The sequence below is a fragment of the Patiria miniata genome, unplaced genomic scaffold, assembly GCF_015706575.1.
Source record: "Patiria miniata isolate m_02_andy unplaced genomic scaffold, ASM1570657v1 HiC_scaffold_8, whole genome shotgun sequence".
Classification (NCBI taxonomy): domain Eukaryota; kingdom Metazoa; phylum Echinodermata; class Asteroidea; order Valvatida; family Asterinidae; genus Patiria; species Patiria miniata.
In genome coordinates this window covers 6,779,734-7,004,498 of record NW_024037075.1, presented here as the reverse complement: position 1 = coordinate 7,004,498, position 224,765 = coordinate 6,779,734, and the positions used below count along the sequence as shown (strand labels likewise).

Below are 224,765 nucleotides of genomic sequence, written 5' to 3'. Positions count from 1 at the left end.
TCGCCTTTCTTCTCGATGCAGTTTTGCGGAAATCAACAGCTTTTCCGACAAGTAATTTAAAAGAAATCAAAGAGAGTGTAAATTATTGCCATACTGACTATATACAAAACGTAACATTATTGAATGGCCTAGAAAACTAATAAAAACATCTCTACAAATTTCCAATCAGTGTCGTCGTCCAACCATGAAATGTGAAAGACAACTTCGGTTGACTTTCACTAAACAACAGAGGGCGTAATCAGAATTAAGGAGAACGAAATACGACGTGCGCCTTATATCGCGTTTTTATTTTACGAACTGTTTCGCCAAGATGCAGATTTCGGTACCGAGTTGTTTGTTGGAATGAATATGCCTTAAAATATATTTATGTCGGAATGAGACCTGATCGTAATGTTTAAAGTACCCAAAAAGTAGGCCAATGTTTTTTGTTTTTATTGAAATGTGTATCACGCAACTATGTGTCGAGGTGGCATGATCGGCCACGGTATGGTCGACCGCGTGCAGGCGCGCGCGTCTGTATAATTGATTGATTGATCGCAGGTGTATAAGAATGAGCAATAAATGCCGGAGAACATTGTTACAGAAGGGTGGTTTTGTTATGTTTTTGATGAAAGGGTACTTTAAAATATAGCCACAGCCGCCCACGGCATTCTAAAGTTATATTGCAAATGTTTCCATTTTGGGAGAATCTGTATACATTTGTAAAATGTTATGTAATTGGCACATGGTTGATTTTCAGCAAAACAAAAATTCTCGGAACTCTTTCCATGCATAGGATTTAATTAAGCTTCTTAGACTTTCAACAAAAGTATATCATATTAGTTGTGGATTTATTTTATTTACCTCAAATTTTCAACTATGATATAATATTTTGCATGCAGTTGTTTTTACCAAAATCAAAAGAAATTTGTTTATTTCATATTTAAACAAACGTGTACATTTGTATTTTCTTAGTAACAATGTCGGATGGCAAACAAAAGTTAGTTAATCAAACTAGAGACCAAAGTTGTGCACATAAACTTATCCTTTATTCAACAAACATTGATCCACATTGTTTTCAGAAGTAGGTCACAATGGAGACTCCGTTGAAAGACGTTTTCCGTTCGTGTGCGAATTATTGGCACGAAACTTTCATGGCAGCCAAGTTGACTCATCTGCAGACGACGACGTTCTTGGTGCTTCCTTGACGTTCGATATTGTTCAAATTATTTTTCCATGTAGTTTGTTAGTCATTCTTACAATATTAAAGTCCATAATTGTGAAGGATTTAGTTTATGCAAGAAAAAAAATCGGTCAAAATACTAAGTGCGTGAAAAATGGTCACACGAGGATAATCTAAGCAAAATAAAAGTTCCTTAATTAGGCGATCGTGAAGTGTAGGGCCCGGTTCCTATAAGGGATCAAAATCCACTTTAAAATTATTGGACCTACCATGGAGGAATAAGCCAAACTAGTTGGCGACATTCTTAAAGGGAATATACATCATTTGCTTTTGCTGTAATTTTCAGAAATGGATGGAATTGGGGGGTTCGAAATATATAGCAAATATAGTTACATTGACTTTTTTGAGGTTTTGGGTTCGAAAATGCTATAAAAACCAAGAAAAACAATCATTTTCCTGTAGTCTGGTTCCCTGACTCTATTTAAGAAGAAACAGAGCAGTTTACATACATTGGGGAATTGTAAGGTCATGGAACCAGTCTAGCTGGCTTGTACCCGTTCATAGGTGTGTAATCGATTGCAAACAAGTGCGATGGTCAACTGGGGCCAGTATTTGAAAAAAGCCAGTTTTTCCAACGCTGATCAGCCGATCAGCGTTGGAAATTGATACAAAAATACCACTTTTCTTGTAAATGACAGTATACCAGGTGCCATGATTTTACAGGATGCTTTACACTGTCATTCACTAACAGTCCAGCAAGGTATTTCAAAATGATTTCGTAGTTTTATTTTTTGATGTTTGCAAATGTTGTATTTTCCCTTTAATAAACAGGAATGTCGTAGATAGAGGGCAGGGTTTTGATTTTTTGAGGGAAATTTGGGGGTAAAATGACGATGACAGTGCGGCGACAACACGCGACCCGAAAATAAAGATGGCGATCACCGCGTGATGTACCGTGAGCACGCACGGCGCGCTGAATCATGACGTCACTGTTACTCCCAAACTATCGCATCGGTCCCAACTATAGTTGGGACTGTCCCAACTATAGTGCGGCAGTTGGGTCGGTCCAACTATAGTTAGGACTGGAGTTGCGCCGGATGCTTCATGCTTGATAGATCTTGTTGGATTATGTTCCGTGGCGCTGGCACCGTGTATTCGTCGTGCATGCATGCCGCAAGGCTGGCCGGTCACGTGGTACGGCCTAGTTAGACGAGTTGTCCAGCTGCTGGGTTTTTTTGTCCAGCAACATTTTGCATTTCAGCCAGCGCAGCCGGCAAGAACGAACTGGTAAACGCGCTGTGCACAAATCCAATTGCGGGCCTCGCCATGACCGCACGGTTGTCGGTTTATGCCTCGTTTTTTTTCACTGCAATTGTAGGCTGAATCTTCATCGTGGATCGTTTTTTACTTCAAGGACCTGTGTAATGGTTATTCCAGGCAAGCCTAGGTGAGTTCCAGTTGAAATTAGTGTGTAACACTAACAGGGACAAAATTGCACATTTTCGAAATGTTTTCGAATTTTTTGGGGGGACCTGCCAACTCTGCTGGTTCACGTGAAAAATGTCCTCCAGCCCTAAATGACAACCCAATGATAAAATTTAGGGCTGGGTAACTCCTAGCCCCACTAGTGTGGCCGTCGGTATGCTGCGCTGAACCAAAGGCCACACACCGTGGTACCGCGCGCTACTGAGGACGAAGTTTCATAAAATCTGCGGTCCGTTTCTTACATTCTCAGTTTCTTACTTTCTTATGGTTGTATTCTATGATGTCTCACCTATCACTTCTGGGATGCTTAGGTCTCTAATGATGTTCCATTTTCCGAGATATTCTTCAATCTTTCTGGAGCCCATATGCACTCGTGAAACGTCTGGTGATGGCAGCCATTTTGAATGGGACAAGAGATGACCTCAAGCTGTGACGTCGCGTTTATGCAAATTGCTTGTCGAGCGCGCGAGGGCGCGAGTTGCAAATGCGACGGCTGTTTCCTGTGCCGTAGATCCTGAGGGGAGATCGGTGCACGTGGCCCCCTGACGATAAATGCATGGTACAGGAAACAGCCGTCGCATTTGCAACTCGCGCCCTCGCGCGCTCGACAAGCAATTTGCATAAACGCGACGTCACAGCTTGAGGTCATCTCTTGTCACATTCAAAATGGCTGCCATCACCAGATGTTTCACGAGTTCATATGGGCTCCAGAAAGATTGAAGAATATCTCGGAAAATGGAACATCATTACATCTAAGCATCCAGAAGTGATAGGTGAGACATCATAGAATACAACCATAAGAAAATAAGAAACTGAGAATGTAAGAAACGGACCGCAGATTTTATGAAAACGTCCTCAGTAGTGCGCGGTACCACGGTGTGTGGCCTTTGGTTCAGCGCAGCATACCGACGGCCACACTAGTGGGGCTAGGTAACTCCAGCTAGCCTAGGCCTTAGGCGGTAGGCCTAATCTTTTTTTTTGGAAAAAATGTTGCAACCTGACAGTGACACCACTTTTTTTCTTCATAGGGCCTATCATCTCAATGAACTGATGAAGGTTGTTCATTGCAAAAATTATGGTAAGACATGAATCTGGGACTGAGAAATATTTCCAATTTTGTTAGGAAATACTTTAGGCCTACTTTAGAAAATTTTCTTGACTCTCCATAGCCCCATGAATGTGGCCTATTTACTGGACTGCCTCCGTAAACATAGGCCACACATCCACATGTACAAAAAACGTGTCGACTTTGCCAAATTTTGATTTTCACATTTAGGCTTACTTTGTAGATTTTTTTGCTTTAGAAGCATACTCACCCTCTATATAGGCTAATCAGAAAGTGCTGCCTTTTTCAGATGTTTAATTTTTGTGAAATTTCATGTTGAAATTTTGATACGTAAACGTGTGCAAATGTATGTGGAAATTTCACGAAAAATGGACATCTGAAAAAGGCAGCACTTTCTGATTAGCCTATATAGAGGGTGAGAATGCTTCTAAAGCAAAAAAAACGTAAAAAGTAAGCCTAAATGTGAAAATCAAAATTTGGCAAAGTCGACACGTTTTTTGTACATGTGGATGTGTGGCCTATGTTTACGGAGGCAGTCCAGTAAATAGGCCACATTTATGGGGCTAGACTCTCCATAGACTTTGTACACAATCGCGGATGTGGCGCACGTCAGGTTGCAACATTTTTTCCCTTTTTTTTCTTTAAATATACGGCGACATTACAAGCTTTTTGGAAAATTACATTTTGTGGTAAAATTTGCTCAAGAAAATACAACATCAGATTAAATAATCACCTGCAGTTTCTTTGTAGGTCGAGATTTAAAAGCGTTTGACACTTTTTGGCAGATCCCCAGACACATGCCAGACGAAAAAAAGACAGCATGCTTCGCGCTTAAAAAACAATGTCTGATCCCCTGAATCGGCCAGTAAATTTTTGCTTCGAACGTTCGGAGTTTAATTTGTAAACAAGAGAAGCGCCAGACTAAAGACGTCGACGAGTGCGGCAACATTTTGACCACATTGTGTTTGTGCTACACTCTCTACAGTCCTACATAAAAAGAAATGACGTCACATAATTTATGAACTAGACGGGTGCCTCATACTCGCAGGCTCCTTTGCACGTAAAGGACGTGAAGGAGTCAAGGTACAGAGCGTGATTCTGTCCGCGGATGTTGTGCACAGTCGACAGACACAGCAAATTTGCTGCTTATTTCTTGGGAAAGACTCATTTTTTGTCAATTATATTCTGAGGATAGCTTCACACGTAAGTAATCAACAAGTATGTCAAATTTCTTGTACCTAGCCTAGCGTAAGGGATTAGTAAACAGCCAGATCTCCACTTTTCACGCGCGTTCGTCCAAGACAAGTTGAAGTTCACGGAGTGGATTGAGTCGGGGGAGGAGCGAAAGAGGGCGCTATAACTTTGTACTAATAGTACTTCCCTTCTTTTAACAAAATCTACCAAGCTTGCTTTGGCAAGGGGATGAATCAATCAGTACATAAAACTTAAATTAAATTGGGAAGAAGGAGAAAAGTCAGAGTAGGCCCCTTAAATTGCAGAATGGCCCATTCATTAAACATAAATTGAATGAGAAAGCTTGCCTTTGGAAAAAGTCCCAAGTCCAAAGTAGGCCGGCCGGTCCCAAGGGAGTGGTTATGCAGGTACGGGGATACTAGCTTTGAGTAACTCCAGCTCTAATGCCTATCGCATTAGAGCTGGAGTCACAACACGTTAAAATCACCGGGTCGTAAGAATCCCGAAAATCCCGGACTGTGTATCCATGAATAAACAGACAAGGGGACACACAGCTAAACTAATCACAGTAAAACTTTCCAGGGGGGAGCACTCCTATAAAAATTAGTTCACAAATAAAGAAGGCCAAGACAATCAAAGCAATTTATGGATGTCATATCTGCATATGCATGGGCACCAATTGCTAGTCTGTGACAAAAATGTAGACCTGTTGGCGAGGAAAAAAAGTAAAGGGAAAAAAAAACCTCATCCTCTCCTCCCCCCCCCCCCCAAATTATTAGTAGTGCAAGATCATGATGCAATACTGACAGTGTACATGCCACCCCCCCCCAAAAAAAAAGTCTGTAGAAGTCAATGGTTTGCTAGGAACTGTTTTGCTCCAACATGTCCAAGCTATATACGTTCAATCTCAAGCCCATAGTCAGTCATTCTAGTGCATCATGTGTGCATATCTACAAATTGGTGTGTTTTTTGTAGATAAGGCCCTACTAATTATGTAAACTTTATAAAAATGCTTAACAATTGTACATTTGTTGTCTTTTTTTCCCAGCAATCTGATTGGATCCTTCTGAGTACATTCCACCATGAGCTCTTCAGGTATGTGTACATTGTTGTAAATATTTTCCCCATACAACCACTTGCAAAGTTTCTTGTATCTGTTTAATACATATATTTTGACATATTCCTGTACTTGTACAGATGTGAATTTGGCCATTAAAAAAAATATTGTAGAGATACCTGCACAATTGATAACTTTAATTAGTTTTTAACATTTTGCTTAAATCATTTTCTCTTGTTTCTGTTTGTGACTTCACATGTACAGTCTTCATGAGTTGATTTTGGAAAATAATGAATTGTCTCGATGCCACGCTGGTGGTTGTGTACAAAGGCTACAAGGAGTTTTGACAAATTTTCCAAGTATTTTCTAACAAATTTAGAAATGTTTCTCAGTCCAAAGTCATTTTTTTTTATAGTTGCAATGTTTGACCATTATTTAGGTCATATAGTCATGGTGACAATTAAAAGTGGTGTCAGTCACGATTTTGCATTCTTCCAGAATTTTATCAGAAAAGCCTACTTCCAGATATTCACTTGCAGTAAGTTCTTCCTTAGACTAGATTTCACAGTGCTTGGCAGATCCCTTATGAGAAAAACAGGACAGCAGGCTTCACACATAAAAACTAATATGATTGCTTGAATCGGTCTTTCTAAAGTTTTGTATTAAAAATTTGTAAACAAAAGTACGGATTGACTGGCATTCACCCTGTCATTGCATGCCCACATGTATGTATGTGTGCACAAACAAAGCTGACGTCTTTTGTTACCTTTGCTGACAGCTGTAAAGTGGGAGCTGGAATGGTCGCCATCAGATCCAGGCGTCTTTGTTGCATTTAGCTCAGATCGTTACGATTTGAACCTGTACACAGTAGAATCTCAAGTACCATCATCAGGAACGCAATGGCAACAGATCAGCCAGGACAGCAGTTTATATGCCAGGCTACAAGCCTCCAAGGCAGACCTACATGTCAACTCCAAGGGAGACCTACAACTAATAAGGGTAAGGCTTACATCTAGCCAGCCAGCCGACCCTGTCAAGCTTGGTGGTCGAGGGGGTAATTAAGGCCTGCACAAATAAGTGGGAGGTTGTGGGTCGAGTCCCACCCTAGTAAGCATGTTAAAAAAAATTCTCGCAAGCCCTCCAACGACACTGAGTATACAGTATTTATAAAATGCATTCAGTGAATAGTTATTTTCGAATAAGTTAGTATTCCAGCTTTGACTTGGTCGACGATTAACATAGTCAGTTTGTTTTCTCTATGAGAGTCAATGCTTTTGTCAAATTTTTCAGATTGATAAGTTTTCATCTGAAAGTACTCTATGCGAGGGAATGAGAACTTAGCGCTGTAGTTATGGACATACCCATTTCACCTGCACATATTATGTCATTACAATGGATCTTTTTTTTTTCTTTTCTGTTTCTTTAGTGTTTTGCCTGGTACCCTAAGCATTCCTCAGACGATGTCATCGCTATTGGCCTATCCAGTGGTAAAGTCATCCTTTCTGGCTTTGGTGTGGATTCCAGCGTGACGCAGGCTGGGTTAGTGGGAAAGGAGTTTCCTCTCAAACACACAAAGATGTGCACCAGTCTGGCTTGGAATACAGTGGAGTCCAAATGGGTAGGTGCATGTATGCAAGCAGCTATGGGTATTATTAGTTATCCCATTGGCACGAGTGGAAAAAGGAATATTGTTTAAACGTGTGTTTGGATACTGTCATTTCATTGGTCGAGAGTAGCCACGTGCCTATAAAAACGCATGTACAAAGGCTAATCTCATGTACAATTTGCGTTGCATGCGCGCGTGTAGAAGCTGCAAGTCATATCCCACAGCATAGCAGTCGACAATTGTTAAATGTAGTGCATCTGTGTCCCATATGCCACTCGGCCAAATATGGAATAAAGACCCACTGCATTTTTCGTGTTTCATGAGCTTGAGTAGGCTAACAAATCTATCTTCCTGCAAACTTGATGGACAGTAAAGATGGAACACAAACTTTTCAGCTGTTATCGTATTACATGTGTGTGCAGCAGGAATGGCGTCTGCATCTTTAAAAATAGCGCAATACGCTGCGTGTGATATGGACCGCAGTATGTGGGATAATAACACGTACACTGTTGTAGCCATGGATCGACCAATCAGGATCGAGAATGCATAATTACATAACAGCTGGCCTCTGTGATTTGCGTTCAGGGGTTATTGCTTTGTACTTCATACATGTGCATCCTCACCATCCTCCACAAAGTCCAAAGTGCGTTGAACTGGATAATTAATAATGAAAGTACTCCTGAATAGAGACCAACTTGATACAATTCAGACAAAAGGCAAACAGGGTGTGGTGAAGAAATCAGCAAGTCATTACTTCATAACTGAAATTACTACTCGTAAAAACATGAGTACTCGTAATACTCACCCAGCAGCAGTGTATGTGTATGTGAGGGGGCAGAGCTCTCAAGTGTACTGTTGGAACCATCATGAAAAGTTGTAAGAAAACTTTTTTGGAAACCTACTTGAAATTGTCCATGTCCAAGTATATTAGGCTGTACACTTAATGCGATCACATGTTGAAGAATCAAGCTACCCTTTCGTAACTTCATTTTGAAACTGAATAAATTTCTGCCATTTTCATTTAAAAAGAGTCAGTACATGTAGCACTCTGCATTGTTTGCATACGTGTTTGTGTGAACTACATGTAGTGTCACTAGACTGATGAAACATACTGCATATTGTAATCCGCTGGTGCGTGTAAATAGCATTCTCAAGGCCAATTTCTGTTCATTAATCCTTCAAGATTTTGATTTGGAAACGACGTTCCTCTTAACTTTCAGTTAGCTGCTGGTTTTGACAGATACCGAACGGATTACTGCATTGCAGTCTATGATGTCAATAGCCAAACAAGTGAGTACATTGTTAAAAAAAAGAGAGAAGATGTTTCTTCGTTTTCAATTTTTAGGTGCCTAGGTGCCCTCCATCTGAAGCACAGGTAGAGTGTTGAACATCATCCTTCCATTTGTTCATTATGGCTCAACACTATCTTTCAGAAAATACAGAGCTAATTGTTGCACTGAGTATAGTTAACACTGTTGCTTGTCTGGAATTCTGCAATTCCCTCTTTTCACACTTCCGCCACGGGCATGCAGAGCCTCGATTTGGCAACTGTACACAATAAACATAGCCAGTTCAATGATTCCAGTGGCGGGGTTCAGATCACTGAACGGGCTATTTTTATTGTGTAAAGTTGCCAGATCAAGGCTGTGCATGCCCAATGGCGGAGCGTGAAAAGAGCGAGTGGTACCTGTAATACATTTGTACTGCACGAAACATTGTTTCTTGTAACAATGAGAAGTCAATGTAATAAGACAAGGCAAGCTTAGTAAAACTGGTCTTAGAGTGACAACATTATATTCAATTAATTGAAAGTCTTTTCATGCATGTGGTCTACGTATGGATTCGTTCATTGGCATACGGGGTAATCCTATATGATGGCACTGCCAAGCTCATTAGTAACAGTCAGTCAGTTAGGAAGTGATAGGAAAAGAGGATACTACCTGTAGGCATACTTTGGTTATGAATAGTTTGGCTTCTTACATTCTTACATTACAGATACATCAGAATTGAATGCGACTCCGGAGAAGTCACGTCATGTAAGTTCCCATAATGCTCCACAATCAGGATTTCGTCCTGTTGCTGAAATGGGTAAGTAAACCTGTATTTGCTTCATTGGAGTGAGCACTGTCCTTGTTACCGATTCAGGTTTTTTTCATTTTTTCATTTTTTGTAAATTGTTTTGAGCGAGAAAGTGGTGTTACAGCATTGGGAACCTCAAAATTACTCCATGCATATTTTGCAGCATGGTTTGAACAAACTTTAAATGAATTCAAGGAATGAGGGTCAATATCATGCCAGTATAAAGTGTCACAAATTTCTCCGCAATTTTTTTTTCTATGGTCTTGGGACATGGTTAATGGAAGAAAAATTTTAAGGATGAATGGTAGATGCCACTTTGTGTCCAGTTTCAAGAGTCCTAGTGGGAAGGAAACACAGCGTGCATGCACAGAGTCGTGTTTTACTCTACTCTCGAGGACAAGGCATTGTCTTCCCTTTGTCCCTATAATATAACACTCTCCCATAGACCAAGCACACAAACTCACAATCGAGGATCGTTTCAACAAAAGATGAACTCTGGTTTGAACCAGTTTTTAATCCCGTGGCATCTTCGCATGAGCACCAGGTGTACAGCGGCTATATGCGTTCACATGTCCCACCCAGTGTTCTCCCTCAACTCTCTCTATGAAACTTTTAGAAGGGTACTTGTGCAAAGAGTTGATCGGACAGAATTAAGCCATGTTGTTATGTTGTTGATTCCTTAGTTCAAGCAGAGGTACTGAACTCCATGGCATGGCTTCCTCATCAACAACATGGCATTGTTGCTGGAGTTGCTAACAAGAACCTTCGCATCTTTGATATAAGAGGTAATGTGATCCGCTTGTTTTAAATTAACTGGAGGCAAGTTTACGAATATAACATGGTTTGATTATAAGTAGTTGATAGTTCCCAAGGTTTTGGAAGTTGACAGTTCCAAAGGTTCATTAGAAAAACAAGAACAAAATGCTGGTTGCTTGCAACCACTGAAGTGCGACTGGGTGAATCTGTCTTGCATACAATGTAGAACCGGTAGGTCATAGGGAATGCCTCAGTACCGGCCGTATCATGGGAAAACAATTACTTATATGTACCTACATTTCCGAGTGTACGCACAAGGTCAATAGCTAACTTGTCCCCGGTAACAGATGAAGCAGTTGAAAAAAAGCTGTATTTCATATAATTCAGTGGCATGTGTATCAGGAAAATCATTGCGAATTGCTTGCTATTGGTTAAGTACATGTAGCTCGACTAGATAAAGTCTGGACAATTCCAAAACAATATAACATAGTCATTTCAGCTTCTAAGTCATTTTAAAAATGCCCCGGCAAGGGCAGATCCCCCCCCCCCCTCCCGAATGGCCAATTTTAACAATACACATAATAGAAAAAATCAAATTTTTCAAAAGTTCTCTGTATGTCATCACTTAGTATTTTAAACCTTGATTTAGAGCTTCGGCCCTCTGGGCTTAGCGTTGACTGCAACGCCTCATCCAGCTCCACCCTCCACAGGAAAAAACTTGCACTTCAACGACCCAGCCCCTCCTCCCACCCATCCCCCCCCCCCCCCTTGGAAAATCCTGGATCTGCCACTGCTGACCAGCGAAAGCCGAGTCATTAATATGTTGTCCTGTTTTTCTTGATTGATTTTTAGATACGGCAGGATATAAGATTGCTACAGCTACCAAGTCAGTGTTTGGTGTGACTCCAGACCCTCAGGTGGATTACCGACTGGCATCTTATCATGAAGGACAAGTCAATATATGGGACCAAAGACACTTCGATAAACCAATATCCTTTGAGAATTAGTGGGATCGGCCATTGTTTGAAAATTACTTGAAAAGGCCAATATTTTTTAGCAAATGAGGTCGCTGAAGAGACGCCATTCTCTGGGTGCACAGAAAAATTTGTGAAGCAGTTGAGTAAGTGTACTTAAAATGAAAGATTGAACATTTGTATTTTGTCAGTTTGGTAACCGAAACCTTCTGTGCAAATTCTCATTCAACCTTTCTAATAGGTCCTCACAAATTTTTATTGATCAGTTGCTTTGAAGGTTTTTAAAAAATGGCTAGCTTTGGGGTCAAGATTCATCCAGTCAAACAACCTTTGGCATCCATCCTAAGTCACCCCTAGAGAGGGCTATACCTACTTCTGGGAACAAAATCACCAAATTTTTTTCTTTTTGAATTTTGTGTAAAAATTTGATATTTTTTCCAATCAAAATTGGCCCATCAAAGTCTTTATGGTAATGTTATAATTTTTGCTTTTCATTTTTTTCATGCAATTAAAAAACTGTCAAAAAAGTATCCCACAACAAATTGTGCAGAAAACTTTTTTGTGCCAACAGCTGCCGTATTGAATTTCAAGCATGTATTGCAGTTGTGACCATGCATTTAGTTTAATGCGAATATACGCAATACATAGGTTTGGGCAAAGAAAAGATGTTTTTGACTCTCAAAAAAGTGGATATTTCCATGATTTTGAGTATAAATGACCCAAATTTTAGGATAATTAAAGTTTTTAAATTGTTTACCATGGCAACCATGGACATCGCACAGAATTTCTTTGGTACCATATTGGCAACTGAGAAAAGTTCATGCTGATCTGTCAAATCCCCTAGAGCTATTACAAATAGTTTCATTTGGGCACATTGCCCCCCCCCCCCCCAGTCCTGATAGGGTTAAGATATATGCATTAAACCATTGGTGAGCCTTTTGTTTTCTTAACTGAGCTGAATCAAGTATTAACCATCAATGAATCCCGTCCCATTGTCAAGCTAGCCTGGAGTCCATCCCGCTATGGTCTCCTAGCCTCATTGTCAAGGGATAATTCCATCGTCAAGCTTTACAATGTGCAGCATGTCTGTAAGTTGGTTTGATTGCTTCTTCAACCACAAAAGTCTGATTCATTAGACCCCGCCCATTGCGCTCATTGGCAACAACACCCATGACTCTTCAATGTGACACTACATGTGTGGCATCTGCGTCATGCGCGAATGTGCACGTCAGACATTTGTGCTTAGATATCGGACATTAATCACGGCTGTGATTGGTCAAAACGTGATTGGGCAGGGTTCGTTGGATTGGTCTATTGATTTAAACATTTAATAAGGGAATAAATGTGTGCTTGGGTGGTTTAAACATTCTGTTTGCAACTTGTTGGATTCTGGATGCTGATAATTACCCGAGCCGAAGGCGAGGGTAATTATCAGCATCCAGACTCCAACCAGTCTTAAACATAATATTTAATACTGGCCAAGCACATATTTATTCCCATTCATAATTACCTTTAGGTCAAAAAATCAAAAGTTTTCGGTCCAAAAGTCAAAACAAGTAAAAAATTATCAAATTCGAACGATCTGGTTTTTTGAAACACCCCTCTAGCTTTATTATGGATTGTCCCGCTTGCGAGTAGACGTAAACAATGCGTACTGCACGATGTGGCGCAGAACACAGCGGTGCATTGTGCATTTCGGACTCTAATATTGACTCACTGGTTGTATTGCGCATGCCTATGTGAGGATTGTAACCGTTCAACCAATAAAATGGTAAAAGGCACCGTATTTATGGGACACTGGAAAAGTGTTTAAGACCAACCAGCAGGTTATCAACCATTTAAAACCGGCCACATGACGGGCTCTCAACCAATAGGAGTTGGTAAACTGTCTTGGGTATTTATGAATATTTAAAGGGAATAAATAAGTGCTTGACAAGTTTTAAACAAGTACGTTTTAAAACCGGCTAGGGGCCTGGATGCCAATAATAGCCCGAGCTGAAGGCCAAGCACATATTTATTCCCATTCATAAATACCTTTCGGTCAAAAAGTCAAAACAAGTAAAAAATAATACATTCCCAACGATTTGTTCAACAACTTACCTCATGTTTTTGTGAAAAACCCCTCCAGCTATGGTATGTGCCTCTCGCGAGTAGTACAAAAAATAATCCTTATTTGGAGATTGGCACGCACGAGGTGCATACTGCGCAATGTGGCGTAGAACACGGCGGTGCCGGTGTAGTGTGCATTTAGGACTCTATGAAATATGGACTCATCGGTGGCATTGCGCATGCCTAAGAGACCAGACTTCAGTCCAAAATCATGTGACACCAGAAAAAAAGTGTTTAAAACCAGTTGGTGTTTTATCAACCATTTAAACTACCCACGTGATGGGCTCTCGACCGATAGAAATGGGTAAACTGTCTCACGTATTTGTTAATGCAGCCTATTATGCAGGTTAAACATACCTGAGACTCATACTTTGTTTATATGTACACTTGCTTATTGGAGCTCAGTGGCTCTCGTCCCCAGCTGGCTCCCATAAGAAAGCCAGATATGTAAACAAAGCGTGACGTCGATATCAGGTCTATTATTAGTAGGAATATATCCTTTTTTCCAGCAAAACTGTACCTTTATGTCCTTGAAGTTTATCTTCTATTCTGAGGTCATCTTTTAGAAAAGAACCAAATGCACTCAGAATGTAACACCATTCACATCATTTCTCATCTGTTTACTTGTTCTTCACAGGCAGTGAAGTTGAGTATACTGAACGTCTCCTTCAACGTAAGTACTTCTCCCTGATATCTGAATATAGAGTCAAACAATTACCAGTTATGCATGCCCAGCTTATATTAAAGCCACGGGTAAATTTGCAATTTACCCGGAAAGTTGTACTGACAGAAAACAGTGCTCAAAGTAAATATAGGACTGTTATCAAATATCCGGTGAAATTATTCAGCTTAAAATGGTATTGTTTGGAATAAAACTAACATTGATGTTAGCAACAGAATCCACTTTATACTAGACCCAAAAAGTTATGCATATTTCTTCTCCGTTTTCATATGCAAAACCTTGCTTAAAGTGAGGGTAGGGGCGGTACCAAATAGCTTGTAAAATTATTACGTCTAAAATGGTCTCGGAAGAAAAAAATCACTGAAAGTAATTTCAAAAAGTGTGCCCACAGGCACACTTTTCACACACATTAGCAACGGAATCCAGTTATGAGACCAAAAAAATTGTGCATATGTTTTCTCTGTTTTGTCAAAATGTAAAATATCCACAGTTAGCTACTGAAGATGTCAAGCAATTTTGTTGCTTCAAATAATAAAAAAAAATACACAAAAGCAAATGATCCTACGTACCTTTAAAGAAATGCAATGCAGATCAAAAATCCTCACAATATGTTAGACGATAAGTTTACAGTTTTCACTCTTTGTATGCTAACACATGTTTGATGAGAAACATGCTGGAGTTATTCCTTCAGAGAAGAGTAAGCACATGTTGATCGGCCTATGGACTAATTCTGTGAAAGAAATTGGAAGCTAGAGGTGGAACCATGTTCGTGCACATGACTTGCGCATTCTTAAAGTCAATGCGTGTGCTTTTTGGAACCCTTTAAGCTAATAGGAGCATTGAATGAGAGACACAACCTGTGCATGAGCATGTCCATATTACAGAGATCAGTTGTTCCACCTCAATAAAGGGATGTGTCGGCTAATTAGTCTATTTAGACGTAGTGAAATTAGAATGTCATGTTGAAGCAAGTTTAGGTGAAGACTATTGCCTGTGCACTAATAGCAACTTGCGAATGCCTCCTGTCAAACAGTGGTGACAAAATCACCACAAAACATCTTGACTCTGGCTCCCTGTTGTGCGTTTAGATAGCAGTCAACTTGAGTAGTCCAACCCTCCTGCATTCAAGTGAAGTTAGTCAAACTATGGTGAACCATAGTGCTTGCTCGAATGTACTCCTAGCTGTCGAAAACCACTACTGTGGACCACGTTATGTTGTACTGCATTATGTTTATCTGTAATTTTGTGTGATGTTTAATTTTCCTACCTGTAGCTGGTGGTGCCAGGGAAGTGTTTACTTTCGCTTGGCATCCGACGTGTGAGAATCGCATTCTAACCATCACACATTCTGGAGAATTACGAGATGTTACAATCCATGATCCTATATCCCTGGTGAGTTCACATTCATAATATACATTCACAGTGGTATCATTCAGAAGAAAATAACAATTGAAGGTAGTTTCGCAGGCACACTTTTTTACAAATTTAACAAGTTTTGTCAAATGTTGTGAAGATTGTTTCAAATATTGTGAAGATTTATGTCCCATGTGTATTTGTCATGCACCCTACTTGATTTTGAACAGTTTGTTTGCTTCAAACAAATAAATGCACAGAATATAAGTGCTCCTATGTACAATGTACCTTTGAACATTTGTCATTGAGTAATTGCAAACCATCGTTGTGATTGAATGGTTGGTTATTATACAGACATTATCACCTCAGTCTACCTGCATGTTAGCATCTGGCAGGAACTTGCTACTAGTCACCCCAGCTGACAATCATCAAGTGCAGGATATATCAGCTCAGATGAAACAACGAGCCATTGATGGCTATGGCTTACAGGTATGTCTCTCTAAACCTATGGCTATGGCTTACAGGTACATGTATGTCTGTCTAAACGTATGGCTATGGCTTACAGGTATGTCTCTCTAAACGTATGGCTATGGCTTACATGTATGTCTCTCTAAACCTATGGCTATGGCTTACAGGTATGTCTCTATGGCTATGGCTTACAGGTATGTCTCTCTAAACCTATGGCTATGGCTTACAGGTATGTCTCTCTAAACTTATGGCTATGGCTTACAGGTACATGTATGTCTTTCTAATCGTATGGCTGGGGCTTACAGGTATGTCTCTCTAAGCATTTGGACCCCGTGCATAAGTACCACCTGAACAGTTGAAAAGAGACAGTTGGAGAGACCACTGGGAGTCAACTGTATTGCTGATGGCACCTGACGCTACAGTTTTTTGCACATTCAGATTAAAAAAGTGGTTCCTACTTGGGTTAAAAACAAAAGCTGCATTTTGCATGTAAAAACTATTTTGCATGTAAAAACAATATGCCAAAATGACTACCTAAAATCCATAATTTTAGACAAAACACTGTTTTTTTTTATTACAACAACAAAAAACACTTAACCATATTGCATCTCACTGGCACATCACTCACATCAAAGGTCTTGATGTCCCCTTTAATTTGATACCACATTTGAGGCTATGGTGCTTGTAATTTTGAGGATTTCATAAATTTTCCAATTCAGCCATGTCCACATGATCATGGAATTGCCCAGTATAACATCAATATGATGTTGTTGCTGATAATGGCCCCTGCCTTCAGATCCCCAACTGGTTTTTAAGGTAGAATATATCATTTGCAGCTATCCTGAAAGTAACTGACAAGATTATTGCTTAAGAGCATACTTGGTTTAAAGGTAGTAATGGCACTAAACTCCCTGTGAAGTTATTCTTTCTGGCATGCTGTCATTTTGCCGAAAACAATAATTCATAAATACCTAAGACAGTTTACGCATTCCTATTGGTCGAGAGCTCGTCACGTGCCCGTTCTTAAACGGGTGATAAAGACATGGCTAGCTGATCTTAAACACTTTTCCAGTGTCACATGAAATTTGGACTCCCATGAAATCCGGTGCCTTTTAACGTTTCATTGGTTGAACGTTCACATTCCTCACGTATGCATGCGCAATACTACCAGTGAATCAGTATTTCATGGTCCGAAATTCGCACTACACCAGCCCAGCTGCGTTTTGCGCGACATCGCGCAGTATGCACGATGCGCACGACAATGTCCTTATAAGGTAACAAGTTGTGGAGGGGCAGTCCATATTATAGTCAGAGGGGTGTTTCATAAAACATGAAGTAAAATTGTTGAACAAAATGGTTGGCAAAGTCTAGTTTTTGACTTGTTTTGATTTTTGGACCGAAACGATTTGCTTTTCTTTGACCGAAAAGGTATTTATGAATGGGAATAAATATGTGTTCGGTCGGTATTAAACACTCTGTTTAAGAGCAGTGGGAGTCTGCATGGGTGATAATTACCCATCCAGACTCCCACCGGTCTTAAACAGAGTGTTATAATACCTCCCGAACACACATTTATTCCCTTAATGAAGGTCATTTCCAAAGATGCATCTACAGACGCATTTTCCGTTAGTGGTTTGTTTTTTAATTCAGCAAAGCCATGAATGGGTGTGCACAAGCGTTGACACGACGCACACACGCGCGCTATAATTCGTCAGTTCAGTGCGTGACAACGCATAGCTGCGATTTCGGGCGCAAGTCAAAACATGACTCTTGAGTTTTCTCCGAATATACAGCATTCACTGAGCTAAAACTTCATCAAGTTAGTTGTTAATCACCCTTCTTTAGATTTTGAGCATTTTGGGGGGGCTTCAAATGAAAAAATGCACAAATGACAATTGATATACTCAATTTATAACCGCTCCATTTGCACAGCCAGCTTTGTTCAATTGGTATTTTGACTGGCTTGAGGTTTGTGAGTCTCCTGAAGCTCACACCATCAGCAACATGCAGTGTGGGTTTGAAGAGGCGTAGGTGGTGTTGCCCATATGCTGTTGCACAGTTCTTTTCTTCACAGAGGGTTATCATCATTGCAGTTTACATTCATATTTCTTTCCTCACTTCTCTTGACAGAGTTCGATAGGTCGAAACGGTGATCTGCTTGGAGACTCTGTTGAAGAAGTTCAACTCAAGAAATTGTGGATGTGGCTTGATCATATCCTTTGCATACATTGGTGTATAATGCTTGGATTACTTTCCTTTAGTCCAAGCAAGAAAAACAAAGACTAAGTTGTTTCATGAAATCCCTATTCTACAATATGAGACATATGAGTTTGAGCAAAGAAATTACAGCGGAGTGGAATCTGAACCTGTAACCTCCTGATTTCTGGCAAACTAAAGTAGAAGCCGTTACTGATGCATCAGTAATGGCTTCTATTTCGTGGAACAGCCCGCGCATATGTCACATGCATTTTAGTGGTGTGCATTAGTGAGGGAACCGGGTACCCAGTTGAAGTAAAACACAACACGGGTACCCAGGTACGGTAAAAGAAACCCAACCCCAAAATTCAAATCTCAGAAGTTGCTGTTCAGATTGTTCATAAAGGAACACATGATAACACTACCACATCAGTGCATCAGTGCAGCAAGATATCTGTGTACAGTGCGGGCCAAAGGACTGGCAACTTTAAAATGCACGTTAACGTGAAATCTGTTTTGATTTTCCATGTAGACTGGTTTTCATTTTGAAAATTGCTACAGATGGCATTCAAAACCTTTCTTTTTCATTGTCTGAGAAGTTACTATTAAAGTAATTTGTAAAGTTGGTTACGGGTACCCGATCCCATAATCTGGAACTGGTTCCTAACATAAACGGGTGGGGTACTCGGATGCCTAGTTCTGATGCACACCCCTAATGCGTTGTTCAATTCAGGGCCTGTACACATTTTGTTAATACTATTGGTCAAAAGAGCACCGAGTGCATGCGTACAGCCAGCGCACGGACGTGGCTCAACCTAAGGAATGGCTCTCTAATTGAGGTCATTGAATTATGCAATAGTCTTGAGCAAAGGTAATTGTAGTTTGGGAGGGCCAACTAACAAAAAAAATGGTGACTGAAAGTGTGCTTAAAACAATGGTTGACTGCTGTGATGTGGAACATGTTTTTTTCTTAAATGAGACTTAATGGTTTGCATGGTGGACATGATCAGTGAATGGGAGGTTTGCGCTAACACCATGTGAATGACATCTCTTTGTGAGTTGTGTGGTTCTGAGAAGAACCAGTTGATTTAACTCGACGTTTCGAACAGTATGCTCTGCTGGTCATCAGGAGACAGTATGCTCTGTTCGTCATCAAACCTCCCATTCATTAATTTTTTTTCTTTGTTTTTTTATGCCTTAAGGGTGCATCCACGAGGGAGTTAAAAACTACACCCCACATTACAACAGTCAACAATTGATTTGTTATCTAGTTCCCATAAAGTCAATAAGATTTGTGAATATATCAAACCACTGCAGCGTAAGCTTTTGAATGCTGTGAGTTTTTCCTGCCAGACATGAGATTGACAGGTTGCAGTTCTCTATCTTGAAGCATGCAGGCGGGCCCTACACAGGTACCCTACACACGCACGTGTGATGCAGTGTATACGAGCTACTAGCTCAGTGTATATGAGATCATTCATAGGCGATGTAGTGAATATGAAGTCAACAGTCATTTTATAGACAAGTGGCCGTTGTAGACCAGTGAATTTACAGTATCTAAGACACAATATAACAATGCACTTTACAGATATGCGTTATAATGTATATTCCAATTATTCCTTAACTCTATGATAACGATTAATGTATCTACAAAAAGAAGGCCGCTTGAAGACACAGAAGGGAGCGGCCAGGTACTACGGAGCCAAGATGCTCCTTAAGAGTGAGTCTGGATTGAAGAGCACTGTAGATGCTGTGGATTGGAAAGGGGTAGACTGGTACTCGGAGTCTAATGTCTTCAGAAGTCCAGAAAGGTAATATGTCAGCAAGGGTACTAGACCAATCCATGAAGTCCCGCCTATTGATGTTTTGGCCAATCACAGCCGTGATAAATGTCTGACATGCATGCACAAAATTCTATTAAAATATGTGCACGCGTATATGATGCATGGGGCTGGATCATGCAGTTTGGCATTGGAGATGTGCACGTATTGTTGCCCACATGCCCAGTGGGCAGTGCCTAATGAATAAAAATAAATAAAATAAATTGTAGTGCATATATAGCGCTTTCCATCGTATCAACAATCTCTAAGCGCTTTACAATTATTACCCTGTTCATCGGGCCACAAGACCACGTGGCAGCCGATATCAGCACTCAATCGGTCCTCTGCCCTCACAGGTACCCATTTATACTCCTGGGTGGAGTGAGGCAGTTATAGTTAAGTGTCTTGCCCAAGGGCACAAACACCATGTACCATAGTACATGAGTGAAACACAGTAACCACTGGACCATGGCATACTAATGCATTGGTCTATTCATGTGAAACCTTCAGATACGCTTGACTGAAACAAACATAACACATTACCACATGGAAATGTGAGTAACTACACATTTGAAGACCTTTCGAAGAGTATGTAGCAGATCGACCATGTTAAAGTACATAGGAACATTTGTTTTGTTTTGTTTGAAGCAACAAAATTGCTCAAATCTAAGTAGGGTGCATGACAACTTATCTTTTGTAATTTCAGCTCAGTGAATGCTATATGCTACTATTTTTCTGGTCTCGTAAAACTAGAGCCCCCAGACCCCCCCCCCCTCCCCCCTGAGTAATTGCATGCAGTTTTTGAAAGTAACCAACCTATTGTTTTGACCAAGGAGATGAATTATTATTGAATTCCTATTTGGCTGTCCTAGGTCCGCTGCCCTTCAGTTGTGTGGCTGGGAGTTTGATCAAGATGACGTTACATTCAACGCGTTCATTAACAGGTAATGTAGACTTAGTGCATGTTATAAATTTTCAGTCAGAAATTAATGACCCCTGAAATCTGTCACACTTTATTAGTAATGTTTTCAAATGAGAAAACATGATCAGTATGATCTAAAGTCCAGATAGTACCATTGCTGTGTGGATTTGACGATCACGTATATCCAAGGCACAAAAAAGGGCATCCGCATCACTTAGGTGTCAATAAACAGGGTTCTCAACATTTTTCTCCAAAAATGTTAGACAATATGTGCAGAGATGATTTTAATCGGAATTCCGAATTTTTCAAATTTATTTCCAAAGGTCCTATTTTTCTAACGATCCTTTCCCCCCAAGTTCTGATTTTTAAATGAAATTTCAATAAAGTTGATGAAAGCGGCACCGCGACATCTGTATTGCAAGCACAATTTTATTCTGTTCTACCAGTTATCAGCACACAGATTGTATGGTAGAGGCACATAAGTTAGCTGGATGGGAGTAGTTTACAGCTGGAAATAAGTTAAAGCATTAACCTATGACATGTCTGAAACTGCGTACAGATGTTCTAGGCTGTTGCACGTGGAGTTCGGCTGCAGTAAAATCCAACATGCTGCATTATTTTGGGAGGTTTGAGATTTAGTTGAACAAAATACAATGCTTTAAAAATTATGATGATGATTTGGGGGATGGTGAAGAGAGCATCAAAGAGAAATTTCATTGATGGTTGTTTGAAGAAAAAGACGATAATGTTGATTTTTTTTCCACATACATTAGTGGAGTTGTTTGATTGAATGGTGCACTTGTCTTGGACTTTTTCCTTGACTTTCTCAAGTAAGAAAAGAAGTCAACTTCTTTATTACCTTAACTTAGACTTTTAATTTTATGGGAGCACTGCACATTTTTCAAATTGTAAAATTTCGTTCAGATCTAAATAAAACAGGAGGCGGTGTCTGGAAACTGGGTACAAAGTACATGTGGAAATGCGCATGGCCCAGATTTCAGTCACAGATTTTTGTTTGGCCTATTTTCCGATTGTTTTCCCATAGGCCAGTTTCATCTCTGTATGTGGGTTTCCTTTTGTTTTTTCAGACCTTTAAAATGTAGTAAGTATACAATCTAAAACACTTCATTTTGGAAAGCGTTGTTTACCATCACAGCTTATACAACAAACTTTCTTAGCTATTCAGAATCAAGTGAATAAATGTTGTGCACTGTGAGAGCAGATTACTGGACTTTTCTTGTCTCGTGTAGGTTAATGGAGGATAATGAGTATGAGAGAGCAGCAGCTATCTGTGTGTTTCAGCTGAGAATCAAACAGGCTATTGATGAGCTCAACAAAGTAACTACAGATGCGTCACAAAATAGTAAGAATCATTGTTACCACTGATCTCTATATAAAAACTAGATAGCATATGCCGTACATTTACTTACTTTTTGACCAATTCGCCCTGGTCTTCCAAAAATGGCTGCCGACATGCGAATGTTCTATGTGTAAATACAGCAAGTGCACGCTGTATCAAGATTTGACGCGCATTTTGTTCACATACACGTACTATGATGCTCTATAAAGGACAATGTATTATTTTAGTATATAAGTACAAATATACTACCATTGTGGTAGTACATCTTGCAGACCTTTATGAATAATCTGTACAGCAACTTCAAAGTCACAAATGTTGAGGTTGGGTTTCTTTAGCGGGTACCTGGGTATCCATGTTTTTTAAATCGGGTACCGGATTTCCATACTATCCTTAAATGCACACCCCTAGCTAGCCCTCATGATGTTCTGATCAATAACAGCTGTCATTAATGTCCACAGAACTAGAACATGCAGTGGAATATACTGGAGAGGTGCATATGTTGTTTCTCATTTAGGCAGTGAGGAGAGTTTGAATGGATTGGTGTATTGGGCATAGGAAGCATATGATCTATATTGCTTGGTGTCTTCTAGGTTATTCCAGTCTGAGTGGCATAGCAATGGCGTTAGCTGGCTTCACCCAGCAACGCAACACTCTATGGTGTAAGATGTGTAGTACCCTCAGACAGAAGCTAACGCATCCATACCTACGGGCGATGTTTGGCTTCCTGACCGCTTCTGATGACACATTTGATGTGGTTTTGGTGAGTGTAACGATGCTTAATATCACACATTATAACACCTCACCCTCAGATTCTGTATCTTGATTGGCCGAGAGAGAGTCACAGTACATTCGCTATTTTTGGTATCTTGCTTTACACGTCCAAAAGAACTATATCCATAGCAACCAAAGTACTAATACATAGGCAGTGCTGTGGCCTCGTGGTTAAGGGCATAGGATTTGTGGTCTGCGGGTAATTCTGCAGGTTGTGGGTTCGAGTCCAGCCTGGGGTCATGGTGCATGTGCCCTTGGGCAAGGCACTTTGTCACTCATTGCTTCTCTCCACCCAGGAGTAAATGGGTACCTGTGAGGGCAGAGATGGTTATTGTGGTTGATTTAGCTCCCTTGCACCTAACAGGCAGCATCGAGCTGTATACTCCCCAGGGAGCTGAGAAGGTTTCAGGAGCGTTTGCCCGTTGAAACAGGGAAAATAATAATTGTAAAGCGAGTTCGTTGCAGCGTAAAAGCGCTATATAAATGCCTGCTATTAGTATTATTGTTATAGGGGCGTGTGCGTTGCATGTTGCGCGTATTGTTCCCAAGCGTTTGCGCTACAGAGCTGGGTGCAAACATTTCGTGAAGGGGTAGTTTGGAAAAGTGCTAGTACATTTTCACTTAATTTCGTATTCAAATAGAAGAACATTTTAATTGTATTTAGATTAAAGTTATCAGTTATCGCTTGAAATCAAGCAGAATCTGTGGGAGAGGTGTTATAAAACAAATATTGACTGCTTTATCTTGTGGTGCAGTAAAACTAGCCTCCCTCAGGGATCCATGAAACATTCTATTTTACCTCGGTTTCTCCTGGGGAAAATAGAATGCTCATTGGATCACCCCGGGAGGCTAGTTTTACTGCACAAATCAAAGCAGTCAATATTATTCTTGTGTCAAGGCACTTTGTCACTCATCGCTTCTCTCCACCCATTTATTGACGTGTTTTGCTTACAAAAGAAAGAGTACATTAAAAAAGGTGATAGGTTGGCCTAGTTCTGAGGAAACAATTTGGAGCAAATATAATACCTTTTTCATCAAAATGTCTTTAATTTTGCAGAAAGAGACGGGTTTGAACATAGAGGACCGTGTTGCGTTTGCCTGCTTGTTTCTGAATGATCAGCAGCTACCAATCTTCATAGATGAACTGACGAGTGACGCGATACAGAATGGCAAGCTGGAAGGCATGCTGCTAGTCGGCTTGACCAAGGATTGTGTAGAGCTGTTACAGTCCTATGTTGACAGGGTAAGCAGTGCTGCATTGGAGGATGCACTGTGTCAAGGTCTTGGGCCAGACCTTGTGTTGTTTATGCTCAGCCATGCACAAACTTAGGCTTAGATTATACTTGTAAACCTCCGCACTGCTCCAGGATGTCACTGGCTCTGCCTCAACATACAGTAAACTCCGGCTAAGACGGCAGTCTAGGGACCAGAGAATTTGTGACGACTTACGCGAATGTCGGCTTCTGCTGCAAGTCGTCATTTTGCCGACTTACACAAATACACAAATTGAATCACGGAGTGAAAAAAATAGATTGAATTAATGGCCTATGTGCATCTGTATCTGGATCATGCAAACAAATTCATGGCTAAAATTCAAAAGCTTTGATTTACCCTGGTTTATTTTTACGTCCATGGTTGATTCCAGCAAATATATCCTCAATGTTTATCATCACAAACAGGCTGTGGTATTGATCACAGAAAGTCATGCATGTACATGTACGTATGTACGAAGCAAGGACGGCGCGGCCGGCTAGCGTTAACAGTGGTACGATATACAGATCGCTTGCATACTGTACGTCCATGTACATGTAGTGTACATGTACTGCACATTGTGCACGTACGTACGTGTACAGTCACGAATTAAATGTGTGCATGGTACTGGTACAATAAGGGGACCCCCAAAATGAACAGAGCACATGCGTGCAGTCGAGAGGGGGTACTGGTATTGATGTGCTATCGGGAAAACTCCTTTTTGATCGCACATGTGGCTGTGAAAAAAAGTTACTTGTTTGACGCGTTTTATACTGCCCTTTCTCTGGCATCTGATTTTTCGACAGCTTCGATGATCTTGTCCTTGTTTTTCAAAATGTCAAACAAGGTTCCTCGAGGAATTAAGGCCAAACTTCTGAGCCAGATCCACCTTTTTCATCCCAGGATTGGCTTCACAAAACTTAACGATATCGTACTTTTCTTTGTATGATTTCGTCTCCATTTTCCGTTTATTTGAACTGGTTTTGGATGCCATTTTCTTTTACGGAATGGACATGTACTTCGTGTAAGCGAACGATGCACACAATGTACAGACTGCATGAAAACAGTGTACACGTGCGATTAGTGTGCACGTGCTGGCCGATGCATCAATCACGGGCCGTGCCATTGATAAACAGATGTCAGTTAGCAGTGTATGGGACTTTCACTCGACACTTCTTGCAAACCGCAGAGCACGATGCCGACTTATACAGAGGAATTTGTGTGGTTTTGAGGAAATGGGACTGAAAGTAATACGCCGACATAGGCGAAATGGCGGCTTACAAAGGCCGATTTAGAAATGAAAATGTCAATGGAAATGCATTAGAGACAATCGGGACTTTTGTCAGACGGCTGATTTAAGCGATATGACGGTTTATACGATGTCGGTTTAGCCAGAGTTTATTGTATTGACAGTGAGTGCTGGAGGATTTTGTAGGATTGAGGCAGTGGTCACCCCTCCAAGGACCTAGAGAAATAGCGAAGCATTTTGCAGATTAAGGCTGTCTGCAATATTTACATGGAGGCGTTTCGAGGATTTTGCAGGATTGAGGTTGCATCTTAGCAAAAATGCCTAGGGAGTAAGGGTTAATACTTTAAAAAGTACATAGGATCATTTGCTTTTGGGACTCTTTGTTTTTTTTGCGGCACCAAAATTGTTCAGTATCTTCAGTAGGGTTCATAACAAATAACCCACTGAAGTTTGTCAGACCTTCCGATTCAAAAGCTACCATTGCATATACACGATTCTCATTCAGCCGGTAAGTGTATGTGGTCATTGAATGAGTAATCTTTGTAATCTTCATGGATCTTGTGTCATTCTGGTGTTAACAGACTGCAGACATCCAGACAGCTAGTTGGGTTGCTGTCCATGCTCTCCCTTCCGAGCTGCGTAAAGATCAGCGAGTCACTCACTGGATAGAGAGCTATCGAAGCTTGCTGGATACATGGAGGCTGTGGCATCAAAGGTAAATCCTCAGGGTCTATTACTTCAAAGTACGTAGGATCATGTGCAATTGGAGTGCTGTGGCCTCATGGTTAATGGCACTGGATTCGTGGTCTGCGGGTAAGGCTGCAGGTTGTGGGTTCCAGTCAAGCCTGGGGTTATGGTACATGTGCCCTTGGGCAAGGCACTTTGTCACTCATCGCTTCTCTCCACCCAGGAGTAAGTGGGTACCTGTGAGGCCAGAGATGATTAGTGTGATTAAATTAGCGTGTGATTACTAACAGGCTACATACGAGCTGTATACTCCCTAAGGAGCTGAGATGGCATTTGGAATGTTCAATTGGCCCAATGACCAGGGGTAATAATAATATAAAGCGCTTTGTTAACATCTTTGTTAAAAGCGCAATATAAGAACTTGTGATTATTATTTATTATTATTACCTGGAAACGTACCTACCGATTTACTGACAAAACCTTGCCCAAACTGAAGATAGCACTGGTACCACATACCCTGTGAAATTGTTCTTCCTGATATGGTATCAATCGGTAAAAAACAATCATTGAAGATGCTTTTAAAAAGTGTGCCCTGCTGGCACACTTTTTTAACATATGACGATAATACCATGATGGTGGTTCATAGTTGGTTAAATCTGTAAACGGGCTCAAGTCTACGCTATAGTAAGCAGAGTGTCAATGCTTGCCGAGTTGGTGACAAGTATCGTCGGAATCATTACCGGCTGAATGAGAATCATGTCCCAATTGCTGATATAGGGATTGTATCATGAGAGAAGGCGCTCATCAGAATATGAAATAGAAACTATTCGAGACCAGAAAAAAATACTTGTGCAAAGATTTGGTCTGATTTCTCAAAATGTGTAGTATCCACTGTCAATGTAGTATGCTAGATGTAGTTGAATGCAGTACTTCTTATTGTTTCTATGCAGAGCACGTTTTGATGTGTACTACCACCAAGGCAATGTGAAGGTGCCTTCCCCACAGCAAGTCTTTGTCAATTGTCACTTCTGTCAGAGTGCTATATCTCCTACGGTCCTAGCTCAGAGGTCCTTGCAAACAATACTGCCTCATTTACGGGGCCCTATGCACCAGCGAGTCAAGGTAATCCTAGTTTTGATCCATTCAGAACAGCTTGACAAATAACATTCGGGATAGTTTTTTTTAATTTCGTGCTTGCTTTTAAACACTTAACATTCATGCCATAGGAATGTATTCATCTAAATATCTGGTTTTTGGCTGGTTTTCAAGGGCCAGCCTAGTGTCCACTGACTCACAGACTGCCTGGCTGACTGACTGAGTGTCTCCCCGACTGTCACATGGGGAGTGAGCTCATCAGTCAGGCAGTCAGTGAAATGGGCGAGATGTGTCAACATTTTTGCCTGATTTCTGCATTTGCTGGTCAGGAATTTTCTTGATTTACTAAGGGAATAAATGTGTGCTCGAGAGGTTTTTATCACTTTGTTTAATACCGCTTAGAGTCTGGGTGCTGATAATTACCCTCGCCTCCGGCTCGTGTAATTATCAGCACCCAGACTCTCAGTGGTCTTAAACAGAGTGATAAATACCGACCGAGCACATATTTATTCCCATTCATAAATACCTTATCCGTAAAAAAATATCAAATAATTCGTTCAAAAAATCCCGATTTTGTTCAACAAGTTCCCTTCATGCTTTTTGAAACATCCCTCTAGCAAAATAATGGAGTGTTCAGATGGCGAGTAAGATGTAAACAACCCTTTTATGGAGATTGACGCGCGCGTAGCATGTTCTGCGCGATGTCGCGCAGAACGCACCTGGGGCGTTGCGTTTTGAATTTAGAACTATAAAATTCTGACTCGCATGTAGTGTTGCGCATGCCTACGTGAGGATTGTGAACGTTCAACCAATGAAACGGTAAGAGGCACTGGATTTTTAGGAGTCCACATTTTATTGTGACACTGGAAAAGTGTTTAAGACCAGCTAGCCATGTCTTTATCATCCGTTAAAGACCGGCCACATGACGGGCTCTCGACCAATAGGAATAGCTAAACTGTCTGAGGTATTTATGAATGAAATATAAAATTCCTGAGGTTTTACCACAAAGCTGTTTTAACCTAAAAAAATGTTATAAAGAACAAAAGAAATGGGTCTATTAAGGGGTGCAACATTAATGCTTTGGGGCCCTTGGTGTCCCTTAAAACCCCTGCTGATTATTTCGTGGAGTTTTCATCCCCCCCCCCCCACCCCTTCCAACCAATCTTACCCCTAGAGTCTGCAGTGTTGGTAAGTCAGCCAGATGTCGGTTAGTATCGGTCAGGTACAAAGAAGCCCTCAGAGACCAGCACAAAATTAGTTTTAGCGATATCACTTCATTCTAATGCTGTCCCATGCAAGGCAGATTTACCATATTTTACCTGTTAACTAAACTAGTTTGGAATATTTGTTGTTTGACCTGCAGGCAACGACATGCTACAAGTGTAGAAAGCCGCTGCCCCGTTGCGCTCTGTGCTTAATGAATATGGGTACATTGGCTGGCTTGAAGTCCATTCAGCCGCAAGACAAGCATTCCACAAAGACAGATCAGAAAGCAGGTAAGACTGTGTCTGCTGCCTAGCACATGTACAGTTATATAGGATAATTACCAGATAATCTATCCAAGTTCAAGCGCAACGTCAATACTTATCTTTCTACTTGAAGGTAATTTTCCATTTTTCTAGATTTTATTTTCTATCCCTTCTTTGTGTAGCCCTCACATTGAGTAGCCTTTAAATAGGGCCTTGTGATGGGCGACTCTAATAAAAAATGCTTATAATAATAATTTACAGAATGCAAAAAATAGTACATGTACCTTAAGGGCCTGTCACATTATATGCGCCCTCATAGGAGACCTTACGGTGACCAATTTTTTTTCATAAATTTAACAATCGCAGCGAGGACACAAGAAAATGACAATTTTCTGTCTCAAAGAAGCTCATGCTACGCTCATACTGTGCTCTTCTCGCGCTTACGATGCGCTCAACTCGCTCTCTATGCGCCCCTGTCAAGCTCAATTACTCGATTTAGTCGCTGCCGCTGCGCTGTCACCACGCCTGCACTACGCTCTGCTCGCTGTTGATACGTCCTAGTAGCTCGCGTCGCTCTCTCTGTTCGACCAAAATACGCTCATGTGACGTCACTTGCGCTGTATAACGGTCACTTGCGCTGTATACCACGACAAAACGGTCAATACATAGTCCAGTTTCAAAAATTATTCAACAAGTTCATCGCAGTCGAGTTACTTTCTTATGGGGGGAGACTACATCGACTGCCTTGCGCCTAAGCTGCCTCAATGCCATTTCAATGTCGCACGATTCATGCTCGCACAGCGCCCGAGTTGTGTCATTAGGGCGCCCTGGCTAGAGCGCAGAGGTGTTGCGATTGTTTTGAGCATGTTCAAAGACCTTTGCGCTCATCGAAGACCATTAAGACCTTCTGGCGCCCATCTGGCGACCTATGTAGTTGTCGCTGAGATGTAGTAGTTGTTGTTGCGCCCCAGCTATTTTTCAAGGACGCAGTGAGAGCGCATATAAGATCGCAGACAGTGTGACAGGGCCTTTAGGGGGACATTCCCATAGGGTTGTGCACACATTTTTCCAACTTTGATGACCCTCAACCCCAAGTTTCCCTTATCCTACCCCCACAAATGTTTGTGTTTTGACCACAAGCAATGGATCTAGCCTATTTGCGACAGTACAACTTTGCCATCAAGTAGGAGTTGTGACATTAGGGAGACATTGCAATGTCTTCTTAATGTCCAGTATCTCCCTAAAGGTATAACTTATGACCAAAAAAAGTCCCCCCTTAAGCCTGTCAGCACAGACTTGAGAAATACCTTGTTTGGTCAAAAACGTGAAAAGGTGACAAGGCTTATTTTCCCATGCATTTATTATATTTTGAAATACTTCTTTCAGTGTTTTCATCTAGCCTGTGAACTCAATATATTATTGAATAGTTGTCTGTGTACTTTTGTGTTTGACTAAGATGCTGTTACTCAGAGTAAACAGACGGAGTTCAGCCAGTGGTTTACATGGTGTCAATCCTGTCGACATGGAGGCCATGCTTGTCATCTAATGGAATGGTTCAAGTAAGTAGCAGCGATTCAACAATTGACTGATCAATTAGGCCCTGCCCTCTGAGCATGTGGGCAACAGCATGTGTGCGTTTCTAATGCTACACTGCATGGTTCAGCCGCAGGCTACATGTTAATGTGCACAAACAATGTCAGACTTTGGTGCATGTATGTTAATCACGCTTGTGATTGTTCCAAACACCATGGGGCGTGGCTTAATGGATCAGTCTAATTCAATTACCATGTTTTCAGTGAGTTTCATCTCAGATGCCTACTCACATTTGTCAATTCACAAAAAGAAATTCAGAGATTTAATTTATTGACACTTGTTCATATTTTTTTTCTCTTATTAATTTTTTTAAGATGTTCAGTCCGAGCTCTTGAACAAATTCAGTTTGCTTTCTTCTTGCAAATTTTCAGTTTGTGCACATACGGTATGTTATATTTTAACAATGAGTTCCTTTTTTTTCTATTTTGGGTATCCACAGCCCTCTGAAAAAAAGGCTGTTATTTTGGGTTGCTTCAAAGAATACATAAATAAAGTGTTTAAAAAGTGTCCTTAAATGCTGGTTCACACTTCACACAAATTTAATTCAAAGCGAATTTGTTTGGGTAACTGTGAACATCACAATGAAATTCCAATTGTTTACGTCTTGAAATTGGCTTGGCTTCATACTTGGCTTCTAAAGTCCGGTTCATACTTCATGCTTTCACGTGAAGTGTAAACCAGACTTTAGACTCATATAGTGGTATCCAGTCACATTTTAGTTTATCAGCATTAAGATTTGACACTCATCATTGCTTGCATTTACCTTTAAATCACAATTCATAAATACCTTAGACAGTTTACGCATTCCTATTGGTCGGGAGCCCGTCACATGGCCGGTCTTAAACGGATGATAAAGACATGGCTAGCTGGTCTTAAACACTTTTCCAGTGTCACAATAAAATGTGGACTCCTAAAAATCCAGTGCCTCTTACCGTTTCATTGGTTGAACGTTCACAATCCTCACGTAGGCATGCGCAACACTACCAGTGAGTCAGAATTTTATAGTTCTAGATTCAAAACGCAACGCCCCAGGTGCGTTCTGCGCGACATCGCGCAGAACGTGCCACGCGCGCGTCAATCTCCATAAAAGGGTTGTTTACATCTTACTCGCCAGCTGAACACTCCATTATTTTGCTAGAGGGATGTTTCAAAAAGCTGGAGTGAACTTGTTGAACAAAATCGGGATTTTTTGAAGGAATTAATTGAATTTTTTTTACCGAAAAGGTATTTATGAATGGGAATAAATATGTGCTCGGTCGGTATTAATCACTCTGTTTAAGACTGCTTAGAGTCTGGGTGCTGATAATTACCCTCGCCTCCGGCTCGGGTAATTATCAGCACCCAGACTCTAAGCAGTCTTAAACAGAGTGATTAAAACCTCTCGAGCACACATTTATTCCCTTATTGAAATGCTAGCTTTTACTTATAACCAAATGAAATTTTTAATTTGTTGTTTGATGTCTAGGGAGCACACAGAGTGTCCAGTGACAGGCTGTGTATGCCGATGCATGTTGATGGATTCAGTGGGTACAGTCTTCTCAGCTGCTGACAGTAATACATGAAGCAAGACTAGCAGTACACTCCAGCTGATGGGCTCAGTGCATGGACAATAGGTGGCGCTGTGCAACACCTTTCAAGATCTCCAGTGGGACACACCGCATGCCTGTACTTGTTCTTATGTGTATGGCATGAAAAATGCACAACTTATTTTACCCTGAATTTGCACAAATCTACCTTCGCTTGCAAGCGTAACTCCCAGTGGTCTCCCCCAACTTTCTCTATGGGAGCCGTTGAGGGGTACTAGTACACGGAGTTCATTCTCTCCATCATTCATACTGTATTTGGGAAACGTTGATTGTACTACAAGACCCGACAATTCTCTCAATAAATCTTGTGTAAAAGACATTATGTATAAAAGAAATCTGCACGGAATTGTCATGATAGTGTATTTGTTAAAAATTGTGTTGCTACACCTCATGCATATTTGTGAGCCAAATGCGCTGCTTTTATTGGTCAATGTGCCAATGCATCTGGGGAAAAAAGTAGCTACCGACATGCATGATTGAATGCGTGATGTATACTATTACCCAACTGGTCAGCAGTACCAGAGAAGTACGTAGTACCCGAAGATTAGCTCCCAGACTCCCACCATGCGACGGGTGCAGTCGCAAGTGAGGTTTCTGGTGGTGCCATACTAAAACGTCACGACAGGCAAATGGTCATGCAGATTCTGTGTACTACCCACAGAAATGTTCCACTTTTGAAACCAAATATGTATGAAGTGTAAAACAAATACATTATGCTTTATGTCGGGAACAAAGTGTGAAATGACTGGTCCCTCTTTGTTGGCTGGTTTTGACTACCTCCCTCTGCTTCACATCAGAAAGTAGTCAAACCAGCCAACACATCAGCACCAGTAGTTTGACACTTCTTCAAACTCAAACCATATATTTGTATACTGACAGCCTCATGCAAAAGACATGCTTCCAGCATTTACATGCTTACATTTAAAACCATAAGCGCCACTATAGCATTGTACTTATTCCCTGCAGATTCTATGAGACCATAGGGTTCTTGGGTGGTTTCAGGCAATACAGATCATAATAGGCTGGTGTTTTAATTAACTAATATTAAACTTACTTTCCATGTGCTCTTCAACCAATTCGGGTTTTATTTCTTTTTGTAACTTTTCAACTTGTATGCTTTATTTCAACTAACAACAAAATCTGCAACCCTATCTGCAACCCTATGAAATGTAGGTTTTTATTTTGGATACAAACAGACCCACCTTGTGTGCAGACCGGGGAAAGAATGTTGCAACCTGACGCCACTTCAGCGGTTGTGTACAAAGTCTATGGAGAGTCAAGAAAACTTTCTAAGTACTTCCTAACCAAATTGGAAATGTTTCTCAGACCCAGATTCATGTCTTATCATCATTTTTGCAATGACTGACCTTCATTGAGATGATATATGACAAAAAATGTGGCGTCAGGTTGCAACATTTTTTCCCAGACTGGTTCCGGTCTGTACATTATCAATACTGATTTTGGGTCGGGAACCAAAAGTTCTTCCACTTCCCTTGCCATGCATTTGTATACAGACTAGTAATAAACAGTCATATCACATCCTTGTAAACATTGTGACTAGTCAAATTCCATCAACAGACACAAGAGGTAACTGTTACGTACAACTGCCGTATCAATCACCTCCAGTCAAAGCATGGCTAGGTCAAATGAACACGGGAACTCTTAATTGTTAAAACAGTCACTTGATTGATTTTGACTGCTGTGATGGCGGAGCTGAATTTGCCCGCCATATAATGTGTTCAATTACATGTATTATTATTTAATCAGTGTATGCCCAACAAACTGGGCACACACTGAGCTATTGTTGGCCATTTAACTGTCTGAAATTTTCTTACAAATTGTCAGGTTAAAATTTAGTTTAATATGCTTTATTACGGTAAAAGTGTTTTTAAAAGAAATTGTTACATTTCATTGTAATGCACTGTAAGCTTATACATTGATGTATCCTATTTACTGCTGTTTTGTAACAAAATGCAGAAATAAATCCCGAACCATGAAATGGCAATTTAAACACATTAGAATTGTTACATTATTGCTCCAATGTCTTCCAGTTGTTAAATTTACTTTCTAGACCCAGTCTGGTGAATAATATTCTTGGAAGCACTTAAAATGAGCACTCAATTCCCAACAAGCCAATCATCCAGGCTGAATACTTCTTTAGAATATCATACAGTAGACAGACGAAGTATCAACCATCCACCCAGTAAATTAAACCAGCAAGCTGACTAGCCCAGACCCTAGTCCCAAATTTCTACCCAAGGCCTCTACCCCTCGGCCTCCAACTTTCATAACAACCCAAGGTTTTATAATTATCAGAATGTTCACTTCTAGCAAGAAAAACCCAGTAGGGCAGTGGACAAGTCATAGGGCAACCAAGCCAATTGTCTCAGGTTCAGTACCCACCATGCACATTTTAATCAAAAAACTTAAAAAATTCTCCCAAGGACCACCCCAGTATTGGAACCAGGGACTTCTCGGGCCAGAATCCTGAGCTCATCCTTCAGAGCGACCAGCTCTTGCTGAAATTTGAGTTTAGGTCTAAACCTAAAGGTTTAAATGTAGGTTGGCGCGGCCATCAGAAACTTCTGAAATCTCCTAATATCAGTACCAGACCATATGGTAACACATAGCAACCAATGACAACACACACGCTACTGAAAAGATCTTTTCATTGGCTCGGCTGACCATGACGTAATGCTATGTCACCCTATATGTCCAAAATATTACCCATAAGCACTCAGTGTACACCATTCATGGATATTCATCGTAGCAAATGAGAAAAGACAGGATGCCAGTATTTCTGGGATTATGTTCAGCATTGACATTTTCAGTTTAAAAACATGTCAATTGTTTTCACGCAGGTTGTAGTCGTACAAGTATCTATCAAATAACTTGAAAGAAAACTTCATTTACAAATACACAAATAATTGAGTCACAGCTGAGGCTCAAAAGTTATTTCTGGCATTTAATGTACTTTTTGTGAAATACTTCAGTTAAACACAGCTTGGATATTTACATGTACAGGCAATGTCAAGTTTCTTTTTGGCGCTATGAACCAGAAATGTCTGAAACACTTTTGTTCCGGACAAAAAGTCTGAAATTTGAACAACGGCGAACATTGTTCAGTTTCAGACATTTTGTCCGGAACAAAAGTGTTTCAGACAATTCTGGCTCCTAGTGCGAGTCACTTATTACACACCAGGTCACTTTAATTCGCTCTTTTCACACTTTCGCCATGGGCATGCACAGCCCTCGATCTGGCAACTTTACACAATGACTATAGCCGGTTCAGTGATTCCCGTGTCGGGGTTCAGATCACTGAATCAGCTATTTTCATTGTGTAAAGTTGCCAGTTCGAGGCTGTGCATGCCCAATGGCGGAGCGTGAAAAGAGCGAATACACTGACATACGAGAGTCACACCAAATTAAAGCCGAAAAAATGTATGTTTACAGTAACACGCTAAAAATTATCCAGGTGGGTACATGTAGGTGGGAAAATTAATTCATTTTGCTAATGTTTGTCTGTCGGTCCTTATACATGTACTTTGTATATTTTAGGGTACCATAGACAGTATTGTTTAATTAACCTGTGTTATAGTGTAATAATAATATTAATAACAGATAATTTATAAGGCGCACAGTATCTGGAGAACCATTTAAAGGCCCAATTTTATAGTGTAATAAAATTATTGTGCAATTCATGGGGAAATTTTTTTTTATTTTCAAACTATACGTCATTTTAAAAATTTTGGCCAATGAAAAGTTTTGAGGTCGACAATTTGACGTTAAAAAAAATTCAGGTAGGTTTGGTTACTGTAATCACACAATTTTTCTTTATTCGTTATGCATACAGTCTTCCGAAGATTGGAATTAAGTTTGACATTTGGAAAAGCTTGGGGCATCTACATGTGCAAGATTTGCAACCGTTGCAGTCATTTAGAAAGTCTTGGAAACAGTATGTTTGGATTTTATAAGACATCTCTTATAAGACGTCTCCAATAATGTGTTAAGTTAGCTTTATTGCTGGTTGGTACCTACATGTACCAATCAGCAATGTGAGATATACTCTCTATACATAACTTTTCCAGTATGTTCATGTGGGGAAAAGAGTAACAGTATCTAAAAAGGGACATATATTTACATGCTGCAATGACACACATACTTTACATGTGAAGAAAAGCTTTGCGCTACATATGTTTTGGAAAATTCTGGACAAAATACAGACATTGTTCCCCCCCCCCCCCCAGCACCGTCGGTATATCAATATTACTCTATTATTCAATATTATTTTGATATCGATATCACTGATAGCAATTCTTTTAATCATATCGAAATTTCGATACTGAGTAATAAAATCTAAAATGCTTCAGATTATCATCAAAATAAATCTCCCGTTTGTGCTTTCACTTTGTGTTTAACGTTTGCTGTCTTTTTGTGCTCTGCGTTCACTGGATTCGCAGTCTTCCCAATGCGAAACCTCAAAAGAAACTGCCCATTCTGAACATACTGTCAGTGCTGAGATTTGTTTTAAGCAATATGCTCCTGCAAGAACTGATTTATTGTTGGGCCGCAAGTCAATTTGTAATTATTCAATAACTAAAATACGGACAGATGTGTTTGGTCAATATCTTATTCCTTGCTAGAGAAACAGCATTTGAAAAAGAAAACAATTCTATTGTTCAGAGTGATACCCTAAAATAGCACGGACAGAGCAATCTTAAAAACTTTAACATGTAAACTTTTAAAGTTAACATGAAAATGTGAGATCACAGTCTGGGGCAAGTGGTCAATGTGGAATTCCGAAGTCTGATGGCTCAAAATTGATAAGTACAGTCCTTTGTGGAAAGGCCAATGTGATGTTGGCTGATTGGGATTGTAGCTAACTCTTCTGTGATGAGCTCTGGAATGTTCACTGAGCAGTACTGCCTTGCAAGTAGTAATTAGGGAATTCGTGTGTGATCTTGACAGCTTCATCGTACAGTGTCATATCTGTAAAAGAGAAACAGTAGCCTCATGTAAACAGTAAGCCAAATCATGGATGTTCAGCTTGGGTTATGACTTTCTTAAAAGCATGCATTTAACAGTTTCCCTAGATGACGTGTTGTAGTCAAACCTTTCCAAGACCTTTTGAGACCGCACTCATTTGAACTTTTATAGGCAAAATAAGTCAAATAACTATGCTACGGAGTATTACTTGAGGAAAGACTACTGAGAGATATTATTTTGAGATCAACAATCAAGTTCAGGTAAAAATGCGTTATAGAGAGTCAAATCAAGACCAATTTAAAGACCTTTCCAAGTTCAATTTTTCCATAGGTGATTATTTTAAACTCTACGGTAGCATTAACCCTCCTACGCAAACATATTCTGTGCCAATTTAGATTGAAAAGTGACTGAATTACAACAAATTAGCCACCGTACATGAATTTTAAAAAAAAAAGAGTAACAGGACAGAAATAAAAGTAGGACACCTCATCCTACATTCCGACGAGAACAAATACTTTAAATGATGGAATTAGAAGTCTGTTTTGACATCAATGATGCTATAAGACATCCATGACTGCAGAGGTCAGTGTTGTAGTCAAGTCCATCACAAGTCCTTTCAGAAGTCTGCTCGTAAGACCAGTCACAAGTCCTTTCGTAAGTCCAGTCACAAGTCCTTTTGTAAGTCCAGTCACAAATCCTTTCATAAGTCCAGTCACAAGTCCTTTCATAAGTCCAGTCACAAGTCCTTTCGTAAGTCCAGTCACAAGTCCTTTCGTAAGTCCAGTCACAAGTCCTTTCGTAAGTCCAATCACAAGTCCTTTCCTTAGTCCAGTCACAAGTCCTTTCGTAAGTCCAGTCACAAGTCCTTTCATAAGTCCAGTCACAAGTCCTTTCGTAAGTCCAGTCACAAGTCCTTTCCTAAGTCCAGTCACAAGTCCTTTCGTAAGTCCAGTCACAAGACCTTTCGTAAGTCCAGTCACAAGTCCTTTGTAAGTCCAGTCACAGGTCCTTTCGTAAGTCCAGTCACAAGTCCTATCGTAAGTCCAGTCACAAGTTCTTTCGTAAGTCCAGTCACAAGTCCTTTCATAAGTCCAGTCACAAGTCCTTTTGTAAGTCCAGTCACAAGTCCTTTCAGAAGTCCAGTCACAAGTCCTTTCGTAAGTGTCGTCACCAGTAACGGGATGAACAATGACAAAATTTGACCTGATCCTGGGGGACTTGTGATGGACTTGCAGGGACTTGTGATGGACTCAACTACAACACTGACAAAGGTCCAAGCCAATAAACATGACAAATCACCAATCACGATGCAGCCATGCTGACAATACTCAAGTTCACTTGCGCCAAGTCTGAAATGCATAGCCTCAAAAACCTCTGGTGTCGGGGTCAACTAAATTTAAATATCTACAGGGCGCATGAATACTCAGAATAGGGTGCTGTGCTCAACATGACGCTAAGGAATTAGGCCATTCAGATTACAAAGAGGGTGGTACAGCAAAGGTACGGTCTCAAAACAAAATCTACTTTGGGGGGTAAAACTCGATATATATGCAGCACAGTATAGTACATCTTTAATTTAAGAAGGCCTCTACATGTATGTCATAGGTCAATTGGCCAATGACAGGCATGTTGTTCTCAGACTATTAATTCACCATGAGAGAATTTGAGGCCGTGTTCAGACTTTGTTATCACTGAACACTCACGAAGGCCCCTGCAATGGTGAAAGAATAGCGCCAGCTATTGTTCCTTAATGGGCCAGTTGCTTTGTACAATTGGCTGACACAATGCTTACAGTACATACATGTACACCCAAATTAAATTGAAATGTAAACATGTATTAGACTTACCAAAGTCCATTTCTCCAAGGTTTACGAATTGTGAAGAATTAATGACTCTTGGGTTTTGAGAGACGTGACCTATGACCTCCGTCATGCCTTCAATCATATCCTGAAGCTGGAAAAAAAACAACGGTTCAAGCAAAAAGTAAACGTATCAATCAGAAGAAAAATATGAAAGTAGCAATATTATTTGATATGCTATAACTTTTTTGTCTAATGTGCAAAAACAACTTGTAAAATGTTATTAAACCGTACATTTGCAATTTTAGGTTTTCTAAGTTATGCTTGCTTAAAACCCAAGTATGGCTTTAAATATACATGTAGTACAAGTAAAACCCTACCACCCTCAGCCTTTTTGGCAAGGATGCACTCTCAATCCTTAAAAAAACCTGTCTCCAGTGGGGACAGGATTTTATTTCTCCACATAAAAAATGGATACTGCCTCAATCCTCAAAAATCATCCGTTGTTTTAAAAGGGATCATTTTGAGACGCTTGGCAGCAAACACACCGGTCCTTTTCAATTGTTTACTTCATGTTTAAGCCAATGTGCGCATGTTCAAAACGACGCAAACAGAAAAGAACTGTTGTATTTGCTGCCACCAAGCGCCTCAAAAATCTCCCATTGGTTCAGTGCCTCAATCCATGAAAATCCTCACAACAATCTGTGAATGCCTGTTGAGGCAGTGCCAATGATATCCAGAAGCAGTGCCGATGATATCATGTATAATTTACGGTATGTCTTCATTTGTGCATAATGGCTATAGGCATACACACAAACAACACAAGGTATACATGTAATGCAGCCTCCAAAATGCACACTGCCTCACTCCTCCAAAAGCACCCGGTTGATTTCAAGGATGGAGCATTAAGGCCAAAAAAAAAATGTATATTCGGTCTCTGGTCAGACCAAAGTTCCGGAATTGACGCGGGGACGCGGCTTCTTTTCTTTTTTTCCTTCAAGCTTGGATTGTACAGACAAGGTGGGGTACTATTTTGCTATTTGGTGTCCTCATGTAAATTGGTGTCCTCATGTAAATTGGTGTCCTCCATAATTTGCCTTGGTGCTCTCGATCATTTGCCTTAGTGCAATTTCCCATTCCTTGGTGCTCTTTGGTAAAAAAAAGTTGAGGAGGTGCGGCAATAGAGGGAGCTACTGCGGAACATTTTGGAAAAAAAAAAGATTGACGTGCATAATTAAAATCGACGCGCGCGCTGACCAGAGACCGACTTATTATTTTTTTGGGCCTAAAACACCTTTTTTTCTTAAAATTTTGACTAAATTGGCTACTGCCAACGACGTAGGGTGTGCATTTACAGGTCGTACAGGAACCGGGTACCCGATGGATACAAATTATGCGTACCCATTAAAGAAACCCAACCCCAAAATTCAAATCTTGGAAGTTGTTGTTCAAATTGTCTACAAAGGTAAGACAAGACCAGAATTAGAAGCCAGTTACTGCGATGGTGAAACACTCATGCGCATGCTGCACGCATTCTTAAAGACGAGGTGCGCGCATTATGGTATTCTTATTTGTCAAAGGAGCCTGGAGTGCATGAGTGCTCCCTGAGTGCGACTCGCGCAAGCCTGGTGCCACCGAAGAAAAAGTGCTGCCGCTGGATCTGTCTATAGCTTTACTTTGTAAATTGCAAATTTCAAGATCGTCATCAACGTGAAATATATGTTTTGTTTTCCCGTATAGCCTGATTTCTTTTCTTTTTAAATTCCCCACAAAATTCAAAACCTTCTGTTTTCACTGTCTGAGAATTTACTTAGTAATTTGTAAAGTTGGTTACAGGTATCCATTCCATACTCTGGAACCAAGTTCCTGGCATCAACGGTCGGGTACTCGGGTACTCAGTTCCGATGCACAGCCCTACAACAACGGTACATGTAGGCTCGCTCTCGGAAATAAATAGCTTACAGGATCTTGCAGCTGCACTTGAACATCTACACCATCACTGAGTCCCAGCACAAATGAGGTTCCATTGGGATCAATCTGTTGAACAATAATAAAAGGGAAAGGAACTTGGCTGAACATGTTAACTGTGCATGGATATCAAGTATCATTTACGACAACAAACAAACCAGGCAATGTGTGCACAATTAAACCAATGGGACCATGAAACAGTTAAAACTTTCATTTACATGTCTTGAGGGCTATGTCAAATATAGAACTCTCCTCCCCAATCTTACCAGTTGGCTGACTGTACCGTTGAGAGCTTAGCTGTACGACATTATTACTTATGAAAAACAGTCTCGATTTTGATTTCCACTGATTTGATTGACACCCGACCAATAACTTTTTCGATATTCACAATGCATCTTGGGTATGGACGACAAACAAACCAGGAAATGTGTGCATAATTAAACTAATGGGACCATGAACCAGTTAAAACTTTCATTTAATGCCTCTCATATCGAGAATTTTGTGATCATGATCTGTCAACACATTGTTGAATTGGCAATTGGAAATCTAAATATAAAAATAAATCATGTTTCAAATTCAAAGCTTCATCAGAAAGAAGAAAGTTTCAAGAATACCTTTTTGAGATAGGCCCTACCACTACCAGTTTCATAACTCATGCCTCCAAACACTGATGATGTGATGCGGGTAGCCGTTTTGTCGGAGAACAGTTGTTTTGAGTTATCAGAGTTTAACTTATCGAAATTTCACTGTACACATGTATAATGATCCAGATACAGAACACTGACTGACCAATCACAATCGCTTCTCTGGACCTGCTGACTGGTAAAAGACTTGTTATGCTGGCAGTGGCAGGTCTAACTTTACAGAAATTCCAAGATTATTTCTCTTTCGTTGTCATGTTTGTCTCTACAGTTTAAAAACCTAATTTTATTTACAAATATTAATTCTAATCTTATAATTTATATGCATTCATTGAAAAGAACGTTGCAGCCTGACGCTGCTTTTTTTCTTCATATATCATCTCAATGAAGGTTAGTCACTGCAAAAGTGATAAGCATGATAAGACATGAATCTGGGACTGAGAAACATTTCCAAATCCAATTGTTAGGAAATACAAAATTTTCTTGACTCTCCATAGACTTTGTACACAACCGCTGAAGTAGCGTCTGGTTGCAACATTCTTTCCCATTCAATTCATATGTAAATTAATGATCAGATAATGAAACGGGAATACCGACAATTGGCATGACTGATGAAAAAAATAATTGAATAATTAACAGGTTGTGGACAAGGTTCACCAACCCAATACCGGTTTGTTAATAAACCGCCAGTAATCTGGATTGTTTGTAATTACCCCCCCCCCCATCCCCCCCCCCCAAAAAAAACACGGCGGACGGGTGGCGCCGAACAGTGCCAGTTGACCACTGTCCGACTGTGGCAAAGCCTAGCCCCATAAATGTGGCCTATTTACTGGACTGCCTCCGTAAACATAGGCCACACGTCCACATGTACAAAAATCGTGTCGACGGAGCCAAATTTAGATTTTCACATTTAGGCTTAGTTTGTAGGTTTTTTTTGCTTTAGAAGCATACTCACCCTCTTTACAGGCTAATCAGAAAGTGCTGCCTTTTTCAGATGTATATTTTTCGTGAAATTTCCAGATTCATTTTTACACGTTTGCGTATCAAAATTTCAACATGAAATTTCACAAAAATTAAACATCTGAAAAAGGCAGCACTTTCTGATTAGCCTGTAATGTAAAGAGGGTGAGTATGCTTCTAAAGCAAAAAAACCTACAAACTAAGCCTAAATGTGAAAATCAAAATTTGGCTCCGTCGACACGATTTTTGTACATGTGGATGTGTGGCCTATGTTTACGGAGGCAGTCCAGTAAATAGGCCACATTTATGGGGCTAGGCAAAGGCAAGCTTAAGACACTGTCATTGACACTCAGTGACAGTGACATAGGCCATGTAGGCCGAGTCAGATCAACATGATCAACGCTGTTTGGATTGAAAGATTAAAATTACACGGCTTACTTCTTTTACCCGACCAAGCAAACAAACTTCACTTCCTTGAAACTTAGGCAACATCGATCCATTTATCCTTGGTTTAGGTTGTCCCTCCTCCATGTCTAGGGCCGGCTGTTGAGTATTGAGTCCCGATCAGCTGAGCAGACACTGTACTTATCAACACTGCAGCAGCACCGTTCATTTACTGCTCAACCTTTGGCGCCGGCGCGCTTTAAAATAGACAGGCTACAAGACAATGATTAGGTTTGCTATTGCAATCGAATAGCTGTCGTCTAGGATGTAGTCTAGGTCCGTGCCCGAAATCACTTGGCTACGGAAGCCGCTAAAGCCCCACGTGTCACAAGTACATGTACTCAGCGCATTCATTATAACAGCGTGTTCTTTCTGCTCTTAATGGAGAGGTCAAAGATGCAATTTAAAGATTTAGTATGACGGGACTCTAAAAATCATTTTTACACCAATACCAATGCCATCCCGAATTATTCTTTTCTCAACAATGATCGGATATAATTCTCGAGAGTGATCGTCTTTTTCAAGCCTTCGCGTGGAGAGTAAAAAAAACTGGTCTCGGTTCAGATATGACATCCTATACCAAATGCACCACACCCTCAAATTGACTGGACTTTACCAGAACTTGAAAGGCCCACCATTTCCTTCGCTCGCACCCCGCCCTGCAAACAGGACGCTGGCAGGGCTGATGAACCAGTACTAAATCGCCACGGACGTCATTTCATTCCCAAAAACAGGACTCAAAATAAATGGCTTGATGCAGAATTCGAATGCAGTGTTTTGTAATACAACAACAACCGGGCGCATTATGCACATAACATGATACAGAGCGCGTATCACAGTTTTTTTTCTACCATTGTCTATGCATGACGCGCAACGGGTGAATGACTGAGACCCGATATAGAAAGCGCCCGCTAATTGGTCAAAATCTCGGAGGTCAAGAGGCGGTTGTCTTGCCTATAATTAATCAGCGAATCTGCTCACGTAACAAATATTGTAACAGGCGTAGCCAATCAGTTTCCCTAGCACTGCCAGGTCTAAAGACGTCAGCACCTGCGGTTGAATAGCTCAGCTCCAGTGATTCTTCCAGTTGAGCCCTTCTGCCCTCTGTCTGTGTAGTACGGTGAATTACTTTTGGGTTGATTTGTATCGGGGCCGGGATGACCTAGTGAATTGGGTTGATCACTATGGAATGGGGTGGATTCCGAGTCGGGTGGATTTGGGTGGATCATAGTGGATTGGGTGGATCACGGACCCGTGGATTTAATGTGGATCACGGGTGGATTTAATGTGGATCACTGTCGGGACCACACCCTTTAACTAAGTTTAATTAATTAGACAAAACAACAATAAATTAGGCACAGGAGATTTGTTGGACATCTTTGGCCCCATCTGATCAAGAAGTGAGTTTTATTCTCATCAGCTTTACCTTTTATAGGCCAACTTCCTTATAGTCTTGTCACACAATGTGCTTAACTCTATACAAGAGGATTTGACCAATCAGATATCAGTATAGTGACTTAGCTCAACGTAGGCCTGGCTACGTGCATTTTTGAAAGTTGGAACACTGGCGTTTGCAATATCTGTCAATCTTTTTAAGCCTGACGAATATTAATAAGGTTCCTATCCATTATGGTGTGCAGTAAAAAAAAATTGGAGATAAGCCTCCTTCATCACGAGTAAATTAAGTGATAAATATCACCCTTTTTGCCGGCTTCCATTGGTCGAGACCCACGCCAAAACACGCCTAGTGACGGAATGATGCTAATCTACCATACTTTATTGTGTCGCTTGGCCGAAATCGGTCAACCTTAGCGCCTATGGCGCTTTGCTGAACAATGCACGCCGGTTGTGTCGGCGGAAAATCCTCTTCGAAATTTCCATGGAGATAGTTCTAGTTAGCGTTGCAACAACAGATTAAGCTGAAATTCGAAATATTCTTACATGATACTAGAGTTGAACTACTCGTGAAATAACATCTTGGAGAGATTCCTAGAAATTGAGGTTAATACATACATTTGGGGAAGATTTCTTCCAGACTTGAAGGTCAGCTTTACCAGTAACCAGTATTGACGTTTTGGCATCGGTGACCACTGCAAGCTTATTTTTCATTGACATGAAGTTTAACATGTCGTCTTCCGTTATAATTTAATATTTCTATCATACTGAGCATATTTTCTGAGAAACACAGCGCTCAAAAGGCCATGTTTTTTGGGGGGTGCGTGGATTTCACTGCTCTATTGTAGCGTCTAAGTACGTAATCGGATTGGCTTTGCCTAACAATACCAGACACTTTGCCTTAGCAACCACATGGCTGCAAACGCCTACAAATATGGAAAGCTTGGTCCCGTGGCCGATTGGACTTCTCTTGAAAAATTACTCATAACTCTGTCAAACATTATCAGATTTAGACGTTTGATGTCTCATTTTAAAGAGGAAAGGCGTATCTTCCAATCATACTTATATTATCCATTTTGGTTACACATTCTACGTCCAGCATTCCGTTATACTTTGTTTGCATTTTTTTTATACACGCTGTATTGTCCTCTTTTGTTTGTACTCTTCGTAGGAAGACCTCCAATATGTTTTGTACACGATCGTAAATGTGGGACTTCCGGGGAATTGGGGACCCTCAGCTATTGCCCTCTATTGAATGCAGAAATAAACTTACCCCATTCGAATTTCAACGGCCAGTGAGGAAAAGGTTTGGATTCTGATCATCCTCTATCCCCAGTCCCCGGCACATTTCAGCTCGTTGGCGATCAACTTTGATGTTACTACCCGTAATTGAACTTCAATGCTGAGTCATATTACCGTATAGATATTACCGTGACGTTATTGTGACGTCATCAGGTATTACCGTACGACTGATTTTCTTCATCAACGTGACTTTCTTTCACTTAAAGTACAAGTTGTGAATTGAATGAAAAATAATAATGCTTTGTTCGCTCACAACCTCGGCCTAGCAAACAGGGTGCTGGGATACTCTGATGAGCTTCAAGTTCACAGAATCTTGTGAAAGAAGTGGCCCATGACCTATGTATAAAGCATCTAGCTGCAGCTGTTCAAGACCGCAGCTAGACAATGTGCGCAAATGCTATCCGAAAACTTCCAATAGAAATTCGTACATTACATACCGGGTGTTTTTCTGTTTCATTGCGGACCATGTGGCCAAAATTTTGAGCGTCGCATAAGCAATCCGACCATGATCCGACCGTTCGTGATTCGAAACGGAGCCTGAGCAAGTGATGTGAATTGTAAATTTACAACACAGATAAGTTTTACAGAATTTCCAATTTGTCTATCAATTAACTGGTCGATGAAGTTCTACATAAGATCTAGAGAGCATTAAAGTTGGTACTTCTGGGGAAATGGCACCTCGTAAAATAGATAGTGCGCACAATTTCTGAACTGGAGCGCGCCATTTCAAAACCACTTTTGAAAATGGTATAGGTACGGAAGTGTATTTAGGACATGACCAAACGCAAATTATCCGGCCCTCTATTTCGCCCGGGCGGATTACTATTTCGCCCGGGCGGATTACTAATTCGTCTGCGCGAAATTGTAATCCGCCCGGGCGAAATAGTAATCCGCCCAGGCGAAATAGTAATCCGCCCGGGCAAAATAGTAATCCGCCCAGGCGAGGTAGTGGGCCTACAAAATATTTTCGGTCATGTCCTAAATACGCTTCCGTATATAGGCCTAAAGCTTGAAAAACTAAAAAAAAAAAAAAAAAAGCCAATTTATTTGTTAAGCACATTATATTACTTTATATTTCTTTCGGAAAAGAAAATCAAACTTTGGAAAAGCACGTATATACCAACTTTAACAAAATTTTATTTTCCGTTTGTACAGTTCATGATTTATAAACGACCGAAAATCACGTAAAAAACTGTTGACGTCACAATGACGTCAAGTTAATATGTAGTACTCTGTGTCAGGATGTTCAGTCCAAGTTTCAAGTTCATGATATGAACCGTTTTGAAGAAAAGTAGCGGAATATATGATTATATTTTCCAAATCATCCCAACTTGAAAAGGTGAGATTAACAGCCCGATTACCCAATAAAAGTTGTTGGTTTTTTTTTTAAATATTAAGCACCCCAACCTGTTCCTAATTAAGTGTACCAGCAAATTCATATTAATTCCAAAATTGGGTTAATTTGAGTTATTTTTGAGCTCAAAAACAGCTCAAAATGCAATCCGCCCGGGTAGAATAGTAACCCACCCGGGCAAAATAGTAATTCGCCCGAGCAAAATAGTAGTTCGCCCGGGCGAAATAGTACTCTGCCCAGGCGAAATAGTGCGCCAGAATTTTTTTTTTCGGTTATGTCCTAAATACGCTTCCGTAGCATTCTGGGCCTTCTTTGCCGCTGCTACACCACCCCTTTTAAATGATGAGTTTTAGTTCGGGTTCATTCTTTGTTCATTTTTAGCACAAAATGGCGGCTGCTGCTGGGGATTCCGCTTCTGCAAACGCGGAATTCGTCAGCCAGCGCCGCGCCTCAGCCACGCAGATCAACCCGGGCGAAATCAGCCGGCCGATGAATCTTCAGAGGATCGCTCAGAGAAAAACGCAGGTCAGAAACTACCCGAAGACGAAGAAGCTGGAGAAGTTGGGCGTGTACTCAAGTTGCAAGGTTTGCTTTGTTTTGTTTTTGTCCGTGTTATTTCTACATGGGTAAGATGCCTATTTCCGACATTTCTTCTGTGGAACCGGCCTACTCCTAGCTGGAGTTACCCAGCCCTGAGTTTTATCATTGGGTTGTCATCTAGGGCTGGAGCGAGTTTTTCTCGTAACTTGTAGTATAGGCAAAAAATTTTGGAAAATGTTCAATTTTGTCCCTGTTACAATATTGGTTGCGGTTCCAGTACCAAAGCTGTGATGCGAGTGGTAAACCTTATATTAGTGCATGAAACAGTCATCGGGTGTTACCCTTCCGCGTGACGTCATGCGCCAACAGCCAGCGCAGCCGGCAAAACTGAGTAGTTGACAGCGATTGCTCTCTGTGCCTGTTAATCGACCGCCATTCATTGTACACAATTTTTTTTTTTGCACAAACCAATTGCGGTCCTGGCCATGCCTGAAAGGTTGTCAGGTTAGTGGTTATTCCTCCTGTTTTCACTGCAATTGTAGGCTGAATCTTCATCGTGGATCGTTTTTTACTTCAAGGACCTGTGTAATGGTTATTCCAGGCAAGTTTGGGGTGAGTTGCAGTTGCAATTAGTGTGTAACGGGGACAAAATTGACCATTTTCCAAAATTGTTTGCCTATACTACAAGTTACGAGAAAAACTCGCTCCAGCCCTAGATGACAACCCAATGATAAAACTCAGGGCTGGGTAACTCCAGCTAGCCTACTCCTAGAACTATGAGGCTCCACGTACCCTCATAGATCAAGAAGCCCGCAAAATTGCCTGCAGCACAAAACACTAATAAAGTACAAAAACGTCCATCAAAATGGAGACATTTCACACAGAAACACTTGAAACGTGCACGCATATGATCGAGCGATGATTTTCGGTTTGCTCGGAGCGCGCCGCGGAGGGTACGGTACGGTTAGCTCGACATTTCTGATTTTTTTTTTCCCCCATCCCAAAAAATATGAATATTATTCTTTTATTATTTTAACATGTTCTCAAACATTTTTTTGCAGGGTATTACATTTTCTTTTTCAGATTTGTGGCTCTGGAGGATTTTTTTAAAGGGAAATAAAGTCTGAAATTGTAAAATGGTCTGATTCCCATCTTGTGAATACGAAGTTACAACGATAATGTTGGCATGGAGCCAGACTAAAATTTTGTCACCGGAAAATGTCTAAGTACAAAAAAATAGTAACTGCGCATGTTCAGTGCATATCCGGCAAGCTAACGTTTACTAAAGATTTGCCGTCTCCGGCAAAATATCCACTGCCAAATTTCAAAATGAAATTTCACGAAAAATATAAGAACCCAAGTGTCTTCACAGCCATCACACGACATCTGGTATACGAGGCTACATTTCTTGAGTTCTGGAGTCTTGTCTTTCAGGCTGATCAACTGGGAGCGAAGAGAGGATTATGATGCCAGGAGATTTTTTTAAAATATCAACCAAAGCTATCAAGTTTCTTCCCCTTTTTCAGGTTTTACTGTTTAGTCGTTCTTCTTTTTATTGAAGTACATTTCATCAGAGGATTCTTTCTGCAGGGAAGTTAAGTCTGAGGTGAGTGACACATGTGCAATTGTCGGCTTCCATATAGCCACTGCATTATTTGCTGCTCACTATCATTGTCCCACTCTTTACCTACCCGCAGGCTGATGACTCTTGTAAGTGTAATGGATGGAAGAACCCCAATCCACCCCCGACGCCCACACAGCCCAGCCGTCTGGACATTGCCACGCCCCTCGCCAGTTTGTCGGACCCTTGCAGGAGCTGCAGCCATCAGCTGGGTAAGTTAAGCCACTTCCAAATTATCTGGCTATGGCTGGCATTAACACACATACATATATGAGAAGTGGATTCAGCCGCTACCAGTAGGTGCATACTGGCCTTAGCCAAGTAATTGAGATGCAGCCTGACAGTGTTAACCAGAGAACCTCAAACAGCATAAACTCTCAGTGCCTGAGAACAAGAGGGTCATTCCATGCCAACTCAACAAATGGTGCACACCATCACCTCTTGGATTTTTTTCTTTTTTGGTGTACTGAAAGATACTTAGGAGAAATGCAAATTCTGAAAATTTGGGGTCTCTACGACTTTTCGTTCTTGCGCAACAGCATTTTGAAATTTGAGGTGGGCGGGGCCAAAAGCGCGTCGCGTCACAAAATTCAATGTTTAAAGGGCCATATATTTAAAACTATACCCCCCAGACATTTCAAACTTGGTAATCTGGGCTAGTTTTTGCTGTAGATTTCAAATATTTAAACAGAAAGAAAGTAGCTTGTTTCATTTTTAAGTTAGAGGGGCCCCAAAATGGCCCAAAACTCATCTGGACCAATGTTCGGGGGGGTGTAAGTCAAAAACTGAAAATATTTTTTTCCCCAAATTTTTTGCCTGTAATAGCCCCCAATTGAAACTACTTTCATGTAAAATCTTACACTTATATTAACTTCATTGAATGAGATATAGCCCTTGCAAAAAGCAAATTGTTTATTTTTACGATAACTTGACCCCCCCAAAAACCAACGTCAGACATTCCGCACCAAATTTTGCTTCACATATGTTTGAGGTTGGTCCTTAGTGAAGTCCTCTGAAAAGTTTCATGTTGGTGTCTAAATGTCTTCAGTGGATAGCTGGGCTTTATAATGAGTCTATATATCTTACGATGCTGGTTCCGTAACATACAAGTACATGCGTACATAGAATAACAGCAGTCGGTACATAAAGAATAAGTTGGGTATGAAACTTAGCTTACATTTGTACATGTAGACAGTTGATATAATTGTTAATACAGTTTCACAGTTGATATTATGCATTCCTTGTGATGTAGTTTTGATGAAGTTGAATGAGTTGCATGATGGTTGGCTCACTAAGTTTGTATTGCCTTCCACTGCTATGTAGAAGTTATGGTGTTGGTACGCAACACAACACATCAACAAATGGAATGTTAACATTTATCCTCTCTTTGTGGCCAATAGAGAGTATTTGTTTATTCCGTCCTGTACATGAAGCGGACATACACATCCTCATGAAGTTGTGATACATCTTTTACAATAGCAATGTACCAAACATCATCATAGACCACACAAACATATTTTCCTGGGTTGAGGTCAGCTGCTACAATTGGTGCATGATGAGTTTCCTGCATGAACTAGGTTTCCCCTTATCCATAATGAAAACTAAGATCAATCAGGTTAAAACCATAGACCCTCTACTCAAACTGAATCACTTCTCTTTGGTTCAGGTTAGTGCTATACTATGCTTTGCAAGTGAGAACTGGTTAATTACTACATACATGACATGCATGCTGTGTGATGAGCACATGGAAAGAATAAGACTCTCAAGTCATTTAACCTAATTTGCATATAATGCACACGTAGGTCTACAAGCAACTGTTTATTGCACAAGAAATGGGTAGTCTTGACCAAAGTATTTCAACAGTCGGGGGATTTTGTTGTGCTGTTCCGTAAAATACATGTACATGTATGTTACGGAACCTGCAGCATCATAAGATATAGACTCTTTATAAAGCCCAGCTATCCACTGAAGACATTTAGACACCAACATGAAACTTTTCAGAGGACTTCACTAAGGACCAACCTCAAACATATGTGAAGCAAAATTTGGTGCGGAATGTCTGACGTTGGTTTTTGGGGGGGTCAAGTTATCGTAAAAATAAACAATTTGCTTTTTGCAAGGGCTATATCTCATTCAATGAAGTTAATATAAGTGTAAGATTTTACATGAAAGTAGTTTCAATTGGGGGCTATTACAGGCAAAAAATTTGGTGAAAAAAATATTTTCAATTTTTGACTTACACCCCCCCGAACATTGGTCCAGATGAGTTTTGGGCCATTTTGGGGCCCCTCTAACTTAAAAATGAAACAAGCTACTTTCTTTCTGTTTAAATATTTGAAATCTACAGCAAAAACTAGCCCAGATTACCAAGTTTGAAATGTCTGGGGGGTATAGTTTTAAATATATGGCCCTTTAAACATTGAATTTTGTGACGCGACGCGCTTTTGGCCCCGCCCACCTCAAATTTCAAAATGCTGTTGCGCAAGAACGAAAAGTCGTAGAGACCCCAAATTTTCAGAATTTGCATTTCTCCTAAGTATCTTTCAGTACACCAAAAAAGAAAAAAATCCAAGAGGTGATGGTGTGCACCATTTGTTGAGTTGGCATGGAATGACCCAAGACAGTTGCAATTGTGGCACGTAACCTTTTTGTAAATAAAACCTATTTTGTTAAACAGCACCATGAAATTGTCCCAGCCGATTATAATCTTGAAAAAAATTGCAGTCATTTTTGTTTTGTTGCAAAATCTGATATCCTGTATTTTATTGTCAAAGAGAGTTTTCAATAAGCCATTTGCGAGTTAAATTTGAATAAAATCTGGAACGCTGACTTAATCCAATGCTTTGCACGTTTTAAATTTGCATTCTCCAGACCAAAGAGGCTGTTACTATATCACGTGATTCGGGGCAAGCCTTATGCTAGCAACCCCCAGCTCTGGCATGGTCTGGTGTCTTTGTGCCATTCTCACCCATTGTGAACAATGTATTGATGCTGAGCGTCTCCTACGTAACTATGCAAGAGCTTGCCCCAAATCATGTGATTAGCAACAGTGTCTTTGGTCTGGAGAATTCAAAGTTAAAATGTGCCAAGCATTCTGAGCAAGTCAGTGTACCAGATGTTTTTCAAATTTAAATCCCAACGGGTATAGGTCACTCGCAAATGGCTTATTAAAAAAAATTAAAAAATTTAAATTAATTTAAAGCATTCTATGAAAAACCCAAGCAGGTGTGAATACTGTGATGTTAATTGTAATCACACTTAGGAAAGGTGTTTTAATATCCATTTGAGAGTACCACATTTTCACACTAGGGTCACATACGTCAACAGCTTTTTTGATATTCTCCTCTATTATGTTGTTTTTATCACTGTTGGCTGAGCAGCTGCCCATGTTTCCCATCTGGAGAACGTTCCAGATGAAGAAATCAACCGTCTCCTTGGAATTGTCGTTGACGTTGAGAACCTCTTCCTCTGTGTTCACAAAGAGGAGGATGCAGACACCAAGCAGGTCTACTTCTACCTCTTCAAAGTGAGTGATGCACCTTGCCTGGGCCCAGTTTCATGCTGCTGCCAAGTGGAAAATGTTGCTTAAAGCTATAGTCCATCATTTGTAATTAGTGCATTTTGTTCGTTTGAAGCAACAAACGTGTTCAAAATCTAATGAAGGATACTGAACAACTTACTTGATGAAGTTTCAGCTCAGCTTCAGCTGTATATTCCGAGAAAAACAGCATTCTAAGATCTCAATTTCAAATCAAAAGTTACTGAATCATGTTTTGAATTGTTTTGAATTGCAGCTATACGCGACGTCGCGCACTGATCCGACGAATTATAACAACCGCGCGTGCGTGTGCGTCGTTCCAATACTTGTGCGCGCTGCGCTGCGCTGAATAACAAAACAAACTACTAATTTAAATTTTCCTACAGTGCTTCTTAAGAATCACCGTTGGAAATGCCTTCTTTCGTTGATTACTTCAAAATGACAGCTTCCCAGAAAGAATAATTTCACAGGGAGTTTAGTCCCCTTACTATCTTTCAACCAAGTTTGTTTTTCAACAATAATTACGCCAGTTACTTTTCGGATGGCTGCAAATGATGGACTTTAGCTTTAAATAGCAAATTAACGTGTTAAGCATGAATTGGCGGAGAACCAGTCAGAACCCATAAAAGTTGAGTGGGATTTTGGCTGGTAAGCCGTTTCTGTTTAAGTAACTCATTTTCAAGACTAGCAAATTTCTGTTCTGAATTGCTCTGTGAAAAATTGGCCCCTGGTCATATGCGTATGAAATGGCAAGTCTGTTTTCAGGGAGCCACAGTCAGTCTCCTCAATCCTAACCCTGCGGGACGTTATGGGCTCTGTGCGCGAACAAGAGACAGCGCTTAATGGCCACCTTCGAGAGCCCCATAGACTTTTCACGCTCGAATATCTCAAAGTACGCACGACTTATTTTATTCTGAATGTGCACAAAGTCGTAGTGTCTTGGCATGAGCATCAGGCGTCGTCATCAATGCGTTCCAATGTCAATCCAAGTGGTCTCTCCCAACTCTCCCTTGGGAAAGAATGTTGCAGCCTGACGCCACATTTTTCTTCATATATCATCTCAATGAAGGTCAGTCATTGCAAAATGATAAGACATGAATCTGGGACTGATGAACATTTTCAATTTTGTTAGGAAATACAAAATTTTCTTGACTCTCCATAGACTTTGTACACAACCGCTGAAGTGGCGTCAGGTTGCAACATTTATTTCCCTCCCTTCTTATTGTTGAGGAGGTACTTCTGCATGGAGCTATACGTTTGCAACAGGTGTAAAAATCTGTGGGACCTTGCAGCACTGAGCCATCAACACCAGTGCATAAACTGCCAATACTGAGACAATGGGAGCTAGTCCCCTTGAACAATGCTGTGTTTATATCCCGCTTCAGTTAGCGACCGCAGACACTAGGCAGTTTGGCCTTGAAACTTTTAACCTAATGAATCCAGTTGCAATGGGTAATCTTGACGAATGTAGAACGTTATTGGGTGTCTTGCCAAAATACCATGAAGACTTGGTTAATGAGGGTTCCCCAATAATAAGCCATTGAAGGAAGTCTTTTGAGCTGAAAGCCTGTTCATTCTTCAGGTGAATCTGATGTCAAAAGGATACATCTGCAAAAGTTGAAGTGTTTCAGATTTTGCACATTTGCGGCATGAATACTTGCTGTGTCATCAGAAAATCATGTTCATTTTATGCTTCCCCATAGTACAAAATAACTTTTATCTCTGGTGGGATTCGATCTTGCATTCGTTCAACCACTTTCGATCAAGACCGGATTTTGCAATGGATCCGAGATGTTCAGCCCCATACAGAATGGAGAAGGTCATTATGTGAAGTAAGAAACCACCTGACAATTGACTGTTTTTGTTTTTGTTGTGACGTTATTCAACCAGCTCTTGAGGAAATGCATCCTTCAAATGAGCAAACCGTCCGTGGAAGGCCCGCTGGGTAGCCCACCATTTGAGAAACCAAGTATCAACAAGGTAGGGATTTATAGATAAGCCTTTTAGATATAACAACATGGTTAAAGTTTGGATAAATTGTCATTTTAATTTCCATTTTGACATCAACTTCCGTTTGTTTTAGCATGCCCAAAGCCATTGGCACTTGGCAGGAGGAATTCCATTCATGGACATCACTAATATTTTCCTGCAGTGACCTTTCAGTCATCAGAAAGCAATAACTATGTCCTAACAAGTCAAATTTAGCAGGGAAAATATTGAAGCATTTACTGAGAAAACACTTGGCATTTTTCCGACCAGTCTCATTGGGTTTGTGCACAGGGTGTCAAGTGATGTCCAGGTATGGAACTCTTTCCCAATTTGGCATTAAACCAGTCAGTGTTTTGTACCGAGATGTGCACTCAAAAAGTGAACGTAAGTTAGCAAAGAGTTGCATGTTGTTTTTTTCATGGTCATGCAAAATCAACAATTCAATATATTTTTTTCCACAAGGGTGTCACCAATTTCGTCGTCTACAAGTTTGGCCACCTCCCCCAGAAGGACTGGCAGACAATGTACGACCTGGCCAAGATGTTCCTGCATTGCCTGAACCACTGGAAGCTGGAGACACCCACCGTCAGAAAGCAGAGGGCCCAGACGGACGACGTGGCCGCTTACAAAGTCAACTATACAAGGTGCGAACCAGTTGGGACCAGTCTTTTTCTTTCATATGGCGTGCACAGCCTACAGTTGTAGGCCAAGGGTAGACATCCAGGCCAGGGCATCATCGGTTACGGTGTGGATGGCTTTGATGCCGCCAGGGAAAAGCCGCAGTGGGCAGTCATCCACGATGTGCTGGATGGTCTGGTCTGGATGTCCACAGTCACAAGCAGGGCTCTCTGTCATCCCCCACTTATGCAGACGATGGGCTGTTCTTGCATGGAGGGTGCGGATTCTGTTCAGGGTTAGCCATTGCTTGCGATGGAAGAGCTGGGGCCAGTGTCATAGAGCTACTAAGCTGAGACATCTGCCGAGCAAAGGACACTGTTTGCTTAAAGATAATTCCCTGTGCTATTTTTTAGTTTCATTCTGAAAAATAGATTCCTTAATTGCTATTTTTCCAGCAATACAAAAGTTTTAAATGCGACAACAACTGAAAAAAATAGGCCCATGTTTATTTATTGAATTATTACTTTACAATTGTTGAATTATTGGCTGCCAAACGATAATTCCCATTCTCTAAGGGTAGGCTGGTTCCTGCTTCACAATCAGCATCGATGATGTACAGACCGGGAACCAGTCTGCTCGCAAAACATATCTGTTTGTGCCCAAAAACAAAACCGTTTTTTTTCTTCAGAGGTTTGCAAACTTTCAAAAAAGGGGAAAAGGAGGTTTTTGGTTGGAATAAAGCATACATGTTTGTTATTAAATAGAAATAACAAATTGAATTTGTTGAAGAGCATGGGGAATGCAACTTTAACAAAATCTAGTTACACTTTGTGTATTCCTTTGGACCAAGGCCCAGTTTCTGCTTACCACAGAATTCTGCGCTTACAATCACCATTCTGTGCTTTCAGCGCTAGCAAATAAGTCTGTGCTAACCCTGTGAGCACAGACTCCTTGCATGCGCGGAAGCTAAAATTCCTCGCTGACCCGTGAAATATGCTAAAAACGTAAGTATGTAATTTTCTGCCACACTATTGCGGGGAGTTTTTGCTAACAATAAGCAGAAATGGGATCCAGTTCTCAGCTGATTTTTGCTTTGTACTATAAAGCTGTAGTTCTGCTTAAAAGCTAATAACCAAGGCTCTATTACATAGAGCTGCTTAGGGCCCGTCTCAATTCATATCCAGGACGAGTTCCAGACAAGTTGCGGGTAGAATCATTCACTTTGTCCAGAAGAAGCTCTGCGTTTGTCCTGGACATGTTCCGGGGAATTTTCATTAGCAACTGCTTGACTCATCAATACGTAAATTTACAGGAAGATTGCGTGGAAGTTGTTTAGAATCCTGCAACTTCTACCAGATACAATGTCTGCAACTTGTCTGTAACTCGTCCTGGATCAGAAACAATTCCTGAACAACTTCCAGAACAAACAATCTACGTTGCCGTTTGCTTGCATCCTTCCTTTAGATGGCTGTGTTACTGCCACGTGCCTGCGTTCTGCGACAGCCTCCCCCGCTACGAGACCACCCACATCTTCGGCCGGTCCCTCCTCCGGTCCGTCTTCACTGTCATGAGGCGGCAGCTCCTGGACAAGTTCCGCGCCGAGAAGGAAAAGATGCCTCCGGAGAAACGCACCCTGGTGCTCACTCACTTCCCAAGGTTGGCGTCAAGTCCCTGAATGGGTCCAAAAATGTGTTAATCCATTAGCACCTACACTACATTGTATTACATTGTGATTATTCATTGAGGGATCCTTAAAACCATTGAGTGCTTGGGGAGTTTCAGACACTTGAGGGAGTAAAAGGCAGGGCAGTTTGGGGCCGTACAGTGACTTATAGGTTGAAAGGACCACTGAAGATGTACTGTTCATGCTTTTTTCAAATTTCATCCATACAGATATATTTTGTTTCAAATTGCTTTTTCTCTATCAAAACAAAAGATGGAATGAGAATCAGATGAAAAAAAATCGGCCCACATTTAGTTATGGAATAATTATTTTACAAATTTTGAATTATTTTTGGCCCAGAATATTTGAAAAGCCTTTTATGTTTTCGTTTATAACAAAATTCACATTTGATTTGCTTTGGCAAAGTTTGGCAGGCAGTTGAGCCATTTATCGCAAGCCTTCAACTTATAGAAGACTTGAAGCTTTGCATGGCGGATGACATAAAATAGACCAAAACAAAAACAAAAATAGACCAAAACAAAATAACATTGTGGGTAACACCATGTAAAGAAATCTCTTCTTGGAAGAAGTGTGGTTCTGAAAAGAACCGGTTGGTTGAGTGTAGAACTCAACATTCAGACAGTGTGCTCTTCCAAGGAGAGATTTCTTTCCACATGGTGTTACCCGCAATATTTTTGTCTATTTCGTTGAGTAACAAACCCTATTCCCTTGCCTCCTTTTCGTTCAGGTTCTTATCTATGTTGGAAGAGGAAGTCTATGGGCCAAGCTCACCGATCTGGGACCCTGACTTCTCCCCTATGCCTGGCAGTATGCCTCTTCCTGCAACTTCGCCAACACCTGACAGCTGTAGGTCTTCCATTCCAATTGACAGTCATCATCTTTTAACGCAAACCGCACAGGCCCTTTTGCTAGGATCCATCCTCAATCCTGCAAAATCCACCAATTACCACCATGTAAATATTGGATACAGCCGCAATCCTCTAAAAATCATCAGCTATTTCTTGAATTTTTTTTTCAGTGGAGGGGTGACCTCACAGGGATCATCTAAAAACTGAATGCATGAAATGATCCAAAGTAACCACCCATACAATCTGGAACACACACTCATTCCATGCTGAGCAGCGAGTCCTTTTTTTTTTTTTAGAGTACTCGTGTTCGTACTCGTACTCGAATGTCAAAGTACTCGAATAGCAGTACTCAAAAAAAAAAATGGTACAGCTTGACTTACCATGGCCTTATTTTATCGATACTTTCAGTTTGAAATAGTAGATTAACTTGCGGAGAAATCAAAGTTTCCTTATTTTCCTCTGTGCTTGTCCAGACAAACACATTTAAAAGCTAGCCATGAGTGGGTCTGTATATCGGTCTGATTGGGCCTGGGCTAATAACGCAAAATGAACCTTTTGCCGTAGGGCCGTATTCTGAAATAGAAGTACTCGGAAGTACAAGTACTCGTACTCGGAAGCACAAGTACTCGTACTTGGAGACCTGTACTTTTACTCGGAAGTACTTGTACTCGTACTCGGTAACCTAAGTACTCGGCAGTACTCGGTACTCGGAAAAAAGTACTCCACAACACTACTGTGTTTCAACTGGTATAAATTCAAGAAGCCATTATTAACACACTGCTCGAGGGGAAACACTGCCTCATACATGTTATATGAGGACAACCAACACCCTTAAAGCCTCTGAAAATGTATTGGATGATGATGACGACTCTACTTCCTCGGTCTGGGCAAATTCTAGTGACTTTTTTGTGCTCATTGGAATGTTTAAATTATGATGACAGCGTGTCAGAGGTCACAAGGACAATGATGTGGTGCCCGTTCTCTGACTCTTTATATTGAGTCAGTGTTCAGATTAACAGTAACACTCTCGCTCCACAAAACGTTCAAAATTGAGCTGCTTTGTTCTTTGATGCGCACTCCATGCAACCAAAAAGTTATGAAAACACTCTTTTTTTTTCAAATTTGTCTCGGTTTACACAGCAAGTCCGACAGCAGTCTTGGCCCCACCGTCCACCAGCGTGCTCACACCAGGCCGTATCACCGTCTCATCCACCACAGCTACGGCGCCCTCGTTGACCGACAATGGTACCACATTTAACCTCAGTCCTGGCCTAGCCGGTATCAAGAAATCGGGGAAGGCTGGCGACGCCGATGAAGCAACTACCGATAAAGGTACCAAGCAGGCAGTTATTACTCTGCCACTGTGAGCAACATTTACCGAGAATTCCTGGTTAACCTTTGGTTGATATGAGTGATTTACAGTACACCAGTTAGTCTTGGGATTCAGAGTTTGTTTCCCTAATTCGGGCGATTCATAATGCAGTGCGCCACCAAGAGTTTGCCACGGAGAGTTCATTTTTCCCAGTGCATTGTGGGAGATGGTCGTCAAATTCGCAGCGCAGGACATTGTAGTTTTTCCGGTCAGTAGTTGCGTAAGCGTATGATTTGAGTATATGTTTGCTTCTCTTTTCTTTTTATCAACATGATGCTTTTGGTAAGGCGCAGCTCGCTATGCCCCAATCTATAACAAAGTAGCTCAAGTTGTCTACTAACACTCATTCAAATGGGCCATGTTTTGTCGACCGTAAACTTGGACTCTCCATGGTAAACTCTTGGTGGCGCACTGCGTTGTGAATCACCCGAATTCATTCAGTCCTTAGTTGGCAAATAAAGTCAAGCCACCGCTGTGGTAGGGATCACTATTAACAAGATGAATCAAATCCAGTCTTGTGAACATCGGCAGCAGTACCGGCGAAATTCACAGCATACCTCACCTGTGTGCGTTAGCTTGAATACAGTGCTCATGAGATATGCTCGGAATGTTCTGGGTAGCGCTGCCAAAGATCCCAATACATTGGATTGATCTTGTTGATAACATCTTCTACACTGTGGCAGCTTTTCAGTGCTTGTCAAGACGACTACAATACTCTCAGCTGTAGGTCTCTCTCAAATGATGTCATTTCCTACAGACCAGCCACGTGCATCGGCATTTTAAGCGTCAACTTGCATAATGCACCTTTCGAACACGCTTCGAGCAACAAGCGCGCGTGTTTGGAACATTTTCAACACTGCACAATGCGTGCTTGATTGCGTAAAATATGCAATTGCAGTTCTCCTACAGAGATTGCCGTCTTTGAGAGAGACCTATTGGTAACTAGCCATACAAAAAAAACTGGCCAGGCTGTTCCAGGTCATTACTACTTTTTTTGCGAAAGTAACCCTCTATTCTCCAGTAACATTTCGGTATATTTAAAACCCTTTTTCAATTAGTATCGGAGAAGAGAAAGTCAGATGACTCGGAGACAATTGAAGATGCGAAAAGACAGAGACTTCTAGAAGGTAAGATAAAGTTGATTGGACACAGGTTTGAAGTCTCAGTGCTACTCAGCTGATAAGGAAAGCTTTGCCCGACTGCAAAAAAACCTATTTAGTCTCCTTTGTGTTTTCTAGCATGAGTGGTCATTTGGAATCATAGATTTCTGGGTTAAGACAAAAAACACCTAATATTTTTATTCTATAATTATAAATATGTTGAAGTCACTATAAAATACGTCTGTTATAAGCCATGGCTCACCAGGCCGGCATTTATCTCCAGTTTTCTTGGCATGAAACGACCGAGAATATTTCTATTCCCTCTGGATGGAATGCCAGTCCATTGCAAGTTACTCCCCAGCTAATGCCGGTACCCATTTGTACTCCTGGGTGGAGAGAGGCAAGTGGAGGTGAAGTGGCTTGCCCAAGGACACGGCACATGGCAAGTGGCAGGATTCAAACCCCGGACCCTCTGATCGCGATTCAAAATCGTTAACCACTACGATCACTACGAAACTAGTTTTTAATGGTTTTTAGTTTTAATGGTTTGGATGATCTTTCGTTTGCAGAGGATATTCCAATGAAGGTTGTGAGTGAAGTGCTATCAACAATCACTGATCCTGCAGCCATGGTGGGCCCAGAGGTATGATACAAATTCTCAATTTATTTTCCAAAGAGGAACAAAAATCTTCTTTTTTTTTCCTGGTGACTGATTTTTTTCCAGAAAATTCTTTTAACTTGTTTCACCTGTTACGGGTGATATGACCAATGAGGTTGCAAGGCCAGCTATGAATATGTATGAGATATTGTAAAACAATAGTCCAATCCGTTCGGGCCCCACCCACTACGAGGTTGGCAACAATACGTGCGCCTCTCCGATGCCTGTATGTTCCAAATGCTTGCTTCATTATGGGAATCCACACATGGGACATTTTGTGCATGCATGTCGGACGTTAATCACAGCTGTGATGGGTCGGTCTATTAGAACATAGCAATAGACTGATCCTCAAAGGTCCGCCCTATGGTATTCTGGCCAATCACAGCCATGATATATGCGAGGCTTCACTGGCAAAATGAGACAGAAGTGGGCAGAGGTCGAAATGAGGGTTTGTGGGCATTAGGAAAGAGAATAACATACTCCTTACAATAATGTTTGTTGCACTTCAATTGGACATTCCGTTAACAAGTTATGGCTGTTTTTAAAGTTTGCATTTATCGACATGTCAAAAAAGTAAATTACCTGAGAAAAAGGCCATTAAAGTTTCAAGTTTTGTATACGTGAAAAAGAAAGACGTTTTTCCTTAAAAACACTTTTATTCCACATATTTTATACTATATCTTTAAAGGGAATATACATCATTTGCTTTTGCTGTAATTGTCAGAAATGGATGGAATTGGGGGTTGGAAATATATAGCAAATATAGTTACACTGACTTTTTTGAGGTTTTGGTTTCGAAAATGCTATAAAAACCAAGAAAAACAATCATTTTCCTGTAGTCTGGTTCCCTGACTCCATTTAAGAAGAAACAGAGCAGTTTACATATATTGGGGAATTGTAAGGTCAGGGAACCAGTCTAGCTGGCTTGTACCCGTTCATAGGTGTGTAATCGATTGCAAACAAGTGCGATGGTCAACTGGGGCCAGTATTTGAAAAAAAGCCAGTTTTTTCCAACGCTGATCGGCCGATCAGCGTTGGAAATTGATACAAAAATAGCACTTTTCTTGAAAATGACAGTATACCAGGTGCCATGATTTTACAGGATGCTTTACACTGTCATTCACTAACAGTCCAGCAAGGTATTTCAAAATGATTTGGTAGTTTTATTTTTTGATGTTTGCAAATGTTGTATTTTCCCTTTAACATATGTGTAGTAGACACATCAAATTTTACAAATTTGAATAAATCTATAAAAAAAAAAAAAATCCCCACCCACTTTTTTTGCATTTTTTCCATCATGACCTGTGCCCAGTTCCGTTTCATTTTGCCAAAATGCCTCACATATGTCCGAAAATGCGGGCACAAATGTCCAACATGCGTGTATGCGCATAGGACAAGGGCGGGTGGAACATGCAATTTGGACTGAGGTGCTTGTGTTGTTGCCCACGTGCACAGTAGGAGTGTCCTTTTGGATCTGTCCATTCCATTGGAGTTCATAGATGATCTGTCAATGCTGATTGGCTACACACAAAAAAAGGATGATCTTTATGCGCGCACGACGTTGTATATTCAAACACAGGTCGACTGCGATTGATTTCACCTGTCGGGAATATGTCGCAAAAGTTGAAATGTTTCTACTCTTGCGACTGTTAATATTTTTGTTTTGCGCCGACTGATTGCGATCATCTTAATATTGTCGCAGTTACAATCAGGTCGCAAAAAAAAATCAGCGCCTGAAACGTTCCCGATGGTCATATCTCAAAGGCAGCTTGATCCTGAAAAGTCAGTCGTCGACTGATCTGTGTCGTCGCAAGGTCGACCTGAGGGCAGCTTCAGAGTGTAGTAAAACATTTTTAATTCGTTAACCTACACAGAGTAGCCTGTTCTCAGCGCATGCAGCCCGTGACGAGGCGGCACGTAATGAAGAACGTCGTGGGGTCATAGAGTTCCACGTCATCGGTAACTCCATCACACGTAAGCCGTCCCGCCAGACGCTCATTTGGCTGATCGGTCTGCAAAACGTCTTCTCCCACCAGCTGCCCAGAATGCCCAAGGAGTATATCACCAGGTATGTGTAGAATATCAAATCAAATACTGGGCCTTATGCACGAGGCGTCCATATTGTATTGAAAGTGAGGTAAAATCTTCATTTTTGGATCCTGCAAAGAGAAATGAAAGCAAGTAAATTACTAATTAATTCAAATCTGCTTCAGTGAATAATTTAAACTTTGTTATTAAACATTCCCTAATGTTTTAAGCCAGATTAAAAAAATACAATAGTAAAATAAGGCTGCATAAATAGTCTCTATAAATAGGAACTCTACAGAAATGGCCAACTCATGCATAAGGCCCATTGGGAAGATCTCAAAATATTGAAGGCTTGGAACGTTACACTTTCAACTCCGCCTGTTCTAACTTAAATTTATTTATGATGTTTATATGTGGGATTACCAGGTTTCCCATATGTTCTCAAATTCTGGTTTCCATGTTTATGCACGCTAACTTGAAAACAGCCTGTTTCAGGTTAAAACATGCTTAGAACTCTTTTTTTTTTTGCCAGCAACGGTCTGAAAGAAACAGAATGTTCTGCACGAATTTAAGAAAACTTTATCATTGTAGTTTCTGTGCTCTTCGCTGTGTCCCCTACATACATAAACACTCGCCATGAAAAGGGAAAAAAACTCTGTTAGCAGAGTAACTATGTGCTTAGTGGTGCCATGTAATCAGCAGTGCCATCAATTTGGGCAAATTTTGTGGATCAACTGAGCCCAGAAATATAATAAATACAACATTTTCTGCCAGGCAGCTCAATAAAATTGGGTTTTGTTTTTCCAAAACACCGATGTGGAACACAAAATTTGCACATTTGAAGCTAGATTTAATTTTCGTCATCCAATTCAAGGGTGAGATTTATCAATTGGGAAAAAATTGAAACAAGACAACTGGACTCAAACTTATTAGATAGAGAACAGTTTCAGGATTTATCTGGGTCGATTCCTCAGCTCAAAATGGGCGGTGGGAACGGACCGGTGCTTTAAGAAGCATTGCGATTGTCCCTTCTATTGTTCTGTTGATCACCAGAGCGTGGTGTAGAGGAGTTTGGATTACCCCTATTGTTGTTGCAACATTGAGGGATTTATCGAGCTTTTTACATGTTGTTGATGATACTATAATGAGCCAGCTAGTCAAGTTCTCCTCTGGAACCCTGAAGCCCCTCGACGAAAAGGTCGTCCCAACATGACCCTGAAAACATCCATCGAGCTAGAAACTGGTCTGAGTGGTCCATCTCTTTCCAACACTATGCTCGACAGGGACAGTTGGGCCCAACTCATCAAGTCATCATGAAAATGAATGAATGAAGAAGAAGATGATTGAATATTGATTACAGATGTGTGTGTCTAGTCCGTTTTTTCATGATCATTTCTTTGCTGACATTGTTATCGACAGATTGGTATTTGACACCAAGCACAAGACCTTAGCCCTGGTCAAGGATGGCCGGGTCATAGGTGGCATCTGCTTCCGCATGTTCCCCACCCAGGGCTTCACAGAGATCGTCTTCTGTGCCGTGACCTCCAACGAGCAGGTCAAAGGTTACGGGACCCACCTCATGAACCACCTGAAGGACTACCACATCAAGCACGGCTTGCTGCACTTCCTGACATTTGCTGATGAGTACGCCATCGGATACTTTAAGAAACAAGTATTTAAAAGCTGAATTGTTTCTAAAAATCCCTCTGTTAGGCCACAAAAAAAAAAATATTCGGTCTCTGGTCAGACCAAAGTTCCGGAATTGACGCGGCCACACGGCTTTTTTTTTTTTTTTTTGGCTTTTTTTTTCTTTAAGCTTGGATTGTACAGACAAGATGGGTACTAATTTGCTTTTTTGGTGTCCTCATTTACATTGGTGTCCTCCATAATTTGCCTTGGTGCTTTCGATCATTTGCCTTGGTGCAATTTCCCATTCCTTGGTGCTCTTTGGTAAAAAAAAATTGAGGAGGTGCGGAAATAGAGGGCGCTGTTGGAGCTACCGCGGAACATTTTGGGAAAAAAAAAGATCGACGCGCATGATTAAAATCGACGCGCACGCTGACCAGAGACCGACTTATTTTTTTTTTTGGCCTTACCGTATGCCACATTGTTTTTGCATAGTCCCGAATGGTACTACACTTTGCAGTATGTCGTTATATTGCTTCACTTCCCACACAACAATGATCTTGAGGCTGTTTGGGGTGTAGTATATCTCAAAGGATTGGTAACACCAGTCATTCAAGGTTTGTTGCCAGTTCTAGATACAGGATGATTGATTATGCCTGCCCTGTCCAGCTCAAGACCGTCTACTCCCGGGGAATTAATGACATAAAAAGATGGTTCTTGTTACTGGGGCTGGTGGTTGGATATGAAATTCTGGGTCAGTGATTCAACTGATTTTAAAAGGGCTTGCGCATGTTATTTACCCATGTTTGAAGGAGGAACTTGTGAAATGTGAAATTGTTTTAGCCATAAATTTCAGAGTAATTAAAAACAGACTGCAGTAAAGGACCCTTGTTGAATAGAGGGGTTAAAGTGGACTGTCACTTCTCACCCCTCTGTCATATACTTTCACCCAGTCTACTTGATTGGCTAACTCCTCCCATCCACGTATTGTTTGTGTCCCCAATGGCTGGTACCATGAAGTACTCTTCAGTTTTTCCCCTCACTGTGGGACTCCTTGCCAAGATCTTACTTATTCCCTTCTTATAACTTATCACCTTCAAGCAAAATATCCACAGATTCCTTCTTTCTCTTTAACTTGCTTCTTTATGTCTAGTTTGTAACTTGCTTCTTTATTTCCACTTCCTTGAGTGGCTCCTGGCCTCGTGGTTGAAAATTTCCTGAAAAAAGCCCCCTTTCTTTCACTGTAACACAACATAATGCAGCGATTGCCACATTATCACATGACCTTGCTACATGTACACCTTGATACGCTAAATTACATGAGAGTGACAAACCAAAAATAGTGTGGTTTCAGATATTGCAAGGGTAAACAAAGTATTCCTTTGGTGATTTTGATGACAGGGTTTTTCTAAGGAGATCAAGCTGCCCAAGTCTGCGTACGTTGGTTACATCAAGGACTATGAGGGCGCTACATTGATGGGCTGCCAGCTCAACCCGCGCATCCCGCACACGGAGTTCTCCCAGATCATCAGGCGACAAAAAGAGGTAAGGCCATTAAAAAGAAGAAAACTAGATATTAACCAGTGTTGTAGTACTCATACTTGGTACTCGTACTCGAGAACTACCCGAGTCCTTTTTTTTTTAGAGTACTCGTACTCGTACTCATACTTGTACTCGTACTTGAATGTAAAAGTACTTGTACTCGAAATGACGGTACTCGTGCTCGGGTAGCAGAGTACTTGTAAGTACTTCCTGATTTTCCTCTGTGCACGTCTGGACAAACACATTTAACAGTAGCCTTGAGCAGGTCTGTATATCGGTCTGAATGGGCCTGGGCTAATTACGCACAATGAACCATTTGCCGTATGGCCGTATTCGGAAATTGAAATACTCGTACTCAAAATACAAGTACTCGTACTCGTACTCGAAGAAGCTGCCCGGCGTCGTCTTCTGCACCAGAGACCCTCATCTTCTTCTTCGTGGACCTGCACAGGACACACGGACAACAAGACAAACACAACTACAACACTGAGGTTATTCTGGGGAAAAGTTGGAATAAGAGTTTTATAAGTTGAAGATGGTGGACTGGAGGTCTTTACTATTCAGGAGCGTTTTACTGAGATCGGGCCCTTTGCTGGTTACCAGTAGATCTAGCAATACAGTGTACACATGTGTTCAGTAGGGAGTGTGGTCTGCTGGGTTTCATGATGATGGATTACCAGAGTCTGGATGAGGTTATTCACTTTTCAATATTAGCATGCAGGCAGATAGTACATCAGGAATCAGTACTTTGGTATTCAAATGGTTCTATGATTAACCCTAACCCCCTTCAGTCTGTGAAAAATCATTCAAACTGGAGGATTCAGGACTGTCCGGGTTGCTCTCCAAAGGAAGTAAAGTCTGTGGTCCAAAATGTTTACAAGATATTTTGACATTGATGTAGATTGTCAAGAAGCTGATCGAACGGAAACAAGAGGAGGTGCGCAAGGTGTACCCGGGGCTGACTTGCTTCAAGGAAGGAGTGCGACAGATACCCCTAGAGAGCATCCCAGGCCTGGGTAAGCTTCATGTAGTCTCATGCTTCCCCAACAAGGGACCAGTTTTGTGGAGCTGCGAAATAAGAAATATTGCTTAATCAAATTTCTGTGATGAATGTCTGGTAAATTCTGTGATGCCTATTGTTTTACACCCAAAAATTGTCTTACCTGTTACTCCCAGGCTGTATCCAGTCGGAATTATCTGTGGCCCTGATTCAAAGAGACCCTCACATTTCAAAATTTCAAGCATTTGAGAGTTTTGCAGTGCTGTCTGGCCTGTGCTTAAAGGGAATTTGCAACATTTGAAAACTTCAAAGAACAAAACTACCAAATTATTACAAAATACCTTACTGGTCTGTCAGTGATTGACAATCTAAAGCATCCTGTAAAATCGTGGCACCTGGTGTGCTGTCATTTTGAAGAAAAGTGGTATTTTTGTATCAATTTTCAACACTGATCGGCCGACCAGTGTCGGGGAAAAAAAGGCTTTTTTTTTTCAATTACTGTCTCAGCTTACCATATATAGTTAGTCGGCATTTTGTTTGCAATCCATTGCACACCTATGCACGGGTACAAGCCAGCTAGACTGGTTTCATTACCTTACAATTCCCTAATGTCTGTAAATTGCTCTGTTTCATTTTAAGTGGGGTCAAGGAACCAGATTACAGAAACATGATTGTTTTTCTTGGTTTTTCCAGTATCTACAAACACAAAACTTCAAACAAGTCAGTGTAACAATATTTGCTATAAAATACATCTCTTAACCCCCAGATCCATCCATTACCAAAAATTACAGCAAAAGAAAATGTTGTACATTACCCTTAACCCACTGATGTCACATCCATCTCTGGTTACGCCCTTCGACGTCAACTGTATGGTCACTCATGCGCTTACCATCTCGCTATTTTTTCTTACGCAGTTGAGGCTGGTTGGAGGCCACCCAAGGAGAAACCACCGCCCACAAAACTTTGCAATATGACTGAAGATCAGGTGTTCCAACTGTTCAAGACGGTCCTGACTGCTACAAAGGTAGGAAAGAAATCTTAAAAATAGGTTTTGGCTTGAAAGGGCTATGAAATGAATCTCAAAACAAGGTACACGTTTTGCAAACATCTGTGACTCCTAATTGTATTAGCCTTTTCGAGATATTGCTAGACACAATAGAAAGATGCTATTGGTTTGGGTACATTTTAGTAGATACAACCAGGCTTATCCAAACTGATTAGCACCCTTATATTGCATACACCATATCCAAAAGTCAAATGCAAATTATGACAGTGTGGGTGCCAAGTAGCAATAAACCTTATGTAGGGTTCACCCTTAATTTTTCACTAGCCAGACAGACTAGTGAACCAGACTTGTATCTAGTCCGTGGGCCCTATTCACTAGTCTGTAATAGAATTTTTAAGTTTTTGCCCCAGAATGTCATAAACAACAATGTTATTTGCAATAATTTTTGACTCGCCAAGTGGACTACTCAGAGAATGACTAGTCCGCTGCTGTTTTTACTCTCATTTGGCGAGCGGACTGCCGTTATGGTCAAAATCTGCTTATGCACAGCAACCGTCTTGTTATTTTAATTCAGTGACAGTGACAAAATGCCTACTCCTGCATATACCCTCGTAAAGAAAACAACACTGCCCTCAAAATAATGGCCATTATGCACTAGGGTTATGGCTTTAAAGTGTCCATCACTAACATTTATGTTGTGGGGTTGGTGGTTTCTTTGGTCAGTTTAGTCCCTGTGCTGCCCACTGATCTCTATATAAAGACTGGATAGCGGATATGCATACAACATTCACACAGTAGACTTTGCATATTGAACGAACGTTCTACGCGTAAATACGCGCGCGTTGTATCAACAGTTGACGCGCATTTTGGTCACGTACACATATTATGATGTTCTAAAAAGGACACATTTCCGTAGTGATTATTATTTCAAAAACGCCGAAAAAGTGATTTGCGGCATTATAAAAGTAATCACGACGTTAGAAAAATTGTAGTAAACCTTGGTCAGTTGGTCAGTGGTGGTGGCCAAAATATAAGTCAAGTGAGTGAACCGCGACGTTACAAAAGAAATCATGCTGTCTATAAAGACGGCAACTTGTCCTTTGTAGATCACCAGCCGGTCTCACCAATATGGCGTCAAATTCGTACATTGTGCGGCTCTTTATTAGCTATCCAGTCTTTATATAGAGATCAGTGGTGCTGCCCCAAACTTAAAGCTGCATGTTATACTCCCTGTACCCCCAAACAGTCCGAGCTAGTCTACGGTTTTGGTTTGATTGATTTATTGAGGAATAAATACAATGCAATATTGTACAGGTGCTTATGGGTTAAAGTGTATAGTTACGAATAGTGACCACACCAGAAGAGCATCTAGCAGAATAATTCTGTGTATGCTCCCAATGCGTTAGAGGCAAATATAGACATATACCGACCTAACTATTAGGGTAATAATAATTATAAGTTTGCCGTAAAGGCATTACATAAAATAGTAATATCAACGTATATGTATTTGTCTTTCTTTGTAGAATCACACCAGTGCATGGCCATTCCTGAAACCTGTTGAGGCTATCGAAGCACCAGACTACTATGACCACATTAAGTACCCTATGGGTGAGTTGAAATTAACAAAACAATGGTTATATAAAGCACACAGCATATATGAGGTGTTCTGGTGAAATGAGACGGATCTGGACATGGGCCATAGTGGAGAAAAATACACACAAATTAATGGGGGGATTTTTATTTTGCCATTGTCAGATTTGTTAATATTTGTAATCTTTGATATGTCTACTACACAGAGTTTAAATAAATAGTATAATAGTCGTGCAATACAAGTGTTTTTAAGGGGGGGGGGAACTGGCATCTTTCATTTTTACGACTTCAAAACAGTCGAAATTTGAAATCTCAGTATTTTACCTTTTGACGTGTCGATAAATGGGAACTTTACACAACCATAATATCAACGGAATTTCTAATTGAAGTACAAACCAACAGTACTGTAAGGAGAATTGTATTCTTTTTTTCTAATACCCGCAAACCTTCACTTTGACCTCTGCCTAGTTCGCATTTTGCCAGAATTACTCACATAATTGGGATCACAATATACAGAAGTTAAACTGAAATAAACATTATTTCTCAGATGTATCACATTAAAACACTTGCATAGGACTTGATATTCTGCTGACTGGAAGCAGCTAAAGAATTTTGAAAAATTAAGATCTCCATTTGGATATTCCTTTTGCTTCTGATATAAACAATATGTTTCCAAACTCAATTGGAAAACCTCATTCTATTTGAAATCTCAATTGGTAGAGCACTGTTACATTGTTCTGGAGGTTTCCTGTTCGAATCTTGCTCAAGTCAACTGGTTTGTTCTGCTTCATATTGATTACAAGTAATAATCCAATCAGTTTCCTCCAGGGTTTTACTTGATTGTGTTTTGCATTGCTCGTAGATTTGAAGACAATGACTGAAAGATTGAAAAACAAGTACTACTGCTCCAAGAAGCTGTTCATTGCTGACATGCAGCGGATCTTTAGCAACTGCCGGGCCTACAACGCGGCCGACACGGAGTACGTCAAGTGCGCCAACACGCTGGAACGCTTCTTCTTCAACAAGATACGAGAATTTGGCATCATAGAAAAATGAAATTAAAAAGTACCAGGCTTTTGCCTCTGTGGACATTTGAAATAATCTGCACACTGTGCTTTAGGTTTTTTTGGTTTTTTTTGGTGAAGAAATGATCTTCAGGACTTGTATCTTAAATCAACTGTTGAACAGCTTTGAACTTGTTTATTTATTCTTGGTGAAAATAATACTGTTAGGTAAATTCTATCACTAGCCTGCAGCTTAAGCTTTGCTCGGATTCATTTGAGAAAGAAATTGCAAAAGAGGATTGGAAGATACCACGGAATCAAGTAGGAACTGATCATACTGATGACAACTCAATCTACTAAATGCTGAAGGTTGGGTTTCCAGTTGGACTCGACAGAGAATTATAGTAGGGGATGTGCTTTTAATATTTGGCAGAGTTACTGGGTTTCTGCAGAGCAAAGTCAGCGGTGCATTATGTCCATGAGCAACAGGCTTTGCAACAATGGATCCACCATTTAACAACAAAAAACTTGCCCTGCATGAAGAGCTCAGAATACAAAGCAGGAAGGATTCCAGAATTGTTTGATAGGCTTTTCAGTTTGACCAAGACAAATAAAATGTAATTTATACTTACTGAGAGCTTGAGGTTTCTTTCATCTGTGAAATGCTGTAGTGAAAGAGCATTAAAGGATGTGTTTTTATCAAAAGGCATTATAAAACACTTAAAAAGTTGGGAAATTATATCCCTCTGATTCTGGTCTTTGAATCTTGCTTTGTTAGGAATCTGTTATTCATAGTCTCTTTCAGTAGTAGTGACCTTAATGTTTAGAGGTGTCAGCTGAATTTGGGGCCAAACCACCTTGTTCCAGTTGAGTGCTAACTTCATAATTGAAGACTACAGCACATGTCCACTTTCACAGGAATACTTGCAGCTCGCTGTAATTATGACAATAACGATACTGAGGCTCAAGCCTCACCCATACCAGTCAAAGATAAACAAACCAACAAACAGCTTGTTTTAACCCCTTCTGGATCTTTTACGTTCAGAAAAGTAGCACCATTGTATTGTATTTTCTGGCTCCGTTCCTGAGACACTGCCAAATAAAAGTCACAGTAAAAGTTTATTTAAATACTTGAACTATATAAATTGACAAAACAAACACTGAGCTTCTTAAAAACTAGATCATTTCTTGCTGAAGGGGTGCAGAATCCAAGACGACAAACGAAAGCACGTTATTCAAAAAGGCCCATTGTTTGAAAACAAGTGCGAGTGCACAATGCTTAAGCTTTGGCCGTCTTGCATGGAACATCATACTTTAATTTTCATGCCCTTCTGGATACAGTCCAACCACTACACAAAATACCACGTGACTATAACATTACTGCACATATTTTGGCTTCCTTTTGCTAAATTGTCATTGACGAATTGTTACAAACAATTCTGAGATTGCATTTTGTATATCCTCAATTTTTTTTATCACTGCTATGCGCTATATAGCGCCCTCAATAGTTTGAACTTCTGACAGGCGAGGGTTTCCTCGGCCGGCAGGGTGACCGTTTTAGCCGATTTTCGGCTAACTTTGACAGAATTTTTGTAAAAAAAAGAGTTTGACAGAAAATTTGACAGAATGGATTTTTTTTTGGCAGATTTCTGGCAGAATTCTGCAAAAATGGTTATTTGACAGGAAAACATACATTTAACGGTACATTTGTTTAAAAAAATCTTCAATCCTTTCAAACAAACCCTTGTTACTAAAAGGGACAGGTTGGCTGGTCTATAGGTGCTGAGATTCACTGGGAAACAAACTTCGTCTAGTGGCCGGATCCGCTTTTTGCCCGAAATTTACCGATAATTTCACAACATCTTTACGAGGCTATAGATTGTTTATAATGTAATTTGAACCTCAATTAAGGCAAAAGTACCAATCTGCATGTGATTTTAAGTGTTTATAGTGTATTTCGAGTAATTCTGGGGAATTTGGCAGATTTTTGATAAATCTTGGTTCTTGGTTCTTGGTTGGTTCTTCTCCTAAATACTCCACGTGGGAGTTTATACAGGAGGCCAGAAACCGGGGCAAACCCCTTCCTTCTCTTAGCGATAAGTGTTTACTGGGTTCTTTTACGTGCATTTATACAACACACGGGACCTACGGCTTAACGTCCCATCCGAAGGACGAAGCAATAATGGTTAAGTGCCTTGCTTAAGAGCACAGTGTCCGCCGGCGGGCTCGGCTCCGACCCACGTCACTGTTGCCTCTGAAACACCAGAACGTGAGTCCGGTGTTCTTAACCGCTAGGCCATGGGCCATCACACTCCAAAATCTGACAGATTATTGAAGTGCATTTAGCAGAATTTGGCTCTGACCTTACGGTCACCCTGTCGGCCGGCTGTGTCGGCCGGCGCGGCCTCCTGTTGATTGTTTTGATTTTTCAACCACGATCTGACCATCTGACGATGGAGCCCGCCTTGAAGGATTCTGAAACAAAGGTAGCTAGCCCAAACAAAAAACGATGTACTTTGGTAGTTCCTACGTAGGTAGCCCATGATATAATTTTTTGTGGCTCGAACCACATAATGTGGAGAGGGGAGGAGGAGTTACCCAGCCCTAAATTATTTTTACGAAGTGGCTATCGTTACGGCAGCCGTTGTTTAGCGCCCTCTACGATACTTTTTTGATACGCACGCAGGTATCTAATTATTTGTTTCCCCACGTTTTAGCGAGCAGTGCGACAGCTCAGTCGATAGAGGGTAGGATTTTGCTAATTTGCACCGCGAGGTTGCGGGTTCGCATACACGAGTCCTGTTTATTACGTCACGATTTACTGTGTTTTGTTTGCTGCCCGCAACGACGACTTTTACACAGTTGCACGTTCGGGTCGAAACTGGACCTGAAAAACAGCTCTCAAAAGTACCTTTTGTACTCATTTCATGACAGAAACAATACTTAGTCAGTCGTTTTTATTTCATCACACCTTAGGCTACATATACCCGAAAAATGACGGAAATGTCTTCGAGCATTCCACAACCTCTTTAAATTAAAGTGTGGCATTTTAATGTTAATGGGGTGGTGGCCATTATTCCTTTATAATATTTTACTAGTACTGACTAGTAGTAGTAGAACTGTGCTAGTTGTGAAAATAATAATAGTGTGGCCACTTTAATACTTAAGGAAAGAATGGTTAAAATTACTTACCCCATTATAATCTTTCCTTCCATTTTCTTTCATGTTTTTGGCTCACTTTAGATGAATGAGCTGACAGTTTTGCAGAATGAACTTTCAACACTCAAGAAGGGGCGGGTGAGTAGACAACAAAGCACAATACAACTTTAAAGGACAGTTCACTTTGTTACAATTTCTGTCGTCATACCCAGTGATGTACATGTAAGCTGTGTCGGGTAGTTGTTACGTTTGGGACCCCTCTATTATTTTTTTCGCAGTTGTTATTTCTTTTTTTACAAAAGCTGATCGTTGTGTATGCGTCAGTTGTCAACCGAATGCTTCTGAGACTTTGCTTCTCTTCAAAACATCCTTCAGAGCGATGAATCCAAAATAAAACTTAAATCTGGCTGTTACCAGCTGTTTAGGTGAGTTCAAAACAGAGGGGTCCTAAAAGTACCGTAAATACTTCCCTTTTTTTTGATACTTTTTATCTGTTTTTTGTTTTGGGGGTAGTTTTTTTTAATGCTTACTTTATTCTGATTTTGTTTTTGTTGATTCTGATTTTGTTTTTGTTGTTCATGTTGTTTCAGGATGTTTACCAACAGCAATCAAACAGCAATGTTTACTTCCTAGCCGACAGAAACCAGTGCCAACAGGACTGCCACAGTAGGTCTTATACAGGATACTGTCTGGTATTCAAATTGCCAAGTCCTACTTTCCTCATGAAAAGTAGACAGATCCATGAAGGGCCCCCCCCCCCCCTCCATGGCAACAACACATGCATCTCACCAACACCATGCTGTTGTAGCAGTTGTGCATGCGAGTACACGCATGTCCGATCTTTGTCAATCAACAGTGGCTGTGATTGGTCAAGAATTTATTGTGGCTTTTAGGTTACGTAAACAACAACATATATGCGCTTTTGTTGAACTCACCGCTCCAGCATTTTACTGCCAATGCAATTACATCCCATTATGTTGTGGGCCCAATACGGGCCATTCCCAATACAGTGTGCCATCAAAGAGGTTGCCACGGAGAGTCCATTTTTCAAGTTTACGGTCGACAACTTGAGGAAATTGTTGATAGATCGGGGCATAGCATTCTGTCGCCTCGCCAAAAAGAGTTATCTTGATAAAAAGAAAAGGAAAAATATACTGAAATCATACGCTTACGAACCTACTGACCGGTTAACACAATGCACTGCATAAAATGGACTCTCCGTTGCAACCTCTTGGTCACTTGGTGGCGCACTGTATTGGGAATTTCCCATATTGAACCCATAGCACCCCACACACCCAGATATCTACAAAACGGGGTCTGCTCATAGCTCCGACGCCTCATAGCTCTGACGCCTCACAAGTCCGAAATTTCGACTTCTGAGGCGTTAGACTTATGAGGCGTCAGGCTTATGAGGCATAACATTTATTTATTCTGCCTCATAGGTCCGAGGCCACATAAGTCTGACTTCTCATAGCTCCGACGCCTCATAAGTCCAAAACAGCATTTGTCCATTGTCGGACTAATGAGGCGTTGGACTTATGAGGCAGCCCCTACAAAATTGTCATCAACTGCTACGGGCCAATATGGCATTCACACCTGTGTTTATCTCCGGTTTCTTTTAAATTGGCATGGATTGACAGAATATTTGTATTCCCCCTGGAAGGGATGCCAGTCCATGGCAGGCTACTCCCAGTACCCATTCATACTCGTGGGTGGAGCGTAACACTCCAAGAGTTCTTTGTGAGTGGTAAAAGGACAGGCCTGCAATATTTCAACATGCTTAAAAATGATGAGTTTTTTTGGCCGGTTATATTTAATCAACAAAGCAAAAGCATGAATTTATTGAATGTAATACAACAGTAAAATGAAATAAAATCCTGTTGCATCTTTTCCCAACAGAACACTTAATCTGCTTTGATTTAAGACTTGATTTCAATTTGTTTGTTCTTTTCACAGAGAGTCTTCAAAAGCTGAACAAACAGAAAATATCACCCAAATCTTGAATATCCGGATAGTTCCTCAAAACGGAAAGTACTCGGCAAATTCTACGTGAAAGGTATAATAGTAACAAAAACAATCGATGAGTCTTTTAAATATTTTCCCGCAAAATTAGACATGTTATGCATTATACACTCAGTAAAGTCAGAATGAATGTTGTGGAACTGGAATACTAAGATTTTACATTTACACATAATTTAGTATTTACGGAAAAGAGGTATTTAAAATGTGAATCATTGTAACATAAATATAGCAAGCCACTCGTGGAGTTATTTACACATGTGAGATTAATAAATGTAATCAGAAATACTAGTAGTAAAAGCATGATTCAAAAAATTATTAACAAACTTCTTAATAAATAAGTGATCAATTAATCCAGCCACCAGTGCAGTGTGTATCTTATGATTTTTCTGCCCTAAGCATAATACCCGTATTCACCAACCCCAAACCACCTGTACCACTTGCCACCAAGAAATATTTATACTGAACAAAATAAATGCTAATCCACATAACGTGCAAACACAAATAACTCTTAATTTATGCACAGGAATACCGTCTCCATTACAGTCAGGATTTTTATGCGCTGGACGCCAAATACATACTTACTATATACAAAAATAGAAAAATGTTGGATTATATATGGTACCGCCCTTGCATTTCTGCATTGTTTTAGTTGCAAAATGCCTTTGTGTTGCTGCCTCATTACTCTAAGATCTGCTAAACGTTTTACTAAAATAAGACAGCTGGGCCCAATTTAATGGAGCCACTTGGCAGAAAATAATGCATAGCAAATTTATGTGCTCATCTAATCTCACCCAAGAACCAGTTACAGGCAAAATGCATGCACGACTCTTTGGCTGGTAACATGTATATGTGCTAAGCAAAATGTTCTGTGCTTAGTGGCGCCACAAAGTTGGCCCAGAGCATCCAACATTGCAGCATCGTTACAGTTCGTCAAACTGTTGTTGTGCAGCTGCATCTTCAGCTTGAGATTTCTCGCAGCTCTTACCAAGGAGGGACACCATATGCTCAAAGGCGGCGACGTCAAACTGCAGGTCACCATCGGTCACCGACAAAAAGCTGTCGTCATGCTCAATGTCTGCATCCAGCAAGGTTTTTTCTATGTCCAGCAAGGCCGGCTTCAAGGCAGCGGCTGCTCTGATAACTGAGAGTGGATCGCGCTCTTCTTTTATCTGGTCAGCATAGTCCATACTGCTGCCGATCTTAGCCAGCAGGTCTTGAGCTCGCTCCTTGGAGTACTTGAGGCACTTGGACATCTGCTTGGAGCGATGATCTATGGACCCTATCAGCTCCATCTCTCGTCTGCTTAAGACGTTGTGGCATTCTCGGATGAAAGCCTTGAGCTTTTCCTTTGCCTCGCGGCTCTCGGTGGCAACGCGTTCTTCCTCACAGCGGACTTTGCGAAACACCTCGAATGCAAGTGATTGACGGTTGATGACCACATCCAGGAGACTATCCGTCTCATCCCAGGTCTCCTGAGCCTCCTTGCAGACGTCCCTGACTGAGTGGAGTGGACCAGTGTCATGGAACTCCTTGCAGAGCTTGCAGAGGGCCACTCGGCATGTCCGGCAGTAGAAGTCCAGTCGGCAGAGGTCATGAGTGCCACAGAAATTGGATGTCGTTTTTTTTGTCTGGGAACTCCTACCCTGGATGAAGATGGTGTGATGTCGTAGATCCTTGCTGTCTCGGTGCTGCCAAGTGCAGGTGCTGCAGAGATACCCGCAGGAGACGCACTGATGTAGGACCTTCCTGATCTCGTCCTTACACCGTCCGCATTTCACCCTCTCCTTCAATGCGGCGTCGCCCACATCATCCTTAGGTTTGCAGCTGTTGGCATAGTCCCGGATCTGCTGGGCGTAAAAGTTGTTCTGGATGCCATCTACACCTTGGGCTGGAACTCTCATTGGGCGACAGCACAGTGGACAGTGGAAGTCAGTCTTGCCGTCAATGAGTTGATCCAGACAACCCTTGCACACAGTGTGATGGCACTCTAAGAGCTTAAGCTCCAAATCCTGCCCGGCTCTAGTAGTGTCAATACATACAGGGCACTCCAGTAATGCACGTTTCAGTTCAATCATGTCAAAGACTCTCTTATCACTAGCTGATGCCATAGTGTCAAAGAAAGTTGACAAATCTTTTTGCATGTGCCTTTTAACAGTCAGCACTAAATTACGTGCCGCATTAAAGACTGCAACCTTACTGCATTTACATAAACTTCAGTGATTGCTGTTTGTGTATCATCCCCATACACGTACCGGTAAATGTGCATGAATCAAATTTGATAGCTACATGAGTTCTTATCCAGTTTTGAATCAGGTCTACATGTACATATGTGTACACAGATTGAAGTGTAGTGTTCAGCAGTCAATCAAAACTGAAACTTCTAGCCTGCAGTTTGCGCGCTGCTTATATAACAGATGTAGCCATTGTATGAGGAGGTCATCACGTGCATGTATTGCTTTACTTGGCTATACTTCCTTTTGTGCTGAGCCTCACTGGGAAATAACCCTATTAGTTTTGTAATCTGTATTTACGTCAGAACCCGAACAGAGAACAAAAAGCAACAATAGTCTAAGAGGATTTGTCTGAGCCCCATTGTGCAACAAAAGAAGCGACCCTGACTAAACTGGAGCAGTCTGCATTAGGGGCATTAGAAGTATAAACTTGGTACACTTCCAGGTTTTTGCAGCCCAGTACCATCGTGGGGTATGATCACATGATAGGCATATGCTTGGCATGTGTTGGGGACAAGATGGGCATGTGCACCCAATACGAAAAGGGAACCTTTAAATTATCGCCGATGAATGTGATATCAAGTAGTGTTCTGTATACAGAATCAAGTACATGTATGATTCTAGTTTTGCTAAACTGATTTTGAGCTTTTCTCTGCGGGTGCAGATGAATTGGCAACAACTTTTACATGGGAGTCTTTGAGTCCTATGACTTTAAATTCATACCAATGAATTTCTCCCTTTCTAAATTTGTAGTGTCATTTTTGTTGCTGCTAAAGATTGCGATGGCTTAAGTTTACAGTAGTGCTTGAAAATTTGTCAACCTCTTACTCTGATATTACAAAATACATGTAATAATCAATGAACAAATAAATGCAATGAATTAAGGTATCTTAAATTTGGACCAAAAGTAAGTGTCTCTTTAGTTGCAAATTAATACATCAAATATCAATATGTATTTTTTTTCATATTTGGCTGTACATATTTTCCAAGGTGGAGTGGATATGGTACGCGATATGTTGGTTTTATGAACACTTAGTGAGTACATGAATTAGAATCCCTGGAATTGGTGTGGTAGTCTAGGGACGTGTGATTGATCACAAGTCAGTTACAAGTCTTCAAAAATGAGTCCCAAGTCAACACACAAGCTATTCAAATGAACTGCGACAAAGGCATTCCTTTGTTATTGTTCGTGCCCTGTACTTGCGACTGGACTTGTGATCTACTTGTGACTGGACTTGTGATCTACTTGTGACTGGACTTGTGATGTACTTGTGACTGGCCTTGTGATTTACTTGTGACTGGACTTGTGATCTTCTTGTGACTGGACTTGTGATTTACTTGTGACTGGACTTGTGATCTACTTGTGACTGGACTTGTGATTTACTTGTGACTGGACTTGTGATTTACTTGTGACTGGCCTTGTGATTTACTTGTGACTGGCCTTGTGATTTACTTGTGACTGGACTTGTGGATTGTCTCGTGAATTGAGTTGTGACTGGACATGTAATGCAAATGTGATGCACTTGTGATCCATCATGTACCTTGCCTAAAATGAAAGTAAATTTTATTGTTGAATATTCTTGCCCCTGGAGCAAATTGCATACCAGTGAGTCATCATGACCTTAACTTGACCAGAAGTTGTTTTCAAATTTGTGTAAAAAAAAATAGTCCCAGTGTTTGGTTTGTTGTGAGTCATTGGAGGAAGTAAAATACCTGAGCAAAACATTGCCTTATATGGCAGTGCTGGAGGTGTGTTGGGGTGGGTTGTGGGTGTGTGCGGAATCCATTCATTAGATTGGACCACGGGCGCCCAGTATGCAAATTATGTATGAATAGAGGCACTGAATCATGCAGTGGGGCAGTGTACAATGTACATGTACGATGTACTCTGTACATGTACTACAGTGTCTGCTTGTGTTATTTTTGTAGATGATGAAATTATCCACAAACATTACACAGGACTGCGCTTGTTGTCGAGTTATTTGTACAACTTATTCATACAACATGAAATAGTTTTGAATTTATGATTGTATAAAGAGTTTGTTTATTTCTGTTCAGCATGCATGAATTTTAGCCTGAGAGCGTTTTGAAAAACGAAATCATGTGGGCTCCGTCAAGCACAAGTTTTAATATTCTAACATATTAACTGCTCAATTTCAGTCAAAACTAAAAAATATGTGGAGAGGACAAATCAATCCATTTTACTGTGGCACTGTACGTTATTTAAATCATTGATTAATGTGATGCCAGCAGACTTTTGTGTATGAGGTTGCACCACCATGAGAAATAGACTCGGTTGTAGACTATTGGTCAGTTTGTCACTGAGCTTTATTACTGATCAATGAATATGGTTTGAATTATTTATGGCACTGCCTCGGGAAAAGTTTGTGCAGTGGGATTGGGGGGGGGGATTATCTATACAAATGGTAGTTTTAGGGATTATTATGATTTGTATTAATCCAAACTATGCATTAATACATTAAAAAGAGGATATTTGGAACTCCATTATAAAAGTAATTACAAGTCATGTGTTGGAGCACTGTATTGTCCATGTGTATTCCGACCATTTTGTAACCACGGTATTATCAGTGTTGTCCAAGGGCTTGCAAGAAAGAAATTCAAAAGCATTAGCATACTCTTGTAGGACTCAAACCCATGACCTCCTAGTGCAGACATCTTACCATTCGACCACCGAGCTTGCAGGGATCAGCTCACCAGTCGAGTCTGATGTAGCAGTGGGCTGCAACCAAACTTTTGATAAGATAGAATTTGTGATCTCAAAATTCCGTCTTATGTTAACAAAAATATTCAAACCTCCCATCCTGAATCAAATTTACTGTACGGCAGATGGCATTGTGCCCAAAAGATAACAGCATTTGTCTTATCTACAAAAAAGACTTGGTAAAAACTTAAAATAATATACTGTAATTGTATTTCCATTTCCAAATGTTTGACAGCTTCTGACTGTGCTGATGAGACGGAGTTGGACAACAAGATTGCCACAGCATCAGAAATGGAATATGTTAACACTGCTTAGAGAAGCCTTGTCGACACCCTGATGTACGTGTGAATGACATTACATGTACTATTTTTCTTGGAATAAAAACATACATGTAAAATAATATAACACCAGCTATGTTTAACAACCAGTGGCATATCACAGGAATAAATCAAAGTTTAGAACCTATTGGTTTCCGTACCGCCCCAAAGCGCCCTGCCTGTTACTCCTTATACCGCCCCAATGCCACTGCCTCTCTAATAAAAGGTAGTTATTAAGTTGGGTTAAAATTTGAAACGAAAAATCTTGAAATCTCATCATACATTTCTATCTTGTTTTGGGGGCAAGAATTATTTAGGGCAACCTTACTTTCCCACCCTGACCACAATTGTAAACATTTGTCCAGGAAATGATGAAATACAGGTACCTACTAACCTAGGCTTTTATTGTCTGGTCCAGGTGGGCAGGTGGGAGTCAGTCTGCTGGCAACTCGCCAAGTGACCATTAAGGGCCATATGAGACTGAGGGACCCCCCCCCCTCCTTTGTGTTGGTCATTGTGTTACCAGAATCAATAGTCTAGAGTTTGCGTAATAGGGTATAGCGAGATGGGGGGGGGTCCCCTTCGTCTCAAATCGTGCTGGGTATAAAGTGACAGGTGAAACTGAAAGGCTTCTGGCTGAATGCCAATCTTTCAAACATTTGTTTGTTGATCAGTTAATTCAGATCAAAAAAATTGTTGAAATGGTATCGGAACGGCCAAAGTTTGCCATAATAAATGTGTGATATCTGCTCTGGAGATGGTCGTATGTATAAACAATTAGGGTAGGGGCTGTCAAAATAGGGAAGGTAGGGTAACCGGAAGCAGAACTATTATTGTTTGTGGCCTTAATGTAATGCCAGCAGACTTTCTGTTCTGACCTCATCTGAAGCTAAGTATTATGAGGTAAATACATTCAGTTCCTATCATTTTCTATCTTGTTTTGGGGGATGAGTTATGACTTCTCATCACGGTGATGGTCGTTTTTTTTTTATGTAGGACAGCCTGACTTCTCCCACCCACGCTGACCACAACGCCATGGGAATTAAAAGTTTGTTGCCCTTCTGAAAGTCCACGAACTCTATCTGTCTGACCAGGATACAGTGTATGATGAAATACAGGTGGTTTGTTACAAAGGCTTTTATTGTCTGGTCCAGGTGGGCAGGTGGGAGTCAGTCTGCTGGCAACTCGCCAAGCAACAGGTGGTACTGAAAGTCTTTGGCTGAATGCCAATCTTCCGCTATCTTTCAAAACTTGGTCTTGTGACTAGTGCTGCCTGGTTGCCACTTTCCAGAGATGTTCTATATCAATACACAATAAACGGTATATGAACTCTATTTGTTTTGTGTAGAGGGGACACTTAAAATATTAAAGTTGAAGGAAGGGTAGTTAGCTTACATGTACATTGAACTTGTTTGATTTCCCAAAAGTAGTTTGTTAATTAAATTGAGAAAAAAATAAGGTTGGAAAAGAAGGTTTCAGAATGGCCAAATTTTGAGAGACCATGGAAAATTCCTTCCTCATGGTGAGACAATGATCTCTCCTCTGAAGATAGTTGTACATGTGCAAGAACTAGACTTTTGTTTGTTTGGTTATGTTAGTGCCTGTGACACAACAAATCTACAACAAAATGATACATCACAGTTAAATTGCACAATATAAAATCATGAGGACACATCCTTTTTTTCATGGCGTTCCTTTTGTTGGGAGGGTGGGAGTGTCAGATTAGTCCCACATTGTGTCCTTGGATTATACACATATTTATAGGCCAGAAAATACAATGACTCTAGCACAATAATACACACAAATTCCAAGCTGCTTACCGAAGCTTGGCTTTTTGAGTGGGAAGTTCCTGCTGAAAAATACCAAAGTCTGTTGAACCTGTTCATGTCCCACAGTCCGATGTGCTCATAGTCTGAGCTGGTCCATATAGGTTTGATTATTGGCCAGGTGATGATGTCAGGTGCAACAGGAAGGTATAATTGGCTGAATGCTAGTCATTTGAGAAATTCTTCCACAGCACTCCTAAAGTTGTTAATCACAGCTGTTTACCATGATTATTGCACTATTTATAAACATACAAAAACATCAGAAACTGCAGCGAGAAAATCAATCTTCAGACACCAAGGACAGTACAGATCCGAGTTTAATTGGCAGAGTGCCAATATTTCAACTTGTACCCGTACCCAACCTCATCCCTATACATTTGTAATTAGATGGCGCAACAGGAACCAAAATAGTTGCCTTTTATATCTGGGGGTGGGGGTGGGGGTGGTCATTGGGATAATCATCACAAACAACTGTGCTGACAAATGCAACCATACATCCAGGAGATAAAAGTATTTTGCAGAGAACAAATTCTGCAATTTGCGCCTACATGTTCAAGCTTTCTGGTCAGCCATGGATGGTTTATATTTTGAGTCACAAACGAGTGTCTCTGAGTAATGAACCAGTAGCACACTTAATCTTTTAGTTCCTTGGTTTAAATACTCAGTTTCCATGAGTTTATAATTCTTTCATTTTGTATTGAGCCTGATTTCTGTGCCAATAGTAGATTCAACCTTCACAAACTTAAAGATGAACTCCCCGTGTATTTGTTTTCAATTGCTATTTTCCCAGCAATTAGTTTTTCACTTTTGAATAAGACATTGAATGAAAAAAATCCACCAAGGTTTCATTATAATTATAATAAAGTATATCTTCACAAAATTTGAATTATATGAGGCCCGACAATAATTTGTAAGGAGAAAAAATCTGAGCAGTACAGGGCATGCATCTTTGAGACAGAGTTATCTCAGTTCTCAGCTGCCTGATGGGGATGGCTACCAGTATTACTATGGAGTAGTTCCAGAATGGATTTTAGTCCGCGGAAATGCCTCATGTACAAAGCAATTTGTTCTCATATGGCAAACTAAACCAAACCACGCATACTGAAATTTGTAGCCTTGTGGAGACATTTCTTTGTTCTCGTGTAGTAAAGTTTTCGAGTTTGAAAGTGTAGTTTCAAAATGCTCTTATTTTAACCAGAATTAATTTCCTTGGCTGAAATTCAGACTTAATATCCCTTTTCTAAAACTCTTCCATTTGCGACGATCAACCCACCTTGGAAATTCCTAGTATTTGAGTAAACTCCATATGTCTATTTCGTGAAAACTTTGTGGAGACGTATTCATCTTTACAAATTGCCCTGTGGAGACGTATACAATCTTTTGTTCCCTATTATGTGCATGTCGCCAGAGGGCACGGTGTATCAGATCTTTAGAGCAAAACCAGGAACAGCTATACACAAAACAATGGACCTAGGGTGACCATCGGATACAAACTCACAGAACAAATGTCAACAAACAGCAAGACAGGTTTCTTTAGTTCTTTTTGTATCTGCTCAAAATCTAATACAATTACTGCATCGAAATTAAGGCCACTGACAACCATATGGAAGTGCAAAGCGATAACTTCCATTCGCAGAAACATCACCTGTGTACAACTTAGAAAATACTTCCCATAATGCCTGACACCTGTTAAAGACTGGCACTGCGGACCTAAATTAGTCACAAAGAATAAGTTCAACTTTTGAAATAATTCCAGAGTGACCTCACAATTATAATGACTCAAGCATCCAGCAATAATGGAAATTACTGTTCATAAAAAGTTTGCCAGTCTGAAACCCAATAAGCCTCTGTACTAATGACATCACACTTTGTTTACATGTGCACTTTCCTATGGAGCCAGTGGGAGCCACGGTCCATTGAGCACCATAATTATATAGGAAAGCACACACGTAAACAAAAAAAGTGGGACGTCATTAGTATTCCACTCGGGTCAACTCAAGGTGCTCAAACTTTTTTCGTTTGGCGCGACTCTGGAAAGTTAAACTGAAATGGGTGTTTACCTCAGTGTTCCAATTCATAGATCTCCAAGTGCACAAATTCACAGTTTCCTAAGACGGAGACAATCGCTCAGTGTTTGTAGTAGTCATACTCGTACTCGGTACAGTACTCGCACTCATACTCAAATATCAAAATACTTGTACTCAAATTCATGGTACTCGGCCTGAAGCAAAGTACTTGGACTTGCCTTTTCGATATTGTACTCCATCATTAAAGTACTCATGCTTGATTAATTTATAAGGACTCGGGGGCAGGGGGAAAAGATTGAGTAATTTAGTTTTAAATGGAACAAAATCTTAGTTGGAAAATTTGCTTCAGGAAGTCTTGCTCAAAAGTAATCTGAATTGGTGGTTTCAGTTTCCATCATAGAGATTTTAATTGTTTTCACTTGGTAAGTACTCGTACTCAGAGGTCCAAGTAATCATACTTGTACTTGTACTTGGAGGTCCAAGTACTCAGAGGTCTAAGTACTCAGACTGGACTTCACAAAACCTGTACTCAAAGCTCCAAGTACTTGGACTCCGGTACCTGTTCTCATTCTCAAGGGTCAAAGTACTGGGATGTGAGTGGTACTCAATTGCTTGGCACTCGGCAGTACTTTGTACTCGGATAAAAGTACTCGACTACAACACTGACTTTCAACACTTTTACAACAGACCTTTGGAGCTAATACAACTTATATGCAATGAAATTGTGAGAAATATGTGCTTCATGATTTGTGGCAGAAACACATCTTTCAAGACACAGCAGCTATGAACATGAGGGGAGATTTTCATAGAGCTATACTAAGCAGACAATATTTGCTATCAGCAAACATCCACTGACAACCAGCCACAAAGAACATACAAAATAACACGATACTTTGCCTGGTAACCTGTTTGAACTAAGCAAATAGTTTCTGCACTTAACAAATTTTCGTGCTTAGTAGCTCACTGAAAATTGAATTCTTTACAATAACCCCAATAACATTATTCTAGGTAAAGTCATAGGCTGTATTAAATGCAGGTCGGCACAATTTGGTGATGGTGGGTTTGGCATGTAAACTCAATTGCAAATTTCTTTTGTATTCTTGAAAATATAACACCAAGTTCTCCTTTCCTGATGTTACAATCAAAGGTAGTTTGTGAGTCACGGCTTTGGAGGGGAATTGTTTTTAAAAGGGGAATAAAATCTAAGGGTATTTCCCTTACAAGTAGTGTATTCAATAACAAAAGATTTAAAAAAAAAAACAAAGACAAAAAAAAACCCAAAAAGTGGCCTACCATGTATGTTGTTAAATCACAGGAGAACTGCATTCGAAGCAGAAATGCATTGTTTCTTCAATCAAAAACCAGAATTACAGCATAAAAAGGTCGGCGGAATACTTTTAAAAAGGCACTTGGTGTACATATCTCCTTTCTTTATAGAGGCTGAACTTTATTATAAGTTAACCACATATAAAACTCTATATAACGTCATTCGTATCTGAAAACCTAAGTTTCATTTATGTAGTACAGCAAATGTCAGGAAAAATGTCCAGTTTACGTTCATTTTACCTTCTCCCTTAAATTAAAAATGTGAACAAGTTTTGTGCATGAAGAAATTATAATGAAATAAAATATGCAAACTTACAAACTTCTCGTGCTACATTTTGTGCAGGACTTTTCGTTGGATAATTCATGTGTAGAAGCACATCCTCTTCAGATGTATTTTTCGCAAGAGAGATGGGAACAAGAAAATTTAAATAGTATTGGGCACCCCAAAAAAATATGTAAATAATCAAACATTGCAATTATAATAAATGTGTATGTTTTCCATGAACATATAGAGAAAATAAACTAACAATGAACACACTTTCACACTACTTATTCATAGCACATTTGTAACTTTTAAATGCCTTTATACAGGATCTAAAAAGTTCTCTTTTTTTATAAAAAATAATTTGACTTTTCTCACGGCAATCTAAACGAGCACATTATTTTTCAAAACCTTTCACCAACTACATGTGCAAACCATGGGCGTCGCCAGGATTTTTTCTAGAGGGGGGCAAAAAAAAAATTTTGCCAAAAAATGCTTGTATTTCTCAACACATTCTCGATTTATCAGTTTTAGAGGGGGGCAGGGACATTTTGCCCCCCCCCCCAACTCATTAAATTCACACCACTTTGTCTTCGCGCCTCTTTTTCTTTTTTTCCTTCCTTTTTTTTTTTCTTTTTTTTTTTCTTTTCCAGGGGGGGGGGGGCAAGTCCTGCCCCCCCCCCCTCGCAACGCCCATGGTGTAAACTGACATTGTGAAATTCTTATTGTTTTAAAGAATTGATTTTTTAATTTTTCCAACAGCACCATGTCATTTCATAGCTAAAAAAGTGTCAATTGTCATCCCCCTTATTAAGCCAGTTCGGTGTCTCGATGAAGTAGTCCAGGTCAAAGGTCTTTCGGGATATTAGCGTTGAGAGTCTTGTAACTGCAATGTTACGCAAATGCCCTTTCTGCTTGTAATAAACGCGTGAGCGTCGTGTTACCGTCTTCTTGCACATTCATGCCCCATCGATGAGCGTTCGATTGTACCATATATCACTGCGAATGTGCGCAGTTGAAAAACCGAACTGGCTTATTAATCATAATCACCATTACAAAGTAATTGACAAGAAGAATCTAAACCAAACGTTTAGGTGAGTTGATCTAATAAATAAACGCGACTGGCTATCTTACTGGCAATGTGGGAAATTGCTCTCAACTTTCTCTGGCTAGAGAGCAATTAGGCCAGCTCCTATTTGTTGTTGAAAATTAACCATCATCCACAAATAGAATATGATAAAAATAAATGCTTTGCTTATCAGTACATACATAAATTCATCACAAATGTTTTAAGGCCTCATTACAGTGCAATTATAATACAAAATGTACTATCACATCACTTACTGGAAGACAAGCAACATACCGCCAACATAGGGCTAGATAGCTCAGTTGGTAGAGCACTGGTGTGATATTCTGGTGGCCGCAGGTTCAAACCCCGCTCCAGGCAATTTCTTTGTCCAGTTTCATAATTATCATGCATTAGTACTGTTAATACACCGCGTACGTCAAGACTTTGTCAAGATACGTAGAGTTTTCATGCTACTGAGAAGCACTGTTTTTAAAGACCGTTTCCAATCCAGAAAGTTCTGCTTTTTACAATTTCTAAGATGATTAAAAATTCACAGCTGCCAAAAGATTTTGAATCATGTTTGTTATTCAACATTTGATGTTGTTGTTTTAACAACAACAAGCTTGTTCCTTGCTCTATGATCTATGCAATCCTCTACTGGACTCTGCCGCACCCTAAAACAACCGATAGTTTCGGAATGTCCCTCGGATTGACTTTCAAAAAAAACTTTCTTGAAACACAAATATGAATACATTTGGGGAAAAAGATAGCAAATGGTCTATATTCGTTCAATTCGCAAGCAGTTGCACACCCCACTGGGACAGGTGCCCTTTTGTTACTGTGCTAGAACTTGCGAGACTGTGTCGCTCCAAAGATCATGCTGGGTAAGTTTCTTCAAATTGCAAGATTTAAAACAAGAAACACATTAATGCTAGCACCATGTGAGCACCTACTTCTTAACCTTAACCCTAACTCCCTAGGGGGTGTGCAAAATCGTATTGAATTTGGAGGATTCAGGACTGTTGGGGGCTATTACATACCTGAATCCGTCAAAATCCCCACCCTGTTTTGGAGGATTTCGGCAGATTCAGGATACCTCCATATTGAAAATTGAGGAATGTTGATGGATTGAGGATTGTAAGCCTAGCGCTACTGCAGGATTTTGATGGATTCAGGATACCGCCATATTGAGTAGTTGGGGGACTTTGATGGATTCAGGATCTCAACAGTTGAACTCCTTGTATATGTTTGGTGTGTACGAGGTATATGTACTACACTGGTGGATTCTGATGGACTCACTGGTGGATTCTGATGGACTCACTGGTGGATTCTGATGGACTCAGGACACCAAAAAAAAATTAAATGACAAAATTGGTGGATTTTGGTGGATTTCGGATACTTTCCAGTAAAAATGCTCAAGGGGTTAGGGTTAATATCCAAATCTTGACTGAAGACCACACATGCTGAGTAAAAGCAGCATTTTAGCATAGAGGCACAAAATGGAAGACTTGATGGTACATTATATATTACAGAGACCAGTTGCCGCTAAAGAGAGAATTTCGCTTAGCAAAAATACATTAGGAAAATAACACCTGGTAATCAGTCACACGCAATACACAAGGCATAACAAGTTGGCTGGAAACCAGTTTTTGTTAAGAAAATAACACTAAGGTATAATTAGGATCATTTGCTTTTCATGCATTTTGTTCGTTTCCAATAGTAACACCACGCAAAATCCAAAGAAAATATTAAAAACCTAACCTGGTGAAGGTTCAGCTCAGTGGATATTACACTTATCAAAAACCAGTGAAAAACCCAGCACAACCTTTTGATCACAAAACTTGTTTTGGTCCATCGTGCAAGTTGACCCCCAAAACCTGCCAGATTTTTTGAGAATGCAGCACATTGGAGCCCCAAGTATCTATGACGAGTGTGAGGCCCTATTTTTTGCATTTATTTTATGTCCTGACTGGGCCCAACCAATCAAGGGCAATAAATGGGGACTTCGAAAAAAAAGAAAGCATTACCATTTTTTTTTTACAACGTATTGAAAATGCTGCCAATTGATGACAACATGTATTATCAAATTGAAACGGTTGATCTCAACTTCCATTCAAATCAAACAATTGGGTAAATTCAGTGTTTTGTACCAAGACATTCACTGGCGTGACTTGCATGCTCTGTCACACTCTTACATTTCCAAAAATCAGTCAATTGACTGATCGTTGGAATACATTTCTTGATTTCTTCAAAATGACAGCAAGCCAGATGGAATTTCACAGGGTGTTTAGCACCAGTATGATCTTTAATCCAAGTAAGCTTTCAGATAGGAATTTGGTAGGTTACTTTTGGGATGCATGCAAATGTTCCTATGTGCCTTTAATAGTGGCCCCTAGTAGACCAGCACATCACACTGGTTCACCAAGCTGACGTTCATGTGTTTATTGTTTACAATGGGCAAAAAGAACCTCAGTGATAGCGAACATGAAACAGTAGTCTGCTTCTACCAACATATTTTATATACATAGAGCTGCATTTCTGTGAGCTGCTGTTTCATAACTGAACATTTATTCAGATACCATGTACATGTATTTATGAGAGGACCTTGTATATGTCACATGAAGAGAAGATGTTGTTTTGTGAACATGCACGCATTGATTCGCATCGATTTGCATACAGTGTGAAGCAGCTGTGCTTGCACGCTGGGCAAGTGACTATCCAACCATTGAGGGGGTAAAAAGCTTGTGCATGACATCCACAGGAAAGTGTCAAGGCTGGTCCTGAACATTGATCTAGATCATGCCATTGCTGAATATTATGTATTTTTCTGTAAGTTGAACAATGTGGTTATTGTTGATCAAGCTCCCTCCGTACTGATCAATACCGCCCTCTGTTGTCCAGTCCCAGGGATTATTACTGATGGCCGTCGTCCATGGAGGTGTCGCGTTCCGCTGTGTTGGGTTTGTCCTCTGTGTCTCCGTCTTTATCTTCTGCTGTGTCTCTGTCTGTATCTTCCGCTAAGCCCTCCAGATTGTACGACTGTGCATTAAGACTACAGCACTGTAATGATACAAAAGTGCACTGCTTATTAGTCTTATATGTAAAGTTAATCCCTGTCATTTTTGTCTTAATGTTCAGCATATTTATTTATCTTACTTAGGGGTGTACATTAGAAGTATTACGGGAACCGGGTACCCGATTACCCGTGAAAGAAACCCAACCCCAAAATTCAAATCTCGGAAGTCGCTGTTCAGATTGTTCATAAAGGTCCACAAGATACTACTTCTACATGTACATGTACATCGGTGTGTCAATACAGCAAGATACAAATGTAGCTTTACGGTGTAAACTGCAACTTTTGCAGGCGTCATAAAAGTGAAAGATATTTTGTTCTCCCATGTGGCCTGGTTTTCACTTCCCAACAAATGAAATTCAAAACCTTTCTTTTTCATTGAGAAGTGACTAAATAATATGTAAAGTTCATTACGAGTACGCGATTCCATAATCTGGAACTGGTTCCTGTCATCATGTCGGGTAGTCGGGTACCCGGTTCCACAGCCCTAGTCTTGGTCCCAGACTGCTATGGAATTTATACCCTAATGCAGCTGGAATTTATACCCTAACAGTAGGCAGGTCTGGTAAATACATGAACTTTACTTACCGGCATGGGTATATTCCGAAGAAACGTAAACCCCAGTGTGATGAGACAATACCAGAACTGTAAAGAAAAGAACACAAAATAAAAGTGCTTCAACTGAAGCATCAAACTCTGCATCTTTACATTTCCAGCAAACATATTTCATTCGAATAAATCTGTGCTTGGCCAGTTTTAAACAAGAACATTTCAAACCGGCTAAGGGGCCTGGACGCGAATAATAACACGAGCCGAAGGTGAGGGTCACTATCCACAAGGGCCACTAGCCAGTTTTAAAAGTACTTGTTTAATACCGGCCAAGCACATATCTATTCCAATTCATAAAAATCAGTCAAAACAAGTCAAAAATGTTAAATTTCCAACGATTATGTTCTACATGATTTACTACATGTTTTGTGAAACACCCCTCCAGCTATGTTTATGGTATGTGCCTTGCGCGAGTAGTACTAAAAATCTCCTTACATGGAGATTGCTGCGTGCGTAGCGCGTACTGCGCGATGTGGAGCAGCACCCGATTTCATGAAACTCATCGTAACTTGCGATGCATCGCAGCGATGCGACGCGTCATATCCCTACGATGTGTCGCAGCTGCGACGCGTCCTGCGATCCATTTCACAAAACACGTAAGTTCGACGCGATGACTGTTTTATGTATTTATTCAGCGTCTGATATTCAACAAAGAGTCGTCGAATCTACTCTCGAAAAGTTTTAAAACGTAAAACAAAATGGCAGATGTGTGATGCAATTTTAAAGGAAAACAAGCCCTCAGTGGACTGTATAGCTACTTTGAAATTTCAACTGCAATATTCAACTTTACACACATTGTCTCGGTATTACAGTCTCGTTTATGCACTTTTATGGCATAAAAATGGCCAAGAAAAACGCTTCTTTTTTTGCGATAACCACTAGACACGTCGTAACTTGCGACATGTTTTAAGCCGTTGTCAAGGAACTTACGACACATTCAACACATCGCAAGTTTCGTGAAATGGATCACACGACACGTTGTTAGTTGCGACGTGTTACACGTCGTAACTCGGGTTGCGACGCGTCACAGCGCTTCGTGAAATCGGGTGCTGAACACAGTGATGCCGGTGTATAGTGTGAATTGAGGACTATGAAATACGGACTCATTGGTAGTATTGCACATGCCTAAAGGAAGATAAATAAGAGAGTGACTGGTCACATGTGAGGGTTCAACCAATAAAAGGGTAAAGGGACCAGATTTCATAGGAGTCCAAATTTCATGTGACACCGGGAAAAAGTGTTTAAATCCAGTCGGTGTTTTATCAACCGTTTAAAACCACCCATGTGACGGACTCTCGACCAATAGGATGGTTAATGTCTCAGGTATTTATGAATAATTTTTCACTGCCATTTTGTAGGTCTGCAGCATTGCTAATGTTGCTAATATCATAAACGCTTTCCCTTATTCTGATTGGCTGCTGAAAAATAAAAAAAAGAATTTGTATCATGTACTTGATGGCTTTAACCTTCAAGTTGTATTACATGTTGAACATCTATTGTGAAATATTATGCCATTTAATCCTAATCAAATGATATAACAACTTTTGTCGTAGGGTAATCATGGAAGTTAAATGGTTTGTCAGCTTGTATATCTGAAACAGTCATTTATTTTGTGACGTTATCACACTATGTGCAAGTACCAGCTATTTTCCATGAATTCCGAAAGTTATTGTCCTTTGTTTAGTTCCCTAAACACCTTTTTAAAAACACAAACACAGACTTAGCCTTGCCAATTCATCAGACCATACCCAAGGATAACGTATTTAGAATTAAAACAGCTAAGATTTCTAAAATTTAACCCTTACTCCCTAGGCATTTTGCTACGATGTAGCCTAAATCCTCCATTTGGCCTCATGGAAAAATAGCATATAGCCTCAATCCTCCAAGTTCCTCCATTTTTTCTTGAATATGGTCCGTGGAAGGGCGACCACTGCCTGAATCCTGCAAAATCCTGCAGCAGTGACTGTCAATATGTTGAGGCTTGGCCAGTGACATCATAGAGCAGAACGGAGGATTTCAAGCATAATCCAGGCCTACATTTATGCATGGCTGAGCAAAAACAACACAAGGTCTGGCCCAAGACCTTGACAAAGTGCATCCTACGAAATCAGTAACGCACTTTTTACATGTAACCTCAACCCTCCAAATTCCTCCACTTTGGCAGAGAGGATTTTGAAGGATTCAGGGCGGTTAGGGTTAAAAATGACCCAGTGCAAACAGAGCAGAAATTATTGATACGTACTTCACACCCTGCGCCCAATGTAATGGTTTTGTATGCGTGCCGCAGTGTGTCCCTTCCAAGGAGCTTGCATAAGCGGTCCGACAGCCCCACCTAAAGTTCACGCACGGAGTCCATTCAAAATCACTCTCGACTTTTCACTGACTCACTTACCAAGTACAATATGAAGATGATGTATGCGCAGAGAAGAATGGCCACAAAGACGTACATGGCCCAGTGCTGAGGTAAACTTGGAATGTACGTCACCACAAAGAACATGTTGATTCCGATTACGGCAATGGCTAACAGAAAACAAAATATCTTGGCAATTCTGAAAAGGAAAAGAGAAAAACAACAAAAATAAAGTACAAAATACAAAGATAAAGTACAAAAGTGTAACCAACACCTCTTTGACTGTAGTTTGCATTACTCCCTGGCCAAGATGTGGATTGGATTTGCAGTTTTTAACAAATTCTGAGGAACATCTCCCAGAATATTTATGTGGCTTTAGTTCCCACTTTGTTACCGATTAGCTAACCCTTTCTCTAGGCACCCTGCCAAATGCAACAAAATGCAACTTGGCTGAAATAAGAACCCTGCTAAATGCAACAAATTGCAACAGTGGATTCTGTTGCATTGTGCAGTGCATACCAGCCTTGGCACCAAGCAGTTACCCTGCTAAATGCAATCAAATGCAACAGTGGATTCTGTTATATTGCCTCGGCACTATGATACAACAAAGCAGGGGGATCTGAGTTGCCTACTAAACGCAACAGTATCCAACAACTTTTTACCAGTACTGCTTTCTGTTGCATTTAGCAGGGTTAGGGTTAGTCCCTGAACGGCCCCCAAAACGCCCTCCCTGTTACTCCCAATACTCGTACTCCTCCAACCACCCAAAGCGCTGCATTGTTTTTATAGATTCATTAGGGATAAATACAATGTAATATAGGAAGTACAGGTACTAACTAATAATTGCCGGGACATGGCAATTTAGAACCCCCCCCCCCCTCCCTATTGATTTTATGGAGCCAAGTATTCGGACAAAAACACCTGTCTACATTTCAGCATTGATTTGCTGATGAAACCCCCCCCCCCAAAAAAAAAAAAATTCCTGGATCCGCCCCTGCATATATACCACGTTCCATTAAATTCATTTGAAACACACCGCGTTGCATATTACGGGCACGTAAAGGGTACCTTTGTAGGGCCCGTGTGCCTCGCAACAGAGAACTGCAACCTGTCAATCTCATGTCTGGCAGGAAAGCTCACAGTAATCAAAAGTTACACTGCGGCGATTTCATTCATTCCTTGAACAGTGTCTTAAACACATTTATCTTTTAGACTTATTGGAACACTGTAACAACACAATTGTCAATAGCTGTGATGTGGAAAAAGCCTTTTTAACCTTGGGTGCATAGTCCCCTTGGCTTCGCCTCGGGTGCTATGCGCCATATCTCACATCAAAGTGAACATTTCTGCATTGTCTTCTCTCCACGCATTTGTTAGGCTAACCAACTACAGTGACGTGATTGCTTGTAATATACTCACATTCCATTCTTGAAGTCACTCATTAACGCATCAGCACTGGTGAATGTCAGGATTGGAATCAAGGCAAAAGGCAGCTGAGCGGATAATATAGCAGCAGGGGTGAGATTGGGGAAAACAAAACAAATCTACTAAATAATCAGCGGAGGGTTTGGGGTCGCTGTGGGCCCTAAAGTACTGCAGGTTATTGTGATATTAAAAACATCCAATTCGTTTCTTTTATGTAAACTTTAATAGGTAAAATATCCTATGCTGTAAAACATCAGGAAGTCCAGGTTTTGTAGGGGGATCTTTAAAAATTCTGAAATCTGGAAAATTCCTGACAAAAAATCCTGACATCAAGTAATTTCCTGACAAAATACCTTGAAATCAGGAAAATTCCTGACCAAAAATCCACAAATCAGGCCAAATCTTCACAAATCTGACCCTTAGTCAATGAGCAGCACTCAACCAATAGTATTCATTTCACTCCCAGTCGCAAAACAGGAAGAAAGCAGACAGCCACAGAAACAGGCTGTTACAAATTTGAAAGGGGAGGGGGGATAGGTTGGACCACATTTGGCACGAGGGATTACTCTTTTTCCTCATATTTTCTTTTCATACTTCGACACCCATGGCGGGAAAGTGGATCAGTAGTCTACTGCATCATTTTAAAAACAGTTACTCTCAGTCCATTTTTTTTTTTGTGGGGGGGGGGGGAACATGTACAAATGTACACTCACGTTGGGGTAATATTAAAGGGATAAGTGTGATGGAGCAGTATAATAACGTGTGGTTTAAAACCGGTTATGGGCCTGGCCACAGATACTGGCCTGAAGCAAAAAGCCATAAAATGTCAAAAAGTCCACACTTTTATGGTGTGCATCGCGCGTGCAATTTGCTCAATATCTCCTTACAATGAGATTATATCAGTAGTCCTGAAGCATGAGTTGTAGCCACTGCAAGGCGCGTACTGCGCGCATGTGGCGCAGAGCACAGGTCTCAGGACCGGTCTTAAAAATTGCTAACACGTGTTTTAGATTTAAGACTACCCACGTGACAGGCTCTCAATCAATAGGAAGAGAATGGGTAAACTGTCTTAGGTATTTATGAATTAAGAGTTTACCACAGATTTGCAAGTCATCTTACCTGCAGACTCATGACAACATTCAGCAGGTCGTTCATTCCAGTCAGGTCATGGACTCCCTTGAAGGCGGCTATAAATATGGTGGGCAGGATGGCGATGGATCGAGTCAGCATGATACGCTTCCAGCGCGGCCACTTAAGGTTCAGAAATCCCTGACGGCAAAAAAAAAATATCTACATTCAATCCAGGGGTGTAGTCAAGTCCATCACAAGTCCAGTCACAAGTAATTCACGAGTCCAGTCACAAGTCCAGTCACAAGTAATTCACGAGTCCAGCCACGAGTCCAGTCGCGAGTCCAGTCGCGAGTCCAGTCGCGAGTCCAGTCGCGAGTCCAGTCGCAAGTCCAGTCGCAAGTCCAGTCACAAGTCCAGTCACAAGTCCAGTCACAAAATCCAGTCACAGGTCCAGTCACAAGTCCAGTCACAAGTCCAGTCACAAGTCCAGTCACAAAATCCAGTCGCGAGTCCAGTCGCGAGTCCAGTCGCGAGTCCAGTCGCGAGTCCAGTCGCGAGTCCAGCCGCGAGTCCAGCCGCGAGTCCAGCCGCGAGTCCAGCCGCGAGTCCAGCCGCGAGTCCAGTCGCGAGTCCAGTCGCGAGTCCAGTCGCGAGTCCAGTCGCGAGTCCAGTCGCGAGTCCAGCCGCGAGTCCAGCCGCGAGTCCAGCCGCGAGTCCAGCCGCGAGTCCAGCCGCGAGTCCAGCCGCGAGTCCAGCCGCGAGTCCAGTCGCGAGTCCAGTCGCGAGTCCAGTCGCAAGTCCAGTCACAAGTCCAGTCACAAGTCCAGTCACAAGTCCAGTCACAAAATCCAGTCACTGGTCCAGTTACAAGACCAGTCACAAGTAATTCACGAGTCCAATCACAAGTCCAGTCACAAGAAACAATGGATGAACAAAAACAAAGGCATGTCTTTATCAAAGCTCATTTGAATAGTGTGTGATATGAAAATATGGACAGGAGGACTTGCAGGGACTTGTGATGGACACGGCTAGATCTCTGATTCAATCCTTACCCACACAGCTGTACTAAGCCTCCCTCTCTGGCTGGCAATTCCACAAAGCCATCCCAGCAGCCAAAATCAATCAAGTGACTGTTTTTAACGGTTAAGAGCTCCCTGTCTACAGGCTTGACTGGCTGTGACTGTTTATGTCACTTGATACAGCTATGCTTTGACTGTAGGTGTGTACCTACAGTTACCTGCTTTTGTCTGTTGATGGAATTTAACTGGTCAATGTGCTTACCAGAGATGTAATCTGACTGTTGTTGACTAGCCTTTGTATCAAGGCATGGCAGGGAAAAAGAATTGATTTTTTGACTTTCTGTGACTGCTTACACAAGGAGGGTATGACATTACTAGACAGCTACAAACTTGTCACATGCAATGTGGCCTGCTGGGCACATCTCAAATGGGATGGACGCTCAACATTTTGTACAGCTATTTGTACAACTGCATTTGTATTTAAAAATGTTGCATAAATGAAGCCAATACACCAAATATCAACATGCACAATTAGCAAAAGAGTGTTTCATTGTGCTCGTGATTCTCTCGTACTTACGATGAAACCAGACCTATGAGCCATTTTTGTCATGTTCCCTAAATGTATTTCACAAATTGTGAACTGTTGAATGGGATGGTGCCAGATTAAGTATTCACTATAGCCCTGTTTAATCACAATTGTTAATTATTCATCAGAGCAGACTGGTATTAATTTGTAACGTCATTGCTTTCATTTCTCTACCCAAGTTCCAAAAATGAAGATGTTACCTCACTGTCAATCCAATATGGCCGACTCCTGAAAAAGGCCTATATGCAGTCTGTCTATTGTACTTCCATGTCACATTTACAGCGGAAGGACACATCCAAAAGTATTCTAGACTTAATGAACCCTTTAGTCACTGTATCAACCCAAATTGCCCGAACACTCTATGGGTTTTGAATAAACACAATGTAACACAATGTAGTACAGGCACTAATGGGTTAATATAGCTGTATTGCAAATTCACATTTTTACCTCCATGACAAACTGTCCAGCATACGTCCCCGTCATTGTTGAGCTTTGGCCTGACGCCAGGATCCCTATGGCCCAAATATACAACGCTACGGCACCAAACTCACAGCCAAGGTATACGCCCTGTTCATGAACAAGATTTCCATGTAACTGCTTGGTTGGCAAATAATCAATAAATCAAACAACTCAGAAATATAAGTTTTTATGTACAGTTGTAGAGGTAGGCCTAACAAACAAATGTGACGCGATCAAGCTAAATGAATTGTTTGTCGACACTGGTCAATTTTGTTTTTTTTACAGATTTGAAAAGAGCACAATCTCAGCATTACTGCTGTGAAAACCGCATGCTGATACCATCTTTAGTTCAAAAATTATGGAAGTGGAAACACCAAGAGATGTGATGAAGTGATGTGATGAAGTGGCCCTATTTTGGCCCGTATCTCCAAATGAAAGTTCCTGACAAACGACTCATTTAGCTTGATTGCATCACAAATATGTAAATTATACTGCACACACAAGCTATGCATTTTTGGGGAGAACAAAGAAAAGGCAACATTTTTCAGACATATGGTGAATACTATTTGGAAAATATAAACTAAGATATGACGACACCGTTCTAGCAAATTCCTTTGACAAGAATTCAATTAACAAGAGAAATAATGAGGACACCTTCACCTAATCTCTGGAGAAAAACAAAGACAATGACAAATGCAACAGACTGATCCAATACGCCACACCGTGATGTTTTGACCAATGATAGCCGCGATTGAGCAACCAAATATCTGACAAAATTCTGATATGCGCACACTTTCGTATGACGTGTGCAGTTGGCACATGCAGAGAGGCATGGGGGAAGCACACATGTTGTTACCCATCATACGTTAAGTGGGTGGGTTCATTAGATCATGGCCAACTGCTCTGCATGATAATGATGCTTGTGATGAAAAAGAAAACTGTGAAGTGCTTTCAAGGTGTTCCAGCCTCGTCAAGTTGTTTTGTTTTATCATTTATAAGTTTTTGATGATGCATTAGAATCCGATTTTAATGTCAAGACCCACATTTTCATTCTTGGTCCTAGCTGAAACCCAGTCAAAATTCAGACATGTTGAAGACAGGTTGATATTCTTACCCCTTTGAATATATCCATCTGTTTGATCAGGTCCGTGTTGTTGGGGAAATACTCGGTGTATATGCTACCCTGCTCAACACACATGTCATGCTGCAAGCAAAAGAAAAAGGTTACTTCAACTTTTCCAACACCAAAACAGGCAAAAACTGGCCCAGCCGAAACATTACCACAGCCATGCCCATGCCCAATCAATAAGGACAATATAAATGCAGGGCCATCATAATTTTAGTCCCTTATTATTCCTATGTGACATCATTTATACCAAAACAAAATGTTATCCAGTATGTACACAGACTCAAAATGGCGGATTATTTATGGACAGCCATTTAAACTCTGATACCAGTTAATTGTCAGATTGACCTATGACGTAGGGGTCAACCTAATTTAAATACAATGTATCAACTCAACTACCAACGGGGTGCTGCATTACCTGAAGTGCAATGCGTGAGTGTGCAGGCAATTTAGGCCAATCAAACTAAAAGAGAGGCATCACAGCCAAGATGCATAGCAATCAATAAGATATCTGAGGCACAAGGTCAATACATGTGCTCACATACATACATGTATGCGTGTTACAATCTCAGATCTTCGGTCTAATTTTAAGCGAACACCTCTATTAAATTGAAATTACACATATTTATGGCAGTTATTCCAAAATATGCAGGCAGGGACACAATTTCATTTTCCCTTCCCATTTCTGAGAGTGCATCAAGGCGTTGAAATACACAAATTCCAATTAACAGGCTTAAGGGCTCTGTGAAAAAATTCTGTCATCTAGTAAAGAAATGACAAATACTGTTACACTAAGTTTCTTTGATTCTATGCATTTCCAATAAAACATGGATTGCATCCATGTGAACTGTTTATGTGCACACAATATGTATGCACTATGGACCAGAGTTGTAACGAGTCACTGATTTTTGTGACTCGAGTCGAGTCGAGTCATTTTAAAGAAGTGACTCGAGTCGAATCGAGTCATTAGGTGAAGAAGGTCGAGTCGAGTCGAGTCACAGAGTGTAGTGTAGTCGAGTCGAGTCGAGTCACATATTTAGCACGAGTCAATTCGAGTCACAAATATTTGAACACTATACAATAAATACAAAGAGAAAGTCATTTTTTGGCTTTTTAAATTTTACATTCAGGCTACTACATGTGGTGACACCACATTTGCCTCTTTATGAAAATAAAACGGGGATGCAGGCTGATCGCCATTCAACTAATGGGGACACTGATCAAACCCAAATGTATATGTATACATTATTCGCGAACATTCTAACGTGACGTGAACAAAAACTGGCACCGGCGTAAGTCATTGCAAATATTTTTCGCGCAGTTTTGCAGACTTGAGTCATATTAACCTTCCTCAAGTCGAGTCGAGTCATTCTGATGAGGGACTCGAGTCGAGTCGAGTCATTTGCTCGCAGTTTCTCGAGTCGAGTCAATTGCCCTTAGGACTCGAGTCGAGTCGAGTCACCAAAAAATGTGACTCGAATCGGACTCGAGTCGAGTCATGGACTCGAGTCATTACAACTCTGCTATGGACTCCTTGCACAAGAACCCTCTCAACAGTAACAAAGAGGAAGCTGTGACAAAAAACTGGGAGGGACTCTAGACAGCATTGCTGAAAGTGTCAAACAATCACACGAAGATGATACAGGTTTTTGTATTCAAATAAAAGCAGTTGTGTGCCTTCTTTGCACCATACGCACACGAATCCATACCCGCACACACAGTGTCAATGTCTCCCTCACTGGAGCTCCCGTGAGTGAATACAAATGCAGATTGGTCATATTGACATGTACTTACGATTTCAGCGTTTGTGTGATTGTACAGCCCCTGAGCAAAGACAGACACCACAAACAGGTTGATGATGAAAGCTATCAGGAGAGCTATGCAGGCCTCTATGAAGAAATACATGTTGGCTTCCTTGACCGCTTCTTTCTTCTCTCGATGAATCTCACGCGACTATGAGAAAGGAACAATGGAGAATCCATGAATAATGGAATTGCCAATTCCAATTCTTTCAAATATTTTCAAGTTGAACATAGACATTGACTGGAGCAGGGTTTGAACCTGCGACCTCCGGATTGCTGTTGCGGTGCTCTACCAACTGAGCTATCCAGCCCTCTGTTGGCAGTTCCCTGTTTTGTCAATGTCAATAATCAAGGGGCGTTGGTCAGAAACCATGAACCTGTTTATGCTATGTAGCCAGGGATCACACCCAAGTCACGTTGTGAGTAACATTGGCAATGCTGCAAATGTAAGAAAAACATGTAGCATTTTTTTAAAATTAGGATCACCAACCACAGGGCCAAGGGCAAAGGTCCACTTAGTTGGCGGCAAGTTCCATTCAGGTGGTGGCAATTGGAAAATAAGAAAATTGAAGGAAGCAGGCAATTAAACAGAGAAACCTCTTCTGATCTTGGGACTTATTAAGACGGGTCCCCGGTCTAAGGTCAATCCTGGCTAAGATAAGAACGATCCTAGTTAAGATGCTGTCCTAAGACCAGAGATACCACAGGGTCTGCTTGAAAAAAACGGAACTGGGTCGCTTGAAAAAAAAAACGGAACGGCTGCTTGAAACAACTGGACTTTTTTGTGTGTGAAAAAGCCACTCCGTGTCCGACACAAAGTCCCCGTTGTCATCTTTATCTTGTAGCCAAGCCAAGCTCTGTTTATTTTTTAATTTTGCTTCTATGGCCTTTAAAGCTGTCGGTTCATTCAATCACTTTGACTTTTTCCATATTCCTAATATTTATTCTGCCTACCCGAATTTCCAACGTAATATTCGACACGAAACATGCATGATTCCACAACACTGCTGTCGGTGTACATGATCCTTGCACTACGCGATGCGCTCAACGAAAACATGGTTGGTACTCGCATTTTTTGTATTCACATATATCACTGCGATCGGAAACCACCGATAGCTGAAATGATAGACTTGATTTCCAGGCTGAATGCTACGTTTGCTTAGCACACAACACGCCCGCACGCGGTGAAGCACGCGCGAGGCGCCGTTGTATACTGCGTGCAAGTACGTTGGCCGCTTGTATCACATGCAGGCTCGGCAACAACATACACAAAGACTGTTTTTAAGTCTACTTCAACGAACAACGTTGTGCCATGCGTGCGCCCAAATGTACTAAATCGAGGTAAAAATCAACGCATTTCCACAGTTTTTCTTCTCTTTTTCTGGTTAATTTGACGGCCGGAAAACCCGGAATTTTGTGAGATTTATTTTAAAAACCGGAATTCCGGTTAAAACCGGAAAAGTGGCATCTCTGTAAGACCGATTTCACTGTAACGTAAGCACGATGCATCAAAATCACCAATTTGATGGGTGTTTCATAAAACACTTGACGAAACGGTCACTTTCCCACACACGTGCATAAAACATGAACTTTAGCATTAAAAATGTTCTGCTTATTAAATTTCGCACGCAAAGTACATGTAGGTCTACACAAGATAGATTCATCAATACCCTCATGACTAAACATCTTGCTCCCCAGTTCATTACTCTATTTCATGAACCCAAAGTATTTGTATTTTAAAAAGTTGACCAATTAAAAAAAAGTTGTACAATTAAATTTGGTAAATAATTTTATTTTTACTAAACGAACCCATGTGTCAGAAATCTTTTCAAATCTGTTTCTAAATCAGTTTTCTTCCATGAAAGTATGGCTCTAGTCTAGGCCGACACTCGTCTTAAACAAGAAGATATTGCAATGATTTCCAGATGATATTCAAATTAACGCACGTTTTCATGAGATAAGACAACCCTGAGCAAACTTAAGTTAAGACGCATTGCTAAGGAAGTTAGGACGCGTTGAACGCATCTTAAGTTTGGTGAAATCGATCCTAGGGCGAGTTGTGAGTTAAGACGAGTTCATCTTCTCAAGATGCGTCTCAGCATTTTGTAATGACGGCCCCTGGTAATATTGCATTTTCACTTGGATAAATTATAAGGGAAGAAAGCAAGATTTTAGCAGGGAGTTGCAAAGTGAGCACTGCTGAAAAAAAGTTTTCTTGCATTTCTTAACATAAGCAACCTGTTTTCTTTTAAAAACATATTTTCATTTGACTAAATGAAAAAATTGTCTATAAAGTGAGACAAGAAAATTGTTCTTGAAATAAGACTTATTTTTAATTGAAAGAAAATCGGTTTTAGTACAGACGCAGAATGATGGAGGAAACTTGAATACTTCGCTGTACCAGCCATTTAAAGCCCGAGTCCATCATTTGCAGCTATCCAAAAAAGTAACCGGCGTAATTATTGTTGAAAAACATACTGGTTGAAAGATAGTAAGGGGACTAAACTCCCTGTGAAATTATCCTTTCTGGCAAGCTCTCATTTTGAAGAAATCAACGAAAGAAGGCATTTCCAACGGTGCTTCTTAAGAAGCACCGTAGGAAAATTTAAATTAGTTGTTCGTTTTGTTATTCGGCGCAGCGCGCACAAGCATTGGAACGACGCACAGGCGTGCGCGGTTGCTATAATTCGTTGGATCAGTGCGCAACATCTCGTAAAGCTGCATTTCAAAACAATTCGAAACATGATTTAGCAACTTTTGATTTTAAATTGAGATCCTAGAATGCTGTTTTTCTCGGAATATGAAGCTGAAGCTGAGCTGAAACTTCATCAAGTAAGTTGTTCAGTATCCTTCATTAGATTTTGAACACTTTTGTTGCTTCAAACGAACAAACTGCACTAATTACAAATGATGGACTATAGCTTTAAGAGAAGCTTGGTGTTTCTAAATATCTTGCAAGTAATCTGTCTAGGTTATTGCAAATAATCCTTGGGACCCAGTATCTCAATCATATGCCAGTCTTTACCTTGACGAGAGCCGAGTGCAAGTAGATGTTATGCGGCATGATGATGGCACCTATGATGCCCACAGCTTGCAGGCTGGCTTGGCTGTCACAGCCCTGGCATCTAGGGATGAAGAGGCCGGCTAGTACTGCCTTCTGGTCTGGAGCTACAGTGATGTACTGGACAGATTGGAAAGAATAGATGCCTCTTACAAATCTAATACACGCCTCTTACAAATCTAATATACATTCCCAGTCCATCTGAAGCAAGGGGAGAATGTGGAATAAGAATGTGACTTTGCGTTTAATTTTTGTAAACGTTCAGCAAATAGTTTAAGAACCATTTCAACTTTTAGCCATTTAACCCATTAGCACCTAGACTTCATTGTATTATGATGTATTTCACTGAAAAATCAATAAAACCATAAAGTGCTTGGGCTGTTTCGGGCGCTACAGGGAGTAAAAGTCAGGGCGGTTTTGGGCGCTTCAGTGACTAAAGGGTTAACAGAGGCCGAGGCCTGCCCGTTATCAGACCGGCGTAATTGACATGATAGATCAACAATCGTTGACATAATAAATAGCGGGCAGTCATTGAAACATTAAAACCTTAACTACGGGTACCCCCAAATGTAATCAAGTACTGCGGTACTGCTTCTAAGGTTTTGTAAATTAAACAGATTTGAAAACATTATTTGTGCTATGTATGTTTAACTGAAAGGAAGATTTCGCGAATGTAGGTACCTTTTCTAAAATTCGTGTTTCGTTTAAATGTTTTGGAAAATTTGTAAACAGATGTAAAATGTGTTAGGCTCGGGTAAGTATCAGCATCCACACTCCAACCAGTCTTAAACATAGTGTTTAACGCAGGCCAAGCACACATTTTATTCCTTTATTAAATGGAGCAAGCCACAGATCTTTTCAGTATTGTTTTCAGACTCAGTCACTTTCTTTTTGACTCCGTGCAAGTGTCTACAAGTGTCTACTTATGTATATAACAGATGTGACATCAGACACATGGGGTCTATTTGTGGGAGGCCGCAGTGTGACAAACATGCACAATAAACAAGGTTTGATATCACTACAAGAACATCGCAAGTACAAACCTCGTATCCAAACGAGATGGCCATTATTGTGATGAGCAAGGCAAAGAATGCTTCAAGTTTACGCAAACCTGCAACGAAATTGATCAACATCAACATGAAAGGAATATTCACAAACAATATTTGAGAAATATGAACGTGCATTGTAACCGTGGTCAGTGGGATAAAATAGACCATTATCATGTTGCGGCTATCTTGATTTTTTTTCCCATTTAAATCAACGTAACCAAAGAGAGGCTGGAAGGAAAAGTAGTCTGGTTCCTTTTTGCACAAAAAATATTATAATTCAGTGCTGTTATTGGATACAGGGAACGTGACTGAAATGGTGGCAGCATGATCAAGGTCTATTTAAGGAATTGGGCATTTCCAGCGTTACGTAATGTCCATGACAGAGACTTTAAGAGCTCAGTGAATAAACCTGAAAATGTATGGGTTTTTTTTTCAAATCTTATACATTCATCATCTAGTAATGGTCAAGGAGATTACAGACTAGGAGTTTGGGATCATTTCTCTGAGTCATTAATCAGATATCATCCTTCATTGGCTATCACACACATTACACTTCCTTTCATAACATTGGAATGGACCATACATGCCATATACTCACATGTGTGTTTGTACAACCAAATGTTTCTCAATAATGAAGCTTTACTTATATCAATATCACTTACTTCAACAAAACAAGTTTGAAAGTATGTTTAGAAAAAAAGGAGCCGGCCATTATAATAAGATAACTTTATATTCTGAGAACTTTATAAATACTCTATTGAGACCATATAGTTTATATATGTACCGTACACGGTTGTATAAAGAATGCTTTATATATGTAGATGGTTGTATAAAGAATGCCTGGTGTGAAAAGACTCTCTGCCAGAACTGAGGACATACATACATTGTATATATGTGACCCGCTCTGCAAAAATGAGTCACATGTCTCCAAAGCCACTTTTGAGCTAAAGGCCTTTGAAAGAATGTTGCACAGTGTTTAAGCAATTGGAATCCTGAACAGTTTGGTTTGATGCAAATGGACATTGTGTAGAATTGAAAATGTTGAGGATTCCAATTGCTTAAACACTGTGCAACATTCTTTCAAAGACCTTTAGCTCAAAAGTGGCTTTGGAGACATGTGACTCATATTTGCAGAGCGGGTCACATATTGCATGTGTGAGATAGAGTCAAAAGGTTTGAAAATACCATCCATAAATACCTGAGACAGTTTACCCATTCATTTTGGCCAAGAGCCCATCACGTCGGTGATTTTAAACCGTTGTAAAACACCAACTGGTTTTAAACAAAGGTATTTATAAATGGGAATAAATATGTGCTTGGCTTTAGTTGGTTTAATAACCCTCACCTTCAGCTCGGCCATTAACAGCCGTCCAGTCCCCTAGCCGGTTTTCCAAGCACGTATTTATTCCCTACTTTAAATCTGGTCTTGGCTTGTGAATTTAATCAACACAGCATGCTGTGCATGTAAAAGGAGATCGACTGCACGAATTACAGCATAAATTGAATATGAATTGGCACAGTTGATGTCATACGAAGCCAACAGTTTCTGTTATAATGTTATACACAATAGTAAAGAATGCAATGACCCATGGTGTAATAAACACCTCTGTCTCTCAGTTACAATGCAACTCCTTGGATATATTACAAAACAACATCATTGTGAAATTGTATACGGGTGTATGAACAAGTAGGCATTTTTCCCAATTGATTACCCAACAGGCAACAAAAGTACTCTACAGAAAAGCAATGCAATACTGAGAAGCAAGAAACTAATATGCATTTGTTTTGAAAAGTGGTCGGTGATATGTTCGCACGTGTATGTTTGTGTTAGAGGAATAAAAGACGTTCAACTTTTGATGCAGTAACACGCATGTTCAAGTTACATTCCTGGTGCTATTTGGGAGTTTCATCCCCAAAAATAGATTCCTTTTCTACACTGCTATTTTTTCTAGCAAAACAAAAGTTATTCACTTTTGAATGAGACATCGACAGAAGAAAACAGTCCCATGTTTACTTATTGAATTCTATAACTTTACAATTTCAAGGTATTAGCTGCCATGCAGTACTTCCGTTCTTGCAGGGTTTTCGGGTTCCTGCCCCACATTCAGTATCAATGATGAATGATCCAGGAGCCAGTCTGCTTAAAAAGCGGATCTGTTTGTGCCCAAAACAAAAAGCTACTTTTTTCAAACGGTTGCAGGAGGTTTTTTAGGGGGGTTGGAATAAAACATACAACTTGGAAATTTATTAACCCTAACCTTCCCAAATCCTCCAAAATCCTCTTCGCAACATGGAGGATTTTGCAGGATTGAGGCTATTTTGTGTGGCTGATTTTGGAGGATGCACTGTGTCAAGGTCTTGGGCCGGACTTTGTGTTGTTTATGCTCAGCCGTGCATAAATTTAGGCCTAGTATACTTGAAATCCTCTGCACTGCTCTAGGATGTCACTGGCTCTGCCTCAACACACTGACAGCGATTGCTGGAGCATTTTGCAGGATTGAGGCAGTGGTCACCCCTCCAAGGACCACATTCAAGAAATAACGGAGGATTTTAGAGGATTAAGGCTGTATATAATTTTTACATGGAGGCAGTTGGAGGATTTTGCAGGATTGAGGTTGCATCCTAGCAAAAAAGACTAGGGAGTTAGTTTAATAGATAAAAAAAATGGATTTGTTGAAGAGCAAGGAGAATGCAACTTTAAACCACATTTCTGAAAACAGCACCACTCACAATCCAAAGAAGAATCTGCAAAACCTAACCTGTTCAAATTTTCAGCTCAGTGGATATTAAATTTTCGAGAAAACAGTGAAAAACCACGCACAACCTTTTGATCACACAATTGTATCGACAGATCTCTTTACTTCCAATGATCAGTCAATTAAGCGATCATTGGAAATCACGTACTCTTCTTGATTTCTTCTTAAAGCCAGACGGGATAATGGTATCAGGGTATTTAGGATCTTAAATCCAAGTAAAGTTTTAATAATAATTTGGAAGGTTACTTTTGGGATAAATGCATATATTCCTATATGCCCTTAAACACTGTTGAATAGAAAATGCTTCCATACAATTGGACAATGATGATGCACAATTGGGAAAAGACGATTTGAATCTCGTTTTGATAGCACTGAATTCAAATGGACAGCAGTCATTAACACTCACCATACTTATCCAGGAAGAGGAAGACAAATGTATCTGTGATTGTGATCAGAACTCCCCCATACAGCGGAATCCTGTAAGTAAGAACAGAAAACAGACAATAAGAATCCAAACAAATAGAATTAAACAGCTGCACAACCATAGAGCGCTACTATTTATAGTATGAGTTGCCTACTGCTGTTTGCTGTCCGCATTTCCTTGTGAGAATTGTCCATTCCAATATACATGTACCACACTTCAAAGCCTGTATGCAGACTTTTAAAAGAGGGTATGGGAAGGGAGTACACACACCGTTTGGGCCCAGGGGAAAAATTGTAAAATTTGGTGGGGGATTTGTATACCATCCATTGCAAAACTTTCAATGTTTTAAAATCTTTAGTCACTGCAGCGTCTGAAACCGCCTGAGCACTCTATGGATTTATGGATTCACCAGTGAATAAACACAATGTAATACAATGTAGTACACGTCTTGTACTACTTATTAGGTTAATACTTAATTGAAAAATATGGTGCATTTGGGGTAATTCTTTTCTTGTGACATAAACTCCTCTCTCCCATCAATACATGTAAGTAAAATGGAAACAGAAACAAAATCAAGTAAGATTTGAGGATTTGCATGGTGGAGATACATGTACTTATGAATGAAAGATTTGCGGAAACACCATGTGGGAATACTTTTTCAAACTGAGAGAATGGTTCTGGACCAGAGGTATAAACTCGTTCCGGTCAGTATGCTTTGACGTCACTCTCCTGAAGACGGTCAGAGCATACTGACCAGAACGTCAAGTTTATACCTCTGGTTCTTTTCAGAACCATTCTCTTAGTTGAGAAATTATTCCCACATGGTGTTTCTGCAAATATTTCATTCAGAAACAAAATCAGTGTTCAGAACACTTTTCAAACAAATATCTTTCTAATTATTATTTGAAAGTTTTTTATTACAATGTATAATCTGGCATTTATTATTTACTAATGAGTAATACTTTGTAATAAAATACTGCCGTTTATTATTACAAAGTATTGACCGGTGTCAAATTTTTCAGAATATCCTTGACTTTATTTTGTGTACTTAAAAGCCTCAATATTAAGTTGGGATCACTGTGTATCTTTTTCCAAGCTCATATGAACAAACGCTCGTGAACTGTCAAATGTAACATGTATGTCTCAAACTGAAAGTCTTGAAGTGTTTTAACATTTTGCTACCAGAATTACTCAGTTTGTGGTTTATTTGAAGAAAAAAACGATTCACTGAGAATTACTCACTTTCCATTGGATAGCAGATTGAAGGCAATGGCCGTGCCTATGACTTCCTGCATGTCTGATCCAATGATAGCAATCTCCACCATCAACCACAGTAGAATGCGTGGCACCTTGGGGTATTCTCTGAAGCATACCTGTAAATGAGGTTGATGTATTTAACCTCAGCACTCTTTGTTTTAAGAGTAACTTCACGGTTGCACCATGTGGGCAATTCCACGGTTACTCACGTTACATTTTTGATGTACTTTTGAGTTTCCTTGGGCTGTAATTACCTTACTGAAAAGGTTTAATAACTGTTATCCCTATGATAGATAGAGTAGACCTAGACCTACCTAAGCACCAAAGATGACATCCAGAAAAATGTGTTATGTATGATAAACAAGACGCAAAAAATCGGTTACTCACTTTACAAAATGTACCGTGAGTAACTGTGGAATTGCCCATGTGAGAAATCTCTTTTTCAGAGTTTGTGATGGTCTGAAGAGCACCGCGGTTAACTCAAGGTTTCGGACACTGTGCCCGTTGTCAGGGCAGAGCATGCAAAACGTTGAGTTCCCCCGGTTCTTTACAGAACCTAAACAACTCACTAAAGAGATTTGTTACATGGTGCAACTGTGAACCTACTTTTATTGCTCGCTTCACCATGTTAACCTTCAAACCATCCTCATTATTATCAACATAATATGCCAGCCAATGAGGGCAAGAAACAAACTGTGCCAGTTTCAACTGCTGCATGTTGGTGACCATCATTGCCTGTTCAACAGGGTAATTGTGCAACAACTTGAAATATTTGAATAAAGCGCTGTGTAAACGCCATTTTAAAAACATACAATTATGATTATGACATTACCTCAGCCAGGTGCATCCCCGTCACTACTCCAAGGCGGGCCGACAGGCGCTGGAGGAGCAAACCCATCAGGGTGGCTAGCATCAGTATCCATAGCAACTGCAGTTCAGGATAAAAAGCCCAAAATATTAGACTTCATGTCCATGCCTGTACGACAGAGTGTCTGAGAAATATACCTGTACTGCAGAAGCACAATTAACCTGGTTTCAACCAGCCTACGGTTATTTGGTTCAAGTTATAATATTATAATAATAATATCGAAGTTTTATATAGCGCACGTATCTACCAACAATTAGGTACTCAAGGCGCTGGAAATTATGTCTATTATTAAAGAAAGACAAATAAAGTTGATGAGAAATACGAGACCCATTATGTAGCACTTATAAGGGTTGACAAGGTGCTGCGGCGCATGTTGCAGCCTCTGCCAGAAACCTCGGGGCAAACCCCTTCTCTTAGCGATAAGTGTTACTGGGTTCCTTAACGTGCATTACACAACACACGGGACCTACGGCTTTACCGGTACATCCCATCCGAAGAACGAAGCAATAATGGTAAAGTGCCTTGCTCAAGAGCACAAGCACCATGTTCCCACGGTCAGGATTCGAACCCATGTACCACGGCACACGAGTCGAACACCGTAACCATTGGCAGGGGTGTGAGTGACCACTGATAATAATAGCTGAAAACAGCTGAAAAAGGTGTCAAAAGCTGAACTTTTGAAAACTCCTATAACTGCACGTAACATAGCCTGTATGGCCATTTGTCTTACCGAACATGCCTCTCAACAACATTCTCATGTCAACAACTGCAACATTTCTGCTGTCTGCATTTTTACTGTTGTTAATTTACAATCAATAAATTCAGTAGGAAACCTCCGTTTTCTGACAAAACCGGTAAGCTTTGCTTCATGCTGATGAAAGCGGGTACTTGTACATGTACGTGCATGCGACAATAGACATGCTCCTGCCGCTGAAAAAAAAATGGCTGATGCTGGAAGAAATGGGAACACTCTACAGCACTGAACATAAAGTCTAATCTCCACATCGTAAAAATGTCATTAAAACATTGTAAGACAACAGGTTTGTGCGAGCTCATTCACAGAACTGGATCTCTCTTTTCTGGGATGTCTTTTCCGATTTCATGTATTTAGTTTGATACAAATCCCGGCCTACCTGTCCTATGTCGAAACAGAAAATAATCGGAAGCAGAGGAATATTTTCTTGGCCTAGTCAACAAATATGACAAGTTATCACGCTTGTCATATTACATACCCCAAATTAATTAATACATGTACATGTGAGACACAGAAAGACGAGATGTTATGTATACATGTACGCAGGAAGACGTTACATGTACTTTTGCATTGCACTGCAAGGGATCTCATGTACATATACACATGTATGTGCTCAGCTCAGCTCGGTTATTTCGCTCAGAATAGCGTCATTTTTGAGTGAGGGGTTTTAGTCATCAGGACATGTTATTGAAACTGCAATTGTTAGGGCAAATATATCAACTTCCTTTCATAATATATAGAAAATCGTTTTTTAAATGTTCGAATAGTGCCTTCTTATAACAATAACTGCTTAAAATAGCTCTTGAGCCATACACAAAGTGTAAAGCCTCCCCCCCCCCCAAAAAAAATCAAATTGTCCACACAACCAAAATGTCGATACCTTCGGATGCGAATAAGTGGACATCACGAAAAACACGTACATGTACATTGTATTTTTACATTACAACTCTTTTTTTTAAACCTACTTGTCACTTCAAGGGAAGTTTTTTGTATTAAGACAGAAACAAAAAAAATACTGCATTGATTTCTATTGACACATTTGAGTTTTTTTTCCAGTTGTACGATGACTCTCCGTTACGCAGAGACACACCAGCTTACAATGACTTGATTATTCGACATGATATCACATATCGAATAATCAAGTAATACCAACTCACTTTGTATTTAATTATCCCATGCAAGGTTAAGCATTTTAGGTAGATGGACAATTCAATGTGTAACCTGATGGTTTTCTCGTAATCTTATCATGTACTGTACACATGCATATCTAGGCATATTTACACATGTACATGTACATGTGCACAAGTATCACTGATCACTCTGCTGTTAGCGCACAAAACTTAAACAAAAAAGTATGACAAGCCGATCAAAGTTGTTTGAAGTACCAGTACACTGCAAAGAACACATTGCAAGAACACATACATGTGCAAAATGCAAACTAAGACCAACATACATGTCCATGTACATGTATGTCCTTGGTTCACTCTACAAACATACAGTTCATATTTGCACATTGTTCCTCAATGTTTGCTGGTACACGCATGTTATTACGCCATCTTTGCATCCAAAGAGCAACCAACTCTTTATCATAAAAGTCATTCTTTAAAAAAAAATATGCTTGGAATTTGATTAAAACTTAACATAACTATCTCTGTGACTGCTCAGCAACAAAGAAGCATGAGAGCATGAGATGGTGTTTGGAATGTTTTATTGGCCCAATGAGCAGGGTAATAATGATGCAGCGCCTTGAGCACCAATACTGGTGGATACGTGCGCTTTATAAATACACATTAACTCTAACACCCAACAGATTTTCTCTGGGCCAAAATGCAGCAAATTGCAACAGTGGATTCTGTTGCATTGCGCAGTGAACCCAGTGCATACCAGCCTTGACGCCAAGCAGTTACCCTGCTGAATGCAACAAACTGCAACAGTGGATGATGTTGTATTGTGCAGTGAACCCAGTGCATACCAGCCTTGGCACCAAGCAGTTACCCTGCTGAATGCAACAAACTGCAACAGTGGATTCTGTTGCATTGTGCAGTGAACCCAGTGCATACCAGCCTTGATGCCAAGCAGCTACCCTGCTAAATGCAACCAAATGCAACAGTGGATTCTCTTGTATTGCCTTGGCACTATGAGCAGTTACCCGGCTAAATGCAACAAGATGCAACAAAGCACAGGGACTAATTGAGTTGCCTGCTAAATGCAATGGTATGCAACAAGTTTTTACCTTTGTTGTTTTCTGTTGTATTTAGCAGAGTTAGGGTTGAAGTGTGAAATGGCCTTTAGTTTAATACCTGAAAGTTTGCATGGAAGCCAGACTGCAGATCAGACTCAATGTTGCCAGGATCCAAGTAGGCAATGCTCATGAGAAAACCTGGCCCAGTGAATGCCCACAGCTTGCGGAAACTGAAGGAATACTGCAAGAAAAAAGTTAAAAGTATACAACGTATAATATTATTGCACTATTCCATATTTAGCTTGTTACACATGTGTGTGTGTGAAGTACCAATTTCACACGAACCACTCATGACATCATAGTCCAGACTTTAGTACTGAAAAGATCACTTTTATGCGCAAAGGAAAAAAATGACATGATTGCTACAACTCAAAAATCATCTTCAGTTAAATATGAAGGTTTATCTTCAACCAAACTTAAATCCTCGATCCTGATTGGTTGATCCATGGCAACAACAATGTGGAATTATCCCATATATGCCATTGTCCATACAGCACTCCACATATTGCGCTATTCTAAGATGTGCGCCATTCTTGCTGCAGGCATGTGTAGTAGGGTAACTGCTGAGAAGTGTGTGTACAGCGTGCATGTTCCATCTTCACTGTGCGTCAAGTTTGCTTGAAGATAAATTTGTTATCCTGCTCGCGCTAGTGGAACACGGAAAATGTACATGAGTTTGTTTCTGTTTTCAATAGGCGACGTTGAACAATTATAGAGGACAATAGGGTCCCCAATTCCCGAGAGGTCCCCAATTCGGATTCTTGTGCAAAACATATAGGAGGTCTAAGCTTCCTAAAAACTACAAACAAAAGAGGAACAATACAGGGTCCCCGATTGCAGGCAAATACACGCTTGTGTATACATGTACATGTAGTGCGTTTTGTGTCTCATACCACAAGGCCGAATACGGGACACAGTACTCCATTATTCCGTGTTCCACTCACGCTCATGGACTAACTAATAATGTACACGTAGTGATGTGTGTGCTTTGTACAAGATGCGGTACAGTACATGTAGCGAAAAAATGAATTTGTTATGAAACAAAAAATTGCCATGGTAGTTATAACAAAAGTTTGCAGTTAACTTAAAAAAGTTTAAGTCAATATCTGAAATGTTTTGCTCAACCATGAATTTAAGTTAACTATGAATTTCTTGTCTAAAGACTTTTCCTTCTTTTCATATTCGGGAAAAAAATCCCAACGTGATGTAAGAAGAAAATTCCAGTACTTAAAATTCTTCTCTCTTTAACATAAAAAAGTAGAAAACTATGCTCTATTTTCACATACAATGTAATGGCCAATAAAAAGAAATACGGAGCTAGAATAGCATTTCTGAATATTTGTCAATCACGACATAAAGTTTGGGCAGTCAACATGCACTGTGACAAGAGTGTACACACATATTATTCAAACACCACAAATGCTGGAGAAGTGAGTCTTTTTTTGTTTGAGATTTTCCCTTAAGTTGTTAAAAATACAAATCTGAAGCAAGTGGAAGACTTGAACAAAGTGTCATGCAAGATGATACGGATAAAACAGCGCGTGAGGAAAATGGACGTCAAAGCAACTTATAATTAAAGCCTATAAATGTTTTTGAGTGAATACAATTAAAGTATGCATGGTATGCAGTAAACATGTAATTGATTTTGTAATAGAAAAATTACATCTTTGTTTGTTCAAATTCACGGCACAAGATACAGAGTAAATATAAACACAACCATATATAAAAAAGATGAATACAAAGAAAAAACAAAAACAAAAACAACAAAAATGTGTAAATCAATTAACAGAGATATCACTACTTATTTCAAAGACATCAGTGTTATTAATTTCCACATTTATTTAATTTCAACAACACTGTCTCTAACGTCAATCATGTCCACTAAGAACAGACACATTTGATTCCACATTTAAAGGTGCGCTATCACACCATGTTTCACAGGAATCCTTGACAGTTCAATGAAGATGTTAAAAAAAAAACCAAGTATTGTGTAAAGCTTCATTGGCTACAGAATTTAACAGAGAGGATCCACATTTAATATTTATGCTCAACAAGAAATGTCCATTTCATGCCATTAAACTTCACTTTCAGGTCTGATTGCTTAAAGAATTATTGTGATGAGTCTGCTTGCTGTTGTTCTAATGTGTTTGCAAAAGGGCTTCTGCAGCAAAGTGCCATTTCGTGAAAAAAGCTTGATAAATTTTGGGGTGTTTTTTTAAAGCAAAGACACCAAAGTTTTACTTAAACCCTTTCATTACTTCAATTTACTTTACGTTTAACCCATTAGTCATTGTGGACCCCCCCCCCCCAAAAAAACCCTCCTTGCCTATTACTCCCTGTAGTATCTGAAACCGCACAAGCACTCTACGGATTTATGGATTCACCGCTGAAAAAATACAACGCAATAAAATGTAGTACATGTGCCAATGAGTTTCAGTTGGCCTTTCAATCAAGTGACTGTTTTCAACATTTAAGAGCTCCCAGTGGGTGTCGGTCACGACTCACTTCACCCATTTGCCACTTCGCCCACAACCACTTTGCCTACTTACCACTTCGCCCATTTTCCACTTCGCCCACAACCACTTCGCCCATTTGCCACTTCACCCATTTACCACTTCGCCCACCCCTTGTTCGTGTGTACATGTACGTACATGTACGTACGGGTATATGAAGGGGGATAATTCGGGTTCGATGGTTTATGCATAGAACAAGTATTATTGAGTTTGACAACTTGGAAATTCATTTTCAGAACTTGATTAATTATTACATTCGAATAGTTTAGCTTCCGTTTTTTAAATATTTATAATAATAATGACGTTCAGAGCAATCTCACTTGTTAAACAACAACAAAAAAAATTTTTTTCCATCTTTCACTCGGGAGGTAACACACTGAGTATACAGTGTTTAAACGTCGGTGAAGGGCAAAACCTAATTTGAACAAAAAAATTATTTTAAAGAAAAACACTTTTTTTGCGCGAACTTTCATCATAGACTTTTATTTTCTAGCTTAAATTAACATCAATTCATGCATAGTTTGGTTTGAAATTATATTGAAAACAGTGTAAAATCAACAGTTCAGGGCCAAATAACATGCAGGCCAACATCACTTGGGTTTCTCAAACAAAATTAAATTTTTGTCTTGTCATTCATCTTTTGATTCTTTTCATTTATTTTCAATTTAAGGTAGATTAGCCAATTACATTTTTAAGCCTTCACACCCAAATAAAATCACCTCCCAAAAAGAGATAGTTCCCAATCCTGCATGTAGCCATTTTACAATCCTTCCACTTGCACAGGCAAATAAGACCCATATTTCATCCGCAATTTTATCAAGCCTGCCCTCAGATGGAAGCCCCAAAACCAGGGAGTTGATCATTGGGTCTATTACACAATTCCACCGTTTTTAAAGCCAAACAGTCTCCGTTTTCAAAAGAAATTGCGAGGGCACTTTTTACGCTAATGACTCGCTCAGACGGAAATTCTCACTTGAATTAGTTCAGTGCACAATACCCACGAACGTACATTACGAACAAGGGGGTGGGCGAAGTGGTAAATGGGCAAAGTGGCAAATGGGCGAAGTGGTAAGTGGGCGAAGTGGTAAGTGGGCAAAGTGGCAAATGGGCGAAGTGGTTGTGGGCAAATTGGTTGTGGGTTAAGTGGAAAATGGGCGAAGTGACTGTAAAACCTCCAAGCCTGCATACATGTAAAGCAACATTGACTGGCTGTGACTGTTTATGTACGGTAACTTGATACAGCTATGCTTTGACTGTTAGGGGTTCAATGTGCCTGTGCCTACATTTCATGTACATGTACCGGTATGTCTAACACAGAAAAGTACATACTGGTCGCTGAAATGGAAATTATGCATTTAAACATATAATGTACAATGTACATGTACATGTATGTAGAAGAAAATTAATGACAAAAAAATTTGACAAAAAATATTCAGCCCTCAAGCAAGAAATACAAAGGATCATACAGTTATACAAAAAAAACACAGGTTAGACAGGCATGACAGGAATGGAGAACAAAAATGCTCATTTGTCTTCACATCACTTTGACATTAGAGCAGATCAGAGCACAAGACAGATTTTGCGATGACGACGGTTTTGTCATGCCCCAACTCACAGCACAGGACTGTCTCAACTACAATTACACGTACATGTAGGATCGTCCCAACCATAGTTGAGATCATCCCAACTATAGTTAGGATCATCCCAACCATAGTTAGGTTCATCCCAACTATAGTTAGGATCATCCCAACTATAGTTAGGATCATCCCAACTATAGTTAGGATCGTCCCAACTATAGTTAGGATCATCCCAACTATAGTTAGGAGCTACCAACTATAGTTAGGAGCTACCAACTATAGTTAGGATCGTCCCAACTATAGTTAGGATCGTCCCAACTATAGTTAGGATCGACCCAACTACATGTATAGTTAGGATCATCCCAACTATAGTTAGGATCGTCCCAACTATAGTTAGGATCATCCCAACTATAGTTAGGATCGTCCCAACTATAGTTGGGCCAGTTCCAATAGTTGGGGCGTAACAGTTTTATATCAAAACAAAAATGAGAGAAATAAGCAATAATGACAGCTGTTATTGCACAGCTGAAAATGTTGGACAATAAGCGTTTCTTTTTTGCGCCTTACTTTCTCTGGCTTAGCAAACACGAGCTGGAACAGTTTCATAGGCTGAGCCTGTAATTGAAAGACATTGATTATACACAGAAGGTTATATTCACAGCTGGCAGTTGAGGGGTTTCATTATAATTTGCATGCATCACCTGTTCCCACAAAGTGAGCTTAAATACGGACTATTTTAAGAAGTTAGAATAATATTTCTGGATTTTGCAAAACAGGAGCTTTCTAATAGTATACAACATTTGGGGTTGCTGAACCAAGTCCATGTAGACCTCCAACACAACAGACCTAAAGCCCCTGTCACACTTGTCCGAATCGTCACTCCGTTCATGTTCCGAGTAAAACATTGTGGATTCGGTGTTTAATCGGTTTGAACGGAACTCAAACGGAACTCAAACGGATTTCCCTCGGTTTTCCAACGCTATATACTCGTGTACGTTCGGTGATGCACTGAGGAACTCGGAGAAATTATTGAACCTGTTTAATAATTTCTCCGAATTGTCGCGGCAACCTCAATACGGACGGTATCCGGTATACACACGGAATATGCACGGAATGCACGGAATACACACTGTACTCATTCGTTGCCATTCGTTGCAATGCGGAATAGGTACAGAAGAGTACGGAACAGGCCTCCGATTCCGATCGATAACCGTATGTATTCAGAGTTCATTCCGAACCCACACCATTGTAATGCCGATCAAAAAACGGACGCACCGAATATAAACGGAAAGTTCGGAAAGCGGTCGGTCTTGAGATCAATGAGTTTGGCATGTCCGGTGATGATCGGAGAGGTCCTGAATATAGACGGATTGCAATCGGAATAGCAACTTATTAGATCCGGAATAAGACCCGATTATGATCGGTGTATTTTCATTTCTGGCTGGTTTTTTGACATTTCTCTCCGAACGTGTCCGAATTAATAATATTTCAGATCGGTTTATGAACGGAATTATAGATTCGGACAAGTGTGACAGGGGCTTAAGACCTAAAGACGTCAAGCTTTGTTTACATGTGCACTTTCTTATGAGAGCTCTCATAGGAAAGCGCACTTGTAAACAAAGCGTGATGTCATTAGGTATTAGGTCTATTAAAGTTGTAAAAGCTGTTTTTTAGAAAATGACACTTACAAATGGCGCTGTTTCATTACAGTGAATGAACAGTCAACTAATCAAATGGGATGAAAATAGGTTTTTAAAATGTTCGATAGAACATAACAAAATGGGAAAGGTCCAACAGGACTTACAGATTGACGTTCACCTGAAAACAAAACTTACCATCCCATCAAATTTTTTATTTGTCTCCACTTAACCGTAAAATGACAATTTCCAAATTTATGTCCATTTCAATATACAATGTATAAATATATTTTACAGTGCGGGGCTGCAGACTGCAGACATATGGAGTTACCTACATTTACACATAATGAGAATGCTACCTGTACATTTTGAATACATGTGTAATCGTTTACAAATATTGACCGGAAAATCATTCCGGTTTTTACAAAATATTAGTCAGCTTTGCTTATCAGACAAAACACACATACATGTATGTAGCCGTCACTGTATTAGCAGATCAGTATTCTGACATAGGTAACTGTCATTTTGTTTATAATTGTATGTAGGTTTTAGAAGTACTAACCCAAGTAACAAGAAAATCATGCAACTTACTCAAAAGATAAACACTGTCCAGTGCGTGTATTGTTCATGTAAACGGTTGGTTTTGTGTATTGTACGAATGTGTAAATATCTTTTACAATACAAAAATACATATTTATATGTACATAAAGAAGAAAAAACTTTTTGTTCGCATAATTACATGTATACATGTAATGTACCTCATTACTTGTACATGTATATAAATTTACGTATGTACAGTACTTGTCAGGACACTTGGCAATCAGACATATGGCAATTTCACAAGTATATACGTTGAACTACCAGCATTAAAAATTCTCCATTTCAATGCATACTATAATTTGTGCTGTTTGAAACAAGCTTAATGGTTTTTGCTAATTGCCAGATCAATTAATTTCAACTGATCAAACAGTTTTGTGACAATGATGAACTACGTGTATACGTAGTACAAGTTACGGAAGGATATATGTATACCCATTTCCTGTGATTCCGTTAAATTGAGGTCTACAGACAAATTGTTGCATGCTGAAATCCCCCCCCCCCAAAAAAAAATAATAATAATAATAAAAAAATAAAAAAATTATAATAAGAATTTTGCACATATGGTAAGTGCCGTACAATTCAAATAATTTAGCATTCAATTATTCAAAACTGGAGTTGATCTACTATTTAAATATTTGAACATTGACATTGAGCTAATAAAATATTACGAGCTTCATGTACAACGATACATTTTTTTCGAGGTACATCGATACATTTTTTCGAGGTACATGTACATGTATGTAGCTAACAAAACAAAAAATGGTTTCTAATGTTTCCAATATTGTTATTGTGGAACGAAGGTTTTTCTTTGTTTCTGTGTCCTCTTTATTTTTTTCATTATTTGTTCAGGAAGTTGGAGGTCTTTAAGACAGTACATCCATGCGTTTTGGGCGGGGCAAGCCAATCAGTAAATAGTCTGTTTTCTTTTAATTTTTGTTTTAATAAAGGGCCATATTCAACAACACTTTTTTCAAATGTTGCATTTGTAAGCACTATCATACATGTATACCTAATTCCAACAGAAGAATTATACATGTCAATGTTTTGTTGTACTATTAAAATTGAAATACTCTTGAAAAAAAACAATTTTAGTACAGAGTGTATATTTTTTTTGTAATTAAAATGTAACAAAATCCAACCGGTCAAAAATCCCAAGGCCAAACTGCTTCATCAGAGTCTGTGGTCACCAACTGCAGCAGGACACAACTGTGGCATTGGTCAATGGGACTGGCTCTCATTGTCTCAGAAATGGCAGTTTATGCACTGGGCCCCATTTCACCGCACTGCTTAACAGTTTAATAGCAAAAAAGTTGTGCTTAGCATAGCAGAAAAATGTGCTACCCTCAAGCACTACTTCACGGCGTGGATGTGCTAACAGTCGCGCGTGCACGAAGATTTCTATTGTTACATCACTAAGTTAAGGACATTTTTCCTCTGAAGTAAGTGTGCCTTTTGCTGTGCTTATGCTTACGGTCTCCATGAAGACGGAGGCTCTGTAAGCAGAAAATAATGTGCTTAGCAGTGCCATGAAATTGGGCCCTGGTGTTGATAGCTGAATGCATCAAACTGCAACAGGCTATTACACCTGATGCACTGCGTTTGCGTCTGGCAGGGTTAGGGTTAAATGGCATGTTCCAGCACAGCTAAACTTTTTCAGGTTTTATCAAGACTTACGTCTTCTTCTTCTGGAATGGGCACGCGGTGCTCAAAGTCAGGGTCCTCCTCAGGCACTGGGCCCAGACTCCGGCTGGGATCCCCGCTCACAGCATTGACGCTGCTGGTGGTCTCAGGCTGGCCGGACAGGCTGTCGTCTGAGTGGTTTTGTAATAGTCCGTATTGTGGTTGAGGTCCCACTAATGCCACAAAAAAAGGGAAAAAAAGAAAACAATTGCAGTTACATGCTTTACTACAACCTCGTCCGCAGGGGTTACTTTATTTACAACCTCACTTCCGATAGTAGCCCTATGTTTGGAATCTTGCTTCCTGTATCTTGATTTGATACTGTAATAGCAAGTAAGTGGATTTATATTGTGTACTTCTGTGATTTTTATTAACCTTCATGTGAATGATAAATGTCCTCTCCTCTTCAGAAAAAAAAATCCTTTTCATTTTGCTACTATGTACAAATGTAGTGTAATACACTCAACCAAAACAGAAAGTCCCCCCTTAATACTTTTTGTTTAACTCAAAAACTACTGGGCACATCTTGCTCAAATTACGACTGATCAGTATATTTTTCCTTAGCAATCCAGCCATACTCTTTGTTTGGCCCAAAACAGTTAAAATTATGCAATTAATGACATATGGTACCGAAAAAAAAGTTGCACTTTTGTATATAAAGTGCAAGGCGAGTGTGAACCACAACTTGCACGAAAAACAAAAGTGCAACTGTTTTCGGTATCATAAATCATTTCGGTCATGTCGGTATCATGAATTCGTACACTTTATCACTGTTTTGGGCCAAATAGAGAATATGGCTGGATTGCTAAGGAATTTCTGTACTGATTAGTCATTATTTGAGCGAGAAGTGCTCAGTAGTTTTGGAGTTAGGCAAAGAAGTATTGGAAGGGGGGGGGGGACTTACTTTTTTGGTTGAGTGTACTACAGATTAGATGGGTAAAGATTTCAACTTTAAAACATTTCAACTTTGCAATAATCATGTTTTTTTATCTCACGCCACGACAAATTGATACTGCGTGTACCCCGGACAACGCATACAAAACAAACACTGATGTAAGGTGGTGTCGTACACTTACTCAGTGATAATTCTCCAGCTGATCCCAGATCTTCGTTATTCTGTGATGATTTAGCTTGTCCCATGCTGGCTACAAGATCTTCATTGTCAACGGACATTGTCTGAGGCTAAATGTAAGCCTCTAACATGAAACAAACAAAAGAACAAATTAGAAGTTAGAATAAGTTATATAAAACAAATCTCTTTCAACAAAATTGTTCAAGCACAAGTTCAAATGCATTTTTTTCTTTTACTTTTTCACATTTTTCCGGCTGATTCACTTCCAATAAATTTCAGTTTCAAAATGTTTAATATTGTTACAACCCAAACTAGCAAAGAACCCAAACTAGCAAAGGACCCAACTGCACTTGGGGCAGTCCTAATTATAGTTGGGACAATCACAACTAAAGTTGGGATGATGCTATAGTTGGGGTGTGTCAATATCCTTTGATTGTGATAATCTACGGATCCATTTTCAGTCACAGAAATGGTGGGTCATTCCGTATCAAATCACCCCCCCCCCCCCAACCAAACAAAAAATTGAAAGTCTTTACCCCCCCCCCCCCCCACCTTCAAATTGGTTCATACCGGTACATATATTTAGTGTATTGGGTACACTGTAATTTAGGTTGAAAAGCTGAAATTTAAATCTTACTCCACTTTTTGGCAGTTTTGGTCAAAATGGGAATATGCTATCGCAATATCCCCCTCCGGCTTACAGCCAGGGGATAAAAAAGGATGAGGGGTAGCGCAAAAACCATTGGTCCCGTGGCACTAAAACTTGAAGATTTCAACTTTTTCAATCCAAATTACCCCATACACTAAATATGAACCAATTTGAAATGGGTGGGGTTTAACCCATTGGGTGATTTAAATTAACCGAATGAAAAAAAAAATTTATCTGCTTAACACGTATCTCAGTTTTTTACAATTGGTATCCACTGAAAAAAGGACATACCAAAGAATGTTCGCACTTCTCAGGAAATACGTGTAAGATTTTAAACAAATGCTGGGGGAAAATCCAGACACATTACAGCATACCATGTACATGTACATTTAAAATAACCATGCAACACCATGAACCCTCGCACACACATACAACACTCATACATGTACAGTATCACCAAAAACCAGGCAAGTATTTTTTCCCATAAACCTTAATGCGTGCATAACACAATTATACTACAATCTGCAATTGCAGTCACTACATGCATGGAAATATGACAGAAAAGAGTTATTGATTGACCCTTGTGAGATTTGCATGTATGCCGTTAAAATACAAGTGCAAGCACACCATTATTTTAACCCTAACTCCCTCTAGAGTGTCTTTTACTAGGAACTGGACCAATTCCATCAAAATCCATCAATCGCTGTGCGTCTAATACAAAACTGTACATGACATAATGCAATCCACCACTGACGCACTGGTTGACATTCATGGACTTACTACACATGGCTTTTATCACGATGGCAGTATAGGAAACTAGGCAAAATCAATCGGATACATCTAGCACTGCTTCAGGCCATTAGGCCCAAGTCCATCGTACTCCATCAATATTTAGTCACGCCAGGCCTTCTGGACAAAGTCCCCCAAAATGGGGGGATGGATTTTGATGGAATTGGGGTGGTTAGGGTTAATGCAATGAATTTCCTCAAAACCTACAGGCAGACTCCAAGGCATTAAGGATCATTATCATTTGAATAAATCCCATAAGTAGCCTGCCAAATTATTATTAAAAAAAGCTCATTTGGATTCAAGATCGTACTGGTATTAAATACCCCATGAAATTATTCCATCTGGCTTGCTGTCATTCAGAGGAAATCAGGAAATGTAGGTGATTTCCAATGATCAGTTAATTGACGAGTTTTGGAATAAAGAGCACAAGGGCGTGTTCCATGATCAAAAAGATTGTGCATGGTTTTTCACTGTTTTCTCAAAAAGTGTAATATTCACTGAGCTGAAAGTTCAACAGGTCAGGCTGTGAACAATCTTCTGTTGATTTTGAATGGTGTTATTATTTGAAACGAACAACATGCATTAACGGCAAATGTTCCTATATGCCTTTACAAGCATGTTGCATTATCCTACACAGGTGTATGCCTTTAAAGTTAAAGGGAATGTACATTGTACAACATTTGCTTTTGATGCAATTTTCATAAATAAATGGATTTGGATGAGTATGTTATAGCAAATATTGTTAAACTGATTTGTTTCATGTTTTGGGCTTGTAGATGCTGGAAAAACCAAGAAAACCAATCATGTTCTTGTAGTCTGGTTCCCTGACCCCAATTAAGATGAAACAGAAAAATGTATAGACTTTGGGGGAATTGTAAGGTCAGAGAATCAGTCTGGCAGGCTTGTACCCCTTCACAGGTGTGTAGTCAATTGCAAAGATAATACGGAACAACTGTTATGAAAAATTCGGAGCGGTTTTTGAAAAAAGCCAGTTTTCTCCAATGCTGGTCGGCCGACCAGCGTTGGAAAATTACAAATTTTCTTGAAAATGTCAGCACACTAGGAGACACGATTTTACATGATGCTTTAGACTGTCATTCCCTAACAATCCAGTAAGGTATTTCGTGATAATTTGATCATTTCGGGTTTTTTATGTTTGCAAATGTTGTATCTTCCCTAACCCTAACCCCCTAGGCCCTTGTTGCTTACAACCATCCTCAATCCTCCAAAATCCTCCAAAATTTTCCAAAATTTTGCAACTCCGTCTAAATTTTTCAAAATTGTCAGACAGTCCTGCCTCAAAATGCATTCATCCTCAATCCTCCAAAATCCTCCTCATCCCAAAACTTTGCACTCGTGTTTAAATGAAGGATAACCAACGCCAAATCCTTCAAAATCATCAGACAGTCCTGCCTCAAAATGCATTCATCCTCAATCCTCCAAAATCCTCTTGTGCTTCAATCACCATTCATCCTCAATCCTCCAGAATCCTCATTTGATTCAATCACCATTCATCCTCAATCCTCTAGAATCCTCCAAAACCGCCAGGAGGATTTTGGAGGAGTGAGGTGGGTTAGGGTTAAGGCTCTGCAGTCTACATAGCGTTAGTGACTAGTAGTAAACTAGCACCCTTTGAACAAAGACATTGACAAAATGGAGAACGGCCAACACAAGAGCTGGAGAACTCAGTTGAGCACCGGAATGGCAATCTGCAGGTTGCACGTTCAAACCCTGCTCCAGTCAATTTTTTGTTCAACTTTAAAATGACACTGTTCAAAACCTTTTTTTTAAACATGGCCTATAGGCTCCTAAGAATTTTAAAACCATTTTGGAATATGCAAAATATATTGACACGTTAACTACACCATTGCCCTCATTGCCAAACTGCCAATTATAAATAGGTTTAATCCTGTTTAATTAAAACCATACATACCCATAGTTATGCTCCGAAAGCTGTTATTTAACAAGAAGTTTTAAACAAAAACACTTGTTAATTGCTAAACTAAAATTTCTCTTGTATGAGCACACGTATGAGCCAACTTCAGAAATTCCAAAGGTGATTTAGCAGGGGTGTGAGTGACCACTGATAAAAATAGCTGAAAACAGCTGAAAAAGGTGTAAAAAAGCTGAACTTTGGAAATCTCCTATACTTTTGTACACAGCAAGAGAGGGGAAAAAGCTGAAATCCAAAACAAAAAAAGCTGAAATCAGCTTTAAAGCTGAGATTTCACACCCCTGTTTAGTTTCTCAATGGAATTGTTTTCTTTGGGGGGGGGGGGGGATGGGGTGGGGCAGGGGAGAATTTGACCGCTTATTAAAGCACAAACCTCGAGTCTGACAAGTACACGGTCATTATGTGATTACCCAGGCAGTTCAGAAATCTTTTCTGTCTGAGTCTTTAAAACCTGTTCGGGCAAGTTTAACGCTGTACAAGTACAAGTTTAACGCTGCTTTAGAGTTTAATGTCGGTCAGCATCACATCCCTATGGAATTTCTGAACCCAGCGGCCCAATAGGTAAGGACACATAGAAAATGTAGGCGTGAAATAAGCTTCTGTAACGAGGTAAAACGTAACAAAAATCTGGTCCAAATATTGGGTGGTCTTATGTAGAGAATTCTCGTCCTGGACGTTAGTCGTAATGCAATGAAGACTTCGTCCAACCTGGGCTACGACCAAGCGTGACTTTGTCACGTATCCGGATACGAGGTGGGATAGGTGAGTGGCGGGGTATTCTGCAATTGTGCCCCCGGATCAATAGATAAGGACACATAGAATACTAAGACGTAACAAACAAGGTAGGATTACGATTTAAACAAGGTAAAATTAAATATTGAAAATGACTCATATTTTTTTTCGCCCGGTTTTGAGCACTTCATACCCTGGACTCCCTCCGTAACGTAGGGAGGAAAGGGAGTCCACCTAGCCTGGGCTAGTCTAGTGGCATGGCATGAGTGGTCACTGTCCAAAACCGGGTTTCCACTAGCTTGAGTAACTCTAGCCCCATAAATGTGGCCTATTTACTGGACTGCCTCCGTAAACATAGGCCACACATCCACATGTACAAAAACGTGTCGACTTTGCCAAATTTTGATTTTCACATTTAGGCTTACTTTGTAGGTTTTTTTTGCTTTAGAAGCATTCTCACCCACTATATAGGCTAATCAGAAAGTGCTGCCTTTATCAGATGTCCATTTTTCGTGAAATTTCCAGATACATTTGCACACGTTTGCGTATCAAAATTTCAACATAAAATTTCACAAAAATTAGACATCTGAAAAAGGCAGCACTTTCTGATTAGCCTATTTAGAGGGTGAGAATGCTTCTAAAGCAAAAAAACCCTACAAAGTAAGCCTAAATGTGAAAATCAAAATTTGGCAAAGTCGACACGTTTTTGTACATGTGGATGTGTGGCCTATGTTTACGGAGGCAGTCCAGTAAATAGGCCACATTTATGGGGCTAGAGTAACTCCAGCTGACATGCTCCATATTCATTACATGGGAATGAATATGGAGCATGTCAGCTGTCAGCTGGAGTTACTCAAGCTAGTGGTATCAGGTCAACTCGGACCCAAACCAAGTCGGACCCATGCCAAGTCGGACCCATGCCAACTCGGACCCACGCCAACTCGGACCCACTACCAACTCGGACCCACTACCAACTCGGACCCACTACCATCTCGGACCCACGACCAACTCGGACCCACGACCAACTCGGTACCACTACCAACTCGGACCCAAGCACGACCAACTCGGACCCAACAATGACTCAATCATTAGTTTTAGAGATTATATTTTTTAGGTTATCTTAATGTTAGTGCTTATAAAGTGAAGATATTCTGTAACTACATTGGGCAGAATGGGGCTTTTAGTTTTGTTGTTTTCTTGTATTGCCGCTGTGTGGAGCGGTATTTTATGATGCGTACAGTAAATACTGTTGCTAAACGCTTATTGTTTTGAACGTCATGAAACTAAACGTGCTTAGCTTTTTGAAACCGTGACCTGTGAAGCTAAACCAAGAGGTATTAATAGCGTATAGTATAGGTTAGGCATATCGTATGTCATTTGTACAACTTGATATATACGTGCTTTTTCAAAATCTCGATTTTCTTTTCCAAACGAAAATCAAAGGATTATAATTTTCAGTAAAAAATAAATTACTTGTTTGTTTTTGCAGGCCTTTGTGTCGTGTAACAAGTGGTTTTAAGTGGCACATTTTGTTTCAGTGAGGAAGTTATTAATTTAAAATAACTATTTGGGCCTTTCATTTCATGTAATTGTTTAGGGTTTTTTAATTCACATGCTGGCTTTGAATTTTGTGGGTTTTTTTTATGAATCTGTTTAACTTTTAATAATTTTTTTTTTTTTTCCCCCCCCCCCCCCCCCCCCCCCCCCCCCCCCCCCCCCCCCCCCCCCCCCCCCCCGTGGAACATCATAGTGGAACATACAGGCAGCTACCTGCAAGGCCTTGAAGGATAATCTTCCCAGAGCTCCAATACTCCTTTTTGATGATTGACATTGCATCTATTTGTAGGGGATTAAACTTGATCATTTTTTAATTCACATGCTGGCTTTGAATTTTGTGGGTTTTTTTACGAATCCGATTACAAATGTAACTTTTTATACTCTTTTGATTTAACTTTTTTGTTTAATATGGAACCTTTATTTTATTTATTGATTTCTAATGTTTACTTATATTTATTGAGTTAATAATGTTATGTTTGAAAGTGTTTGTTTTAATGCCATACTTTCCAATTTTATTTTTCTATGAAGATCTGTTCTTAATTTGTATACTCGTTATGTTGAAGTTTGGAGTAAAAAAGAAATAAATTGCTGTTAAATTTAGCAAGATGGTGTAAACGATGTAAATTAATATGTTTGAATGAAAATAAATAATTGGTTAAACTTTTAAAGCATAATATGTTTTAATGGAAACAAATAAAAATAATAAATAATTAATTACACTTTTAAAGCGCATTTCAAAATAGCATTTTAATGCGCTTTACAACGACAAAAATGTTATACTGCTGCAATACAGACATGACAGATATGAGATAATTTACCTTACAATTACAATGAAAATTTATACTAAACAGCATCACTGTAATAACAGATGAGAAGTGGACAAACTTTATGAAATGAATGATTGAAAACGATGTCGAATGATTGAAAACGATGGGTCCGAGTTGGTCATGCATGGGTCCGAGTTTGTAGTGGGTCCGAGTTGGTTGTGGGTCCGAGTTGGTCGTGGGTCCGAGTTGGTCGTGGGTCCGAGTTGGTAGTGGGTCCGAGTTGGCATGGGTCCGAGTTGGTAGTGGGTCCGAGTTGGCATGGGTCCGAGTTGGCTTGGGTCCGAGTTGGTTTGGGTCCGAGTTGGATCGAAACCAAGCTAGTTTCCACAGTAAAGGAGCAAAGCCTCAGGCTAAACGCGATTACAAAGACGTGATCCATGTGGATCATGTACCTTAAGTTACATGGAAAACACCCTAACTCACCTTTTTTCAATGCAAGCGTAAAACTGAACAAAACTAAATATCGAAAGTTGGCTTCCAGACGTTCGGTCACCCGTTCCGGATATCCGCGGCAGCGCTGTCGATCGGGATGTCGCATGTGATTTACTGATACACACAGGGTGACCGTAAGTTCAGAGCCAAATTCTGCTAAATGCCCATCAAAAATCTATCAGATATATCGAAAATCTGCCAAATTCCCCAGAATCACTCGAAATAAACTATAAAACTTAAAATCACATGCAGATTGGTAATATTGCCATAATTAAGCTTCAAATTACATAAACAATCTCGTCACGTAAAGATGTTGTGAAATTATTGGTAAATTTTGGATCCGGCCACGACGACGCGTGACCCTTACAAAAAAGTCCTATAGGAATCCTATACGAAAATTCCTATAGGAATCCTATAGGATTTATCTTATAGGATTCCTATAGGATTCGTATAGGTTTTTCTTCACTTTCTATAGGATTTATCCATAGGAATGCAGTCCTATACGAATAATTTAGGAATCCTGAGGAATTAATTAGGAATCATGTAGCAGTCCTAATAGGAATAATTTAGGAATCCAGTATAGGAATATGTTCAGAATCCTATAGGAATATGTTAACAATCCTATAGGAAAAGTCTAAAAATCAGTTTTTTGGAAGAGCCTGCATGGGCAGGTGAAAAACACGCTGCAAAAGTCCAGATTGATTGATTGATAAGCGGCTGAAAAGAAGCCAGGACTGAATGACATTTCCTAAATGATCTTTACAAGACTTTTTCTGCAAAACAAATTAAATTGCATGACAGCATCAAGATTCAAGGGATTTGATAAACAAGTAAGTTCAAGTCCTTTAATGCTCAGATCCAAAAATTCGGTTTAATTGTGATGAACTACACAGTATTTTATAATGTAACTTCAAAACAACCACAAACAAAAGAAGGTCAGATCTCAGTCGTGAAAATTAAAATGTTCAATTCGACATGTTATTCTTATCAAAATGTCACATAAAAGACGGATCATTGGAATACCCTCACCAAAGGTCACAGTTACGGTACTGTCATATCATGGGAGGCTAAATTTACATGTTAATGTACAATGTACAGCACACAATGCTAATATCACATTCAATTTGGTTCAACAATAAGGGGAAAACAAGTATAATATGAAAAAGAAAACATTAGTTATTTCAACTACTTTACAGAAGTATTAAAATTTTGAACCACTTTTTCATGTAAATACTGAAATACACAGCCAAAGTCCAATATTTTAATCTAGATTATATCTTACATTCAATTACATTACATCAGGCATATTAAAGCACAAAATAAAACATTGACAAAGGAAATGTACATCATTGGCTTTTGCTGTAATTTTCAGAAATGAACTATTTTGAGGGGTTAGTATAACAGATCAAATATTGTTAAACTGACATGTTTGAAGTTTTGTGTTCGAAAATGCTGAAAAACCAAGAAAAACACCAATGTTCAAGTAGTCTGGTTCCCTGACTCCACTAAAGATGAAATGGATCAATTTATAGATGCCAGAAAATTGCAAGGTAATGGAACCAGTCTAACTGGCCTGTACCCGTTCATGAACATGTAACCAATAGCAAACAACATTTGGACTGAAAAAAAAATGATAAATTTGGAGCAGTAGTTGAAAAATAGTTAGGTATTTCCAACGGTGGTCGGCCGACCACCGTTGGAAATTTATACAAAATACCAGTTTTCTTGAAAATGACTTCACACCTGGTGCCATAATTTTACAGGATGCTTAAAACATCCTAGTAACGTTTTTCGTAAAAAAAACAGTAATTTGTTTTTTGATGTTTGCAAATGTTGTATATTCCCTTTAAAAGATTTTCCATGCACAAGTACTAGGACTTTTACATGTCCTATAGGAATCCTATAGGATTCTTTATAATCCTATAGGATCCTATAGGATTCTTATAGGGCTTTTTTGTAAGGGGATTAACCTCAGCACTTTGACCAGCCAACCTGTCCCATTATGCAAGGGTTTGCTTGAAAGGATTGAAGCTTTTTCAAACAAATGTACATTTTTTTCGTTCAAATTTGCTGTTTTTCTGTCAAATAACCATTTTTGCAGAATTCCGCCAGAAATCTGCCAAAAAAAAACATTCTGTCAAATTTTCTGTCAAACTCATTTTTAACAAAAATTCTGTCAAAGTTAGCCGAAAATCGGCTAAAACGGTCATAGTGCTGATATATGATGACCCCCGACTATTTTGTTTATCTTTGTGATGTACTTGCGGTCCTATACCCTGGCGTCTTATTTTTACTCTATCTTTCTGGATATTACTAGACTAGCATCAAGTTCTCTAGAGTTCTACAATAGACGAAATATCTCTCGGGAGCCAAGATCAACTAATTTGTTCTATTTTCCTGTGTCAGTCAATGCTTATGTTTATCTTTAGTGAAAAATATGTCCTAATCCGAAGTGCGGAGGAGTACTTTTTTTTCTATCCAATGCACAAGACTTTTTCTAAACTGTACAGAGACTGAAATACCAGTCTATTTCTAAGCCAATCACACAGTGAACGTGGTGAAGAGCGAAATCGGATGATGTCTGTGTGGAATTTGGTCTTTAAATTTGACATTAGAAGTTATTATACCGGGGACAATGGCTTCCGTTCAAACGGTAACAGATGAGACAGGTGAGAAATATATTAAAAAGAAGAAGGAGCAACTCGGACATGAGAAGAAAACGACAAGATTTTCAGGCTCTTGGAAGTTGGAGCTAGTCTTGCGTTTATCGCAGCTAGTTCGAACGACAAGTTTTTTTCTTTTCGATTGTGGGCGGTCTTCAGATTTCTCAGATACATTCTATCTATGCACATGTCATGGGTGTTGCCAGGATTTTTCCGGGGGGGGGGGGGGGGGGCAAAGCAAATTTTTCCCAAAATTCCTTAACTTTTTCATTATATTTTCAATTTATCATTTTATCAATATCTTCAATTTTTCAATTTATTTTATCAATATTTTCAATTTATCATTTTTCCGAGTGTGAGCATATAATTAGCAGGGGAGCATTTGCCCTCCCCTCCCCCCCCCCCCACCTCAAATTAACACTTAGGCCTATAACATCAATATGGCTTCGCACCTCTTTTTTCTTTTTTTTCCTTTTTCCTTTTTTGTTTTTTGTTTTCGGGAGGGGGGGGGGAGCAAGTGCCCCCTTGCCCCCCTCGCGACGCCCATGCCTATGCTATGCATAGGCCCTATATAGAATGCCTCTGTGGCATTTATGTAGGCACTTAAGCTTAGTCCGAGTAACTTGGACCCAACTTATCGCCTTTTTATTCATTCGGACATGGTCTGGCGATCGTAGACTTTAGTAGACGATAGTCTACTAATATTGCCCGACCGTGTCTGAATGTTAAATAAGGCGATTTGTAGAGTCCTAGTTACTCAGAATAGCCAAGCACGCACATAGGCCTATTTATTCCCATTCATAAATACCTTTCAGTCAAAAAGTCAAAATAAGTTAAAAACTAGAGGTTGTAGGAACAACGTCACGGTGTTGGGCCATGGATTACCGCAAGATTTGCCACACACATCAACTCAAAATGCATGTTTAAATCCATGTTTGACTTTTTTTCAACATGCCGCCAGAGGGCGCTCTAACATTTGATGACCTCACCTGTAAAAGTTTTGTACAGTACTGCCTAGACAGACACTCACATCGTTGAAAGCAAGTTCGCATCTTCTGCCAATTTCAAATAATAAGGCACTTCCGGTTTCGACCGAAAGGAAGGGTCACGTGATTTTGCACTTAACACCGAAAATGAAGACTTTGCAATATTGTATCGATTGCCATAAAAAAACAAAATTAAATCTGTAGCAGTTGATTTTGTATTGATTTTCAAAGATTAAATCTAGAAATCTTTGATTGCTTGTAATGTGATACTTGATGACGTCATTGTGACGTTATTACCAAAAGTTCAAGAGCTATGTTAACTGTGCTATATATAGCCAAATCTTGATTCTATCTATCACTGTTGATTTTTTAGCAATTTTTGAAGGTTAAAGGTCTTTTAATTGTAACTTCCGGTCTGATGACGTAATCAATTTTTTTTTTCCACAGGTCTTGTCTGCATTAAGGTCATCATGCATTCTAATTTTGAAGCGATTACTGCAAATTTTGCCACAGACATCAACTGAAAATGCGTTTTTGGGCATTTTTTAACCTGCCGCTAGACAATGCTAGAGGGCGCGCGAACACTTCATGGCGTCACCGATCATTTTTTTGAAACGGTCAGCCCACCCACAGACTAAAATCATTGACAGCAAGTTCATATCTTTTTCTGCTTCTAAATTATTAGGCACTTCCGGTTTCGACCGGAAAGAAGGGTCACGTGAGTTTACGCGCACAAGATTAGGCCAAAAAAAAGAATAGTTCTGCTTCCGGTTACCCGACCGACCCTATTTTTAGGCTGCGACCCTAAACAATTTATCGGCAATTCCAAAAAACAAAAAAACAAAAAGATTGAATAAATAAAAATAAAATTTTGTTGTCTTTTCTGTCTTCACAAAATACCTCTCAACAACCCTTTTGCATCAAAAAATGCTTGTATTTATTTGTTTTCTTACTTACCATTCACTTTTTTTCAAAAGAAACCTCCGTTATTTTTACAAATTCGCTTCGCGATATAAACGATGTCCGTACGCAGTGACTATATCACGTGGCGACGACTGGTTCCCGCCGCGCCGCGCAGGGGCCAATTTAGAAGACATGATAAAAATGCGGTAACCAGTCCATAGCTATGTGACCGATAGCGCGCTAGCAGTGCAGGCCACTGTCAACTGGTCGGATTCGACATCGTGAAAAATGCCAAGAAAACACTGATGGAGAAAGAACATTTTTGCAAGTTAATTTACAGAATTGATCTAGCTTGTCTGTGTATGTATTTTCTGTGTTCAAGAGTTCATTTTGAGATCGCACTACTCGTATTTGGAGTGATACATGCCGCGTGTTTCCCGAAATTTTTGACCGTGAAAACAGGTCTGTCGGCCCATGGCGGCCCGCTCGCCACACATGCTCGCATCACACACCTCAGAGTTTTGGCCAGCTCCCCGCGTCTTGACTAGCGTTGTGCATATGGTGCGAACGACCTGAATTTTCCATTATTTTTTGAAATTATCGAACGTAAATATATTGACAATAATTATAGGTATTTCGTGTATAGCTTTCGTAGTGCAATGGAAATAGTTCAGGCTAAAACTTCGCATATAATTGAATACCCCATTCAATCTGCATTAAAAAAATTGGCCCAAAAAAAAAAAATTCCGACCGACCGACCCTATTTTTGAAAGGCATGTAATCGGAAGCAGAACTATTTTTTTTTTTTGGCCTAATATAAAGAGCATGTATTATAATGTCAATTCCCGCAAAATTCAAGTTCCGGTCTCTAACAGTTGATCTTATATTGAATTTCAAAGATTAAATTTATTAATTATTGAAGTGACGTCACGTGACCCATGATGACGTCAAAATGACGTAATTGCAAAAAGCACGTCTTCAGTGGATTGTGCATTCATGTATTGACAATTGAAGTTCATATATGTTTTCATTTTGACAAACAGTTCTGGAAACGATTTGTGTCTTGGAGAATAAAAAAATTCTTACAATAACAATAGGTGTTGGGCTCAAGGCCCAACACCTAAAAATACCGTTTCCAACGATTTTGTTCAACAATTTGACTTCATGTTTTGTGATTGTGAAACGCCCCTCTATCTACTAGTACTAGTACTAGCTACATGTATGTTTATGGTATGTGCCTCGTGCGAGTAGATCGGCACGCGCGTGGTGCACAATGTGGCGTAGAACGCAGCGGTGCGGGTTAGCGTGAATTTAGGCACTCAGTGAAATACATGTACGGACTCATTGGTAGTATTGCGCAGTAAGTGAAGATAATTAGGAGAGTGACTGGTCACACCAACAAAAGGGTGAAAGGGACCACATTTCATTGGAGTCCAAATTTCATGTGACACCGGAAAAAGTGTTTAAAACCAGTTGGTGTTTTATCAACCGTTTAAAACTACCCACCGTTTAAAACTACCCGACATGTGACGGGCTCTCGACCAATAGGAATGGGCAAACTGTCTGTGGTATTTATGAATTTAAAATAAACGCTTGCCTTAGTTTTACAATGTAGGCTAATGACTATAGGTGAAATAGCATTACGGCTATTGACAATATTGCGTCAGTTTTCAACAATGGTTTTTGGTCTAGACTCTTAACTTAGCCTTGGCCCTACCGGTATGTAGGCCCTGATTATTAAAATTATTTTTTTTAATACAATTTTACAAACATTTTCACTGGCTTTAATTTATGACCGTCTTCCGAATTCTTTCCCTGTATTTTATTCAAAACCCTACAATGTGCCGGTACCTAAGGTAAGATGTAAGCTAGGGAAAGTTAAGTCAGAAATTCGCCGATTGGAATTTGGGAATTTTTGATGTCATGAGCATGCCATTAGAATTGGGGTTTCCCCTAAACCCAAGTTACCTAGATGTGTGATATCATGTAAAAATGTAACAATGTCATAATTATAGCCATTGAAAACTTGTTACTGTTGCATTTATTAACAAGTAAAGCCACTTCCTTCAAAAAAGAAAAAAAGATATATATTTTATTTTCTTCAAAAAGCAGATGCCAAATTTGTCTCCCTTCCAGTGCCATTTAGTTACATTCTTCCATTGTTTTACTAGACATGCTATGTCTAGAGCAGATTCAGAAGTGTGTAGTGTACCATTATATGTGCACTTATAGTTAAAGATATTGTACCTCAAACTATAGCATCGATGTCAACTATACTAGGGATGCATAGTCCCAATTAGAGTTGAGATCATCCCAACTACATGTATCATTGAGACAATCCAGACAGTACAAATGCAGTTAGGATCATCTTAACCCTAACTGAACTCAACCCATTAAAAGTTCAACAGCAGGTTTTGTTGATTTCTGTTGGGATCGATCGGTACAGTACCCCTGAGCTGATGTTTTTTTACACTGGGGTTGGCATACCTCCAGAAACTAAGTCCAACAGTGTGCGTGTACAATTTCCCATGTGGGTGTTGGAATTTGCCTGAATGGGTATGGTTCCTAGTATATTAGGCTGGGGAGTTAAGGTAAATTATAGTTGGGACTGTCCCCACCATACATGTACATCATGTACATAGTTGGAACGACAGTATAGTTGGGGCGAAGCCTTGCCTTTGAGTTTGAGACAAGGTAGATACTGATAGTGATCCTATGTGATGTTACTTTGCAGGAACTTACATACCAGCTTCACAGAGGCCTGATGGCACCTGGCGGAAGGCAAGGCGTGTCAAAGAGGGCTACGTACCCCAGGAAGAAGTGCCAGTGTAAGTTTAGATGAGCCTTATCCTAACCAAGTTCATATTCTTTGTCTGGGATTGGATTACATGTAGTTCCCCCATGCAGCCAGTCTCTGGCAAACGGCTGCATACAACCCACGGCGGCCGGGTAGAAGTGAGGCCGGGTAACGTGTGAAGATGGCTATACAGAACCGTCCGTGCACCCGGGAAGTAACGGTACCTCGAGAGTACAGAAAACGTAAAGGACTGGGGTTGTGATCAAATATGCAAAAAGTATACAAATACGACGCATGCGCAGCAGTGTTTGCAAAACCGGTCTTCAAATGCAAAGCTGTAATACTTGCAAAGCTGTAATACTTGAATTGGATGAATACAATAGATGGCCGAGTAAAGTGTCCACCAACCAACCCACCAACCAGCCACCGACCCACCCATCAACTAACATAAGCAGCTCGAGCCCACGGCATGTTTCACACCGCCATTGGGAAATAGAGCTATCAATATGACGAAACAAAATAAGTCTTGGGAAGTGTGGCACTCTAACCTAAGAAATTCTGGGCAATGACACCCGTATGAAAATTATTCTTCTTCAGGTTTGAGAGCAAGGGCAAGAAATGGGTAAACAGTCGACCGACACTGCCGCCTGGGCTAAACAGTGATCCAGACCCACCATCGGAACTCAAACTGGCACCAGAGACAAAGAACCTGTCCAAGTCAGCTAAAAAGAAAGAGAAGCGGAAACAGAAGAAGCAAGAAAAGGCAGCTGATGAGGGGCACGCGAGCCAAGAACAAACAGAAGAAGTCAGCAGAAAGCTGGCTGGAGTCAGTCTGTCGTCAGCGGGTGTTGGCGACACAGACGCCGCTGCAGCTGCGCAGAGGACTGGTAGAGCACCCTCAGCTCCCCCAGACAAACGCGCCAAGACGTTACGGAAGAAGATTCGCCAGATGGAGGAGATCCAGGCCAAGATTGACTCGGGTGAGCTGGAATCGCCAAGCAAAGACCAGCTGGAGAAACTGTCCCGACGGGCAGAAGTGGAGGAGGAACTTGAGAGACTGGTCGCTGAGTTTGGAGTTTAGGAAATCTTGCTTGAGACACCGTGAACTTTTTAGAAATTTTCGTTACAGAGTCCATGCTAGAACAGTAGATGGATCTTCATCACGATTCACGAGCGCTTCAGTGGGAGGTGCATCCTGGGTACGTGTACTGGTTGCAAGAAGTGCAAACGACTTATTTTATTTTGAATGAACACAACCCTGTAGAGTCTTTGCATGAGCATCCAACGCTGTCAGCAATGCTATCAAGAGACCCTCCAGTTGGTCCCTCCCAACTTTCCTCGGTAACCATTGAGGGGGTACTTGTGCATGGAGTCCGTAAGATTGAACCAATGAATTGACTGCGCTGGGATTTGAACCTGCTACCTCCAGAACGCTGCTCTGGTCAGTGGATCAATGGAGCTACACACATCTAACCCTGTGTTGGCAGTGGACCAATTGTACATGTCTTTGTGCATGGGACACCTGTCTGAAATAATAAAAATGTGAACAGGGAATGTCAGGGATCATGTCCAAAGTCACGATGCTAGCAAATAAGCAATATAGACTTAGAGGTGTGTGTTGTTATATGAATTTAGTAGCAATGGATGCAAAGGGCCACCCATGGGAATCCTTGTGGAACATACATTGTGTAAGCGCGCACCTTAAAGATTTACAAATGGGCCTTGGGCCAAAAAAAACCCCCAAAACCATCAATTTCTACCTTTTACCCTTGACAACACGCAGATGCCTCCATATGATCGTGCACAGAAAAAAATGGCAAAAAAAAATTCCCTAACTACCTACCCCATTTTCAAATGCCATGTAATCGGAAGCAGAAGTCGTTTGTTTTTTTTGCCTTATTCACGAGTCGGCCATATTGGATTGAGAGTGAGGTAAAATCTTCATTTTTGGAACTTGTGTAGAGAAATTAAAGCAATGTCGTTACAAATTAATACCAGTCTGCTCTGATGAATCATGTAAAATGTGATTAAACAAACTCTAATGTTTTAAGCCACATTTAAAACGTGAGGCTATGGTGAATAAATAGTCTGGCACCATCCCATTCAACAGTTCACAATTTATGAAATAGATTCAGGGAACGCGACAAAAATGGCCGACTCGTGCATAAGGCCTGTTGCTGGCCCCATTCAACTTTGGACATTGGTTCAGATCAGAGGTAGAGATACGGACCAGCAATTCGGGCGATTTACAATGTAGTGCGCCACCAAGAGTTTGCCATGGAGAGTCAACTTTTCAAGTTTACGGTCGACAAAACATGGCCCATTTGAATGAGTGTCAGTAGACAATTTGAGCTTATTTGTTATAGATTTGGGCACAGCATTCTGCCGCCTTACCGAAAATCACCATATTGATATAAAGAAAAGAAAAGGGCAAACGTATACTTGAATCATACGCTTATGAAACTACTGACCGGAAAAACAAACAATTTCGAATGTCCCGCGCTGCGAATTTGTCGACTATCTCCCACAATGCACTTGGAAAAATTAAGTCTCTGTGGCAAACTCTTGGTGGCACACTGCATTGTGAATCGCCCGAATTATCATTGGACCAGTGTATGCCTTGGTTGAACGACAGGCTTCAGTGGCAAGCTTCAGCCACTTGAACAGGTTTTATGTAATGTTTTTAAACCTACACGTACCGGTACATTGCAATGATGCGAAGAATATTGGTTTTGAAAGTGCAACCGTGCTTGTGCTTCAAAATGATGACTCCATACAATGCACAAGTACATGTTGTGAGCAATTCAGGTGCATTTCATGTTTTCATGTCTGCACCTATTTTGTAATCTGATTTCTCTTGTCAGACCCAAAGAGACTTTTTTTCTACATTGTTAATCTACCATTGGAATTTGCTCAATGTATTTTAGAAGTTTTTATCATTAATATGCTGACTTCAGTCTCATTAATTTTCATTAGAAATGCCCTAAATGCTTCTCAAGGCAGTAATGAGCACAATTATTTGTGGCCAATTTCTCCAATTGCCATTGCTTATTACTATTACTTATGCCTAACTGTAGAATCGGCAAATATTAACACGTGCATTGTAATCATACACACAGAGCTCTGAATATTTAGTCTTTAATTTAACTTCGAGGCTCAACTTTTTGTGCTTGTTTTTTTGGCGTACTGCAGCCGATTTCACAAAAAAGTGTGCAGCTTGCACCATGCGTATTTAAGACTTACAGGTATGCAACAAATTTGTTGCAAAGCTGCACAATAAACTTACGATCGATTTCACAAAACTTGGCGTAGCGGCGCAACGTTTTAAATAATTTAAATATCTTGGACGAGGAATAAAACAACGTTTACAACAGCCGTTTGTGTGTGAATTTGTTCGTTTGCAAAACAGTCACTGGATCACCTCAGCCCGCCATTTTGAAAATTATTTTGTCCGACTTTCATCGGAATCGTTCGGCAATCTAGTGTTATGTTATGAGTAAAATAGAAATTCATTTACTTCAAACATAAAGTGAGTGTCTTGTATCAACCTTGATAAGTTGTGCAATAACGGGCTCTACGACTGTCCTGATTTGCTGGTAAAATATGACATTTTCAGTCACTACGCCACAACTTACATTTTGTACGCCACCTAAAATGATTGCGCAAGTTACGCCATAATTTTTGTTGCAAGTCGCGCACTTCCTGTGAAATGTGTCATAAGTGAAATATTACACAGCGTGAAATGTTGCGCAACTTACGCAATAATTTGTGGCGCAAGCAGAGTTGCGCCATTGCGTAAGCTTTCGTGAAATGGGCTGCTGTTTCTATAAACACACGTTGCTGGTCTGTATGCGCATGTGATTTGCGTACTTGGCTATCATGAATAGCTTAGCGAGATTGATTTATTTGGAGGGGGTGGGGTCAACAAATTTGCTTACACACCCTCTATTCTGAAAGGTAGCCAGGTATTTTTTTTGGTAGCGGGCAGCTGCAAAATCAAAAGGGGGGGGGGGGGGGGCTGAACATCATCTGACTATTGATGGCACTGTTCAAAACAATCTTGGACATCCGATTAGGTGGCGCTCTTCGTAACGGCATTTTCCCCGACGGAAATATTTGTCAACAGGCTTAGGTGGTTCATTTGTCGATGGAGACATTAAATGCTGACCTGTTCCCACAGTGAGTGCGTTTGATTACTTCCCCCAGCTTACTCGCGCCTGGCTCCTCGCGTGATGACAGACATGCGCAGTGGAGCTAAATAAACGAATGGTTTCGGGTAAAGTTTCGTGCAAGAGCTGGAAAGTTGAAATTTGACATAACACTTGGGCTGCATCCGAATCAATTGTCTGGAACTACATGTAGGTCTGGGTTCGCGCCCATTGAAAATACGTGGGGACGGGCTGACAATAGAAGTAGCTGTAGCTCTGGAAGCACACGTCCTGAGGCGCCCGCCGGACGTCACGTTGGCAGCCATGTTTATTGCATGGCCTTATGGGATACTTACTCAACTAACCGGCTCGGCGAGTCGGTCACTTGGGCAAGGCTCGAGTAAGCGCGAGAAGTAACGTTAGAGGTAAATTGAACGCTGTCGCGCTTGCACGAGTAAGCATGGGGGAAGTAATCGAACGCACTCAGTGAGAACCTTCATTCCTATAACGACCAATTTAGAAGTGGGACGGTCAGAAGTGTATCAAGTTTTTTCCCAGTAATATTTATTGCACTCAAATTTGATACAATTCCTGCATCTGGTTCAAGAAAGAATTGTTCACATTAATTGAATGACATCATGATCCTATTAAAAAAAATCATTAGAAAGACACCCTCCATTTATCATTGGGAGGAACTCAAATTTCAAATATCACATTTGTTCATCTTGCCTTGTGGCTTGTGAACATGCAAAATGGTTGGTATGTTTTTGTCACTTTGTAATAGCAGAGAATGCAATTCATAAAAGGTAAAAACCACACACGAGTCTGGCTCCCAATTTTAGCAGAGCCATCTATACACAGAATCTATATAAACAATAGGCACCATTCTTTTATCCACTTGTTATTAACTCATTAGTCACCAAAGCGCTTGAAACTCCCCAAGCACTCAATGGGTTTATGGATTCATATAAGTGAATAAACACAATGTAATACATAATGCAATACAATGTAGCCAGTTGACAGAACTTAATTAGCTTAACTGGTGTTCAGTTCATTAATAATTAATGTCCAAATTCCTCTATTTTCTAAATTCCTGTGATGACACCACAAACCTGTGTCCACACCAGAGGGAAAAGCAGGTATGGTATCACAAAACTCATAACATACAAATTGTGTGATATTGAATGATTTATATTAAAGAGGTTGTGGAATGCTCGAAGACATTTCCGTCATTTTTCGGTTATATGTAGCCTAAGGCGTGATGAAATAAAAACGACTATTGTTTCTGTCATGAAATGAATACAAAAGGTACTCTTGAGAGCTGTTTTTCAGGACCTGTTTCGACCCAAACGTGCAATTTGTGTAAAAGTCGTCATTGGGGGCAGCAAACAAAACATAGTAAATCGTGACGTAATAAACAGGACTCCCTATGCAGCATAGTATAAACGAGTCCTGTTTATTACGTCGTGATTTTTCTGATTTTACGAAGAACCCAACGACTGTTGATTTCAATTATGCGCTCGCCGACCAACAAATTACTCGATGAATTTCAGTTTTATAAACATATAAACGCACATTACACAAGAATGGGAGTTTGTCATTATGGGTCTACTCTACAATAAAAAAATATAAAAAACAAAACGTCAGCATTCCACAACCTCTTTAACCTCGGGCATGTCAGCACATAGGCGACTGGCCTTTTGAACAGTGGAATAATGGAGTAATTACAGCAGTATTTAAAGTACTCGGTGATTAACCTCTATATACACAATACGTGGTGTTGCTTCCATAAAGAGACACAAGCAGTCATCATCAGGTATCTGAAAATATACACCAAAAGGAACCAAATTTAGTATTTGCACAACAGAATTTGTGGTTGAATTTTATCCAACTGTTAGGTCAAATGCTTTTAGAGCTAGATATAACCAAACAAAGCATAAAGAAGACCACAGACCTTTGAGTGCATACTCCATGGCACTTGATATCGTGTGCATGTCAACTTCAATGCTCTTTGCCCAGTTCTCTACATCACCGAGTTCCTGTTGAACCAACAAATGAAGCTTACATACAAATCCCAGATTGCAGAATGTCTATCTAAAATTGTGGATAAACGAAGTGGGGTGAAATGGCAGTGGTGGATGGGTGGGGCAGTGGTGGAAGGGAGGGGCAGTGGTGGAAGGGAGGGGCAATGGTGGAGGGGAGGGGCAGTGGTACATGGGAAAGGCAGTGGTAGATGGGAGGGGCAGTGGTGGATGGGAGGGGCAGTGGTGGATGGGAGGGGCAGTGGTGGGTGGGTGGGTGGGAGGTGACAGTGGTAGATAGGAGGGGTGGTGGTGGATGGGTGGAGCAGTTGTGAAGTGGGAGTGATGGATGGGTAGTCTGAGTATCACCCGTTATCCACGGAGCCCAGACTCCTGTCTAACGTCTGATATATCAAAGCATGCAAATTTACCATGCGATCTCGCGCCTCAGCCAATCGGAGTCGACTTTACTAAATCATGACGTCATTTCATTCCAAAATCAGGACTAAATGTTTGGTTGGTCAATTCGAATGCAGTGTTTTGTAATGCAATAACAGCCGGGCGCGTTATCGCGTAACATGATATACAGAGCGCGTGACGCAGGGCTTTTTTAATCCATTGAATGACCGAAGACCCGATATAGAAAGCGCCCGCTGATTGGTCAAAATCTAGGAGGTCAAGAGGCGGGGTCTTGCCTAATTAATCAGCGAATCTGCTCACATATCATAGACCCATGGCATTTGCAATGGGTCTATTACATAGACTAATGGATGGGTGGGACATTGGTGTAAGGGTGGGGCAGTGGAGGATGGGTGGGGCAGTGGTTGAAGGGTGGGGTGGTGATAGATGGGAGGGGCAGTGGTGGATGGGTGGAGCAGTGGTGATGGGGGAGTGATGATGGGTGTGTCAGTGGAGGATGGGTGGTCATTGGTGTAAGGGTGGGGAAGTGGAGGATGGGAGGGACAGCGGTTGAAAGAAGGGAAAGTGGTTGAAGGGTGGAACAGTGTTGAATGGGTGGAGCTGTGGTGATGGGGAAGTGATGGATGGGTGTGTGTGTCAGTGGAGGATGGGTGGTCATTGGTGTAAGGGTGGGCAGTGGAAGCTGGGTGGGAAAGTGGAGGACGGGAGGGACAGTGGTTGAAGGGAGGGGCAGTGGTAGATAGGAGGGGCAGTGATGGATAGGAAGGGAGTAGTGGATGGGCGGGGCAGTGCTGGATAGGGTGGGGACAAGGGTTTTGAGAAGCGTTACCAAATGAATTCGAATAACCTCCAAAAATAAATTGTGTATTAACAATGCCACTTTTTCGCAAACATACCTTGAGTGCAGTGTTGAAGTTCTCAATGAGAGATAGCCACTGCATGCTCTGTTTGGCAAACTGTGCTGCGTTGGCTTGTAGCTGCCTAGCCTCCGCGTCAAGACGTTTCTCATTGACATAGGCCATGGACACTCTGAAAACAACCAAGTCAATGATACGGTCATTTTGAAAGGTACTGAATGGCAGGCATCTTAAAGGGTTCAATTTGTTTGGCAATTGTATTATTAAACAGTAAAATGAAGACATAGATCTAGTCATTCCCATTTTCATGCAATAAGGCCACATAAAAAAATCAGCGCGCGCGTCGATTTTAATCATGCGCGTCAATCTTTTTTTTTCCAAAATGTTCCGCGGTAGCTCCAACAGCGCCCTCTATTGCTGCACCTCCTCAATTTTTTTTTTTACTAAAGAGCACCAAGGAATGGGAAATTGCACCACGGCAAATGATCGAGAGCACCAAAGCAAATTATGAAGGACACCAATGTACATGAGGACACCAAAAAAGCAAAATAGTACCCCACCTTGTCTGTACAATCCAACTTGAAAAAAAAGAAAAAAAGCCGTGTCACCGCGTCAATTCCGGAACTTTGGTCTGACCAGAGACCGAATATTTTTTTGGGGGGGCCTAAAAGCAAAGTCCCCAAGTCTAAGATGGCTGTTGCGCCCCAACTATGGAAATGGTGCCAACTATAGTTGGGTCAGCCCCATAGAGCTATATTAAATTACTAGAGCGCTAACTCCTGATTCTTGCACGCGGAGATGCTCTGAAGCCATCCTGGGCGCAGACATTTTTAATTCTGCGTGTTTGTAGAACATAATGAAATTAGATGGTTTGAATTTTAAAAGTGTACTCTAAATGCAACGCGCAAGCAGAACGTACGCAAACAACTTAAAGGGAAAATACATCATTTGCAAACATCAAAAAATAAAACTACCAAATCATTTTGAAATACCTTGCTGGACTGTTAGTGAATGACAGTGTAAAGCATCCTGTAAAATCATGGCACCTGGTATACTGCCATTTTCAAGAAAAGTGGTATTTTTGTATCAATTTCCAACGCTGATCGGCCAATCAGCGTTGGAAACAACTGGCTTTTTTTTTCAAATACTGGCCCCAATTGACCATCGCACTTGTTTGCAATCGATTACAAACCTATGAACGGGTACGAGCCAGCTAGACTGGTTCCCTGACCTTACAATTCCCCAATGTATGTAAACTGCTCTGTTTCTTCTTATATGGAGTCAGGGAACCAGACTACAGGAAAATGATCGTTTTTCTTGGTTTTTATAGCTTTTTCGAACCCAAAACCTCAAAAAAGTCAGTGTAACTATATTTGCTATATATTTCCAACCCCCCAATTCCATCCATTTCTGAAAATTACAGCAAAAGCAAATGATGTATATTCCCTTTAAGCGCGTCACGACGATTTAAAAAAAAACATCACGGTAATCATCATCTGCAGCGGATACACGCACGCGTTGCAGTTTGCATCAAATGCTCATTTGCTAAATCGTGCGTTTTGGTTTTGGGGGTATCGACTTTGTTAACGCACCTGTATAGAATACAAACGCAGATATGCAAATAGCCGTACAAAAGCCGTACACAATTTCCAGTTTTCCATAGGTTTGTGCACAAACATGGATGCGCCCAGCAGGCATCACTTTGTACATGGGTCAGCGCTCTAGTAATTTAATATAGCTCTATGGTCAGCCCCAACTATTGTTCGGACAGTTCCAACGATAGTTGTGGAATTCCCTAAACAGCACCACGATAGACCCCTTGCATAGAACGCACTCACTGTGGGCAGGTCTTGTTCCTCAGCGGTACTGTATGCCACAGTAGACATTTAGTACTTTCACTGTGTCCAAATTTATGACAAAATGTGCCATCAGAAAGGGCGCTTTGTGCCAGGGGTCTATTCTAAGATGCGTGGATAGTTTCCCCAACAGGTCTGACACGAGGCTTGCACAAATGGATCATCCTGACTGAGGTCGACAGAATGGACAAAGATTGCACACCAACAGTCATTTAAACCAAGTAGCATTCTGCAGTCAAACTGTTAGCATCATCAAAGGAATTTTGGACAAAGAATGCTGATCCATCTGTACCTAGACACATGCAGATTCTAGGAGTAGGAGGACACACTGATGTATTTAGTGCTTAGAAATGACCACAATTTATGTCTCTGGTGCATTCTCTGGTCAAGTAGGTGACCATTAGATTAGGAAGGTGCTAGTTGATTTACATTTGGGTTAATCATGACTTTAACAACATCAAATAAGGCCTCACAAATGCTAATTTAGGGTTTCCATGGTATCAATTCTTCATGTACAATACCGAGTGCTTTGGGCTGACTTTATTACATTTGACCACAATATATCAGGCAAAAATGCCCTGTCAGTTAATCATGTTTAACCCTAACCGCCCTGAATCCTCCAAAATCCTTTTTGCAAATTGGAGGAATTTGCAGGATTGAGGTTACATGGCAAAAGTACGTTGCTGATTTCGGAGTACGCACTGTGTCAAGGTCTTGGGCCGACCTTGTGTTGTTTATGCTCAGCCGTGCATAAATTTAGTCCTTGATTATACTTGACATCCTCCGCACTGCTCCAGGATGTCACTGCCTCTGCCTCAGCCTATTGACAGTCATGGCCGGAGGATTTTGCAGGATTCAGGCAGTGGTCATCCCTCCATCGACCATATTTAAGAAATAACGGAGGAATTTGCAGGATTGAGGCTATATGCTATTTTTCCATGAGGCCAATTGGAGGATTTTGCAGGATTGAGGCTACATCCTAGCAAAAAGGCCTAAGGAGTTAGGGTTAATAAACGATCATAAAATGTCTGGTCAGCCTCTAAGTTACCTGTTGTTGACGTTTCCAACCAATGCCTTTGTCACATTGATTGCTGCCATGGTTGCTTCCTTCCGTCTCTTCTCTACTCATCATAAATTTAAAATTTGAAAGAAAAAGGGGGAACATGTCAATCATGTATACCTTAGTACACTTACAGTGCCTTAACTTATAAAGTAAAATCAATGTTAAATCGGAAAAATTCGGCTACCCGATCACCACTTTTTTCAATTAATTTTCTAGCGCCAAAAGTTACATCTTTTATGGTTATTCCCTCCACTTTCCCTCCTCTACTCTCACCCTCTCCTTTCCTTAATTTCTATTTATCAATCAGTCACTTACTTCATCGAGATTCGAACCTCGGACGCTTGCTTGATACACGAGACTCTCAACCGCTAGGCCGCGCACGATCGCTGTTGCAATAAGTAATCTTTGGACGTATTTGAAGTATCCATTGAAATAAACTAAATATTCATGAGAAAATAAATATTCATAATGACGTATTGCACTATCATTGGCCGGCTCATGCGACGTCATGGTTATCGATGTCATGCGTATAACGTACCGCTGTTCCAGACACTTCAATCAGTTTTGACCGGCTGCTTCAAACTCAGATCTGCACTACATGTGTGCATGCAAAATGTGCTCTAAAAACACATTTTTACTAATTTTTTTTCACATGTCCACTGTTTCCTGGATTCCTCTTGGTTAAAATCACAAGGTGAGGTGAAAATTTGGATGTTTGGCGGCAGGTAAGTGGTGATCGGATAGCCGAATTTTCCCGTTAAATCTCGTAGTCGTACTTGGGTCAGGCATAAACAACATTCATCATGACATGTACACATGGCATTACACTGAACATGCTTCAAAACAATGACACAGAGAAAATGCATGGTATACTCTGACAAAATCCAAATCTAGTAAGAAAATTGGTTGAGCCTGTCTCTTACGGACCCCTTTCAATTAAAATTGTAAGTCTAGCCACGCCCCTTTGTGATATCTGCCAGGTGCCATAGCCCTGGTGGACTCCCTTTCCTCCCTACGTTACGGAGGGAGTCCTGAGTACACATGTGCTCACAACCGAACGAAAACATTTCTGACCAATAATTTCAATATTTTTACCTTGTTGGAGAAGCTAATTTTTACGTCGTAGTATTCTATGTGTCCTTATCTGTTAGTACGCTGGGTTCAGGAATTCCATATGCGATGCTGACTGACGTCATTCAGGAAAATAAACTCGAAAGCATCGTTAAACTTGTACGCGTTTAGTCTCTTTTCATCAGTTTCTCACCGCCGAGTCTATTCTAGTCGTACATCATGTACGTCTGTACGGTGCAGCGTGTAGTCTGGTTCCCTAGACCGGACAATTATTCTCGACGCTCATTATCACATCTGGTCCGGGGGACAGACTATGCTGCATGAATATGCAGTGCGCACGCGCGATTTGCTTAGTAACCACCCTCATACGCACGCGCACTTACTTGAAGGTGCGGTCGCTAATCCAATGACCGAGCGTGTTTTCGCGCCAGTTACCAGAAACACGTTTCGGCTTTGGTCATTGGTTGAGCGTTTTCCTGACATCGGTTGGCTGGAGTGACGTCACGGTTCCAACCAAAACTAAACAAATGAGGGCGCTTAGCGTGCGTGCGCGCTTTCGGATTGTACGCACGTACATTTGTACATATCATGTACATTGTACATGACGTACGACTCTGGGAATAAACTGATGAAAAGCGACTACAAACACGTACAAGTTTAACGTTGCTTTGGAGTTTATTTTCCTGATTAACGTCAGTCAGCATCGCATATGGATTTCCTGAACCCAGCGTGCTAACAGATAAGGACACATAGAGTATGTAGGCGTGAAATATTAGCTTCTATAACGAGGTAAAACATAACAAAACTCTGGTAAAAATGTTGTATGGTTTCATGTAGAAAAGTCTTGTCCTGGACGTTAGTCGTATTGCAATGAAGACTTTGTCCAACCTGGGCTACCAGGTGCCACAAACAAAAACATCACTCAGTGACACAGTCATGACAGTGTGTCAGTAATCGTTCATAAACTTTACGATAAAACGATTTCTCCTAAACATTATGAGTTTGTTCCAATTGGGCCATACCTTGCTGCTCTTTCCTTGTAGCCTGTTTGGCTTGGTGCTCCTTTAACATGGAAGCCAACATTATCAGAGGAAATTTGGTAAATTGGTGTCGAAAAATGTCCCACTCTACTCTACTCTCTACTGTCACGCCCCAACTATCGCATCGGTCCCAACTGTAGTTCCACAGTTGGGCTGGCCCAACTATAGTTGAGCTGTCCCAACTATAGTTGGGACGGTCCCAACTGTAAGTTCCATTGTTGGGCTGGCCCATCTATAGTTGGGCCACTCCGATCTGTTTATTTTGCGGTGTCCCAACTATAGTTTACATTGATGTACAACCATAAAACGTTCCCCACAGCTCTGATACACGTCTGACTTTACTGGGGACCACTGAAATTAGCTATGGGGCGAATCTATAGTTGGGCCATCCCAATCTTTGTATTTTGCGGTCCCAACTATAGTGTACATTGTTGTACGATTATAAAACATTCCCTACAACTCTAATACACATCTGACTTTACTGGGGACCAATGAAATGATCTATGGGTGGGGACCATCTGTAGTTGGACCACTGCAATATTTTTATTTGGCAGTCTCAACTATAGTTTACAATTGATGTACGACTATAAAACATTCTCTACAGCTCTGCTTACATTGGCTTACATGTCCGACTTGGGACCTTTGACATTAGCTATGGGTGGGGCCCATCTATAGTTGGCCGGCCATGGCAATCTTTGAATTTTGCAAAATGTTGCTGGATAATAAAACCCAGCAGCTGGACAACTCATCCAACTAGGCAGTACCACGTGACCGGCCAGCCTTGCGGCATGCATGCACGACGAATACACGGTGCCAGCGCCGCGGAACATTTAATCCAACAAGATCTATCAAGCATCCGGCGCAACTCCAGTCCTAACTATAGTTGGGACAGTCCCAACTATAGTTGGGACCGATGCGATAGTTGGGGCGTGACAGCACTACAGAGCCAATCCGTAACAAGAGAGGGCGCACTTTTTGGACTTGCTAACTTTAACAGTAAATTTACAAATCTTGGCTTCGTCTCCATTGCGGCTTCAGCCCAGGGTTCACAAGTAAGTCCCCTCGCTAAGGCTCGCTTGGGCAACTTCAGAACAATATTGCGCCTTTGTTTGTGACAAAGAAATGCATTCTATCATAAAAGGCCAATGGTTGGTGTTTTTTTCTTCATTTTTATGTGCCGAAGTCAGGTGTGAGAATAGACGCAGACGAAGCCGGTGAAGAAACCGGGTTTGTAAACCATAACCGCAAACCACAGGAACCTGTGGGGCCGTTTTATTTTGTTGATAAATGTAATATTATTTAGTTTTAGCCCATAAAAGGACCAGATTAATTATTGGGATAAACCTTTTTCGAGTTACATTTTGAAAATGTTACTTTTGATGACGTAAAATGTCCTTGTTTTCGTTTACTATTCCATTCTAGCACAAAGGTCGTGACCTGACCTTGTCTGTGGAATTCGGATGAATAATACACAATGTATGTGCATTACATTTACTTTCGTTGAAAATGTGTGACACATCGCACTGATGCACTGATTTAGTCGCGGGTTTTTGTATTTTTAGGTAGGATTTTCCAGTACTCTTCTTCACAATTTCACCAAGATGGGGACGATACGGCAACGAGGATGCCTGTGCTCCGCTCTTTTAGTTTTCGTAGGTCTACAGATTGTTAGAATTGAGTGCTCCAATTTAGAGATTCGGCTACCGATCGTCAAGGAAGGGCCGCTTGACAGCGCGTTTGGGCTTTCCGTTGCCGAACACACAGTGACGAAAAGTCCGCCGTCACCCACCAATGGTTATGAAGGCAGTTTGTAAGTTTTTAACCGGCCATTGACCACATATTTGAGTTAACTAATTTATACATAATTACATTGCATATTGTAATATTAGTACTACTAGTATTCAAGTTCTCATTGAAAAACTGCATTGTTTTGTTTATAACAATGAACACTGTCACTGATTATAAATGTTGCCAATTGTTGGGCATGTTTGGTCGACGTTCGCCATCGGTCAATCACGTTGCGCTATCGGTCGATCATGATGCTATCGGACGATTGCGCTGCAACCAGTCGAACACCTTTTCTTTCTAAGTCAAACTCTGGAGGATTTTTTTAAAAAGGTAAGTAAAGTCCGAGATATCCTACAGAATCGACCCATCATTGCCCATCACGCAATGCGATTGACTGATCGCGCAGATCGACCAATTGCGCTCGACATAAACATTCACAAGTTCAAGATAAATATGATAAATACATCAAATGTTATGCAGTTTTCAACTGTGCTATCGTTACGGCATTGCAAAAACACCATTGCGAATCTATTATCACATTTATAACTGCCCGTCCAACCAGGGCACTTCGGTTGGTTAAACGTTCAACTACTATGGTAGTATGGGTTCTTTTTGTCATGTCTTTTTTTTCCTTTTAATTTTAAATTGCCTACTGGATTTTTATTTGTTGTATCCACAGTGGCTGTTGTAATTATTAGAATTGTATTTTTTTGGTTTTAATGTTTTTTACTGACTTGGAAAATACTTTTTATGTTCTTATGATGACTAAATAAAATGAAATGAAATGAAATATACTGAAGATTTCAGGATCCACTCCGCGCCGTGCAATTTTTTATATTTTTTTTTCTAACAAGTTAGGCCATGTATACACGCAAAAGCTTTGCGGTATTCGGAACAGATGACGGATAAACACGCAGGGAGCAATGCCGGAACTATCCATTCGCAGCAAGCGAGGCCGGAAATATGAGTGTGCTGCCCGAGGGTGATGGCTTCAACCCACCTGGCTTGAGGCTGAGTGAAAATATATCCTGCACCCCGTTCCGTTCTTGTCAAAATAATCCTGGCGTGAACTGGTTAATAGTTTTTTACTCTTAAGTTTTGAATCAAATTGTTCTTTTTATTTAATAAGTAGATACTAGATTTCATATTCTTCTTTGTAATCAGTGGCTTTGGAGCATTTTTTTGATAAAGGGAACTTAAGCCCGAGAACCATTCGGTTGATAGTCTGGTTCCAACAGCCAAAGATCTTAATGTTGAATACTAGGTCAGCTGGGAACCAGACGGCTGATATAGATTTGCAATGAGTGTTTTTGCAATGCCATATGATAGTAGTTGAAAATTGCGTTAAGGCTGCCGCAACAATAGTCACTGCCAATTTTTAAGTGGCCCATGACCACATATTTGAGATAAAAATAATGTATATATTTTTTTTACGTTGCATGTACTAATAGGTCGAGTCCTCATTGAAAACCTGCATTGTTTTGTTTATTTATTAATTAAATTAACACTGTCGCTGATTAACAATAATAATTAAAATTCACTTGTTTAAAATGAATATGATAAATAAATTAACATCCTAGGCTTAAAATTATTTCCTTTATTTTTGGAAGGGGCAGGATTCTTTAATATTTCTGTTCATACTGATTAGAATATATTTAAAATATAAATGACATTTATCTGTATTTACCATACAAACACCTACATGTAGTTCAAATACGTAACAATGTAGGACTCTACAGTACAGACATCATTTTTTTTCCCCAGCATTTGGACATGATCTGGCAAGTGTCACAAGATCACGTTTACAGGCACATAGGATCATTTGTATTTATCCCAAAAGGAACCTACCAAATTATTACTATACAGCTTACTTTACTAAAAACTAGGGCCTGGAAATTATTTCATCTGGCTGGCTGTCATTTAGAAGAAACCAATGATTTTTTTTTAAATAAGGAATTAGGCCTATGTATCCATCTCCTATTACATTTGTAACTTGTGTTTCATGATCCAACGGTTGTGCATGGTTTTTCACTGTTTCCTCAAAAAGTGTACATGTATACAATAATATAGCTGAAAGTTCAACAGCTTAGGTTTTGAACATACATGTAGTTCTTTCGATTTTGAGCACTGGTGTTATGATTGGAAACAAACAAACTGCATGTAAAACACATGATCCTGCCTTGGAAAAAATGATTTGTAGAGTCCTAGTTAATCTGATGAAATACATGTAATTCCAGGGAGTTATCAAGAAATGTCAAAACAAAGTGACACATGAGTCCATTTGTACATGTATGCCATTTTAAGATCACTAAAAAATTTGGAAGTTGTGGGAACTCGCATGCTACATTTTGTGACAAACCAGAAAATTTGAGCAAAACTAAGACGTAGTAAAACACCATTAAAAAAATCATATTTCAATGGGTTTTAAGTTGAAAAATCCATCATTTCACATTTTATTGAACAGGTCATTAAAGATACTGTACGTAATACCATTTGAAAACTCAAATGTAAGGAAAACTTATTAAAACTGGAGAAATCACTAATTGAGCAAGTATTAGCAAACACAGAAGATGATGCCTCCAGATCCACTGCAAGGCGGGTGAAACCAAGCCTTATTTATACAAATTCAAAAAGAGAAGAAAGGGACAACAATACTCAAAAAGTACAGGATTATCAAGGTCATGTATGGTTTACAGTCATGACAGTAGCCAGGATGTGTGCATGAGTGATGTCCATGTACATGTAAGTGTACCTGTACACACATGTATGCACTTGTCATGTCATGTATAATGTATTCTCTGCTGCGTCCATTTGGTGGTCATAAATTAAATTGTGAAATACAAGCAGATCACGTTCTCGACCAGACTGGGACCTTGAGTGCAGAAACACATGCAATATATTTTCAGGCCAACTTTACTCACTCTTTAGCTGACAAAAGTCTCCAAAATTTTCAAGAGGCAAAGACAACATCCTCAGTATTTCACCAGCCAAGTTTGAAGTCTCAATTCAATTTTTAAAAGAGACTTCTTTTCAGTATTTTGCACCTGAGAGTGAAGCCAAGTGATTTCAATTTGAAGCCTAAGACTAGACTGGTACATGTCCAACTGTTTGAAAAGACTGACCTCTTCACTTCGGTAGTTTGGTGGCAGACTATGGATAGATGTGTAGAAATACATGTAGAGACTGGTACCAGATGTTTCTTTTGACACAATTGACTGATGCAGTACTAAAAGGGTGGTGGACTGTTCGGTTCATGCGCCAGTCTATTTTCTTTTGTTGCATGTTTTCAATACCCTAAAATAAGGTTGAAGTATTGAGAGTCCTAAATTTTCGGACTTGTTCTCGACCATTGAAATTTCATTCACAGTCAAAAACACCTCAACTTAGAATTTGTCCTAACTTTAATATGAATTTTATATTTTCTTCAATGTATGTATAGTGTGTTTTTGTACGAGATGCAGTATTGCCCTGCCCTTCCCCCAAAATGTCCTCATCCTTTCTAAGCAAACCACCAATGTCTTAGACCACATGTACTGCCACAAGTTGACAGACAAGAAGAAAGTGTCCATTCAAATCTCTGTGAGATGATGCTGATTGATGCAGTCATACAGTGCACCGAGTATTGGATGCACACAGTGCTGGACGTCTCCAAATTTGGTGATGCCACATGCAGTGTTGTACAGTACTACACGCAGTTGGTATTGTATGGACAGAATGGCATGCACAAATGTACTGTATGGAAGTAGAATTGTGAGATGTAAAGTTTGTACGCTGGTTTCAATTTTATTAAAATATTGAAACATACATGTACATGTATAAATTTGTCTTAGAATGAACTATAAGGAGATTAATGCAATTAATCCATTGTCTGCAATGTTGTTTTTGGCGTGTGGTTTGAATGGCCAAACCATTAATAATAAAAAAGTAAGTCAGCATTCTGTACATGTATGTATGTATGTGCGCGTATGGCATACAGTGTGTCAATAGATTATGCTGCGCACACCCACTCTTGTCTTACTATACTCCCCAGGACAATGCTTTGTGTTTCCCTTTGTCCCTGTAATGTAACACTCTCCCGTAGACTATAAAGCACATGAACCTACAGAGGACCGTTTTGAACAGAAGACCCAACTCCCGAGGACTGAAAGGATCTGTTCTCCCTTTGTGTGTCTGTCCTTGGGGTTATGTAGAACACGTACACATGTTCATACATGTACTAGTACATGAACATTGCACATTACACACATACATTTTAGTGTACATTATGTGTGTACACAGTGTTCGCGGTGTTTGAATTGGTTATCCTTATAATGAATACATTTACCTAGAATTCTGTTATTCTTGTGGACAATGCTTGGCGCCACATGTATACAATCTTCATGACCTTTTACAGGACAAACAACAACAAAAGGAACACTCCCTTGAACTGTCAAACAAACCGCAGAATGGGGCCAGACCGCCAGACTTAACCGCACAATGGGCATTTCCTGTGTTTGTACAAAGTATCACATGTTTGTAAAGGTACACCATTTCTGCCTTTGTAATATTGTACATATATTCCCATGGGCACCAATGATAAATGCCCCAACTTAAAATAATCAGGGAAAATACTCACAACTCTCACATGTGACCAAGGCACACATCAGATTAAAGCTAGATTTACCATCATTCACTTTCTGTTCAATTTGTTCAGGTGTTAGCTGATGACTGTTGGGTGATTTTCCCTCCCAATAATCACCCATGTTAAAAGCAAAACAGAGTGACTTCTGGGTCCAACTTCATCCCAAGTTACTCAGAAATACAAGGTCAAAGACCAATTTTCAAAATCTAACAGTTTTCAAAATCTAAAAATAATTCAAATCTCTGTGAAAACACTCCAAAACATACTACATGTTAGCTGGAGTTACCCAGCCCTGAGTTTTATCATTGGGTTATCTATTAGGGCTGGAGCGCATTTTTCTCGTAACTTGTAGTATTTGCAAAAAAAATTTGGAAAATGTTCAATTTTGTCCCCGTTACACACTAATTGCAACTGCAACTCACCCCAAACTTGCCTGGAATAACCATTACACAGGTCCTTGAAGTAAAAAACGATCCACGATGAAGATTCAGCCTACAATTGCAGTGAAAACAGGAGGAATAACCGCTAACTTGACAACCTTGCTGGATTGGCCAGGACCGCTATTGGTTTGTGCACAAAAAAATTGTGTACAATGAATGGCGGTCGATTAACAGGCACAGAGAGCGATCGCTGTCAACTACTCGTTTTGCCGGCTGCGCTGGCTGTTGGCGCGTGACGTCACGCGGAAGCGTAACACCCGATGACTGTTTCATGCACTATTGGTTGCGGTTCCATTACCAAAGCTGTGATGCGAGTGGTAAACCTTATACTAGTACATGAAACAGTCAACGGGTGTTACACTTCCGCGTGACGTCACGCGCCAACAGCCAGCGCAGCCGGCAAAACGAGTAGTTGACAGCGATCGCTCTCTGTGCCTGTTAATCGACCGCCATTCATTGTACACAATTTTTTTTGTGCACAAACCAATAGCGGTCCTGGCCAATCCAGCAAGGTTGTCAAGTTAGGCTGAATCTTCATCGTGGATCGTTTTTTATTTCAAGGACCTGTGTAATGGTTATTCCAGGCAAGTTTGGGGTGAGTTGCAGTTGCAATTAGTGTGTAACGGGAACAAAATTGAACATTTTCCAAATTTTTTTTGCAAATACTACAAGTTACGAGAAAAATGCGCTCCAGCCCTAATAGATAACCCAATGATAAAACTCAGGGCTGGGTAACTCCAGCTACTACATGTATGCATTTCGAAACCTGACTGTATAATGAACCCCTTCTCAAAAATACATCAATTGAGGGCGCACTGACCATGCCAGCTAGCGACTGCCGTGCAAAGTGTGGCATCCCGTTAGTAGTTCATATGAACCCTTTAGGGTTAAAGGTAGAGTGGACCTTTTGCAGCTATCTAAAAAGTGACCAACCAAAATACATGTACTGTAAAAAAGCTTACTTCTTTAATACCAAAGATGGTAATGACACTAAACTCTCTGTGAAGTTGGTCCTTCTGACATGCTGTCATATTAAAAAAAAAAAAAAAACGAAGGTCATTTCCAAAGATGTGTCAAGTGACACATTTTTAAAAATTTCTGTAAGTAGTTGGTTTGTAATTGGGCAAATTCGTGAATGGGTGTGCGCAAGTGCTGACACGACGTGCACGTGCTCGTGGTTGCTATAATTCATCAGTTCAGTGTGTGACATCGCGAGCTGCAATTTTCTGAATGAGAACGTCCCCCAGATGCTGATTTCGGGTGCAATTCAAAACATCCCAGAAATGGGTGCAATCCCAGAACAATGTTTGAAAGAAAAAAAAACACCTTTTTTTTTCTGACAAGGTTTTATTGAGGGCTTTTTTTTGGGGGGGGGGGGAAATTGCAAAAAAGTGCTGTATGTACATGTATGTATACAGGGTGAGTAAAAAACAACGATACCCCAAATGGCAGGACCAATTTTTAAATGAAGATTTGCCTGTAGTACATTCAAAATCTAGGATATCTAGCACTTGCATCCCAATGAGAATTGTTTCCGTTTTGTTGAATGTTCTGTCCGTGGACAGAACATTAAAACAGTGTTTGTGTTCAAAATTCTGTAACTTGAAAAGTACAATGTACTTTGAATGGGTGCATACCTATGTTCCCCAATAGCTTTGTTCCCCAATACATGTACCTATGTTCCCCAACCCTAACCCTAACCATCTAACCTAAACCCTAACCCTGAGGATTTTGGGGAACATAGGTATTGGGGAACATCGGGTAGACCCCATTTGACTGATTCTTCTACTAAAAGAAAGCTTATTGACTGGGCTTTCATATCTTATATTTTGAAAGTGCTACAGGCAAAACTTAATTCAAAAATTGGTCCTGCCATTTGGGTTTCGTATTTTTTACTCACCCTGTATATCTCTACCATGATAATGGATGAGAGGAGAGATTAGCATTCCATGGATGAAAGATTAAATAGTCACAAAGTAAATTAATGCGAAAACATAATGATCATGCAGTGGTGGGTTGTGCCCTTCGTATTACATATTTACATATAAATTTACATCCCCCTACGCAAAAATAGTGACCAAATTATTGTGTTGAATTTGTCATTTTATTGTGCAGTAATATTTTGGTCTGTATGCACGCAGAACCTGGCTTAAAAAAAGAGCAGGCGTATATGTACAATATGGTTGCAGTACGTGTACATGTAAATATTTGTTACTCTAGGGTTTTTTTTCTACATGCACTGTGTACATGTACATGCATGATATAGTCACAAAAATTATTGATGCTTTAGTTTGAGGAGACCTTTAATTGACTTATACATTGGAGACCTCCAGCCAATTATTGCGCATGGATACCCCATGATGTTATTAGATACAAGGAGAGAATACATGTACAACACTGTATGATAGAGACTGCCCCTGAAAGATGTAGGTTCATGACTGCATATGAGCAAGGAAGATGGTATCTGTGAATTTGATTAGTCATACCATAGAGCAAGGATACCTTAACATATGTAGGTGAACGTGTGATGTACAATGCGGATATACCATAAGACAGCTGTATGACATGAGGACATAAGAATGTCAATGATACATTTACCAAGAAAGTGAAGAAATTGCACATGCCATTCTGCATATAAGAAGTCACTGGTGAAGAATGTTTACAAATTCAGTTTGTTCGGTATTGTCTGTCTCCTCTGTGTAATCTGAAGCTTTTTTTGCCCAGGAATTTATTTTTTGTTGAAATTTGTGGCCACACTCTTGGCAATAGTTATATTTGAAATACTACATTCCTGATCAGGAAACATATGTAAACTTATGTTTCAGTCTATGTAATGTAATCACGAGTCATATTTACATCACCCCGATGCAAAATGCCATCTTATGAATAGTTATAATGCGGAACCCGCCGCTATGTACATCCGATTCGAACCAGCCAACCGATCACATTAACTCGGTGGTCGAGTGGTAAGATGTCTGCACTCGAAAGCAGGAGGTCATGGTTCGAGTCCCACCCGAGTTATTTTTTTCCAACTTTCACTCGGGAGGTAACACACTGAGTATACAGTGTTTATATGTCGGTGAAGGGCCAAACCTAATTTGATTACATCATCCCGACGCAACATTCCACCTTATGAAGACTTCAAGAGTCATATTTTAGTTATCAAAATTTGTCCGGGCTTTCAACATACATCGTATTTAGTACATTATGTCTCCACTACTCTGCATGTAACAGGAAGTCTGTATTGTTTCCTTTTCAGGAAACAATTGTTGTCACATTTAAAATTGTCAATTCAGTTTCACTCTCAGCAACATGTCATTTAGTTTCAACATGTCATTTATTTCAATGCGATTTTGGCATGCACATGTTCATCTAAGGCCGACTTAAAAAAAAAATTGTTTCTCGTCCAGGTTATTTCTTTAAAGAAGAAGGCGGGTGTTTTTTTTCTCTCCAAGATGGCAAATTTTCCAAGAGGGCTTCCATTTTATTGACACAATGTACTGTTGACTAACAGTAACACAACGCTTTTGCGTCTATTCTTATTATACAGTACATGGTTTATATTTTAACGATAATTATTGTGATGCTTACAAAATGTAAATTTGTCTTTGCTTTTAAATAAATACATGTCCCTTATGTGAAGGCACTTGTACTTGAAGGTCAAGCAAAGCCATGAAAGCTTCATACACTGTATGTGAATGTTTATCATTTAAGCTGCATCAAAGCCGGATCCAGAACACAATTTTTTGGGGGGGGGGGCAAAAAATATTTGGTTTCCTAAAAAGTGGGTCCAAAAATGTTCCACCCCAAATTTAATATGAAAAGGAAGGGGAGGGTTGCAAATGTATTGCTTTTGTTGATATGTGGGTGGTGTACACAATGGCTGCCGTTTTTGCGACGTTACTAAACAAAATATAATGGGTTTGTTTTTGGGGAGCGGGGCCATGGATCCGCCCTTGAGTTGCGTCCCCCGTGCTCTTCAACAAACCGTTTTCCCTATTTTTCTAAATAAATTTTTAACTTGTAATATGTTTTAATTTGGACCCAAAAAAATCTCTCTTTTTTTCCTTTCTTTTTGGACGTCTGCAACACTTTGAAAAAAAAGGGGTTTGTTTTGGGCACAAACAAATCCGCTTTGCGAGCAGACTGGCTCCCGGTCTGTGCATTATCCATACTGATTGTGGGGCGGAAACCAGCCTATCCTGCGAGAATGGAAATTTTGTCTGGCAGCCAATAATTTGAAATTGTAAAGTAATAATGCGATAACTAAACCTGGGCCAGTTTGTTTTTGGCCGATGTCTCAATCAAAAGTGAATAACTTTTGTGTTGCTAGAAATACAGCAATTGAGAAAAAGAATCAATTTTTCGGGTTGAAACTCGAAAACAGCACGGAGAATGCAACTTTGACCTTCTGGAGATACAATATATGGCGAGCGCAATATGAGGGCACTATTTTAAGCAGGTGTATTAGGGTATACCACCCTCTTACTGTATCCATCATTTCTCAAACAAGTATCTCATTGATATTCTTTCCCTATTGACTAGACACATTTATCTTGTCTGCAGGGTCTTAGTCGGTGCGCCAACATACGAATCCCCCGATGCTGTGGTACCAAAGACGGGGGCAGCCTTCAAATGCCCCCTCAGTACGTTCGTTGATGATTGCGAGGACTTGAAATTAGACGACGATGGTAAGATCTAGTTAAAGGTGATTGGTTGTTCAAAAGGTGTAGTTCAACGTAATTTACAGTCACTATGGGCCCCGTGCGGAAACAAGAGAGGGCGCCTTTCGACCACTTTTTGAGAGCGCTGTGGATGGGACACTGTGTGCGCGTACTGGTTCAAGTGCGTATGGCGTGAAGTACATGTACACATGACTTATTTCATTCTAAATGTTCACAAAGCCATAGTATCTTTGCATGCGCACCAGGTATCGTCAGCAATGCGTTTGAATGTCTCTCCCAGTGGTCTTCCCCAACTCTCCTTTTTTGGTTGGTTACCGTTGAGGGGGTACCAGTTCTTGCATATTGACCTCATAACAAACACAACAGGATTCTTTGTTATACTTGTGACTGGATTTACGTGTGTCTAGACTTATGATGGACTTGTAAAAACTCAACTTAAAACGCTATCTGGTACCCTATTGTTATTTATTCACCAAAGTCGAAATGTGTTCAAGTTTTGCTATTAACCATCTACATCGAAGATACTTTTAGTTGTTTACTCTGATAAATATTTACGTCCACAGCGAATGATCCCAATGAGAATAAGACCGACCAGTGGCTGGGCGTGACAGTCAGAAGTCAGGGGCGTGGTGGCAAAGTAGCGGTGAGTTAGAATGGGAGTTTATTCCATCTTCCTGATACAGTACAAGAAAAAGTGTATTCAGTTTCCCCAACATCATGGTCTGTGATGTGTAAATGTGTGTACATGTACATTGTATGTTCCGCATACAGCAACAGCTGCATATGTTATTTGAGTATGATTTTAATTATAAATGTAACAAGGAAATTGATTAGACCTGGGTTTGAACCTACGATCTACAGATCGCCGTACTGGCATTCAACCAAGAGAGCTAACAAGCCTTGCATGTATGTTGGGGGTCCACCTGATTTGTCAGGTTTTATTTTGTTCAAGGGCGTTATAGTAGTCAGTAGCCAATAACCTTGAAATGTCATGTACATGTAGCCAGGGATTGACCCAAAAGTCAGGCCATTTTTTTATAGATATATATAACTTGGATTACGGAATCACCACCTGAAAAAAAAGTTGATTTTGAAAAAACAAAATTTGAAAATCACGTCCGAAAAACATGACACGTTTGATGACAAAAAAAAATATCGCCTTCCGAATACGAATACATATCCGAATACTGTGTCCAAATCCTAGATGCACCATTATGGACACGCCGTAAAGGGCATTTGTTGTTTTTTACCCTGCTACCAGCCTAACCTCGGGACCTGAAAAATCCTTAATCTAAGTAATTAAATAAAAAGACCTCACAATCCAAGCACCCTTAGCAATGCTACAAACATGGGAATATAGTCAATATTCAGATATGATATTCATGTATAAATGTACAGTTACGTGTACATGCGCTTCATAATATGTTTACATAACTATGATAGAATGGCTTTGGTGTCATCACTTCATCAAACATTGGCCAGATGTAAAATATTCAGAGCAAATGTCTGCAAACGTTTGCACAAATGTCTATATTGCAATAGGCCTAAGACCTAATGACGTCACGCTTTGTTTACGTGTGCGCTTTCCTGACTCCCCGTAGGAAAGCGCACATGTAAACAAACATGACATCATTAACTCTCAGGACTATTGTTTTAGACTATCAAAGAGAATACCTTTTTTGGTATGATTGGTTTTTTTTTTTACTTCAGATCTGTGCCCATCGCTACAAAACAGTGTCCTCGGAAGAGATCAGCGGTTTGGGCAAGTGCTTCCTGAGAAACGCCGATCTGACAGTGGACGACTTCCGCAGCGTTCCGTGGAAGATGTGCCGCAACATTGGGCTAGGCAAGAGCAAATATGGCTACTGCCAGGCCGGTACTGGGTTCTACATCACACAGGTAATGGGCTTCATGCACCAGACTATAGAAACCAGCTTCTGCGTTTGAGCTTACCCAGGATATGTTGTTTTCCCCTAACCTGGTGCGGCCCTTAAAGTGGCATGCTTTGATATTTTTGTCTCTTGTGCCTTTGCTGTAACAAACATCTTACCTCAAATTTCACAGTAAGTGAAATGTCATCATACTCTAAACATTCCCGTTTGTAAACTTTGAGTTTATCAACCCATTATGAAGTTTAGAGAAGTTGTACTTTTGGCGCGATTTTCCAATTTTATTTTTTAAGTGTGAAGTGAACCCTTTCAAAATGCTCTCAAATTGGAATAAGAAAATAATTTTCTGACAAACATGTTGAATATCTTGCTGGAAGTAATAATGTTTTATCAGAATCTGTCAATTTTAAAGAGTGTTTTTAATGTTTATGTTGGAATTTTTGACATTTATTCAAGTGTACCACCGTGACATTAGGGAACACTCTGCCAAGTTTGTGCCAAATTTCCAGACGTAACAGTTTTTTAATATCGGACTAAATTAACCTTCCTAAAATCACCCTTTCATATTACTTCTTTTCACATCGATGGTGATTGAGAGTGCATGAAGCATTGCCAAACCATTTTTCCCCCGACGTCAAGTGGACATCAGTGGCACGGCGCGACACGGGTGGGAACTATAATTGTGGCGTTGCGTTGTACATGCCTGCACGTACATGTACAAGAATTTCCTTTTATTTTAAGTCAGAACTTGCAGCCTAAAATATTGTTTTCTTTCAATTAGAAGTAAACTTTGGTAATTGTACTTTAAGTTTTGATTATTGTGATTGTCCAGTGAAAATAGGCGGCGTTAAAATCGTGTTTCCAAACATCCAAACCGAACAATTCAGTTCGGTTTGGTTGGTTCTCAAAGGCTGTGTTCCGTGAATTTTGGTTCGGTTCAGCAGTTCAGCTGCAGTAGTAGAAATGGGAGGATATTTTGTTAGAGGAGTAAATGTTATAATAAGGCAATAAATATGTGCTGGACCTGTTTTAAACAAGTACGTTTAAAACCGGCTAGGGGTCTGGACGCGGATATTCGCCATTATCCACTTCAAAAAGTCAAAACAAGTCAAACATTCACAACTTTTCAATTATTTTGTTCAACAATTTTACTTCAGGTTTTTTTAAACACCCCTCTGGCCATATGTATGGTATGTGTCTCATGCACATAATGGAAATTGTGTCTCTATGTGTCTCATGCACTTAATGGAAATTGGCGCGCATGGCGTGTACTGACTGCGCGATGTGGCACAGAATGCAGATACTATGATAATAGCCCATAGTTTTCCATTCTTTTTTTGTGTGGGTTTTTAAGCTCTGGCAACAGAGCTTCTACAAGTCACTCGGGTGTCGGTCGGTCGGTTAGTAGGTCCCCCAAAAAAATTGACCAAAAACGAACCCCCCTAACTCACCCATAAAACTGTAATACCAAATTGTAACTGTCCAAAAAAAGCAAACAAAACATATTAAATACTTGACAAAAATTATTTGTAACAATTCGTGACATTGTTTATGAAATTTTGTGAATAGAGGCAAGATAATGTGTGGTAATGTTACAGTCACGTGGTATTTTTGTGCGCTACGAACTTAGAAAGTTAGGGGGCTTCTACACACCTGTCACTATGCATCACCCCTGCCTGTGGCCCTGTGTCAGTTTAATGAGTCTCCAGGGCGTAGGAGTGAGGATAAAGTTGCATTATGAATCACGACCAAGTGAGTAAATCACGATCAAGTGAGTAATTGTATCATTTCATGCAAGACTTTCATGCAAGATGGCCAGAGCTTATTGTGCAGTCACACTTGTTTGATTAGGAAGAGGATGGCGTAGAAGGTGAATACATCTCAGGAACACCAGGTGCGGGAGACTGGAGAGGGGGTGTCTTTGCAGCCAACATCGTCGATCCAGACACCCCGTTCTTTGACCAGAGTCGCACCAAGCTTGACGACTCGACCGGTGTCGGTCTGAACAGCTACCTGGGTAAGAGGCCCCACTGAAACCATGATTGATCCAGTGTTGTATTACTCAATACTCACACACATGACAATGTGAAGAGTTTATTTTCAAAACACGAAGTATCCAGTATTGAGCTTATTCACAATGTAAACAGATCCATATCTTTTTTAGCATTAGTGCCAGGCCTACAGCTGCAATGCATTCAAGTCTATCTTATCTCTCACGCTGAAACCACATGAGGGGGTACTCATGCACGAAGTCTATAGACTAATCCGACGGCAGTCACTTTCTGCGGTGGCGCAAGGTTCACGCGAGTCACACTCAGATAGGGCGCACGTGCTCCGGGCTCCTTCAACCAATAAGAATACCAAAATGCGCGCACGCATCGTCTTTAAGAATGCGTGCAGCTTGCGTGCGAGCGTGACACCACCGCAGTAAAAGCTTCTAATTCTGGTCGCCGGATTCCACTGTAGCAGTTGTGTTCATCCATCCTTCTTGTCCCTCATTCAGGCTTCTCGGTGACCTCGGGCAAGTTTGGTCCTAACTTTCTGATCGCATCCGGTGCCCCGAGATACAACGCCATCGGTGCCGTGGTCATGCTGAGCAAGCAAGATGGCACGGACTTGACGATGCAGTCGATCATATATGGAGAACAGCTGGCAGAATCCTTCGGTTACGAGGTCTGCTCGGCTGATCTGGATGGGGATGGGTAAGTTACTGTCTGGACGGCTGAAATACATTTCAAACAGCTTTCTTGTCATGTTACTATGACTTTCCACCTCCTTTGTAGCAGTAAAAGGGAGAAATTTCAACATTTTAGTTTTTATGCTAATGAAAATTTCCATGAGACAAAGTGTGATGTCATTCAAGGCAGAACAGAAGTGTCTCTATAGCTCTGTGTACAAATATATATCAAACTTTTCTTCATTTTCTTGGAGTAAGTTCTACTCTTTACTTGTTTATTATGTTCAACAGCTTGTTTGGACAAAAGTAGTGGCTAATATTTGTTTGTAGGTAATTTTGACGGACTTATTTGTGTACTGTTAATATGCACTTTTGACAAGGAGTACTGGTACCTTGTGTGACAAAAGCAAAATAGCGCCCTCTTACATGTATTGATGAAAGGTTTTGCTAATAATTGAAAAATTACCACTTTCTTGTCACTTCCAATGAAAATAAGTTTTAAGATCTTGTATGTATTGTTGCAACACATAGTAATGAAAACAAGATGAGCTGAATTTCCACTGCACGTTTCCTTTAACCCTAACCCCCTAGGCCCTTGTTGCTTACAACCATCCTCAATCCTCCAAAATCCTCCAAAATTTTGCAACTCCGCCTAAATTTTTCAAAATTGTCAGACAGTCCTGCCTCAAAATGCATTCATCCTCAATCCTCCAAAATCCTCCTCATCCCAAAACTTTGCACTCGTGTTTAAATGAAGGATAAACCAATGCCAAATCCTTCAAAATCATCAGACAGTCCTGCCTCAAAATGCATTCATCCTCAATCCTCCAAAATCCTCTTGTGCTTCAATCACCATTCATCCTCAATCCTCCAAAATCCTCATGTGCTTCAATCACCATTCATCCTCAATCCTCCAGAATCCTCATTTGATTCAATCACCATTCATCCTCAATCCTCTAGAATCCTCCAAAACCGCCAGGAGGATTTTGGAGGAGTGAGGTGGGTTAGGGTTATGGCTGGTTCATACGCAACAGGGTCATTCCACACTAAAGGGGTACACATGTGTGACGTGGGAGTGGGAAGTGAAGCAGGAAAAAAGTTGTACATTTCCACCCTGTTGAGGATTGCGCTCACCAAGTATTTAAGACTTTCCAGGCAGCTTTTACAAGATATACATGCTCAGCATGTTACATACGCAACATGGACAGAAATTTTGTCAATATAGGTCTCTCTCAAAGAGGCCATCTCTGTAGGAGAACTGCAACTGCGTATTTTACGCAATCAAGCACACATTGCACAGTGTTGAAAATGTTCCCAACATGCCCGCTTGTTGTTCGAAATGTGTTCGAAATACGACGCAGCCGATGCGCGTTATGCAAGTTGACGCTCAAAATGCTGATGCATGTGGCTGGTCTGTAGGAAATGACCTCATTTGAGGCAGACCTTTTGATATTATACATGTAATTACAATAAATGCATTTGCCCAAATATTGTCAATTTAATTCTTATCTCTACAGGATTTTTACCTGTAAACACCAAGACAATCTGCTGTATATTTAAGACGTCACAGGGTGTTATGTTAAGAGTATTGCACATGTAACATGGACAGAAAAATGTCACAAAATTTCTGTCAAAGTCACGGACGTTACCTATAAATGCCTTAAAAGACCAAGAATATAGTGTTTATTTTGACTGGTAGCAATCGCAAATGGGTAATGACTATAAATGAGACGACATTTGGGTAAATTCATTCACTTGATACACATCCACAGGTGAATTTTGGTGTTTTTTTTATACACACCTCATATTTCTACTTGTGTTTTGCCACTGTTTCTCACTGCGGTGTCATCTTCTCCATAGTTTTGACGATCTGATTGTTGGTGCACCTATCTACTATGACCGAAGCACTGAGGCCGGGGGACGCGTGTACATCTACCTGAACAAACACCAGAACGTGAGTGATAATGCTGCTACGGATTATAGCACATGCAAAGCGAAAGTAAAACAAGTGTGTGTCATAGCCAGCCCCAGTACATGTATGTCGTAACCACCACCAATGCACTGATTGGCCAGAATGCAGATTCATTGTGCTGCATTTTGGGAGATATTAGGGAAATTAGGGGGAATTCCTAACCTCTAGCTCTACTGTGTGGGATGTATGCTTGAAGTTTAAACGGGCCTATTGAAACCAACCCATTGTTTCCTGCACAGAATCCCTATGGGCTCCGTGCGCAAACAAGAGAGGGCGCTTTTTTACAACTATCGAGAGCCCATTGGATGGGACACACCACGTGTGCAGACACTCTTGTTTTACTATAATTTCGAGGACAATGCTTTGTGTTTCCCTTTGACCCTGTAATAATAACACTCTCCCATAGACTAAGCACACAAACTTACTACAAAGGACCGTTAACAACAAAAGACCCAACTCCCGAGGACTGAAAGGATCTGTTGTTCTCCCTTCGTGTGTCTGTCCTCGGGGGTTATGTAGAACACGTACATGTACATACTGTTTCGCGCACGAAAAGAATTACGCACAGCTAATTCTATTCCAAATGTGCACGAAGCCGTTGCGTCTTTGCGTGAGCAATGTGCTTGAATGTCTTCCCCAACTCTGCCTTTCTTACCGTTGAGAGGGTACTTGTACATAGAGCCCATACCACTCCCAATGTAAACAGACCCTGAGTGCATTAAGTTGATGTAAGTCTTACGGGTTTTTTCCTCGCAGGGTTCCTTTTCATCCATAGAACCCATTCGTCTGACGGGCCCCAGGGATTCCATGTTTGGCATCGCCATCACTAACCTAGGAGATCTCAATCTGGATGGTTACGAGGGTGAGTCACATGAAGATTCTCACTTCTGATTGGAATTTTGCATCGGGAGATAAAGTTGACTATCGGTTTTGTCGCTTATCACCAACGTAATTGTATAAGCACTGTGCACTGACGGCTGAGAAGGAAACTTCACTTGTGTACCTGGATGGGACTTGAACCCACGACCTCCTGATTACTAGTGCAGATGTCTTACCACTCGACCACTAAGCTTTCCGGGGTCGGTTGGACGGATAAAATCTGATATACATACATGTAGCAACGAATACTGCAAGTAATCACTGTGGAATTGTTTGGGTTTTTCTGTCTGTAAAGAAGAATGAGACCAAACAAATTGTATTTCTTGAAGTCCCCTGGTACATATAAGGCAGTGAATAATTTATTTAAATACTCAAGAAATTCTAATTAGTTGAACAACAAGGAGACAATCCTTTGCTGCATATCTGTGTTTCACCTAGTTTTTCTATTTTCTGTTTGTCATATTTTGTCCGATTGTTTGATTTTGTATGCAAGTGGAAGCTGAAGAAAGTTAGCAATAATCTTGCGCTCCCAAAGTATTGGCAAAAAATCCTGCTTTGAGCACCAAGACCACCATTTTCTATTTGACATGAAACACAATATAGGGGACCACTTTGCATCTGTCACGTTAGCAGTTTTTGCAATGGTTGTAATTTTTTTTTTTACAGTACCTGAAACCACCCAAAAAAGTCTTTGAAATGTGACATGTAGGCTTATAATACATGTAATATGTGTTGAATCATTTCTTTCTTTCTTTTTTTAATTTTTAAAATCATCCTCAAATTTCCATCAAAAATGGACGGAAAAAGTTACCTAAGTTTTCCGTCCACTATTTGATGGAAATTTGAGGAAAATGTCAAAAAGCAACATCAATAATCAACTCAAATTGTCCTTAGCAAAAGGCTGCATGTCCATTCATGTGTTGAAATTATTTAACAAACAATCACAACCATTGGCAAAACTGTTAACGTGACGGTAGCAAAGTGGCCCCCTTTATTGTGCTTCTTGTCATTTATCAAGTAGTCCTGTGCTTACCCATGTTACCTTGGTTCCAGTGCCAACCGAACCAACACAAGATTTCCCTTAACCCATACCAGATATCGCCATCGGCGCCCCCTATGAGAACGACGGTGAGGGCACTGTCTACATTTACCTAGGCGGCCCCGACGGCGTCGTGCAGCCAGCGTCACAGAAGATCTCTCCGTCCGATCTGCCCGCCGACCTGCCGAATACCAGGGAAATCGGGGGAGCGTTTGGTTATTCCCTGTCTGGGGGAATTGACTTGGATGGTAACGACTACCCTGATCTTACTGTGGGCGCCTTTGAAGCTAACACTGTGGTTACTTTCAGGTTGGTTCATAATAAGTTAGAGCATATCCTCGATATGTGATTTAAATGTAGGATCGACCATTTGTGCATTTTTTTCAAGTGCTCAAAATCTACAGACGAATGCTTAAAGCTATAGTTCATCATTTGCAGCTATCCAAAAAGTAACTGACATAATTATTGTTGAAAAGCATACTTGGTTTAAAGATAGTAATGGGACTGAACTCCCTGTGAATTATTCTTTCTGGCAAGCTGTCATATTGAAAAAATCAATGAGGGAAGGCCATTTCCGTTAGTAATTAGTTTTTAATTTGCGAAGCGGGCGCAAACGTTGACACAACATACATGTGCGCGCAGTTGCTATAATTCTCAGAATATAGTGGTTGCTATAATTCGTCGGATCAGTGCGCGACATCGCATAGCTACAATCAGCTCAGTGAGAAAGTGTCTCGGACACTGAATTCAGGCCCAATTCAAAACATGACTCCGCAACTTTTCGATTTGAAATCGAGATCCTAGAATATTGTTTTCTCGGAATATACAGCACTCACTAAGCTGAAACTTCATCAGGTTAGTTGTTCAGCACCCTTTAGATTTTGAGCACTTTTGTTGCTTCAAACGAACATAATGCACAAATTACAAATGATGGACGCTACCTTTAACAACTAACTTGATAAAGTTTTAGCTCAGTGAATGCTGTATATTTTGAGAAAACACAATATTCTGGATCTCAATTTCAGTTCAAAACTTGCATGTCCATATTTTGAATTGCATCCTCTCGTGACATAATCTCAAAATCAGCATTCGGGGCATGTTCTCATTCAACTGATTGTAGCTATGTGATATCACGATTGATCTCCATTACATAATGGAGATCAATGGATGTCACACACTGAACTGACAGATCATATAAGCCGCGCGCGAGTGTTTCATGTCAACACTTGCACCCATTCATTACAAACCAACTACAAACGGAAATTTCCAAAAATGTGTCACTTGACACATCTTTGGAAATGACCCTCTTTTAATTTTTTCTTCAAAATGACAGCTTGCCAGAAAGAACAATTTCACAGGGAGTTTAGTATTATATTTATCTTGAAACCAAGTCAGCTTTTTAACAATAATTTGGTGGGATACTTTTTGGATAGCTGCAAATGGTCCACTCTACCTTTAAAGTTGATTCCCCTGCTATTTTCAAGTTTCATCTCGAAAAAAGAAAAAAATGCTTGTTTTAATTGTTATTTTTCTAGCAATACAAAAGTTTGACATTTTTGAATGAAACATCACCCCCCCCCCCCAAAAAAAAAGCGGCCAAGGTTTAGTTATTGAATTTCTATTTTACAATTTTGAATTATTGGCTGCCAGACAAAAATTCCGTCCCGCAGGATCGGCCGGTTTCTGCCCCACAATCAGTAGTATCAAAGACATGATATAGCAAATATAATTGTACTACGTTGATGTACATCGTTGTGTTTACAGAGCCCGGCCCATTGTTAACGTCACAGCAGAACTTCTCCTGGAGACGTCGGAGATAGATGCCAACGCCACAAACGCTGTGTACAACGGCAAACCAACGTTTCGGTGAGGAATCTATAACAAAGCTGAGTCAGTCACAAGTCAGTCACAAATCATTTTCACAATTCTGGTCACAATCAGAGTGTTTGAGAGAGAAACTCGGCGTTCTGCCTGTTCTCATCCATATACTGTTGCAGTACCTAGATGTAGAACCAAAGGATATTCCAATAGCTTTTTCCCACGTGATTGTGATTGACTTGTGATGACTTGTGATTGACTTGTGATGACTTGTGATTGACTTGTGATGACTTGTGATTGACTTGTGATTGACTTGTGATTGACTTGTGATGACCTGTGATTGACTTGTGATTGACTTGTGATGACTTGTGATTGACTTGTGATTGACTTGTGATGACCTGTGATTGACTTGTGATTGACTTGTGTTTGACTTGTGATTGACTTGTGATTGGTTTTGTAATGCATTGATTTCAGTGATATTTGAATGTTTACACTTTAGGCCCATTTAAATTTATAATGTACACTCAGCTTGGAGAGTGTATTAGCTACATAAATTATCAAATTATTTTCTTTTCTATTTCAGTTTTTATGTCCAAGCTCGAATGCAGTACACATGCAACTCATACAACTTTGATGCTCCAATAAGTAAGTACACACAAACTGAGATGTTAATTTGATTAAAAATCCGCCCATGTTTAGTTATTGAATGACTACTTTTCAAATTTCGAATTACATGCGTTCCGACAATAATTTTGTTTGTGTTGGGTAGGCTGGTTCCCGCCTCACAATCAGTATCATTAGGGTACAGAGTGGGAGCCAGGTTTTTTTTGGGGGGGGGGGGGGGTTCATAGGGTGGCAGATGCTCCAAAACATTTCAAAAGGTGAATGGGTCTGAATAAAACATACAAGTTGAAATTCTATTCACAAGAAAACAAGTTGAATTTACTGAAAAGCATTGGTGATGCAACTTTAAGGTGAACCCTCCTTCTCTAGGAAGCCAATTCAGCAACGCCATCACAGCAGTCAAAATCAGTCAAGTGACTGTCTTTAACAGTTACGAATTCCCTGCCTAGCTTGATATAGCCGTTCTTTGACTGGAGGTGATTGATATGCCAACTGTAACAACCAGTTACCTCTTTTGTCTGTTGTTGGAATATGACTAGTCACAATGTTGACACGAATGTGATCTGTTTTTTACTAGTCTGTATAAAAAGGCCTGCCAGGGGTAAGTGGAAGAAATGTTTGACTGTCTGTGACTGATCAAACAATAGGAAGGATTTACTTAACTTATTTACATGGTTGCTGTCTATTTCTACAGAGGTGGAGTATTCCATTGAAGCTGAGGAGGTGAGACGGGCCTTGGGCCTGACCTCCCGTATCATCTTTGAAGGGTCCAACTCCTACGCCATCCGGGACAAGTCCATGACTCTCAGACCACAGAGTGAAGAGGCACCCAAACGCTCACCCAAATACTATGCTGTACTCAGGGTGAGTTTTGACGATCTAGGATTCCGTAAAGCTGTCTTTTTTGCTGGTCTGAGAGGGCCGGCTAGACCACAGTCCTCACTGTGCCTATCTGACTGACTGACCGAGTGACTCCCCGCCTGAGTGACTCCCCCCCCCCCCCCCCCCCCCCCCCCCCCCCCCCCCACGCACTGTCACAGGTGAATTAGCCTTGCTTAACCAGTTCAGGACGGGATTAATTTCACTGAAAATTTTGATTTTCAAAAAAAAAGGTAAAATATGGCAGCCGACTTCTGATATACAGCCAAACGCCACAAATACTGATTCACAAGAGTCATTTCAACACTATTTGTACGATATTTCTTGCCGATACACCCCGGGGTGTGCAACGGAGCGTAAATTGTAGAACAATAGGCCGTGCACAGTGACCAATTCAAGATCAACACACGGTGCACCTCCACAGACTTTACAGACTTTGTGTGTGTATACAAAATACACAAGGGATGAGCGTGTTTTGACATCACCCGGAGGCGAGTCGAGGCACGCTTGATGTTTAACCCGTCATTCATGCCTGTGCACAAAAACAGCCAGTGCGTGTTATCACGGCCTCTGGCGCCAACTGGTTCAGCCTCATCTTGGCCCAAAAATGTGACTCGGATGACTACCTAGACTCCTTACACCTAATCAGTCTGGCACCAGCCTTACTATTCATGCCTAGTCTTGTTTATAAACTTTCTTGCACTCTCTACACGTAAAAAAAGCTCGGCAAAATTCTAGTTTATTCTCGGGGTGAGTTTTGTTAAGGCCAAAAAAAAGTCTCCGGTTTCTGGTATGGAGCTTGCCCCCAAAGTTTTTTTTCTCCTACTTTTTTTTCTTCAAATGTCGGCTGATGTTGCAGATGACACTTCAATCCCCTTGAAACTCTCAAAAATACCAGTCAGGGTGGAGTTTGAGGTGACCTCAGTAAGGCCATAAATTGGTCTCATTTCAATTGAATAACTTTTGTATTGCTTGAAAAATAGCAGTTAAGAAAAGGAATCTTTTTTTTTTTTTAACCGAAAAATGCAACGGTGAATGCATCTTTCAAGAGAACTATTAATTCTTTCATCCTAAATCAGTAAATCTCATCTTTTTGGTTTTATTTCTTTCATTTCTGTTTCCCTACACTTTTCCTTGCAGTCCTTTCCCCTTGAATTGCTTCCAGAAAGAAATGAAACAGAAATTAATGAAAGTTTCTTGTTCCCATCCACAGCCGGGATTCAAGGACATCTTCCGCAAGATCCCGTTCAAACTGACCTACCAGCTGAAAGAGGTGGAGGTGGAGACCCCTGCCCCCGGCGACGACCTCCCTGACATCAATGAGCTACCCATCCTAAACAGCCTGCATGATCCATCATATGTAGCTCAGGTAAGACCGGAATTGTCAAGTATTTATTTTTGTTGTTGTTGTTGATGTTGTTGTGGAATTTGCATACTATTCCAAGGCCACTCGAGGTGGAAGCCACAAAGAATGAAAGAAACAAGTTCTAGCATAGATGGAACAGGTTCCTCTCTTAAATAGACAAATTTGAATTTACATAAAAACTTTAAGTGCTCCATTTTTGTTAAGAATCACAAAGCAAGACTTGCTTGCCTAGTTGAGCTTGTCTCAAGAGTAGCTTCTGGTTTATGCCTTTAGGTTTTAGCCCAGTAGCACTTGAATTACATTTGTATTACATTGTACTACACTGTATTTCCTCTTTGAAGAATCTGTAAAACTATAGGGGGCGGTATGGGGCGATGTATGAGAAGGGTGCTTTGGGGCGGTACAGGGACTAATAGGTTAACCCTAAACTTCCCAAATCCTCCAAAATCCTCTTTGCAAAATGGAGGTTTTTGCAGGATTGAGGCTAAAATATGGCAAAAACGTGTGGTTGATTTTGGAGGATGCACTGTGTCAAAGTCCTGGGGCAAACCTTGCATTGTTTATGCTCAGCCGTGCATAAATTTCGGCCTAGATTATACTTGAAATCCTCCACACTGCTCCAGGATGTCACTGGCTCTGCCTCAACATATTGACAGTGATTGCCAGAGGATTTTGCAGGATTGAGGCAGTGGTCACCCCTCCAAGGACCACATTCAAGAAATAATGGATGAGTTTGGAGGATTGAGGCTGTATGCAATTTTTATGCGGAGACAGTTGGAGGATTTTTCAGGATTGAGGTTGCATCCTAGCAAAAATGCCTAGGGAGTTAGGGTTAAAGGGCACTTAGGGCAAAGTCAAGTGGTTTATGTTCGGTTGTAGGCAGTTAAGGACATTGTTTACACTCAGTGAGTTTGTCAGTCAGTGGATCGGTCAGTCTAAGGACAGACACTAGCCCTCTGGGTTCAGCTATATAGTCCACTGGAATATTGAATTTGTAGAATGCTGTAAATTTATTTCTTTTCTTTCAGGGAAACTCAAAGAGCTAAGGCCAAAAAAAAATTTGGAAAATTTGAGTTTTTTAGGCTTATCTGTTGTGCTTAGAAGTACTTTTATATTAATATTTTGGGTGGGGTATTATAGGACATATGTGCAAGTAGCTGTTGCCCTAACACTTGTTTTAATAGCACCAATTGCATGCACTTTTTCTTTGGATTATGTTTTGAGTTTGCTTTTGCAGTATATTTGTTTTGCAGGTTTTATTTGGTGTGTTTCTGTTACTTTTCAAAGTTGTGCTGTTACCCTTTTTTACGCACCACTGCAAAGTCGAAGGGGAATCCTGTTATGCCATGTTTTCTGTCTTGTTCATTTGTGTGCATTCATTATTGACCCTCTAGGTCAAATGTGAAAGATCCTTATGGTTATAACCAAATAGAAACAAATCAACATGTCAATCTCAAACTTGGTATTTGAGTTGGTCCCCCCCCCCTTCCCGGAACTTGTCCATTTTGGAACCCAAAGATTAGTGGACAATGTTATTATAGGCAAAACCCTAGAAACATGTGGGTTTCGGAGAATTATGGAATGGCATTATTATGATTAGTTGTTTCTGGTAATGAAACCAAGGATTCCTCAAAAGCGTCCTAGGTACTGTAGCTCGCAAACCTGAAGAAACCTGTAGAGAGGAGACAATGAAAAGAAGTTACAGTTTTAGAGGTGGGAGGAAAACCCCAGAGGAATATTCTGGGGAAAACTCATGGAATCAGGTAGGGACTGAAAACCCAATCCACATATTGGCCCAGGCAGGATTTGAACCTGGGTCACAGCGGTGGAAGGCGAGGAAAGAACCACCATGCCAACCTGACTCCCCATGTCAACTTAAATTGACTTGATTTGTGAGTGGTGTTGTTGCCCTGTCTTTACACCCACTCTCAAATGTGTATCCTTGTGGAGACATTTCTTTGTTCTCGTGTAGTAAAGTTTTCAATTTTGAAAGTGAAGTTTCAAAATGCTCTTATTTTAACCAGAATTAATTTCCTTGGCTGAAATTCGGACTTATATGTAATATCCCTTTTCTAAAACTCTTCCATTTGCGACAGATCAACCCACCTTGGAAATTCCTTGTTTTTGAGTAAAATCCATATATCTATTTCGTGAAAACCTTGTGGAGACCTATTCATCTATAGAAATTGCCTTGTGGAGACCTTTACAATGTTTTGTTCCCTATTGTGTGCGTGTCTCCACAAGGATACAAATTTGAGCACAGTATACAAATCATTGAAAAGTCATGAGATTTGGCTCATACTTGGCAGGGTGTTTTTCTGTTTGTGTTTGTCAAAGTCAATGTGTCCTCACTTTTGTTGTTGTTGTTGTTGTTGTTGATGTTGTGAGCCCTAACCTTTCCCTGCACTGTGCTTTACCTGCCCCTGACAGCAAGGATCTTCAGCCAGCCAGTTCCAGGTGATCACCATATGCCTCTGTAGCAGTCACTCAATAACACACTGCACCATTGCGATAACAACACATATTTGTACCTGGATGTAGAGACTAAATGATTAAGGGACTTACAAATATGGGAGCAGGACAAAATGCTAAATCCGAAGAAAAAAATGATGAACATATAAGCAAATCCAAATTTTGGTCTTATTTTGTGATTTGGTAATTTTTTGAGATAACAAAAATGAGAAAATCTTTCTCTGATGGTAAAAATATCGACAAAATAATTTTTGATTGCCATACCCAAGTTTATGTCCGGAAGGCCGGGTGGGGGGATGAAACTTGTCAAACAGAAAAGCATCACATTTTTTAACACCCATGCTACTTTAAAAGGGCCTGTTTTGAGGAACATGATAAAACTATGCGTGTGTTGCTGTGATATTCAGTACAAACTTCAGCACTGCACTTAAATCTGCACACTTAATAGTCTAACTGTCCTTCATGTACTACTTGTAATTCACACTATAATACTTAACACATAATACACTGTACATGTTACTAACTGTACTTGACTCAAAGGAGCTTCAGTTCTGAAAAATGTATCATTAGATGTCAGTTGAATACAGAAGTTAGTGCTTATGTAGTCAGTAGTGTAGACCTGATCCATTTCATAAAGTTTATTACATCATGAACATGTGTGTATATTGTAACAATCCTATACTATTAATTCATTCTTCATTTTAACAGGGTGCCCGTTCGGGAAAAAAAGTGATGTTACTTTGAGATTGAAAGCTGAACTTATAATAACAAAGACCAAGATGCATTTATGTAGTAATTTGTACATGTACAGTTGTAAGTTTGATCATACAATCACAAAAACCTGAGGGAGTTTACCCATTCCTTTTGGCCATGAGCCTGTCACGTGGTCGGTCTGAAGCCGCTGCTTAAACACCGGTCAGCGACGTTTTAATTGAAGACAGGTGTTAAACAGTGCAGGAGATCATTACCTTTGGCTCGGGCCATTATCAGCGGCCAGGCCCCTACCCGGTTTTAAACTGCATGTACTGCTGCACCTCACTATTATCTTCTTCTTTTTTCATAAATATGTAAGACAGTTTATCCATTCGTATTGGTCGAGAGCTTGTCACATGAGTGGTTTAAAACCGCTGATAAAAAGCGGCTGGTTTTAAACACTTAATTCCTACACCGCTGTGTTCTGCGCCACATCGCGCAGTAGGAACCAGCATTGGAAACGCTAGTACCTAAAATTTGCCTGTTTGAAACCATTGAGTTATTCCAAATACATTTTGGTTCGTTATCACTCTCAAACACCTGTCTGAATTAAGTGGCACTCACGATGTAAGAACGAAACTTAAGGATGCATCATGTACATGTATGAGACAACGTTGGTTGCAGCAGGTTTGACCAACTGGTTACCTAACAAATAATATTACATAACTCAAGTTCTTTCCATGCAAATGTTATGTCCAAACTATATGATAAAGATTGGATCGTCCCAACTATAGTTGGGACGGCGCAGTAGTTTGGGCATAACACAAAGAAACGGTTACTAATAAAACATTATTCCTTGGTTGACATAACTACAGTGTTTATATAATTCGAGGCTTCGCCTCGCCCGCTATAGACCATTATCATGTTGCAGCCATTTGATTTTTTTCCCATTCAGATCAATGTAACCAAAGCGAGGCTGGAAGGAAAAATAGTCTGGTTCCTTTTTGCACAAAACGTTATCATTCAGTACTGTTATTGGATACAGGGGACATGAGTAAAATGGTGGAAGCATGATAAAGGTCTATAGGAGGCGGCTTCGTTGCCTGTCGTCCGCTTCGCAGTCCAGCAACTCGTGAAAAACTCGTGAACACACACATACTATACACATACACCCTATCTACTTTACAGCAGTGATGAAAGCGTCATATAAAAACAATTGCCTAATATGTACTCAAACCCTACCACATTTGTTCTTAAAGCTATAGTCCATCATTTGCAGCCATCCGAAAAGTAACATCCGATAGTAAGGGAACTAAACTCCCTGTGAAATTATTCTCTCTGTGAAGCTGTCATTTTGAAGTAATCAGCGAAAGAAGGCCTTTCCAACGGTGCGTCTTAAGACGCACCGTAGGTAAATTTAAATTAGTAGTTCGTTTTGTTATTCGGCGAAGCGCGCGCAAGCATTGGCACGACGCACACATGCGCGCAGTTGCTATAATTCGTCGGATCAGTGCTCGACGTCGCGTATAGCTGCAATTCAAAACAATTCAAAACATGATTCAGTAACTTTTGATTTGAAACTGAGATCCTAGAATGCTGTTTTTCTCAGAATATACAGCTGAAGCTTTTCGCTGAAACTTCATCAGGTTAGTTGTTGAGTATCCTTCGTTAGGTTTTGAACACTTTTGTTGCTTCAAACGGACAAAATGCACAAATTACAAATGATGGACTATATCTTTAAATGTATGGACAACAGTAAATACATGTACAGGCATCATTCTGGCTAACCATTAAAATGTGTTTACCATCATATATCAGTCATAAAACTAACCTTACACCCAGTAGATTTCTTGCACATTCTATAATCCATGGGCCTGTTTCATGGCACCGGTAAGCACAGAAATATGCTAAGCGGTGAAAATACTTGCTTAGCATAAGCAGGATACCAGCCAAAATGACATGCAATGTACAGGGTGTATCAAAACATAGGTAATCCAATAATAATGGGTTAATATGTAAAGGTTACGAACTTGAGCACTGTGAAAGCGGCTACATCTTAAAGGGTAGTTCATTAGCTTTTCATTGATATCTTATTTGCATCTCGTCAGTCATGGATGACTGAGCACCATTGATTTCAAAACAAAGGCGCAAAAACCTCTGTTTCAAAGTTTACTGAATTAGTGGTGAGTTAAGCTGTCAGATGAATGCGCTGTCACTGTGGACAGTGCGTTAAAAGAGGTATGTTGGAGATGTTGGTGCATAAAAAGAGGGGTTTTTGGCCTGTGTGAAGTCATCAGTGACTGAAGAGGTGCAGTTAAGGTATCAATTGAAAGCTAATGAACTACCCTTTCAGATGGAACCTCTTTGACATTGTATAATTTCCTAACTTGTACATGTGAGCCTATTGTTTTTGGATTACCTTTTTTTTTTTCTACACCCTGTAGATTGCTTGAAAGTGGTTCGCAGCTGATTTTTGTTTCGCTTATACATTTGCTACATGTTGAGCAATACTTTCTGCTGGCCAGCTTTGTGAAATCAAGCCCAGTCCTCACGAAGAGATTCTGGTCTGAATTACATTCTTTCTTTTCTCCACCCAGCTTGATTTCACCAAGGCCTGTGCCCAAGACGACGGCAAATGCATCACTGATTTGGACTTGGACGCCTCTTTGAGACTCGATGGGTAAGCAATGTTGTAGTGGAGGTTCTTGTGATGGATCGCAAGTATATCACAAGTTCGGTCACAAGTTAATCACAAGTCCAGTCTCAAGTCACGAGGATGAATAATTTCAAACTCAGTCGTAAGTCCCACAACTCAGTCCTTTTACAAGTAACGGGGATGATCAATAACAAAGAAAACCTTTGTTACAGCTCATTTGAATGGCTTGTGTGTTGAATTGGGATTGGATGCCTTGTGGTTGACTTGTTATGACTTGTGATCAATCACAAGTACCTTGAGTCCTTGACTACAACACTGGATTAGCGGCTCAGTCTCTTTGTGGAGAGAGAAACTTACATGTAGATGGGAAATTTGATCCTTAATGCCGGTTCATACTTCATTTGAATGTGAATGTGAGGTGAATTTGACGTCATGAAACATTCGTTACGAAATTCACCAGAGTTGAAATGTGTTCAACTTTTGCAAATTCGAACAATGAACACGTGACATGACATCAAAAGTTTGACCTCGTGATCGGCTTTGGCACAGAGTATGAACTGGCCTTTAATCCTAACTTTCCAGAATGTGGGAACTGTGACCGTGATACTTGCTAGTGGCACAAAGTATGTACTCAAAAAAAAATACCGGTTGTCAGCCTAAATGTCACATGATATGGACAGTACATGTGCTCGCTGACCGCTCATAGGAACTCCGTGGGAGGGACACATTTGTATGCCCAATTAAGTTTATTCCGAATGTGCATAAACTGGTATGGTCTTTGCACCAGCATCAGGCATGTGGCAGCAACGTATTGGAGCCTTCCTCTTTGCATTGGAGAGATGATGACTAATAGACTGATTCATTAAGCCCCGCCCCATCATGGTTTTGACCAATCACAGTGATGATGAATGCCCGACGTGCGTGCACAAAGGTCAGGCATGCATGCACGGGTGTATACAGCCTATCTCAAAAAAAATGGTACAATCAGAAACAAAATTGGTTAAATATGAAATTTCAATATAAGTCATTCTTACTTGGCATAATATTAAAGAACAAAGACTGGGCTTTCCAATAGTGTTTGTTTGATCTTATTTGCTTTGGTCAATTCAGAGATATAATCAATTTAGTGCGATACACCAAAATCGATTTTGTGCCACTTTTATGCATGGGCAGAGTTGTTTCGAGCACTGTGCCATGCTGTCTTGAAGCTCACAAAAGATTGCAACTTGGCAAATTACATTGTGGCATTGGAGGGGCTCACATGCGCAGCGGGCGGCGTCTATTGTGAATGGGTTCCATTGAATCAATTTGCCTGTTTCTGTCGTGTAGGATGCCCCCTATACTGCGCGTGGGTGAGCACAAGGATCTCAAACTGGACGTGGTGCTGACGAACAGAGAAGAGCCGGCGTATGATGCCAAGCTAATCATCATCTTCCCTGACATACTCAGCTTCAATAAGATAGAGGACTCAGCCTCCCAGGTAAGTCATTCCCTTGTGGGTAAAACAAGAAGTGTTGATAAATCAACATTCATAAATACCTGAGGCAGTTTACCTATTCCTATTGGTCCAGAGCCCGTCAAGTGTGTGGTCTTAAACTGCCGTTTAACCCCCCTCAGTGTTTAAATGCCGATGGTTAAAACGAAACACTGTGTTCCGTATGATGTGCCGCAGTATGCGCCGCGCGCACTGGTTACAACTGGGTGTCTGAGAACCAGTGATATGAACATGAAGTAAAATAGTAGCATTTTATGATCATTGGAAGTTTGTCAGCCTTTCAACTTTTTATGGATTGGGACAGTGATGGTATTTATGAATGGGGATAATTGTGTTATGGTGCAATTATGAAAGTGATGTTTTAAACTAGTTAGGGGCCTGGTGGCCGAAAATAACCCTGGCCTTTTTGCTTGGGCCATTATTGGTGGCCAGGCCCTTCACCGGTTTTGAACCACACATTTATAACTGCTTCATCACACTATATCATCAGTTTATTTCATTCATTCATTTACTTATTTCATCAATGCCTTAAATCTAGGTGCATGCATCAGAAGGGATCTACCGATTAAATACAAATTTGATCACATGAAAATTGACATGTGGGCAGTTTTCTAGCCAGGGTGAAATTATAGCGTAGGGGCAATTTGGCCCGGGGACTAATGTGAGCGTGGAGTGCAAAGCCTTCACGGCGTGGGGTCCAGGGCCCGCTTAAGGGCTCCAGAAAATTTTGGATTCTAGATGCTCTGTGATGCAATCTGAGGCGAACGACAGAGGGCACTTTTTGACCACTTTCGAGAGCCCCGTGGATGGGACACACACACCGCGTGTGCGTACTGGTTCGCACGCATATAGTGGGAAGTGCGAATATTAAAGAGGTTGTGGAATGCTCGAAGACATTTCCGTCATTTTTCGGATATATGTAGCCTAAGGTGTGATGAAATAAAAACGACTATTGTTTCTGTCATGAAATGAGCACAAAGGGTACTTTTGAGAGCTATTTTTCAGGTCCTGTTTCGACCCGAACGTGCAATTTGTGAAAAGTCGTTGTTGCGGGCAGCAAACAAAACACAGTAAATCGTGACGTAATAAACAGGACTCGTTTATGCTACTCTGCATCGGGAGTCCTGTTTATTACGTCACGATTTACTGTGTTTTGTTTGCTGCCCGCAACGACGACTTTTACACAAATTGCACGTTCGGGTCGAAACAGGCATGACAGGACTTGAAAAACAGCTCTCAAAAGTACCTTTTGTACTCATTTTATGACAGAAACAATAATCGTTTTTATTTCATCACACCTTAGGCTACATATACCCGAAAAATGACGGAAATGTCTTCGAGCATTCCACAACCTCTTTAAAGTAGCTGTGTACATTACCTGTTTGATTTGCTTTCTCTCTGCAGCGTATTCGCTACGGATGCAAGCCTCTGGAGAACAACGACACAGTGATTAAGTGTGAGCTGGGCAACCCCTACCCAGAACTGCACACGGTAAGCGGGATGTTTGCTGCCCTCAAGAGTTGACAGAGTGTCAGAGTTGTGATCTCAAATTCTGAGGATATGGCCCCTGAATCTGAATAAGCAGGTTTCAGATCGTTTGTGTTGGTGTCACTTTGTGACTTAAGGAATGTTAGACAAGTCGACCGTTGAGACAACTCGACTCGGGACAAATCGACCGTTGAGACAACTCGACCGTTGAGACAACTCGACCGTTGAGATAACTCGATCGTTGAAACAACTCGACTCTGGACAACTCGACCGTTGAGACAAGTCGACTTAATGGAAATGTATACACGTGGAGCGGAAAAAGTTGCATAAATCTGTGGCAGGACCGGTGTCACATGAAAATCCGACTCCTATGAAAATCGGACCCCTATTTCCCTATTATTGGTTGATCCCTCGCACGTGAAAGGTCACTCTCCCGAAACGATCCTAAAAATAGCATAGTATCGTACTCACGCGTGTGCAGTACTACCAATGAGTCTACATTTCATGGAGTCGGATATTCACGCTACACCTGTCCCGGCCCGCGCGGTACGCGGGCACACGTCGATGCACAGTGAGCGCTCCGGTGGCCGTCGCGTCGGCCCAGCGCAGCGACCATGGGCGTTGCGAGGGGGGGGCAAGGGGGGGCACTTGCCCCCCCCCCCTGGAAAAGCAAAAAAAAAAAAAAAAAAAAAAAGGGAAGAAAAAAAAAAGAAAAGCAAAAAAAAGAAAAAGAGGCGCGAAGACAAAGTGGTGTAAATTTAATGAGTTGGGGGGGGGGGCAAAATGTCCCTGCCCCCCTCTAAAACTGATAAATCGAGATTGTGTTGAGAAATACAAGCATTTTTTGGCAAAAAATTTTTTTGCCCCCCTCTAGAAAAAATCCTGGCGACGCCCATGGCAGCGACACTGATATCTATTGCCCAATGTACCTCTTAGTTTACAAGGTATTTGAACCCCAGTTTTCAATTACATTTGTACTTAGTTTGAATGGGATAGCACCATCATTTTCCTAAACTAAAGCAGCTAAACCTATCATCTCGCCCAGCGGCAACCCCAGCCGTATATCAACCCGGCCCGAACAAAAAGTCCCCGGTACTATCCACAAAACATGCGAGTCGACTTGTCTCAACGGTCGACTTGTCTTTCCATTTATCGCACATACAGTCGAGTTGTCTCAACGGTCGAGTTGTCTCAACGGTCGACTTGTCCCGAGTCGAGTTGTCTCAACGGTCTACTTGTCTGACCCCCTGAGTTAAGATGGTGAGGCCTCCCTTAAATGTAGCCCCTGAATCTGAATATGCACATTCCAAACATGTTTATAATTCTCAATTTGTGATGCTAAACACTAGTGTCGCACTGTTTGAAGGTTACTACATCACTGGCATGATATTCTTGAGGTTTTGGGCTTAAATCCTTTGGTTCTCAAACATCGGTCTCTTTTCCTTGCTCAATTGAAGTACATATAGTCTTCTTAATTTCTTGAAATCTCTAAGGTTGATAGTGACATGAACCATATTTATATGTTGTACAGGAGCGGTTTACCATCAAGTTTGATGCTAGCGATGTACCATCAGATGCTGATAACTTCACTATCACAATGGAAGCAACATCGTAAGTATATTCCCTTTTGACATTCAAAACTCATGAAAAAAGTGGTAAGTCATACTCAGAGGATTTGAGTGACTACATTTGAGTGACTTAATGGGTTTGACATGGACTCAGACATATTTTTTATTTTTTATTTTATTTTTTTATTTTATTACCTTCATTGCACAAATACATTAGAAATGACATGTGGTGCAAAAGGGAAACCCCGAACAGGCACAAAGGCCCACTAAATGGGGAACCTTGTTCACACATCAAAACCGAAAAACAGGGGACAAGCACAACAACAAGCAAACAACCGAAGAAAACAAAGAAATACTGTTCAAAGAAAAAAATCACAAAAAGAAGAAGGAAAAACTACAATAAAAAACGGCCACAAATTATTGCACTAGCATAATAAAAAATATACGGGTGAACTCTACCCAAATTACACATCACTGGCTAGTGAGTAGTGGTCAAGTAGGCCTGACTTAAAAAAAGAAAAAACTTGTGAATTTCTTAGGTTACATGGAATTTCGTTCCAGGAGTTGTATATGCGGTTAAAAAAAGTTTGCCTAAAAATGCCAGTTTTACATTTGATGGGAATAAGAGTGGGAGAATCGGAGGATCTCAGATTATGGAAATCAGTGTTGAGCTGTCATCATAAAATGAGCTTAAAGTCAGAATATATTTATTTATTTATCTGGATTCTGCTGAACAAGAGCTCAGAACAAGTACTCCGTGCACAAGTACCCCATCAACAGCCAGAAAAGGAGAGTTGGGGGTGACTTAGACTGGTTCCCGATCCATCCACTGCATATTTCGAATGTATCCAAAGTTATTGGAAGCAGGGATTAGTCTCGGAGACCATGGCAAGTTGAATTCAAACGTATTCGCGCGCCGACGACGCCTGACGCTCACCCAATGACGCGGTAGCTATAACTTTTGCACATTCAGGAAGTCGTGCGTACTTCACACGCGAACCAGTAGGCCTACAGTACCAGTACACGCACGCTTTGTGTCCTGTCCCCGGAGCTCTCAAAAGAGGTAAAAACACGCCCTCTTTGTTGGCGCACGGAGCCCATACAACATTTAGGGGTACTGACTTCAGTAACGGAAATATAGACCACCAATTTACTTGAAGTTGTAAAACTGATTCTTGAGAAAATGGCATTGAAAATCCTGCACTTGTGTTACAGTGAATGAATAGTCAACGACTAAAACAGGATGAAAAAGGTTTAAAGATGTTTGACAGAACAAAAGAAAAAAAGTGGAGAAAATTAGCACAGGACTTACAGATAAAGGTTCACCAGAAAGTAAAAACTTGACTACCCCTTCAAATTTTGGCTTTTCCTAACTGTACTGCAAAATGGTGATTTCCAACTTAAAGCTCATTTCGTGAAGACATGTCACATATGTTGCTGCCTCTGATTGAATGCACAATGTACAATCTTAAAGGTACAATTCATCATTTGCAGCTATCTAAAAAGTTTCTGACGTAATTATTGTTGAACATCATACTTGGTTAAAAGATTGTAATGGGACTAAACTCCCTGTGAAATTATTCTTTCTGGAAAGCTGTCATTTTGAAGAAATCAATGAAAGAAGACTTTTCCAACGATGCGTTTAGAAACGCATCGTTGAAAATTTCCGTAAGTAGTTCATTTTTATTATTCGGCGAAGCGCAATCAAGCTTTGACACAACGCACACGCACTCCCGGCTGCTATAATTCGTCGGATCAGTGGGCGACATCGTGTAGCTGCAATCTGCTCAGTGAGAACGTTGCTCGGACGCTGAATTCAGGCCCAATTCAAAACACGACTCAGCAACTTTTGATTTGAAACCAAGATCCTATAATATTGTTTTCTCGAAAAATACAGCATTCACTGAGCTGAAACTTCATCAGGTTAGTTGTTCAGCACCCTTGTTATAATTTTGAGCACTTTTGTTTCTTCAAACAAACATAATGCACAAATTACAAATGATGGACGCTACCTTTAAAATGAATTACTTTAACTATGTTGCATGCCAATGAGAATCTCAATTTTACCAGCATACAACCTTATTTCATGTCATTTTTTTCTTCAAATTTTTAGGACAAACGAAGACAGTCACCCAGAGGACAACAACGCCACCCTCTTTGCTGAGGTGGAGAGTATTACAGACATCGAGATCCTAGGGTCAGTTTCATGTCGGTGACCCGGTGTCACGGTCTCACTTCTCCGACGTGCTAGCTTCTCCGGGTTGATTCGGCGGATAATTGAGCACGTTACAGTGCACGTTACATGAGCACGATTCATGCTCATGTGTCCGCTGTGCTTACTTTTCCTCGGGCTGTTTTCTGAAGTCTACCAAGCCCATTAATAACACAGTGAGGGATACCCAAGAATGTGTTATGTAACACTTCTGTGGGTCAAGTCATTCCATGGTCTTGCAAGCATTCTGATTTGTGTTCCCAGCGTCATGCATGTGTGTGTTCATGGAGGAATAATTAAGAACGAACTCCTTGGTCCGTGTTCCTTGCTCGTTCGTGGTCCATTTTGTCCTTATTTTTGCAACCACGGCTTAAAATAAATGTGCATTTCAAGTCTTTAATATTGGGAGTTAATAGTGCGCGCCACGAAAATTCTATGCATACAAATATCTTACGTACACAAGTACAGCCCCGAAGAACTCAGCACACTAATACAGTGACGAAAATGTACACTACTGCGCAATTTTGTGCATGCGTGTTGAAGCAAAATTTCCCTAGCACGCCGGAGAAGTGAGACCGTGACACCGGGCCGGATCTCATGGTGCTGTCTCAAATCATATCCAGGACGAGTTTCGGACAAGTTGTGGGTAGAATCGTTCACTTTGTCTGGGAGAAACTCTGCATTTGTTCCGGGGAAATTTTCATTAGCAACTGCTTAACTCACCAACACCAATAACTTTATTGCCTGAATATTTTGGGAAATTTGTCCAGGAAACTTGTACCCGACACGATGTCTGCAACTTGTCCGGAACTCTTCCCAAATATGAATTGAGACGGGCCCTTAGAAGAATTGGGTACTGAGCATAAATCAGCATTCACAAGCTATAGCATTTTTCTGATTCCAGTATTATACAAAAATTGAGAGGTCTCGGAAAGATGGAAAACCTCTGTGTTATTTTAATCGTACAAGTTACGTGGTTTTATTGTTTTGACAAATGCTACATTTCGGTTGACAGTCACCTCACACACATGATGTGAGAGCTTCTGTGAGGAATATTAGCCCTAATTGTCTCTTAAAGCTACAGTCTATCATTTGCAGCTATCCAAAAAGTGACTGACGTAATTAGTGTTGAAAAACATACTTGGTTAAAAGATAGCAAGGAGACTAAACTCCTTGTGACATTATTCTTTCTGGCATGCTGTCATTTTGAAGAAATCAACAAAAGAAGGCCTTTCCAACAGTGCTTCTTAAGACGCACTGTAGGAAATTCAAATTAGTAGTTTGTTTTGTTATTCGGCGAAGCGCACGCAAGCATTGGCAGGATGCACACGCGCGGGCAGTTGCTTTAATTCGTTGGATCAGTGCGCGACATCGCATAGCTGCATTTGGCTCAGTGAGAACATGTCTCGAACGCTGAATTCAGGCCCAATTCAAATCATGATTCAGCAACTTTTGATTCGAAATCAAGATCCTAGAATGCTGTTTTTCTCCGAATATACAGCTGAAGCTGAGCTGAAACATCATCAGGTTAGTTGTTCAGCACCCTTCTTCAGATTTTGAGTACGTTTGTTGCTTCAAACGAACAAAATGCACAAATTACAAATGATGGACTGTACCTTTAATAATAATAATCATGTGGTGCTTATGTAGCGCTTTATATCATTGAAGGTCTCAAAGTGCTTCACGGCATTACCCCTGTTCATCAGGCCATGAGACCAGTTTCTGCAGCAGCTCGAGATCAGCACATTCTGGTCTCTACCCATTTATACTCCTGGGTGGAGATGAGCAACAATAGTAAAGTGTCTTGCCCAAGAACACATGTACCATGTGGTCCCCCCCCCCCCAGGGTTCAAACCTATGTACCATGGCACATGAGTCAAACACCCCTACCATTGGACCATGACGCACTGGTATCTTTCAAATAATAACTAGTCAGTAAAACACTGATACCCAGGTACCCATAGAAGAAACCAAACCCCAAAATTCAAATCCCGGAAATTGTCTGAAGGGCTTAATAGCTTTAAAGTGTAAACTGCAACTTTCTTGAGTGTCATCTGTCACGTGTTAAAATGCTCATAAACGAGAAATCTGTTTTGGTTTTCCATGTAGCCTGATTTTCATTTTGAAAATACCCACAAATGCCATTCAAAACTTTTCTTTTTCATTGTCTGAGAAGTTACTTTTTGAGAAGTTACTATTTTGTAAAGTTGGTTACGGGTTCCCGATCCCGTAATCGGGTACCCGGTTCCGATGCTACCCTATATTCGATCAAATCCAAGAATGATTAATCAAATTCTAAATTATTTTTAAAAAAATGAACAGCACTAGTTACCGACCATTTCGAGTGTATTTCAGATGCAGTCCTGTAAACATTTCCTTTGATTTTTTTTGGGTTCAGTGAAACCAACGCAGTGCAGTACAGGTTTGGCGGTGACATTCGTGGGGAGAGTGCCATGGAGTTCACTGACGAGATTGGTGATGAGGTGATCCACACGTGGTCGGTGAGTATAACGATTCCAGAAACTCCATGTCCAATTCTCAAAATTCTAATTCCTGAAACTCTGGGCATATTTGGAACCCTGTTCCCGAGTAACCCACAAACAGTGTTTTCGGGTTGTCGATTACGAACACCCAAGTGCCTGTTGAGTGCAGCTGACCATGCATACAAGATAGCAGCTGCCTTATAAAAACCCCAAATGAAAAGAAGGGAAAACCAATTATTGTTCAAAAATAATTAAAATCACGCAACAGCTATTAAATATTGGCACAGAAAGCCCACTCTGTGCTCCTGCACAATTTTATTTGTTTTTCATTACCGAATGACTGTTTATAATTTTTACACAAAAATATTAACGCAAGTTGTATTCCTGACATTCTTTGTTCTTGACGTTCTTCATCTACGTGTACTCCCCAATAAGTGGGGACTGAAAATCCTGTTCGTGAACACCGTTTGCATGTTGGTTTTCGTCGTTCGAAATCCCATTCTTGTGTTCATTCAACACAAGAATGGGGTTAAAATACGCCCTCCATGTCCTGAAACGCTACATCCTGAAGTTCTGAATCTAATACCATTGACTTATTTCTCTGTGACCTTTGACACAGGTCTTCAACAAAGGTCCAGGCATTGTGCCAGAGTCGGTGTTGACCATCAGCTTCCCTTACGAGGTGGCCAATGGCAAGTGGTTGTTGTACATGACCCACAAGCCCGTGGTCAGCAACGACAGAGGGCGTTGTGAGATTGACCCCATCTACATCAACGAGCTGAAGATCCAGGTCAGTGGGTTTTAACCCTAACTCCCTAGGCCTTTTTGCAAGGATGTAGCCTCAATCCTGCAAAATCCTCCTGTTGGCCTCATGGAAAAATAGCATTTAGCCTCAATCCTGCAAATTCCTCCATTATTTCTTGAATATGGTCCTTGGAGGGGTGACCACTGCCTGAATCCTGCAAAAACCTGCGGCAGTGACTTTCAATATGTTGAGGCTTGGCCAGTGACATCCTGCAGCAGTAGGGAGGATTTCAAACATAATCCAGGCCTATATTTATGCATGGCTGAGCAAAAACAACACAAGGCCCAGCCCAAGACCTTGACAAAGTGCATCCTACGAAATCAGTAACGCACTTTTGCCATGTAACCTCAATCCTCAAAATTCCTCCACTTTGGCAAACAGGATTTTGAAGGATTCAGGGCGGTTAGGGTTAATTATAGTGGCGTCTCCAAACGTAGCACACTTTGACGTTTCCCCAACTTTCCTCATGCAGTGTTGCCAAACACCTTTGCTGAAAAGCTTGAAATTCATTCAGATAAATACTGGAACTATTACTTTAATAATGCTTGCTGTTGAACTCTTGTAAACAATTTTAATGTCATAAAATTAAGTCTGATGGTGTCAAAACCGGCCGAGTATTCCCTAACGTGACACACTTGAACAAATCTCGGAAATTCCCAAGTAAACATTTAAGAATTATCTGTAAAATTTCTCTCTTAACTTTGGAGCGGGTAGATAAACACAATGTTTGTGAATGGGAATGTTTTGAGCTTGACGAAATTTCTCTTACTGTGACATTTGAGGTAAAACTTTTGCTCTAGCATGACATCAGAAGCAAAAAATCAAAGTGCGTAACGTTAGGGGCCATGCAACGTTAGGGGACATCAACAAAATTGCTTTGGTCTATTGATTGTGTATCGAATTGAATAGGATATGACAATTATTATTCGTAATTAGTGTTTGTACAGGGTAGTGCAAAAAGAAGGAAACCCACCTTTGACAGGAATTTTAACCTACCTAGTTGAGTTATTGACTGGTAGACGTCTTTAATAGTCCATTTTACTTTCAGCAAATTTGAATCCTCGATCACGATTGGTCGATCCATGGCGACCAAAGTTTGGTATTTTTCCCATGCTGTAGGGTCTGTATTGCACGGCATGTATCTTTCATGCTTTTTCTAAGATGTGCTTCTATTGTAAGATGGGCTGAAACGTGACCACAATGTTTCTTGTTTACTGTGCGTTAAAGTTTGCTCAAGTTTGATTTTTTTACAGGACTAGCATGACTTTGACCAAATCTAATGCAGGGATTGAATCTCAGAACTTAAATTCCAAAGACACATTGTGTGCGCCTTGTCCCAGCAAAAGAGTTTGGCCTCTGTGACTTGTCACTTAGTTTATCATGTTGTGCTTCTCCCCACCCCCCCCCCCCCCCCCCAGGAGCGACCGAAGGGGCCATCTTACGAATCGCTCTCCACTGCTGCCCCAGCAAATGCAGAGGAACCACCGTCTAGTGCTGTAGTACCATCCACAGAAGCATCTGCCACAACCGGTGGGGGACGGAGGAAGAGACGGGCTGTAGAGGGTGGGGAACAGGTCGTCAGGCCTGAGAGAAGCAATGGAGGACAGGCACAGCCCCTGACTGAACAGAACGTCAGACTGGTAAAGAAAAACCTGACTTTGCATTTTTTTGTTTTGGTACCCCTCAATTTTAAAGTTGTTTTTCCTGTGCACTTCAACAAATTGAGTTATTTCTCCAAACGAATTTCAACTACTATGTTTATTTTGACGAAAAAGTAGTTTTTTCGTTTGCAAATTTAAGTATCAGCAACTTTCTGGAAAAAAGGTTTTACTTGAGGTTGCTTTTGTGCCTCTAACACACAAAAAGATCCTTTGAATTATTGTCAGGAAGCAACTGATTCAAAATTGTATTTATTCCATAATTAAGTAGATTTATCTCATGTTTTCTTGCTGATGAAACTATAAAATAGCTCAGTGAGACCAACTTTACAGTCGGACTCACTGTGAATTTGAAGGGATTCAGCTGGGAAAATACATTTTTAAGTTTAATTTGCCAAATTTTCTGGTGTTACTGAAGTAACTTTAAGATTAGACATTGAAAAAATAATTGGCTCATGATATGTAGTTAGAAATTAGTTTATTACAAGTTATATACTTATCTAAAAAGAATATACATGTACCTTGTTCACAAAAGGATCATATCCCCTAGAACAAAAAGCTCCAAGTTTGAGATGCTCTAAATAATACTACTCCATTTACTATTAGGCCAAAAAAAAAAAGTCTCTGGTTTCTGGTATGCGCGCGCGTCACCGTAGCCATGCGCGTCGGCAAAATGAAAAAGGTTTTTTTTTCAACAAAAGATGATGTCTCAAAACCGCCAAACTCACTGGTTTGACTGGAATCCTGCTGCTGCACAGTTTTAACGTGTTTTTAGATGGGGTTATGACCGAGCATAAGCTTTATGTGGCCTCTCTGGACTCCCATTATATTTGCACTAAGTTTAGTCGGGCACCATTTGCAGTCATCAGCCGACATTTGAAGCAAAAAAAAACAGGTAAAAAAAAAAAAAAGCCGCGTCACTGCACCACTTTTCGGGCAAGCTCCATACCAGAAACCGGAAACTTTTTTTTTTTTGGCCTTACATACCTCGGATTTTGATAGTGATTCTATTTTTAATTTTTTTTCTCTGCACTTAGGATTGTTGGAACAAGCGAGCCACCTGCTTTGAGTTCAAGTGTTACATCGATCGTCTTGGGGATGATGAGGCGGCGAAGATTATTGTCCGGTCCAGGCTGTGGAATGCCACCTTCCTGGAGGTGAGTTTATACAAACTGCTCGTGCCATCAGCACCTGTTTTCATGAATAAGTGCGTAACTTACTCCGTGCAACAAATTTGTTGCGCAGCTGCACACAAAAACTTACAATCGATTTTACAATACTTGGGCAACATTTTAAATAATCCAAAGATCTCGGACGTTCATAATAACATCATTTATGACGACTGTTTATGATTTCTGTTCGCTCACGAAACAGTCGTTGAATCACCACCACCTGCCATTCTAAATTTGGGGGCAGCTGTAAAAATTCCATCACAAGTAAATTACCAATTCATTTATCTCAAACACAAAGCTGTGTCTTGTATCAACCTTGAAGTTGAGCAATGACAGGTTCCACAACATTCACAATTTTCCAAGTAAAAGTAAAATTTCATTTTCTTACACCACCTAAAGTTATGCCATAATTTGTTGCGGAAGTTGCAGATTTACGCACTATGAACATTTTGTGAAAGGTTTCATAATAACTGAAGTGTTGCACAGCGTGATTACAACCAGTGTTAGGGTCGAGTCCATCACAAGTCCATCACAAGTCCATCACAAGGCCATCACAAGTCCATCACAAGTCCATCACAATTCCATCACAATTCCATCACAAGTCCATCACAAGTCCATCACAAGTCCATCACAAGTCCATCACAAGTCCATCACAAGTCCATCACATGTCCGTCACATGTCCATCACATGTCCATCACAAGTCCATTACAAGTCCATCACAAGTCCATCACAAGTCCATTACATGTCCATCACAAGTCCATCACAAGTCCATCACATGTCCATCACATGACCTCACACAAATTATCATAAAATACAGTATCCGATTTTGTAAGTCCAATGTGAATATACAAAGACTCTCAGTGCTTTGACTTTCAACATACAGATCAGTTGGGTTGTTTTAATGTTGAAGTAGCATTTGAAATTATTTCAGTGGGCAGATTTGTGCTTTGAAAACAACACACTTTTACTTGACAATGAATATCAATTCAAATTTCAGAACTCTTTCATCAAATAAAGTCTCTAGGGTAGTTTTTGACATATTTTGTCTCGAAAGGTCTTGAGAAAGTATCATCCACAACTCCGCAGGGGCTCAGGACAAGACAGTAATACATGTACTAATAAGCTGAGCAATTCCCCGTATTTTTCATGGCATTCTAGGCACAGGATTTGTTGAGCTCTAAATGAGGAGAGAGAAGTCATTTTGGGAAGCAAAACTTTCATTAATGTCCTGTGATATATTTGTTCTTTCTTTCAGGACTACATCAATGCAGAGCAGGTCATGGTGGGCTCAGTGGGGAGGATTGAGATCATGAACGCTCCATTCCTGACGCAGTATAACTTTGACAATGATGAATTTAATGTAAGTGCACACTTGACAGACAATAACACTTTTTTTTTCAGATTGATGTCCCAAAGTTGTATGTACATGCATGTTGAGTCCACCTGAATTTGAGTGAATTTTTCATTCACAAAACTCTGTAGTCTTTACAAACTATTGCAAGATTTTGACACAGTCGCTCTTTAACATTTCAAACGTTAAACTCGTTATGTACGTTATCACGATCCCAGGAGAGCCAGGCAGAAGCACGTCCTGCCACACCTCGTTTCTGGTTCTGAATTGCCCGCTCTGGGTGAATTTATTGTTCAAACTGCATACCGGGCTTGTTACATAATCAGGCTATTTATTTAACAAAAGGATGGAGTACACAAAGCATATGATGAAGCATCTGACAGTAACATACGTTATTCAAATCTTTTGGAGTAATTTGGTTTGATGCTGTTCTAGAATGCCATTCAAAAAGTGATGTACTACTACAAATCTTCTAAAACCCACACTTTTGTATTGTGTCTTGGATACTCTGGTGCCGATTTTACGAAACTCGGACTCGTCTTATCGTACGACTCATTTTAGGACTTAAGACGAGTCCCCGCTCTAAGATCGATCCTACATGTAGCTAAGATGCGTGCTGTGACCGATTTCACTATACGCATCTTAAGCAAGACGTGACGGAAATACAGTAAAGGGAGTTGTTATTTATCGGACGAGGACCAAGTGGCCAATTTGACGGCTGTTTTGTGTTTGTTTTTACCACTGGAGGAAACGGTCGTTGATAAGAAACACGCAAAACCAATTTTCCCGTGCGTTCATAGAACATGAAGTTTCGCCTGAAAAACAATTTTTGTCTGCTAATGTAGCATTACACAGTCACACTTCACAGGATACCATTGATACCCTGGGGGGGGGGGGGATACCCTTAATCATTACTGCCCGAATCACTCCCCAGTTTCATCCCTCTATCAGGACGAGTCCCAAGTTACAACAAGTTACTCTTCCTAAGAGGTGTCTTAGCGTTTCAAGAAATTGGCCCCAGATTTCATTAGTCTAGAACGGCATATGCTGCATTGCGTTTAAAGAGGTTGTGGAATGCTCGAAGACATTTCCGTCATTTTTTGGGTATATGTAGCCTAAGGTGTGATGAAATAAAAACGACTATTATTTCTGTCATGAAATGAGTACAAAGGGTACTTTTGAGAGCTATTTTTCAGGTCCTGTTTCGAACCCGAACGTGCAATTTGTGTAAAAGTCGTCGTTGCGGGCAGCAAACAAAACACAGTAAATCGTGACGTAATAAGCAGGACTCGTTTATGATACCCTGCATCGGGAGTCCTGTTTATTACGTCACGATTTACTGTGTTTTGTTTGCTGCCTGCAACGACGACTTTTACACAAATTGCATGTTCGGGTCGAAACAGGCATGACAGGACTTGAAAAACAGCTCTCAAAAGTACCTTTTGTACTCATTTTATGACAGAAACAATAGTCGTTTTTATTTCATCACACCTTAGGCTACATATACCCGAAAAATGACGGAAATGTCTTCGAGCATTCCACAACCTCTTTAAACTACCTCATTTCCGCTGCCATGCAGGTATAAGGCCTGCCCACCTCGCAACAGAGAACTGCAACCTTTCAATCTCATGTCTGGCAGAAAAGCTCACAGTAATCAAAAGGCTACTCTGCAGCGATTTCATTTATTTCTTGCATAGTAAGTTACCAACCCCTATCTTTTTGACTTATTTGCATGATACAACAAACAACTGTTGACTGCAGTGATATGGGATTTTGTTTTTAACACCCGAATGGCACATATTCGACATATCTTACATCACAGCAGTCAACAATTATTGTTTTGTTATATCATGCCAATCAGTCAAAAACGATGAATGGTTGTAACTTACTATGCAAGAAATAAATGAAATCACTGCAGTGTAACCTTTGATAACAGCAGGCATTTCTACCGGGCACGAGACTGAGCGGTTGCAGCTCTCAGTCGCGAGGGCAGAGCAGGTTCTACACACGGACGCAGCGTGTAAAATTTATATGCAGTGCATATGGAACACAGTGTATATGCATTTGTACAGACTGGACACGTGGCCGTTCTATCCCAATGAAATTACAGCATCAAAGAACACGATGTAACAATTGTTATTATCCAACTTTAGCAATTGATGTCCAATCTCCGCTCTTTTCCAGTTGACCATGATTGTCAGGCCTAACATTCAGACCCTACCACCACCGGAGCCCCTGGCCTGGTGGATCATACTTCTCGCCGTGCTAGGGGGCCTGCTCATTCTCATCCTACTGATTCTCTTGCTGTGGAAGGTAAGTCTAGTACCCAACCCCCAACTTATCTCTGTCTGCACTATTCTGGGTCAAGGCATCTTGCGGATGGCCATGAAGAAAAGAAAATTAGTTTTGAGGGCCAAAATGTCTTCTGGACATTTCTTATTCATTCTATCATTCTTTAGGCCCAAAATTTCATTTGTAGGGGTTTTGTTCGACCCTTTGACCTTAACCATAACACCTGACCCCATCAACCTTCTGCCAATAATCCTGAACTTTGACCTAATGGGTTGAACCATTCCTGATTCCCCCTCCATGGCATAATACAAGAATACATGTAACATTGACCCTTGACATTCTTTGCTATCCCTCCTAAGCATAACTAGAATAACGTCATCAGTTTCCCAAGATTTCTTACCCCCGGTTCAGACTGGTGTTCCAGAGACGCACCTAACCAAACGAAAGTCAAGATTTGAATTAAGTACATGAAAAGTCCAAAGTCTGAAACTATTAAGAGCTACTAGATGTTCTAGATGGCAAAAGATCAACTGCCGGAGTCGTTCAGAATGACTAAGGAGCAACTTGATGTCGTACGTTGCTTTAGTCATGAGCCGAACTCAATGCAAATTTATGTAAATACATAGTGGCCATATGACATATTGCACAATCCACGCATACAAACAAAATATTTTAGCGTGAATTATTTGTAACATGGTGTGTTAGATGAAAGCAGCAGGGGAGCGGCCAAGAAGCAGAAGTCCAGTATTCTTTTCCTCCTCGCAACAACATAGTTGACAATGTTCAGTAGTAGGCCATCAGCCTCGGTCCAAAATTTTGGCCACCAGTATCAAATGAGGGAAATAATCGTCATAGCGATTTTTGGCAAGGTATACACCTCCGGAGTTGGAAAATATGTGATAGCATTGCAGCGGTGGCAGCTTTTTGGGTGTTATCACCCTTTTTTTTTTAAATGTCCATCAAAATGCTTGTTAACACTCTAGGGGCGGTATACCTTGCGCATGCCCACTATAATCATTTATGCCCTGATTTGATATTGACCAAACCCCCAGGCTGATGGCCTATAGTGTCCTTCTTCTCTTCCTTTTGGCCATTATTTGGAGAAGAATTTGTTGACCTTTGTGGTTTCTGCCATTCTCCTGCTGCGTCAACACGGCCAGAAATATTCAGGAAAAACAATGTCAGACACGGTGATACTGTTGTTTGAAACTATAAACAAATTGCAAAAGTGTTGCGCAGTGCCAGCTTGTTGCTAAGATCGTGTGTTCGTTTGTTTGTACACAATTCTCCAGTGTATTAAGTTGGCCTGTCTGAAACCAAAATATATTTGAATCGACTCAAGTCCCTCCTAAACTATTTGGTTCGGCGCGACTCTAGAACGCCTGTCTGAACCGGGGGATACTGATAGTGATAACAGTTGCTGTCAAAACAGTTGCTGTCAGAAATAATTTGTGGTTATAATACTGAGTGTATTACGTACAGTGTAGCGATAATGATATTAATTGCTGATGTGCGTAACCTACTATAAGAACCTACTTCAAGTTTCATTGACTTAACCACCGCTATCACCAAACAATGGTTTACGTTTTAGTGCCGCGCCACATATGTAGTTGATACATTGTCAAATTTCAGTTCACAAAAAGCAACGTTTAAATGTATACATTAGTGTTCGTTCATCTGTATACGTTTTTGCATCTTTCAAAACTAGAAGTTGAGTACAGCTGCTTAATAGCTCCAAAAAAAAATTCCTTGAACAAAATTCCAAGGCAATACTTGTACCGCATTTTGTCATTATAGCTAACATGAAATAGTGGGCCAAAATCTGGGTGTTTTTTTTTTCAAAGCAATTATATTTCTACCAAGCAAATTTCAAGGCTTAATACTACCATGAAATTCGCCCCAGATCTGGTACCCCATATCATTGCATTAACTCTAAAATCTTGTTTATTTTATTTCATCTTTCCTTCCCTGGTACCCTGTTCCCTGGTGCCATTGCCTTCATTATTGTGCATGCAATCCAGGTGGGATTTTTCCGTCGGCCGGGAACAAGATCGGGTGGTGGTGGTCCAGTGCGTACTAAAATCAACTTACCAGTTTTCTTTCTTTTTTTGCCTGTCATTCTCTAATGAACTCATCATTTCAGAGCTGTGTGTCCCTTTGAAAAGAATGTTGGTCAGTGGGAAAGTTGCATATTCTTAAAACTCTTATAGTGAAAATGTACATGTACCCACTGCTGCTGTAGGGATATGATAGTCACAGCTTGGAATCGGTAGCATCAGATAAAAGCACTTTTGACTGGTATTAAAGATGAACTGTCTGTGCTCTGGAACAAATTCAATATTTTTCTCCTCACAAATTTCAAACTGGTCAGGATTATTTGTACCAAAATACTACTCTTCTATATTTGCAACCCTGCAAATACTCCCTGCGAGTGGACTGGTTTCCCGGTCTGTACATTATCGACTTTGATAGGGGCAGGAACCAGTTCGCCCTGCTTGAACTGATTTATTGTTGTTCCATTACCAAAACTTTTGCCAATTTTTTCTGTTTCACTGTCTGATGCCAAAGTGAAGAACTTCTGTATTGAAATATAGAAATTTATTGTGGGGATGAAACGTAAAAATCGCGTGGACAGTACATCTTTAACCCTAACCTCACGTAAAGCTACAAAATACTACTAGTAGTAAACTGTAGTATGCACTGCTTCAGGGTATAAGTGGGCACAGCACTCAAAGTATTTTGTAGTACGTGGTACTTTACCCCAAATGAACTCTTTGAGGGTTATTGTTAAAGTGTTTACACTTTTTTTCAATTGAATAAGCTTTCACCTGTGACGCACATGTTAAGCAACTTGAACAATGAGCCAGGAACTGTTTTTCAAGGGCTTCTGAAAGTTCAGTAAGTGTGACGTCAGTTCCCTGTTGTCAGATCATTTGGGAAGTTTGAAAGAAAACGTAGACACACAAGAATGTTTGGGTTCTTGACAACAGCGCAGCTCAATTGTTTTTTTGGTTTTTTTTTTCATTTTTTACCATTCAAAGAATTCCTGTGCACATGTCCATGTCGAAATGCCATTCAGTGTGTGTCCTACTTAAAAATCGGGACACGTCTCTGAAAGTGTGGTAGCTCTGAGGTGGGCCAGGTGGCTTTTCTGACCAAAAAAGTAATTTTAAATTGCTTTATTCATGCCCAGAAGCATGAATGGGTGTTAATTTGTTTAACCACAAGGATTTTTTGACAAGTACTCAAGCAGATAGAAATAGGGGGGGGGGGGGGGGTGTTTGGGGGGGTATTTTGTTTTGGTTTTTTGTATTGTTTTTTTTTACTTTTGTGCCATGTGCGTTGCGAGGGGGAAAGGGGGGTGCTTTGCCCCCGCCCCCCCCCCCCCCCCCCCCCCCCTGTAAAAGCCCCTCCAAAGAAGCCAAAAAAGGGGGGGGGGGAGAAAGAAAAAGAGCCACGAAGTCATATTACTGTTAATTTAATGGGTTTGGGTTGGGTAAATGTCCCTGCCCACCCTCGAAAAATGATAAATCGAAAATATGTTGGGAAAAGTACAGGGATTTCGGGGGAAAATGCCCCCTTTTTAGAAATAATCCTGGCGACGCCCATGTTTCGTGCAGAACCAATACGAACGAAATGTGGGTCTGAATTAACATCACCGCAAACAAAATTAATAGATAAATAACTGAGTCACTGACAGACTATTCATGTGGGCTAAGCATTGCCTTTGAATGGAAAATTTGTTGTGCAACTTGGGTAACGAGTCTTATAGAAAATGCAACACCCCGAAACGAGACCATTTTTTTCAAAGGGAAATCAGCTATAACATTAAATGAATGAAAACCATCCATGGATGTCTTTTTCAACAATTGTATTGTACTCGGTACATGTACTGCATAATGTGTATCCATATGCATTCCAGAATGGCGAAATCTCTCACTCAAGGCCGTTGCTTTGTTGAACTTGAATGCAGTCCAAATACAGCTCAGGTGTGTCCACAGGGCATAATATGTACTTGCAATGGTTATAAATCCAAATCCACGTTGTATTTTTTTTAATGCAATGGATATACATATACATGTAAAACTGCAGTGTGCTGACAAATACAATTTTCAGAAAGGCATTTGTTACTCTGTTCTCACCAGGTTTTTTTACTTACGTTTTAATTTCATTTGATTGCATTTTCTTTTTCTGAAGTGTGACGTGACTGCAACCTGCTCGACTCATGCCATGTCTTTCATTTGGATTGCATTCACTGCATCTTGTCAATTTTCTTTTTGTAACACTTATTTTTTTTTTCCCCAGGAATGTGGTTCATACACTTTTTATGGTCAATGGTTGGTTTCCTTAAATAAAAAATCTTATTAAGAGAATTGAAAAAAAACCACATTAATTGGATCAAACAGGAAGAGAAAGTTTGCAGTCGAACCATTTGAAATTAAATCTCTGGGGTCACGTTTACACAGGGAAAGTAGGGATAGGTATATATTATGAGTTTTTGTAAAACAGATTTCTAAAAGCTATCTGAACTACTTTTGGATTGAAACCACTTATTTTTCACATTTTTGTTGATGTCATGGGGGGCATGAAAGTGCATTTATGACATGAGCCTGTATCCACACGCGAACTGTTTTTCTACAAAAAAATGATTTGATATATGTAATACTACCTGGAATAGATCAGCGCCTTGCGACATATTTTGTTGATTGAAAACTGGTCAGAAATACATTGATCCTTGCGGATCTTGAAATAGCATACAAATTATGAATGTATATGAGTGCAATGAAAAGAATAATTTCATAAGTTGACAGATGAAATGTTCTATTCCACTCGGCGAGAATAGAACATTCCATCTGTCACCAAATGAAATTATTCTTTCCATTGCATGAATGTAAAACATTCATTATTTGTTTTATACAACACCTGGATAAATCCTCGTCATCTGATTGGTCAGAGCCACAGACAGTGAGACCGTGGGATAGAACTTCTATTTTTGCAGTGCGGCCGGGCCGTGGGTTGGGACGAATAATTAATGACGTGATCAACCTACGACCTACCAATCAGATGACGGGCATTTCTTCAGGCGTTTTATAACAGTAGTTATTTTAAGGCAATGGAACGGGTGCATATTTTCTATGAATCAAGAACCATTAAGAGCGTATGAACCTTGTAGTATACTAATGACTTTGTGTGATGATAACACTGTATGTTTCACCATTGTACTAAAATTCATCTAAGAAATCTTACTTGAATGACTTGATTTTTTTTTTCTCTGTTGATGTTATTTTGTGCTTTGTGTCTTCAGCTTGGTGTTGGTCTCTTTACAGGAATTTTGTGTTATTGAATTTGTTGAACTTTTTGGGATGTCATTTGTGTGTAATCTCAGTCTTTTCTTATTTATCTTTTCTGAAATCTCTGTTTATATATTGTGTGTGATGAGGATAGACTTTTTGAAGGGTGGGAGTGGAGGGTTGTACTTGTGTGGTGCTTATATCAGTTTGTTTTCAGCATGACGGCTCTGAAACGGATGATTCGTCAGTCTCTCTCGTTTTAGCTGTATTCTTGGAAACAATGTCCAATCTAAAGATCAAACTGTGAATTTTTTGGGGGGGTTCTTTTTTTTTTTTCTTCTCATGTCATTTTACACTTTTAAACAGTTATCCTCTAAGCATGATGCGATATTCTTCTGTCACAGACACAATGTTTGGTTTATATTTGTGCATTTTTTCTGTAATTTGTCCTCAGGTTTCGAGTGGATTTTTGTTAAATCTCATTGTCACGTTGTTATTAGCCTGAAGTTCACCATGTTTACATTATGTATATCACATGTTGGATTTAAATATGCCTTTGCACCCACTTTTAGCGAGTGTATTTCCAAAGATTTCAAAAGATATTTTTTCTTTGTCGTCAGGCACGTTTCTTCTGTGGGCGTAGTAAGTTAGTTTCTTCAGTGTAGTGGGTGTAGTAAGTTGGCAGTGCACCCATGACTTAAACTCGTGGGGATCAGAAAAAAAATTCAAAATGTGATCCTTACGTTTGTCCTGCCTTCACAAAATCTTTTTGTGAAGTGAAAGAGTGATGATCGATTGGGTTCAACTTAACTTATGGAGTAGTACTTGTACACGGCTACATGGTGCATATGGATTTAGTACATATCTATCAACTAAAATGAGTGGGTTCTGCCCTGCCTACATGAAAAACAATCCCCAACAACTACTTCAAATATCTATGGTTTTATTTTTAAAAATATGAAAATTTTGGTAAATCACACCCCAAAAAATGACCAGACATGTTCAGGAGGTCGACAGTCAACTTTGTTGACCCCCTTTGTGCCAAATTGCAGAACCGTGCCTGATTGACGCAGATGATTGTGCACAGATGTAGGGGCTGTCGTGTGTTGCACAGTTTGAATGAGCTTTAGTTCTTTAAAAAAATATCTGAGTTGCTGGCACTCAGGTGGTAGGTAAGACAAACCAGTATATTGTAACAAGTCACTGAATTTTGTGAGTCGAGTTGAGTAACTTTAAGGAAATGACTTGAGTCGAGACATTAGTCGAGTCATGTGGTTTGGCTTCAGGAAGATCGAATCTGAGAGTAACTTGTTGCCGAGTCAAGTCATTTGCTCGCAGTGACTCGAGTCGCCAAAAATTGTGACTCATCAGTGACTCCACTCGAGTCATTAAAACTTGTTGCAAGTCTTCTGATGAGGGACTCGAGTTGAGTCATTTGCTCGCAGTGACTTCAGTCGCCAAAAGTTGATACTCGGTTACTCTACTCGAGTCATTAAAACTCTGAGACAAACTGACTAGGTGCAGAGAAACGCAAGTCTTTTAATCCTGCAGATAGTCAAAAGAAGCAATTTGTTATTGTCCTCATGGCAGAAAAGGACATGTATTTAGCACATTGTTAAACACAACAGCGGCACAACTTTTGGAAATTGGGCTTCTCGTTATAGAGGTTTCTGCAGACAGGAATCAGATGAGTGGGGTCATAGACAATTTTGAAATATGGGACTGGGGAGGGGGGTCAAATTCCCCACTTGACACCCTTCCCCTTGGTTTTATCCAGGTCAGCACACCAGTGAATGCAACCATGTTCAGTCACTTGTTCACAGTCTCTTTTTGGCACTAAACAAGCTGCTTAGTCAGTCAATAGCGAACTCATGCATATTGAAGCCACCTTGCCACTTTCGATCACATTGAAGACTAACTGTACTTCGGTCAGATGTGCCCTTATTTGAGATTGCATGCTAGTTCTTTGACAGTGGTGCTCTGAATCAACACCATACTGTTTTCGGAGACAGTTACTACGACATTTCAATGAGTGTTGTTTGAATTTTTTGCTTTATTGACATCCGAACTTCGACCTCATATTTTCTTGACCTTCTTGTCTTCTGCGACCTTTCTTCTCCATCTTGACTTTTCTCTCTACTTCTTTCTTCCACCCTCTCTACCACTCTCTCCTATTAGGGAAAGTTGATGACATATACATGTATGGCAAATTTTTTATTAAATTCGGCTTACTTGCAGTGTGCATGAGCAGAAACTGGGCACAGAAAGACAGCATCTGACAGATTCTTACTCTACTATGCCTATAGGGCGGCATATAGCCAATAAATAGTCAAGTCTCCACAAGCCAATCATAAATCAGACACAGATCTTTTCAAACTTGTTTTACAAGGTACTTACATGATTCGTGACCAAGGCATTCCTTTGGCATAGTCCATCCACTGTTACGTGCGACCATACCTAGGGTTGACTTGTGATCAACGTTTTGACTGGACTTGTGAGGGACTTGACTACAAACCTGGCATAAAGAAGGACCTTATATAGACCCCCTGCACACAGTGCCCTCACTGGGGACTGGTCTATGCTCCTCTGTAATTTGCATGGGTACATTGGTTGTCACTCAAATTACATGACAAAAGCTGTCCTCATAAGAGGGCGCTCTGTGCAAGGGGTCTATAGAGGGGTTGATGATGCTGTTTTCATTTAGCTTTTCCCTTACACGATTTCACCTGTTATTTCTTTCTCCCTAAATAGTGTGGTTTCTTTGAGAGGAAGACAATGGGCTACAATTACGCCTCCGTCACTCAGAAAACAGCGGGTGGAAAAGCCGCGACGGAAAAGACTGCATACTACGACGAGAAATACTTCACATAGATGCATCGATTATTACCAATTGAGGATTTGTCATCATTTCAGTTGTGTGTAATAATAGCAAAGACAATATATGCAATGGTATAACTTGAGCATGCTTGCAAATAAATTTGGCTGTAAAAGATGCTGGTATTAGGGGTGGAGCTTAAATGAAAGTGTGGGAGGGGCAATCTGTTTTCTCAACAATGAGACTTTTGTATGTGCACAGTCTTACGATGGATGTGTAATTGTGCATTGAATAATTGTGTGGTTGTGGGCATTGAGATATGTCAGCAGTGATCATGTGGGGAAGTTTTCTATGGTAATGAAAGTTTGGACCGAGTTTGGGGGACTTTGGATTGTCCCCGCAGTATTTTTGGTCCACACAATGCCTGTTCTTCCTCAGATGTGTGGTCCCCACAACTATGGAACAAGTGTTCTAAGAGTGATGGTTGTGCCAAGAACAAGTGTGTTACTTAATCAAGTAAAACTAAGTGATGTATTAACTGTTCCATTGTGTCCTACTGTAACTAAAAAATCTGAAACTACTTCAACTTGATGCTAGCAGTTCAAGCGAACACCAACTGACAATTGGTTTTTTTGTCAACTAGGCATGCAAAAAATGCGAAGAGTAACATCTTACTTGCCTGTTCAAATGTTCATGACGGAAAGACAATCCTTTGCTTTTTTTGACAGGGTACAAGCTGCTTTTAAAAAATACCAATTTTTCCATTTTTACTCTTTTTTGTGTGTTAAAGACCACAGTACCTTTACAAATAAAGGATTAAAGAAATCATACCAACCCTCAATATGTTTTCTTTGAGAGAGAAAAAAGACCTTGAAAATGTGTTAAAAAAAAAAGAATTTGTTTAAAACTAGTATTTTTAAGTAAAGTCCAGGTAAGTCGTGTACATTGTACAATCATTTACAGTCAAAAGTTAATACTTATAAATGTAGAATAACTTCATGGTCTTACATTAATTTTACAGAATCATGTTCAAATGTGCACACGTGTACATTTGACAAAATGTCACTGTTCGGCATATCAAAGTGTGATAATGAGCCATTTCTCCACTTCCTTTAGTCCCACTGTCGTGCAATTTCCTTTTTCTCTTTAGTCTTCCAAATTCTATCTCATGTCTTACCTAAAAGCATAAGAAACCAGGCCTGTTTGTTTATTGTATATAATTTATCATTGGTGCTGTTGTTTGCTTTGAATGCATGATGCAACAATTGTCCTGATTGCAAGGTTTATTAAGATGCACTGGTTCGATGCCAAACTTTCTGGCAAATTTAGTTTTTATTCATTTACTTGTGTCTCTTCTCTTGCTGGATCATACAGTTTAGTGTATAACTCGTATTCGTCCAATTAGTGCTTAATATTGCACGTTCTTGGTATTTTTTAGGTGCACTTTATTACCAGAGATCGGAAAGTTTGTTTCAATTCCCTTTTCGACGTGGTTATAATATTGATGAGCAAAAAACCTTTTCCTATCGTTCAAGTAATGTATGTTTCTGCATTATGGAAGGAAAAGTTTCAGATAATGGACTACATGTAGTGCTTCAAGCGATTGGAAATGCATATATCCAAGAAAGTTCATTTAATATAGAAGTTGGATATATTGGACATTTTTTATTAACCAAATCAGCCTTGCTTAAATGTTTTGTATGCAGAATTTTTTTTCTAACATTAATGTATTCTTGTACGTCATAGCGGTACTATTGATAGTTGTAACAAATCCTTCCAGTGTATTTATAGTGTAAAGATATGCTTCCTATTGTTTTTTGTTTTTTTCAATTTACAACTCAGTTATGTGTTTGTTTGTTGTTTGTTTTCATCATATCAATCATTACATAACATGACACGTTTTAATCTATTGTTATATAGGACTTCCAAGTTTTGGAAAGGCAGAAATAACCCGAGCGTCATACTCTACACCTCGTGTTTGCCATATTACGCTGGTGATCTCCTGTCATTATACCTATCATTGGTGTTTGAACGATCCAAGTCATCTGACTTGATACTGGGTGACTTGTGATTGACTTGATTTACATCAATGTACTTGAAAGAAAGTTCGAGAATGTTCAATGAATCTTACAATGTCGCTTTAGTTTCTGACTACATCGACTAAACCAGCAGAACATTCGATTTCGATCTCTAGTGAAACGCATTCACATTGTAATGCATTCACTGGCCTATGGGCCTATTCTCCCAAATGGTTCCTTAGGGAGACACTTTCTAGTAAATTATTTTACAGTAGGGAGACACTGGGGATTAGGTCGACATTATGTCTTCCTCATATTTTAACTGCAATTTCTGCAAGGAATTTAACTGTCAAAAGTTGCTTCAAAGTTAGGTTGATTTTAGGTTGATTATAGTATAATTGAAAAGTTTGGAGTGGGGAGGGTATATTTGAAATGGGGTTATTGGAGGGTTTTTGGTTGTGTACAAGTCTATGGGAATTTCTCCCTGAGGTACCATTCGGTAATTATTATAGACCTAAAATAACTATCTCTATAGTGTCACAGTACACGCTTATGCGATATTCATGTATGAATTTTGTAAACTATTACATTTTTTAAATGCTTTGCAAGCCCAGGTACTGTATACATGTACATTTTATTTTTTATCCTTAATATTTCTCGCTTCTTCTTTTTTTGAATAAGTGTTTTACATTTTCTGAAGAATCAATTACATAGAGAACATCGTTACACTTGTGTTATAAAAAGGAACTAAAAAGTTGCCTGCTATTTTTACTGTGTAGATGGTAAAAAGTTGGCCGAAGTGTTCGGTGTTTAAAACAAAATGAAGTACTATTTTGCCATTGTCTTATTGATCTTTGATTATTTTTCACCCTTATTGTAAAGAGTGAAGGAAAAAAAACACTCTTAAAGATTTGTCCACCATATGGGTTCATTTGAAAGAGTCGAAGCTTCACTGTTTTAGAGTATTTTTTTCCTCCATGGGCCAATAGTTGGTGAGGGGGAAACACTCGAAAAGAGTGAAATTTCCACTCTTCCAAAGAGCCATATGGCGATTTGGGTCTTTTTCGTTTTACTGTAAGAGAACCAGTAGTGTCAACTCTACTAATGTAAAAGACTGATTATGATGTATCTAGATTAAGTTATTTATTACTAATTGCATGATTTTTCTAATGCGTGCTACCAATTTTACCAAGGAAAGTGTCTATTGGCTTCAGCTCGATTTTTTTAGCAGTAACTGTATCTACTGTTAGCTTGTGTCATCAGTACTGTATCAAAAGCTTGACGTTTGTATTAACATTTTCATAGGTAACTTGACTAAAATGTAAATGTACTGTGTTTTTTTTGTATAGAGGATCGCAGAAAATGTCTTTTTGAAATTGAAGTAGGTAATTTATGCGCTTAATGGTTTTGTAATCAGTGATGGCGTGAGAGATAAAACAAAAATGGTGAATTCAAGTGTTTTATGAAAAACTAATTTTGTTGTGCCTTTGTTTAAAAAGAAAAGTTTTTCGTGATGAAATCATGGTAGTGTGGTGCAACGGCGTAACTAAAGTAGACGCCACGAGTCCCTCCCCCCTCCTATTTTCGATATTTCACCCCGAAAAAAGTAATTGCTAAATAGTGCATGTTTATGTTATACTATTAAATGAGCTTTCAAACCATCGTCATTTAAATCTTTAAATGATCTTGGGTTTTTTTCGTAGTTATTTTATTGGCCATGTGCATCTCGTATCTTAATGTTGAGATGTAGTCTGGTGAATTAATAACCACACATACTGGTGATCTAATCAACAAGTTTTCCCGAGCCACGTTCGTCCCTAATTGTCCCTACTAACCTAAAATAGGCTGTTAAGATGACTTGCCGTGCTCTCAAATTCAGGGGTTTTTGTTTCCATTTATCCTGAATGTCATTTTAAAGCAGAAACTAATCTGCAACCCTCGGCAAGAGATTTTTTTATGGTGGGTTGCCCTTTGCGCCAAAAAGACCCACCCTGCGAGAAAACTGGTTCCCAACATCATTGATTTAAGATGGGGGCGGTCTACGCAGTCCGAACTGACTTATTGTCGGGCTTCAATAATTCCATATTTGTGAGTAATTATTTCATAAATAAACTCGAGCCTTTTTTGGGGGAGGGGGTGATTTGTTCAATGTCGTATTCAAAAGTGAATCGCTTTTGTACTGCTAAAAAAATAACCATTTCAACCAATTTAACTATCAGTTGTCGGGATCAAACTCGAAAATAGCAATCTACAGTCCATCTTTATGCATCTAATCAGTCCCGCTCAGAGTTTTTGGCAGATGAAAAACGAGGATCTTTGTGCCGTGACAGAACCCTTGCGTCCCCTTACAGATAATTATATGATTCCAAGTGTCCTCTTTATTTCAGGGGTGTGAAATCTCAGATTTAAAGCTGAGTTTATCTCTCTCTTTTTTATTTCAGCTGTGTACAAAAGTGTTGGAGATTTCCAAAGTTCAGTTTTTTAACACTTTTTTTCAGCTGTTTTCAGCTAGTTATCTGTGGTCACTCACACCCCTGTTAATCACACTGGACTGCGCAAGGATATCGGATAAGAATGGGATGGGGAAATGGAAGGAGCTCAAGCGCGGGACGTGGACATCCTATTCAGAGGACTACAATAGTTGACAATAGCCAAGCAGCCCGGACTAGGCCTCTGCTTATTGTCCCAAACAACTGGCGGACTAGCCTAAGGTTTGCATGCATGTCGGTGTTTTCTTAACGGCACCAAATGTGTACTAATGGCGTTGTGAAGTCCAGGTTCCACAAAATCAAGACAGAAATTCCCGGATTGATGGGTTGAGGCACACAGGTAAGATTCATCCAAGGGTAACTATTTAATTCCATCTGATGAATACTTAATTCCTACTGTTACATGATGTCTACAAGCCTGGCATCATACTCTATTGAGTCCAGCCAGTATTTCAGGACCAGAACAAAAACAAAATTTCCGCTCGCAAACGGCTGCTCCAGTCCAAAAATGGGACTCTCAATACTGTGCATCTCTTGGTGTTATCACCATGATAAAATATCATGTCTTATTTTTACTGTATAATCTCCCAATTAAACGAGTAAAGTGATGTTTAATTAGGATTCTACCGATACATTACCGTAATGAGGAGTCACGTGAGATTGTATTGTTTAGTAGCTAAAGGTATGCCACAATTGAAAGAAAAGAATGCAATTCCTGCCTGCGTGCCCCTATAAAAGGCCCAACCACAGGCATGCTCACCAGTGATTTAAAGTAATTATAACAAATTACACTGGTCCCGTATACTAGGGCGGGTTGAGCAAAGAGACGGAGTCAAAACTTGTGCTTGGGCACATTGGGTGGGAGTCACGTGACTCCTCATTACGGTAATGTATCGGTAGAATCCTAATTAAACATCACTTTACTCGTTTAATTGGGAGATTCTACCTCACCATTACCTCCATTCCGACTCACGTGAGACTTTAAAGCGGGACAGTGTAATGTTAATCAAGTCCCTTAAAACAAGAAACTGCACAAAATTTTTTTGCAGTACTCCTTATCGGATATATTAGATTTTATTTTTGCATTCTACTTCTAGAGCTTATTCTAGCTCATCATTATTAATAACTTCGAAATAATTTGTCTCTTGACAAAAGTACATGACTTTGCATACAGTATAAATCTCATTATACACACTTTTACGCCAAGACTAAATTGTCTCTTGGCAATGCACGGTATAATAAAGTTAAATTCTAGTTTGTCCTCTGACAACCGAACACAGTATAATTCTCATTTTAAACAAAATCAAGACTAATTTGTCTTTTGACTAAAGTAGTATTCACTTCATTATAAACAAATCAAGACTATCTTTGTCTCTTGACGATGTTCAGTATAAATCAATATTTAAACTGGCACTTGTTTCATGAGTCGAATCAGCACTTTACCGTGCTATTTAATGGAATAAAACTTTCCTTGACCCATTTCATTTTTATTACACAACATATGCTCGGCTAATCATTTTTGACTTAAAATTGCCTGAGAAAACTGACTTTGTGCTCCTTCTGAGCATAAAATACTGTCACTTCTGTTATAAAACTTGGCGAAGGTTGTTGAGCTTGCCCAACCTGCCGTCTGCAAAATTAAGTTAATTGGTACACCTTTATTGGCGGCTGCCGAGGTTGAGGCAGTTCTAAAACTATGTGCTTTGAACTCGGACACATCTACGCCCGCCTCAGTTAATGACTGTTTTAACCAACGGGAAACGGTGGCAGTGCCTATCTCCTTATGCGGCACTGTATAACTTAAAAATAATTTTGACTTGGAGCCCCTAAAACTTCTTGTCCTTTTCAGATACTCTAAGAGGGTTCGCATAACACATACACTTTTATCATGCGGGTATGCTGACAATATAACTTGTGGTTGAGGTTTGCCCGGTTTAGATGTTTTAATCAAATCAGTTATTTTAATACAAACTTGTTTGTTTCTAACCTTCATGTTAGATATGTCGAATAGGCTCAATGTCTGAGCCCGCTGTGCAGTGGTGAGTGCACATAAGCAAATCAGTTTGTAAGTCAATTGTTTCAATGCAATAGACTGTAACGGTTCCATCTTACTAACATATCGAAGTAAAATACCAACATCCCATGTATGTGAATAACGAGGGTACTGAGGTTTTAAATTAAATAGACCTCGCATAAAACGAATAACCAAAGGATGGCTACCAAACTTTGTTTTATTGTCAGAGGTTGACCAAAGCAGTGATGACAATGCACACCGTGCTGTATTAACAGTGCTGTATTTTGCCCCAGAATGAACTAACTTGGTGAGAAACTCCATTGCCACGGTTACAGTCGCATGAACTGGATCGACAGCCCGTTTAGTGCAGAAACGTAGCCATTTTTCGATGGATGATGCATATTGCTTCTTGGTACTCGGTCTCCATGATTGGAGGATAATGTCAATAGTTTCCTTCGAAAATCCTCTTGATCGGAGCGACTGCTGGATAAGAGTGAAGCACACATTGTCATTCGGCCCTCTAGTGGATGGCGACTGTGTGGATCGTGTGGTAGTCTCAACAACCCGGATGTCTTTGGTAGTGTTACTGGCGTAGCTATCAACAGGCGCAGCATTCTGGGAAACCAATGTTGGGTTTGCCATAATGGGAATATAAGTATTCCCATGGCTCTGTCTACCTCGATTTTCTGCAATACCCTGTCAATGACAGCAAAAGGAGGAAATGCGTAAAATATTTCGTTCGCCCAAGACATTGTAAACGCATAACATGCAACTGCCTCTGGGTCAGGCAGCCATGACACAAATGGCTTAAATTGATAATTGGCTTTGGACGCAAATAAATCAATACTTGGTGTGACACCCAATGTTGATATGATTTTGTTAAAAATATTGGCATCTAGTTTCCATTCCAGATTATCCTTAAAGGATCGTGACAAGGTGTCTGCACAAGTGTTTTGTACACCAGGTATGTGGCGTGCAATCAACCAAATGTCATGTTGGATGCACCAAAACCAAATTTGTCTGGCCAAGTCATTCAGTTCAGCTGAATGACAACCTCCCATGTGGTTTATATATGAAACTCCTGTGACATTGTCCATTGCAATGGACACAGTTCTGTTCTGAATGTCAGTTTGAAATGACTTTAGAGCATAAAAAACCGCAAGGAGTTCTAGATAGTTAATATGAAACCTTACTTCATGCAAATTCCAACGGCCATTAGTTTGAATGTTAGCCTTTGGACAAGAGGCTCCCCAACCCATGAGGGAAGCATCAGTAAACACTTCGATGTCTGTTACACGGGGTAATATTGGTCGAAAAGTACATGGTAAATTTTGTATCCACCATTGCAAATCGGACTTACTGCTTGCAGTGAGAGGCATTTTGGCCCCGTAATTTCCATGACATTTTTTCAGAGCGATGTTTTTGCTCACTTCCAAACTTCGGTAATATAAAGGCCCAAGTGGGACCGCTGGAAAACATGACACAAGTTTTCCTATGACCTGTGACACCCGATGAATTGTCGGGTTTGACTGTCCTATGAGTTCATGGCATGCCTCAACAGTGGTTGATAATTTGCGTGTCGGTAAACGCACTGTCATTTCTACTGAATTAATGGTGAATCCCAAAAACTCCAATTCTTGGACTGGGGTAAAGTGTGATTTTGATTGATTAATCACAAACCCAAGTTCATTTGTCAGTGCACAACGAGCTGCAATGTTACTGGTGCATTCCTGTAATGTGTCACCAATAAGTAATGAATCATCAATATAATTTGCCGAAATTTGGCCAGCATTACGTAATGTTGATGTGAGTGGTTTCATGACCTTTGTAAAGATACGTGGTGCACTAGCAAGCCCAAAGCATAAGCATTTAAATTGCCACAGTTTATCTCGCCATTGAAACCGTAAGAACTTCTGATGTTCCTGGGCCATGGGTATCGTAAAATATGCATCCTTCAAATCTATTGATGCTAAATAGCAATTTGTCCGAATCAATGTCAGTGCAAATTCAAAGGTCTCCATTTTAAAATGGTGATATTTGACAAATTTGTTTAGAGCTTTTAGATTGATAATTGGTCTCATTGAGCCGTCTTTCTTTGGTCGAAGAAAAATGTTGGACAAAAATTGTCCGTGACAGGGGTTGACCCTGATTATCGCTCCTTTTTCTTGTAATTTTTGAATTTCTTCGTCAATCAGTTGCGCCTCCGGGTCAGAGTATTGAATAAGCTTAGGTTCATGTGCCTGGACCGGAGTGCGATTAAATTCGATATGGCAATGTGCAACTGTATCTAGCACCCATTCATCAGAGGTTATGTTTTCCCAAGCAGGGATAAACTGTTGCAATCTTCCAGCAATAGGTGATGTATACTTACTTACCAACTGTAATGGTGCCGCTAGGTCACCGTTTTCTTGGCTGTCGAGGCCCCGGTGCTGGTGGATTGGCTTGGGGTTTGATGGTAATTGCCACTGCCATGACCGCTGCTGCCGCCGGAACGGTAATAACCCTGGCCCTGACTCTGTGCTCGACGATAGTAGCCTCGGCCTCTCGGGTAATAAGGCGCCCTCTGGTGGCTGCCGTAATGCTGTTTCGGGAAACCCCGTGAGCGAAAGTCCCCCGCACGGTGGGATGATCCACGGCCTGAAAACTGTCTAGTATTACGACGTTTGGGGTCATTTACAAACATCTGTGAACTTATTTTGTTTGTCTCCACTATAGTTTTGCATGACTGAACTAAGTCATCCCCGAAAAGGAGACTAGTGCACGGGACTTGCGATGAGCACAAGGCCGCATATTTTTGGTTGAGATCAGGTCGGATACTGTCTCTTCTGCGCAAGTTGAGTTGGGCGTTGCCCGAGCCAAGTATGGCAATTGCGTCAACCAGCAATGTTCTAATAAGCTGAGCTGTATCAATAGTCTCATTGTTATTTCTGGCTTTTAGCATTTGATCAGTGGCCATTGCGATGGCTATTGATGCCCGTACAAAAGAGCTTTGCACCTTTTGGAATTTAACATCCCTTGCACGTGTTGTGGGTTTTAGGATTGACCATATCTCAGGGTTCACTCTAGTTAGGCAAAGATTACCGCAGTTGCTTGGTTTGTTGTATTTGCCCAATTTTTCTTCTAGTTTTTCTGGCTTTATCTTGCCTTGAGCAAGTGCATTTACTGTTTTAGCCAATTGGTCATTTAGGGCTGAACTTTCTTTTTCGTCACCCTCAATTAAGGCCGCCATTTCGGTCAGCAAGTCATCCTGGTTGCCAGTACCGCACAACAGGTTATCTAAATCACCTTCAGTGAAAGTGTCTATGCCCTTTTCAGGTACATGTACATCACTATTGCCAGCAATTACGTTGTCATTGCCCGTTTCTGGTGCAAGGTTTAATGCCACCAAATTATCATCAGGGATTTCACCCTCGCTTAATATTTCCTCAGTTGGAAAGCGGTTTGCGTAATGGCTAGAACCGGCGGAATCGCTGCGGTGCAAAAACGCATTTGTCAAAGTAGCAACTGTTTGCTGCAAGCTAGAAACTGCTTTGTGCAAGTCTGCATCGTCGCTGCTAGTTTTCTTCGCGGCACTAGGCGGCTCGTTCAGCGTGCATGAATTTGCTTGATCTATATTCTTACGTTTAGCAGTTCGCTTCTTGGCTTTAGCTGCTGGCGCCGGTGGCGTTGGTTTGCTTAAAGATGAGCATGCAGTCTCCGCTATTGGTAGATGACAACTCGTCATCCAGTTGACCCATTAGGCCCTCGTCTTCCGAGGGGTTAATATGCAATATGGCTTCATCTGCCATTGCTACACTACTGGCCACGCTCGTGGTCCAACTTTCAATGTGACTGGCTAGAGCGCTGCGTGAAAACGCACCGATGTACACGCGATAGCCACTAAAAATACACTGGTGAGCATGCCTGTGGTTGGGCCTTTTATAGGGGCACGCAGGCAGGAATTGCATTCTTTTCTTTCAATTGTGGCATACCTTTAGCTACTAAACAATACAATCTCACGTGAGTCGGAATGGAGGTAATGGTGAGGTAGAATTATTGTATGGGTTGACCTTCAAGGAACTGGACCACTTTCCTGGTAATGAGACACATCTAAGGAATGGCAGTTTAGCCACAAGGCCCTCGTGGGTGCATGGACGCTGGGCTGCACCGGAAGGCCACAGTGAATCACCCCACGGACGTATAAGGAAATCCGATTGTTCTGTTAATTTGCCTAGCCCTGCCCCCAGACACAAGTTGACCAAACACTTTCAATCTTTGTATTATTAATATTCAATAGTTAGTGAACAACTCCTAATAAGGCAAGAAAACCTGTAAGATAGCTGTAAGATTGGAATGTCCATTTACTGTATAAAAACCCAGTGTTAATCTAGAAATCAGACAGAGAGCATCACAGCCAACCGAATAAACCACATCAGCAAGTACAACTTCGTCTCTTACTGTCTTCCTAGTTTGTTAATATAACCTGCCGGGTTATATTTGGTGGAGAATCCGGATACCCCTCTCAGCATTGAGTTCACGCGTTCGAAGTCGAAACAACAATTTTCATCAACCATGGCGTGTAGGCTACCGCGCATATCGACTCCATCCTTCCAAAGTTTACCGAATACCGTACTCGGAAGATCCTGAGTTATGGATCGACCGGTATACGAGAGATATGCTCTCCAGAAAACATTGACGGCCGTGCAACAAGCCAGCAATTTCCCCCTTTACCTCGCTAGTTCTGCCAGTTACTGGTACCATGGAGGTAGAATTAGAAATTCTAATTCTACCTCCATGACTGGCTGGTATACAGAGACTTGCCTACAGCAACAACAGGCGGCCTTTGCGGCACTAAAACAGGCTTTCCTCAAGAAATATGGGCCACACGAAGGCAAGCGATGGGTGCGATTGTCGGAGCTGGCCGACAGGAAACAACAGCTTAATGAAGCAGTCGAAAGATACCTAGAGAAACTGTGTTGTCAGTTAAAGCGATCGCAAGAGGAGAGAATGGAGGCGTTTATAAGAGGATAGCTGCTGCCCAACCTCGGAGCCCATGTCATCAAGTCTCATCCGACAATGGATGAGGCGGTAACGCATAGGCCTATAACCTGCCGGGTTATAGGTTTGCCCGGCCAATTTCCTAAAATGTTCATTCACTTCTGAAAATCGGTCATTCGTTTTCGTCTGAATTTGAATGCACGTCTTTAATCCCATTTCAGTTCAACGAAAGTTCAATCGTTTTCATTGTCCGTGCCGTCGGTTTTGAGAAACAGACGGCCAATTACGTTACCTGTGCATTCATTTACGCAAACATACCTTTTCGCGCAGAGTTCTAGCATACAATTTCGTGAATGTGCAATTAAAAGTACGGGTTTTTTTTTCCATTCAAAATAGCAGATTGCATCACATAACATTAAACTAACAGTGAAATAAAATGACCAATTTTTGAAATCGCCCTCTAGAAGCGGAAAGCAGTCTTGTAAACGAATCTGAATGAGCATAAACGAAATGTGCTGCTCAATCACTTAATTGATTGAACTGAAATGGAATCGAATGCCCTGGTAGTGAAAATGAAACGCGTGTTCAGAGCGATTCTCAAATTCAGACGAAAATGGATAGCCGATTTTCAGAAGTGAATGATCATTTTAGGAAATTGGCCAGGAAAACCTATATTAATATTATAAATAATTGTTAATTTATCTTAGTCGTTATAACATATTAAAACAATTACAACCATTCTTTGTATACAATTCACTCCATTCGAGTGCACTACCACCGACTCAACTAGAAGTTTTAGAGTGAAATTCGTTCACTCGAAAAGACCGAGTTTTCACTCGAGCTTCAACTAAAGTGGTTCTGGGTTTTTTTCAGAGTATTTCAATCTAAAATTGGATGGAGTGATTTACACTCTTAATCGTCTGGTGCCTGGTTTCATTCTTATGATTTAGAGAATATTTTTGTATTGCTATGAGATGAAAGTAAAGTAAAGTAAGTATGAGAGTCCCAGAACGTATCATTCAAACATGCAACGCCAGACAAAAGAGTGACACAGTCATGAAACATTCACCCCTTTTAGTAGTGCGTCAATCAACTGTGACAAAAAAAACATCTGACACCATGCAGTATCTATTTCTACACATTTCAATATTCATGCCACCGTGCAGACCACTGAATGGTTACTTGGTTTTTTTCAAAAAGGTGGACAAGAAGTCATGTACCCAACGGCAGATCCAGGGGGAGGGGCAACGGGGACCATCCCCCCTAAAACAGAACCCAATTTTGTTTTAATATAACGACGACGCAAAAAAGCGGCCAATGCGTTCACCACCCACTAAACTCAACAATAGCAACACATTGGTCCCCTGCTTGCATTTCTTATTAAATTTGGGCGGAACATTTTTTGAACCACCTTTACGGAGAACAAAAAAAGTTGCACGCCCCCTCCCCCGCCCCCCCCCCCTAAAAAAAGAACTTGTGTTCTGGGTCCGGCCTTGCATGTACCAGTCAAGTCATAGGCTTCAAATTGAAATCACTTCGCTTCACACCTCAGGTGCAAAAGTTGAAGTAAAGTTCCGTTTGACACGTACCTCAAACATCGCTGGTGAAATACTACTGACTTAGTCTTTGCCTCATGAAAATTGTGGAGAATTGTGTCTGCTACAGAGTGAGTAAAGTTGACCTGATACATGTAGTGTTTTCCATGCTGTTGGGCTTTTTCTGTGCACTCAGGGTCCCAGTCTTAATGGCTACATGGTGGTGGAATTGATGCATTATTCTGTAACTAAACAAATCCCGTGCGTTTAGAGTTGAAGCCAGACCGGCGGTTTCGCCTCGCTTCGCTGCCTTTCACCCGCTTTGCGGGTGATCAGTGAACTGTCAACTCGTGAACACACACTTACGCTTACATAGGCATAAAAGTGGGGTACTTCCTTTGTTCTCGTGTACTAAAATTTTGCAACGTCGCACACTTATGTCAAAATGCTCTTATTTTAACCATAGTTAATTTCCTGGGCTGAAATTCGGACTTAATATCCCTTTTCTAATACTCTTCCATTTGCGACGGATCAACCCACCTTGGAAATTCCTAGTTTTTGAGTAAAAGCCATATATCTATTTCGTAAAAAACTTGTGGGGTACCAAAATGGTACCCCGCAAGTCGGTGGGCATTCCTTGTGGGGTATCTCCCATTGTTCCGGTACCCCACAAGGCAGTGTTTGTACACGCACCCATGCCCACAATATACTAGCAGTGTTGTAGCCAGCGGGGGAGGGGGTTAGTATATCCATGGATCATGGCGACGTCATGGTCTATAGAGGCAGTAGTGGCGCACTCAGGATTTAGCTTTGGGGGGCTCATAAAAAAAGTTCAAAATTTTTAGAAGTTGCAAATTGTTTTTCAAAAAAATGGGCGAACATTTTGGTTGCAGAATTTTTTTTTTTTTTTTTTTTTTTTTTTTGGGGGGGGGACTATTTTGACGTTGGTGGCACCATGCACTTACACCCCTATTATACTACTATCACCAAGGTCAAATCGTGAGATAAAAAAAAACACGGTATACGGAGACTGGGCTCTATGGATAACGGGGTGATACTCAGACTATGGGGGAGTAAGGAGGTTTACAATATTTTGTTGACAGTGCTCTTTTTTGACAAGTGCCCTTTACTTTAACGAGCGCCTTTTTTAACGAGTTCTCATTTTTGGATTGTCGGCAATTGTGCCGCCATGAAAAACGCCACCCATTGTCCGATGGTGCCCATAATCGTCCGGGTTGAACAGTTTCGCTTGTACCCCTACCCTGTTAGTCTGAGTATCGCCCGTTATCCACGGAGCAAGACTCCTGTTTATCGTCTGATATGTAGACATTTACAAATATGCAAGCCGCGCACCAGCCAATCGGGAGTCCACTCATTCCAGTTCATTCCCAAACAGGAATAAATGGTTTGATTGGTCAATTCGAATGAAGTGTTATATAATGCAGCAACAAGCCGGGTGCATTATCGCGTAACATGATACAGAGCACGTGACGCAGGTTTTTTAATCCATTTTCTATGACGCGCAACGGGTGAATGACCGAAGACCCGATGTAGAAAGGGCCCACTGATTGGTCAAAATTTCGGAGGTAAAGAGGGGTCTTGCCTAATTAATCAGCGAATCTGCTCACATATCATAGACCCATGGCATTCGCCATGGGTCTATTACATAGACTACTTCCCTATTTGCATGGCTGGGGGTACGAGCGAACGCCCACGTAGGAAGATGTTGTTCCCCCCTTCCCCTCCGTTTCTAAATTTTTCGATGGCCAGGTGACCGGTGGATAAAACCATGTCTTTATACTTTTCAGCACCAATGGGCGAGTGGCTTTTTTTCACGTCTTAAACCCCCCCCCCCCCCCCAAAAAAAAAATTGTTGTTGCGCTACTGGGAAAGAATGTTGCATCCTGACGCCACTTTTTTCTTCATAATATATCATCTCAGTAGAGGTCAGTCACAGCAAAAAAATGTTGAAAGGACATGAATCTGGGACTGAGGAACATTTCCAATTTTGTTACGAAATACTTAGAAAATGTTCTTGACTCTCCATAGACTTTGTACACAACCGTTGCAGTGGTGTCTGGATACTACATTCTTTCCCGCCACTGCCTAGTGTGGACATTCCTTTGTTTTCGTTTAGTTAAGAAAAACCGGAGAAAAAAAACCTCATTTTACTCGCACTGTGAACACTCTTTCAACCCAAAGTTTTTATCATGATTTCCTTGGGGTCCGCTCATAAGTCCGACACCTCATAGGTCCGACGCCTCATAGTCCGACAAAATCGCATCCCCTAATCAAATAAAGGCCCATAAGTCCGACGCCTCATAAGTCCGACAAAATAAATGCCTTGTTTTTCCGACGTCGGAACTATGAGGCGTCGGACTTATGAGGCGTCGGACCTATTGGGCGTCGGACTTATGATACGACCCCATTTCCTTGAGTGTTCCTCTTCATTATGCAACAAATAACCCTAATTCAAAAATGCCTCTAAACCTGTTTTCCAGAGAGAAGGAAACCTTGTGTGGACATGGCTTAGTCCACAGGAGGTTCACACAAACTGCATAGTGTGGACCTGTTGTTTTTTCAGGTCCACTTTAAAGATGGTAAGGTTTGCGCACCCGCACCTTTGCACTTTAAAGTATAGCGGTAATGTATAAAGTAACCTTGGGTGGTAACGTTCTGTCTAAGTATTACTTTTGAGAACAAGGAAGGTATCGAGTATCAGTAACCACGTTAAGCAGTTGTACTCATGTAGATTTTTTAATGTGATGCATTTTATATAGAACTCACATCTGCCAAGACGATATGACCAAGAGCGAAGAATTCAATTCACTGTTCCGCTCGGAATCATCCGACGACCTTGCTGAGTCGACGGGTCGCCAGCGAGCACAATCTAGATGGGTAACCGTAGAGCCCATCATCATATTGTCGATGATCGGCAACACCTGCACGGCCCTCGTCAGGCCGCTCTACGTGAAAGAATTCATCAGCGAGTTTTACAACTACACCGTGAGTGGTGACGACACCGAATGCTTGGACGACCAATACCGCAATGAACAGCTCAGCAACAAGATACAAGCAGAGTCTTCCGTCTGGTTGTTGTACCTCGCCGCTGCCTCTGGTATCCCTGCTAGTCTGAGTACCATCTTCTTTGGATCCACCAGCGATAGATTTGGCAGGAAACTAGCAATGGCTATCCCGCTCCTTGCCTTCGCGTTTCAAGCTGCAGTGTACCTCTTCACGGTTATCTTCAAGCTTCCCCTGGCCGTCCTCTTCACGGGCGAAGTCCTGCAGGGGCTGGCTGGAGGCTATGGGCTACTGTACGCTGCCACACACGCTTATCTGGCTGACGCAACCACCGAGAAACAACGAACAATCAGAATGGTGGTCGCTGACATGCTGCAGTATCTGGGTGGAGGGTTGAATCAACTAGGACAAGGGTATCTCATCCAATTCGGTTACATCCCGACCTTGGTGGTTGCGCTTGGGAGTAACATGGTCGCCCTGTACTACCTTGCTATCCCACCCTGCCTGATCGAGACCGTCGAAAAAAGTTCCACTGACCACAAGGGTCTCATGGAAGTCTTCCAAAGCATGAAAGAGCTTGTCGTGTTCAACGAGAATGGACGGCGTTGGCAGATGTTTCTCCTGATTTTGTACGTATTATTCTGCGTGGGAGAATTCATCGGCGTCACGGCAATCTACGTGCTGTACGGAACGGACCATCCCTTCTACTGGGGGTGCCAAACGGCTGGAATTGCTTTGGCACTCATTTGGATCTTTTATTCTATTGGTGAGTACTATACAGGTATTAGGTTTACAGTAGAACTATCCTCTTTTGTGAATACACTTTTCTGTTAAGGTTTACGTCAACTTATATATTGCTTGTCCTTAGTCCAGCATCTGAATAATGTACAGAGCCTTATATTGCACGATCGTTTAGGTATTTGGTTTGATTAAGTCTAACCTCATTGCAGTGTTCTTTGGTGAGCCTTTATGTCACTTTTGTTTCTCTCTACCAGGAGATGCTTTCTGTTGTTTTATTTTTTGTTCTAGATTTTCCTCTTTTTTTTTAATTTACAGGGATGCTGGTTGGTACCAAACTCTTCTCATTGTGTCTGGGAGACTACTGGCTGATGCAGATAAGCTGCCTCAGTTTCATGGCCTCCTACCTCATCATGGGATTAGCGGATACTACTGCGGAACTCTTCATTGGTTTGTCAAAACATTGCATTTAGCAAAACCTAAATTGCGGCAATTTATTTTTTCTTCATCTATAAAGCTGTACAATCAGTGTTGTATTGAGTACATTTCCACGAATACCTTGCCATATGAGTACGTCAGGCAATTTTTTCCCATGAGTGCGAGAACGAGTACCCAAAAATTGAACTCGAGTACGAGTATATACAAATACTTTCCACAAACAGGAGCAACTTTCAATTGTTCACGTGTTAGCAAGGGCCTTTTGCTGTCAAAACAAATGCAGAAGCCTCCCAAACAGTAGTGTTCTTTTCCTACATACATCTGTTAAACATTTTAACTTTTTTGCAGGAGAATATTAAATGGGGCACGAGTACTTTGTGATGTGAGTACGGGTAATCGTTTTCTTGCGAGTACGAGTACGAGTACATTTTCATGAGTATGAGTATACGAGGACCAAAAATGGACCGGAGTTCGAGAGCTGTAGGATATATACTACAGCATTGTTTACAATTATGAACACTAATAGAAAGCCCAAGGATCTTTACCTTTCCTCTTTTTGATAGATAAGAGAAACCTGAAACCTATGAATAGCCCAAGTGAGCCTAGCTAACTTGTGATTTTGACTCTTGACATTCACGGTTCTGAAACGTTGTCTCTTATAAATTACACGTCTTTCTTTTAAACAAGTTACAGAACCTGAAGTTTGTTATCACATAGCAGGATCTTCAGATGGATCTTCATCAAAGGTCTTCGATGAAGATTTTGCTAGGATGGAAGACCCTCTTTAATGGTTTGTATATTATGTGGGGTCAATCCAGTCAGTAAGCAGTTTGAAGCATATTTTTGTTCGTCTTTTGATTTGTCAGGAACTGTGGTGGGCTGTCTTCAGCTGATGTCCCTCTCTGTTGCAAGGTCGGTCCTCTCTAAGATAGCACGACCAGAAGAGACTGGTAAGAGTAGTAGCAATCAGGCTAAAAAAACTTCTTTGTAAGATGTATTAAATAGTATGTATACAGCCGTGACCAGTTGCCTTAAGAATTCATTCATACCAGTAACTTCTGACAATAACGTTCATTTAGGAAAGATTCCAAATTGCCCTTGAAAAAAAGAATTGAACCGCGGGCTGCGTTTACTGCTTTTCTGTGCGAATACTGCTTTAACGTTTGCAGACGTTCTTTCGAATTTGCAAGGAATGAAACTAGCTAGGAACACAACGATTTAGAGCAGGAAAAAACGTTCTTATTTTAGATTGTAATACTTTTAAATAGAGTCGCCTTTTTACTAAATTGAGACATTCGATTTAAGAGAATGTCACTTGCTGTCGTCTTTTACCTTTTTTTCAATGAGCTGGAAATTTAATCGGACAGAGCGAATTTTCACTTTGGAAATGAGAGAGTTGGAAAACTAAGCACAAGTAGGACCGGGTGCGCGTGCCACCGACGTTTGTAAACGTAAGCAGGAAAGGCAAATGTTTTTTTCTGGATGAAGTACTCGCCTATGCCTTTCAAAATGGCCGAGTATAATTGCCCCGACTATCAGTGGCGACTAGATATTTGTTATTCTTTTCTCTCTTTCTCTCTCTTTTTTTTAACAGGTGCCATGTTTTCATTGATTGCATGCATGCAAAGCTGCTCCTTCATCTTCTGCCTCGTGTCGACTAGTCTGTACGCGGCCACCGTATCTTTCCTACCGCCACTCACCTTCTTCGTGTATTCTGGCGCCACCCTTATTCCCGCTGGAATTACAGTGTAAGAATGTCAAGTAACGCGACTTCTTTTCAGTTTGACGGATCGAAGGGCCTTTGCAACTTTTCCAATACCAATTGCAATACACGATACTGTTGTGCATAGACTATACTGTGGTGCAAAGTATGGTGTTTTAGGGACGTATAATTATCACCAATAAATGATGGTGTTTGATCGACTGAACGAGTTTAGTAGGTGTTTGTATTGGTAACCATACTCCATTCAAATATTATTACAATTTATTACACATGTGTATAGTAAAATATAAAACATAGCTTAAGATATAATATACTTCTGCATGTGTGAGAAACGATTCAAGATGACTGACTTGAGATCGTCCATTGTATTTACAGGATTCTGCAGGTGTTTTGGCCAATGAAAAGGAAAGAGCCTGCGCCAATCAACAACGCCTGATAATTCGTGGGAGCACCGACTCGCTATAATATTGTGGTACTGTTTCCTGACATTTGCGTGTAATTTTGATTTGTTTCTTTAAAGTTAACTAAAAAAACAGAAAAAACAAAAAAAACAATAAACTTTTATTTGATGTGTATTCTTATACAATTCTTTGGAAATTTTAAGGCTACGCTAGAACGAAATGCTGACAATAGAAAATAATAACATTGTTAACAATTTATGGAAATTAATAAGCACGGCAACGAATTCCCGTAGAATTCACCGGCAAGTTTTCAAAAATTATCGGTAAAGTTAAACTTAATGTAGTTAGTACGGATACGGTTTTGTAAGGCTGTGTTCACAAAACTTTGGAGTAGTATTGTGATGGACATTGGAGGATTTTACGATATTCTGCCCACCATGACCATTTAATTTTTTGGGATTTTTTTTTGGGGGGGGGGGTGTTATATGCGTTTGTTTATTTGTTGGGCTGTTTGTTGGGGTGTTGGGGCTATTTGTTTGTTGTTTTTTGGGGGGTTTCTTTGGGGGGTTGGGGGGGGGGTAAAAACCCGCGTTTTGAAGAAAGAGAACACTCTTATGTTCAATTGACATTCTCAACGGAGCGTTATAAAGGGGCCACAAGGAATCGTACTGAGTGCTTAGAAAGAAATAATTTCATGCTACTTTGCTGCGCCCATCCGCATGAAAAACAGTTTCACACTCTTATGAATAACTGAACAGAAGCAACATGTCTTATCAGAATATTTCTTACGGTTAGCATGGAATTGGGGCTAATCTCAGCTTGAGTACACATTTCATTAAACCACTTCAAGCTGTCCATCTGCTATATAACAAATTTAATAAATTTATCCTTTTAATTTTGTGTGAAATTTAACAATTGCTCAAACTAGAACTTTGGCCCTT

General features: G+C 40.4%; 9 protein-coding genes and 1 non-coding gene across 18 annotated transcripts; 5 read left to right on the top strand and 5 right to left on the bottom strand.

The window, feature by feature from the left end:
- The first annotated feature begins 4,708 nt into the window (after nucleotides 1-4,708).
- On the top strand, nucleotides 4,709-31,979 carry LOC119719476 (GATOR complex protein MIOS-like). Of its 2 annotated transcripts, none has more exons than XM_038188950.1 (23): nucleotides 4,709-4,916; nucleotides 5,956-6,002; nucleotides 6,743-6,963; nucleotides 7,391-7,582; nucleotides 8,791-8,860; nucleotides 9,566-9,658; nucleotides 10,333-10,434; nucleotides 11,258-11,394; nucleotides 12,344-12,467; nucleotides 14,126-14,161; nucleotides 15,444-15,562; nucleotides 15,878-16,012; nucleotides 18,122-18,203; nucleotides 19,824-19,998; nucleotides 20,880-20,951; nucleotides 22,180-22,292; nucleotides 22,880-23,049; nucleotides 24,118-24,303; nucleotides 26,142-26,275; nucleotides 27,198-27,369; nucleotides 28,706-28,838; nucleotides 30,268-30,370; nucleotides 31,870-31,979. In XM_038188950.1, exons 2-23 carry the CDS (start codon nucleotides 5,990-5,992, stop codon nucleotides 31,964-31,966), a joined length of 2,679 nt encoding a protein of 892 aa, XP_038044878.1. In that variant the 5' UTR covers nucleotides 4,709-4,916; nucleotides 5,956-5,989; the 3' UTR covers nucleotides 31,967-31,979. The 2 variants fall into 2 exon arrangements, with proteins under 2 accessions (XP_038044878.1, XP_038044879.1); XM_038188951.1 differs by having other exon boundaries at nucleotides 4,709-4,931.
- Nucleotides 31,980-35,504: 3,525 nt separating this feature from the next.
- On the bottom strand, nucleotides 35,505-42,993 carry LOC119719477 (replication protein A 14 kDa subunit-like). Its single transcript, XM_038188952.1, has 4 exons — nucleotides 42,783-42,993; nucleotides 40,738-40,812; nucleotides 38,824-38,929; nucleotides 35,505-36,979 (listed from the first exon to the last, which is right to left on the bottom strand). The coding sequence occupies exons 1-4, from the start codon at nucleotides 42,873-42,875 to the stop codon at nucleotides 36,900-36,902; spliced, it is 354 nt and encodes a 117-aa protein (XP_038044880.1). The 5' UTR covers nucleotides 42,876-42,993; the 3' UTR covers nucleotides 35,505-36,899.
- Nucleotides 42,994-47,121: 4,128 nt separating this feature from the next.
- Nucleotides 47,122-71,344, top strand: LOC119719840 (histone acetyltransferase KAT2A-like). Its single transcript, XM_038189336.1, has 17 exons — nucleotides 47,122-47,424; nucleotides 49,077-49,212; nucleotides 52,381-52,526; nucleotides 54,429-54,518; nucleotides 54,990-55,171; nucleotides 56,610-56,801; nucleotides 57,557-57,675; nucleotides 58,818-59,009; nucleotides 60,108-60,176; nucleotides 60,719-60,792; nucleotides 62,682-62,875; nucleotides 64,255-64,507; nucleotides 65,863-66,006; nucleotides 66,905-67,019; nucleotides 67,918-68,027; nucleotides 69,533-69,617; nucleotides 70,462-71,344. Exons 1-17 carry the CDS (start codon nucleotides 47,227-47,229, stop codon nucleotides 70,653-70,655), a joined length of 2,493 nt encoding a protein of 830 aa, XP_038045264.1. The 5' UTR covers nucleotides 47,122-47,226; the 3' UTR covers nucleotides 70,656-71,344.
- Nucleotides 71,345-75,572: 4,228 nt separating this feature from the next.
- Nucleotides 75,573-79,216, bottom strand: LOC119719839 (E3 ubiquitin-protein ligase TRIM71-like). Its single transcript, XM_038189334.1, has one exon. It carries the CDS (start codon nucleotides 77,923-77,925, stop codon nucleotides 76,705-76,707), a length of 1,221 nt encoding a protein of 406 aa, XP_038045262.1. The 5' UTR covers nucleotides 77,926-79,216; the 3' UTR covers nucleotides 75,573-76,704.
- Nucleotides 79,217-88,922: 9,706 nt separating this feature from the next.
- Nucleotides 88,923-129,632, bottom strand: LOC119719184 (natural resistance-associated macrophage protein 2-like). Of its 3 annotated transcripts, XM_038188544.1 has the most exons (19): nucleotides 129,506-129,632; nucleotides 125,946-125,965; nucleotides 122,579-122,698; nucleotides 121,497-121,675; nucleotides 118,153-118,200; nucleotides 113,554-113,676; nucleotides 110,464-110,559; nucleotides 109,617-109,747; nucleotides 108,357-108,427; nucleotides 105,189-105,256; nucleotides 104,110-104,265; nucleotides 101,077-101,235; nucleotides 99,271-99,360; nucleotides 98,145-98,264; nucleotides 96,141-96,290; nucleotides 95,016-95,089; nucleotides 93,639-93,795; nucleotides 91,226-91,282; nucleotides 88,923-90,624 (listed from the first exon to the last, which is right to left on the bottom strand). In XM_038188544.1, the coding sequence occupies exons 3-19, from the start codon at nucleotides 122,673-122,675 to the stop codon at nucleotides 90,478-90,480; spliced, it is 1,923 nt and encodes a 640-aa protein (XP_038044472.1). In that variant the 5' UTR covers nucleotides 122,676-122,698; nucleotides 125,946-125,965; nucleotides 129,506-129,632; the 3' UTR covers nucleotides 88,923-90,477. The 3 variants fall into 3 exon arrangements, with proteins under 3 accessions (XP_038044472.1, XP_038044471.1, XP_038044473.1); XM_038188543.1 differs by lacking the exon at nucleotides 125,946-125,965 and having other exon boundaries at nucleotides 90,061-90,624; XM_038188545.1 differs by lacking the exons at nucleotides 118,153-118,200; nucleotides 125,946-125,965 and having other exon boundaries at nucleotides 90,061-90,624; nucleotides 129,506-129,631.
- On the bottom strand, nucleotides 101,323-101,395 carry Trnaa-agc. Its single transcript has one exon. It is a non-coding gene; the product is annotated as a tRNA-Ala (tRNA).
- A 2,303-nt stretch (nucleotides 129,633-131,935) lies between the features above and the next one.
- On the top strand, nucleotides 131,936-138,600 carry LOC119719551 (partner of Y14 and mago-like). The gene is made up of 3 exons (XM_038189020.1): nucleotides 131,936-132,183; nucleotides 136,801-136,894; nucleotides 137,461-138,600. Exons 1-3 carry the CDS (start codon nucleotides 132,150-132,152, stop codon nucleotides 137,942-137,944), a joined length of 612 nt encoding a protein of 203 aa, XP_038044948.1. The 5' UTR covers nucleotides 131,936-132,149; the 3' UTR covers nucleotides 137,945-138,600.
- Nucleotides 138,601-142,605: 4,005 nt separating this feature from the next.
- LOC119719825 (biogenesis of lysosome-related organelles complex 1 subunit 1-like) lies at nucleotides 142,606-149,465 on the bottom strand. The gene is made up of 5 exons (XM_038189320.1): nucleotides 149,322-149,465; nucleotides 147,214-147,286; nucleotides 144,349-144,481; nucleotides 142,966-143,050; nucleotides 142,606-142,831 (listed from the first exon to the last, which is right to left on the bottom strand). The coding sequence occupies exons 1-5, from the start codon at nucleotides 149,380-149,382 to the stop codon at nucleotides 142,824-142,826; spliced, it is 360 nt and encodes a 119-aa protein (XP_038045248.1). The 5' UTR covers nucleotides 149,383-149,465; the 3' UTR covers nucleotides 142,606-142,823.
- Nucleotides 149,466-150,766: 1,301 nt separating this feature from the next.
- Nucleotides 150,767-207,955, top strand: LOC119719140 (integrin alpha-6-like). 3 transcript variants are annotated; one of them, XM_038188462.1, is made up of 27 exons: nucleotides 150,767-151,149; nucleotides 160,755-160,879; nucleotides 161,437-161,516; nucleotides 162,584-162,772; nucleotides 164,614-164,779; nucleotides 165,266-165,464; nucleotides 167,300-167,393; nucleotides 168,168-168,273; nucleotides 169,386-169,638; nucleotides 171,094-171,195; nucleotides 171,731-171,792; nucleotides 172,466-172,635; nucleotides 173,864-174,019; nucleotides 176,447-176,473; nucleotides 179,779-179,861; nucleotides 181,167-181,317; nucleotides 182,737-182,823; nucleotides 184,352-184,431; nucleotides 186,502-186,585; nucleotides 188,999-189,101; nucleotides 189,703-189,873; nucleotides 191,307-191,528; nucleotides 192,584-192,703; nucleotides 193,974-194,078; nucleotides 196,254-196,382; nucleotides 198,383-198,430; nucleotides 204,404-207,955. In XM_038188462.1, exons 1-27 carry the CDS (start codon nucleotides 150,941-150,943, stop codon nucleotides 204,521-204,523), a joined length of 3,441 nt encoding a protein of 1,146 aa, XP_038044390.1. In that variant the 5' UTR covers nucleotides 150,767-150,940; the 3' UTR covers nucleotides 204,524-207,955. The 3 variants fall into 3 exon arrangements, with proteins under 3 accessions (XP_038044390.1, XP_038044391.1, XP_038044392.1); XM_038188463.1 differs by lacking the exon at nucleotides 176,447-176,473 and having other exon boundaries at nucleotides 150,769-151,149; XM_038188464.1 differs by lacking the exon at nucleotides 198,383-198,430 and having other exon boundaries at nucleotides 150,770-151,149.
- A 1,205-nt stretch (nucleotides 207,956-209,160) lies between these two features.
- On the top strand, nucleotides 209,161-224,293 carry LOC119719293 (proton-coupled folate transporter-like). Of its 4 annotated transcripts, none has more exons than XM_038188695.1 (6): nucleotides 209,162-209,314; nucleotides 220,281-221,290; nucleotides 221,581-221,712; nucleotides 222,567-222,650; nucleotides 223,295-223,448; nucleotides 223,799-224,293. In XM_038188695.1, exons 2-6 carry the CDS (start codon nucleotides 220,303-220,305, stop codon nucleotides 223,857-223,859), a joined length of 1,419 nt encoding a protein of 472 aa, XP_038044623.1. In that variant the 5' UTR covers nucleotides 209,162-209,314; nucleotides 220,281-220,302; the 3' UTR covers nucleotides 223,860-224,293. The 4 variants fall into 4 exon arrangements, with proteins under 4 accessions (XP_038044626.1, XP_038044623.1, XP_038044625.1 ...); XM_038188697.1 differs by lacking the exon at nucleotides 209,162-209,314 and adding an exon at nucleotides 216,021-216,055 and having other exon boundaries at nucleotides 220,395-221,290; XM_038188696.1 differs by lacking the exon at nucleotides 209,162-209,314 and adding an exon at nucleotides 217,482-217,631.
- The last annotated feature ends 472 nt before the right edge of the window (nucleotides 224,294-224,765 follow it).

Bases quoted from the DNA above. Each gene is read 5' to 3' on its own strand.
- LOC119719476 (XM_038188950.1), top strand. The intron at 16,013-18,121 runs GTATGTCTCTCT...TTCTCTTGACAG, and splicing joins TTGATGGCTATGGCTTACAG to AGTTCGATAGGTCGAAACGG. The intron at 27,370-28,705 runs GTAATCCTAGTT...TTTGACCTGCAG, and splicing joins CTATGCACCAGCGAGTCAAG to GCAACGACATGCTACAAGTG.
- LOC119719477 (XM_038188952.1), bottom strand. From the start codon at position 42,875: ATGGAGGAGGGACAACCTAAACCAAGGATAAATGGATCGATGTTGCCT. The intron at 38,930-40,737 runs GTAAGCTATTTA...TTTTTTTTCCAG, and splicing joins AAGTGCAGCTGCAAGATCCT to CTTCAGGATATGATTGAAGG. The intron at 36,980-38,823 runs GTAAGTCTAATA...TCTCTTTTACAG, and splicing joins CCTTGGAGAAATGGACTTTG to ATATGACACTGTACGATGAA.
- LOC119719840 (XM_038189336.1), top strand. From the start codon at position 47,227: ATGGCGGCTGCTGCTGGGGATTCCGCTTCTGCAAACGCGGAATTCGTC. The intron at 52,527-54,428 runs GTGAGTGATGCA...TTATTCAACCAG, and splicing joins TCTACTTCTACCTCTTCAAA to CTCTTGAGGAAATGCATCCT. The intron at 69,618-70,461 runs GTGAGTTGAAAT...CATTGCTCGTAG, and splicing joins CCACATTAAGTACCCTATGG to ATTTGAAGACAATGACTGAA.
- LOC119719839 (XM_038189334.1), bottom strand. From the start codon at position 77,925: ATGCAAAAAGATTTGTCAACTTTCTTTGACACTATGGCATCAGCTAGT.
- LOC119719184 (XM_038188544.1), bottom strand. From the start codon at position 122,675: ATGTCCGTTGACAATGAAGATCTTGTAGCCAGCATGGGACAAGCTAAA. The intron at 121,676-122,578 runs GTAAGTGTACGA...TTGTGGCATTAG, and splicing joins AGCTGGAGAATTATCACTGA to TGGGACCTCAACCACAATAC. The intron at 98,265-99,270 runs GTAAGAATATCA...GTTCATGAACAG, and splicing joins AGATGGATATATTCAAAGGG to GGCGTATACCTTGGCTGTGA.
- LOC119719551 (XM_038189020.1), top strand. From the start codon at position 132,150: ATGGCTTCCGTTCAAACGGTAACAGATGAGACAG. The intron at 132,184-136,800 runs GTGAGAAATATA...GTTACTTTGCAG, and splicing joins AACGGTAACAGATGAGACAG to GAACTTACATACCAGCTTCA. The intron at 136,895-137,460 runs GTAAGTTTAGAT...ATTCTTCTTCAG, and splicing joins CCCCAGGAAGAAGTGCCAGT to GTTTGAGAGCAAGGGCAAGA.
- LOC119719825 (XM_038189320.1), bottom strand. From the start codon at position 149,382: ATGTTGGCTTCCATGTTAAAGGAGCACCAAGCCAAACAGGCTACAAGG. The intron at 147,287-149,321 runs GTATGGCCCAAT...TATGATGAGTAG, and splicing joins TACAAGGAAAGAGCAGCAAG to AGAAGAGACGGAAGGAAGCA. The intron at 144,482-147,213 runs GTAACTTAGAGG...GGTTGTTTTCAG, and splicing joins GTTGGAAACGTCAACAACAG to AGTGTCCATGGCCTATGTCA.
- LOC119719140 (XM_038188462.1), top strand. From the start codon at position 150,941: ATGGGGACGATACGGCAACGAGGATGCCTGTGCTCCGCTCTTTTAGTT. The intron at 167,394-168,167 runs GTGAGTGATAAT...TTTTCCTCGCAG, and splicing joins ACCTGAACAAACACCAGAAC to GGTTCCTTTTCATCCATAGA. The intron at 191,529-192,583 runs GTAAAGAAAAAC...CTCTGCACTTAG, and splicing joins CTGAACAGAACGTCAGACTG to GATTGTTGGAACAAGCGAGC.
- LOC119719293 (XM_038188695.1), top strand. From the start codon at position 220,303: ATGACCAAGAGCGAAGAATTCAATTCACTGTTCCGCTCGGAATCATCC. The intron at 221,291-221,580 runs GTGAGTACTATA...TTTAATTTACAG, and splicing joins TTGGATCTTTTATTCTATTG to GGATGCTGGTTGGTACCAAA. The intron at 223,449-223,798 runs GTAAGAATGTCA...TTGTATTTACAG, and splicing joins ATTCCCGCTGGAATTACAGT to GATTCTGCAGGTGTTTTGGC.